Source organism: Bufo bufo, chromosome 4 (assembly GCF_905171765.1).
Source record: "Bufo bufo chromosome 4, aBufBuf1.1, whole genome shotgun sequence".
Lineage (NCBI taxonomy): Eukaryota > Metazoa > Chordata > Amphibia > Anura > Bufonidae > Bufo > Bufo bufo.
The window spans coordinates 482,403,208-482,691,565 of record NC_053392.1 but is presented as its reverse complement, the minus strand read 5'-3'; the positions used below and the strand labels follow the sequence as shown (position 1 = coordinate 482,691,565).

Here is a 288,358-nt window from a genome sequence, read left to right as displayed (position 1 = left end):
AAAATTAAATAATAGATGATTTTGGGTGGATGGGCTGGGGAGATGTGGAGGGCTGGGGAGATGTGGAGGGATGGGGGGGGGGGTTAGGGGAGAGATATAAAAAAAAAAAATATTAATGTTTGCAAAAAAGTAATAAGATAAGATAATCTAAAAAAAAAAAAAAGAAGATATATCATAAATGTCCGTAAGAGACAGACCCTTTATACCTGATGTGTAGTGTCCACTTCTCTTAAAAGGAACCTGTCATATCCTTAATGCCATTGCTGAGGGAGACATTTAGTAGTACTTACAGTTTAATGTTAGCAGCTACCGCTTGAGAAAAGGCATGAGCTGCCAGAAGAGTCCAGCTTATTGTCTGTCAAAGTTCTCACTCATCCAGGTCATGGTATATCAGTAGTAATAAGTCAAAGCAACTGGACTTGTATTTTCTCTTGAAGGAATGTTGCTAGTCATATGACTTTAGACTTGTGCTTTAGTCAGCATAATCTGTTTATCATAATCAACACAAGGTCAAAGACCTCATGGAGGTACAATGGTGATCACATTTGCATGATGTGATTAAACTGCCTGGGGGTGTTAGGACAGCATTGTAAATGGCAGACAGTAGATGTTGCACCCTCCACCTCTATTCAAGCTTGGTTTCTGCTATTAAACACCATCAAGACAAAGCGGAGCACTGGTGCAAGTCACTCTAATTGAGAAATCCAGTCTTATTACTAGAGAAACTTTTACAAGAGAAAATAGTCCAGTTGCTCTGATTTATTATTACTTACAGTCAGTTTTCGACTAGGGGGAACACTAAGGATAGAACTGCCAATCATCAGTGGGAAGAGGGAAAGTTTATGAATAAGTTGAACTCTTCTCAGCCATGCATTACCTTTTTTTAGGCTTTAAGTATCTGACAATCTCCTCATATTAGTACATGAGTGATAGACCACTAAAAAAAGCATGTAATTAACTACTTTATGCTGCCCTCAGTAAGGGTAGCATAAAGGACACAACCGACGAGATCCTTTCATGACTATGAAACCATGCACTGTCTCATTAAAATGTCTTTCTACTTTGGATAATCACTTTTTGTTAGAAGTATCCTCTGGAACTGTGTGGAGAAACCCAGCAGTGCCACCTCAGATTAAATAAAGAATGATGCAGTGCCCACTAATATCAAGGGGTTGATTGTGTCCCGCATGGTCCTCGAGGGCAACAGATGCTCTTTGCAGTGAAACCCCTTTATGGGTCCATTCACACATCCGCAAAATGGGTCCGCGTCCGTTCCGCAATTTTGCGGAACGGGTGCGGACCCATTCATTTTCAATGGGGCTGCAAAAGTCCTGTGCAGAGGTCATTGTACAAGGAAAGAATAGATAAGCTTTGACAATCACTTATTGTGAATGGTGGATGCGGTCTTATCTATACACAGAGGTGATATCATTACAGGCAGGATTAGAATGAGAGAAAAGCAGGTAACTACAGTAAAGTGATCGGTACAAACCTAAATCTAGATATTGACATGGAAAAAAAAAATATCATCAAAAATAATTTAAAAACAATTTTACACATAAAAACGTGATTTAAACAATAGGTCATGTTCTGATGACACATCTCCTTTAACAACACAGAGGAAAACCCTACATAGCTTTTTTGTCTATTGATCACATCATTCTATTGAAGCAGGACTGAATAAGGCCATGTATGAAACTAAACAAGCAATTGAGGTACATAGGTATATGTATGTGTTGGTTTAGTACAATGTGAAGTTGTATGTATTTTATTAAAGAACTAACTGCTTTTATGACAAAAAAAATCCATACTTTAAGGGTTTTTTCCATATTTTAATATTGATAACCTATCATAAGGATATGTCATCAATATCAAGTCACTGATCTGCATTATTTTAAAGTAATACCTATTAATTCTCCATCCTGTACAGCCACTTCAAACCTGCTTCCCTTATATTCACTATCCTCCTACACAGCTATATCACTTATCTAATGGCTTAGGTCAAGTTCATATAACTGTTTTGTTGTCCTTTCTTATGATCCGTCAGAAGAACAGAAGAAAAAAACAGATCCTTTATTTTGAGCATCTGTTATGCTTAAATTGCATCTGTTTGTGTCAGTTCCATCAGAGATCTGTCATTTGTGATGGGAGAAAAGTTCTCCTCGCAGGACTTTTTCTCCTGTCAAAAATAACGGATCTGACACAAGCTGATGCAAAATGAGCATAATGTCAAAATAAAGGATCCCTTTCTTTTTTTTTTCTGATGGATCAGAAGAACGGAAAACAAAACAGAGATGTGAACTAGGCCTTAGTTAGGCTGTATGCTTAATTTTAAACATATGTAGACAGAGGCAGTGAACCAGGTATTTTGTGGGCCTCACAAGCTGCCCTTGACCCTGTCAGCCATAAGTACATATATACTGTAAGTCCGCCTTACAGGGGACCTAATGCTTTGGTGAAAGCACGATCACGCAGCAGTGCTTCTCAGAGCTGACTGTCTGATTCAATCAGCTATGTTTGCAATTTCCAGTACATGGAGTACAGATTCACAGAAAGTATATGGAAACCATACTCTGTGCTGAAGAAACCAGACTAAACCCAACAATGAAGAGCTCTTTGAGAAGCACTGCTGCATGATTGTGCTGTCACCAAAGGTTTAGGTCCCCTTCAAATGGATCCTGGCTGAACATGAGTACAGTCGATAACTGTACCTTTATAAGGGCCAACTAATCCTATAAAGACCAGTTATAGTTCACCTACAAGTGTCAAATACAGAATAGAAATGTCCCTCCTAAGCTCCTATTCGGCTCTTTTATTACCAACGAGAATTCACTGAGATTAACTGGGATAGATTTGCATCACCTTTTTGTCTTCTGTTTAACATATACAAAAAATGTACATGTTAAACCGATGCCTCTGACTGATGCCATACAGTGGCATCCATCATCATAGAGTTCCATTGTAAAAAAGTATAAGTTAATGTAACGTATAAATTTTTTTCACTGGACTGCAGGATGGAAAAGTGTAGTGTACTACGAATTTGAATCCATTTTTGCAAACGTATATGTTAAACGTACGGCAAAAACGTGATGTGAACCCAGCCTAAGACAAATACAGGGCCGATCCTAGGGTCACAGGCGCCTGGGTGCAGAAATATTTCTGGCGCCCCCACATGGGCGTGGTTATCTTACTAACTCCTCCCCTTTACAATGTTTCTATGGCAACAACTTCAGCCCCCAACTTCAGCCCCACCAATTTGCTTTGACAATAACTTAGTCAAAACCCAGTTTCTGACCCTTATGTTAAAACATAACTTTCATTTGATTGCTCTAATACCTAAAGGAAAAAATAATTAAAAAAAGCTGCTGTTTCTCTAGATGACCTTATGCTGATAGTAGTGGTAATAGAGTCTCAAGGGTCTATAAAAGCAGCTACACTATTTTTACAAAGCATTGAAACTCTATTAACACTACTATCAACATAAGGTCATCTAGAGAAACCGTAGGTTTTTATTTATTTTTTCTTTCTCTTTAGGTGTTAAAACATAACTTTCATTAGATTGCTCTAACACCTAAATGGGAAAAATAAGAATTTTAAAAACCTGCTTTTTCTAGTCTAGATGACCTTATGTTAATAGTTAATAGTAGTGTTAATAGAGTCTCAAAGGTCTGTAAAAATAGTGTAGCTGCTTTTATAGACCATTGAGACTCTATTACCACTACCATAAACATAAGGTCATCTAGAGAAACAGCAGGTTTTTAAAATAATTTGGGGGATCTGTGGATGACACATTGTTATGGGGGATCTGTGGATAACACACACTGTTATGGGGGACATTATACAGGGGTAATATAACTAAGGGGTATCAGTGTACACTATACAGGGGTAATATAAGTTATATTACCCCTGTATAATAATGTCCCCTGATACCCCTTAGTTATATTACCCCTGTATAATAATGTCCCCTGATACCCCTTAGTTATATTACCCCGCCCTGTATATTTTAACCTGATACCCCTCAGTTATATTATATAACTGAGGGGTATCTATCAGGGTACATTATACAGGGGTAATATAAGTGAGGAGGGCTATCAGGGACATAATACAGGGGTGAGGGGTAAGATAAGTTATATTACCCCTGTATAATGTCTGATAGTAGCCTAGCCCTCCTCCTCAGTTATATTACCCCTCATGTACCCTGATACCCCTAGTTATATTACCCCCTGTATAATTTACCCTGATACCCCTCAGATATATTATATAACTGATGGGTATCAGGGTAATACAGGGGACAACAGAGGATTCGTAGCACTGTGGGACAGGGGGGGGGTACATACTTCTTTTTTTATATGCCCTCACCTCACCAGCTAGCAGGCGGCCAGGCGCGCAGGGTACTCAGATGTAGCGTAACGTGACGTGACCTCAGCCTGCGCCGCACAGCACGCACTCCCTCTCTGCCTCCGGCGGGTCCAAAACTCCGCCCCCCTATTTGAATACTAGCCACCGCCCACCGGCAGCCCACAGCCAGGTATTGTAAATGAACTGACCGTGCGGCGGGCGGCGTCAGCCTGCAAAACAGACAGGGGAATCAGCTGGGGGCCGGCACAGCTGAGTGAGCGGGCATTATAAAATTGTGAGCGGGGCGGGGCCACAATAATTGCTGCGCGGCCGCCCACCCGCGCAGCTTAGAGGGAACACTGGTCGTCAGATTCCTCGGCGAATCGGCGGCTCGGCTTAAAAAAAAAAAAAGTCCCGGCGGCTCGCTCGGCGCCTTTCGGGTGACAGCGCTGGGGTGCGGGGCACCCACTGCACCCCGTGTAGGATCGGCCCTGGACAAATATACTATAGACTTTGCCCTCCATTGGCATTGTCAGTAAGAATGCACCTCAAAAGTAAGCCAGAGTTACAAGAATATTTACCATCTTCGTGTTATTTTTTGGATTAGCAGTTTTCCTTGTAGAGGGGGCAACTAATCCCATGTAAAAGAAACAATATGAAAGCCTAAAGTCATTGTTGATAATGTTGCAAATTTTTTTGATTCTGTAACTGCCCCTGGACAACCTGGAAGATGCTAGTAAAGGATGTATTGCTCACTTTGTCCTAGTGATGTCCTCCTGCTTGTTCTACCAGCCTCTGCACTTAGTTACAGACCATGTTGGAAATCAATGGCAACTGAACCACTCTGATGACATCTCAGAACAGTTAAAACAGAAGTCCCAATTGGTAACCCTTGGCTTTGAATAAGCTACACTCTATCTGACTTTGTTCTCCACCATGACTCTGTCCTTGACCTTGCACTTGACTCTAGATTCTGCTTTCATGTTGCTCCTTCTGAGTAATTGTAGTTCAAAACCCCTGGTTGCAACCGCTTGAACCATTTTGCCTATTGCCCCTTCTCTAGTTTCTTGCATCTAAGTTCATGCCTCTACTCCAAATATCCTTAGTAGCGTACCTGGCACCAATCAGTGACTACTTTGAGGAAGCTCAAAGGATAATCCCAGCAGACGTACTTGTTTCCAATCTATAGTATACTTTATTTCATAGAAAAAAATAAGGGGTTGGGTCAGCACAACCTGCCTGTAGGTGCAGATCACTATGGCGAAATACATATACAAACGGAAAATGCAAATGTGATCGCACACTACATCCAGCACTCTGCCCTCCATGCTGGATGAGACATTGGTTTATATTTTGGCCAAAGCATAGTAAGCCACTCACCGCGTCAAGGTCGTCTCATGAGTGGTCCCTAACTCTTGTTCCTACCTGTTCATGGGCCATGACAGCCACATAAAATCCAGGGAATGCAGGTCAGCATGCAAGCCAAGTACACTTTGCTTGTAACCCCGTCCGGTGCCATTACAGCTTTCATCGGATCCAGGGATGCAAGTACCAACATGCATGCTGAACCCACCATATACTTCTCCTGGAGCCAGATGGCTAATGGTAGGTTCTATTCAAGCAGACTCAGTTTTATACTGACTTTAAAACCAGCCTCAAGGACAGATTAACTGGTCAGGTGTGCAATGACTCCAAGGAGATCGCCACGCCTCCAATATATACTACAAAGAAAAAAATATGGGGTTGGGTCAGCACAACCTGCCTGTAGGTGCAGATCACTATGGCGAAATACATATACAAACGGAAAATGCAAATGTGATCGCACACTACATCCAGCACTCTGCCCTCCATGCTGGATGAGACATTGGTTTATATTTTGGCCAAAGCATAGTAAGCCACTCACCGCGTCAAGGTCGTCTCATGAGTGGTCCCTAACTCTTGTTCCTACCTGTTCATGGGCCATGACAGCCACATAAAATCCAGGGAATGCAGGTCAGCATGCAAGCCAAGTACACTTTGCTTGTAACCCCGTCCGGTGCCATTACAGCTTTCATCGGATCCAGGGATGCAAGTACCAACATGCATGCTGAACCCACCATATACTTCTCCTGGAGCCAGATGGCTAATGGTAGGTTCTATTCAAGCAGACTCAGTTTTATACTGACTTTAAAACCAGCCTCAAGGACAGATTAACTGGTCAGGTGTGCAATGACTCCAAGGAGATCGCCACGCCTCCAATATATACTACAAAGAAAAAAAATAAGGGGTTGGGTCAGCACAACCTGCCTGTAGGTGCAGATCACTATGGCGAAATACATATACAAACAGATCTGTCCTTGAGGCTGGTTTTAAAGTCAGTATAAAACTGAGTCTGCTTGAATAGAACCTACCATTAGCCATCTGGCTCCAGGAGAAGTATATGGTGGGTTCAGCATGCATGTTGGTACTTGCATCCCTGGATCCGATGAAAGCTGTAATGGCACCGGACGGGGTTACAAGCAAAGTGTACTTGGCTTGCATGCTGACCTGCATTCCCTGGATTTTATGTGGCTGTCATGGCCCATGAACAGGTAGGAACAAGAGTTAGGGACCACTCATGAGACGACCTTGACGCGGTGAGTGGCTTACTATGCTTTGGCCAAAATATAAACCAATGTCTCATCCAGCATGGAGGGCAGAGTGCTGGATGTAGTGTGCGATCACATTTGCATTTTCCGTTTGTATATGTATTTCGCCATAGTGATCTGCACCTACAGGCAGGTTGTGCTGACCCAACCCCTTATTTTTTTCTTTGTAGTATATATTGGAGGCGTGGCGATCTCCTTGGAGTCATTGCACACCTGACCAGTTAATCTGTCCTTGAGGCTGGTTTTAAAGTCAGTATAAAACTGAGTCTGCTTGAATAGAACCTACCATTAGCCATCTGGCTCCAGGAGAAGTATATGGTGGGTTCAGCATGCATGTTGGTACTTGCATCCCTGGATCCGATGAAAGCTGTAATGGCACCGGACGGGGTTACAAGCAAAGTGTACTTGGCTTGCATGCTGACCTGCATTCCCTGGATTTTATGTGGCTGTCATGGCCCATGAACAGGTAGGAACAAGAGTTAGGGACCACTCATGAGACGACCTTGACGCGGTGAGTGGCTTACTATGCTTTGGCCAAAATATAAACCAATGTCTCATCCAGCATGGAGGGCAGAGTGCTGGATGTAGTGTGCGATCACATTTGCATTTTCCGTTTGTATACTTTATTTCATGATGAAAATAAAAAAAATCACAGGATCTGTTTCGGCCCGTCCATCCTTCCTCAACTGCAGGAAGCAACCTGGGAATCTTAGTAAGAAATTCCACACCTTTGTGCAGGGGTCAAAGGAGTTGTCCATATTTGGTGCCCTTTTGGCTCCACCTCCATCGCCACAACACCTGCAAAATGAAACATAACCTGATCCCCACTGCTGGGCTCTGGCTCCTTAGGTCCCCCACTGCCACTGCCACTTTGCAGTCCCACGTATCAAGATCCAGTTTTATGGATGTCAAGTGCACCACTACAGTCAAAAACTGGCTGCAGCGGTGATGTATCCCCAATGCAACATGTCTACGAGTCACATTACGCATTGGGAACATGTCACCATTGCATCCAATCACTGACTGCAGCAGCACATGCGACCCCCCCCCCCCCCCCCCCCCTCCAGTCAAATCGGATATTGACATATGGGACTGCGGAGCATGAGCGGCAATGGGGGATCAAAGGAGCTGGAATCCAGTGGTGGGGAGAAGGTAAGAAGTCCCTGAACGTGAAAAACCCCTTAAAGAGTCAATGGGAAGATTCCAGAACAGGATGTGGGGAATTATTTCACAGCTTCTTCTCATCCCTTTAAGGGGGTAGCTATACTGTAAAGATAGGTAATTTGCATGAAAGGTGTTAATGTTTATCTGTGTTTCAAGGTTAAAAGTTATGAGCTAATAACAAATTATACACAAAATATTATAACTGTGACGAGCCCAAAAAAAGGCAGTGTCAAAAACATAGTTGATTGGGTGCTAAATGTTTGTGAAAAACAAGTCTCAAATGCAGCATTAAAGTTTGGAATACATCTGCAGTATAGAAGTGACATCTGCGGATGTAGCTATATTATAAAGTGTTAACTTAGCCAGACACTGAGGCCATGGTGTTGACTGCTGAGTTGTGAGAGGATAAGCTTAGAGGAGTTTAGTCATTAGAGGTGTCAGGACTGAATTAGACAGGCTGTCATAGCTTTTATTGTACCCTCATGGCCGTTCTTCAGAGATATTGGAAAATCCTGACTTTTCAAGAGTATAAAAGAATCATTGCATACACAGGGTCAGGTAGGGTGGCTGTAGTGAATGTTAGGTTGATAGATAAACGCCAAGGGCATGAGTATTGCGGAAAGAACATTTGAACAATTTGTGGCTATGTCTTATTTGCATTACCGGGCAGGATAATACAATACATAGACAAAGCAGAAGATTCACAATTAAGAGATATCTCTATACTGCTAGATGTTAATAGATAAGCTATTGTATGTGATAAATAGGAAAAACATTGCTGCATTATAGCCATTATGCAATAAGACCCAATGTAGGTCAATCTTTAAAAAAAATTAGACCTTCAGGTAGTTTATTATGTAGTCGCCAGGCTTGTCAGATTGATTATTATATGAAGATGCTGGAAATTCATGGCCCATAAACAGGTAGGAACTAGTGTTAGGGACCACTCAAATGAGGCGACCTTGACGTGGTGAGTGGCTTATTACGCTTTGGCCAAAATGTACACCAATGTCTCATCCAGCATGGAGGCAGGGCAGAGTGCTGGATGTAGAGTGCGATCACATTTGCATTTTCCGTTTGTAGATGCTGGAAATTGTCCGAAACTTCTTCCGTGGAGCAATAGATGGATGCCCACATCTACATCATGAGAATAGAATCTCTAGGAGTACCGGCAACACCTCTGTTGCTCTTAGAGGCTCATTTGCATATATTTAAACATAATTTTTCTCTGCAGTGTGGGCAAATATGAACATGGGACAAACAGCCTCCAGCTGCCAAGTACATATCCAACAGGTCAGCCAGTTTCACAGATACTAATCTGCTGACAGATGCCCTTTAAACACTTGGTGGGTCATTTATGACCAGATATACGCCACTTTGTCACACGCTATGGTGTGGCAGAATCTGCAACTTCTTCCCCGCTCACGCCAGGTCTAAAAAAGTAGACATGGTTTAGGTGTAGAAAATGGTCTAAATGTAAGACAGCACGGAAGCTGTCTTACAATTAGAATCAGTGCTGGATACACTGAAGTTACGTAGAGGCCGCCTCTACATAACTTCAGTGATCCACCGCCAGCACAGGGGCTTTTTAGAACCAGTGTCTAAATCGCCTTAATAAATGTGCCCCTTGATTTTGCTCTAGCATGGCAGGGCTGGTGACCCTTGTTCCTTTTTCTTGTTTTGATTAAAACTGGACTCTTTCCCTTTTGGCGTCCCCAACCTCTGTCATATTAGTACTCCTTGAGGGTTTTTTTCCAGTTCCAGAATTTTATAACAAAGAATATATTTCTGCATTCTACCTTATGAGGCTTAACTTTTTTTCATTGATCTCAGAAGCATATACTCTATCTGCATACTTTGTAATATTTTTATTCAGTTCTGTGTGTGTCTATCTATCTACCTTAATACTTTTGCCTTTAATGTTTGCTTGGCACAAAACAATCATTTTCAATAAAATTCTACTTGACCACAAAAAGTGACAACTGTTGATTTGGAGTTTTGGGCTGGATTCACACATGCAGTTTACAATGCAGTTTTTTATGCAGTTTTATGAGCCAAACTGAATGGGTACAAATGGATGAAAAGTTTATATTTCTCCTGTCTTTTCTATCTACTTCAGTGTTTTGCTGAAAAACTGCACAATCTGTATTTGTGATTTTAGCCGTAATTCCTACAGACATCGAGCAGCCTTGAAAACAATATATAACACTGTATTTATGTAAGGCATGAAGCTGTATTTGGCATGGGTTAAAGGCTTTTTTTATTCAGCTATATATATCTTAAACTTTTGTTTTATTCACTGATGTCAGAATCGTGCTTTTTTTATTCCTACCTTTGTAGTTTGTGGTGATGTCATTATGACATTTTTTTTCCTTTTGTGATAATATCACAATAGTGCTGTTACCTAGGGTGTTTTATTGTGGCCATATCAAAATGGCAATTGTCTTCAGTCTAGCCTACGTTCTAATATAATGAGGAAAAATCTGTCAATTGTGGGCAACACTATAGTAGACAGAGTGCCAGCTTGACCACATATGAGCAAAACACTAAGGAATAAACATGACATCATATGCATATACAAATGCACCTCAGAATAAAGTAAAGACTTAGGGGGTAATTTACGAAAGCGGCGTATATCTGGCGCAGATTCTGTTGCATGCCATGTTGCGTGAGGTCTAAAAAAGGGTTTAGGCATTGAAAATGGTCTAAATGTAAGACAGCAAGAAAACTGTCTTACATTTAGAATCAGTGGTGGATACGCCGAAGTTATGTGGAGGCCTGCGCCTCTACAGTCGTGGCCAAAAGTTTTGAGAATTACATAAATATTGGAAATTGGAAAAGTTGCTGCTTAAGTTTTTATAATAGCAATTTGCATATACTCCAGAATGTTATGAAGAGTGATCAGATGAATTGCATAGTCCTTTTTTGCCATGAAAATTAACTTAATCCCAAAAAAACCTTTCCACTGCATTTCATTGCTGTCATTAAAGGACCTGCTGAGATCATTTCAGTAATCGTCTTGTTAACTCAGGTGAGAATGTTGACGAGCACAAGGCTGGAGATCATTATGTCAGGCTGATTGGGTTAAAATGGCAGACTTGACATGTTAAAAGGAGGGTGATGCTTGAAATCATTGTTCTTCCATTGTTAACCATGGTGACCTGCAAAGAAACGCGTGCAGCCATCATTGCGTTGCATAAAAATGGCATCACAGGCAAGGATATTGTGGCTACTAAGATTGCACCTCAATCAACAATTTATAGGATCATCAAGAACTTCAAGGAAAGAGGTTCAATTCTTGTTAAGAAGGCTTCAGGGCGTCCAAGAAAGTCCAGCAAGCGCCAGGATCGTCTCCTAAAGAGGATTCAGCTGCGGGATCGGAGTGCCACCAGTGCAGAGCTTGCTCAGGAATGGCAGCAGGCAGGTGTGAGCGCATCTGCACGCACAGTGAGACTTTTGGAAGATGGCCTGGTGTCAAGAAGGGCAACAAAGAAGCCACTTCTCTCCAAAAAAAAACATCAGGGACAGATTGATCTTCTGCAGAAAGTATGGTGAATGGACTGCTGAGGACTGGGGCAAAGTCATATTCTCCGATGAAGCCTCTTTCCGATTGTTTGGGGCATCTGGAAAAAGGCTTATCCGGAGAAGAAAAGGTGAGCGCTACCATCAGTCCTGTGTCATGCCAACAGTAAAGCATCCTGAGACCATTCATGTGTGGGGTTGCTTCTCATCCAAGGGAGTGGGCTCACTCACAATTTTGCCCAAAAACACAGCTATGAATAAAGAATGGTACCAAAACACCCTCCAACAGCAACTTCTTCCAACAATCCAACAACAGTTTGGTGAAGAACAATGCATTTTCCAGCACGATGGAGCACCGTGCCATAAGGCAAAAGTGATAACCAAGTGGCTCGGAGACCAAAACGTTGACATTTTGGGTCCATGGCCTGGAAAGTCCCCAGATCTTAATCCCATTGAGAACTTGTGGTCAATCCTTAAGAGGCGGGTGGACAAACAAAAACCCACTAATTCTGACAAACTCTGACAAAAAGAAGTGATTATGAAAGAATGGGTTGCTATCAGTCAGGAATTGGCCCAGAAGTTGATTGAGAGCATGCCCAGTCGAATTGCAGAGGTCCTGAAAAAGAAGGGCCAACACTGCAAATACTGACTCTTTGCATAAATGTCATGTAATACTCGATAAAAGCCTTGGAAACGTATGAAGTGCGTGTAATTATATTTCACTACATCCCAGAAACAACTGAAACAAAGATCTAAAATCAGTTTAGCAGCAAACTTTGTGAAAACTAATATTTGTGTCATTCTCAAAACTTTTGGCCACGACGGTACATAAACTCGGCGATCCCCCTCCATCACAGGGGCTTATTAAGACCGGAGTCTAAAACTTCGGTCTTAATAAATGAGCCCCACAAACTTTATGAAGTATCACAAAAGTACTATATAATGACTGAAAGTTAAAAACAAATAGAAAGGCAAAGCCATATTACAAAAGCATGTCCCCTATCCCCAATAAGGTCAAGGGACACTTTCTTCCCTCACTGACCTCACATACTACCAGGCTCTGCTAACCTATCCTTTTTTTGTAAAACTCGATATTGTTGTATATGTTCTCATATGGCCGAGTACAGAAGAGCCAACACTTACGGTCAGGATTCAGCTATACACCTACCACTAATTGAGAATGACTAGCTAAACATCTTCAAGAAAAAAAAAATACTGCAAGTCCAGTTTATATAGTGTATTACTACTGATGTAGATCTTTTACTTTGGATTTTTACTGCACTATTGAACTTAAAATAGTGGTAGGTTGTGGTGGCTCACTAGCAAGTAGTTAAGGTATGGTGCTGCAAGCTCATATAGAGGGAATCACCCCACCCTCTCTTAAAGGCAAATGTAGTAATAGAGTAATGAGCGAGCACTCATACACTTGGCAACCAAATTGACATGTGCAGAAAATATTTATTATATCCCCATAAAATACAAGTAATAAAATTTATAAGAACAATGTAGCAATAATATACAACATTACAATCACATATATTGTGGTAGATATGATCAACACTATATTCATATGACTCAATAGTGTCGATAAATTCAATAATATATATCACACCAAGAAACTTCAAGTATATGCTGTTATTTGGGAAAGAGGGGGTATTATCTTCTAGCGCTCTATCCCAATTTGGGAAACTGAATGTCACTGAAAATGTTGTAGGTGTATTCACTGGGAGCGCAATATGTTCATAAAGTGTCCACAGGAATCCTGATAATGTGAAAAGTCTCTTATAGCATATCCTTTTAAGCTCGATATGAGCTTTGGATTGGAGAAAACTTTAAATCGATGTTTGGCTTACCGTCTAGCGTCTGCTGTCTCCCTATTGCTTCAATGGAGCTTTAAATATTTGCCGGCTTATTCAGTCGCTCCATACAGCAAGCTGGTTTAAATTTCGCAGGAGTTCCAAAGATCGCAGAAGATTCCTCACATTTATTATTTATTGTTTTATATTCTTATATTGATATTTTAATCTTGAAAATTTGTTTAATAATATTTTATTATAAAAAGTCATTTTATAAGTGTTGGCAATCAGATATCAAGTTTATATTTCACATAATGATATATCACACCAATTGGGACATCTGGGCCAAAAAACGCATGTGTCCCCAAAAAAACGCATAAAAAACGCATGGAAACTGCAAGGGAGAAAAAAAAAAAAAAAAATATATATATATATATATATATTTTTTTTAAATCAAGGCTGTATAGAATTATCCCTTGATTATGTGGGAGGATTCCCTTGCAAACTGGGAGTAGCATGAACAACAGGTGTCCGAGATTTGGGAAGCAATCAAAGGAATGGATAAAAATGGAGGCAGAGCAGGCAGACACTTGACCACTGAGGAAGGGAGAGTGAATCTACCCGTAACGCGTATGGTGAAACAAGTGATGTACCTGCATTGAAAAGCCTCCGATAATACTGTATGGCCATACAGAAGAAAATCTCTACAGTAAAGGATTAACTATTCTTATCGTCGAAAGCTGCACCAAAGGAAATTGCGGAACAGAGTGGCAACTCCTGCGATCTTTGGAACTCCTGCGAAATTTAAACCAGCTTGCTGTATGGAGCGACTGAATAAGCCGGCAAATATTTAAAGCTCCATTGAAGCAATAGGGAGACAGCAGACGCTAGACGGTAAGCCAAACATCGATTTAAAGTTTTCTCCAATCCAAAGCTCATATCGAGCTTAAAAGGATATGCTATAAGAGACTTTTCACATTATCAGGATTCCTGTGGACACTTTATGAACATATTGCGCTCCCAGTGAATACACCTACAACATTTTCAGTGACATTCAGTTTCCCAAATTGGGATAGAGCGCTAGAAGATAATACCCCCTCTTTCCCAAATAACAGCATATACTTGAAGTTTCTTGGTGTGATATATATTATTGAATTTATCGACACTATTGAGTCATATGAATATAGTGTTGATCATATCTACCACAATATATGTGATTGTAATGTTGTATATTATTGCTACATTGTTCTTATAAATTTTATTACTTGTATTTTATGGGGATATAATAAATATTTTCTGCACATGTCAATTTGGTTGCCAAGTGTATGAGTGCTCGCTCATTACTCTATTACTATTGAACTTATCCAGCTAAATTTAGGTGAAATTGTATCACATTGTGTTCCCTTGAATGTGATTTATATAAATCCTTTTATGTACGTACCTGTAGGTCTGGGTTTGTGCCTATTGATTATCATATGTCTTGTGGGTGTGCCCTGACGTTATTGGGGATAGGGGACATGCTTCTGTATTATGGTTTTGCTTTTTTAATTGTTTTTTATTCTTCAATGTTTGTTTAGCACTTTTGAGATTCTTCATGGTGTGTTTTACTTCATTCAGAGGTACAGTGAGTCATATATGCATATGACCTATTGTCATGTTTATTTTAAATGTAATGATGTCACTATGGTTTTTAGAGTAACCTCTAAAATCTGTATCAAAGCATACCACCATGTAGAGTAGATTCTCTGAAACATAACCATACATTTCATTAGAAAACCTGGTCCTCTAATCCTGAGAAATACTTCTTTCAATACTTATGCAAATAAGGTTTTTGGAGCACTGTGGGTGGGGCAACTCCATTCGGTGCACCTGGCTCTGAAATCTCAGGGACTGTCTATAAGGGGGGATGTGCTGGACGGCTTTACTGTTGGACCTGTAGTGCACCAAGCTGAGCAACCCTGAATATGGTACAACGAAAACATTATTTGCATAGAAATAAAAAAAAACATTTCTCAGAATCAGAGGACCAGATTTTTTAATTTTTATGGTTATGTTTTCGGGACACCTACCGTACATGAGGTATGTTTACTTTGAAACCATTTATGGAGGTGACAGACTGCCTTTAATTTCTTAAATGTGCTTTATGATGTTGTCGTATTGTTTGCTTTAGTTTCTAGACTGTGTTCTGTTGATTTTCTGTGATGATGTCACTATATTGTTTTTCATCATTACCCAGTTTAGTTCTATTGTCTTAGTTAGAGATGAGCGAAGTTTTCAAAAATGTGATTCGCATTAAATCGGGTTTATCCTGGCCCGCAGTTAAACTTTAGGAAGAATGTATCCTGGTGTACATCACTGGGCAGTGCAGCCATAGCAAGGATCTAACATTGTGGAGAGCCAGTAGTCATCCCTCTGCCAAATGGCGATAATGCGGCTGTCACTACGCAAGCAACTCAGGATGCATCTGGCCATTTATGCAAGGGACTTGGAGTGACTCCGTGCCTCCATCTCCACTGTATATTGGCACTGTCTGTTGGGGTCATCTGTGTCATCGCCCTCTAGCTCCTCTCCTGTCGCTTGGGCAAATAAACCACCTACATCTGTATAGAATTACTGGGCGTTTATGTCCTCCTCCTGAGCCAGCTTAGCCTCCATGGGGCTCAGGTGGCCATGAGATGTGGGCACCACGTCTTCTGTCCCCTCGCCAGTCAGATTTATCAGCATCCCCTTCAAGACGTGAAGGAGTGGAATGACATCATTTATCCCGTAGTCCTGGAGACTGACAAATAAGGTGGCATCTTCAAGTTTCCTGGCCATTTTTCAAGAAGTCTTGCAGTTGGGTGGAAGACTTCAGGAACTAGGGGACAACCAGATTGAAGACATGCACCATGCAGGATGCATGGACAGCCCTCCCTGATGCAGTGCAGACAGAATGTTCTTTCCGTTATCGGTGACCATGGTTCCTATCTCCATTTGGCGAGGAGACAGCCAGGATTCGGTTTCTTGGTTGATGACGCAGAGCAGTTCCTCCCAGGTGTAACTCCATTTGCCCAGGCTGACTAGGTGCAGAACCGCGTAAGAACGTAATGCTTTGCATAGGTGGTATGCTGGAGAACCACTCTGAACTGTGCCTACAATGGAGGCTGAGGGCAAAGTGGAGGATAAGGAGGCCACTGGTGCAGAAATCCCACAATTACAATATGGAGACAGAATTGCCATCACCTGGCCAAGTTGCCACATTTACCCAGTGGGCTGTAAAGGACATACAGTATATTGTCCTTGGCCATAGTTATAGTTGCACATGCCAGCGCTGGCATGAACTGTACCAGACACCAACAGGCTCAAGGACTGGCCCACCTTCTGCTCAACATACATGTGCATGGCTGGTAGAGCTTTTTTAGAGAATTAATGACAGCTTGGGACTCTCCACCTTGGCTCGGCCCAAGCTATCAGTTCTCTAAAATGTTCAGAGTCCACAAAATTGAAAAGGAAGGACTGTAGTACCAGCAACTTGGCCAGGTGCACCTTCAGCTTCTGCGCAGTTGGATGAGTACATGCATACTGTTGTCTCTTTGCACTCGCCTTATGAACCCGTGCACCGCTAGTTGTTTCCTGACAGGTAGGCTCCTGAGTAGCAGATGGTCTACCCCGGGCACATTTGGCTCCAGATCTCCCACTGCTTCCATCCTGCTGGCTCATTGGCACGCTGCTGCTGTCTCACAGGCCTGCTGCCAACCTCACCCCCGGATGATATTATTGCCCCCTCTTCACCCAGCAACAACGTGCGTTTGGCTACATCATCATTCACTAAAGTCTGTTCGTCACTTATGTCACCCTCACCAGTCTCATGGCCACATCCCTGATCACTCGCAACACGTGCTTCCACCCGACTGTCATCATCGCTAGCTGCACACCTAAGGGAGGAAGCAGCAAACCTCTCCTCCAAGTCTGTGCTGGCCTGTAGCTGCTGACTGTCCTCACTAAGCTTGTCCTCACTGAAATTAGCTGGCAGCATGCATAACTTCCTGGCTGCAAAAGAAAGAAGCAGTTCCAGGACAGGTGAGGGCACAGAGGCTTTTCCTGGGCCATGACAACTAAGTGTGGTTTCAGAGAAACCCACAGATTCCTGGCTGTGTGTATCTTTTGTCACCTGAGATGATGTTGAAGATCGAGTCAACTATTCCAGTACAGCTTGATTGTTGGTCAAAACACGACCAGAGGATGACAGTGGCAGGTCTGGACTGTTGCTAAGGCTGCTGCTACCACTACCCTTTCTTCTGCTGCTACATTGTTGCCACTGTCCTTTCCTTCTGAGTGCACAGGCAAATGTCTGTTGGCCATAGTGTACAGTAACTGGATCAGTCATGTAACAGATTACTGTAAGTATGAATTGCGCAGCAGATGAACTATATAAATGTGCCTATATGTTAGACAGCTTGCTGACAATGAGTCTGACGCACAGTCTATCTATAACAGAAAAAAATCATTATTAATGGCGCAGCAGATTAACTAGGTACATGCACCTATATATTAGGGTACTTTCACACTTGCGGCAGGACGGATCCGACAGGCTGTTCACCATGTCGGATCCGTCCTGCGGCTATTTTGCCGTGCCGCCGCTCCATCCCCATTGACTATAATGGGGACGGGGGCGAAGCTCCGGCGCAGCACAGCGGTGCACGGCGAAAGCCGCCGGACTAAAAAACCTGACATGCAGTAATTTTAGTCCGGCGGCCTTTTGCCGTGCACCGCTGTGCTGCGCCGGAGCTCCGCCCCCGTCCCCATTATTGTCAATGGGGACGGAGCGGCGGTCCGGCGAAATAGCCGCAGGATGGATCCGACATGGTGAACAGCCTGTCGGATCCGTCCTGCCGCAAGTGTGAAAGTAGCCTTAGACTGGCTGTTAAGACTAAGTCTGATGCATAGTCCATCTATGTATAACAGAACAGATTAAGTACAAATAGCCCAGCAGATGAACTACATAAACATGCCTATATATTATACTGCCTTTTGACAATGAGTCTGATGTACTGTACGTCTATGTATAACTGAAAAGATTAATTATTAATGGAGCAGCAGATTTTCTAGGTACATGGGCCTATATATTAGACCGGCTTTTGAGTCTAAGGCTCCATTCACACGTCCGTGGTGTGTTGCGGACCCGGCCGGCACCCCTATAGAAATGCCTATTCTTGTCCGCAAGCTGCGGACAAGAATAGGACATGTTCTATCTTTTGCGGAGCTGCGGACCTGAAGATCGGGGCCGCGCTCCGCAAATGCTGACAGCACACTGTGTACTGTCCGCATCCATTCCGTCCCCATAGAAAATGAATGGGTCCGCACCCGTTCCGCAAAATTGCGGAACGGATGCGGACCCATTTGCGGACGTGTAAATGGAGCCTAAGTCTGATGAACAGTCAGCCTAGGTATAACAGGGCAGATTAAGAATGAATGGCACAACAGTGGAACAAGATGCACAGAGCCTGCACTGTCCCTGCAGTCTCCCTATGCTCTCCCTACACTGTCCCTATCTAGCATTCTACAATTAAAAGACTGCTAAAACACTGTCCCTAGCACTTTCCACATATCTCCCTATGCTCAGCTCACAGTAAAATGGCGGAGAGCAGGCGGGATTAGACTTTTTATAGGGCTGTGATATCACTGGGGATGGCTATCTGCTAACAGGCAAGCTGCACGGCATTATGGGTCATATCTCCTTCCAGGGCTTCTCACTTTGTAACACGTGTAGCCGCGTGTTTGAGGGGAAAAAAATCAATTTGTTAAAATGAAACGTGAAGAAATTCGGATTCGTAGTGAAGCAAAGTTTTCCTGAGATTCGGATCAAATTCAATTTGTTTCACTTTGATTCACTCAACACTAGTCGTAATGTTAAAACAGTGATATGCCTTATACCCTGTTTCTTTACTACTGTGATGGTGTTGCACTGGTCTTTTCTTTATTCCTTTATTGTCTATAACCCTGCATTTCCCATGATGTACTGTGATATATTGTCCAAATAACCAAACTCAACATTACCTACTGTCATTTAAAGTGCCATGAAATATTGAGCCATGCATTGGTCAAATAACAATGCTATACACTGCCACTACCCCTTTGTAGTGGGCAAAAAGGCCTGTCTCATAGATGGTCTATTGTAAAATTTGCCTTCGAAAGCTCAAAAGAAAGCTTCTTTTTTATAGTAAGACTGTATTGTGTAATGCAGAATAGGCAAAGCAAAGTGCAATACGTTATACAAGTAATATTTGTCTGAAACAAAGACATAACTAGATTTATCTTTTAATATCCTTCTCCATTGTGCGCTATTTGCTGTTTTATTCGACAAGGTGTTGTCTGTTGTGTTGCTACTAATGAAAAATAAAGCTGGTATCTTTTTCTAACACTTGACATAAGGTTAGAATAAATACTGCAAACATTTAGAATAGCTGATATAATCTCCCTCAAGGGTTTCAAGTTTTTTGCAAGGCATACCATCACTGGAATATTGTACAGTCGTGGCCAAAAGTTTTGAGAATGACACAAATATTAGTTTTCACAAAGTTTGCTGCTAAACTGCTTTTAGATCTTTGTTTCAGTTGTTTCTGTGATGTAGTGAAATATAATTACACGCACTTCATACGTTTCAAAGGCTTTTATCGACAATTACATGACATTTATGCAAAGAGTCAGTATTTGCAGTGTTGGCCCTTCTTTTTCAGGACCTCTGCAATTCGACTGGGAATGCTCTCAATCAACTTCTGGGCCAATTCCTGACTGATAGCAACCCATTCTTTCATAATCACTTCTTGGAGTTTGTCAGAATTAGTGGGTTTTTGTTTGTCCACCTGCCTCTTGAGGATTGACCACAAGTTCTCAATGGGATTAAGATCTGGGGAGTTTCCAGGCCATGGACCCAAAATGTCAACGTTTTGGTCCCCGAGCCACTTAGTTATCACTTTTGCCTTATGGCACGGTGCTCCATCGTGCTGGAAAATGCATTGTTTTTCACCAAACTGTTGTTGGATTGTTGAAAGAAGTTGCTGTTGGAGGGTGTTTTGGTACCATTCTTTATTCATGGCTGTGTTTTTGGGCAAAATTGTGAGTGAGCCCACTCCCTTGGATGAGAAGCAACCCCACACATGAATGGTCTCAGGATGCTTTACTGTTGGCATGACACAGGACTGATGGTAGCACTCACCTTTTCTTCTCCGGACAAGCCTTTTTCCAGATGCCCCAAACAATCGGAAAGAGGCTTCATCGGAGAATATGACTTTGCCCCAGTCCTCAGCAGTCCATTCACCATACTTTCTGCAGAAGATCAATCTGTCCCTGATGGTTTTTTTTGGAGAGAAGTGGCTTCTTTGTTGCCCTTCTTGACACCAGGCCATCTTCCAAAAGTCTTCGCCTCACTGTGCGTGCAGATGCGCTCACACCTGCCTGCTGCCATTCCTGAGCAAGCTCTGCACTGGTGGCACTCCGATCCCGCAGCTGAATCCTCTTTAGGAGATGATCCTGGCGCTTGCTGGACTTTCTTGGACGCCCTGAAGCCTTCTTAACAAGAATTGAACCTCTTTTCTTGAAGTTCTTGATGATCCTATAAATTGTTGATTGAGGTGCAATCTTAGTAGCCACAATATCCTTGCCTGTGAAGCCATTTTTATGCAACGCAATGATGGCTGCACGCGTTTCTTTGCAGGTCACCATGGTTAACAATGGAAGAACAATGATTTCAAGCATCACCCTCCTTCTAACATGTCAAGTCTGCCATTTTAACCCAATCAGCCTGACATAATGATCTCCAGCCTTGTGCTCGTCAACATTCTCACCTGAATTAACAAGACGATTACTGAAATGATCTCAGCAGGTCCTTTAATGACAGCAATGAAATGCAGTGGAAAGGTTTTTTTGGGATTAAGTTAATTTTCATGGCAAAGAAGGACTATGCAATTCATCTGATCACTCTTCATAACATTCTGGAGTATATGAAAATTGCTATTATAAAAACTTAAGCAGCAACTTTCCAATTTCCAATATTTATGTAATTCTCAAAACTTTTGGCCACGACTGTACAAAGCCTCTTCTGATTTATGTATCTTCTTTTAAGCCTCAACGTATTTCTTGGAAATGGGTATATGATCTTAGATGTGAAGACAATATAAAGAACCTGGTATACCATTCTTCAATGTAAGGCCGCATTCACACAGGTTTTGATCAGTGAGTTCCATCAGTGATTGCGAGCCAAGGCCCCTTTCAGATGAGCGAGTGTCACACTCCGAACTCGCAGCGTATGTATGCAGCAGCTTCCGCCCTGACATCCCAGCACTGACGGGGTCACATAGCATTATATTGATTTATGATGGTATGTAACCCTTAGAGGTCTGGAATATATTGTATAACACTAGCATAATGCTGTCAGTGTTATACAATACATTCCAGAACTGCAAGGGCTACATAGCCTCATAAATCAATATAATGCTATGCAACCCTGTCAGTGCTGGGAGGTCAGGACGGGAGCTGTCTGATACTCACACTGTGAATCCGGAGTGTGGAACTCGCTCGTCTGAGAGGGTCCAAAACCAGGAGTGAAACCTACACAGAGATACTGTAAGATATAATGGAAATAATTGCACCTGTTCTGTATTTTTGTCCAACATCTGGTTATAGCCCGTTTTAGACCTTTTGACACGTCAGTAAATCAGGGACATGTACAATCAATGTTCTCCATGGACAGCACACATATCCATTGATTTTAATGTGTTTATTTACACATTCTTATTTTCCACTTACTGTGGGTCAGGGGAAAACAATGGAGACATGCAATGCTTTAGTCCGCACTGCAAACTAAAAGCAGGTCTATGGGTCCATAAAAACCACTGACAGGAGACAGTAAGTATCTGTGTTCTGTCAGTGGTTTTCCCTGACCATTGGTGGGCGATGCTCTGGAAATCTCTTTTCAGCCGTGCCAAAGTAGTGCATGTGTCCGTTCTTTTTTCACTGACCACAACGGAAAACCAAGGCTATGTTAATAAACACACTAAAATCAATGAATATGTGTGCAGCTAGTCTTTCAGCTGCCAGATGTGAAAATTGAAGTGCCCCCCCATAGTTCCAGCATAAATATTAATTGAAAAAAAAATTCTCACCTGTGTCCCGATCCATGCCACCGTCTGCGATGAACGTCTGCGGCCTGAGTAGCTGCATACCAGCGAAAGTGGTTGCAATGACATCATTGTGACCTCCTGCGCCAGGACTCGGGTGGTGGAATGACATGATCGTGAAAGCCTGTGGCAGGATGCAGGCATTCATTTCGACATTATCACGTTGTCAGAGACACGGCTCAGGAGGTCGTGGTGACGTGATCACGACCTCCTGCCCTGCTCTACTTCCACACAGACTTCAGGCACCCGTGTCCTGCCGTAAACTGCCACCCCTCTCAGAGGCAGCTCGAACGCCACCTGAGGCAAGATTTTCATCTCGTCTCATTGCTGATATGGCTCTGTGTCCATGGTAAATATGGACAGCACACATCTGTTATTCAGTTACATGTGAATAAGCCCTTTTTAATAAGCCCCTGGATAAACTCCTAGTGCAATCGTTAAATAGGTCCTCACAACACTATCGGACACCAAAAGAGTGATCCTATAGCCTCTGTCAGGATGTGGATGGACTTCTATATTTAGTTGCATGGAATAGCTCAGCATACTGCATTATTCAATGCATCTGTCAAAAAATGTATATCACATAGTATACCTTTTTTTTTTTAAATATGGGTACCTATGGGGGACTGATGGTGCTTAATGGCATCAGTTTTATGGTTCCCTTTAACAGAGACTCAGAGATTTCTTGGCGCATACGGTTGGACAAACAAGACACAATGTGAAAAGATCCAAAGTATAAGGGTTTGTTCTATGTTAGTTGTTAGTATCAGGAATGTCAGTATGCAGGGGCATATTTAGAAAAGGTTGGGCCCCATAGCATATTTCTGCATATCTCCCCCCCCCCCCCCCCCCCCCCCACCCCACAACCCTTCTCTCGCGGCTAGTCAAGACCAGGAGGGGCACTTTTATAACCACTAAAAGGAGGACATCACATTTCCAAAAGGAGGACATCATACCCAGGACAGTGGCGCCTACTTGCAATATTTAAAACCTTTCCTCGCTCCCTCCCTGAGTTTGCTATTGGACAGAATGGAGGTATAAGAGGAGAGAACTGCAACCCCCAGCATGCCCAGGCTGCTGTGTGATATCAGAGGACATTAAATGGAGAGAACTATCACTTCCAGCATGTCCAGGTTGTTATTATGTGATATCAGAGGACATTACAAGGAGGAGCTACAGTATAAGAGGAAAGATCTACAAGTCCCAGCATTTCCCTAGCTCTTAGGGGTCCTTCACACAAGGGAGTTTTTCATCCAAGTGCTATACGTGAAGCCAATGAATAGCATCCAGACCAAATACTGACCCATTCATTTCAATGGGTCTGTGCACATGAGCGCTGTTTTTCATAGAAACATAGAATGTGTCGGCAGATAAGAACCATTTGGCCCATCTAGTCTGCCCAATATACTGAGTACTATGGATAGCCCCTGGCCCTATCTTATATGAAGGATGGCCTTATGCCTATCCCATGCATGCTTAAACTCCTTCACTGTATTTGCAGCTACCACTTCTGCAGGAAGGCTATTCCATGCATCCACTACTCTCTCAGTAAAGTAATACTTCCTGATATTACTTTTAAACCTTTGCCCCTCTAATTTAAAACTATGTCCTCTTGTAGCAGTTTTTCTTCTTTTAAATATTCTCTCCTCTTTTACCTTGTTGATTCCCTTTATGTATTTAAAAGTTTCTATCATATCCCCTCTGTCTCGTCTTTCTTCCAAGCTATACTAGAGGGACGACCACACTGGACTTAATATTAACCAATAGACCTGACAGAACAACAGACGTGCAGGTTGGGGGACACCTGGGAAATAGTAACCATAAAGTAATAACCTTCCAATTATCATTCAAAAGAGAGTTTCTACAGGGAGGAATAAAAATACCAAACTTCAAAAAAGCTAAATTTAGCCAACTAAGAGAGGCCATAGGCCTAACTAACTGAGACAAAGTCCTCAAAAATAAAAATACAGCCACAAAATGGGATATCTTTAAAAACATCCTAAAATCTCATTGTGAGAGGTACATACCGTATGGGAATAAAAGGTTAAGAAACAAAAAGAAACCAATGTGGATAAACAGAACTGTAAAGAAAGCAATAAATGACAAAAAGAAAGCATATAAAAAACTAAAACAGGAGGGTAGCACGGAAGCACTGAAAAACTATAAGGAAAAAAACAGAACATGTAAAAAACAAATAAAAGCGGCCAAACTAGAGACCGAGAGATTAATTGCCAAAGAGAGTAAAACTAACCCTAAAATGTTCTTCAATTATATAAATGTTAAAAAGTATAAATCTGAAGGTGTCGGCCCTTTAAAGAGTAATGAGGGGGGATTCGCAGAGAGCGACGAGGAGAAAGCAAAGCTGTTAAATATTTTTTTCTCCAGTGTATTCACTGAGGAATATAAACTGTCAGATGAAATGCTGAATGTTGAAATAAATTCGCCATTAAAAGTGTCCTGTCTGACCCAGGAAGAAGTACAACAGCGACTTAAAAAGATCAAAATAGACAAATCGCCAGGACCGCATGGCATACACCCCCGTATCCTAAGGGAATTAAGTAATGTCATAGCCAGACCCTTATTTCTGATATTTGCGGACTCTATACTGACAGGGAATGTCCCACAGGATTGGCGCATGGCAAATGTGGTGCCAATATTCAAAAAGGGTCCAAAAACAGAGCCTGGAAACTATAGGCCGGTAAGTTTAACATCTGTTGTAGGTAAACTGTTTGAAGGTTTTCTGAGAGATGCTATGTTAGAACATCTTAACGGAAATAAGCAAATAACGCCATATCAGCATGGCTTCGTGAGGGATCGGTCATGTCAAACTAATTTATTCAGTTTCTATGAGGAGGTAAGTTCTAGACTTGACAGCGGCGAATCAATGGATGTCGTGTATCTGGACTTCTCCAAAGCATTTGACACTGTACCACATAAAAGGTTAGTATATAAAATGAGAATGCACGGACTGGGAGAAAACGTCTGTAAGTGGGTAAGTAACTGGCTCAATGATAGAAAACAGAGGGTGGTTATTAACGGTACATACTCAGATTGGGTCACTGTCACTAGTGGAGTACCTCAGGGGTCAGTATTGGGCCCTATTCTCTTCAATATATTTATTAATGATCTTGTAGAAGGCTTGCATAGTAAAATATAAATTTTTGCAGATGACACTAAACTGTGTAAAGTAATTAACACTGAAGAGGACAGTATACTACTACAGAGGGATCTGGATAGATTGGAGGCTTGGACAGATAAGTGGCAGATGAGGTTTAACACTGACAAATATAAAGTTATGCACATGGGAAGGAATAATGCAAGTCACCCGTACATACTAAATGGTAAAACACTCGGTAACACTGACATGGAAAAGGATCTAGGAATTTTAATAAACAGCAAACTAAGCTGCAAAAACCAGTGTCAGGCAGCTGCTGCCAAGGCCAATAAGATAATAGGTTGCATCAAAAGGGGCATAGATGCCCGTGATGAGAACATATTCCTACTACTTTACAAATCATTAGTCAGACCACACATGGAGTACTGTGTACAGTTCTGGGCTCCAGTGAACAAGGCAGACATAGCAGAGCTGGAGAGGGTCCAGAGGAGGGCAACTAAAGTAATAACTGGAATGGGGCAACTACAGTACCCTGAAAGATTATCAAAATTAGAGTTATTCACGTTAGAAAAAACACGACTGAGGGGAGATCTAATTACTATGTATAAATATATCAGGGGGCAATACAGAGATCTATCCCATCATCTATTTATCCCCAGGACTGTGACGAGGGGACATCCTCTGCGTTTGGAGGAAAGAAGGTTTGTACACAAACATAGAAAAGGGTTCTTTACGGTAAGAGCAGTGAGACTATGGAACTCTCTGCCTGAGGAGGTGGTGATGGTGAGTACAATAAAGGAATTCAAGAGGGGCCTGGATGTATTTCTGGAGCGTAATAATATTACAGACTATAGCTACTAGAGAGGGGTCGTTGATCCAGGGAGTTATTCTGATTGCCTGATTGGAGTCAAGAAGGAATTTTTTTATTCCCCTAAAGTGAGGAAAATTGGCTTCTACCTCACAGTTTTTTTTTGCCTTCCTCTGGATCAACTTGCAGGATGACAGGCCGAACTGGATGGACAAATGTCTTTTTTCGGCCTTATGTACTATGTTACTATGTTACTATGTTATACATGTTAAGGTCCTTTAATCTTTCCTGGTAAGTTTTATCCTGCAATCCATGTACCAGTTTAGTAGCTCTTCTCTGAACTCTCTCCAAAGAATCAATATCCTTCTAGAGATATCGTCTCCAGTACTGAGCACAATACTCCAAATGAGGTCTCACTAGTGCTCTGTAGAGCGGCATAAGCACCTCCCTCTTTCTACTAGTAATGCCTCTCCCTATACACCCAAGCATTCTGCTAGCATTTCCTGCTGCTCTATGACATTGTCTGCCTACCTTTAAGTCTTCTGAAATACAGGGAGTGCAGAATTATTAGGCAAGTTGTATTTTTGAGGATTAATTTTATTATTGAACAACAACCATGTTCTCAATGAACCCAAAAAACTCATTAATATCAAAGCTGAATATTTTTGGAAGTAGTTTTTAGTTTGTTTTTAGTTTTAGCTATTTTAGGGGGATATCTGTGTGTGCAGGTGACTATTACTGTGCATAATTATTAGACAACTTTACAAAAAACAAATATATACCCATTACAATTATTTATTTTTACCAGTGAAACCAATATAACATCTCAACATTCACAAGGACATTCGTAAGGACACTCAAAAGCCTGCCATCCATGGATTTTGTCAGTGTTTTGATCTGTTCACCATCAACATTGCGTGCAGCAGCAACCACAGCCTCCCAGACACTGTTCAGAGAGGTGTACTGTTTTCCCTCCTTGTAAATCTCACATTTGATGATGGACCACAGGTTCTCAATGGGGTTCAGATCAGGTGAACAAGGAGGCCATGTCATTAGATTTTCTTCTTTTATACCCTTTCTTGCCAGCCACGCCGTGGAGTACTTGGACGCGTGTGATGGAGCATTGTCCTGCATGAAAATCATGTTTTTCTTGAAGGATGCAGACTTCTTCCTGTACCACTGCTTGAAGAAGGTGTCTTCCAGAAACTGGCAGTAGGACTGGGAGTTGAGCTTGACTCCATCCTCAACCCGAAAAGGCCCCACAAGCTCATCTTTGATGATACCAGCCCAAACCAGTACTCCACCTCCACCTTGCTGGCGTCTGAGTCGGACTGGAGCTCTCTGCCCTTTACCAATCCAGCCACGGGCCCATCCATCTGGCCCATCTAGACTCACTCTCATTTCATCAGTCCATAAAACCTTAGAAAAATCAGTCTTGAGATATTTCTTGGCCCAGTCTTGACGTTTCCGCTTGTGTGTCTTGTTCAGTGGTGGTCGTCTTTCAGCCTTTCTTACCTTGGCCATGTCTCTGAGTATTGCACACCTTGTGCTTTTGGGCACTCCAGTGATGTTGCAGCTCTGAAATATGGCCAAACTGGTGGCAAGTGGCATCTTGGCAGCTGCACGCTTGACTTTTCTCAGTTCATGGGCAGTTATTTTGCGCCTTGGTTTTTCCACACGCTTCTTGCGACCCTGTTGACTATTTTGAATGAAACGCTTGATTGTTCGATGATCACGCTTCAGAAGCTTTGCAATTTTAAGAGTGCTGCATCCCTCTGCAAGATATCTCACTATTTTTGACTTTTCTGAGCCTGTCAAGTCCTTCTTTTGACCCATTTTGCCAAAGGAAAGGAAGTTGCCTAATAATTATGCACACCTGATATAGGGTGTTGATGTCATTAGACCATACCCCTTCTCATTACAGAGATGCACATCACCTAATATGCTTAATTGGTAGTAGGCTTTCGAGCCTATACAGCTTGGAGTAAGACAACATGCATAAAGAGGATGATGTGGTCAAAATACTCATTTGCCTAATAATTCTGCACTCCCTGTAATGACCCCTAAATCCCTTTCCTCAGATACTGAGGTTAGGACTGTATCACTGATTCTATATTCTGCTCTTGGGATTTTACGCCCCAGGTGCATTATTTTGCACTTATCCACATTAAAATTTAGTTGCCAGATTTTTGACCATTCCTCTAGTTTTCCTAAATCCTTTTCCATTTGGTGTATCCCTCCAGGAACATCAACCCACACATCATTTCTGCGTTCAGGAAAAATCGCAGAATGTTTTGTATTAGAAACATAGAATGTTTCGGCAGATAAGAACCATTTGGTCCATCTAGTCTGCCCAATATACTGAATACTATGAATAGCCCTTGGCCCTATCTTATATGAAGGATGGCCTTATGCCTATCCCATGCATGCTTAAACTCCTTCACTGTATTTGCAGCTACCACTTCTGCAGGAAGGCTATTCCATGCATCCACTACTTTCTCAGTAAAGTAATACTTTCTGAGGTCTCACTAGTGCTCTGTAGAGCGGCATGAGCGCCTCCCTCTTTCTACTGGTAATTCCTCTCCCTATACACCCAAGCATTCTGCTAGCATTTCCTGCTGCTCTATGACATTGTCTGCCTACCTAAGTCTTCTGAAATAATGACCCCTAAATCCCTTTCCTCAGATACTGAGGTTAGGACTGTATTACTGATTTTATATTCTGCTCTTGGGTTTTTACGTCCCAGGTGCATTATCTTGCACTTATCAACATTAAATTTTAGTTGCCAGATTTTTGACCATTCCTCTAGTTTTCCTAAATCCTTTTCCATTCGGTGTATCCCTCCAGGAACATCAACCCTGTTACAAATCTTTGTGTCATCAGCAAAAAGACAAACCTTACCATCGAGGCCTTCTGCAATTTCGCTGATAAAGATATTAAACAATCTGGGTCCCAGAACAGATCCCTGAGGTACCCCACTGGTAACAAGACCATGGTCTGAATATACTCCATTGACTACAACCCTCTGTTGTCTGTCCCTCAGCCACTGCCTAATCCATTCAACAATATGGGAGTCCATGCCCAAAGACTGCAATTTATTGATAACCCTTCTATGTGGGACAGTATCAAAAGTCTTACTAAAGTCTAGATAAGCGATGTTTACTGCACCTCCGCCATCTATTATTTTAGTCACCCAATCAATTTTTTTTTTAAAAGATTAGTTTGACATGAATTAATTAAATAGATAAGAGGGGCACACCTTCATCTGAAAATTACATGGAGCACCAGCCAATATGGTATAAAAACAATTTATTAATACTGTAAAATCAGGTGAGGTACCTCAATGTAATCACATTAAAACATACAAAATTAACCTTAAAATACATAAAATAGAATAAAACACAAATGCAACATGTGTAACCAATCTAGAGGGTAAATAGTATGCACTATAATGTGTGGCAAAAATCACTGGTTGGTTGTTACTTTGTAATAACTGGATCGTAACTGATTGCCCATGTATACAGTCTATTGTGCGAGATCTGATGCGCAGGGTCTATTGCGCAGTGGCTTTGCGGGTGTTTGATATAAAAGTTCCGACTGTGGCCGGCGGTTTACAAGTACATATACTGTCCTTTTATGTAGGTTATCTTCACAGCTATATCAGGTGGGTCCGCTGCTGAACCGTACTGTGTTTAAACAAACTACTCACTGTGTTGAAGCGGTGGAGTGACCGATCACTCGTGCTTGGCGTGGCGTCCCACGTGTTACAGCATCGATGATCTGAGCTCCGGTCCGCTCTTTTATGTAAGTGTGTAGAATTACAAGGCAGGAGAAAACAGTCCGTTTAGACGCCGGGGTCAATAGGTAATTTAGACCCTGTTTGGTATTCAGCGTTACTTTGTGTTTTTTTGATCCAGACACTGCAAGACTTACGTTTCTTCCTACCAGCTGTTCAGAAGCGCTTTTGAAAATTCAAAGATGGTATGAGTATATACAGATTTAACATTTGTTAAATGAACTAAGAATATACATACAAAATATATAGAGAAATATATACAGGGAGTGCAGAATTATTAGGCAAATGAGTATTTTGACCACATCATCCTCTTTATGCATGTTGTCTTACTCCAAGCTGTATAGGCTCGAAAGCCTACTACCAATTAAGCATATTAGGTGATGTGCATCTCTGTAATGAGAAGGGGTATGGTCTAATGACATCAACACCCTATATTAGGTGTGCATAATTATTAGGCAACTTCCTTTCCTTTGGCAAGTTCCTTCCATGGGTCAAAAGAAGGACTTGACAGGCTCAGAAAAGTCAAAAATAGTGAGATATCTTGCAGAGGGATGCAGCACTCTTAAAATTGCAAAGCTTCTGAAGCGTGATCATCGAACAATCAAGCGTTTCATTCAAAATAGTCAACAGGGTCGCAAGAAGCGTGTGGAAAAACCAAGGCGCAAAATAACTGCCCATGAACTGAGAAAAGTCAAGCGTGCAGCTGCCAAGATTTGGCCATATTTCAGAGCTGCAACATCACTGGAGTGCCCAAAATCACAAGGTGTGCAATACTCAGAGACATGGCCAAGGTAAGAAAGGCTGAAAGACGACCACCACTGAACAAGACACACAAGCTGAAACGTCAAGACTGGGCCAAGAAATATCTCAAGACTGATTTTTATAAGGTTTTATGGACTGATGAAATGAGAGTGAGTCTTGATGGGCCAGATGGATGGGCCCGTGGCTGGATTGGTAAAGGGCAGAGAGCTCCAGTCCGACTCAGACGCCAGCAAGGTGGAGTACTGGTTTGGGCTGGTATCATCAAAGATGAGCTTGTGGGGCCTTTTCGGTATGAGGATGGAGTCAAGCTCAACTCCCAGTCCTACTGCCAGTTTCTGGAAGACACCTTCTTCAAGCAGTGGTACAGGAAGAAGTCTGCATCCTTCAAGAAAAACATGATTTTCATGCAGGACAATGCTCCATCACACGCGTCCAAGTACTCCACAGCGTGGCTGGCAAGAAAGGGTATAAAAGAAGAAAATCTAATGACATGGCCTCCTTGTTCACCTGATCTGAACCGCATTGAGAACCTGTGGTCCATCATCAAATGTGAGATTTACAAGGAGGGAAAACAGTACACCTCTCTGAACAGTGTCTGGGAGGCTGTGGTTGCTGCTGCACGCAATGTTGATGGTGAACAGATCAAAACACTGACAGAATCCATGGATGGCAGGCTTTTGAGTGTCCTTGCAAAGAAAGGTGGCTATATTGGTCACTGATTTGTTTTTGTTTTGTTTTTGAATGTCAGAAATGTATATTTGTGAATGTTGAGATGTTATATTGGTTTCACTGGTAAAAATAAATAATTGAAATGGGTATATATTTGTTTTTTGTTAAGTTGCCTAATAATTATGCACAGTAATAGTCACCTGCACACACAGATATCCCCCTAAAATAGCTAAAACTAAAAACAAACTAAAAACTACTTCCAAAAATATTCAGCTTTGATATTAATGAGTTTTTTGGGTTCATTGAGAACATGGTTGTTGTTCAATAATACAATTAATCCTCAAAAATACAACTTGCCTAATAATTCTGCACTCCCTGTAGTAATAACAGCTATTAACCACCTCAGCCCCTCTAGCTTAAACACCCTTAATGACCAGGCCACTTTTTACACTTCTGACCTACACTACTTTCACCGTTTATTGTCATGCAACTTACCACCCAAATGAATTTTACCTCCTTTTCTTCTCACTAATAGAGCTTTAATTTGGTGGTATTTCATTGCTGCTGACATTTTTACTTTTTTTTGTTATTAATCGAAATTTAATGATTTATTTGCAAAAAAATGACATTTTTCACTTTCAGTTGTAAAATTTTGCAAAAAAAACGACATCCATATATACATTTTTCTCTAAATTTATTGTTCTACATGTCTTTGATAAAAAAAAAAATGTTTGGGTAAAAAAAAAAATGGTTTGGGTAAAAGTTATAGCGTTTACAAACTATGGTACAAAAATGTAAATTTCCGCTTTTTGAAGTAGCTCTGACTTTCTGAGCACCTGTCATGTTTCCTGAGGTTCTACAATGCCCAGACAGTAGAAAATCCCCATGCTGGGTGAGAGAAATATCTTGGCAAAAGACAACTTTTCCAATTTTTTTATACAAAGTTGGCATTTGACCGAGATATTTATCTCACCCAGCATGGGTATATGTAAAATGACACCCCAAAACACATTGCCCAACTTCTCCTGAGTACGGTGATACCAGATGTGTGACACTTTTTTGCAGCCTAGGTGGGCAAAGGGGCCCACATTCCAAAGAGCACCTTTAGGATTTCACAGGTCATTATTTACAGATTTTGATTTCAAAACCACTTCTCACGCATTCGGGCCCCTAAAATGCCAGGGCAGTATAACTACCCCACAAGTGACCCCATTTTGGAAAGAAGACACCCCAAGGTATTTCGTGATGGGCATAGTGAGTTCATGGAAGTTTTTATTTTTTGTCACAAGTTAGTGGAATGAGACTTTGTAAGAAAAAAAAATAAATCATAATTTTCCGCTAACTTGTGACAAAAAATAAAAAATTCTAGGAACTCGCTATGCCCCTCACGGAATATCTTGGGGTGTCTTCTTTCCAAAATGGGGTCACTTGTGGGGTAGTTATACTGCCCTGGCATTCTAGGGGCCCTAATGTGTGGTAAGTAGGTAAATGACCTGTGAAATCCTAAAGGTGCTCTTTGGAATGTGGGCCCCTTTGCCCACCTAGGCTGCAAAAAAGTGTCACACATGTGGTATCGCCGTATTCAGGAGAAGTTGGGCAATGTGTTTAGGGGTGTCTTTTTACATATACTCATGCTGGGTGAGTGAAATATCTCGGCAAAAGACAACTTTTCCCATTTTTTATACAAAGTTGGCATTTGACCAAGATATTTATCTCACCCAGCATGGGTATATGTAAAATGACACCCCAAAACACATTGCCCAACTTCTCCTTAGTACGGCGATACCAGATGTGACACTTTTTTGCAGCCTAGATGCGCAAAGGGGCCCACATTCCTTTTATGAGGGCATTTTTAGACATTTGGATCCCAGACTTCTTCTCACGCTTTAGGGCCCCTAAAATGCCAGGGCAGTATAAATACCCCACATGTGACCCCATTTTGGAAAGAAGACACCCCAAGGTATTCAATGAGGGGCATGGCGAGTTCATAGAATTTTTTATTTTTTTGGCACAAGTTAGCGGAAATAGATTTTTTATTATTTTTTTCTCACAAAGTCTCACTTTCCGCTAACTTGGGACAAAAATTTCAATCTTTCATGGACTCAATATGACCCTCACAGAATACCTTTGGGTGTCTTCTTTCCGAAATGGGGTCACATGCGGGGTATTTATACTGCCCTGGCATTCTAGGGGCCCTAAAGCGTGAGAAGAAGTCTGGAACATAAATGTCTAAAACATTTTACGCATTTGGATTCCGTGAGGGGTATGGTGAGTTCATGTGAGATTTTATTTTTTGACACAAGTTAGTGGAATATGAGACTTTGTAAGAAAAATTCCGCTAACTTGGGCCAAAAAAATGTCTGAATGGAGCCTTACAGGGGGGTGATCAGGGAGTCTATAAGGGGTGATCACCCCCCTGTCATTGATCACCCCCCTATAAGGCTCCATTCAGATGTCCGTATGTGTTTTGCGGATCCGATCCATGTATCCGTGGATTCGTAAAAAACATACGGACATCTGAATGCAGCCTTACAGGGGGGTGATCAATAACAGGGGGGGTGATAAGGGAGTCTATATGGGGTGATCACCCCCCTGTCATTGATCACCCCCCTATAAGGCTCCATTCAGATGTCCGTATGTGTTTTGCGGATCCGATCCATGTATCCGTGGATCCGTAAAAAACATACGGACATCTGAATGGAGCCTTACAGGGGGGTGATCAATGACAGGGGGGTGATCATTGACAGGGGGGTGATCAGGGAGTCTATATGGGGTGATCACCCCCCTATAAGGCTCCATTCAGATGTTTGTATGTGTTTTGCGGATCCGATCCATGGATCCGTAAAAAAAAAACATACGGACATCTGAATGCAGCCTTACAGGGGGGTGATCAATGACAGGGGGGTGATCAGGGAGTCTATATGGGGTGATCACCCCCCTGTAAGGCTCCATTCAGACGTCTGTATGTGTTTTGCGGATCCGATCCATGTATCCGTGGATCCGTAAAAAACATACGGACGTCTGAATGGAGCCTTACAGGGGGGTGATCAATGACAGGGGGGTGATCAGGGAGTCTATATGGGGTGATCACCCCCTGTCATTGATCACCCCCCTGTTAGGCTCCATTCAGACGTCCGTATGTGTTTTGCGGATCCGATCCATGTATCAGTGGATCCGTAAAAATCATACGGACGTCTGAATGGAGCCTTACAAGGGGGTGATCAATGACAGGGGGGTGATCAACGACAGGGGGGTGATCAGGGAGTCTATATGGGGTGATCAGGGGTTAATAAGTGACAGGGGGGGGATGTAGTGTAGTGGTGTTTGGTGCTACATATTACTGAGCTACCTGTGTCCTCTGGTGGTCGATCCAAACAAAAGGGACCACCAGAGGACCAGGTAGCAGGTATATTAGACGCTGTTATCAAAACGTGTGCGCGCGTTCACAGGAAATCTCGCGTCTCGCGAGATGACGCATATATGCGTGACTGTGCGCAGGGCTGCCGCCTCCGGAACGCGATCCTGCATTAGGCGGTCCGGAGGCGGTTAAAACATATATGTATTGGCTGGAAATAAACGATTGTGGGTTTTCTTTAACAAATTTATATAAATAGAGTGCGACTTTGTGTGTGATATAATTTTGGGCAGCATACTCATACAAAAATACTTATAGATCGTATATTGCATATGTATGTGGAATCGCCATTCATTCTATTCATTAGTGCAGTTTTTTTGGTGCAATTTTTTATTTATTTTATCTTATTTTGTTTGTATCTTCATCTAGTGCAGTTTTTATGCGTTTTGTCTACACAAATTTCAGAAATTAATTTTGTTCAATACAGAAGAAGGTGCAGACAAAGCCAAAAGAAATGAAGGAATATATCAATACAGCAGCCCATGAATATAGAAGTATAAAAATACATAAATGAAATATATAGAAATGACATACAGTACAGACCAAAAGTTTGGACACACCTTCTCATTCAAAGAGTTTTCTTTATTTTCACGACTATGAAGGCATCAAAACTATGAATTAACACATGTGGAATTATATACATAACAAACAAGTGTGAAACTGAAAATATGTCATATTCTAGGTTCTTCAAAGTAGCCACCTTTTGCTTTGATTACTGCTTTGCACACTCTTGGCATTCTCTTGACATTTTACTTATATGGTCTCCTCCTCTCCAGTGTATATTAACTTTTTCCAAGGCTGCGAAAATCATTCCTTGTGGATCCTGATTGTGTGACATCATAAAATGGAGTAACAGAGTGTGTTTGTCATATCCCTTTTTAATATTTGAAATATGCTCAGCAATACGTTTTTTCAGGGTTCTTTTGGTTCTGCCCACCTACTGTTTCCTACATGGGCATTGGATGATATATATGACACCCTCTGTATTACATGTCAGAAACTCTCTAATTTTGTGTGTGTGGGTATTACTGGTGGATTTAACCTCAATGTTTTTTTTAGGAAATGTGGTAGATTTACATCCCATGCAGGAACCACATCTGTAAAAAAAAACTGCTAATCCCATCCATTTTTGAATTGTTAATTGTTTGGGGGATTTGTTAATAATAGTAGGTGCCACCAGTAAACCCAAATTAGGAGCCTTAGTAAAAGTGATTTGAGGTTTGTTTGGTAAGATATGTCCTATTGTCCTATCTTTGACAATATGGTGCCAATGTTTATTAATTATGTGTCTAATCTTTTTGTATTGGGAATTAAATGGCAATATTAATCTTACATTGTCATTTATATCAGGTTTTGGTGTTTCCAGTTTATCTGAAAAAAAAAGGTATTCCGGTCTAATTTACGTACTGTTTCCAGGGAAGATTCTAACATTTGCAATGGGTATTTCTTCTGTAAAAATTGATCCCTTAAATTAATGGCTTCTTCTTCGAATGTTTCTTGTTTTGAACAATTCCTTTTGATCCGTCTAAATTGCCCTGATGGAATATTCACAAGCCATTGCGGTAGATGGCAGCTATCATATAGTATATAGCTATTTTTGGATGTGGGCTTTTGATAAGTGCTACATAATATTTTTTCTTTCTCTATATTAATTTGCAGATCCAAAAACTCAACGGAGGAAGTACTTGTGGTAGCCGAAAAGTGCAAATTCAGTAAGTTGTCATTAATGTCTTCTAAAAAGAGATCAAGTGATGTTTGATCATTTCTCCATATAAACAGCACATCGTCTATATAACTGTTCCAGAGCACCAGGTCTGTCCCCAGTTTTGGGACAATGGTGTCCTGTTCCCACAGAGCCATAAACAGATTGGCATAACTGGGGGCAAACCTGGTGCCCATGGCCGTACCTTGTACTTGTACATAAAACTCTGTGTCAAAATAGAAATAATTGTGGTCCAATATGATTCGGACTGCCTCCATAATATATTCTATTTGTTGAGTGGGTAGTTGTCCATCTTGTACCAATTGTGCTTTCATGGCTTGAATCCCCTGATCGTGGTGAATTATCGTGTATAGGGACTGTACATCTAATGTACCTATAATCCAAGTTGGATGCCATTGTATTTTTTCTATCGTTTTTATTATCTGGGTTGTGTCCTTAGTGTACGATCTGGTTTTTTTCACTACAGGTTGTAATAGTCTGTCTATATATTGAGACAGATTCGCTGAAAGTGAATTTATACCCGAGATAATAGGTCGTCCTGGTGGATCAGTATGATTTTTATGTAATTTTGGGATGCAATAAAAAACCGGTAATCTTTGTTGGGTATTCAATATGTATTTATGCTACTCCTTTGTTAAAATTTCTTGTTCCAGACCTTTGTTGCACAACTGGGTTAATTCTAAATAATAATCTTGTGTAGGCTCTGATTTAAATTTTTTGTATGTTTTGATATCAGATAGTTGTCTCTTACATTCATTGTTGTACTTATCTGCTTCTAAAATAACAATTGCCCCGCCTTTATCTGCGGGGCGTATCACTATGTTATTATCTTTCTGTAATTGTTTAACTGCGTGTATTTCCTGTCGCACTCTACTGATTGTCTGAGTAGCCATTTCGGTACTTTCTAGATCTACTTTTCAAATTTGTGTGGATATATGTCTTTGACAGATGTAGTTGTTTCTGAACTGACAGAATTTTTCATGTGGTATTTTTTCAAACATAATTATCGGATGAATTTCTCCATTCCTATGTAGGTGTCAAATTTGTTTAATTGGATTGTTGGCGCAAACTTAAGGCCTTTATTTAATAAATCAATTTGCGGTTGTGCGGTTTTTTCTTCCTTCGTGTGTTTGTGGTCTGTGTTGGTGATGCTGTGCATAATGTGATTCCCTGTGCTGTGTGGACTCCCATTGCTGTGGTTGATAGTGATGTTGTGAATTGTGATTCCGTTCCTGACTGTTGTGTCGGTATCTCAAGTTGTACTGGTGTTGGTGTTTGATTGGGGATTTCGTCTGTATCCTTAAATGTGGTTGAGGTGAATGTCGCTTCGGATGTGCTCTGTGATGGGGCGGGGTTTGATCCAAAAAAAATGATTCTCACTAAAAATTTCATACCTGTTGGTTGTGGGTATTGTGTAGTTTTTTTGAGTGTCTACATGTGTATCCCTTATCTCACTTGACACTTGCGCTTTCGATTGTTTATTGTAGTTTTCTTCTGTTTGCTTATTTCCAGATTTCTTTGGGGAATTTTGTGTATTGGATATTTTCCTTGTTTTTTTCGTAATTATATCATGTTCCATTTTATCCAAATTTTTACATAGTTGTTCTTGTAAGAGTGTGAATTCATCGTTTTTTGGTAATTTCTCAATCACAATTTTCATTTGTTCAATTTGTAATGTGATTTGTTCGAGAATCTGGGTCCTCCTCCTTACGATCATCTCCATTAATCCAATGGATTGTGATCGCAAAAAGGAGTCCCACTCTCGCTCAAACTCTTCACTACATAAGTCATGAGCTGGTATCTTGGACAGAAGCAACCCTTTGGAAATTTTTCCTTGTTTTATATATTGATTTAACATTCTAATTTCCCAACGTTGTTTTAGTTGCTTCTGTGCCAAGAATTCCAGCTCTTTGAATCTGTCAGACATTGTTTTTTCCACTAACTGTGTCATATGTATTTCATTTGAATTATCAAATAAATATGATTCAACTAACAATCGTTTTTGCTCCATGTGGTTCCAGATGTCCATTGCTGATTAGTGGGGAGCTCAAACCAAAAGATGGGGTATAATGTATAAATGGACTGGGATGATTTGGGATGGCTCACCCTCCAAAAAACAAGGAGTGGGTGCAAAGAAGCTGTCTTACATTTAGACTGGCGCTGGATATGCTGAAGTTACGTAGAGGACAGTGCCTCTTCATAACTCCGGCAGACCCACCGCCAGGTATAGGGCTCATTAAGACCAGCGTCTAAAACGCCGGTCTTAACAAATGACCCCCATAGTGTTAAAGCTTTAGCAGATAAAAAATAATTCAGTGTGACGAGCAGTAAAAGAGGATGTCTGTAGTTTCCACAGACATTTACTACTGAGCTGCGCAGTGGTTACGTTTTATTATACACTAGACACAGAAAAGTAAGTTTTATGCAATACATTTATTGCAATACATTTATGATTTCTGGTAACATCCACAATAGGGATGAGCGAATCGACTTCGGCTGAAACATCCGAAGTAGATTCACATAAAACTTCATTTCAATACTGTACGGGGCGAGCCCTCCATACAGAATTAGAATGTATTGGCTCTGATGAGCCGAAGTTATTACTTTGCGAAGTCTCGCGAGACGTCGCATAATAACTTCAGAAATTGATTTATACTGTAAAAAAACCATTTCCCGAACTCGGGTTCGGTTCCAAGGTACCACTTGGAACAGAACCCGAGTGCGGGAAATGGTTTTGTACAGTACAAATTAATTTATGAAGTTATTGCGCAAAGTCTCGCGAGACTTCATGAAGCAATAACTTCGGCTCATCGGAGCCAATACATTCTAATACTGTACGGAACTCCAGCTCTGTACAGTATTAGAACAAAGTTTTATGCAAATCGACTTTGGATGTTTCATCCGAAGTCGATTTGCTCATCCCTAAACCCCAATTGTAATAAATATATGCAGAAAGTTTCATGAAATCACTCTAGTGGCAAATCAGTTTAACTGACTATATCAACAAAACAACTACTTTATTTCCTATTTGTAAACTCAAAGTCTACTTTGACCTGGATAAAAGCTTTCATTAGTCCCAATTGATGCGATCACCTTCGTTTTAAAAATAAAAATGACTGGTTGATGGAAAGATTTCTGTAGCACTGTGCGTCCATTCAGCTTTGGAGTTTATTGAGTTTCAATGTATAAAAGCCTATACACCAAAGCTTTCAGCACTAATGTACTCTGTAATGTTCCACGCCATTATAATGCAAAGTTAAGAAACAGATTACCTATCACACACTCCCCTCTGGTGGTCAGCTCATATAATTACTAGTAGCTGAGGACAATAGCCTACAACCAAGTCACAATTGATATAAAGATAAAAAGCAATAAACATACAGTTTCCTCTTTACAGTTGTGCTTAAAGGGAACCTGTCACCAGGATTTTGTGTATAGAGCTGAGGGCATGGGTTGCTAGATGGCCGCTAGCACATCCGCAGTACCCAGTCCCCATAGCTCTCTGTGCTTTTATTGTGTAAAAAAACAGATTTGATACATATGCAGATTAACCTTAGATGAGTCTTGTCCCCGACTCATCTCATGTACAGGACTCATCTCAGGGTAATTTGCATATGTATCAAATCGGCTTTTTTTACACAATAAAAGCACACAGAGCTATGGGGACTGGGTATTGCGGATGTGCTAGCGGCCATCTAGCAACCCATGTCCTCAGCTCTATACCCAAAATCCAGGTGACAGGTTCCCTTTAAGGAAGCACTTCTAGAGAGAAGCTGATAAAGCTTGATGCTATGTAGTTGTATAATTCCCCAGCTGTTATTGATCTTGGTTCATTGTGACAAAATTTGGTACTTGACTGTTGCTTGTCTTAGGCAGTTCGGTTAAAAGAAAACAAAAGTAGTAATAATATGTATTAACTGTACACCTAGGCATTCATACTGGAGTCATGTCAGCCATGCTGGATCCGGTCTCAAATGAATTTTTATGGACCCACTGATTTATAATGGATTTTTGTGATATATCACATTACACAAAAATCCTTCTTCCACCATTTACCAGATGCCTTTTACTCCCTTTCCCGTCCTAATGCTCTAATTACACATACTCTGTTTATTCTGTCTGTTTTCTGTGCCCTTAACCTGATGGGAACACAGGGCGTACCTGTACGCCCTGTGTATTTCCGATCACCGCCGCGTGGTGGGCGGCGATCGGAACAGAGTGCCTGCTGAAATCATTCAGCAGGCATTCTGTGACAATGCCGATGGGGGTCCTGCGACCCCCCCGTATCGGCGATTGCGGCAAACCACGGGTCAATTCAGACCTGTGGTTTGCTGCGTTTTTGGGTTATTCGGGTCTCTGGTGACCCGATAACCCGGAATTGGATGGTGATCGGTGGTGTGATAATACACCACCACTGACCATCCTTTGATCCTGAAAGGTGATGGTGACATCACCTCTCAGGATCGCTTACGATTGGCTGCATGTGCTGGAGGGGCGGTTGACTTCCCCAAGCTCTACCTCCTCCTCCACACTGCGTCCTGGAGTGTGGAGAGAGGAGCCTCATGGAGCCCAGCACCCCTCATCTGTGCCCAGCACCCCCCACAGGTACTTAGGGACAGCTTAGATTAGGCAGGGAGATTAGGGAGAGTTTAGGGGGGGGGAAAGGTTTTTTTCCAGCTTCACCCTGATCGGGTGTCTGGGGTCCACAGCACACTCAGCCATGTGACCCTAGACCCCCCCAGGGGTGATGCAACTTTTTTATTGCTTGCTATTACACTTTTTGAGATGTAAGGTGACAAAAAAATTGCTTTTTTTGTCACCTTACATCACAAAAATTGTAATAGCAAGCAATAAAAAAAGTCATCTGCACCTCAAAATAGTGCCAATAAAACAGTCCTCTCATCCCACAAAAAACGAGCCCCCTACAAGACAATGTGCCACAAACAAAAAAAAATGACTCAGACTATTGAGATACAAAAATGTTTTTTTATTTTTTGTTTGTTTAAAAAAGCATATTATAGTGTAAAACCTAAATAAATGTAAAAAAGTAGACATATTAGGTATTGCCGCGTCCGTGCTCTATAAAAATAACACATGACCTAATCCCTCAAATGAACACAGTAAAAAATAAAATAAAAAAACTGTGCCAAAACAGCTATTTTTTGCCAAATTTTAAATTTTAATCAATTATTTCCATTAACAAAGCAAGGGTTAACAGTCAAACAAAACTCTATATTTATTGCCCTGATTCTGTAGTTTTCAGAAACACCCATATGTGGTCATAAAATACTGTATGGCCAAATGGCAGGGCGCAGAAGGAAAGGAGCGCCATATGGTTTTTGGAACGCAGATTTTGCTGGATTGTTTTTTTTGACACCATGTCCCATTTGAAGCCCCCCTGATGCACCCCTAGAGTAGAAACTCCATAAAATTGACCCCATTTAAGAAACTACACCCCTCAAGGTATTCAAAACTGATTTTACAATCTTTTAACCCTTTAGGTGTTCCACAAGGGTTATTGGCAAACGGAGATGAAATTTCAGAATTTCAATTGTTTGTAACCTTGCCTCACAAAAATGTAATAAATATAGAGCAACCAAAAATCATATCTACCCTAAAAATAGTCCCAACTAAACTGCCACCTTATCCCGTAGTTTCCAAAATGGGGTCACTTTTGTGAAGTTTCTACTCTAGGGGTGCATCAGGGGTGCTTCAAATGGGACATGGTGTAAATAAACCAGTCCAGCAAAATCTGTCTTCCAGAAACCATATGGTGTTTCTTTTCCTTCTGCGCCCTGCCGTGTGCCCGTACAGTAGTTTACGACCACATATGGGGTGTTTCTATAAACTACAGAATCAGGGCAATAAATATTGTTTAGTTTGGCTGTTTGTTACTGGAGAAAATTGATTAAAATGGAAAAATTTGCCAAAAAATTTTAATTCTGAAATTTCATCTCCATTTGCCAATAACTCTTGTGGAACACCTAAAGGGTTAACAAAGTTTTTAAAATCAGTTTTGAATACCTTGAGGGGTGTAGTTTGTAAAATGGGGTGGTTTCTATTATGTAAGCCTCACAAAGAGACTTCAGACCTGAACTGGTCCTGAAAAAGTGGGTTTTAGAAATTTTCTGAAAAATTTCAAGATTTGCTTCTAAACTTCTAAGCCTTCTAACATCCCCAAAAAATAAAATGGCATTCCCAAAATGATCCAAACATGAAGTAGACATATGGAGAATGTAAATTAATAACTATTTTTGGAGGTATTACTATGTATTATAGAAGTAGAGTCATTGAAACTTGGAAATTTGCTAATTTTTCTAAATTGTTGGTAAATTTGGTATTTTTTTTATAAATAAAAATGAATTTTTTTTACTCTATTTTACCAGTGTCATGAAGTACAATATGTGACGAAAAAACCAATCTCAGAATGGCCTGGATAAGTAAAAGGGTTTTAAAGTTATTCACACAAAGTGACACTTGTCAGATTTTCAACAAATGGCCTGGTCCTTAAGGTGAAAATGAGCCACGTCCTTAAGGGGTTAAAGGTCTATGGACAAGGATGGAGCTGCTGCACAGAGAGAGGCAAAGAGATGCACACAGACACTGCTGCTTCTACTAGTGTTCTTCCATCTCAGCCAAGTGCTGGATGTACCTCAACAGTGTTATTACTCATAGACTAACACATGGCGGCTTATTCTGAAAATAAAATTAAAGAGATACGTCAAAAACAATTGCCATTAAATATAGATAACATCTAATAATCTACCCCCATCTCTGGTCGCAGATTTTGAAGAAGTTTATAATAGAAAGCTATCAAGTCACTACTATGGACGTACTGTATGTATGTGTTTGGGTACTTTCACACTAGCGTTATTCTTTTCCGGCATTGAGTTCCATCCTAGGAGCTCAATACCAGAAAATAACTGATTAGTTTTATCCTAGTGCATTCTGAATGGAGAGCAATCCGTTCAGGATGCATCAGGATGTCTTCAGTTCAGTAACATAGTAAAATGGATGTCGCATATCTGGACTTCTCCAAAGCATTTGACACTGTACCGCATAAAAGGTTAGTATATGAAATGAGAATGCTCGGACTGGGAGAAAACATCTGTATGTGGGTAAGTAACTGGCTCAGTGATAGAAAACAGAGGGTGGTTATTAACGGTACACACTCAGATTGGGTCACTGTCACTAGTGGGGTACCTCAGGGGTCAGTATTGGGCCATATTCTCTTCAATATATTTATTAATGATCTTGTAGAAGGCTTGCATAGTAAAATATCAATTTTAGCAGATGACACTAAACTGTGTAAAGTAATTAACACTGAAGAGGACAGTATACTACTACAGAGGGATCTGGATAGACTGAAGGCTTGGGCAAAGAAGTGGCAGATGAGGTTTAACACTGACAACACTGTTCTGCACATGGGAAGGAATAATGCAAGTCACCCGTACATACTAAATGGTAAAACACTGGGTAACACTGATATGGAAAAGGATCTAGGAATTTTAATAAACAGCAAACTAAGCTGCAAAACCAGTGGCAGGCAGCTGCTGCCAAGGCCAAAAAGGTAATGAGTTGCATCAAAAGGGGCATAGATGCCCGTGATGAGAACATAGTCCTACCCAGTGGCGTAGGGATCGCCATAGCAGCCATAGCAATGGCTATGGGGCCCTACACCACTGGGGGCCCGCCGCCGACTGAGGATTAAAAAAATAAAAATCAAATTCATGTGGCCAGCGGGCCGGCCGTTGTGCTGTGATAGGGGGCGGATAGGGGGCAGTCGGACTCGGAGCTGGAGGGCGGAGGTAGTCTGGGAGGTGATTGGCCGGAAGTGGAGGAGGCGGAGTCGCAGACTTGGAGCGGCACTTTCAAGAATAGGAAGCTGCGTGCGAGGTGAGCTGCTGGAGTGTGGGTGGGTCAAGTGCCGGGGCCCACTGTGCCAGCTCACTCCTGCAGCTGCATATGATCGGTCCCAAATGTCGCTGCCTGCATGTCCCGGCTTATGATAAGCCCGGCCATGCAGGCAGTGTGCTGCTGCCTCTCATTCACTGACTGTGCGATGCTGCCTCCTGGCTCCGCCTCCTCACACAGCCAGGGAAAAGAGCTCGGGAGCCTTGAGAGAGAGACACTTGCAGGAGGAGGGGCCGGGTCCCAGGAAAATAACCCTATCATTGCCTCCTCCTTCTGCAGTCCTCCTGACATGCCCCACGTTCTTCTGTGATCACCAGAGGGTGACCAGTGTGGCTGCTCCTGCCTTTCTACCATCCCTGCAGAGTTGTTTCCTGTCCTGCTTGCTGCTGGCCTGTCTTCAAGCTAGTAAGGTCCTTTTTTTTCCTTCTTTTGTCCAGTTGTTTAATTTTAACCCCTTGAGGCTCAGCCATGTCACAGTGACTGAGCTTTTTCCATTAGCCAAATAGTGAGTCTCAGCCAGCACCACTCCCCTCCCATGATGTCCCATTTACTTCTAATTAGGACACGCTGTAAGATTTAGCATGGAGAAGTAGTACTTGTCATGCTAAATCTTTAGAGCGTGTCCTTAGTAGGTGTTGTCAGTAGTTACTGTCACTCAGCGCTGCTGTCACCACCAAGTATCGCTGATGACCCACCTTTAGGGTCTAGTCACACGACCGTAATTCTGGGTCCGCCTCCGTAATTTCAATAGGGCTGCAAAAGATGCGGACCGCAACAGTTGTCAGTGTTCCCTGTACAGAGAGAGAAGGGGGCCCGTATAGAAAGGATCAATATGAGGCTTCGTTCACATCACCGTTCAGCCATTCCGTTCTCCTGCTCAGTTTAGGAGCAGGAGAACGGAAAGGACGGATTCGGAACATAACGGAGCCTACGGATCCCATAGACTATAATAAAGTCTGTTAGGTTTCCGCTCAGAAGATGAATTTGGAGCAGAAACAAAAGTAGTGCATGCAAGACTTTTGTCTCCGCTTCAAAAATCTTCTTCTGAGCGAACACCTAACGGACCCCATTATAGTCTATGGGGTCCTTAGGATCGGTTCGGCTCAGTTATGTGCCGAATCCGTCCTTTCCGTTCTCCTAGTCCTAAATGGAGCAGGGGAACGGAAATGCTGAACGGTGATGTGAAAGAAGCCTGAGTTGTCACTGGGTTTTCACCGCTGTCTCAGGCGGCTGCCTGCATGGCACAGCTTATGAGAAGCCAGGCCATGCAGGCAGTGTTGTGCTCCACTCACTATGCGGTGCTGAGCTGAGACAATGTATGGAGCGGACTGCGGCGGTGAGCCTGCCCCATACACAGCAGGTCCTGTGACGATCTCGCCATCGTATAAGTGTCTGTCCATATGTATGTCCCTGTCCCTGTGTGGGTGTGTGTCTGTCACCTGTGTCTGTGTGTCTCTCCCTGTGTGTCACCATCACCATGCCCACAGTGTTCCTATGTCTTGACACAGCTGCATCAGACGTTCTGTGCGGGGGAAGAAGAAGATGGAAGAGGAGGCAGCGCCGCCAGCATGGAGTCCGTGGGAGAGACACAGGGAGGCACACTAAGGATGCAGGTAACACTACCACATGATCTACACTAGTGTTATCTGTGGTTTTTACATAGGACTGCAGGTAACACTACCACATTATCTACACTAGTGTTATCTGTGGTTTTTACATAGGACTGCAGGTAACACTACCACATTATCTACACTAGTGTTATCTGTGGTTTTTACATAGGACTGCAGGTAACACTACCACATGATCTACACTAGTGTTATCTGTGGTTTTACATAGGACTGCAGGTAACACTACCACGTTATCTACACTAGTGTTATCTGTGGTTTTTACATAGAACTGCAGGTAACACTACCACATTATCAGCTCTAGTGTTATCTGTAGTTTTACATAGGACTGCAGGTAACACTACTACATTTTCTGTACTCAGATAGCCAGTACTGTGTTATCTGTGTTGTTACATAGGGCTGCAGGTGATATCTACTACATTATCTATACTTAGAGAGTTATCACTATGAGACCGGTAAAAATGTGAAAATAAATACAAGACGGATCCGTTCTTGCAATGCATTTGTGAGACGGATCCTCATCTGGATCCGTCTCACAAATGCTTTCAGTCACATCAAAATCAGCGGATCCGATGACGGAACTGCCCGCCGGATCACACTGCTGCAAGTGTGAAAGTAGCCTAGGTGGCTGTTTCTTCGCCAAAATGCCATTAACCATTACCACACCACACAAATAAATAAATAATGCAGCTGCGCCTGCCAGGCTTGAGCAGGTATATGTGTGAATAGGGAAGATGCTGAGATCCGGCTGTACCTCAAGCCTGGCAGGCACAGCTGCATTATTTAAAGGGGGGGGGGGGGGCGCCCATAAATTTTTTTTGCTATGGGGCCCAGTCATTTATAGCTACGCCCCTGGTCCTACCACTTTACAAATCGCTAGTCATACCACACATGGTGTACTGTGTACAGTTCTGGGCTCCTGTGAACAAGGCAGACATAGCAGAGCTGGAGAAGGTCCAGAGGAGGGCAACTAAAGTAATAACTGGAATGGGGCAACTACAGTACCCTGAAAGGTTATCAAAATTAGGGTTATTCACTCTAGAAAAAAGACGACTGAGGGGAGATCTAATTACTATGTATAAATATATCAGGGGGCAGTACAGAGATCTATCCCATCATCTATTTAACCCCAGGACTGTGATTGTGACGAGGGGACATCCTCTGCGTCTGGAGGAAAGAAAGTTTGTACACAAACATAGAAGAGGATTCTTTACGGTAAGAGCAGTGAGACTATGGAACTCTCTGCCTGAGGAGGTGGTGATGGTGAGTACAATAAAGGAATTCAAGAGGGGCCTGGATGTATTTCTGGAGCGTAATAATATTACAGGCTATAGCTACTAGAGAGGGGTCGTTAATCCAGGGAGTTATTCTGATTGCCTGATTGGAGTAGGGAAGGAATTTTTTCCCCCTTAAGTGGGAAAATTGGCTTCTACCTCCCAGTTGTTGTTTTTTTGCCTTCCTCTTGCAGGATAACAGGCCGAACTGGATGGACAAATGTCTTTTTTCGGCCATATATACTATGTTACTATGTTTTATCCTAATGCATTCTGAATGGAGAGCATTCCGTTCAGTCTTTTTGACTTTTCAGGACGGAGGATAATACCGCAGCATGCTGTGGTTTTATCTCCGTCCAAAATTCCGGAACACTTGCCAGAATGCCGGATCCGGCATATTTTCCCATTGAAATGCATTAAAGGGATTCTGTCACCAGATTTGACCCTAAGATGTTGACAAATGAGAGGTCCACTGTAAGGGTACTTTCGCTAATGTCAGCTAAAACTAACTAGCCCATTCCTACTTTTATCTATGCCCCCGTTACGCCAGAAATCTAACTTTTATAATATGCTAATTAGCCTCTAGGAGCGGGGGGGGGGAGAGGCGGCGTTCCTGCTCGTAGAGGCTCCGTTCTTCCACCTTTGTCGCCTCCATCCAAGTCCTGATTGACAGAGTCAGCCAGCGCTCGCATCTGTCTGCCAGCCCTGTGCTCTGGCAAAATCTCGCGCCATTCTGTATTCGGCCCAGGCGCCGAATGCTTAATGGTGCGAGATTTCACCAGAGCACAGGGCTGGCACATCGCTAATGTCAGCTAGCTTAATAGGGTTAAATCTGGTGACAGAAACCCTTTAATGCCAGATCTGGCCCCAAGTGTTTCGGCAAAACGGATCCGGCATTGCGGTCTGCACATGCTCAGACCACAAACAACGTGGAAAAATAAATAAAATGCCGGATCCGTTTTTCCGGATGACACCGGAAAGACGGACCTGGCATTTCAATGCATTTGTCATATGGATCCTGATCCATCTGACAAATGCCAACAGTTTGCATACGTTTTGACGGATCCGGCAGGTAGTTACGGCGATGGAACTGCCTGCCGGAATCCTCTGCCTCAAGTGTGAAAGTACCCTTACAGTGGACCTCTCATTTGTCAACATATAGGACTCTTAGGAGAGACAGTGAGAATCCTGATGACCTCACGCTGTATCAGTGTATGTGTACATGGAAGGCTAACCAATTGCTGTTTGGGTGGGGTGATCAGGACTCTTAGTCTCTTCTAGGAGTCCTGTCAGGGTTTTAAGATGCATTTACACAAGCCAATAATTGTCCAAATTATTGGGAACAACCGTTCCTGCGAAAGATCATTCTCGACAATCTGCCCGAGTAACAGTGCCGACTATCACCTGATGAATGAGCAGGTGATCCTGTCATTCATGCAGGCACCACCGATCATGGCTTCTGAGCAGCAGATCGTGTGCTCTAAATAGTCATCTGCTGCTCAGAAGCCATGATTCTATATAAGGACGAGGGATCGCACTAGCAGTGAATAAGATAGCTGCATGTAAACACAGTGGTCTCCTACACTGAGCGAGCAGCCGACTGTCAAGAAGGTACGCTTTCTTCCCGACAATCGGCTGCAGGATCGTCCCGTGTAAATCCACCATTACTCTGCTCTAAACAATATAAAACTATAGGTTCTCTTCAATTGCAATTTCACACGTAGAAGTGTTTTGTGCTAGTAAATCAGTTTCTTCAGGTAAGTGGATTCCTAAAATGAATATTGAACGCCCAATATTTTACTTTACTAGATAGTTCTCTAAGGCCTTTCAATAGGTATAATAAGCCCAGGCTCCAAATGAAGCTTGTAAAGCACTGGCGAATCTCAGGAATATCCAGGCTATTAAGAGACTCTACTACACTTACATTCGAGTAATAATGAATAATAAAATCTTGTTAAATCACCTCATCATTATGGAGTTATTTAATCTTTACTAAGGAGAATGGCATTTGCTGGCCATTATTAACCTTTAAAGATGGAGCAATAATGAACTGCTAATGTCTGACCCGCTAATAAGCATACATTAAGACAAAGTATTGCAGTGAGAAATAGAAGTCATGCAACATGTTATAATTTGTGACTTGAAGCTCATCTAGAATAATGGAAGCGTCAGGGGTTGTATAATGCCAGAGTACAAAAGACATGCACAAGTGCCATTATGATATAAAAACAAGCAAATATGGCTTTTGAATTAAAAGAAGCTTAAATGGGTTACAGGGGTTATGTCATCTTACACACGGGTTGATAGGATATGCCGACAATGTCAAACAGGTGCAGGTCTTACCTCTTGGACCCGCAGCCATCTCTAGAACTCCATTGGGTACTTCTCCTTGGGCTTTTTTTTTCTAATTTGCATATGAATCAAATAAAAGGCAATAAAAATCAACAAATGGAAATATACTTGGAATACATTGTATGTCAGCTACAGGGCATTGGGAACAGTTAAAAACGTTAATATGTGGTGACAGATTGTCTTTAATGTCCTTTTAATAGAACTGGAGGTCTTTCCGATGCCTACATGATTGTATTCCTGCACTGGGTCACTTCCTTTTGAAGACATTCTCGCCATTTACAATTCTAATGATTGTAACCTTGAGAAAAATAAGCACAAAGCAAGTGGTTCCAAATGAAATTTATAGAAATCATAAAAATTTCTGTTCTGCTGTACTTTTTAATAGAAAAAAGTCTGCCATGTTTACAACTGTGTCAGAGGTTTCGTTAGGTGTCTCCGTCACAGATTCCATATAACAGAAGGCAAAATATCAATCATGCTGCCCAATTTTTTTACATTTTGTATAATAATATAGAAATACAGCTACAAATCAACATCTACTGTTATTATAAAATAGAAAAATACTAAATCTGAGATGGAATCATTTTAATAAATAATACACATACAACTTCTGTATACAAATCTAACAGATAACTGTATAGATAACGGCCAGGAGTGGTCCCATACACTTTTGAAGGATGCATAAAAAGGAAACAAAACTTAAAAAGAACTTGCGTCATATCAGCTCAAGTCCAGTAATGTTAATACAGTTTCAGAGTACATTGGGTCATTAAATAGTATATTCTCTAATCCACTGAATGTCCAGTCCATTGTCACCAAGAAGTCTCATTCATGGTCTTCTGATGTGTCCCCAGGACAATTTGACTCAATGTCTTCTTCATCTATGTAAAACAAACAAACACTTAAAAAACTGTATATACTGTACCTGTCCAGTAACCTTAATTTTATTATTAAAGGCCATGGGCTCCTCAGGGTGATTTTTTATTATACTGGCTGTACTATGGGATAAAAACATATTTGCATTTGTTTTTTTTTTTATTACAAATTTTATTCCACTTGTTTTGTTCGGACTGCATCTCGTTAACTGCAGGCTACTCCATTTCATTCAGTGGGGAATCCCTCAGACGAGCTTATGCTGTGTGTTCTATAGTCAGTTTCTCTGCTCACCAGAACGCAAATTTTAAGTTGACGTCTTTACCATCAAATAAGATAAACTTAACTATATGAGTGTTCAGGACAGCAGACAGCTTGTCTGCTGGATTTCACACTGAAAAGAACTGGGCAACCTAAAATGTATGAGAAGGCACTTCGAAGCCACATTTTGAATAAAAAATAACTGCATTTTTGTTCCATAATACAACAAATGCAAACAAAATAAATAAATAAATAAATAAACACCCCAAAAGATGTCCATAGCCTTTGGTTATAAAATATAATTACCTATTTCTCAGATAGGAACTTATGAGATATTAAACCCCTAGGCATTCCCTTTACGCCCGAAAAGTGGTGTTAAAAAGTTACAGGTGTGAATAAAAAAAAAAAATTGTCGCAAAAAACCTCGCCTTTTTTTGCTGTCCTCACCACTTTTCTAAAAGGGGTGGGGCAAGATTGGGGAAGCGAACGTGTTCAGCCACAGTTTTTGGGTGTAATTGAAGCCCGATATCTACAGCAGCTCTGAGCTGCCATTATCACTGCCTTTGATATTGTTGTTACAAACTGTCTCCATCTCCCCCATTCAAGAAATTCTGATAAATTGCACATAAATAAGCAGCACTAAGGGCCATTTTACTCAGGCAGATACATTGCCCATAATAAGCACCATCTGGTAATATAGCAATTCCATATATATTATTTTTTAATCCTGTACATCCTCTTTAAATATGAAAAAAAACATTAAGTATACAGTAACATTCTTTCAAAAACAAAGATCTGTCTTTGCAATTCAAAACTTCACATCACAAAATAACAAGAACATGCCTGTGACAAACAGTACCTTGATATGAAGTACCACACCAGATGCAATATAAATGTTGTCCTCTTAAATAACTGGTCAGAATCTGTAACTTTTCCAGTGTCTATAAGGAAGAAATAGAAATGGTTATAAGAAAAGACTGACTATACAATCTACATATGTAAAGGATATGTGCGTGGTTAGAAGACAGACCTAATAACAGATCTAACCTGTCAACCCCCTAAAGGGACGTCCAATAGTCTCCGGGATTGATAGCCTTACCCATCATGCCGGTGTATATATTGATAAAATTCTTCGTCCCTTTGTATCCACACTTCCGTCCTACTTACAGGACACGACTGATTTACTGCAAAGAGTTGAGGGTGTCATTATAGAACCTGACAGTTGGTTTGCCTCCATAGATGTTGAGGCTCTATATACCTCTATCCCCCATAATAAGGGCCTGTCAGCAGTGAAATTCTTTCTGGACTCCAGATCTGTGGACTTACATCAACACAATCAATTTACCCTTCAACTTCTCAATTTTATTTTAACACACAATTATTTCATTTTTGAGAACCGCTTCTACCACCAGCTCAGGGGTACTGCGATGGGTAGCCCTTGTGCACCAACGTATGCCAACTTACTCCTGGGCTGGTGGGAGGATACAGTTGTCTTCACTGAATCTATGTTATCTTGGACCAGATTTATCACACTCTGGTCCAGATACATAGACGATATTTTTCTTCTATGGTCTGGGACAACCAATGAATTCCAACAATTCATGGATACACTAAATTCCAACCACATTGGACTCTTTTTCACCTCTGAAATACACCATAATACCATCAATTTTTTGGATGTATGTTTAGAAAGAGATGAACACAATAACATCAAGACGACCCTTTTTAGGAAAAAGACTTCCACTAATAGTCTCTTACGTTGGGAGAGTTTTCACCCTACCCCACTTAAAAAAGGCATCCCAAAGGGTCAGTTCTTGAGAGTCCGAAGAAATTGTTCAGACAACAAAAGCTTCACACATGAAGCATTCAAACTTTTTGATCGGTTTAAACAGAGGGGCTATCCAAGCCCGTGCCTATATCAAGCATGGGATTGGGCCAAAGCAAAAGATCGTACTGCTCTATTACGCCCAAAAATAAAGACAACAAACTCTCTGGATCCAATAAGAATTATTGGTACCTTTGATTCAGAATCCCACCAGGTTCGGGATATTCTAAACCGTTATTGGGCTTTGTTAAAGACAGATCCTGATTTAACACAGGTACTCTCCGAGAATCCATCTATTACCTATAGACGAGGTCGCAATGTTGGCGACACGGTTGTACACAGTCACTTTGAGCCTCCAGATATGAATACATGGTTGTCCAATAGACAAATGGGCACATTTAAGTGCGGTAAATGCAAAGCTTGTGCATTTATTACCTTAGGAAAAACCTTTTCTGATAGTGCGGGAAATCAAATCTTCCATGCCCGCAGCTTTGCCAACTGCAATACATCTGGGGTAATATACTTGGCTCAATGTGACTGTGGACTTAAGTATATAGGCAAGACCAAAAGGATTTTTAAAAAACGGATCCTAGAGCACATCGGGGATATCCGTAATAAACGGGATAAACCCGTGTCAAGACACATTTGGAGTAGACATGCAGGATCTGTCAAAACTTTACACTTTTCAATGATTGAAGTCATAAAAACGTCAAGAAGAGGTGGGGATCTAGATAAATTGCTGAAACAAAAAGAATCAAGGTGGATTCACAGACTTAATACTGTTATTCCATCCGGTTTAAACGAATCTATAGACTTTGCGTGTTTCATTTAAGACGTTTCATCTATCCTACAGGATTATTATATCCTTTATAACATAATTATTATTAAATAATGGGGGAGGGATCCACCCCTGCATCAATGGACCCTTCATTTATATATACATCTATCTACTTTTTGTCAATTATTCTCTCTAATAATTAAAATAAAATCTAATAAATTTTGGCAAGTCTAATTATGACGTCATAAGCCTGATATATCTTAATATCCATTTATTAAATCTTGTATGGGCCACCACTGTTTAACGTTATAGGCAATGTGGGTATTATTAATTTTCAATGGGACTGATTTATTTATACCACGTATTGAATATGGCCTGACCCAATAAGAAATTGTCTGGCCCCACTTTTGCTAGTCATGTGACCGATACTGCGGTCACTGAGGAAAATATGGCGTTTGACACATTAGACCTACCTCTTACTGCAATCTACGCATCGTAGCATGGCGCCGGACGCTGCCCAGCCTTGCGATCACGTGACTCTCCCCTGTGATCCGGAAGTCACGTTCTAATACTAGACATACAGTGCTTCCCTGGGTGCGTCTCACGTCAGACGCTATCCCTTTCATTCCCAAACGAGGCTTGGTTTCAGGCGCCCGACGTCTTACGTCGGACGCTCTCTGTCATCATAATCACGTGGTCACTTATGTGACCCGATACCCGGAAGTTAGGGTTTAAAAGGTAGGAACGCCGGCAATATCTCGCCGCTTATCCACCGGACGCCATCACCACAGGGTCTTCTCTGAAGCTACTACTGCCATATACACCCGGAGCTGTGGACATTATCATTGACTCATCCTGCCCCGACTGGGCACGCAAGTATTATTGATACAAATCAGCTGCTACTAGTCCACAGTTTCTATATTGAATGGTGTTGGTATCTATCTATATATACCGTTTGAAATGTTAGCCATTGTCTATAGCTAACTAATATCAGGAGGATCATCTCTAATTTTTGATTGATATTTAATGTCCGTTATGGGCATTATTTGTGGTGACGTTAACAGTTTAGAGGCAGAGTCTTAATGTAACAGACAGACTAGTATATATCTAAATATACGGTTCGGTGTATCTCAGTCTGGCCACAGCCCTCAGCACGAGTTGGATGAATGAGCAGGAGCTTTTCATCAATATCGTTACCGCCTCTTGTTCATCTTGTTCATCTTTTCACGATTTCTCTCCAGCTGTTGGCAATTGATCTAATCATCCTATTGACTTTATTGATCAGTATTAATCTAAAGTACTGGCCTATTCTATCCTAATTCCTAAAATCTTTTTACGTACCCTCAAACGGAGGAGAAAAATATAAAAAGGAAATAAAAATCTCTATACATATATATGTAATAATATTTGTATTATTCTATGGTGATAGGTATTCTTTGCTAAATATGTCCCCTGATGAGCCTGACACCAACCAGGCGAAACGCGTAGGGACATCTCACTTCTGTATTTTCTATATATCATATTTTCATATTTGGGTCTAGTTTGTCACCGGGTTTTATTATCTGTGTACATTTATTATTTTTCTTGTGTAGAATAGCCCAGGCATCTCTATAGGGTCCCCCTTATATAGGCATCCGTCCCTGCAGGGTCAACTAGGGACTCTAGGAGGCACGAGAAACGGGATCGCCCCTATCGGGGCGGCTATTCCGTAATAGGTAGGGCTACTACGTTAGGGTCCTTAATAGGGCTATTACCTCCCTAATATAGGTTTCATTAACATCTACTAACCATTAACAAACAACTTATATCATCCTGACCCTAGTTTTCAAATTTATTTTTCCTTTTTTCTTTCTATATTGATTGATTAACTATTACTTAGAGGGACTCATTGACTATTTTATTTATATATATTAAAAGTTATATTTTAGAATCATGGCATCACTGTGACTATGTAATTTGTTGACCATATTCTACTATAGAATTCCCTGAACAGGAATTTGTTCAACCTGTGAATATTATATTATTAAAATTCGATAAATATCTATCAATTGTTAAGCTATCAGAACATCCCTGTGATGGCCGGCTTTTTAAGCACGCAAACTAATGAAGACAGGTGGCTTACAGAGGCCAGTGAGATCTTTTCAGATAAAGAACTAAGCTTATCTAGTATAACAAGTCCCTCCATTAAAACTATCTTCAAAGATTTATATGATATTCATAAGGAATATATCAAGACTTGGTGGGAGATCCAATCTCTAGATAATTATATAAAAAACTCTATTGTACCTAGTGGCCTCAGAATTTTCATAAGACCAGCGGCACGGATCAGTACTCCTGATCTGTTGGTCAAATGGGAAACTGAAGCCACAGCAAGTTCAGTTAGATTCATGAAATTACTGCTGGAACAGGAAAAAATCAATATTGTACAGCTGGATAATAAAAAAACAGCTTTAACAGAGACAGCACTCAAACTTAAGGATCATACCGATTTCTCTAAAAAAGAACTGGAATTACAAAATAATATTGAAAAATTCAGAACTAATCTAGTGGAAAGAAAACACAGACAATTCACTAACGATCTAACTGAATTTAGAAACAATACAGCATATATCATTGCAAGTGTTGGTCAAAGGGGCTCTAACACTGATACATCAGCCTCCGAACCAGAGAGTTCGGACCCCGAGTCCTCCTCCTATCGACCACAATACTCCAATCCTAGATCGAATTGGAGAGGCAGAGGCCGTTATAGGGGACGTAACAGGTATTCAACCCCCAGATCAAATTGGAGAAACGAACCTTTCACAGGTAGTTATCCATCTGGATCATGGGGACCCCGAAACAGAGGAGTACCAGGGGACAGGGAGAGGACAAATCAGGAACTATTAGAACAGGCTGGATCTATATCTGGACCGTCTTCATCTTCCTATACACAGGTGCCTCCCCCCACGACTACAACTGCAGCTTTTTTAGATCAAATCCAGCCCAACACCTATATGTTAAGGGACCGTCAACCGGCACAGTCACATGTCAACAAAAAATAGATTGATCATCTACAAATGACACTTTAATCCTCAATCTATCAGGGAAAATCTTGTCTGAGGATGAGATGTCCATCCTTAAGAAGGGACTTACCTATGTGCCAACCACGAGATTTAACTGCTTTAACTGGATTAAAGACGTACAACTTTTTGCCAGGAGACTACGCTGGCATAAATTATTTGTATCATCAGATAAAAAGAGATGTCAGGAACTGGGCGTGGAATTGGGCGATCTTGAGGGCATTGACACCCTTGTATACCTTCTAGAGGAAGGGGAAAGACCTAAGGGCCAGGGCCCCTTCACAACCTTGAGAAATAAGAGTGTGAAGATGCCACCCAAAACATTGAATGACGCAAATATTGACATCTTTTTAAAATCTGTCACACGTGATCTCGAAAAAATTGCCCATACTACATCTGTAAAAAACTACACCACGGGAGAAATGACTGCATTACAGAACCTGAGCACTAATAGGGATATCATCATAAAATCATCGGACAAAGGTGGGAATATTGTTGTCCTTTCAGTACAACAATATAGAGATATGTGCCTCTCCTTAGTCCTAGATAAAAACAGCTATACAGTCCTGAAGGTGGATCCAACTGACAAATTCCAGAGGGAACTGCTTCAGATATTACAAGAAGGCCTGGAAAATAGATGTATTGATCGTAAAGAATTTGAATATTTATTACCCACAATCCCTAAAACAGCGACTTTCTATGGACTCCCAAAGATACACAAGGGTGTCAACCCCCTAAAGGGACGTCCAATAGTCTCCGGGATTGATAGCCTTACCCATCATGCCGGTGTATATATTGATAAAATTCTTCATCCCTTTGTATCCACACTTCCGTCCTACTTACAGGACACGACTGATTTACTGCAAAGAGTTGAGGGTGTCATTATAGAACCTGACAGTTGGTTTGCCTCCATAGATGTTGAGGCTCTATATACCTCTATCCCCCATAATAAGGGCCTGTCAGCAGTGAAATTCTTTCTGGACTCCAGATCTGTGGACTTACATCAACACAATCAATTTACCCTTCAACTTCTCAATTTTATTTTAACACACAATTATTTCATTTTTGAGAACCGCTTCTACCACCAGCTCAGGGGTACTGCGATGGGTAGCCCTTGTGCACCAACGTATGCCAACTTACTCCTGGGCTGGTGGGAGGATACAGTTGTCTTCACTGAATCTATGTTATCTTGGACCAGATTTATCACACTCTGGTCCAGATACATAGACGATATTTTTCTTCTATGGTCTGGGACAACCAATGAATTCCAACAATTCATGGATACACTAAATTCCAACCACATTGGACTCTTTTTCACCTCTGAAATACACCATAATACCATCAATTTTTTGGATGTATGTTTAGAAAGAGATGAACACAATAACATCAAGACGACCCTTTTTAGGAAAAAGACTTCCACTAATAGTCTCTTACGTTGGGAGAGTTTTCACCCTACCCCACTTAAAAAAGGCATCCCAAAGGGTCAGTTCTTGAGAGTCCGAAGAAATTGTTCAGACAACAAAAGCTTCACACATGAAGCATTCAAACTTTTTGATCGGTTTAAACAGAGGGGCTATCCAAGCCCGTGCCTATATCAAGCATGGGATTGGGCCAAAGCAAAAGATCGTACTGCTCTATTACGCCCAAAAATAAAGACAACAAACTCTCTGGATCCAATAAGAATTATTGGTACCTTTGATTCAGAATCCCACCAGGTTCGGGATATTCTAAACCGTTATTGGGCTTTGTTAAAGACAGATCCTGATTTAACACAGGTACTCTCCGAGAATCCATCTATTACCTATAGACGAGGTCGCAATGTTGGCGACACGGTTGTACACAGTCACTTTGAGCCTCCAGATATGAATACATGGTTGTCCAATAGACAAATGGGCACATTTAAGTGCGGTAAATGCAAAGCTTGTGCATTTATTACCTTAGGAAAAACCTTTTCTGATAGTGCGGGAAATCAAATCTTCCATGCCCGCAGCTTTGCCAACTGCAATACATCTGGGGTAATATACTTGGCTCAATGTGACTGTGGACTTAAGTATATAGGCAAGACCAAAAGGATTTTTAAAAAACGGATCCTAGAGCACATCGGGGATATCCGTAATAAACGGGATAAACCCGTGTCAAGACACATTTGGAGTAGACATGCAGGATCTGTCAAAACTTTACACTTTTCAATGATTGAAGTCATAAAAACGTCAAGAAGAGGTGGGGATCTAGATAAATTGCTGAAACAAAAAGAATCAAGGTGGATTCACAGACTTAATACTGTTATTCCATCCGGTTTAAACGAATCTATAGACTTTGCGTGTTTCATTTAAGACGTTTCATCTATCCTACAGGATTATTATATCCTTTATAACATAATTATTATTAAATAATGGGGGAGGGATCCACCCCTGCATCAATGGACCCTTCATTTATATATACATCTATCTACTTTTTGTCAATTATTCTCTCTAATAATTAAAATAAAATCTAATAAATTTTGGCAAGTCTAATTATGACGTCATAAGCCTGATATATCTTAATATCCATTTATTAAATCTTGTATGGGCCACCACTGTTTAACGTTATAGGCAATGTGGGTATTATTAATTTTCAATGGGACTGATTTATTTATACCACGTATTGAATATGGCCTGACCCAATAAGAAATTGTCTGGCCCCACTTTTGCTAGTCATGTGACCGATACTGCGGTCACTGAGGAAAATATGGCGTTTGACACATTAGACCTACCTCTTACTGCAATCTACGCATCGTAGCATGGCGCCGGACGCTGCCCAGCCTTGCGATCACGTGACTCTCCCCTGTGATCCGGAAGTCACGTTCTAATACTAGACATACAGTGCTTCCCTGGGTGCGTCTCACGTCAGACGCTATCCCTTTCATTCCCAAACGAGGCTTGGTTTCAGGCGCCCGACGTCTTACGTCGGACGCTCTCTGTCATCATAATCACGTGGTCACTTATGTGACCCGATACCCGGAAGTTAGGGTTTAAAAGGTAGGAACGCCGGCAATATCTCGCCGCTTATCCACCGGACGCCATCACCACAGGGTCTTCTCTGAAGCTACTACTGCCATATACACCCGGAGCTGTGGACATTATCATTGACTCATCCTGCCCCGACTGGGCACGCAAGTATTATTGATACAAATCAGCTGCTACTAGTCCACAGTTTCTATATTGAATGGTGTTGGTATCTATCTATATATACCGTTTGAAATGTTAGCCATTGTCTATAGCTAACTAATATCAGGAGGATCATCTCTAATTTTTGATTGATATTTAATGTCCGTTATGGGCATTATTTGTGGTGACGTTAACAGTTTAGAGGCAGAGTCTTAATGTAACAGACAGACTAGTATATATCTAAATATACGGTTCGGTGTATCTCAGTCTGGCCACAGCCCTCAGCACGAGTTGGATGAATGAGCAGGAGCTTTTCATCAATATCGTTACCGCCTCTTGTTCATCTTGTTCATCTTTTCACGATTTCTCTCCAGCTGTTGGCAATTGATCTAATCATCCTATTGACTTTATTGATCAGTATTAATCTAAAGTACTGGCCTATTCTATCCTAATTCCTAAAATCTTTTTACGTACCCTCAAACGGAGGAGAAAAATATAAAAAGGAAATAAAAATCTCTATACATATATATGTAATAATATTTGTATTATTCTATGGTGATAGGTATTCTTTGCTAAATATGTCCCCTGATGAGCCTGACACCAACCAGGCGAAACGCGTAGGGACATCTCACTTCTGTATTTTCTATATATCATATTTTCATATTTGGGTCTAGTTTGTCACCGGGTTTTATTATCTGTGTACATTTATTATTTTTCTTGTGTAGAATAGCCAGGCATCTCTATAGGGTCCCCCTTATATAGGCATCCGTCCCTGCAGGGTCAACTAGGGACTCTAGGAGGCACGAGAAACGGGATCGCCCCTATCGGGGCGGCTATTCCGTAATAGGTAGGGCTACTACGTTAGGGTCCTTAATAGGGCTATTACCTCCCTAATATAGGTTTCATTAACATCTACTAACCATTAACAAACAACTTATATCATCCTGACCCTAGTTTTCAAATTTATTTTTCCTTTTTTCTTTCTATATTGATTGATTAACTATTACTTAGAGGGACTCATTGACTATTTTATTTATATATATTAAAAGTTATATTTTAGAATCATGGCATCACTGTGACTATGTAATTTGTTGACCATATTCTACTATAGAATTCCCTGAACAGGAATTTGTTCAACCTGTGAATACTAATAACAGATCTAAGCAAGTTTACAGGGAAGGGTCATCTGTAAAAGTTGGCCCAACCCAGTTTTAAAATGTAATATACAGATATGACTGAAGAATCATTTTACAGTACTGTAACATTAGCAATATAGAATATGTCTAAACTAAATGACTTTTAGAATAACAAGACTCATCATTGCAGTGATGTAAAAAAAGACCGAAACGGGCTTCAGCACAATCACACTGGTAGTGACATGACTTTTGAAGGGCAACCATTGTCATATTTGCCATTTTAACCCATAGAGGTGGCAGAAAACAAAATACAACAAATAAATAAATTGCTTACATTAATTGACCAGGCTCAAAATAATACATACATTGTCTCAAATGTCTTAAAGGGGTTGTTCAAAATTGTACCAATGCCTTTGAATGCTGTTATAAAAAAAAAGCATGCTCACCTATGGGCTGCTGGTCTGGGTCTCCTGCTGTCTGTGTAGGTATACGCAGTCGTATACCGCTGAGGACAGTGATTGGCTACACCAATTATTTGCCGTATACATGCATATCACCACTGCAGTATGTATATAGACAGCAGGAGAAAAGAACCGGTGACACAGAACAGCAACGGAGAAAGAAGTGAGCATGTAAATTTTTTTTTTTTATAGTATTCAGAGGCATTTGTATAATTTTGAATTATCTGGGACAGGTCCTTTAAAATGTCAAAAACCTATTTAACTGCAATAGTTACAGATCACTGGAATAGATGTTTCTTGTGTCACCCCAGGCACACAGTCCAAGGACTAGTTATCATTAATAATGGCAAATTATAATTGGAATTTTCTATTTTTGTCCATGGCTTGCCTTCCCCACAGTGAGCTATTAAAAATAATTATCAGATAAGCTAGAAATTATTTCTCTGCAGATAATCAGCATTAGTCAACTGTGGGATGGAAATGATAATGCTAGTAAGTTTATGAGAGTAAATCACACAAATTCTACAAAAGAATTAAATATCAAGCATTAACCAATTTTACATATTAGTTTTCAAAAAACGTACACTTAGTTCCTGTTCCTTCACTTCATCCTCTTCTGTTTCTGAATCATCTTCTTGTGTTTCGGTGGGAGGCCAATACCAGGCCTCTCGTGGGAAGCCTATTCTCTTAAAAAAGTGAAATACATGGAGATTTATGAATACATGAAGAGTGGTAGATACAGCTAGGCACTGGACTACAGCCAAATGTGTAGTCTCAAGTGTGTCTACAACTTAAAAGAACCTTTTAAATATCCTAGTGTGCCCAACCTAAAAACACTTTCAGGGCTTTATAGGCCAGATTGTTGAAATACACAACAGGATATTGGTCTTGAGGCAGCATGCACAAATTTTATTCCTAAACACTGGAGAACATAAGCTATGTACCACCTTCTTTATAGTGTCATGTAGAATTACCCAATGCATTTTGGGGGTCTAATGTCAGTGCAAGTTGCCCAACATCATGCCTGGAGCCATCACAAGCTACTCTACTTAATATAGGGTAGTTTAATCTAAAGTTTAAAGGGGTTTTCTGAGATTTGTTTTTTTCATTGACATCGAGCAGGGGGAGAGGGTTGGTATAAAATAAAGAAAAAAAAAACCTTACCCTGCTGGGCCTTCACCAGTTACGTGCTGTTTATCATTCATGGGACCGCTGCAGCCAGTCACTGACCTCAGCACTGCAGTGGTGGCACATTTAAATAGTGAGTAAGGCTTTTTCACCATTTGTTTTAGAACATCTCCTGCATGTGGAAAACCCTTTAAGCTTCAAAAGAATAGCAGTTTCTCTAGCAGACAGATACTAGTTTAGATAGTTTAGATGGCAGAGAATGGGCGGATGACTTCTTCACACAGTGTAATGACAAGGATATTTTACAGAACATTAGTACTCGCTCTTTAGAGACGTGATACAGCAACAGTCTTTTTTGGATGGTAGAATCACTCTGATCCTATAAAGAGAGCAACAGAGTCCCGCGGGACTTACAAAGATCCGGCACAATTTGAGCAAGATGTTTCATTTGTGAAAGAGTGGCAACTGTTACACTCTCAATTTTCACTGCAAATCCTTGATTTAGTTCTGAAAAGAAACACGATGGAGTATGATAACATAAAAGAAGAATTGTCTAGAGCTAAAAATGAATTGACCACAAGACTTACGGAGAATCAACTACTGACATTTGAGAAAAATCTAAATAAAAAATTGGTGGTGATACAAGCGGAAGTTAAAGAGAGGAAAAAAGATACATTTGTCAGGGACAAACAAGATTATGAACTTGGCCACATATTTGATTGGAGTAATGGAAATAAAAAAAGACAACAGAGAAGAAGGTTTGGGCGTCACCAAAAGAGTGACTATTGGACAAGTGAGTCTGACTCAAGCTTGTCAGACGAGTCGAGCCAGCCAAAATCCGATCTAAATAGGGCCGGAAAGCAGCCCTTTAGAAAATGTACCAGAAGGAGTCGGCGAAAAATCAAGACAAGGAGAAATCAGAAAATCGGGACGCACGAGGAAACAAGTGTCCTGGAGGAAATAGTTACCTCCTCTACTCCTGACACACAATCCACCAATGAGAATTTGGTGGTGAATTTGACGGGGCGCGAGCTGCCCTCGGGTTGTACACGAGCCCTGAGTAGGGGGCTCAGGTACAGCCTGACTGAACAGTTCTAGAATGTGGGTTTTATCTCACACGGAGGCGCCACTCTTTACTTAATCGATGGTATTGATAAAATTCACGATTGATTATATTGAAGTATCTTAAAATATTTTTTTAATAAAAGTTTTAAAAGTATTTTACCAGAGTCACTATATCTGACGGGCTGGAAATTGATAGTTCAGCGGATTAAAACCACATAATGATGATGAATCAGTATATTTCCAACAGAGTCATATAGAACCACATCAGTGTAGTGAAACTTGGTTTGTACTTACTTCACCCAGGAGGAGAGATGGGGGATAAACTCAATACACCCCCAAACCCTTCCTCCTGCGCCTGGTTCGCTTCTAGAGTGTCAGGAAAGAACAGCAGTCCTGTGGCTGGAGCTTCTTGTCAATTCCTTTATTTGGACAAAGTCAGGGTGGGGTGAGAAGGAGGCCCAACGCGTTTCGGGGATATATAAATCCCCTTCATCAGGAGCATATACAATAGGCGACAAACTGGCTTCTTTAAATCAAATTTGGCGCCAAAAGCAGATTGTGAGGTGTCACTTCCGGTCCGCGTGTACCAATGCGTTCCAGCATGGAACGCAAACCGGAAGTGGGGGCCGACAGATGAGTAAAGTACAAAACAAACAAATTCATGCAATAGTTACAATGATTGGCTACATTGAAATACTTAACATTGTGCCCGGATTCATGCCGTATGACTACTAAAGTCCCATATCATCTCGGCCGGCTAAGAGAGCGTACCCGGAAGTGAAATCACTTCCGGTATATAACATTCACAATCTTAGGGCGAAATCATAAAAAAAATGGATAAATAATAAATATATAAGCACAGTCTAACCCTAGGGAAGAAAGGGAGCTCTACAAAGACATAGATCGAGCTTCTAATCTGAAGGGGGTCTGTATGTGACGACGGAGGGGTGACGTCAAGCCCTGGTCTCCGCCCACTTCCGGTCAGTGGAACGCAAGCGGCAGGACTATAAATATTCAATCTATGTATGTATTGATATGCGCTTGGGAAAAGGGGAACAAAATTAATCTATAAAGTATTAGTATGGAAAATAAACATAGATTATATAGCAATATATTAAAATATTAGAAAAACATTAAAGGAAAATAAATATAATATATTAAAATATATAAATAAATGTTAGGTACAGATCTGGATAATGTAGACATATAGCGTTGTGCTTAAATGCAGAACGATATATGTTTTTTCTTTTAGGGTGTTCTATTCCCATTGACATCTATATATAAAACTAACATCATGTACATATATAAAGAAAGATGTGCAAACCTATATGAAGCTCTATACCATATATACCATATATGCTTCATATATGCTTCATATAGGTTTGCACATCTTTCTTTATATATGTACATGATGTTAGTTTTATATATAGATGTCAATGGGAATAGAACACCCTAAAAGAAAAAACATATATCGTTCTGCATTTAAGCACAACGCTATGTCTACATTATCCAGATCTGTACCTAACATTTATTTATATATTTTAATATATTATATTTATTTTCCTTTAATGTTTTTCTAATATTTTAATATATTGCTATATAATCTATGTTTATTTTCCATACTAATACTTTATAGATTAATTTTGTTCCCCTTTTCCCAAGCGCATATCAATACATACATAGATTGAATATTTATAGTCCTGCCGCTTGCGTTCCACTGACCGGAAGTGGGCGGAGACCAGGGCTTGACGTCACCCCTCCGTCGTCACATATAGACCGACCCCCTTCAGATTAGAAGCTCGATCTATGTCTTTGTAGAGCTCCCTTTCTTCCCTAGGGTTAGACTGTGCTTATATATTTATTATTTATCCATTTTTTTTATGATTTAGCCCTAAGATTGTGAATGTTATATACCGGAAGTGATTTCACTTCCGGGTACGCTCTCTTAGCCGGCCGAGATGATATGGGACTTTAGTAGTCATACGGCATGAATCCTGGCACAATGTTAAGTATTTCAATGTAGCCAATCATTGTAACTATTGCATGAATTTGTTTGTTTTGTACTTTACTCATCTGTCGGCCCCCACTTCCGGTTTGCGTTCCATGCTGGAACGCATTGGTACACGCGGACCGGAAGTGACGCCTCACAATCTGCTTTTGGCGCCAAATTTGATTTAAAGAAGCCAGTTTGTCGCCTATTGTATATGCTCCTGATGAAGGGGATTTATATATCCCCGAAACGCGTTGGGCCTCCTTCTCACCCCACCCTGACTTTGTCCAAATAAAGGAATTGACAAGAAGCTCCAGCCACAGGACTGCTGTTCTTTCCTGACACTCTAGAAGCGAACCAGGCGCAGGAGGAAGGGTTTGGGGGTGTATTGAGTTTATCCCCCATCTCTCCTCCTGGGTGAAGTAAGTACAAACCAAGTTTCACTACACTGATGTGGTTCTATATGACTCTGTTGGAAATATACTGATTCATCATCATTATGTGGTTTTAATCCGCTGAACTATAAATTCCCAGCCCGTCAGATATATTCTCTTGTTCTTATTCTAGCCTAGGTATATTTTCCTAGCTAGGTTTATCCCACTGGCAGCCTTCTTATGTTCTTATCCTTTTTACTTGTACCAACTAATCCAAATATTGTAAAAATATATTTTTAGATAGAAAGAAACTATCTTTCTTCCGTGTCAGATCCACACCTTTGGCGCCCTGCGAGTTAGGTATCCTGACCTTCATTTTGAGAGCCAGGCGACTAACCCCCTTTCTTTTTTTCTCTCTTGTCCCTGAACAGTTCGACCCTGTCACATTTGAGATTGATTTGTTTAAGGCTGTGAGAAAATTGTACATGCACAAAATGTTTACTAATACACCCCAGGGAGCAGTCTTTAGGGCAGAGGGGCAGCTGCCAGTTTGTCCCGACCCAATGGCGTTCTTTGTATCCACTAAGTTTAATGCAGCTGAACTTGAATGTCTAGATTTTCTCTCTGAGGGCAGTTCAGTGACTAGAGAAGCATCACCAGAGGGCATAACCACCTTTACAGGTGGGATTAAGTCCACATTTTGCCCCCCCATGCCCGCCGGGACCAGCATAGACATCTTTCTCCACCAGGTGAAGAAGGATGTACGCGCTGTTATGTATCCTAGAGCACAGGATAATGTCAGTAGTGAGGAGCGACAAGCTCTAAACTGGCTCAGTGCACAGGATGACATCATAGAAAAACCGGCGGACAAGGGGGGCAATGTGGTATTAATGTCGAGGGAGTACATTAATGTAGCCCTTAGGCAACTTAGGGATGTTGACACCTATGAAGTGATACAGGGGGATCCCACCATAGACATCAGGTGTCAGCTTGAGTATTTTGTTCGCGGTTATGTGGCAAGGGGTTTCTCCTGGGCGATAGCATGAAAAACTCGTACCCACATTTCCCTCCAGACCCTGCTGGTATTTCCTTCCCAAGATTCACAAGTCACTGAGTCAGCACTCGGGACGTCCCATCGTCTCGGGGGTTGGCTCGTTGACTGAGCCTTTATCAAAATATATCGATTGGCTCCTCAGACCGTTACTTCCCAGCGCCCCGGTCTATCTCAGGGACACCGACTTTTTGTTGTCCTTGGGTAAAGTATACTGGCAAGCAGATTATCAGTTAGTGTCCCCGGATGTGGAGAGCCTCTACACCCGCATCCCTCATGATGCGGGTGTGGAGGCGATCCGAGTCATCCTACGGAATGTGGGGAAGAGTGACCTCTTCTGCGATTTCGTCTGTGGGGCTCTAAACTTTATACTTGCGAACAATGTTTTCAGATTCGGCAGTGAATGGTTCAGACAAAAGCTGGGGACGGCGATGGGTACCCCTGTTTTGTGCACATTTGCCAATATGTATCTTGCGAGACTGGAAGACAGATTTGTGTTTTCCGTGTCAAACCCATTTTTACAGTATTTGAAAGTCTTCTTACGCTTTGTTGATGACGTCTTCATTGTTTGGTCCGGAACAAAGCAACAGTGTGAGGAGTTTGTCCGATACTTGAACGACATGGGAATGAGATTCACCCTCAATTTTGGGGGTTCAAGGTTGGAATTCCTGGATGTGGTTGTCGTGGCGAGGGGCGACGGGTTGGTCACGGAGGGCTTTTGCAAGCCCACGGCGACCAACTCCTTGCTCCGCCACGACAGCTTTCACCCAGGAACTGTCAAGAAATCGTTGCCGTACGGGCAATTCATCAGATTACGCAGGAGCTGACAGAGCTGAAACAACGGTTGGTAGCAAGAGGATACCCAGAGAATGAGGTTAGCCGTGATATGGAAAGGGTTGAGAGGACATTCTCTCAAACAGATTTATTGCAAAAGAATAGGAAACTGAGAAAAGTAACGGAAGTGCCTGGGTCAGGCCAGGATGGTACAAATACAGGCAGATTCGCCTTCTCCTTTAAGTTTAGCCCAATGGCGGATCGGATTCGTTCCGCCATCTTTAGGAATTGGGATGTACTCAAAAGAGACAGCACCCTTAGCAAGGTAACTGAGCAGAGACCACAAGTCTCCTTCAGGAGGAGTCATACGCTAAGAGATAAGGAGTAGATTGACTACGCTGCGTTCTAGTCAGTGGTTGACAATCAATAGACCAGATGGGAACTTTAGATGTGGGAATTGTTCCCAATGTAAATATAATGCGTGCAAAAATGTCATTGGTTTTGCAGGGGTACACCACAGGGTACGGAGTTTCATTAATTGTAGAAGCACGTTTGTGGTTTATCTTCTAAGCTGCAAATGTGGCCGCTTTTATATCGGCAAAACAATCAGATGTCTAAACGAACGCATAAGAGAACATGTCAACTCCATAACCTCTGGTAAGGGGTGCCCCAGTGTGGTAGAGCACTTCAGAAAAGTGCATGGAGGCGATACCAGTTACCTGTCTTTTTCAGGACTAGAGGTGGTTCAGGCACCGCCGCATGGGGGCGATGGACACCGGCTCCTTTTACAACGGGAGGCCAGGTGGATTCTCTGTACCCAAGCGGTGGAAGAATTGTGCCTGAATGACAGAATTGACCTCAGTATGTTCCTGTAATAGCATCTCCGCAATGTTGTTTTGCCATGCACTAATGTTTTGTAGTTTCATCTTCCTTGACTGTATGGATGATCTTGGGAAGCATCGGGGCAGCGTCACTGGTCACCCAGGTGATGTATTGATTCGATGCTTAATAAGGTGGAGAGCAATTGCGCCCTGACGTAACAGCCTGAGGAAGCGCGTTCAGCGCGAAACAGCCGTCGCTATCTCACCTGTGTGGAGCTCTTGGCGTCCTGCCCGATGCCGTCCATTGCTATTTTTTGAATAAAGCAACTATCAAGTTATGCTGGTGAGCGCCGCCCTCCTTCATTCATTTCTTCATATGGTTTGATCTACAATACCTTACTGCATTGAGGGCTGAGCACCACTGACAGTGTTCGTAGGAGACTGAGCGGTGATTGACTCCCATGTGCCAGGATTTAGCGGTGGACTCTGAGTGCCGCTCCCCATCTCACTATTGAAAACTAGTTTAGATAGCTTTGCATATCAGCTGAGAGTTAGTACATATATTTGCTGCTCTCTCTTAGGCCCCCAACACACTTCTCCAGCTATCTGGCTCGGTTCCCCTGAAGCAGAAAAGGCCTGATGGGAGCGGAGCCAGAACTGACCCCATAGTTTTCTATGGAATTGGGCACATACATCCGATGCATCAGTTGTGATGCCAGGTGCCAAAATATCAGTGTACAGATGCTGGATCTGTGCCCTGCAGTGCAGTACACATCTATCAGTTGTGTCTGGCTCCCAACCTAAAATTACCTGGCCGGACACAACTGATATATGTGAAGATAGCCTTAGGCAGCAAGATCTCCAAAAGTTGGCAACAGTGAGAAAAATCTGCAGTTACGCGATACGTCTCTGAAGATTCGCATGCATTTACCATATATATTTTGATTAAAAAAACAATTGCCACTGCTGCAGTGTTTAGCTTACCTTCTGTTCATCAAGCTGCAGACATGCTCTCTGGCTTCTCCTAAGGTCACCTTCCAGCTTCTGCTCTTCTTTCTTACTTTTCATCCTCAATCTTGATTTTAAGGTGAAAAAACAGTGAATTATACACAAAATAAATATGAGTCTAGTAACATATAAATAGCATGTATGTACCACGCCACGGAATGTATGGTGCTTTAATAATAATAAAAAAAAAAAATTATATTATACACACACATATATACACACTTCAATGTTACCATATACCATAGACACAATTTCTAGCATATAGAGAATTTCCTCTATATGCAGTGCAGCAACGGTGGCCGCGATTGCGCACAGCTAGAAAAAAAAAAACGGCCTTTCTGGTGGCGGGGAATTAATGGAGTGAGCGCGTACGGGGCCGCGCGCATGCGCAGCAGCTCCCGTTTTTGTCCACCTCTCTGCCATTCTATCCTGTAAGATACAAATCGCTGCAACCACTTACCATAGTTTGTCGCGATCTGTACAGGGTCTGCTCCGCTGAGACTGCTAGTGTTTCAGATAGTCTAGCAGCCTCACGTGCGTGCACATGTGGTCAAGGGGCGAGATTATATTATCCTAGCGCCTCATGCCGGCTCCATCAGTCACAGCAGAGGTATCGCGCGCCCCCCCCCCCCCACTACAGCTTATGTAGTGCCCCAGGAGCCGTGCACTGAGGACTGAAAAAAGGAGGTGAGACAACCCCTTTAATAAATTAATGACAATATTAATATCAGAAAATATATTTTTTAAGCTGCAGTCGGAACATTGCTTCCGACTCTACAGCCCTGAAGCTCTGTAGAGAGATAAGGTATAATGTAAAAATCTGCATCTGTTCTGTACCTTTGACTGATCTGGTTTCTGCTCAGAATCACTGATGGAAATGATTGATCAAACACTGACTGTGTGATAGCGCCCTTAGGCCTCATGCACACGACCGTTTTTTTTTGCGGTCCGCAAAACGGATTTTCGTTGTTCCGTGATCTGTGACCGTTTTTTCTTCCGTGGGTCTTCCTTGATTTTTGGAGGATCCACGGACATGAAAAGTGAAAAAAAAAACTAAGTCAAGTTTGCATTGAAAATGATAGGAAAAATAGACACGGATCACGGACACTGATAACTATCTTGTGTGCATCCGTGATTTTTCACGGACCCATTGACTTGAATGGGTCCGTGAACCGTTGTCCGTGAAAAAAATAGGACAGGTCATATTTTTTTCATGGACTGGAAAAACGGATCACGGACGCGGAAGCCAAACGGTGCATTTTCCGAATTTTCCACGGACCCATTGAAAGTCAATGGGTCCACGAAAAAAAACGGAAAACGAAACAACGGCCGCGGATGCACATAACGGTCGTGTGCATGAGGCCTTAATGGCATGTCCAAGTATTATTTTATAAAAAAAAAAAAATCATATAAAGTGCATGATGCATATAATTATACAAACAATATACAGTCAGGTCCATAAATATTGGGACATCTACACAATTCTAACATTTTTGGCTCTATACACCACCACAATGGGTTTGAAATGAAACGAACAAGATGTGCGACTGTCATCTTTAATTTGAGGGTGTTTACATCCAAATCAGGTGAACGGTGTAGGAATTACAACAGTTTGCATATGTGCATCCCACTTATTAAGGGACCAAATGTAATAGGACAGAATAATAATCATAAATCAAACTCACTTTTTAATACTTGGTTGCAAATCCTTTGCAGTAAATTACAGCCTGAAGTCTGGAACGCATAGACATCACCAGATGCTGGGTTTCATCCCTGGTGATGCTCTGCCAGGCCTCTACTGCAATGGTCTTCAGTTCCTGCCTGTTCTTGGGGCATTTTCCCTTCAGTTTTGTCTTCAGCAAGTGAAATGCATGCTCAATCGGATTCAGGTCAGGTGATTGACTTGGCCATTGTATAAAACATTCCACTTCTTTCCCTTAAAAAACTCTTTGGTTGCTTTTGCAGTATGCTTTGGGTCATTGTCCATCTGCACTGTGAAGCGCCGTCCAATGAGTTCTGAAGCATTTGGCTGAATATGTGCAGATAATATTGCCCGAAACACTTCAGAATTCATCCTGCTGCTTTTGTCAGCAGTCACATCATCAATAAATACAAGAGAACCAGTTCCATTGGCAGCCATACATGCCCACGCCATGAGACTACCACCACCATGCTTTACTGATGAGGTGGTATACTTAGGATCATGAGCAGTTACTTTCCTTCTCCATACTCATTCTCTTCCCATTACTCTGGTACAAGTTGATTTTGGTGTCATCTGTCCATAGGATGTTGTTCCAGAACTGTGAAGGCTTTTTTTTAGATGTCGTTTGGCAAACTCTAATCTGGCCTTCTTGCTTTTGAGGCTCACCAATGGTTTACATCATGTGGTGAACCCTCTGTGTTCACTCTGGTGAAGTCTTCTCTTGATTGTTGACTTTCACACACATACACCTACCTCCTGGAGAGTGTTCTTGATCTGGCCAACTGTTGTGAAGGGTGTTTTCTTCACCAGGTAAAGAATTCTTCGGTCATCCACCACAGTTGTTTTCCGTGGTCTTTCGGGTCTTTTGGTGTTGCTGAGCTCACCGATGCATTCTTTCTTTTTAAGAATGTTCCAAACAGTTGTTTTGGCCATGCCTAATGTTTTTGCTATCTCTCTGATGGGTTTGTTTTGTTTTTTCAGCCTAATGATGGCTTGCTTCACTGATAGTGACAGCTCTTTGGATCTCATCTTGAGAGTTGACAGCAACAGATTCCAAATGCAAATAGCAGACTTGAAATGAACTCTGGACCTTTTATCTGCTCATTATATTTGGGATAATGAGCGAATAACACACACCTGGCCATGGAACAGCTCAGAAGCCAATTGTCCCATTACTTTTGGTCCCTTAACAAGTGGGAGGCACATATGCAAACTGTTGTAATTCCTACACCGTTCACCTGATTTGGATGTAAATACCCTCAAATTAAAGCTGACAGTCTGCAGTTAAAGCACATCTTGTTCATTTCATTTCATGTGTCAATGTCCCAATATTTATGGACCTGACTGTATTAAGATTAAGATTAGGTATCACATTTCATTAAAGACTTTCCTAATCAGAATCTAAAATCCTTTGGTTCTTTTCTACTAAAATTCTGCATTATATTGCAGTTTGGTGCTGAAAACACACGTTATACCATCAAATACTGGATTAAAATAATTTATGTGTTAATACATCCATCGGCCAAAACATGAAAACCACTGACATATGAAGCAAAGAGCAGTGATTATCTTCTCGTGATGGTACCTGTCAAGAGGTGGGATATTTTATGCAGCAGCTGAACAGTTTTTGGAAGCTGATGTGTTAAAAACAAGGTGCATTGTGATGGCTAGATGACTGTGACATAGCCTCTCCAAAATGGCAGGTTTTATGGGGTGGTCCCGGTATACATTGTTTAGTATCTTCCAGGAGCAGCTCAAGGAAGGACAACTGGTCAACCAACAACAGGGCTCTGGGTTAACAAAGACTTCTGATGTGAGTGGAGGGGAAGGTTAGCCCACCTGATCCAATTTCATAGAAGAAGAGTTACCGTAGGAAAACTTGCCAAAAAGTTAATGCTGGAGACCTTCAGAGGTCATATGCCTCAACAATTCAGAGCTTGTGATATGAAGGTGATCTCCACAATACCAGGCTCGGTTTTGGCTATAAGTTATGGCTGATCAGTGTATATGTATCTGTTGTCATGGCATTACATACTTGAAATAAAGTTGATACATATTCGTAGGTACTACTGGCAAGACAAATCTGGAATATATAGAACCTAGTAATTATTTTATGTTTTTTTTTTTGTGTGCAGCAAACTGCATAAACGCTGTGCTATTTTACAGGAAATATACTCTTATCGAGTATTTCTTCCAAATACTGGGTAAAGTAATATATTATCCCCCTATCTTCTTCATAAGCCTGTGCAGATGCACTTACTGGACACATGACTGATAGACTTTTATGATCAGCCTGGTAACTTAATCCCTCAAAGACACAGATAAGCCGTAACAAAAGAGCTTGGCTGTTGATTTTCTTTGGCGGCGGGTTAAAAGGCCACAGTAATGTAGTAAAACACTTTAGAATGATTCTGTTGTTGCCTCAGCATTTTCTAAAAGTATAATGTGCATAGTTTTTTATCCCTTGTCTTCGATGTCAGAACGACACATTGACTGATACTGGGATGGGAATGAAAAGATTGTCGCTATGGGTGATACGAAGATCCGTGTTTGTAGCCTTTATTACCTCGCTCTTCTCTACGGCTCACCTTGAATTGTCTGGGCGCCTCACACACATGCAATTTACCACAGGGACATTTCGGTAAATAAACAATGCATTTACTGTCAAACGTCAAACCGGTTTTATAGCCAATTTTGGGCCTTTCACAGGGTGTATAAATCCAGTGTTTTTCACTTTGCCCCAGCACTATACTCCACATAAACAGGGATCGTCATTCATATTAATAGCACCCACAATGTGCATTACTCAGGACACAGTAAATACTCCATAATGAGCACGAGAGCAAAATTATATTCTTCATAAATTTAGCATGATAGCAACGTTTATTCAAAATCTCCATTAGCCAGGTATTTACAGTAATTCATATAATTGCACAATAAACCAGCCATTACAGATATCAAGCATCATTCACGCTTCAAGCAAGGAGCACCCCCAGCAAGTCATGTTGTAGATATTTCTAGAATGTACTGAATTTATAGTCAACCCCTTTCTTAAAGTTTTAGTAAGTATTTGTAATTCCTACATAAGAACAATTCTGGGGCATCTACTCTCTGTTGTGCCATTCCTTTATTATTTCTGCAAAAAGTTAGGAATTCATTATTTACAGTTTGCAATAAAGGTGTTACCGGTTGGGCTAGAGCACGGGTGCACAACCTGCGGCCCTTGATACCATTCTGTGCGGCCCCCAACCATCCGTTAATAGACATGTATGTCTATGTCTTGTGGCTGCTCACATGTATTTTTCCCATTAGATGGGAGTCCCGGAACTGTAACTAGACAATAATGGTAAATACTGTATGTTCAATAAACCATAAATAACAGTTTTTCCGTTGTTAATACCCCTCTAAATTTTAATTTCGGCCCTCGTCATTGGTTCAGTCTGGCAATGTGGCTTCTGACCAGGAAACGTTGTGCGCCCCTGGGCTAGAGTGTCCCTGCACAGTCTGACTATCCAATCAGTGCTACACACTCCCAAATGGCAACACCCATCTGGACCTTCAATGCAAACTGCTAGCAATTCATTCAAAACTTACAGATGGAATAATAAAGGAAAATTGCAACACAGAGTCATAAGAATAGGTGCTCGAGAATTGTTATAACATGGGTGATGCAAGTAATTACTAAAACAGACACGTCAGGAGAGGTGACAGCCCCTCTTTAAGGCAGGGCTCGACAAATCCCAGGCGCCAGGTCGCCATGGCGACCAGGAATTTAGTCCTGGCGCTTGGGTATTTGTCAGCCCGTTTTCAAAGGTGCCCGGGCGATGGGTGCGGAGCTGCCGTTCTGTCCGGAGGCAGCACCGTTTGAAACAGCTCCGTCACAGCACACAATAGCAGAGACGCTGGCAGCAGGGAGGGGAGGGGCTCGGGAGGAGTGTAATCTGATCCTAGAGTGGAAGCTGCTTCTGCCAGCCCCTCCCCTCCCCGCCCACCAACCAATCAGAGCTCAGGCAAGGCAAGCACTAGCAGCTCTGAGCCCGGGTCACTGACACAAGTACAGGAGGGAGTCTAAGTAAGAAAGAATCGAATGAGTCAGGTTCAAAGAATCTAAAGATCCTACAGTTAGTGACTCATTCGATTCTTTGAGTTAAAAGAACAGTCAGTCAGACTCTAGAACAGTTTACACTGAGGCTGTCAGCTGATGCTTTTGCAGCAGTGATAAGATTAAGTGACAGGAGCAGAGAGATAAGAGAAGTGACAGGACAGTTTAGATTACAGTTTGAATAAACCCTTTAGGATCAAATTGGCTTCTCAAGGAGATCTATATGTTAAAGGCATCCCTTCTTCTGTCTCATTCAGTAGCTATATAACTAAGGCCTTATTCACACGTCCGTTGTTTCTTTCCTGATCTGTTCCGTTTTTTGCGGAACAGATCTGGACCCATTCATTTTCAATGGGTCCTGAAAAAAAACGGACAGCTCAATGTCTGATTTTTTTTCAGGACCCATTGAAAATGAATGGGACCAGATCTGGTTCAGATCTGTTCCGCAAAAAACGGAACAGATCAGGAAAGAAACAACGGACGTGTGAATAAGGCCTAAGGGTACTTTCACACTTGCGGCAGGATGGATCCGGCAGGCTGTTCACCCTGTCGGATCCGTCCTTCCGCTGTTTCGCCGGACCACCGCTCCGTCCCCATTGACTATAATGGGGGTGGAGCTCCGGCGCAGCACGGCAGTGCATGGTGAAAGGCCGCCGGACCAAAAGTACTGCATGTCCAACTTTTTAGTCCGGCGGCCTCTCACCGCGAACTGCCATGCTGCGCCGGAGCTCCGCCCCCATCCCCATTATAGTCAATAGGGTCCGGGGACGGAGCTGCGGTATATGTAACATGGTATACAGCATTATTGGGGGGGGCTCTATGGAGAAGTGGGGGGGGGGGCACCTACTAGGGGCTTTATGACGCGGCTCCGCCTGGCTCCTAACTTTTTTAGCTGGCTCCTAGATTCCAAGGAAATTTGTCAAGCCCTGCTTTAAGGTTTTAAGAATTTGCCACAAGTTGTGGTCTCCAGATATAAAACAAGGCAGCATATCTTGTAAAGATACTACTTATATCAAGTGCATGTTAGGCTCTTTCCACTGAGGGACTGCTTCCAAATAGGAGGCACCCACTGTCAGAGAACCCCAAGTTCAATGCTTTACTACTACCACTACGGCTTTTACAAAATCTGCAACAGCAGTAGTTTGGCCCCTGAGCTGACCTCTGGATTCAGGGTGCTTAGGTGCCATGCAACATACTATATCTAATGTCCCAAGCTTCTGTCCTCTCCTGTGGAAGACAGAATAGAACTCAGTTTTTTTTCTAGGAGGCAGGCGTGATGATATCTGCGACAAATTTATCAATATGGCGCACGTTGTTGATAAATTTGTCACACCTTATATATGCCCCGGTTGCTGTTTTGAAAACTGTAGAATATTTTTTGGGAGACAACTGCTTTAACAGGTTTTTCCGGGAGTAAAATACAGAAAACCTATACTCCGGATAGGTCATCAATTGGAGATCGATAGGGGTGCAACCCCCCAACGATCAGCTGTTTGAGGAAGCTGCAGGATTGACCGAAACTCGCAGCTTACCAAGCGCAGCGCTGTCCATCGGACCCCCTTGCAAATGGCTGATCCTAAGTATAGGCCATCAATATGAAAATTCCAATTTATGTCCCATTCACCCACAGGAGGCCAAAAGAGTGTCATTCTCATCTCCACTAGGTCAGTATATTTTCGATTTTCTGGACAGAATAGTGTCATCGACTAATATAATTCTATCTAGAGGCATCTGCAAAAAATTAATATAAAAAATATATGATACCCCATCGTATAACTTTTTTTAAATGAGAGCCTACGTATGTCACTGTATGCACTGAATGCATCAGGGTATCCTCAGCACTCGGCACCGACTCCCGCACAGTACAAATTTTGATTTCACACAATCGTCCATGGACAACTGAAAAGGCTGTTACCTGAAGTCATCAGCAGCTCGCTCTTGTTCTTGTTGTCTCATCTGAATCTTTTGTCTGAAATTTTCAAGATTTTCTTCTGCTTTCCGTTTCTTCATCTCTTCATGGCCAATGCCGCTGCGTCCTTTATATAAATGAAGGCAGCATATTCATTAACATATTTGCTGATTATATCTATATACACAGTTCACATGTGTGCAATGTTGCTAAATGCTCAAGACAAATACCATGCAGAAGTCAGTGATTAAAGATTCTGGGTCTGGGTACAGCCACACGGACGTGGCCACTGTGAAGCAGAAAACCGTGTGACCATGCAAGCCGTAGTGGTATTCTATTAACTCATTAGAAGTGGATTATTTATTCAGTGTTCATTGTTAATGGGCTAGGTGATAAACAAAACCAGGGGGCAGTTAACAAACACTGAATAGACAGTCTGCTTCTAGTGGGTTACAAAAAACCGCCATGTGGTTCTCAGTCACACAGTGGACGCATCACAGCCGCAAAATATGGTTTTATATCTGCATAATGAGGATCAGAATAGGACATCATTTGCAGAACTGACATATGGATGTGGAAAGCACATGGACGTCATCAGTGTGTTTTTTACATCCGTATGTCAGTTCTAGTAAAGACAGAGCATGTCCTATTCTGTTCTTCAAAATGAGGACCTCAAATCCATAGAACTCAATGGGACTGCAGAAAATGTGGATCGCAAAATGGATACGGTTGTGTGCATAAAGGTTTAGATACACAGCTCAGCAGGTTTTATGGTACAAAATGGAATTGGATACACAGCTCAGCAGGCTGTATCATAGAAGATGAGATTAGATACACACTTCAGCAGGCTCTGTATCAGGCACGCATACATGTAAGGATTAGATACAGATGTGTTTGGACGTGCTTGCCGATTCCAGCTGTTTATCACACTCTGGAGATGGTGAGGGAAGTGATGGGATTTAGACACTGAGTGAGAAGTAGATTCATGTCTGGGTGTAGAAAGATAGACACAGGAGTTATAGGAGTCATCGCGGGGTGACCGGAGTGAGCTGGTTGCACTAATCGGCAGTCAGTTAAATGAAGGAGAACTGGAGTTGTTCCGCCCCCCTGCAGTCCTGATCGCTGCGATTGGCTGGCTAGTGAGGACCGGCCCATCGCAGCGCCGGCAATGTATGGAGCTGCAGGGGGGCTCGGCTAGAGGTGGAAGGGGCTGATGACATCAGCCCATATCTCCTCCTAGGTCAGGGAGGGGACACCAGACACAGGTGTCCCTTCCCAGCGCTGCGATTGGCTGGAACAATTGCAGCGCTAAGCAGCAGAAAGAACCGTTGGTGCCTCTCTGCAGGCAGCCATTCTGGCTTGGTGACTGCTTGCAGAGAGGACCTGTGCCCCTCTGTGCTGCTCGGTGTCAGCTGGGACTTGTGGTACTACCACATAAATCAGTGCTTTCCAGAAGAAGAAGAAAAAGAAGAACATCTGGAATAGCTGTAGTGATCTTTGGCTCATCTGCAGCTATTTCAGATCCCCATTCCCTGCCCACTGTCCTTTTTTTGTTTGTCTTTTTGAGGGGGGGGGGGGGTGTTTAGTTAGTAGTATTTTTGATTTTTGAACCCACACATGTGCTGTCTGCATGCGTGGGTCCTGCACCTGCTGAGCGCCGGTCAGTACTGTCAAAAAAATTTTGGAGCCTTTTTTTTCCAAATTTTTATCTTATTCTTTCACTTATCTTTTTCTGTTTTCGTTCCCTCTTTTTTTCGTTATCACAAATTTTATTTTAAATTCATTACAAGCCCCCTGACGTGTCAAATCACTACATACACCCCCCTGACATTTTTCACTTTACATACACCAATAAAAATAAAAATGTCCCATTCATCCCAGAGAATGTACTCCGCTGAAGAGGCATACGCCATCCTTGCCTCTGAAACGGAGTCTGCAAGTGAGGGAGAAGAGGATGCCACATTCCTCAAGGAGACACCCCAGACCCTCAAGGAGACACCCCAGAAGAGATGAAGTAGCCCCCCCCCCCAGTGATCCCCTATGGACCACACCGCCTGAAGATTATCAGCCCCAAATTCCAGATTTCGTGGGAAACTCTGGAATTCAGATTGACTGCACGGGCTTCACAGAAATCGATTTTTTCAAAATCTATTTTTCTGACGATCTTATAAATTTGATGGTGACCCAAACAAATTTGTACGCCCAGCAGTTTATTGCTCAAAACCCCACATCCTCATATGCTAGACCCCTAGGTTGGACCCCTGTAAATACAGCAGACATAATGAAGTTTTGGGGGCTGTTGCTGTATATGGGCCTGGTAAAAAAAAAATTGAGACAATATTGGAGTTGAGATGTCTTGTACCACACTCCAATTTACAATATGACCATGTCCTGTAAAAAAATTTAAATCCATTTTAAATTCCTACATCATAATGATAATGCACAGTGCCCCCCCAAAATTACCCACATTTTGACCGTCTATTCAAAATAAGACCCCTCCTGGAGCACCTCAACTCCAAATTTACACAGGTGTTCCCCCCAGAAAAAGAAATTAGCATAGACGAGTCCCTTGTACATTTTAAAGGAAGGGTTAAATTTCGCCAATACCTACCCAAGCAATATGGGTAAATACAATATGTTTATTTAGACTTTGATCATAAAAGTATGTTGGGAAAGATGTCCCTTAGGCTACTTTCACACTAGCGTTCAGACCCCAGACGGATCTGCTCATATAATGCAGACTTTGGATCCGTTCAGAACGGATCCGTCTGCATTAAATTGAAAAAAAAATTCTAAGTGTGAAAGTAGCTTCAAACGGATCGTCCAGACTTTACATTGAAAGTCAATGGGGGACGGATCCATTTGAAAATTGAGCCATATAGTGTCAAATTCAAACGGATCCGTCCCCATTGACTTACATTGTAAGTCTGGACGGATCCGTTTGCCTCCGCACGTTCAGGTGTCCGCTTGCTGAGCGGAGCGGAGGCTGAACGCTGCCAGACTGATGCATTCTGAGCGGATCCGCATCCACTCAGAATGCATTAGGGCTGGACGGATGCGTTCGGGGCCGCTTGTGAGCCCCTTCAAACGGAGCTCACAAGCGGAGCCCCGAACACTAGTGTGAAAGTAGCCTTAGGTGGAGATGTCACTTTAAGAAAAGGGGAGGGAGTGGGTATTACCCTTCCATACTCGAGCATTTATATATAATAAATGCATAAAATTGCAGAGATAGTAAAAAATATCCCAGGTAAAAAAAATAAAAAAAAATAATTAAGAAGTCAGTTAATTAATTAAAAAAGGTTAATTAATTAAAAAGTGCATAAGGTGCATATCTTGTTTACACCCTTTTGATGGGAAGGGAGATTCCTTGTGTTTGTAGTCCCGCGTCAAAGATATAGATATCCTCAAAGGTATAGGTGGCAGATTGATCAATCAGTGATCATTTCCACCATATATTTCTATACATTGATCTCCCAATGATTAATTCAATAATACACTGCTCAAAAAAATAAAGGGAACACAAAAATAACATCCTAGATATGAATTAATTAAATATTCTTCTGAAATACTTTGTTGAATGTGCTGACAACAAAATCACACAAAAATTAAAAATGACAATCAAATTTTTCAACCCATGGAGGTCTGGATTTGGAGTCACACTCAAAATTAAAGTGGAAAAACACACTACAGGCTGATCCAACTTTGATGTAATGTCCCTAAAACAAGTCAAAATGAGGCTCAGTAGTGTGTGTGGCCTCCACTTGCCTGTATGACCTCCCTACAACGCCTGTGCATGCTCCTGATGAGGTGGCAGACGGTCTCCTGAGGGATCTCCTCCCAGACCTGGACTAAAGCATCTGCCAACTCCTGGACAGTCTGTGGTGCAACGTGACGTTGGTGGATAGAGCGAGACATGATGTCCCAGATGTGCTCAATTGGATTCAGGTCTGGGGAACGGGCGGGCCAGTCCATAGCATCAATGCCTTCGTCTTGCAGGAACTGCTGACACACTTCAGCCACATGAGGTCTAGCATTGTCTTGCATTAGGGAGGAACCCAGGGCCAACCGCACCAGCATATGGTCTCACAAGGGGTCTGAGGATCTCATCTCGGTACCTAATGGCAGTCAGGCTACCTCTGGCGAGCACATGGAGGGCTGTGCGGCCCTCCAAAGAAATGCCACCCCACACCTTTACTGACCCAATGCCAAACGGTCATGCTGGAGGATGTTGCAGGCAGCAGAACGTTCTCTGTGGCGTCGCCAGACTCTGTCACGTCTGTCACATGTGCTCAGTGTGAACCTGCTTTCATCTGTGAAGAGCACAGGGCGCCAGTGGCGAATTTGCCAATCTTGGTGTTCTCTGGCAAATGCCAAACGTCCTGCACGGTGTTGGGCTGTAAGCACAACCCCCACCTGTGGACGTCGGGCCCTCATATCACCCTCATTGAGTCTGTTTCTGACCGTTTTGAGCAGACACATGCACATTTGTGGCCTGCTGGAGGTCATTTTGCAGGGCTCTGGCAGTGCTCCTCCTGTTCCTCCTTGCACAAAGGCGGAGGTAGCGGTCCTGCTGCTGGGTTGTTGCCTCCTACGGCCTCCTCCACGTCTCCTGATGTACTGGCCTGTCTCCTGTAGTGCCTCCATGCTCTGGACACTACGCTGACAGACACAGAAAACCTTCTTGCCACAGCTCGCATTGATGTGCCATCCTGGATAAGCTGCACTACCTGAGCCACTTGTGTGGGTTGTAGACTCCGTCACATGCTACCACTAGAGTGAAAGCACCGCCAGCATTCAAAAGTGACCAAAACATCAGCCAGGAAGCATAGGAACTGAGAAGTGGTCTGTGATCACCACCTGCAGAACCACTTCTTTATTGGGGGTGTCTTGCCAATTGCCTATAATTTCCACCTGTTGTCTATCCCATTTTCACAACAGCATGTGAAATTGATTGTCACTCAGTGTTGCTTCCTAAGTGGACAGTTTGATTTCACAGAAGTGTGATTGACTTGGAGTTACATTGTGTTGTTTAAGTGTTCCCTTTATTTTTTTGAGCAGTGTATATAATCGTTCTGAGATCTCTGGATCAGGGATCTCTTGGTATATCCATGTAGTTTACAATCGGATGATTTCCTTAGTTAAACAGTTAGTAGTATGTTTGGGTTGTCTCCTTATTTATATGCCAGTCACTGTAAACAGTAAAGTACATTGATGCATCCATCTTATGTACCTCTGTCAGTTGTTGTGCCTAGTGTGGCGTCCCACACACCATTAGGCTCACACTCTGACTGAATGTACCTTCTCCGTTGGTTTTGCTTGTTGCAGCTGCCGATGCGCATAAGGAATCTCCCTTCCCATCAAAGGGGTGAAAACAAGATATGCACCTTATGCACTTTTTAATTAATTAACCTTTTTTAATTAACAGACTTCATAATTAACTTTTTATTTTTTTAACCTGGAATATTTTTCACCATCTCTGCAATTTTATGCATTTATTATATATACTTTAAGAAAAGGGGAGGGAGTGGGTATAACCCTTCCATGCTCGAGCTTAAAGTGACATCTCCACCTAAGGGACATCTTTCCTAACATACTTTTATGATCAAAGTCTAAATAAATCTATTGTATTTACCCATATTGCTCTCAGTGCGGTCAACCAAGTGAAGAGTGCCAGTTTTACTACATTTATATTTATATCCCCCTATTTATATATTTATATCCCTAAAAGCCAGAGGTACTGTGGATTGCGGCACAGTGTGAAAAAATAAAATAAAATCAGAGAGGGCTACCTAGATCCCTGGTAGGACAACTACTCCGGAAAGACGACAGTAAGGCTCTCTGCCATGAGAACATGCTGGCGGTTAAGTACAAGGACAAGAGGGATGTCCTTGTACTAACCACCCATTCACACCAACACCAGTTCTCCTGCCCAGTGCGAGGTATCCTACCCCTGTCAACAAGCAGACTGCATCCTTTATTTCAACAGGCACATGGGAGGAGGTTGATCTGTCCGATCAAGTTCTGAGCCCTACAGTGCCATGCGTAAAACTAAGGTGTGGTACAAAAAGCTTGCTGTATACATTGTACAGATGGCAATGTACAATGCGTACATTTTACATCGAACTGCAGGCCACATAGGAACTTTCCTTCAGTTCCAAGAGGCGGTAATCAAGGCCCTCATTTTCCAAGTCAGGAAGGGGAGGCCCGAGTACTTCAGGAGGTCATGGTGCCGTGTTGTACCAGGACAACATTTCCCTGGTGAAGTGCCACAAACAGCAAAAAGGGGAAAGACCCAAAAAAGATGTTGGGTTTGTTACAAAAGGGGAATACGAAAGGACACCATTCATCAGTGCGACACCTGCCTGGATAAACCAGGCCTCTGCCTGAAGGAATGCTTCCGAACCTACCACTCATCCATGGATTTTTAATTTCATCCTTTATGCGCCCTGTAATATTTCCATATCTCTGATTTAGTCCACCTCACTTGCATACCCACTTTCCAACAACCACTACATAATATTTTCTGTAAGTACGTCAAAAGTACCCTTTCCACCACTTAAAATGTTCGTACGGGGGTGCGCTTTCCAAATTGGTGTCACTTCTTCACTTCTTGGTGTTTTTAATTTCTGGGGACCTCTGGAATGTAATGCGACATGCCACCGAAAATAAATGTCTGTTTTAAAGGCCTGCTGTGAGCCAATACAGCAGGCTACAAGCACATATGGGGTGTTTGCAAAAAGGGGAAAAATGGGAACATATACTGGGGTGCATTTTCTCCTTTAACCCCTTGTGAAAGTGAAAAATTGGGGTCTCGTTGTAATTTGTCATTTTCACAAATTTGTGCTTTGAAATGCTTTCTCTAGCATTTCTGCCTTCTGTGAGACACCAGTTTGCTAAAAAGTATCGTTTCTACCACTTAAAATGTTCGTACGGGGGTGCTCTTTCCGAATTAGGGTCACTTCCCGGGGATTTTTATTTCTGGGGACCTCAGGAATTTATTTAATGCGACATGGCACCTAAAATCCATGTTTTACAATTCAGGTCAGCAAAATCCATATTTAGCTGTTTAACTCCCTTTGAGCCCTGCCATGATACATCATTTTTGAGCACATATGGGGTGTTGGCTTATTCGGGGGGGGAAATGGGGAACAAAATGTGGGTGCATTTTGTCCTGTTACCCCCTTGTGAAAGTGAAAAATGTGGGTGTAAAGCAACTTTTTCAGAAAAAAAAAAATATATAAAATTAATTTTTCATTTTCACAGCCAATTCCATGAATCACCTTTGAGGACAATGTTCTCACTACACATCTTGAAATATTCCTTGAGGGGTGTAGTTTCCAAGATGGCGCCTGTCAGTTATTCCTGTGAAATCTGCCTTTTAGTAGCCATTTGGTGCTCATTTCCTTCTGACCCCTGTGGTATGCCCATATAGCAGTATACAATCACATATGGGGTATTGCTCTAATCAGGAGAAAGTGGGCAATAAATGAGGGGTGCATTTTCTCCAGTTCCCCCTTGTGAAAGTGAAAAACTTTGGCCTAAAGTACATTTTTTTGGAAAACATTTTCATTTCTCATTTTCACAGCCAATTCCATGAATCACCATTGAGCACAACGTTCTCACTACACATCTTGAAATATTCCTTGAGGGGTGTAGTTTCAAGAATGGGGTCACTTTTTGGGGGTTTCCACTCTAGGGGTACCTCAGGGGTGTCTTCTTATGCGACATAGCTCCCAAAAGCCAATCTTGCGAAATCGGTCCTGCAAAAGCCCTAGGTTGCTACTTCCCTTTTGAACCCTGCCAGGCATCCATATATCATTTTTGGAGCACAAATGGGGTGTTGGCGTATTCGGGGGGGGAAAGGTGAACAAAATGTGGGGTGCATTTTGTCCTGTTTACCCTTGTGAAAATGAATAATGTGGGTGTAAAGCAACTTTTTCTAGAAAAATTTCATTTTTCATTTTCACAGCCAAACGTTTCCCAATTCTGTGAAACGCCTGATGCTCACTACACACATTGAAATATTCCTTGAGGGGTGTAGTTTCCGGAATGGGGTCACTTTTTGGGGGTTTCCACTGTAAGGCCACCTCAGGGTGTCTTCATATGCGACATAGATTCCAATTACCATTTCAGCTAAATCCGCTCTCCAAAAGTCATATGGTGCTCCCTCCACTCTGAAGCTTGCTGTGCGCCCATACATCAGTTTTTGAGCACACATGGGGTGTTTCTGTAAACTCCAGATTCAGGGTAATAGATTTAGAGTTTTGTTTGGCTGTTAACCCTTGATGTGTTGCAGAGAAATTAGATTAACATTTAAAATCTGCTAAAAAAAAAAAGTGAATTTTTTAAATTGAATTCCCAATTTGCATTAATTCTTGTGGGGCACCTAAAAGGTTAACAAAGTTTGTAAAATCAGTTTTGAATAGCTTGAGGGCAGTAGTTTTAAAAAAAAAATTGGATGATTTATGGGTGGTTTCTAATATGTAAGCCCAGAAAGTTACTTTATAAATGTTAAGATTTGCTTTTAAACATCTAAGTCTTCTAATGTCCCAAAAAAATTATATTTCTTTTTCAAAATGATCCAAACATGAAGTAGACATATGGGGAATGTAAAGTAATAACTATTTTTGGAGGTATAACTATCTATTATAAAAGTAGAGAAATTGGATACATTTGGTTAAATTTGATATTTTTTATAAATAAAAATGAAATATATTGACTCATTTACAACTGTCATGAAGTACCATATGCGAGGAGAAAACAATCTCAGAATGGCTTGAATAAGTAAAAGCATTTCAAGGCTATTGCCACATAAAGTGACATGTCAGATTTGCAAAAAATGGCCTGGGCAGGAAGGTGAAAAAAGGCCCGGGGTTAAAGATACAGGGCAAGTCCTAAAGATATTAAAAGAACAACAATCCTTTGCTGGTGATATGTTCCTAGTGACAGTAGATGTGACGTCCCTGTATACTATTATACTGAAAGAAGTAGGACTGACAGTGGTAGAATATTATTTAGATAGAGATGAGGAACTTAAAAAGAACCAGATCATAATTATTTTTGGTAAGGGGATTGTTTTTACTTGCAGACCCATGGTATGACGATTGTCGCACCCAGTTTCGCCAATTCATTCATGGTGTATTGTGGGCGTATATACACTCACCTAAAGAATTATTAGGAACACCATACTAATACGGTGTTGGACCCCGTTTTGCCTTTAGAACTGCCTTAATTCTACGTGGCATTGATTCAACAAGGTGCTGATAGCATTCTTTAGAAATGTTGGCCCATATTGATAGGATAGCATCTTGCAGTTGATGGAGATTTGAGGAATGCACATCCAGGGCACGAAGCTCCCATTCCACCACATCCCGAAGATGCTGTCACGGCTGTATGTGAGCAACAAGAGCATGCACAGAAAATAGAGCTACTGACCGGACCCAAACTAGGGAGGATAAAGGGTGACCCCTGTCAGACCCTCGAAAGCTCTCCCTATGCTGCTAAGCCCATGCCCGGATCCAAATGGTGGAAGGAGGCATGCCCGCGTACCTAAGACTGATGACCACTGTAACCCCTACAATAGTGGAAGGGGCACGGCCACCGGTGCCCTGCTCAGTATATGGAGGGAACCGTGGTCACCTCGGATCCAGTCAGAAAACACACAGATACACAACAATGTCTGCACACTTAGCTGAAGGGGCTGCAGCCGCAGTGAAGATGGATCCAAAGACAGGCTGGCAATATCCGGAGTACTTGCTGCAGCAGAACACAGGTCCAGTGAAAGGATAGCATACAAGGGAAGATACTCAAGCAAGAGCTACAACCCAAATGAGAAATATAATCCACACCTACAATAGGAGGAGGGGGAATATAAAGGCAGGGAAATCAAACGCAGCTGGGATGAAGGAAACAGAAAACTCCTCCCAGCTCTAGTAGTGACATCATCACAGGGGTGGAGAAACAGAGCTGTGAGAACGTCCCAAAGCTCTGGTAGTGACAGATGCTCTATTGGGTTGAGATCTGGTGACTGTGGGGGCCATTTTAGTACAGTGAACTCATTGTCATGTTTGAGAAACCAATTTGAAATGATTCGAGCTTTGTGACATGGTGCATTATCCTGCTGGAAGTAGCCATCAGAGGATGGATACATGTTCTCATTCTGTTTACGCCATATCGGACTCTACCATTTGAATGTCTCAACAGGAAATCGAGACTCATCAGACCAGCCAACATTTTTCCAGTCTTCAACAGTCCAATTTTGGTGAGCTCGTGCAAATTGTAGCCTCTTTTTCCTATTTGTAGTGGAGATGAATGGTACCCGGTGGGGTCTTCTGCTGTAGTAGCCCATCCGCCTCAAGGTTGTGTGTGTTGTGGCTTCACAAATGCTTTGCTGCATACCTTGGTTGTAACGAGTGGTTATTTCAGTCAACGTTGCTCTTCTATCAGCTTGAATCAGTCGGCCCATTCTCCTTCCACGCTCTAGGATCCACAAGGCATTTTTGCCCACAGGAGTGCTGCATACTGGATGTTTTTCCCTTTTCACACCATTCTTTGTAAACCCTAGAAATGGTTGTGCGTGAAAATCCCAGTAACTGAGCAGATTGTGAAATACTCAGACCGGCCCGTCTGGCACCAACAACCATGCCATGCTCAAAATTGCTTAAAATCACCTTTCTTTCCAATTCTGACATTCAGTTTGGAGTTCAGGAGATTGTCTTGACCAGGAGCACCCCCCTAAATGCATTGAAGCAACTGCCATGTGATTGGTTGACTAGATAATTGCATTAATGAGAAATAGAACCGGTGTTCCTAATAATTCTTTAGGTGAGTGTATATTGACCCCTTACTAAGCAGAGAGAAGGGTGATGGCAGTCTTATTCTTTGGAAAAGATACATAGATGATTGTCTATGTATCTGGAAAGGGGAGGAAGCGGCTCTGAGAGAATTTATTGTGTATATCAATGATAACACTTGGAATATTAAATTTACGGAAAAAAATTGTAGAAAAACAGTTAACTTCCTTGATTTAGAAATTATAGTGGAGGATGGGTTAATCCATACGAGGATCTTTTTCAAACCCACAGATCGCAATAGTTATATCGATGTCAGCTGCTGTCATCATAAACCTTGGATAAAAAACATCCCCGTAGGCCAATTTCAGAGAATAAAAAGAAATTGTTCCAAAATAAGAAATTATGATGAACAGAGTGGAAACATCCTACAAAGGTTTAAAGAAAAGGGTTATAAAAGAGGAGGAACTGATCAGTAGAAAAAAAAAAAAGTAAGATAAGGAAACAAAGGGAAGAAATAAAAAATTAAAACTGACAGTACGCAATACTCCATATTGTGTCCTCAGATCAAAGTGGTAATTAAGAAAAACTGGGGAATCTTGAGAAATGACCCGGTTTTAGGCAATTCTATTCCAGAGAGACCTCAGTTTATATTAAAACAAGCCCCATCAATTAAAGATAAGATCATACATAGCTGCCTGCAGAAAGGAGAACCGCAGCCCAGAAGTGGCATGTTCGCATGGTGCGGCTTCTGCGTTGGATGTAAAAATAGACCGAAAGGAGAAAGGAGTATGAACAGAAATAATACGGTTGCAATGGCAAATAATAAGGAATTGAAAAAAAAAGAAGGTTATCATGTGAAAGTATAGGAGTTATATACGTGTTGGAGTGTTCCTGTAAACTCCAATATTTAGGGAACTGAAGATAAGAATCAGTGAACACATAAGAAACATCAGAAAGGGGCTGGAGATGCATAGCGTTTCGGCACATTTTAAGAAAGTTCAGAATAAGAATCCAGAGGGTCTGAAGTTTATGGGGTTAGAGTTAGTACGGAATAAATGGAGAGGGGGAGACCCTGTCAAATATATAAATAAAAAGCAGGCAGAATGGATTTATAATATGAACACATTACAACCCAATGGGTTAAATATAGAGCGGGATATAAAATCTGTTTGCATGTACTGAGGTAGTTCCTAATTGAAAGAAAAAGAAGGGCTTTATAGTTTTGTTGGCCTTGTGGTGTATAGTACTCACAATACCAGGAGATAGCATTAGGATAGTTAGGGATGTTAAAATAGTAATGTCACATCTATGGAAAAGGAGGGGGGACTGGGGCTGTAAGGGAAGGAGAGGAGGGCAGTACGCATAGAGGGAAGTAGGAGAAACTGACTGTACTAATTATCAGTATAAGGCCTCATGCACACTGCCGTTGTTTTGGTCTGCATCCGAGCCGCAGTTTATGCAGCTCGGGTGAGGACCCATTCACTTCAATGGGGCCGCAAAAGATGCGGACAGCACTCCGTGTGCTGTCCGCATTCGTTGCTCCGTTCCGTGGCCCCGCAAAAAAAAATATAACCTGTCCTATTCTTGTCCGTTTTGTGGACAAGAATAGGCAGATATATCAATGGCTGTCCGTGCCATTCCGCAAATTGCGGAACGCACATGGACGCCATCCGTGTTTTGCAGATCCGCAATTTGCAGACCGCAAAACACACAACGGTCGTGTGCATGTAGCTTAGGGCTCTTTCACACCTGCGTTATTGTCTTCCGGCATAGAGTTCCGTCGTCGGGGCTCTATGCCGGAAGAATCCTGATCAGGATTATCCTAATGCATTCTGAATGGAGAGTAATCCGTTCAGGATGCATCAGGATGTCTTCAGTTCCGGTACGGAACGTTTGTTGGCCGGAGAAAATACCGCAGCATGCTGCGCTTTTTGCTCCGGCCAAAAATCCGGAACACTTGCCGCAAGGCCGGATCCGGAATTAATGCCCATTGAAAGGCATTGATCCGGATCCGGCCTTAAGCTAAACGTCGTTTCGGCGCATTGCCGGAGCCGACATTTAGCTTTTTCAGAGTGGTTACCATGGCTGCCGGGACGCTAAAGTCCTGACAGCCATGGTAAGTGTAGCGGGGAGCGGGGGAGCAGTGTACTTACCGTCCGTGCGGCTCCCCGGGCGCTCCAGAGTGACGTCAGGGCGCCCCAAGCGCATGGATCACGTGATCGCATGGATCACGTCATCCATGCGCATGGGGCGCTCTGACGTCATTCTGGAGCGCCCCGGGAGCCGCACGGACTGTAAGTATACCGCTCCCCCGCTCCCCGCTCCTACTATGGCAACCAGGACTTTAATAGCGTCCTGGGTGCCATAGTAACACTGAAAGCATTTGGAAGACGGTTCCGTCTTCAAATGCTTTCAGTACACTTGCGTTTTTCCGGATCCGGCAGGCACCTCCGGCAACGGAAGTGCATGCCGGATCCCAACAACGCAAGTGTGAAAGAGGCCTTAAGAATGAGGATACAGGGCTCTTTACTCATTGAGTAGCGGCGTCCTGAGGGAAGATGATATGGATTGCGGTGAGAACACATGGAGTCTCTCTGTGTATGGAATGGTGCGGGATGCGGGACTTTGTCGTATTGATGTAGCCTATACCAGTGTTAATTTTTCTTACAGGATACAGTACTTAGTATCCAGGAATTCATGTGTAGCCCATGTGGGGCAATTATGTGGATATTGATCCGTTCAGGAGTATTGCTTTACACGGAACTGCTATTTTTGAACATAGTCAGGTGAACATGTAAAATGAAGAGAAAGTTTTGATCGTTGTTCTATTTTATTTATGAGTGTTTTACATATATGCAAATGAGTATTTAACCCCTTCTACCCGGGCTAGTTTTCGCCCTTCTGCGGAGGCAATTTTTTGCAAATCTGACATGTGTCACTTTATGTGGTAATAGCTTTGGAACACTTATTTATCCAAGCCATTCTGAAATTGTTTTCTCGTGACAAATTGTATTTCAAATTTTTGGCAGATTTTCCATTTCGATCCATTTATTTTCTTTAACACATCGAGGGATAACAGCCAAACAAAACTCAATATTTATTACCCTGATTCTGCGGTTTACAGAAACACCCCACATGAGGTCGTAAACTGATGTATGGGCGCACGGCAGGGCGCAGAAGGAAAGAAGCGCCATATGGTTTTTGGAAGGCAGATTTTGCTGGACTGGTTTTTAGATGCCATGTCCCATTTGAAGCCCTCCTGATGCCCCCTTACAGTAGAAATTCCCAAAGAGTAACCCCATTTTGGAAAGGTGCCAGTTTCATTGGTACTATTTTGGGGTACATATGATTTTAATTGCTCTATATTATATTTTTTGTGGAACAAGGTAATAAAAAAATGGCTGTTTTGGCACAGTTTTTATTTTTTATTACATTTATCTGACAGGTTAGATCATGTGCGATTTTTATAGAGCAGGTTGTTACGGACGCAATGATATCAAATATGTCTACTTTCTTTGTTTGCTTCAGTTTTACATAATAAAGCATTTTTGAAAAAAATAAATATGTTTTTGTGTCTCCATTTTCTGAACGCCTTATTTTATTTTTTTATTTTTCTGCCGATTGTCTTGTGCAGGGGCTAGTTTTTTGCAGAAAGAGTTGACGTTTTTATTGGTACCATTTTTGGGTACATATGATTTTTTTGATCACTCATTATTACACTTTATGGGGCATGGTGACCAACAAATTGGTTGTTTTGGCATAGTTTTTATTTATTTATTTTCACAGTGTTCACCTGAGGGGTTAGGTTATGTGATATTTTTATAGAGCAGGTTGTTACGCATGCGGCAATACCTAATGTCTACTTTTTTTTTTTTTTTTTTTCTTCACTTTAACACAATAAAAGCATATTTGAAACAAAAAATGATGTTTTAATGTCTCCATGTTCTGAGAGCTATAGTTTTTTTTATTTTCTGAGCGACTTTCTTATGTAGGGGCTCATTTTTTGCGGGATGAGGTGACAGTTTTACTGGTACAATTTTGTGGGACATACACCTTTTTGATCGCTTGGTGTTGCACTTCTTGTGATGTAAGGTGACAAAAATGGCTTTTCTTTTTTTAAACAGTTTTTTTTTAATTTATTTTTTATGGTGTTTATCGGACGGATCATGTGATATATTTATAGAGCCAGTCATTACGGACACGGTGATACCTAATATGTGCGTTTTATCCTTTTTTTTTCAATTTTTTTATTTAAAAATCAAGGGAAAGGGGCGTTTTTTTCCTTTTTTTCCTTGAAACTATTTTTTTCATTAAAAACACTTTTTTTTGCTTTTTTTTTAAACTTTCTGTCCCACTCTGGGAATTCAACTTTTGAGGGTCTGATCCCCTCTGCAATGCATTACCTGTTAGTGTATTACATGGAGTAATACACTAATAGGTTGCCTAGGAGACCCAGCCTAGGGCTGAATCTCCTCGGCCCCCGTAGTGGGCAGGTCCCGATGCTGTGCAAGGCATCGGGCTGCCTTGTCATCCATAGGGACGCCACCACAACAGCGCGGCGATACGATGGGCTCCCTCATCTGCTGCATGCACCTTCTATGCTGTGGCATTGGCTTTTTACAGCGATGCTGGCGGATACAGCAGGGGCCCGGCTACCGGGGACTGCTGGGCCCCTGCAGTGATCAGGCGCGCACCGCTCCGGTGCCCGCCCACCATGACGTAATAGTAAGTCAAAATGCGAGAAGTCGCAAGCCATGACGTACTATTACGTCATATGTCGGGAAGGGGTTAAATGATTGAGCAATACTGAAAACAGGCCCATAATAATGAGGAAATGGTATAAGGGCATTTTTAGCAATGAGATAAAGAGCGAGAGGATGTGACGTGGTGATAAATACCGCCCATACCTCGAAAGTGAAACTGAAACATCCCAGATGCGGGTCACATGCGGGTCTGTGCTTTGTTGATACTCTTTTTGAAGGCATGAGAAGCATACCCACTACCGCTCATTGGTTCAGAGACTAAGAAGCTGCGAAGGAGGAAGGATAAGGAGGAGATTGGAAGAAGCAGCATAAAAAGAACCAGTAATTTTTGGGTTACCTGCAACTAATATCAGCACGTAATCTAATACACAAAACTTTTGTACCATTGACTTACATGGTTTTTGGTGCCGGATCCAGCTTCTTCAGTTTCCCATGCCACACACAAAAACGCTGCTTGCAGCAGTTTTGTGTCCGGCATTAGAGCGCATCAAACTGGAACGGAATGCATTCTGGTGCACTCTGTTCCGGTTTGTTCAGTTTTGTCCCCTTTGACAATTAATGGGGACAAAACTGAAGCGTTGTGCTGTGGGATTTGAGAGCCTGTGCTGGATCTCAAAACAGGACAGCATAACGCAGATGTGAAAGTAGCCTTAAAGAGACACAGACAGAGATATTGATGGTTCCAGTAAGTGTTTTACTGTCTCACCATAGTCCTAGATTCACAGCTACACTACTCTGTGCGTCGGTATAATGTCCTCCATGCTGCTGCTTGTGTGTGTGTGTATGTGTGTGTGTAAGAGAGAGATAGGGGAGCAGAATCCCCTCGTCTATGTATATGCTGTGTATGGAGACATCACAGCAAATAGACTCTACCCCACCTTAAGCGGAGCTCAGGGAAAACTGACAATTAGATATGGGACCCTGCAGAAATGGAAAACTGAACATAAATGCCAAAAACAATAACCGTCAGATATACTGTTATCACTCATGTACACACACAACGCTTAGGCTACTTTCACACTAGTGTTTTTTGCTGGATCCGACAGGGTCCAGCAAAAACGCTTCTGTTACTGATAATACAACCGTCTGCATCCGTTATGAACGGATCCGGTTGTATTATCTTTAACATTGCCAAGACAGATCCGGCATTACCCCCACTGAAAGTCAATGGGGGTCGGATCCGTTTTCTATTGGGGAAGATTGTGGCAGAGAAAACGGATCCATCCCCATTGACTTGCATTGGGGGTAATGCCGGATCTGTCTTGCTCCGAATCCCAGGACGGAAAGCAAAATACAACATGTTGCAGTTTGCTTTCTGGTCTGGGAACGCAGCAAAACGGAACGGAATGCATTTGGGAGCATTCCCTTCAGTTCAGTTTTGTCCCCACTGACAATGAATAAAGCGTTTTTTTTCTGGTATTGAGCCCCTATGACGGAACTCAATACCGGAAAACTTAAATGCTAGTGTGATAGTAGCCTTACTCTGAAAAGTCATCTGAAATGGCAGACACACTTTAATGGGTTTTCCAAATACACAAATCGGACACAAGATAAGGAGTTCTTGATCCCCCTGCACATGCCTGACCATCCTCCACTGAAATGGATGGGATAGAAAAATACAACTACCTGAATTCCTAATATCATTTCAATACAGTGTCCGTTTATAAATGGCCTCCAGTGCACTGAAAATGGTGAATAGGACCTGCTTGTTTCATTAGGAGTGTTTCAAAAGCTCATTTAGCAATGCAACTAATTTAGCCACATTATCAATAATGTCATAATATAATTTCCAATGTACGGTATATCTGAAATGCGGAACTGCAATCTTCATTTCATCTGAAAAACTGACTTTGCATATTGATTGGCACACTTTCGCTAATACCATTAGCTACATACACTAGAGACAGAAAATGTACTTTTCAAAGCATGTGAAATTGAAGTAAAATACCCTTTCATCAAAACATGCCCTATATTAAATGAATATTGCTGCACATAAAGTGCAAAAGATGGCTAAATTGTCCACAATAAAAGAACTTCGGCTATTTGATGTTGTTTATCTATAATAATGACTCCAAAGTGTTCAAACTTTAAGCCTTGGGAACTTTCACATAAAATAAACTACTAAAAGCAAAGTTTTCAGAAATATCAGGTAATATAATTTCATCATAAACGTGCACATTCTGAAATAAGAAAATTAAATGTCAGTTTGTCCGTTAATATGAAAGAGGAGTTTACCCTAGTCTGAAAACTAAAGGAGTTGTGCAGTGGTGTTAATTTCTTTTTGTATATGGCTCATAGTGGGTGTAATGGATCTCCTGGCACCCCGACCGGGTACCTCCGTTGATGGACTCCAAGCACTCTGCTCTACACCAAAACCACCACAGGAACCAGGAACAGGAACCGCTTGGTTGGGGTCTCACCGTCCTCCACCCACACTGGACCCGGGACCGGGCTTCCACTTCCAGTGGGTGAACCTCTCCTAAATCCAGAGAGCAGGAACAGCTCTCACAAGAGCTAGTAGTTATAGCCAGGGGAGTATAGCAAATCTTCAGCGTATAGCAATCCCCAGTGTCGATCAGTTACCCAAACACCAGCCTCAACATGATAAAGGGTAAAACAGGAACTCTTTATTGAAGACACCAGCATTGACTTATATACACATTTTCCAACAAGGGTAGCACCCCCGTGGACCTGGTTGGGAACTGAGAACATGACATAGCAGCCAATCCTTTACAGCTTTACAATTTAAACACAAAAACTAACCCTTATTCAACAAACACAATGGCATTGCCTGTGACGCACTCAATAACAGAATAGGCATAGTCTTTGACGCAATCAACAATGAACAACATGCAAACAGACATCTTCACTCCCTCCATAATGAATGAATAGGGAGAGAGGAGACACATGTGATGGGATTATCTCCTGAGTGTATCATAGGGTGATCTACTCATCTAGGAGTCGGCTGCTCTTATAGTCAGCTATCTTAATCCCATCACTAACACAATCAGTGGGAGTCTCAGGGCAGAGTTAACCCTTTTTGTGTTGCTGAATCCACACCATGCACCTTTAATGGACAATAGGAAATACGTGGCATATAAATTCCACACATAAATCAGGGTTCATAGTTCCTTGTAACCCCAAAAGGTCTGAGGGGGTCTCCATAGTTCTGGGTCCATAGTCCGTAGGAAGGAGGCTGGCCCTCAGGCTTCTCCAGCAGCCCCAGTGACGGTTCAGTCCGTCACAGTGGGTTAAATAAAAAAGAAACCACGCTCATCTTTATCAATCCCCCACTGCTGTCAATTCCAACATTATTCCTATTCCCACCGCTCCAGAAATGCCTGGAAAGCTTGTTCAGCCAATCACTGGCAGAGGCAGGCCACTGTTACCGCCACAGATTGGTTGAACAGGTCTTTCCTGCCATTTCCGCTGAGCTGAGACAATGCCAGGAAGCGGAGAGTGGCAGGGGCCGTTCTTCGGACCAGCAGCAGCGTGGTATAAGTGAGGGCGAGTAAGGTTTTTTCCTCTTTTGAACCTCCTGTGAGCAATATTTAAAAAAAAAAAAATTATACCACTGGACAACCCCTTTAACCTTTTGGTGACCAATGATCATACATGTACCTCACTGGTCCATAAGGAGTGTGTGGAGCAGGCTCAGGAGCAGAGCCCACTCCATACACTGTGAGTGCCAGCTGTGTTACATAGCCGACACCCACCCACCTCTGAGATAACTTGAATCCCAGGAGTCTAACTCATTATATACCATGGTGAATAGTTACCACAGAATCTCAGTGGTTAGACAGAGGGAGAGCCCTCCCTCGGTGTCCTTTTCGCCACCCTGCAAGGTAATCATAGGGTGCCAATTGGTTGCTATGGCAGCCAGAGGCCTTTTGAAGGGCCTTTTTGGCAGGCTGTAAAAGAATGCTGGTAAAATTGCTATTCACAGCAACATAGAAGTATTGCTGTCAGTAGCAAAAGCAATAGAATGAACTGGGTTCAAGTCTCCTAAAGGGACTAAAAGAAAAAAAAAAAAGGAGGAAAAATAATCTGAATAAAGATTTTAAAAATATAAAAAAAAATATCTAAAAAAAATTCACATATATCATACCAAAAATAAACATAACTGGTATCGCTGAAATATTAACATAATTTACATAAGAAAAAGCGCTCCCTGCCGGCTTTCAGCTTCTTCAATGCTACAAGCATGTATTACTGCTTACATCTCCCTGCGGCTGCAGCTGTCTAATGATGTAACCCGACACTTTTATATGTTGGGTTACAGATAAGAGCCTACCGCCGCGACGTAGAAAGTTGTGCGGCAGTAGGCAAGTGGTTGAAGTATTACTCTCAAACAAAAACAATATAAATTTGATATTGCTTTAGTTGTACTGAACTACTGAATAAAGTTAACATATCAACATGTAATTTTTATCACACTATGAATGCAGTTTTTTTGCTTCATTTCCACCGCCCAAATATATATTTTACAGTTTATCAACACATTCTATAAACCATGACATTTTTTATTAAAAGACAAAAACAATTTTCCTTGATCCTTAAAAGGGGTATTCCGATTGTGTTAAGTTATGCCCTATCCATAGATTATGGGATAACTATTAGATCAGTGAGGGTCCTACCACTGGGACTTCCCACTTTGACAAGAACAGGGACTCTGTACCCAATGAAGCATCCTGAAATGAACGGAGCGGCCAGTAAGACATTCACATAGCTGCTCCATTCATTTTCATGTGCCTTTCTAACAGGTCAGGGAATGTCATTTTTTGTGGGAGTTCTACTTTAACATAAGTCTACAGTGCATCCAGACTACACTGGTAAATCAACAGGTACAATCTGAAACATAATAGGCATAAAGGATTAGCAATAACAAAAAAAAGAGCATAAACTGTACATGCAAGTTTGGGATTAAAGAAACAGAACTGTTTATCTAGAATAGGGCATATAATATATACAGTGGGATGCGAAAGTTTGGGCAACCTTGTTAATCGTCATGATTTTCCTGTATAAATCGTTGGTTGTTACGATAAAAAATGTCAGTTAAATATATCATATAGGAGACACACACAGTGATATTTGAGAAGTGAAATGAAGTTTATTGGATTTACAGAAAGTGTGCTATAATTGTTTAAACAAAATTAGACAGGTGCATAAATTTGGGCACTGTTGTCATTTTATTGATTCCAAAACCTTTAGAACTAATTATTGGAACTCAAATTGGCTTGGTAAGCTCAGTGACCCCTGACCTACATACACAGGTGAATACAAATATGAGAGAGTATTTAAGGGGGTCAATTGTAAGTTTCCCTCCTCTTTTAATTTTCTCTGAAGAGTAGCAACATGGGGGTCTCAAACCAACTCTCAAATGACCTGAAGACAAAGATTGTTCACCATCATGGTTTAGGGGAAGGATACAGAAAGCTGTCTCAGAGATTTCAGCTGTCTGTTTCCACAGTTAGGAACATATTGAGGAAATGGAAGACCACAGGCTCAGTTCAAGTTAAGGCTCGAAGTGGCAGACCAAGAAAAATCTCGGATAGACAGAAGCGACGGATGGTGAGAACAGTCAGAGTCAACCCACAGACCAGCACCAAAGACCTACAACATCATCTTGCTGCAGATGGAGTCACTGTGCATCGTTCAACCATTCGGCGCACTTTACACAAGGAGATGCTGTATGCGAGAGTGATGCAGAGGAAGCCTTTTCTCCGCCCACAGCACAAAAAGTGCTGCTTGAGGTGGGCTAAAGCACATTTGGACAAGCCAGCTTCATTTTGGAATAAGGTGCTGTGGACTGATGAAACTAAAATTGAGTTATTTGGCCATAACAAGGGGCGTTATGCATGGAGGACAAAGAACACAGCATTCCAAGAAAAACACCTGCTACCTACAGTAAAATATGGTGGTGGTTCCATCATGCTGTGGGGCTGTGTGGCCAGTGCAGGGACTGGGAATCTTGTCAAAGTTGAGGGACGCATGGATTCCACTCAGTATCAGCAGATTCTGGAGACCAATGTCCAGGAATCAGTGACAAAGCTGAAGCTGCGCCGGGGCTGGATCTTTCAACAAGACAACGACCCTAAACACTGCTCAAAATCCACTAAGGCATTTATGCAGAGGAACAAGTACAACGTTCTGGAATGGCCATCTCAGTCCCCAGACATGAATATAATTGAAAATCTGTGGTGTGACTTAAAGAGAGCTGTCCATGCTCGGAAGCCATCAAACCTGAATGAACTAAAGATGTTTTGTAAAGAGGAATGGTCCAAAATACCTTCAACCAGAATCCAGACTCTCATTGGAACCTACAGGAAGCGTTTAGAGGCTGTCATTTCTGCAAAAGGAGGATCTACTAAATATTGATTTCATTTCTTTTTTGTGGTGCCCAAATTTATGCACCTGCCTAATTTTGTTTAAACAATTATAGCACACTTTATGTAAATCCAATAAACTTCATTTCACTTCTCAAATATCACTGTGTGTGTCTCCTATATGATATATTTAACTGACATTTTTTATCGTAACAACCAACGATTTATACAGGAAAATCATGACGATTAACAAGGTTGCCCAAACTTTCGCATCCCACTGTATATATATTTTTACATTCCAGCCAATGGAAGAAATAAAATGTTTTGATAAATTGCTATAAAAATAGTACTGCACACAGTCATGTGTTAAAAGGCAATATGTGCATTTCTATGCATCCATTTTAAATATAATTCTTTTAAAAGAAAAAACTATACCGGTCCCAACCACAGAAAAAGAAACACATTTCTGTACTCATATGTGCAAGTTTTGCTGTGGGTTTATTGTAGCACGATAAGTTGTGGTTTTGCAAACGTGCTAATTCTATCCAGAAATCATTGCATTTTAGCAAAAATGCAGATGACAATTATATAAAAGCCCCTTAAAGGAACACTAAACAGAAAATGCACAAAAAAATCCCTGAAATTCCTTCTCCTCATACTACAGCAAAAACTGGCAAATATATTAATAAAATCTTGTTTCTATATACCAGGAGGTCGCCCATGTTGCCCTCCTCCTCCTTACAGTCCTGTGACAAGCTGCATGAGGAGCCCCCTGAGGTGTAATGTCTGCAGTAGGACAAAGGCTAAATAAACTCCGCCCCTTGATTAAGCCCCACCCCTCCGTTTTCAGGTGAAGATTGAGCGGATGACTTGTAGATTAACTGTATTGCTTTCTGTAAGATTGCTACAGGGTTGTTTGAGTCATGCAGAAAATGCTACAGACTAACAAACCGTAAAGGCAACTATCTAATATTCTTGTTTACTTTTGGCATTCATTTCTATGTTTAAATGTTTAGTGGTCTTTTAACTCCATAAGGACCAACTGGGCCTTAATTCAGAGCGCCGTACATGTATGGCACAAAGTTCCTGTAATCTACCGGAGACCCTGAGGAGAAGACAGAAGTGGTTTATTATCACTTCTGCATTCTCCTCTGTCCAATGCATAGCGCTCTACTGGACCCAGTGATCACCTGATTAGTGTCCCCCGGAAATCTTTTAATGATTAATTTGCAGTCTTCAGACTCTTTCATTTCTTTCACATTTTGTGGTCTTGTGCTAAAAGTGCAAAAGACCCTATGATGAGCAAGCAAAAACAGAATTTTATACATTTTTGTAAATTTATTAAAAAAGGAAAAACAAACATTTTGCACGGACATAAGTATTCAGACCCTTTGCTATGACATTTGCAATTTAGCCTCATTTCTCTTGATCATCTCAGAGCAAAAACCAAGCCATGAGGGGGAAATAACTGCCTATAGAGCTCAGAAACAGGATTGTGTGGAGGCACAGATCTGGAGAAGGGTACAAGAACACAGTGGCCTAATTCTTAGGCTGAGTTCCCTTCATGTTTTTGCACTACGTTTAATGTTTACATTGGCGGAAAAAAGGATACAAAAAAGAGCAGTACACTACGCATTTTAATCCCATAGAGTCCTGCAAAAACGTATGTGTTAATGAATACTTTTTTTAATTTTAATTTTTTTTACACTAGAACTCTATAGTGACTGATGCCACTGTATGCACCCATTTAACGTATACGTACAGAGATGAAATGAAAACCTGATCCAGGATCAATTAAAAAAATGGAAGCTCTTGCGAGCAGGGCCTCATACCTCTTATTTTAATTGTTGAGTTATCTGTTATTTATGATTTTATTTGTACATGAAACCCCTGATTGTAAAGTGCTCTATAAATAAAGATTATTATCATCATTATTATTATTAAGACAATGACCCAAAGTACACAACCAAGACAGGAGTGGCATAGGGACAACTCTGATGTGAATGCCCGGACTTGACCCCAATCGAACAACTCTGGAGACCTGAAAATGGCTGCCCACAGACTGCCCCCATCCAATCTGACAAAGCTTGAGAGAATCTGCAGAGAAGAATGGCAGAAAATCCCCAAATCTAGGCGTGCAAATCTTGTGGCATCATACCCGAGAAGACTAGAGGCTCTAATTGCTGCCAAAAGTGCTTCAACTAGGAACTGAGCAGAGGTTCTGAATACGTATGTCAATTTAAGCTTTTCCTTTTCTATAAATTAGCAATTCGATTAGATTTTGAACATTCTGTTCTCATTTTTTCATTATGGGGTATTGAGTACAGAACGATGGGCAAAAACTTGGATTTATTTTTATTTTTGCACAAGGTCGCAACATAAAGTGTGAAAAGTGAAAAATGTGAAAGGGCCTGAAGAATTTCCAAATGCATTCATGTATGTTGCAAAAATATATAAAATACAAATGAAAAACAAAAAAAGAAAGGATTCCTGACAAAAACAGGATCAGAACCACTATATGTCCAAAATTTACAAAAACACGTCTGGTCATTGAGTCCTATTCAGGTGTGGTCATTAAAGGGTTAAAAGGGACTGATTTCACTTGAAGCATTCTTACAAACCTTCCAAGATTACTTTATAAATATAGGGGGAGATTTATCATCTCCCTATGCCATGGTTTTGGCGTTAATAAGTAACAAAGCTGGGTTTTGCACATTTTTAACTCCACTGTGATGAAATCTAGTTGCAGGTGGTGTTTTTACGGTGCTGTCACCAATTTAGGAAAAAAGGGCGTGGTAGGAGTAGGTAGGGCTGGAGGAGGCATTTCATCTAAGACCAGGCCTGCTCCTTGTTGTAAATGAAATGCCTTCTCTGGCTACACGGGGCCCATTGACAACAGAGCAGCACATGCCAGTCTTAGGCCTCTTTCACACTTGCGTTGTTGGGATCCGGCATGCACTTCCGTTGCCGGAGGTGCCCGCCGGATCCGGAAAAACCCAAGTGTACTGAAAGCATTTGAAGACGGAACCGTCTTCCAAATGCTTTCAGTGTTACTATGGCACCCAGGACGCTATTAAAGTCCTGGTTGCCATAGTAGTAGTGGGGATCCGGGGATCGGTATACTTACAGTCCGTGCGGCTCCCGGGGCGCTCCAGAATGACGTCAGAGCGCCCCATGCGCATGGATGACGTGATCCATGCGATCACATGATCCATGTGCTTGGGGCGCCCTGACGTCACTCTGGAGCGCCCGGGGAGCCGCACGGACGGTAAGTATACTGCTCCCCCGCTCCCCGCTACACTTACCATGGCTGTCAGGACTTTAGCGTCCCGGCAGCCATGGTAACCACTCTGAAAAAGCTAAATGTCGGCTCCGGCAATGCGCCGAAACGACGTTTAGCTTAAGGCCGGATCCGGATCAATGCCTTCCAATGGGCATTAATTCCGGATCCGGCCTTGCGGCAAGTGTTCCGGATTTTTGGCCGGAGCAAAAAGCGCAGCATGCTGCGGTATTTTCTCCGGCCAAAAAACGTTCCGTTCCGGAACTGAAGACATCCTGATGCATCCTGAACGGATTTCTCTCCATTCAGAATGCATTAGGATAAAACTGATCAGGATTCTTCCGGCATAGAGCCCCGACGACGGAACTCTATGCCGGAAGACAAGAACGCAGGTGTGAAAGAGCCCTTAATAATTCAGGGTCATAGTCTGTATATTATCTGATGATATGTGAATATCATCTATCAGAAAAGCATTGTATCATATACAAACAACAAATAATAGAAAGAAATAGGAAGGATGAACCTTACCTGTTTTAATATTTAGTGGAATCGGTTCAACAATGCCGTCACCTATATAAAAAAGAGAGAATAAATACAACAGTTATTATTGAGACTTTATTTCAGGGGAATATTTTCCCAGTTTATACTGCGCCATACAAATAAGAAAAAGTACACTCCAATAACTGTACATAAGACAACAGATAAAGCCGGTTCTCGATATCTGTATGGCTCTTCTGACATTTGGGAATAGAAAACCAGTGGGAAAAAAACTAACAAGAAAAGACCGTTGCAATAAAGAAAATGTACATTGCAGGATATTCTGTTGTCACTAGAGTATCAGACAAATGTCAGTCACCATGAAGAACATAAAAAAGGATGCAGGATTGGGAACTAGAACATTGGCTTGAAGTGCACCCAGAAAGACAAGCTGCTCCTTAATGCTCAGTGGTACAAAACAGTAGTAACAGTAAGGCACTGTGATGGAGTGGGCTCCAGTCGGGACCTCCTCGATAAGTCAGAAAGAAAAGAAGCTCTGGGCCGTCCATGCCAGTCAACAGAATACACTCATTTGAATGGCTGGCATCGAAGACAATAATCAAATGAATAGAAGGGAAATGTACAGCCAGATGCAGTTTCTCTTTGCTGATAACAGCTGATCGACAGCTTCTTCCTGAAACAACTTATTTTAGGCTACTTTCACACTAGCGTTTCTAGTTTCCGGTATTGAGATCGGTCTCAATACCGGAAAAAAACGCTTCTGTTTTGTCCCCAATCATTGTCAATAGGGACAAAACGTAACTGAACAGAACGGAATGCTCCAAAATGCATTCCATTCTGTTCTCATACCGGAGAGCATACCGCAGCAAGACGGAGCCGTCATGACCCACAATGCAAGTCAATGGGGATGGATCTGTTTTCTCTGGCACAATAGAAACAGATCCATCCTGACACACAATGTAAGGCTACTTTCACACTTGCGTTTGGAGCGGATCCGTCTGGTGTCTGCACAGACGGATCCGCTCCTATAATGCAAACGCTTGCATCCGTTCAGAACGGATCCGTCTGCATAACTGGTTTTTACAGATCAGATTTTTCACTTTGTGAAAACTCAGATCCGACAGTATATTCTAACACAGAGGCGTTCCCATGGTGATGGGGACGCTTCAAGTTAGAATATACTAAAAGAAATGTGTACATGACTGCCCCCTGCTGCCTGGCAGCACCCGATCTCGTACAGGGGGCTGTGATCCGCACAATTATTGTGCGAATCATAGCCCCCTGTAAGAGATCAGGTGCTGCCAGGCAGGAGGGGGCAGACCCCCTCCCTCCCCTGTATTAAATGTGACCAGTGCGGCCCCCCTCCCTCTATATTCATTGGTGGCCAGTGCCGCCCCCCCTCCCTCCCTCCCCAGTATTAAACGTGACCAGTGCGGCCCCCCTCCCTCTATATTCATTGGTGGCCAGTGCGGCTCCCTCTCTCCCCAGTAATAAATGTGACCAATGCCGCCCCCCTCCCTCTATATTCATTGGTGGCCAGTGCGGCCCCCCCTCCCTCTCTCCCCAGTATTAAATGTGACCAGTGCGGCCCCCCTCCCTCTATATTCATTGGTGGCCAGTGCGGATTCCCAGTATTAAATGTGACCAGTGCGGCCTCCCCTCTCCCCCCTAATTAAAATCACCCCCCCCCATCAATGGTGGCAGCAGAGAGTTCCGATCGGAGTCCCAGTTTAATCGCTGGGGCTCCGATCGGTTACATTGGCAGCCAAGACGCTATTGCAGTCTTGGCTGCCATGGTTACTTAGCAATAAATAGAACCATTATACTTACCTGCGATGTCTGTGACCGGCCGGGAGCTCCTCCTACTGGTAAGCACAGACCTGTCACTTACCAGTAGGAGGAGCGCCCGGCTGGTCACAGACATCGCAGCTCGCAGGTAAGTATAATGCTTCTAAAAATTGCTAAGTAACCATGGCAACCAGGACTGCAGTAGCGTCCTGGTTGCCATGGTTACCGATCGGAGCCCCAGCGATTAAACTGGGACTCCGATCGGAACTCTCCGCTGCCACCAATGATGGGGGGGGGGGGGGGTGATTTTAATTGGGGGGGGGGGGAGAGGGGAGGCCGCACTGGTCACATTTAATACTGGGGAGGGAGGGAGGGGCCGCACTGGCCACCAATGAATATAGAGGGAGGGGGGCCGCACTGGTCACATTTAATACTGGGGAGGGAGGGGGGGCCGCACTGGCCACCAATGAGGTAAATACAGGGGGGGAGGGGGGTCTGGGGTCTGCCCACTGCTGCCTGGCAGAACCTGCCAGGCAGCAGGGGGCAGTCATGTACACAGTTCTCAGTATATTCTAACTTGAAGCGCCCCCATCACCATGGGAACGCCTGTGTTAGAATATACTGTCGGATCTGAGTTTCACGATCTAACTCAAATCCGATGGTATATTCTAACATAGAGGCGTTCCCATGGTGATGGGGACGCTTCAAGTTAAAATATACCATCGGATTGGAGAAAACTCTGATCTGATAATATATTAATAGGGGACTCCTGACTTTACATTGAAAGTCAATGGGGGACGGATCCGTTTGAAATTGCACCATATTGTGTCAACGTCAAACGGATCCGTCCCCATTGACTTGCATTGTAAGTCTGGACGGATCCGTTTGGCTCCGCACGGCCAGGCGGACACAAAAACGCTGCAAGCTGCGTTCGGGTGTCCGCCTGCTGAACGGAACGGAGGCCAAACGGTGCCAAACTGATGCATTCTGAGCAGATCCGCATCCACTTAGAATGCATTGGGGCAGTACGGATCCGTTCAGGACCACTTGTGAGAGCCTTCAAACGGAGCTCACAAGCGGAACCCCGAACGCAAGTGTGAAAGTAGCCCAAGTCAATGGGGATGGATCTGTTTTCTCTGACACAATAGAAAACAGATCCGTCCCCTATTGACTTTCAATGGCGGATCCGTCTTGGGTATGTCAGAGTATATAACCGGATCCGTTCATAACGGATGCAGATGGTTGTATTATCAGTAACGGAAGCATTTTTGCTGAACCCTGCCGGATCCAGAAAAAACGCTAGTGCTTCCTTGACGCCTCTTTAAAGGGCTTGTTCCACCATAGATAGATGATAAGTATCTAATCTGGGGGGAAAGTCCGACTGCTGACTCTGTGGGGGTCTGACATTGGCTGCACTGATTGAATAGTGTCAGACTGTGCAGGGACAAACACCCAATTGTAGATTCATTCATAAACGGAGTAGAAATAATGACCGGCAGAGGAACAGACTACCAGAGTTGCAGTATCCAGCATAGCAGATCGCCACTGCATCCTAAAGTCAGATCTAAGGCTTTAAGCGTAACTTGAAGACACTGATTTGTCCATGCCAGGGTGTTATACTTCTTCAGAATTTACAAGTCTGAATAAACAATGAGACAACACTAGACTGCCCTCCTTGAGACTACAGAGAATCCACCTTCCGCGGCTTCTGGAGATCCAGATTTATAGATGGAACAATGTGCAGGACAGGCTGCTCATCCAGATATTGGTCTGTCTTCCCGGTGAAATATTGCGGCTGGCTCCATTCTTATTTTACATTTTGTTAGGTGGACAGTAGCACGGCACATTCCCCATACTAATTAGACAGCAATTTTTATTTGCCTCTTTGTGGAACGTATTTCACTTTGTCAGTTGGAACTGCAAAGCACCTTTTTATCTGTCTTTATATAAATGGACATAAAATAAAAAATATGGTAGCCCCTTAGCAATAAATAATAGCTATAATGCACCGTGGACCTGCCGCATTGATCAATAGAAAGCATTAAGGACATAAATAACACTTACTCAGCTTAACCTTAACAACACGAACGGCTGCTTTCAATGCACTGAAAGTCCCAAAGAAAATCTACAGAAAGGCCAAGATAGGAAAAGTATGGTGTTTGCTACTGTGTAGACTCGGCAGTGTCAAACATGTGACAGATTGGTTCTGTCTGTGAAGACAAACTATAATTCAGCAATAAAATGTTACTATAAACTGAGCTTTTTCACCTGAGCAAAATGAACTACTGTGCACACAGGAATGAGACTACAGTACAGCACTGCCCTTAAAGGGAACCTGTCATCAACTTCATGCTACCCTTAGGCACCTGTCACACACACGAGTTTTCCACGCGGGTGCAATGCACGAGTTGAACGCATTGCACCCGCACTGAATCCGGACCCATTCATTTCTATGGGGCTGTGCACATGAGCGGTGATTTTCACGCATCACTTGTGCGTTGCGTGAAAATCGCAGCATGCTCTATTTTGTGCGTTTTTCGCGCAACGCAGGCCCCATAGAAGTGAATGGGACTGCGTGAAAATCGCAAGCAAGTGCGGATGCGGTGCGATTTTTACGCACGGTTGCTAGGAGACGATCGGGATGGAGACCCGATCATTATTATTTTCCCTTATAACATGGTTATAAGGGAAAATAATAGCATTCTGAATACGGAATGCATAGTGCAATAGGGCTGGAGGGGGTACCAAACATGGCGATTTTTCTCACGTGCATGCTAAACGCATTACAATGTTTTGCACTCGCGCGAAAAAAAATAAATAAATCGCTCATTTTCCCGCAACGCACCCGCATCTTATCCGGGCAAAAAACATGACGCCCGTGTGATAGAGGCCTTACTAATGGCGAGTTTATTTCAGTGGTCATCATTTAAAAGTTAAAAGTAAGTGTTTGCCGAGAACCAACATTACAATCATTGCAGCCCAGGCCTGGATAAGAGCCACGGCCACCTGAGAAGAGTCATGGTTATTCATGAATTCCTTCTCTCCCTGCCCACCTGTTGATGACTGACAGTCTTCTACCTAGTTTTATCTCTTTCTCTCTAGGAGAAAACTGCCAATCATCAGCAGATAGGTCGGGGAGAGCAGGAGATTAGGAATAACCATGACTCTTCTCAGGTAGATTTGACTCTTTTCAAGGCCTGAGCTGCAATGATTATGATGCTGGTTCTCAGCAACCACTTACTTTTAGCTCATGAGTGACAGACCGCTGAAATCAGCATTTCTGTCACTATTTTATGCTGCCCTCAGTGAGGTCAGCATAACGTTGATGACAGGTTCCCTTTAAAGCACTGCAACAAACACATCTGACTTATTACTAGCCAGAAGAAAATACTTTTTTGAATAAGGGCTTCATCACACTAAAGTACACCGTTACATTACAATGCACACATGTATATAAAGACATAACATAATTACAATATTTAATACACATCTCATGACCAAAAGTGTGTAGCCACCTGGACATCACATGCACATTTTCACCAGAATTGTGAAATTAACCCCTTCAGGACCCTGCCATTTTTCACCTTAAGGACCAGGCCAAATTTTGGAATTCTGACAGGTGTCACTTTATGTGGTAATAACTTTGGAACACTTTTACTTATCCAAGCCATTCGGAGATTGTTTTCTCGTGACACATTGTACTTCATAAAAGTGGTAAATTTGAGTCAATATAAATTACCTTCATTTATAAAAAAAATTTAAAAAAAATCCTAAATTTACAGAAAATTTGGAAAAATCTGTAATTTTCTAAATATGAATTTCTCTGCTTTTAAGGCAGATAGTGATACCTCACAAAATAGTTATTACTTTACATTTCCCATATGTCTCCTTTATGTTGGCATCATTTTGTAGATGTGTATTTATTTTTTAGGACGTTAGAAGGCTCCGAATTTTAGCAGCAATTCTTAAAATTTTTAAGAAAATTTCCAAAGCCATTTTTTTAAGGACCAGTTCAGTTCTGAAGTCACTTTGCGGGGCTTACATAGTGGAAACCACCCACAAATGACCCCAATTTAGAAACGACACCCCTCAAGTTATTCAAAACTGATTTTACAAACCTTGTTAACCCTTTATGTATTTCATAAGAATTAAAAGAAAATCGAGATGGCCTTTCAAAAAATTTCACCTTTTTGGCAAATTTTCTATTTTAATAAATTTTTTCCTGTAACACATCAAAGGTTAACAGTCAACCAAAACTCAAAATCTATTACCCTGATTCTGCGATTTACAGAAACGCCCCATATGTTGTCGTAAACTGCTGTAAGGGCACATGGCAGGGCGTAAAAGAAAAGGAGCACAGTATGGATTTTGGAGGGCAGATTTTGCTGGACTGGTTTTTAGACACCATGTCCCATTTGAAGCGCCCCTGATGCACCCTACAGTAGAAGCTCCTAAAAAGTGACCCCATTTTGGCAACTACAGGATAAGGTGACAGTTTTATTGATACTATTCTGGGTTACATATGATTTTTAAATCGCTCTAAATTACGTTTTTTGTTAGGCAAGGTAACCAAAAATGGCTGTTGTGGCAGTTTTTATTTTTTGTTTTTTACAATGTTCATCTGACAGGTTAGATCATGTGCTATTTTTATAGAGCAGGTTGTTACAGATGCGATGATATCAAGTTTGTCTACTTTCTTTATTTGTTTGTTTCACTTTTACATAATAAAGCATTGTTGAAAAAAAAATCATGTTTTTGTGTCTCCATTTTATGAAAGACATTTTTTTATTTTTCTGCCGATTGTCATGTGCAGGGGCTCGTTGACATTTTCATTGGTCCCAATTTTGGGTACATAATATTTTTTGATCATTCAATATTACACTTTATTGGGCAAGTAGACCAAAAATGGTTGTTGTGGCACATTTTTTTTTTTAGTTTTTTTACAGCATTCACCATAGGGGTAGATCATGTGATATTTTTATAGAGGAGGTCATTACGGATGCAGCGATACCTAATATGTCTATTTTATTTATTTTTTATTTTGGTTTTTCTGAAAGCCATATTTTTTTTCATTTAAGGTAGGGGCAAATTTTTGGCGGGATGAGGTGACGGTTTGATTGGTACCATTTTGGGGTACTTATGACTTTTTGATCACTTGGTATTACACTTTTTGTGATGTAAGATGACAAAAAATGGCTTTTTTGGCACTTTTTTTTATGGTGTTCATCTGAGGGGTTAGGTCATGTGATATTTTTATAGAGCTGGTTGTTACAAACACAGCAATACCCAATATGTACACTTTTTTATTTATTTATTTCACTTTAATACAATAAATGCATTTTAGAAAAAAAATATAATGTTTTTGTGTCTCCATTTTCTGAAAGCCATAGTTTTTCCATTTTTTAAGCAATTGTCTCATGTAGGGGCTCATTTTTTGCTGGATGAGGTGACAGTTTGATTGGTACCATTTTGGAGTACATACGACTTAATCACTTTTAATACCTTTTTTTTGGAAAGTGAGGTGGGCAAAAATTCTATTCCATCATAGTTTTTTTTTTTTTTTTTTTAATGGCTTTCACCGTGCTGGGAAAGTAACATGACCCTTTCCATAGATCAGGACGTTACGGACGCGGTGATATCAAACATGTGTAGTCTATTATTTTATCAATTATAAAATGTGCGGCTATAAGAAGATTTTTTAAAATATATAATTTTTTTTTTTTACCCAGACCCACTTTGTTACTGAAGATCTATAATACACTGCAGTACACTATATAGTGTACTGCAGTGTATCGTGACTTTACACTTAGGGTACTTTCACACTAGTGTTGTTAGAATCCGGCAGGCAGTTCCATTGCTGGAACTGCCTGCTGGATCCGGAAATCCGTATGCAAACGCATATCTTTTTTTTCTGGATACGGATCTATTAGACTTTTGCATTGAAATACCGGATCCATCTTTCCAGTTTCATCCGGAATAATGGATCCAGTATTTAATTTTTCCAAAGCTAGAAAGAACTGCGCATGCGTAGACCGGAAAACCGGATCTGGCAATGCAGCAATTTCCAGAACACTTGGTACCGGATCCGGCATTAATACATTTCAATGGAAATTAATGCCGGATCCGGAAAGTGCAGTAGTGTTACTGGATTTTGTCCGGAAAAAATACAGCAGAAAGCTGCAGCATTTTGTCCGGTCAAATACCATACAAGGGACGGAATGGAAGACATCCTGATGTATACTGAACAGATTGCTTTGCTTTTCATTTAGAATGCATTGGGACAAAACTGAAGCGTTTTTTCCCCCGGTATTTAGACCCTTTACCGGAATTCAATACCGGAGAAGAAAAACGCTAGTGTGAAAGTACCCTTTAGCAAAAGCCTGATCAGGCTTATCTATACCATGGCAAGCCGGAAGCCAGTGAAGGCGTCCGGTTGCCATGGTAACCATCGGGACGCTGCCACAGCAGCGCAGTGGCCCGATGGGGAAGGAAGCTCCTTCCCTCTGTGAACCCGTCAAGCATCAGGTCGCTGTAACGAGAGGGAGCTCCCTCCCTGTTAACCCTTTCCATACAGCGGTCCCCATGGACAGCGGCTTGGAAAGGGTTAAACGGCTGACATCGGTGCCAGCATTGATGTCGGCCGTTTCAAGCAGAGTGTCAGCTGTATGCTGACACTCAGCTAACCGCTCCGGCCATCCTGAAATAGGGCACATCAGGAGCTACGGGGAGGGGGGGGGGGGGTTTAGGTGAAGTAATAAAATAACACATTTTATTTATATACACACATTATATATATATATATATATATATACACACACACACACATATATATATATACATATATATATACACACACACACACACACACACATATAAACACACGCACTGCCCGTCCAAAAAAAAAAGTCACCAACAAAAATATTTCATTGGACAGCCTTTAGCTTTGATTACGGTACGCATTCGCTGTGGCATTGTTTCAATAAGCTTCTGCAATGTCACAATATTTATTTCCATCCAGTGTTGCATTAATTTGTCACCAAGATCTTGCATTGATGATGGTAGAGTCTGACTGCTGCGCAAAGCCTTCTCCAGTACATCCCAAAGATTCTCAATGGGGTTAAGGTCTGGACTCTGTGGTGGCCAATCCATGTGTGAAATTGATGTCTTATGCTCGCTGAACCACTCATTCACAATTTGAGCCAGATGAATCCTGGCATTGTCATCTTGGAATATGCCCGTGCCATCAGGGAAGAAAAAATCCATTGATGGAATAACCTAGTCATTCAGTATGTTCTGGTAGTCAGCTGACCTCATTTTTGGAGCACATACTGTTGCTGAACCTAGACCTGACCAACTGCAGCAACCCCAGATCATAGCACTGCCCCCACAGGCTTGTACAGTAGGCACTAGGCATGATGGGTGCATCACTTCATCTGCCTCTCTTCTTACCCTGATGCGCCCATCACTCTGGAACAGGGTAAATCTGGACTCATCAGACCACATGACCTTCTTCCATTGCTCCAGAGTCCAATCTTTATGCTCCCTAGCAAATTGAAGCTTTTTTTCTGGTTTGCCTCACTGATTAGTGGTTTTCTTACGGCAACACAGCTGTTCAGTCCCAATCCCTTGAGTTCCCTTCGCATTGTGCGTGTGGAAATACTCTTACTTTCACTATTAAACATAGCCCTGAGTTCTACTGTTGTTTTTCTTCGAAGTGATCGCCGAGCATGATTATTCTGAATTTCTTTCCCGCCACATTTCTTCCTTGAATACGATGGGTCCCAGTTCTTAACCCAATTTTAGTAGTTTCTGCAATCTCCTTAGATGTTTTCTCTGCTTGATGCATGCCAATGATTTGACCCTTCTCAAACAGACTAACATCTTTTCCACGACCACGAGATGTGTTTTTCGACATGGTTGTTTAAGAAGTGAGAAGCAACTCATTGCACCAGTTGGGGTTAAATAACTTGTTTCCAGCTGAAAGATAATCGCCCATGCAGTAATTATCCAATAGGAGGCTCATAACTATTTGCTTTGTTAAATCCAGGTGGCGACTTTTTTTTGGACAGGCAGTGTGTGTGTGTGTGTGTATATATATATATATATATATATATATATATATATATATATATATATATATATATATATATATATATATATATATATATATATATACACACACACACACACCGTAATAAATATATATATATATATATATATATATATATATATATATAATATAATAATCACAGGTCGGCACTGCTGTATATGGTCACGGTGCACGAGTCTATGGGATGGCGTCCCAATGTAGAATCAATGAAAAAGACCGGCACTCGCTGTTGATAATTCTTTCTTTGTATTTATTCAGTCACATGTACAGGCAATAAGTGACGCGTGCGTTTCGGTGCTGCCGCACCTTCCTCAGACTTATCCTCATACAAAGAACATTTCATGTTTAAATAGAGCGCCCAAACACAGAGAAATGACATCACACAGAAAACCACACCCACCAATCAGTGTTAAAACAAAAACATATGAGTTCCTTTAAATTCACTTTAGTTTGTTGCTTACTTCTTTCTTCCTTCATTATGTTCGCTGTAAATAATATATAGAAAAAAATCCATTTATTTTCTTACAAAGGATATTTTTGTCAAAAAATTATTATTTTCATTATTTTCTTTTTTCTTTTTATTTTTTGTTTTAAAGTTTTTTATTTGTTTTTAATTGCACTATTGCAATACTCAAAAATATAACATTATAGAAAAATTATTATCCTGAGAAAAATATTATTATACCAAGGTGATCTATCAGAGGAAGCTTTGTACATTATACTCCCGGTTGAGTCCGTGGGGCTCAATCGTTCGTAATCGATGTATCCAATAAGCCTCCCTCTGCAGCAATAACTTGTTCCTATCTCCACCCCGACGTGGAAGGGGTACACTGTCTATAATCTGGTAACGCAACTGTGCCACTGTGTGTCTATGTGCATGGAAGTGGAATGGTACAGGAAATAATAAATTTTGCTTGCGGATGGTGGACTTGTGGTTACTAAGTCTGTCTTTCATCCTAGTGGAAGTCTCTCCCACGTACAATAGACCACAGGGGCACTTTAAAATATATATAACAAAACGACTGTCACAGGTAAAAAAAATTTTTATAGGTATGCGTTCGCCAGATTGTGGATGTGTAAAGTGTGTACCCTTAATCACACTAGAGCAGTGTACGCAATTTAAGCAGGGAAAAGTTCCCATTTTAGGAGTAGCCAGTACTCTCTGTATAGATGCAGTTTTACTACTTCCAATGTCAGCCCGTACTATCTTATCACGTATATTTGTGGCTCTTTTGAAGCACATCATAGGTGGTAGTTTAAACTCCACTACTTGTGGGTATGACTTTGACACTACATTCCAATGTTTATTTATTATCCCTCTCAATCTCTGAGACCATGGATGATACTGAATTACAAGTGGAATCCGTGGTTCTTTTAGGGGCTTATCCTGTTGTTTTATCTCAACTCGGTTCCTTTGTTCTTTTAATAAGTGATCGGGATAACCTCTCTCCTTAAATTTCTGGCTCATTTCGTCTAATCTTTCCTGACATAATTCAGCTGTGCCCACTATGCGCTTAACCCTTTGAAATTGGGAAAAGGGGAGGGATTTTTTTTGTGGCTGCTGGGTGGTTGCTAGTATACATGAGTAAGCTATTTCGATCTGTATTTTTTGTAAATAGATCCGTGTATAACCCACCTGTGTCTCCCTTAATTACCCACGTGTCTAGGAAAGAAATTTTTTGTACATCAAAATGCAGAGTGAATTTCAACTCAGGCCAGACAGAATTGAGGTGAAGAGTAAATTGTTGAAGGGATCGAACGCCGCCGCGCCATACGCAAATAATGTCATCGATAAAACGACGCCAAAATTTGCAGTGTTTTCTATAGAAATCATTAGTATAGACGAAATCAGTCTCGAATTGTGCCATATAACAATTTGCGTACGGCGGTGCGACGTTCGATCCCATCGCGGTCCCACGCCGCTGCTGATAAAAAGAATCCTGAAATAAAAAGTAATTTTGTTCTAGAACAATCCTCAATAATGTCAAGAAAAATTCACATTCTGCATTGTTGTAATGACTTGGTTGTAACAATGTATCAATTGCTTTCAGACCTTTCTCATGTGATATTGATGTGTATAAATTACATACATCAAAGGTAACAAGTAAATCATCTTTTTCTGAATGCAGAGTTTTAATTTCCTGCAAAAAATGCTCAGTATCACGCAAGTATGATGGAGACAATTTAGTAAATGGCGTAAAGATTTTTTCTAGAAAAATTGCCAAAGGTGAGAGGATTGAGTCAGTAGATGCCACAATGGGACGGCCAGGCGGTTTAACAATGGACTTATGTACTTTTGGTAACGTATAAAAAACGGGAGTAATTGGATGTTGGTTAACCAAAAATCCGCCCAATGTGGCATCAATGACCCCCTCCTCTATGGCAGCATTCACAACAATTTGTATCATTTCTTTGATGCGAAATACAGGATCATTCTGTAAAATCTGATATGTATCTGTATCATTTAGTTGCGACAAAATTTCTGAAACATAATATGCTTTATCAAGGACCACCAGAGCACCCCCTTATCCGCTGGTTTGAATACCAGAGACTTATCCTCCAACAATTGATCAAGTGCACGTTTTTCCTCCAAAGGTAAATTGGATTGTAAATGCATATTGCCAGTCTTGCATTGTTGCAACAATGTCTCAACATCACGTTGCACTAGATTTATAAAAGTTTCAATAGGATGGTGTAGACGCGGAGGTGAAAATGTGCTCCTGATCTTCAGATTAAACATTTTAGCTGTTAGGGAACCAGTACCAGTCTCAGAATGAACGGATTGAGGGACCATGTGTTCTGAAGAAAAATGGGCCTTTAAACGTATATTACGGTAAAACCGTTGTAAGTCAGTATCAAGGTTGAAAGTATCAAGGCTTCCAGTGGGGCTAAATGATAAACCCTTTTGTAATAAGTTCATGTCGGCCACACTCAGATTTTTAGAGGACAGATTGAATACTAAGTTTTTGTCCTTACCTGGGACCTCGTGATCCGTGGAGCGTCTGCCTCGCCTATGATGGCGCCCGGCTCGCCTTGTCTTGGCTTGCGTGGTCGTCGGCCTAAAAAAGGCGCCCGATATCCAGTAGAGACGTCGCTTCCAGAGCCGGAAGAAGCCGAACCCACTCGCCAGTCTCTCATACGAGAGAATGGAACCGCGACACCTTTTGCGTCCTGCCACCTGTATACTCGGTGGTGCAGATAATCCTCTGTATCCCGAAGAAACTTGGATCGCTTTGTAGCTTCGATCCTGGAGCGGAGCTCGCTGCATTGTTTGTCAAGTTTGTCCTGTAGTGCGGTGAATTCTTCCGGCTTCAAGCAGTTATTCAGCTGTTGCTTAATGTTGTCAATGCTCTTTTGGCGTTCGTCAATGGCAACGGTCAGATGCTCAAGAGTAAGTACAATCAAATCCAAAGAGCATTTATTAAGTATTTGGGCAAAACGGGTGCAATAGTCCAAGTTATCGCCAAACAGAGTCGGCCGCAGTTTAACTCGGAGTCCTCGAGGTATTTTTTCAGTGCGGTGATATTCCGCCAATGTTGCGGCATGCAATTCTAATGAGATAAGCTGTTTCGCTTCCTTCTCAAGATCCCGACTTTTCAATTCACTTGAAGGAATTTTCAAAAAATCAGATGGGGCGGTGATCTGTGCCACAATGTCTTTCGCCGCATCATCCGTATAAGCAAAGGTATTCATTTGATAATGGAAATTTAGCGTGCTCGTACCTGAAAGCCGTAGATAATATAATAATCACAGGTCGGCACTGCTGTATATGGTCACGGTGCACGAGTCTATGGGATGGCGTCCCAATGTAGAATCAATGAAAAAGACCGGCACTCGCTGTTGATAATTCTTTCTTTGTATTTATTCAGTCACATGTACAGGCAATAAGTGACGCGTGCGTTTCGGTGCTGCCGCACCTTCCTCAGACTTATCCTCATACAAAGAACATTTCATGTTTAAATAGAGCGCCCAAACACAGAGAAATGACATCACACAGAAAACCACACCCACCAATCAGTGTTAAAACAAAAACATATGAGTTCCTTTAAATTCACTTTAGTTTGTTCCTTACTTCTTTCTTCCTTCATTATGTTCGCTGTAAATAATATATAGAAAAAAATCCATTTATTTTCTTACAAAGGATATTTTTGTCAAAAAATTATTATTTTCATTATTTTCTTTTTTCTTTTTATTATCACAAATATACGTGATAAGATAGTACGGGCTGACATTGGAAGTAGTAAAACTGCATCTATACAGAGAGTACTGGCTACTCCTAAAATGGGAACTTTTCCCTGCTTAAATTGCGTACACTGCTCTAGTGTGATTAAGGGTACACACTTTACACATCCACAATCTGGCGAACGCATACCTATAAAAAATTTTTTACCTGTGACAGTCGTTTTGTTATATATATTTTAAAGTGCCCCTGTGGTCTATTGTACGTGGGAGAGACTTCCACTAGGATGAAAGACAGACTTAGTAACCACAAGTCCACCATCCGCAAGCAAAATTTATTATTTCCTGTACCATTCCACTTCCATGCACATAGACACACAGTGGCACAGTTGCGTTACCAGATTATAGACAGTGTACCCCTTCCACGTCGGGGTGGAGATAGGAACAAGTTATTGCTGCAGAGGGAGGCTTATTGGATACATCGATTACGAACGATTGAGCCCCACGGACTCAACCGGGAGTATAATGTACAAAGCTTCCTCTGATAGATCACCTTGGTATAATAATATTTTTCTCAGGATAATAATTTTTCTATAATGTTATATTTTTGAGTATTGCAATAGTGCAATTAAAAACAAATAAAAAACTTTAAAACAAAAAATAAAAAGAAAAAGAAAATAATGAAAATAATAATTTTTTGACAAAAATATCCTTTGTAAGAAAATAAATGGATTTTTTTCTATATATTATTTACAGCGAACATAATGAAGGAAGAAAGAAGTAAGGAACAAACTAAAGTGAATTTAAAGGAACTCATATGTTTTTGTTTTAACACTGATTGGTGGGTGTGGTTTTCTGTGTGATGTCATTTCTCTGTGTTTGGGCGCTCTATTTAAACATGAAATGTTCTTTGTATGAGGATAAGTCTGAGGAAGGTGCGGCAGCACCGAAACGCACGCGTCACTTATTGCCTGTACATGTGACTGAATAAATACAAAGAAAGAATTATCAACAGCGAGTGCCGGTCTTTTTCATTGATTCTACATTGGGACGCCATCCCATAGACTCGTGCACCGTGACCATATACAGCAGTGCCGACCTGTGATTATTATATTATCTACGGCTTTCAGGTACGAGCACGCTAAATTTCCATTATCAAATGAATACCTTTGCTTATACGGATGATGCGGCGAAAGACATTGTGGCACAGATCACCGCCCCATCTGATTTTTTGAAAATTCCTTCAAGTGAATTGAAAAGTCGGGATCTTGAGAAGGAAGCGAAACAGCTTATCTCATTAGAATTGCATGCCGCAACATTGGCGGAATATCACCGCACTGAAAAAATACCTCGAGGACTCCGAGTTAAACTGCGGCCGACTCTGTTTGGCGATAACTTGGACTATTGCACCCGTTTTGCCCAAATACTTAATAAATGCTCTTTGGATTTGATTGTACTTACTCTTGAGCATCTGACCGTTGCCATTGACGAACGCCAAAAGAGCATTGACAACATTAAGCAACAGCTGAATAACTGCTTGAAGCCGGAAGAATTCACCGCACTACAGGACAAACTTGACAAACAATGCAGCGAGCTCCGCTCCAGGATCGAAGCTACAAAGCGATCCAAGTTTCTTCGGGATACAGAGGATTATCTGCACCACCGAGTATACAGGTGGCAGGACGCAAAAGGTGTCGCGGTTCCATTCTCTCGTATGAGAGACTGGCGAGTGGGTTCGGCTTCTTCCGGCTCTGGAAGCGACGTCTCTACTGGATATCGGGCGCCTTTTTTTAGGCCGACGACCACGCAAGCCAAGACTAGGCGAGCCGGGCGCCATCATAGGCGAGGCAGACGCTCCACGGATCACGAGGTCCCAGGTAAGGACAAAAACTTAGTATTCAATCTGTCCTCTAAAAATCTGAGTGTGGCCGACATGAACTTATTACAAAAGGGTTTATCATTTAGCCCCACTGGAAGCCTTGATACTTTCAACCTTGATACTGACTTACAACGGTTTTACCGTAATATACGTTTAAAGGCCCATTTTTCTTCAGAACACATGGTCCCTCAATCCGTTCATTCTGAGACTGGTACTGGTTCCCTAACAGCTAAAATGTTTAATCTGAAGATCAGGAGCACATTTTCACCTCCGCGTCTACACCATCCTATTGAAACTTTTATAAATCTAGTGCAACGTGATGTTGAGACATTGTTGCAACAATGCAAGACTGGCAATATGCATTTACAATCCAATTTACCTTTGGAGGAAAAACGTGCACTTGATCAATTGTTGGAGGATAAGTCTCTGGTATTCAAACCAGCGGATAAAGGGGGTGCTCTGGTGGTCCTTGATAAAGCATATTATGTTTCAGAAATTTTGTCGCAACTAAATGATACAGATACATATCAGATTTTACAGAATGATCCTGTATTTCGCATCAAAGAAATGATACAAATTGTTGTGAATGCTGCCATAGAGGAGGGGGTCATTGATGCCACATTGGGCGGATTTTTGGTTAACCAACATCCAATTACTCCCGTTTTTTATACGTTACCAAAAGTACATAAGTCCATTGTTAAACCGCCTGGCCGTCCCATTGTGGCATCTACTGACTCAATCCTCTCACCTTTGGCAATTTTTCTAGAAAAAATCTTTACGCCATTTACTAAATTGTCTCCATCATACTTGCGTGATACTGAGCATTTTTTGCAGGAAATTAAAACTCTGCATTCAGAAAAAGATGATTTACTTGTTACCTTTGATGTATGTAATTTATACACATCAATATCACATGAGAAAGGTCTGAAAGCAATTGATACATTGTTACAACCAAGTCATTACAACAATGCAGAATGTGAATTTTTCTTGACATTATTGAGGATTGTTCTAGAACAAAATTACTTTTTATTTCAGGATTCTTTTTATCAGCAGCGGCGTGGGACCGCGATGGGATCGAACGTCGCACCGCCGTACGCAAATTGTTATATGGCACAATTCGAGACTGATTTTGTCTATACTAATGATTTCTATAGAAAACACTGCAAATTTTGGCGTCGTTTTATCGATGACATTATTTGCGTATGGCGCGGCGACGTTCGATCCCTTCAACAATTTACTCTTCACCTCAATTCTGTCTGGCCTGAGTTGAAATTCACTCTGCATTTTGATGTACAAAAAATTTCTTTCCTAGACACGTGGGTAATTAAGGGAGACACAGGTGGGTTATACACGGATCTATTTACAAAAAATACAGATCGAAATAGCTTACTCATGTATACTAGCAACCACCCAGCAGCCACAAAAAAATCCCTCCCCTTTTCCCAATTTCAAAGGGTTAAGCGCATAGTGGGCACAGCTGAATTATGTCAGGAAAGATTAGACGAAATGAGCCAGAAATTTAAGGAGAGAGGTTATCCCGATCACTTATTAAAAGAACAAAGGAACCGAGTTGAGATAAAACAACAGGATAAGCCCCTAAAAGAACCACGGATTCCACTTGTAATTCAGTATCATCCATGGTCTCAGAGATTGAGAGGGATAATAAATAAACATTGGAATGTAGTGTCAAAGTCATACCCACAAGTAGTGGAGTTTAAACTACCACCTATGATGTGCTTCAAAAGAGCCACAAATATACGTGATAAGATAGTACGGGCTGACATTGGAAGTAGTAAAACTGCATCTATACAGAGAGTACTGGCTACTCCTAAAATGGGAACTTTTCCCTGCTTAAATTGCGTACACTGCTCTAGTGTGATTAAGGGTACACACTTTACACATCCACAATCTGGCGAACGCATACCTATAAAAAAATTTTTTACCTGTGACAGTCGTTTTGTTATATATATTTTAAAGTGCCCCTGTGGTCTATTGTACGTGGGAGAGACTTCCACTAGGATGAAAGACAGACTTAGTAACCACAAGTCCACCATCCGCAAGCAAAATTTATTATTTCCTGTACCATTCCACTTCCATGCACATAGACACACAGTGGCACAGTTGCGTTACCAGATTATAGACAGTGTACCCCTTCCACGTCGGGGTGGAGATAGGAACAAGTTATTGCTGCAGAGGGAGGCTTATTGGATACATCGATTACGAACGATTGAGCCCCACGGACTCAACCGGGAGTATAATGTACAAAGCTTCCTCTGATAGATCACCTTGGTATAATAATATTTTTCTCAGGATAATAATTTTTCTATAATGTTATATTTTTGAGTATTGCAATAGTGCAATTAAAAACAAATAAAAAACTTTAAAACAAAAAATAAAAAGAAAAAAGAAAATAATGAAAATAATAATTTTTTGACAAAAATATCCTTTGTAAGAAAATAAATGGATTTTTTTCTATATATTATTTACAGCGAACATAATGAAGGAAGAAAGAAGTAAGGAACAAACTAAAGTGAATTTAACCACCTCCGGACCGCCTAACGCAGGATTGCGTTCCGGAGGTGGCAGCGCTGCGCAGAGTCACGCATATACGCGTCATCTCGCGAGACACGAGATTTCGCTCCAAGCCGGCCCGCGCATGCGCATCGCGGGCCGGCAAAATTCAAAGAACAAGTTCGTCACCAGCCTGCCAGCAACGATCATTGGCTGGCAGGCTGGCGATTTTCAAAAAATCCAATCCAAAGTCATATAACAGATCATATTAGTAAATATGATCTGTTATATGGCTTGTCTGCTCCTGTGCTGGTCCTTTTCGTCGGTTGGATCCAGCACAGGAGCAGACTGAACTGTGAGTACACCAACACTACACCTTAGCCCCAGATCACCCACCTGCACCCCAATTAACCCTTTGATCACCCCTTTGATCGCCCCTGTCAATCACTAGTGAAAGGAAAAAAAGTGATCAGTGTAAACTGTCACTTTTTTTTTTTCACTGGTATTGGCTGTTAGGTTTTAGGGATAGTTTAGGCCCCTTGGTTAGGTAGTTAGCGTCAGTTAGCGCCCACCCCACCGCACCGCAGTCACTTTTATTCGCTGTTTAGCGTATCGCTAATCAGCATTTGTACTTTTATAGTATCTGTAAGTGATCAAAACTGATCACGGTCAGATCTATAATAGTATTAGTGTCACCTTAGCTCGCCCTCCACCCAAAACGCAGTGTTTGCCCGATCAGGCCTGATCGGTCGCCCACACGTGCGTTCACCCACGCCCGCCCCACCGCAGTGACAAAAAATTATTATTTTTTGATCACTGCACATTCATTTTACACGCACTGCGGCGATAAAAAAATCAGTTTTGATATTTTTTATCAACCGCAGCAGCCTCCGGTACTTCGCTAGCCTCCCCTTTGTAAGACAGGTTTGCTTTTTTTCTTGGGTAGTCTCAGGGAATACCCCTAAATTTAGTAGTCCAAAATGTCAAACAGGGGGTATTCTTCTGAAGAGGCCTACAGGATTCTGACCCAGTCGGATGAGGAGTGGGAACCCTCATCTGACGAATCTAGCGGGTCAGAATATGAACCTGTGGAAAGCAGTGGCTCTCTGACCCAAAGTTCGGACGAGGAGGTGGAGGTCCCTGGCAGCACCAGGCGTACCCGGCCCCATGTCGCTAGACCACAGGTTACGCAGGATCCGCTTCAAGAGCAGCAGAGTGGGGCTGTCGCTGCCGGATCACGTGGTGAGGCATACACCAGCAGCGCAGCCCTTCCTGGACCTAGTACCAGCACTGCCGTACAACCTGGTGAAGTAGCGAGCACCAGAAGGGCAGTTGAAGCTGGTACGGTGGCACGTGCAATAGTTACCCCGTCGCAGCCACCGCAAAGACGGGCCCGTAGAGCCCCTAGAGTCCCTAGAGTCCCTGAGGTGCTGGCAAATCCTGATTGGCAGTCACCAACTTCAGCCGCACCAGTAGTTCCCCCTTTCACCGCCCAGTCTGGAGTTCGGGTTGAGACGGCTCAAATCGGTTCGGCCCTGGGATTTTTTGAGCTGTTCTTGACTGCGGAGCTCTTGGACTTAGTCGTGGCAGAGACCAACCAGTATGCCACACAATTTATAACCGCTAACCCGGGAAGCTATTATGCCCAGCCTTTCCGGTGGAAACCAGTCCAAGTTTCCGAGCTTAAAATTTTTTTGGGCCTTCTCCTCAACATGGGCCTGACAAAAAAGCATGAATTGCGGTCATATTGGTCAACGCACCCAATTCATCACATGCCCATGTTCTCTGCTGCTATGTCCAGGACACGATTTGAGACCATCCTACGTTTTCTGCATTTTAGCGACAATACCACCTCCCGTCCCAGAGGCCACCCTGCTTTTGACCGGCTCCACAAAATTCGGCCCCTCATAGACCATTTCAACCTGAAATTTGCAGATTTGTATACCCCTGAGCAAAACATCTGCGTAGACGAGTCCCTAATACATTTTACCGGGCGCCTTGGCTTCAAACAATACATCCCAAGCAAGCGTGCCCGGTATGGGGTCAAATTGTATAAGCTCTGTGAAAGGGCCACAGGCTATACCCACAAATTTCGGATCTATGAGGGAAAAGATCAGACCCTGGAGCCGGTCGGTTGCCCTGACTACCTGGGGAGCAGTGGGAAGACAGTCTGGGACTTGGTGTCACCCTTATTCGGCAAGGGGTACCATCTTTATGTGGACAATTTCTACACAAGTGTGGCCCTCTTTAGGCATTTGTTTCTAGAACGGATTTGCGCCTGTGGCACCATGCGAACTAGTCGCGTGGGCTTCCCCCAACGGCTTGTAACCACCCGTCTTGCAAGGGGGCAGAGGGCTGCCTTGTGTAACGAAGAACTGCTCGCGGTGAAATGGAGAGACAAGCGTGACGTTTACATGCTCTCCTCCATTCACGCAGACACGACAATCCAAATTGAGCGAGCAACCCGTGTCATTGAAAAGCCCCTCTGTGTCCACGACTATAATGCGCTCATGGGAGGGGTGGACTTCAATGACCAGATGTTGTCTCCGTATTTAGTTTCCCGCAGAACCAGACGCTGGTATAAGAAGGTGTCTGTATATTTAATTCAATTGGCGCTCTACAATAGTTTTGTTCTCTACAGTAAGGCTGGGAGAACAGGATCCTTCCTCAAATTCCAGGAAGAGATCATCGAGAACCTCCTTTACCCAGGAGGTTCCGTGGCCCCATCCACCAGTGTAGTTAGCCGTCTACACGAGCGACATTTCCCCAGTGTCGTTCCTGGTACCTCAACCCAACCGTCACCCCGAAAAAGATGTCGTGTCTGTAGCAGGAGTGGAATAAGGCGTGACACCCGCTATTTCTGTCCTGACTGTGCTGACCACCCTGCCCTATGCTATGGAGAGTGTTTCCGGAAGTACCACACACAGGTACACTTAGCATAGGGATCACATCTCACCAGGACAGGCACACAGGGCTATTAGGGCCCATTCACTCACAGCTGCTGCAAACCTCTCCTTTCACCTGGGATAAAGTGCATAATGTACTTCGCCACATCTTTGGGCGATTTGCGCTTTGCACATTGTCCCATGGGGAAGGAGAGGTTTGTTCTATAAAAGGTAAAAAAAACTAAACAAAAAAAAAAATACCGGTAAGTAAAAAAGTTAAATGTTCAGTTAAAAAAGTTTAAAAAAAGTTTCTATGTTCTGTTCAACAGTTAATAAAGTTATTGCTTTGCGGCCTGGTTTTTTCTTTTTTGTTTTGTTTTTTTTACCTTTCAGGTGGACCAACCGATCGACTAGCTGCAGCACTGATGTGCATTCGGACAGAAGCATTGCGCTGCTGTCAGATTACACGCAAGTCGGTGTATGCGGCGCTGCAAGACGAGATTTCTCCTCTGCAGTAAAAGATACGTTTGCCGAGGCATATGAGCTGAGGAGGTGGCGGTGTTCATATACTTTGGCAAACACTTTGTATATATAAAAAAAAAAATCCCGGCAATGATTTATTCATCCACATCGATTGATGTGAATGGAGAAATCTGGTTTGCCAGGGCATACGAGCTGAAGTGGGTATGGATGTTGGGCGGAGCTCCTATGTCCTGGCAGACGCCTTTCCCCTCCTTTTTCTTTTTTTGGCAGAGATTTTTTCATCCACATTGATCGATGCGAATGAAGAAATCTGTGCCGTTCATTTTTTTCTTTCAGCCCAGAGGCTGAACGGAAAAAAAAAAATCTCATTACCCGTATGCTCAATATAAGGAGAATAGCAGAAACTCCTAATGCTGGGCATACATGTAATGATTGCGGAGACCCTCAAATGCCAGGGCAGTACAAACACCCCACAAATAACACCATTTTGGAAAGAAGACACCCCAAGGTATTCGCTGAGGGGCATATTGAGTCCATGAAAGATTGAAATTTTTGTCCCAAGTTAGCGGAAAGGGAGACTTTGTGAGAACAAAATCAAAAAAATCAATTTCCGCTAACTTGTGCCAAATTTTTTTTTTTTCAATGAACTCGCCATGCCCCTCATTGAATACCTTGGGGTGTCTTCTTTCCAAAATGGGGTCACATGTGGGGTATTTATACTGCCCTGGCATTTTAGGGGCCCCAAAGCGTGAGAAGAAGTCTGGTATCCAAATGTCTAAAAATGCCCTCCTAAAAGGAATTTGGGCACCTTTGCCCACCTAGGCTGCAAAAAAGTGTCACACATGTGGTATCTCCGTATTCAGCAGAAGTTGGGGAATATGTTTTGGGGTGTCATTTTACATATACCCATGCTGGGTGAGATAAATATCTTGGTCAAATGCCAACTTTGTATAAAAAAAATGGGAAAAGTTGTCTTTTGCCAAGATATTTCTCTCACCCAGCATGGGTATATGTAAAAAGACACCCCAAAACACATTCCCCACCTTCTCCTGAGTACGGAGATACCAGATGTGTGACACTTTTTTGCAGCCTAGGTGGGCAAAGGGGCCCACATTCCAAAGAGCACCTTTCGGATTTCACAGGTCATTTACCTACTTACCAGACATTAGGGCCCCTGGAAAATGCCAGGGCAGTATAACTACCCCACAAGTGACCCCATTTTGGAAAGAAGACACCCCAAGGTATTCCGTGAGGGGCATGGCAAGTTCCTAGAATTTTTTATTTTTTGTCACAAGTTAGTGGAAAATGATGATTTTTTTTTTTTTTTTTTTTTTCATACAAAGTCTCATATTCCACTAACTTGTGACAAAAAATAAAAATTTCCATGAACTCACTATGCCTATCAGCGAATACCTTGGGGTGTCTTCTTTCCAAAATGGGGTCACTTGTGGGGTAGTTATACTGCCCTGGCATTCTAGGGGCCCAAATGTGTGGTAAGGAGTTTGAAATCAAATTCAGCAAAAAATGACCTATGAAATCCAAAAGGTGCTCTTTGGAATGTGGGCCCCTTTGCCCACCTAGGCTGCAAAAAAGTGTCACACATCTGGTATCCCCGTACTCAGGAGAAGTTGAGGAATGTGTTTTGGGGTGTCTTTTTACATATACCCATGGTGGGTGAGATAAATATCTTGGTCAAATGCCAACTTTGTATAAAAAAATGGGAAAAGTTGTCTTTTGCCAAGATATTTCTCTCACCCAGCATGGGTATATGTAAAATGACACCCCAAAACACATTCCCCACCTTCTCCTGAGTACGGAGATACCAGATGTGTGACACTTTTTTGCAGCCTAGGTGGGCAAAGGGGCCCATATTCCAAAGAGCACCTTTCGGATTTGACAGGTCATTTTTTTCAGAATTTGATTTCAAACTCCTTACCACACATTTGGGCCCCTAGAATGCCAGGGCAGTATAACTACCCCACAAGTGACCCCATTTTGGAAAGAAGACACCCCAAGGTATTCCGTGAGGGGCATGGCAAGTTCCTAGAATTTTTTATTTTTTGTCACAAGTTAGTGGAAAATGATGATTTTTTTTTTTTTTCATACAAAGTCTCATATTCCACTAACTTGTGACAAAAAATAAAAATTTCCATGAACTCACTATGCCCATCAGCGAATACCTTGGGGTGTCTTCTTTCCAAAATGGGGTCACTTGTGGGGTAGTTATACTGCCCTGGCATTCTAGGGGCCCAAATGTGTGGTAAGGAGTTTGAAATCAAATTCTGAAAAAAATGACCTGTCAAATCCGAAAGGTGCTCTTTGGAATATGGGCCCCTTTGCCCACCTAGGCTGCAAAAAAGTGTCACACATCTGGTATCTCCGTACTCAGGAGAAGGTGGGGAATGTGTTTTGGGGTGTCATTTTATATATACCCATGCTGGGTGAGATAAATATCTTGGTCAAATGCCAACTTTGTATAAAAAAATGGGAAAAGTTGTCTTTTGCCAAGATATTTCTCTCACCCAGCATGGGTATATATAAAATGACACCCCAAAACACATTCCCCACCTTCTCCTGAGTACGGAGATACCAGATGTGTGACACTTTTTTGCAGCCTAGGTGGGCAAAGGGGCCCATATTCCAAAGAGCACCTTTCGGATTTGACAGGTCATTTTTTTCAGAATTTGATTTCAAACTCCTTACCACACATTTGGGCCCCTAGAATGCCAGGGCAGTATAACTACCCCACAAGTGACCCCATTTTGGAAAGAAGAGACCCCAAGGTATTTCGTTATGGGCATAGTGAGTTCATAGAAGTTTTTATTTTTTGTCACAAGTTAGTGGAATATGAGACTTTGTAAGAAAAAAAAAAAAAAAAAAAAAATCATCATTTTCCGCTAACTTGTGACAAAAAATAAAAAGTTCTATGAACTCACTATGCCCATCAGCGAATACCTTAGGGTGTGTACTTTCCGAAATGGGGTCATTTGTGGGGTGTTTGTACTGTCTGGCCATTGTAGAACCTCAGGAAACATGACAGGTGCTCAGATAGTCAGAGCTGCTTCAAAAAGCGGAAATTCACATTTTTGTACCATAGTTTGTAAACGCTATAACTTTTACCCAAACCATTTTTTTTTTTACCCAAACATTTTTTTTTTTATCAAAGACATGTAGAACTATAAATTTAGAGCAAAATTTCTATATGGATGTCGTTTTTTTTGCAAAATTTTACAACTGAAAGTGAAAAATGTCATTTTTTTGCAAAAAAATCGTTAAATTTCGATTAATAACAAAAAAAGTAAAAATGTCAGCAGCAATGAAATACCACCAAATGAAAGCTCTATTAGTGAGAAGAAAAGGAGGTAAAATTCATTTGGGTGGTAAGTTGCATGACCGAGCAATAAACGGTGAAAGTAGTGTAGGTCAGAAGTGTAAAAAGTGGCCTGGTCTTTCAGGGTGTTTAAGCACTGGGGGCTGAGGTGGTTAAAGGAATTCATATGTTTTTGTTTTAACACTGATTGGTGGGTGTGGTTTTCTGTGTGATGTCATTTCTCTGTGTTTGGGCGCTCTATTTAAACATGAAATGTTCTTTGTATGAGGATAAGTCTGAGGAAGGTGCGGCAGCACCGAAACGCACGCGTCACTTATTGCCTGTACATGTGACTGAATAAATACAAAGAAAGAATTATCAACAGCGAGTGCCGGTCTTTTTCATTGATATTATATATATATATATATATATATTACACACACATATACATACATACATATACACACACACACACATATTTAACAAGGTTCTGATCCCCACAGTCACAGACTTTGGGGATCAGAACCTTTCAGCCGGCATTAGATTGTGCGATTGGCTAGTTTGTACAGACTAGCCATAGCCAATCAGAGCGATCGCCGGCCCGGGACCAATGAGGGCGGCCAGGGTCTCAGCGCTGTGACCATGTCTGCAGACATGGTGACAGTTTAAAGCCATGACGTGTATATTCGTCATGGAGCTTTTAAACGATGCAGGCATCTCTGAAATGGCAGGAATCAGAGATGGCTCCAGTCCAAGCTGTTAAACATCCTAGATGCCACAGTCCCCATCTTGGCAGGTAGACAGAGGGAGGGAGCCCCCTCTGTTTTCATAGATGCCTCAAAACCTAATCACACAGTGCTGATGTATTGCCATGGCAGCCAGGCCATGACTATATGGCACAGCATAATAGACCAGTAAACCATTATTAAATATTGTAAACTAATGCATTATAAAAGTGATGAAAAGCATTGTGACATACCCTTGTAGGGCTAAAAAAAATAAATAAAAGGTTGATAACATTTAAAAAAAAAAAAAAAAAAAGTTAATAACTTTAATCACTAAGGCTCATGTACCTCAATCTCGTTCTGCAATAAACAAGCCCACATAAGGCTACATGGCTTTTGGAATAAAGCCGTATAAATATATATATTTTTTACATGAGATTATTATTGTGCAAAAGTAGTAAAAAAAAAAAAAAAAAAAAATGTATATTTGGTATCACCTTCATTGTATTGACCCATAAAATTCCAATTCCAAATGAGTTGGGACGAGTATAAAATGTAACGCATATCAGATGCAGAAAGTAAGACATTTCACAATTTCATGAAACAAAATTAACTCACTTAGGCTACTTTCACACTAGCGTCAGGACGTATCCGACAGGCTGTTCACCCTGTCGGATCTGTCCTGCCGCTATTTCGCCGTGCCGCCGGACTGCCGCTCCGTCCCCATTGACTATAATGGGGACAGGGGCGGAGCTCCGGCGCAGCACGGCAGTGCGCGGTGAGAGGCCGCCGGACTAAAAAGTCGGACATGCAGTACTTTTAGTCCGGCAGCTTCTCGCCGTGCACTGCCGTGCTGCACCGGAGCTCCGCCAACTGTCCCCATTATAGTCAAAGGGGACGGAGCGGCAAAAGCTCTTAAAGCTGAACAGTATATAGAGGTTTTAGAACAACATATAATCCCATCCAGGCAACGTCTTTTTCAGAGAAAACCTTGTATATTTCAGAAAGATAATGCTAAGCCACATACTGCATCCATCACAACAGCATAGCTCCACAAGAGTCAGGGTGCTGAACTGGCATGTCTGTGGGTGGTCCAGACCCTTTACCAACAGAAAACATTTTTTGGTGCATCATGAAACGAAAAATCCAGCAAAGACCCAGGACTGGGGCAACATTCCTCTCCCACAATCCAGCAATTGGTCCCCTCACTTCCCAGACATTTACAAACTGCTGTTAAAAGAAAAGATGCTACATAATGGTAGACATGGCCCTGTCCCAAATTTCTTTGAGATGCGTTGCTGCTATTAAGTTCTAAATGAGTTCATTTTTGTTCATGAAAGAGTAAAAAAGTATCACTTTTATTATCCGATATGTGTTCTATGAAATATGATCTATTGTGAATAAAATGGGAGCGTTGCAAACACTGCATTCCAGTTTTATTTACAGTGTCCGAACATTTTTGGAATTGGGGTTGTAAAAGGAACATGCCAGTTATGCTGCACAGTGAACGCCATAAATGTAATGTGCAAAAAGCAATGGAGGAATTGCTCGCCCCATCATTACTAACCCCAAAAAAGGTTAATAAGGCCTCGTTCACAACACAGTTTCTCCTTTCCGTTCTCCGGCTCCGTTGATAACTGAGACCTAACGGAGCGTAACGGAGCCTAAAGACCCCATAGACTATAATGGGGTCCGTTTGGAGTCCGCTCAGAACATGATTTTTGAGCGGAGACAAAAGTCCTGCGACCACTAGAACAAAAGTAACAAGCTATTTATACTACACAATGAACAGCACTAAACCTCTATGGAACCAGAAAACAAACAAACAAAAACCAAAATAGAGATTAACCCCTTCAAGCGACAGCCAGTTTGGACCAAATGCCAGAGCCCCATTTTTTCAAATCTGACGTGTCAGTTTATCTGGTAATAACTTTGGAACGCTTTTACTTATCCAAGACATTCTGAGACTATTTTCTCGTGACACATCATACTTTATGTTAGTGGTGAATTTTAGCTGATACATTTTACCTTTATGCATACAAAAAAAATCCAAACTTTGCAGAAAATTCGGTAAGATTCACTATTTTCAAAATTGAAATTTTCTGCTTTTAAGACAGATAGTGATACTTCATAAAATAGTTATTACTTTACATTCCCCGTATGCCTACTTTACGTTGTCATCACTTTTTAAAATGTCATTTTATTTTTTTCTGGAAGTTAGAAGGCTTAGAAGCAAAATTTTTAAAATTAAGAACATTTCCAAAACACACTTTAAGGACCATTTCAGTTATGGAGTCAATTTGTGGGACCTACATAGTAGAAACAACAACACATAAATGACCCACATTTTAGAAACTACACCCCTCAAGGTATTCAAAACGGATTTTACAAACCTTATTAACCCTTTAGGTGTTCCACAAGAATGAAAGCAAATTGGAGGGGAAATTTAAAATTTTTATTTTTTTGTTCAGATTTTCCATTTAAATCCAATTTTCCTGTGACACAGCAAGGGTTAACAGTCAAAGAAACTTCAAAATGTATTAACCTGATTCTGCAGTTTACAGAAACACCCCATATGTGGTTGTAACCTGCAGTATGGGCGCATGGCAGGGTGCAGAGGGAAAGGAGCGCCGTATGGTTTACAGAGGGCAGATTTTGCTGGTATTGTTTTCAGGTTACATTTGAAGAGACCCTGAGACACCCCTAGAAAGAAAACCCCAAAAAGTGACCCCATTTTGGAAACTACACTCAAGGAATAAATCTAGGGGTGAAGTGAATGCTTTGACCCAACAACCGTTACATAAAATTTAGAAACACATGGCTGTAAAAATGAAAAATTAATTTTTATTTCCAATATAAAGTATCTTTAGCCCCAAATTTTTCAAGGGAAGGAGCGGCATCTGGATGTTCTAACATGTAATTTGCTGAAATTAGTTTAGGGCCCATAACATTTTTATTTTTGTGTGAGGGCTTCTTTTTTGCGGGACGAGCTGTAGTTTTTATTGGTTTTCTTTTTTTTACATATGTCTTTTTGATTATTTTTAATACCATTTTTTGTGGAGGTGAAGTAGGCAAAAATGGTAATTCTGTCAGTATTTTTTATTTTTTATGGGGTTCCTCTTGTTGTAAATATTGTATGATTATTTTATTCTGTGGGTTGATACGGTTATGGCGATACCAAATTTATATAGCTTCTTTTATGTTTTACTTCTTTTTCAGCATTAAATCCCTTTTGTGTTAAAAATAAATGATATTTTGCATCACCATATACTAAAGTCCAAAACATTTAAATTTTTTCACCAAAGTAGCTGTATGGGGGCTTGTTTTTTTGCGGGATGAGCTGTAGTTTCTATTGGTATCATTTATGGGTACATATGTCTTTTTGATCACTTTTTATACCATTTGTTTTGTGGAGGTGAAGTGGGCAAAATGGCAATTCTGTCTGTTTTTTATTTTTATTTTTTATGGGGTTCCTCTTGTGGTAAATATTATACGATTATTTAATTCTGTGGGTTGATACGGCTATGGCAATACCAAGTTTATATCGTTTTTTTATGTTTTACAACTTTTTCAGCATAAAATCCCCTGTGTGTTAAAAACAAATGATATTTTGCATCGTCATATTCTAAAGTCCAAAACATTTGTATTTTTTCACCAATGTAGCTGTATGGGAGCTTGTTTTTTGCGGGACGAGCTGTAGTTTCTATATGTCTTTTTGATCACTTGTTATTTTTTTTTTTTGTGGACATGGTGACAAAAACAGCAATTCCGTCATTTTGTCTGCATTATTTTTACGGCGTTCACCGCACGGGATTAGTAATATGATATTTTGATACATCAGGTCGTTACAGACGCGGCAATACCAATTATGAGTATTTTTTTTAATTTATTTAATTTTTTTAATGACATAAAATGAACGGATATGAGAAAAGACCATTTTTATTTTATTATTTATTTTTTAAATTTTTTATTTTTTTTTACTCCCCCCCCCTTTCTTTAATTTGTATTTATCAAGACCCATCTGGATCTTGAAGATCCAGTCATTTATTGCAATGCACTGTATAGTGTCTATTACAGTTAGACTAAGGGTACTTTCACACTAGCGTTATTCTATTCTGGTACTTAGTTCCGTCCTAGGGGCTCAATACCGGAAAAAAACGCTTCAGTTTTATCCTAATGCATTCTGAATGGAAAGCATTCCGTTCAGTATGAATCAGGATGTCTTCAGTTCAGTCCCTCTTACGGTATTTGGCCGGTAAAAATACCACAGCATGCTATAATCGGAACACTTGCCGGAATGCCGGATCCAGCATTAATTTCCATTGAAATGTACAAACCGGATTCCCAAAAAGTTGGGACACTGTACAAATCGTGAATAAAAACTGAATGCAATGATGTGGAGGTGCCAACTTCTAATATTTTATTCAGAATAGAACATAAATCACGGAACAAAAGTTTAAACTGAGAAAATGTACCATTTTAAAGGGAAAAATATGTTGAATCAGAATTTCATGGTGTCAACAAATACCCAAAAAGTTAGGACAAGGCCATTTTCACCACTGTGTGGCATCTCCCCTTCTTCTTACAACACTCAACAGATGTCTGGGGACCGAGGAGACCAGTTACTCAAGTTTAGAAATAGGAATGCTCTCCCATTCTTGCCTAATACAGGCCTCTAACTGTTCAATCGTCTTGGGCCTTCTTTGTTGCACCTTCCTCTTTATGATGCGCCAAATATTCTCTATAGGTGAAAGATCTGGACTGCAGACTGGCCATTTCAGTACCCGGATCCTTCTCCTACGCAGCCATGATGTTGTGATTGATGCAGAATGTGGTCTGGCATTATCTTGTTGAAAAATGCAGGGTCTTCCCTGAAAGAGATGACGTCTGGATGGGAGCATATGTTGTTCTAGAACCTGAATATATTTTTCTGCATTGATGGTGCCTTTCCAGACATGCAAGCTGCCCATGCCACACGCACTCATGCAACCCCATACCATCAGAGATGCAGGCTTCTGAACTGAGCGTTGATAACAATTTGGGTTGTCCTTGTCCTCCTTGGTCCGGATGACATGGCGTCCCAGATTTCCAAAAAGAACTTCGAATCGTGACTCGTCTGACCACAGAACAGTCTTCCATTTTGCCACACTCCATTTTAAATGATCCCTGGCCCAGTGAAAACGCCTGAGCTTGTGGGTCTTGCTTAGAAATGGCTTCTTCTTTGCACTGTAGAGTTTCAGCTGGCAACGGCAGATGGCACGGTGGATTGTGTTCACTGACAATGGTTTCTGGAAGTATTCCTGAGCCCATTCTGTGATTTCCTTTACAGTAGCATTCCTGTTTGTGGTGCAGTGTCGTTTAAGGGCCCGGAGATCACGGGCATCCAGTATGGTTTTACGGCCTTGACCCTTACGCACAGAGATTGTTCCAGATTCTCTGAATCTTCGGATGATGTTATGCACAGTTGATGATGATAGATGCAACTGTTGCTCCACTATCTTTCTGCGCAACATTGTGGGAATTGGTGATCCTCTACCCATCTTGGCTTCTGAGAGACACTGCCACTCTGAGAAGCTCTTTTTATACCCAATCATGTTGCCAATTGACCTAATTAGTGTTAATTGGTCTTCCAGCTCTTCGTTATGCTCAAATTTACTTTATCCAGCCTCTTATTGCTACTTGTCCCAACTTTTTGGGGATTTGTTCACACCGTGAAAATTAGAATCAACGTATTTTTCCTTTAAAATGATACATTTACTCGGATTAAATGTTTGATCTGTCATCTACGTTCTATTACAAATAAAATATTGACATTTCTCCGATGACTCTACAATCAAGTTACAAATTGGCTATAAATAGGGATCATGAAATACAGCTTTCAACACCGTTTTAAGATAGTCCGTATTAATCTTTTCAAATACTTTTTAAATATTGTCATATTTTATATAAATTTTTTCTTATAATATAATAAAGTGTTTGTGATATTATATTTAAAATGTATGTCTGTGCCTTCACATATGTATAGTTCATGGATAATGATATACACATTTTAACACATATTTTATATTTTTAATTTTATATCTTATATCTTTTATAAAAATGTATATTATAATTGTATATTCTTTTTATTTTTTATTTTTAGCCAAATAGTATGTTATGATGTAAAACAAACGAAAAATAATATAATTTATACTCCTATATATAAAGGACAACAAAACGCATATGCACTGGGAAAAACCGCATCTGCGTTTTGTAAAGCAAGAAACCGCATTGCTAACGCACATGAAAATATTGTATAATAAACTTGAGAAATGCTAGATAACATGATTTGCTGAAACTAGAGTTGAAAATCGAAATATGCCAGACAATGTGATGACTATAGTTGAGTTATGCCAGACAACATGATTACTTAGAATGATGGCAAAAACAACACTTCTCTGTATAAAAAGAACAATTATCTGGACTGATCCATGTCAGGATTTATGTATGACCAGATCCACTACCATATTTTCGCTCCACCTTACTTTAAGGGATGTTGGGTATAAAAGGAGGATTAAACCCCTCTTACAGACCACCACTGAGGAAGGGGCCAGGAAAGGACCCCGAAACGCGTTTGGTTTCTGTACACTTTGGACATCAGCTGATGAACATTTATGAGACCCTAACATCCCGACAATTGGATCCTAACTTTGCCGGAACAGTGACACCGTGCAAATACGAACAAAGTAAGACGCCTTGATAATTACCAACTAGGTCCAGGCTTGCAAGATCGGTGAAAAGCTACCAAGAGATCTCTCATGCTGAGAGCTACATGACCACCTTGAGCAAGCGACTAGACCCAGGTATTGCCTAATCTGATTCAGTGAGCCTCGTGGGACGCCACGGTTATACTCACAACAGACGGCATATAACAGGTGCATTCCTATTACTAGACTGTACGTTGATTTGTTCCTATACAAGCGAATCTATCTCTTTAAATACAGGGACATTTATCCGCTTTTATCATCGGACATTATACCTGGCATATTTCTTCACTGGACTGTGTAGTGGTATATCGAATATATAAACCACTTCTACATTTTATATTGTCTTTTATACCATTTATATTACCATAGTTGCCCTTTTTTATCTCTTTTTAGCATTGTCTATGTTATATTATTGTATTTATGCAGGTGTTATTATTACATTCTAATTCGCTATTTGGGTACTATATCATTTTATATTAGCATTGTATTTGATATTTTATTGCTATAAGTTCAGGGCTATTTATCAATTTTCCACTAATAAATTATTCTTATATTATATATATTTGTTCTTGGTCTTCACTTGGTCCAGCTGGAGAGTGCTCAGTCTTTCTACTTACATATACCTCAAATATTGACATTTGCCATCTCCACATCATTGCATTCAGTTTTTATTCACAATTTGTTTAGTGTCCCAACTTTTTTGGAATCCGGTTTGTATGAATGCCGGATCCGGTACAAAGTGTTTTTCAGATTGACACAAGAAGAGACGGATCCGCATCCGGATCTACAAATGATATCCGTTTGCATACGGATTTCCGGATCAGCATTAGATACACGGCAGACCGGACACCTTTGCAAGGCGTCCGGTTGCCATGGTAACCGTCGGGCCGCTGTCATCGCAGCCACGGCGGCGGCCCGATAGAAGAGAGAGGGAGCTCCCTCCCTCTCAACCCCATGGATGCCGCGGGCAGCTACTGACTGCGGCATCTATGAGGTTAAACGGCCGAGATCGGTGCCAGCACCGATTTCGGCCCTGGCAGCACAGTGTTAGCTTTAAGTTACAGCTAACACTCTCTGCTGATGGCAGCGGCTCCCCTGCTACATGGGGCAATGGCGGCATCTGGGGGGCATTATCAGAGGCACTGGGGGGCCACAGACATGATCAGGTGCACTGGGGGCACACAAGGGGTCTTACCTGATTTCAGGCTGCGAACTCCAGTGTGGAGATCACAGCCTGAAACCGGCATTTTAACACTAAAGCGCTCTGATTGGTTAGTCTGTCACAGCCCCGGTAAGCAGTTTGGACGTCACTGTACAGCCAAATGCAGCAAGTCACTTGGTAAAATTCAATCATAGAAAGTCTGTGGACTCAAGATTGGTGGCTCACCTCAGATGGGGTTCTGGATGTGGTGCTACTAGCCCAGTGTAGAGGATCACCCCTCCTCTAGTGATAAATATAGCAAAAATTGAAAGTGAGGGCGAGCACTCAACACCTGTAGCCAATTAGTAGTGCATAAAATTTTATTAAATCACCATATAATAATATGACATATAAATGGACCATATAAACTAAAATGCAATATAAAATGCCACTTTAAGGAAAAGGTTAAATAGTAGCAGTCTCTTGTGTTCAAGGCTACTATAGAATGTAGCTAATGCGTTTCACCGCTGCGTTTCACTGTCCCATGCGCATATAACAATAGTCAATGAGTTTGGCTGACTCGTGTGCGCTGCTCCAATATCAGCCAAACAATAGTGCAGGTGGATTCAACAGTGTCCGCTACCACATATGGACTAGGCTTGGTGTCCTCAACTGCCAATGGTCAAATGGCCGAGCACATTTAGTTAATAAGCCTCACCGCATGAGGTTTGAACCAGTAGTGTTCCTACCTTCCTCTGGTTTCGAGGACGTTAATCCAGACGTGTGCGGTGGGTCAGCTGCGAGCGACTGCTCCGGCGTCCAGCTCGTGGTGTCTGTGATCAGCTGTTTCCAGATCTCGCGGGACCTCGGAAGTAGTATGTGCCTGGACTGCACAGCAATACTAAGAGTTTCTGTACTTAGCGTCTCAGGAATCCAGCTTCTTCCGATAGTTATGTTGTTCGCATGGCCATGCGTCGATTGCGGAGATGCTTCTGTTGCAGGTGTGCGGCCCAGACGCGTTTCGGGAACTCCTTCCCTTCGTCAGTGGTACAGCAACACCTGCATTACTCCGCCGTTTATATCCTCATCTAGCCCCCAAATCCTGGATCACCGGATTGGCTTTCAACTGCATGGAATGTACATGCGTTTTTTCAAGCGGTTCTGATGCGTTTTTTTTTAGGGACATGCGTTTTATCATAAAATAGATTCCTTATGACAATCTATATATCCTGCATGGGACACATATGTAATTTCCAATTGTGCAAATGAATAATAATGTTAACATCCAAATAGACATGCATGCATAGAATAATGACATTTTTCAGCAGACTGCGACATGGATTAATCCAATAAATTAAATTCAACCATGATTAGTGGCATGTATAACACCATAGTGTCTCTTCTTATATATAGAAAATATGAAAAAATAATACAAATAATTAAATAAAAATCTATAAGATATAGACTACCAGTAGAACATAACTCGTATAAAAGTATACATATATATATGCACCTGGTATCAATGGTGTGATATGATATAAAAATACATACACTTAAAATGTATAAAAATATATATTTGGCTCAATCAATTTATGGAGAGACAGTATCCCGAAAGAGTGATCAATTTAGCTCTAGAAAAAACGAGAAATCTAGACAGAAGTAGTTTCTTCATAAATAAGATAGATGGGACAGAGACTATATAAGATAGTGAGATTATTAACAATAAAATTATCTTTCCATTCACGAATAGTCATAAGCGACTACAGAAAATTGTTAAAACCCACTGGCACCATATCTTATGTGATAAAAAGATAGGCCATCTGTTACCAACCACCCCGGCTTTAATATTCACCAAGGCACCTAATCTAGGTTTAAAAATAGCCCCATCGATTAAAAGATCTAAAACAATGAAAAAGGAGAATACAATCTTGGGCTCCTGGATGAATTTAAAAGGTTTTTTTAAATGTGGGAAATGTATGGCCTGCAAGGTCAATCCCACAACTAGAAAAACCACTACCATCTCCTCAATGCAAAATAACTTCATATGGGAGATCAAAGATTGCATCACTTGCAATACGTCGGGAGTCATCTACCTTGTCCAGTGCCCGTGTAGGAGACAGTATATAGGGAGAACTAAACGTCCCTTGAAGACCAGGTTGGCTGAACACATAGCCAATATAAGGAAGGGTTATGACAAGCATTGCCTGTCCAAACATTATAAAGATATACATAATAAAGATCCCTCCGGCCTGGTCTTCACGGCACTGGAGAAGGTAGAGAGACACTGGAGGGGTGGAAATTACATTAAACAGATGTCTAGGATAGAATCCAAACATATTTACCAGTTTGGATCTCTGTTGCCAGTGGGCTTGAATGCTGAATTGGAGATTTTTGGTTTTCTGTAGACTGGGTGCCCCCATTCCGACTCCTACGACTTAGTTTGGTCGTTTATCGACACTGAGTCGTGGACTCGGTTGTGGGCCCCCAGTCTTATTCATCACATCCAGCACATACAGTCAGTCTGAACCCCCTTTATCTATCTGACATGCACCCAGCCTGTATGTGCATTTCTCATTTTTTATATTTTTATATTACATTTTTATATTATATTATATATTTTTAACTCTCTCTCCCAGCCAAATATATATTTTTATACATTTTAAGTGTATGTATTTTTATATCATATAACACCATTGATACCAGGTGCATATATATATGTATACTTTTATACGAGTTATGTTCTACTGGTAGTCTATATCTTATAGATTTTTATTTAATTATTTGTATTTGTATTATTTTTTCATATTTTCTATATATAAGAAGAGACACTATGGTGTTATACATGCCACTAATCATGGTTGAATTTAATTTATTGGATTAATCCATGTCGCAGTCTGCTGAAAAATGTCATTATTCTATGCATGCATGTCTATTTGGATGTTAACATTATTATTCATTTGCACAATTGGAAATTACATATGTGTCCCATGCAGGATATATAGATTGTCATAAGGAATCTATTTTATGATAAAACGCATGTCCCTAAAAAAAAACGCATCAGAACCGCTTGAAAAAACGCATGTACATTCCATGCAGTTGAAAGCCAATCCGGTGATCCAGGATTTGGGGGCTAGATGAGGATATAAACGGCGGAGTAATGCAGGTGTTGCTGTACCACTGACGAAGGGAAGGAGTTCCCGAAACGCGTCTGGGCCGCACACCTGCAACAGAAGCATCTCCGCAATCGACGCATGGCCATGCGAACAACATAACTATCGGAAGAAGCTGGATTCCTGAGACGCTAAGTACAGAAACTCTTAGTATTGCTGTGCAGTCCAGGCACATACTACTTCCGAGGTCCCGCGAGATCTGGAAACAGCTGATCACAGACACCACGAGCTGGACGCCGGAGCAGTCGCTCGCAGCTGACCCACCGCACACGTCTGGATTAACGTCCTCGAAACCAGAGGAAGGTAGGAACACTACTGGTTCAAACCTCATGCGGTGAGGCTTATTAACTAAATGTGCTCGGCCATTTGACCATTGGCAGTTGAGGACACCAAGCCTAGTCCATATGTGGTAGCGGACACTGTTGAATCCACCTGCACTATTGTTTGGCTGATATTGGAGCAGCGCACACGAGTCAGCCAAACTCATTGACTATTGTTATATGCGCATGGGACAGTGAAACGCAGCGGTGAAACGCATTAGCTACATTCTATAGTAGCCTTGAACACAAGAGACTGCTACTATTTAACCTTTTCCTTAAAGTGGCATTTTATATTGCATTTTAGTTTATATGGTCCATTTATATGTCATATTATTATATGGTGATTTAATAAAATTTTATGCACTACTAATTTGCTACAGGTGTTGAGTGCTCGCCCTTACTTTCAATTTTTGCAAAATTCAATCATACTTATAGGGGGTTGCCCAGGATTTATTTTTTTAACCCCCTCAACCATTGGGCCCTGTGAAGAGAACTATACTTGACTGCTCTATTTAGGCTCTGTTTCTCTTTCTGGTCCTGCCTGTAAAGTTTCAGCATGAACAGTCACATCCGCTGCTACAGCCGTGACCAGAGATCTGTCACTTAGGGATATGTCATTGGCTGCAGTGGTGCACGTGACCTTGTCCATGCAGAAAGCTTGCAGACAAAGGGACCAGAAGTCTGGAGAGGATAACCTGGAAGCCATGGATCGGCAAGGAACAGTTAGGTGTAGCCCTATTCACAGGTCCTGTTGGGTGGGAGATTAAAAGGGTTGTCCAGGATTTCCTTTAATTTTAAGTGATATTCAAGGATTTTATTACTGATGACCTGTCCTTAGGAAAGCCATCTATATACAATAGTTAGGGGTTTGACCCTTCACACCCCCACCAAGCAGCTGTTTCAGAGAAACTCCAACACTAGAACCACACCGCTCCATCCATTGTGTAATGGAGCAGGTAACCACAGAGCTGCTCCCATTAAAGTGAATGAGAGCAGCGCTGCAGTTACAAGCTCTGTCAACTGCACAATGGATGGGGCTATGTAGTCCTTGTGCCAAAGCTACTCTGAGGCAGCTGAATGGTGGGGGTGTGGAGGGTGAACCCCTGGATGATCATATATTGGGGACAGAAATAAAGTTAGTTTAAAAAAAAAAAAAAAAAAAAAAAAAGCAAAAAAAAGTGTTTTTAATAAAAATAAAAAAAAAAGTTAGTTTCAAGTAAAAAAAAAAAAAAAAAAAAAAAAGAAACACACATATTAGGTATCACCGTGTCCGTAACGACCGGCTCTATAAATATATCACATGATCCACCCCGTCCGATAAACACCAGAAAAATTTAATAACAAAACAGTGCAAAAAAATTTTACATTTTTGCCACCTTACATCACAAAAATTGAAACACCAAGCGATCAAAAAGGCGTATGCCCCCCCAAAATACTACTAATCGTCACCTCGTCCTGCAAAAAAATGAGACCCTACCTAATATTATCGGTCAAAAAATAAATAAAAAAACCGACTTTCAGACAATGGAGACACTAAAATATGATTTATTTGCTTCAAAACTACTATTATTGTGTTAAAGTGGAATAAATGAAATGAAAACGTAGACATATTAGGTATTGCCACGTCTGTAACAACCTGCTCTATAAAAATATCGCATGACCTAACCCCACAGGTGAACACCGTAAAAAAAAATGTGAAAAATTAAAACAGTGCCAAAAACACCATTTTTTGGTCACCTAAGATCACATAAAGTGCAACACCAAGTGATCAAAAAGGCGTATGCCCCCCAAAATAGTACCAGTCACCTCATCCTGCAAAAAATGAGGCCCATCCTAAGATAATCGGTCAAAAAATAAAAAAGCTATGGCGACACTAAAAACATTCTTTTTTTTTTTTGTTTTGAAAATGCTATTATTGTGTAAAACTTAAATAAATAAGAAGTATACATATATTAGGTATTGCCACGTCCGTAACAATCTGCTCTATAAAAAAATGTCTCATGACCTAACCCCTCAGGTGAACGCTGTAAAAATAAAATAAAATAAAAACTGTGCCAAAACTACAAATTTTTTGGTCACCTTGCCCCAAAAAGTGTAATAATGAATAATCATCATATGTACCCAGAAATGGTAACAATAAAAATGTCAACTCTTCCTGCAAAAAACGAGCCCCTGCACAAGACGATTGGCAAAAAAATAAAAAAATATGGCGTTCAGAAAATGGAGACACAAAAACATTTTTTTTTTTTAAATGCTTTATTATGTAAAACTGAAACAAACAAAGAAAGTAGACATATTTGATATAATTACGTCCGTAACAACCTGCTCTATAAGAACAGCACATGATCTACCCTGTCAGATGAATGTTGTAAAAAATAAAAACGGTGCCGAAACAGCAATTTTTTGGTTACCTTGCCTCACAAAAAATGTAATCTAGAGCAATTAAAAATCATATTTACCCCAAAATAGTACCAATAAAACTGGCACCTTATCCCCTAGTTTCCAAAGTGGGGTCACTTTTTGGGATTTTCTACTGTAAGGGTGCATCAGGGGGGCTTTAAGTGGGATATGGCATCTAAAACCAGTCCAGCAAAATCTGCCTTCCAAAAACCATATGGCGCTTCTTTTCTTCCTGCCGTGTGCCCTTACATTAGTTCACAGTAATAAATATAGTAATAAATATAGAGTTTTGTTTGGCTGTTAACCCTCGATATGTTAAAGAAAAAAAATGGATTCAAATGGAAAATCTGCCAAAAAAAGTGAAATTTAGAAATGTTATCTCTATTTTCCTTTAATTCTTGTGGAACACCTAAAGGGTTAACAAAGTTTGTAAAATTAGTTTTGAGTAAGTTGAGGGGTGTAGTTGCGGTCATTTATAGGGGGTTTCCACTATGTAAGCCCCACAAAGAGACTTCAGACCTGAACTGGTCCTTAAAAAGTGGGTTTTGAAAAATTTAAGAATTGCTTCTAAAACTCAAAGCCTTCTAACGTTCTAAAAAAATAAAATGACATTTCCAAAATGATGCCAACATAAAGTAGACATATGGGGAATGTTAAGTAATAAATATTTTATGAGGTATCACTTTGTTTTAAAAGCAGAGAAATGTAAATTTTTAAAATTGCTAATTTTTCTACATATTTGGTAAATTTTGGATTTTTTCATAAATAAAGGAGAAGTATATTGACTCAAATTTATGACTATCATGAAGTACAATGTGTCACGAGAAAATCTCAGAATGGCTTGTATAAGTAAAAGTGTTCCAAAGTTATTACCACATAAAGTGACAAATGTCAGATTTTCAAAAAATGGCCTGGGCAGGAGGGTGAAAACTGGCCCAGGGGTAGCCCCCTTTTGATCCCTTGTCCCATTCACCATAATAAAGATCTATTATGGTGCTCCACTTGCTGAGCTGTACCTTGTGCACAGCTTAGCAGACAGATTACCATGACAGGCCTAGGAAGCTTTAGCTGCACCCAGGATGTCATAGTAACCGATCAGAGCCCCATAATTTCACTGTCCTGACCTACGTAGCACTGATTGCATTGCATTATATTTATTTATGATGCTATGTAACCATTAGAGCTCTGGAATGAATTCTATAACACTGACATAATGCACTCCAGAACTCTAAGGGCTCATGCACACGACTGTATGTATTTTGCAGTCTACAAAAAAACATTCCCCAAAAAATACAGATGACTACCGTGTGCATTGAGGAATGGAACAGCTGGCCCCTAATAGGATAGTACTATCCTTGTCCGTAATACGGACAATAATAAGACATGTTCTATTTTTTGGCGGAACGGAAACACGGAAACGGAATAACTTTTTTTTTTGGTGGACACTTTGAAATAATTGGTTCCGCATATGGACCGCAAAAAAAAACGTAACGGACACGGAAAGAAAATAAGTTTGTGTGCATGGGCCCTAAGGGTTACGTAGCATCATAAATCAATATGATGCAATCCTATCAATGCTACCTAGGTCAGGACGGGAGCTCTTGCAGATACGCTGCGAGTTTAATGCATTGAAATCGCTCATGTGAAACCAGCCTTAGACCCCTTTCACACGAGCAAGTTTTCCACAAGGGTGCAATGCGTTAGGTGAATGCATAGCACCCGCACTGAATCCTGACACATTAATTTCAATGGGTCTATGTACACGAGTGGTTTTTTTTCACGCATCTATTTTCACGCGTTCTGCGTTGCGTGAAAAATGCAGCATGTTCTATATTTTACGTTTTTCACGCAGCCCTGGCCCAATAGAAGTGAATGGGGCTTCAGTGAAAAATGCATTGCATCCGGAAGCAATGCGTTTTTCAGTGATGGTTGCCAAGAGATGTCGTTTGTAAACCTTCAGATTTTTATCACGCGTGTGAAAAACGCATTGCACCCACGTGGAAAAAAACTGAACAACTGAACGCAATCGCAGATAAAACTGACTGAACTTTCTTGTAAAATGGTGCGAGTTTCCCTGAACGCACCCTGACACAATCCATATCGTTTGTGTGAATGAGGCCTTAGGCCAGTTTTAGACAAGTGAGTTAGTTCACTGCGAGAAGCACACTCCATAAGGGAGTACGATTTCCCATCCTGAACTTTGCTCTTGTATTACACGTTGTAACATTGTATATCAGTTGTCATATTACATTATGTCTGTTATAAGACAATAATAAAATAATACAAATAATAGACCTTTACCTTTCTTGCCAAGCGCTTGACCTTTTTTATACCCCATCTTCTGAAGTAACGCAAAGCCCTTGTTTTCATAGCTCAGCGCCTCATTGAGCACAGTTTCTCTTCTTTCATTTTCCACCTCTTTCAAGCTCTTCTGTCTGTTCTTAACATTACTTTCCTTTTGCTTCTCTTCCTTCTGGTAAGATTCTTTGACTCTCCTTGGAACAGGGACTCCTGGTCTCACATCCTGCCTGGTATAGAAGTAAACACATGCGCACTTTACAAAAGGTTTCATTTTCCCAGTAGTTTTAATTTTATTTAATTACAAAGTCAGAGTTCAAAAATACAAAGTCTAATACAAAATTCACATAACCAGTAATACACAATACTTAACAAAGACAGTACTACAGTTTTAAAGTCATCTATTCCATCTTGTAAGTTTCACAGCTCCTCATCAGACTTCACAATAAATTTAACTCAGACTTCGTCGTTGTCCAACTAAATCAACTTGCCCCCCCCCCCCCATACTGGTTGTCTCGCTAGACCCATAGGTAGCCCCCCAATGGGGATATGTAATCTTAATATCTCTGTTTCACAACAGCTAATGATCATTACCACTCTCTTGCAATAATGACTCTCGCAACCATAAGGCCTCTCATCCAAACCTTTTTTTTCCCGAACTATTGGCGGAATACAGCCCAACACAGCCACATCCAAATCCAGCGGAAGGGGCACCAGAGACTCCACACTCAGAACCCGGAAAACCTCCCTCCAGTAAGATTGCACTTCTGGGCAGCTCCATATCATATGTATATAGTCGGCAGCCTCTTTTTTACATTTCCTACAGTTTGATTTTCGTTCCTTATAAATCCTACTTAACAGTAATGGAGTCATAGATTCTATGAATAATATTGTAGAATGTGCTCTGCTTTACGGGTGCCTTAAATTACAACAAATATTAAAATAAATAATCCTGAAGTTGCAAGATAACATTGCTCTTAACGACGTTCCTTTAGTAGGAAGATCAGGAAAATCAAAGATGCTTGCTAACCCATCAAGAAGAATTCCAGCGTCTCTAAGATATTATTCAGATAAGACTATTATTTATAGCATCCATGGCTTATGAAGGCCGTATTGGTCTCTTCCTCAGGATAATACACCTTAGGCCTCATGCACACGACCGTTGTGTGTTTTGCAGTCCGCAAACCACGGATGGCGTCTGTGTGTATTCCACAATTTGCGGAACGGCACGGACAGCCATTTAATAACTGTCTATTCTTGTCCGCAAAACGGACAAGAATAGGACAGGTTATATTTTTTTGCGGACCACGGAACGGAGCAAAAACCGCAGCTCGGATGCTGATGGACCAAAACGATGGTCGTGTGCATGAGGCCTTAGGGTACGACCACAAGGAGTGGCCCCTGTGGACGAGTACCACTCAGCCATATGAGCCACAGCTGCATTGTTTCTTAAGACTTCATTGGTAATGGCCACGTGTAGCCAGATGTAAGCTAATTTAGGCATCTATTAGCTATGTGTTAACAAGGTCAATTCCAGATGTCCAATTTTGTATCCATCTTGGATTCTTTCCTATAATTTCCCAGACGTGAATGTTAGAGACAGTGATGTAAGTTACTTATCTGTAATGTAGTCATTCATTTGTAATACTATGAAAATAGTATAACAACATATTATTCTGCATTGTAAATTGTTTTATTAATAAGACAAAAGAGATTTGCCCTAAAGCTGTTTTGAAATTCAACTTGAATTCACCATTGCTCTTCGGCTGTAATATACGTAACCGCTGGTCACTGTCGGCCTGCTATTGGCTGCACCCCCCTGTCGCAGGATGTTCTGACCTGTGCCACAAGGAGATGCAGCGGCAACCGCGCAGGGATCCAGAGAGACGTGGAGCAGGTAAGTATGCTCTAGAGGAGGGGCCCAGGCATTCTGGGGGTTATTATAGGGATTGGATAACCCCTGATAGGTCTCTCCCCTGGGTTTCGGTCCAAATCTGTCCGGCAGGATATAAAGAGGAATTCGGAGTATTATTGGATTAATGCAGATGTGATTTCTCTGTGCGCAATTTTTAAATCACCAATTAAGAGGGTTTTTTTTGCAAGTTGCCGGGGAATCAATGGGAGCAATGTTCTCTCTCTGTTTGGCCAATATATTTATGGCCTGGTAGGAGGGGAGTTTATTTTGTTTGCATCAAGCAATCCCTTTGTTACAAGCTTGATCTGGTATGGCTGCTACATCTACAACTAGTGCTGAGGGAACTTGTGTTTTCAAGTTCGGCGTACAAGGTTCGGGTTATCTAAGAATTCCGTGGTAGCGGAATCCATAATGGAATTCTTTGATAACCCGAACCTTGTACGCCGAACTTGAAACCACAAGTTCGCTCAACACTGTTGGCGACCTGATCTTCATTTGATTGGGGCGATGGGGTGGCCATACCGGATTTTAGGTTTACAGTGTCATACCATACTTCTAGAACCCCCTCCTTAGATCATGGCCTCTTTCACATGGTAAGTGTTTGGTCAGTATTTGTAAGTCAAAACCAGGAGTGGGTCCAAAACAGAGAAGGGGCACAAATATTTCTGTGGTACCTTTTTTCTGTAGGTTCCACATCTGGTTTTGGCTTACAAATACTGACCATGTGAAACAGGCCTAAAGAAGTATAAAAGCGGCTCACCAGTACTAGGATATGGATCACGTAGGTGGACAATCTTAATGGCTGCCCAAAAAATCCAAAGCAAGACTAATAGAGTATAAAGAGAATAGCTGGCACTCTCAGCTATGAAAAATTAAAAATACACATATCATATTAATATGTATCATATCTATCAACCTATATAAACATGCCTCATAGATGTTTATATAATCAACCTATATAAAACATGCCTCATAGCGGCGGTCCGGCGGCACGGCGAAATGTGTGAAAATAGCCTTAAAGGTGTGTCCAGGTGAGCTCCGACTTTAGCTCAAAAACTGTCTCCCAGCTTTTTCATTGATAGGCCAGTATTCAGACCGGGGAGGCTTCAATGCAAGGACAGCTACAAATACTTACACAGAAAATGTGTTTGTTCCAAATCACACCGTTTGCCCAATTCACTGCTAATAATCGCATATTTATTCCATCTCAGTTGTAATAATACACATGCTGTTTATTAAAGGGTTCTCCCATGACTAATGTAAAAAAAAAATGAAAAGCAGAGATCATATAGTACATGACAATCTCTTTGTTTGGAAGTTCCAAGCATTGGGGGCTACAATTTGCGGTCCCCATTGCACCGGCACTACCCGTGCAGCAGCTTGAATGGGTCCGTGATCCATCCGCATGGCACAAAAAAATGGAATAGTGTTTCCATGAGGTTCCGTGCCTTTGTTCCGCACTGACCTTCCGGATGGCAGACTCATTCAAGTGAATGGGTCCGCATCCATGATGCGGGGTGCATGCAGCTGTTGCCCGTGTACTGCGGGCCGCAATACGGGCATGGCCGGGCAACGGCTGCGTGCATGAGTCCTGTACCTCACATGGATCCAGAGATCTCCCCATTCATTGCTCTGCTAGATTTAATTCAAGCTGGCAGCTCAGGGGGGGGGGGGGGGGTGTCTCACCTCTCCCTTTTACAGCTCAGGGGGGGTGTCTCACCTCTCCCTATCACAGCTCAGGGGGGGTGTCTCACCTCTCCCTATCACAGCTCAGGGGGGGTGTCTCACCTCTCCCTATCACAGCTCAGGGGGGGGTGTCTCACCTCTCCCTATCACAGCTCAGGGGGGGGTGTCTCACCTCTCCCTATCACAGCTCAGGGGGGGGTGTCTCACCTCTCCCTATCACAGCTCAGGGGGGGGTGTCTCACCTCTCCCTATCACAGCTCAGGGGGGGGGGGTCTCACCTCTCCCTATCACAGCTCAGTAATATGCGTAGAAATCCGTAAATCAGTCTCGTTAGAAAAGGCAAATAGAAGACACAGCTAGGCGGTGACTGAGCCGCGGTAATCACAGGGTCACAGACATTTATCAGTGAACTGCCTTCATTTGGGTACGGCGACATGTGCAGCGCGACATTTCATATAATGCATTTCAATGGTGTCGAAATGCGACGTGCTGTCACGCCACAGTTACAAAAAATCCAACTATTTTTGCAACTGTTGTGTTGCAGTCACAGCATGTCGCATTGTAACACCATCATAACACATGTCGCCGCGCGCCCGTACCCTTAGAGGGGCAGTCCAGGCTTATAAAAGAAAGTTTGCTCATGTTCTCTAGGAACAGCGCCTCTCCAGGGGATGTTTGGTATTTCAACATTTAAGACAAATGTCATGATGCCAGAAACCTGCACCACAAGCCCCCACTTTTTAACCTATTCAGGTAAGGACCTGCTGTTATAGTAATGTGGCCCCTAAGCAGAAACAACATAGACAAAGCACAGACACGGCACACTGCTTACATGGAGCTGATGAAGGCATCCGACATGTAATCTTCTTCCTCCTCCTCTTCCACCTCGATATTACTCATTATGAATGCCACAGAGCAAAAAGTCTGAACCGTCCACCAGAAGTAACCCGGGAACTAACTAGAGCTGCACACGGTGCTCGCCGCGGATTTCCTTCCGACCGGAAGTGTCTCTCATGTCCGCCATATTTACTATTGGCACGGCAGTCTCAGCATTGACTGCACGGGTAATAGATGCCGGTGACAGCTTCATCTAATGAATTACAGCCTAGAATACCCGTCTATAGTCACTTCAGTTACTGACATTATCTTGCAAATTGATATGTCTTACATCAAGAAGACTAGCAAATAAAAGGGAACTGTGCAGTCACGTTGGAGCAAGTAAACGTGCACAGTTGCAATGCTAAGACACGACTAGATCCATTGTGTGAGGCAGTTTTCTGCCATGTTTCTTGGTGACCCTTTCTGCTGGGTACACACCTGGTGAACACTGACTGCAGTGCCCAGCATCAGAAATCTGGTGTCTTAGCCCTCTGCATCCATGGTCAGTGTAATTCTCTTAAAGGGGTTGTCCGGCTACAGATATTGATGACCTATCCTCAGGAATGGACCCCCAGAACCCCCACCATCAGTTGTTTCAGGCAGCCGCGCGCCGCACACTATACAGTGAACAGAGAGGGCCTGAAACAGCTGATAGTTGGGGGGTTTTGGGTGTCCGTTCCTGAGGATAGGTCATCAATATCTGTAGCCAGACAACCACTTTTGGGCTCATGCACACAAATATATTTCCTTTCCGCTTCCATTCCATTTTTTTTGTGGATCGTATGCGGAACCATTCACTTTAATGGGTCCGCAAAAACAACGGAAGGTACTCCGTGGGCATTACGTTTCCGTATTTCTGTTCCGCAAAAAAGTTGTGCATGTCCTATTATCCGCAAATCACGGTCCAAGGCCCTATTCAAGTCAATAGGTCCTCAAAAAATACCGTAACTCACACTGAACACATCCGTATGTCATCCGTATTTTGCAGATCCATACTGTAGAAATGCTATGCCCAGCCCATATTGCTCATGTGTTTGATGATAAGTTACTGTTTCCGATCCGCAAAAAACGGATTGCATACGGATATGTTTTGTGGAATAACCTAACGGAAGAGGACTTGAATTAGAGAAAAAAAAAACTCAGATACGGAGCAACGGACCGCAAAACAACAACGGTCGTGTGCATGAGCCCTTAGGGTACTTTCACACTAGCGTTATTCTTTTCCGGCATAGAGTTCCGTCACAGGAATTCTGAATGGAGAGCAATCTGTTCAGGATGTCTACAGTTCAGTCTTTCTGTCTTTTCAGGACGGAGATAATACCGCAGCATGCTTTTCCCATTGACATGCATTAATGCCGGATCCGGCCCCGAGTGTTTCGGCAAAACGGATCCGTTGTTGCGGTCTGCGCATGCTCAGACCGCAAAAAATGTGAAAAAATAAATAAATGCCTGATCCATTTTTACAGATAACACCGGAGAGACGGATACGGCATTTCAATGCATTTGTCAAACGGATCAGGATCCTGATCTGTCTGACAAATGCCATCAGTTTGCATACGTTTTGACTGATCCGGGAGGCGGTTCCAGCGACGGAACTGCCTGCTGGAATCCTCTGCCGGAAGTATGAAAGTACCCTTAGACATACCAGCTACAGTGTAACCAGACTGCAGAGCTGGGACAGAATGTGTTAGATCATGAAAATAGCAAAATATGCCCCATGTGATGAAATGACAGGTATTGCTGGTCAGTCCTGTTCACTTGAATGAAATTGCATATCCACTGCAGCCCATAGTGAAGACTGGTGATATGTCTGGAAAAAGCAAACCAGCCAAGTCTATAAGGCCTCATGCACACGACCGTTGTTTGGGTCCGCATCCGAACCGCCGTTTTGGCGACTCGGATGCGGACCCATTCACTTCAATGGGGCCGCAAAAGATGCGGACAGCACACCATGTGCTGTCCGCATCCGTGGCTCCATTTCGCGGCCCCGCTAAAAAAATATAACATGTCCTATTCTTGTCCGCGCTTTGCGGACAAGAATAGGCATTTATATTGCCGGCGCCCATTCCGTTTCACAAATTGCGGAAGGCAACACGGACGGCATCCGTTTTTCGCGGATCCGTGGTTTGTGGACCGCAAAAAACGGAACGGTCGTGTGCATGAGGCCTAAGGGTTAGGCTACTTTTACACTTGTGTTGTTTTCCGGTATTGAGATTCAGGCCGTTTTGGGGGACGGGACCGGTGTCTCTCAAATGCAAAATTCTCATGCCCATACTCTCCCCTTCTCCAGGAGCCCACTAATTTCCACCCCTACTTCTTAGACTATCTAGACCAGGGATGGCCAACCTGAGGCTCTCCAGCTGTTGCAAAACTACAATTCCCAGCATGCCCATACTGCCTCCAGTTATCAGCCTACAGCAAAGCATGGTGGGAGTTGTAGTTTTACAACAGCTGGAGAGCCACAGGTTGGCCAGCCCTGATCTAGACCCTTACTTGGGGCCTAACTTCCCCAGGTTTAGCCCTTCCTTCCTCTCCACTTATGGAAGCTGGGACGTAGGGTTCAAATTAATTAATTACAATTTTACCCTTGGAGCAGTCCTGTTCTGGACAGGCTTCCTGTTGCCCACCTTCCCTGTCATGAGTGCCAGTTACTGCCAGCATGACCATTCTGGCAGTACCCTTCCCTTTTTAATCATGCGCATTGGTGCACAGTTGGAGTATTTGCAGAGAGCAATTGCACTACCTGGCGCTGAATGCAGTAGCTATTATAGATTTACTCGGTGCCTCCCCCATCAACAGGCCCCGCTTCTGCACTGGATACTGTACATCCTGTAGCATTACCCTCCTTCCATAGGTGGGGTAATTAAATTACCATTGGATTACGTAGATCCTGTCGCATTACCCTCCTTCCATATGCAGAGTAACTGCACTACCACTGGATTGTGTACCTCCTGTCACATTACCCTCCTTCCATAAGTGAGTAATTGCACTACCATTGGTTACTGTACATCTTAGTGCCCTAACCCCTTCCACAGACGGAGTAACTGTAACCACTGGTTACGGTACATCCTGTTTGCATTACCCCCTTTTATAGTGGGAGTACTTGCACTACCACTGGATACGGTACCTCCTATTGCGTTACCCCCTTCCACAGGTGTAGTAATTGCACTACCACTGTCCTGTCGCATTGCCACTTATTTTCAGGCGGAGTACTTGTACTGACACTGGATACCGTACATCCTATTGCATTGCCCCCTTCCAAAGATGAAGTACTTGCTCTTCCACTGGATAAGGTACATTCTATTGCATTACTCCCTTCCACAGACAGAGTACTTGCACAACCACTGGATATGGTACATCCTCTTGCATTGCACCCTTTCACAGGGGGAGTAATTGCACTACTACTAGATACCGTATGTCCCGTTGCATTACCCTCCTTCTACGGGCAGAGTTTTTGCCCCATCACTGGATACAGTACATCCTGTTACAGTACCCCCCTTCCACAGTTGGAGTAGTTACTCTAACTTGGGATACCATATATCCAGTCGCGTTACCCCCCTTTTGCAGGGGGAGGAATTGCACTACCATTGGTGGATGTCCATCCTGGCGCCTTACCCCCCTTCCACAGGTGGTGTAATTGCGCTACTACTGGATCCCCTACATCTGGTCACATTACCTTCCTTTCAACAAGGGGAGTACCATTGGATATAATACATCCTGTCATGTTTGTTAGCCCCCTTCTCCAGGTGGAGTAATTGCACTAATATTGTCTACTGCGACACCTCCCTATTTCCTTGTTGCATTACCCCCCCCCCCCCCCCCTTCCACAGATGGACCATTTGCAATAGATGGTACCTACTATTGACTTTACCCCTCAACAGGTGGAATATGGACACTACCACTGGATACTGTGACTACTATCACACTATCCCTTTAGTAAGGTAGTCCCTTTGTATGTCGGTGTTGAGTGCCTCCGTGGCGACCTCTGTCTTCTCAGGATCTGACCCCATCACATAATTTTCCTCGTGCCTTGAGTCCCTGTGAGGCAATCACACTACTATGTTAGTCGTTGTCATTGCCACCTTCAACAGGTGGAGCATCTGCACAGGTTGCCAGCTTCCTTTCTTAAGTGGAGTATTGATTTGCACTGGCTCTAGATACCGTGGCTACTACTGTATGGCCTCCTTCTCAGGTGCAGTATTTCTGCTAGCCCTAGATACCGTGATTGCTACGGTATTGCCTCCTTCTCAGGTGGAATATTTGCTCTAACATTAGATGCCATGGCTACTACTGTATGACCCCTTTCTCAGGTGGCATATGGACTCACCTTGAAAATGGTGACAGCAACCACGTTCTTCTCTCTCACATGTCGCATTGCCACTGGGTAATGGATATGTAGTTTCTACCATATTACCTTTTACTCCATGGGAGTTTCGGGCCTGACATTGCGTGCAGTAGCTGCTACACACTCCCTCTTCTATGCGGGAGCCTTTCCGCTGGTCCGAGGTGTTGGACTTGTCTCTACATTCCCTTCTCCCACAGGTGGACACTTTTGCTCATGTTCGGCTAGCAATGGGTGCTGTGGCTCCCACAGATTTTGTGTTTAGGCTAGCTCTAGTCCAATCGCTCCTAATAGCACTGATCAACTGCATTTCTTCCCTCATCAGTACAGGTATTTGCAATAACTTCAAATCAGGGGTGCACAACCTATTTTGGTCTGAGGGCCGCATTGTCGCATTGTTCTGCCTCCTGGGGCCACAAAAAAAAAAATTGAGCTGCTTAAACTATAAAAGTTTCCTGCATGAAAACTATAACTTGTTTTGCATCATTAAAATTTAGTATACGTTGATGCATTCATCTAGCAATACCACACAGGAGGCCTGATTATGTAAAAGCATGTAAAATAACAAGCAGAGCTTTGTTCACAGATTTAATGTGCTGCATGACAGATCAATTCACCCAATCGGCAGCACACTTACATAGGCCGATTATCAGGAACAAACATTCATAATAACATTCGTACCTGATAACCTACAATCAGGCTGTGAAAACCCGCCATTAGATTGCCAATTAATTCATAATTTTTTTTTCATGCACCACTGCCTGTTTTGAATGGCACAGAGGCCTACTAAAAAGATAGAACGTAATAGCCATGAAAAATCCGAGAAAATTCCTCATAACAGGATTGGGAGTACAAATAGATGTTGTGTTATGCAGTGTATTTATGTATCCTGCTCACAATAAACAGAACAAGGTTTAGATACCAGTAACAGTACTACATAAATGTTAATTAAAGATTAGTAAAATCAACTTTAGGACTACAAATATAAAAGCAACTGGGTGTTGATTTCATCAAATTTTTAGTTAAGAAACTCTAATAAAACAAAATTGAACATTAACATTCAATGTTGAACAAAAATGTCTGAGATACATTTTTGAGGTATTTTTCTCTGCAGAGAACTTCTACAAAATGCTGTGTTTCAAAAACATTTCCCAGTTGAAATAAAATGCGCGTCTTTTATTCAAAAATTTCCATAGACTTTCAGCCAGCTTATGCAGCTGGTATTTTTTCTGCAAAAACACAGCAATGCAAGACAAAAAAAAACCCTACAAAAATACAACAAAAACTGTGTGAAGCCAGACTCGGAGTACGGGGGCCGCAAAAACTGGCTGTGCGGGCCGCGGGTTGTGCACCCCTGCTTTAAATGCTGTAGCCAAAGGGGTGGCTCGCTTCTGATGTGTACAGGATTGTCCCTCCATTCTGATGTTTTCGACTTTGTGGTCCGATCCTGAACCTCGTCCCTCGAGCAGTAGCAACTGCTGCCCTCGTGGTTCTCTGGTACAGGTTCATACTCCTGTACATATTTACCCCCTGCCATTTGCTTCCCAGTGTCCTCAAAAGGGTCACAACAGAGGGTGTCCCAGAAATCATCCTCATTCCGGATTGGCCCAGACGGTCGGGGCATGAGGATCTCGTGGCCCTCCTCTCCCAAGGTTCGTTCTTTCACCCGCATTCAGACACATTTAGTTTTGCGGCGTGGTGGTTGAAACCACCATCTTCAGGGATCATGGTTTTTTGGACCCGCTGATCTGAACACTGCTAGAAAGCAGACTTCCTCAAAAGATATGCACATAGTGGGGGGTTCTCTTGTGGGTGGGCATGGTCCACGCACTCGAGATCTATCTGGAGAGGATGGCAACCTTTCACAAGTCAGACACCATTTTTTCATAGTCCCTGAACATACTCAGTGAGGCCTGGTGGCTGACAGTCCACTATCAGTCACTGGATCAGGACGTTGATCAGCAAGACTTCTCGTTCCTAAGGCACAGTGCTACCCCTTCGGGTGACAGCTCATTCCACCAGAGCGGTTGGTGCCACTTGGGTGATACGGTAAAAGGCCTAATCTTTTGCAAATATGCAGATCCGCTATTTGGATCTCTCTACACACTTTCTCGAAGTTCTATAGGGTGCATACGTTTGCATCCTCCGATGCGGCTCTTGGTCACAGGGTGCTGCAAGCGGTGGTGTGTTGACAGCAGTCGCTTTGTCTCCCCCCCCCCCCCCCCAATGAACAAGACGAGAAAGGGATTTTAATGCCAGCCCAGATGTTAGCTGTAGGTCTATGGGAAATCTGAAACTCCTGGCATTTCTATAAACCCATTCCAAAAATACAGCGGGGTCTTTAAAGATAGTCGCCAGGTGACTGCTGTTTTACACAGCAGACATTTGGTGGCAGAGTGTCAGTTACAATCACGGCATCTGAAAGGTCAAGTCCTTGTGAGCTGTTTGGTTGCTGTGGCAGAATTGGGCCTTCTGAAGGCCCTGAGGCCTGTCACAGCGAAGTTCTTATCGAAGCCCTGACTGTTGTCTTTGGGATTGGTTCAATCTGACAATGTGTCCCCCGGACCTGAAAAACGTGTGCATCCCTTGTGTAAAAGAACCTTAGTAATGAAATGACAAAAGTAAGACCAGATGAAGGCTCATGCTTGTTTTATTTGCATTTTGTTGCTCGGTCACAGAAAGTTACAGTAAAACAGTCATCAACTCCACAAATGTCACACATTCATGTTAACAGAACTGCAGTTCATGCTTGTCTCAGTATTGTGCTCAAGGTATTTTATTCTTCCCTTAAAAGTGAATATTTTAAGATATAAAAAGCAGGATTCCTCTTTTTATGTAAACCGTATGCTTATGCACCAATAAAAACTGCAAAGCAATGGAAATGTGCAGATTTACTGGAGGTCATTCAAAAAAGAGCCCACAAAAAAGCAGCAAAAGGGTGAAATCTGATGAAAATCCCAGCTTGCTCGAAAATATGCCTTAAAATTGAGATATCTTCCCCTAGAAGCTTTTTGGTGAGACAATCTCTGTAATATGATGCTTGGTGGTGTATTATACAGTGGTACATGAAGTGCCTAAGGAATTGTCATTAGAGGGGTTGTAAAGTTTCACGATATTGATGACCTATCCTCGGGTTACATCTTCAATATAGGACCAGTGGAGGTCTGACTCTCGGCAAGCCCCCCCATCAGCTGTTTTTAGGGGTTGCGGTGCTCATGCAAGGGATGCGTCCTGTTCAGTGTTTAACCAAACACCATCTACTTTGTAATTTGGGTGCAGTATAATTACAGCTACTCCTATTCGGTGTGCAGGTAAACATTGAAGAGGGCACAGCAACCCCTTCAAACCGCTGAGGGTGCCAAGAGTCAGACCCCCACCAATCTGATATTGATGACCTATCCTGACGTTTACATTATCTATGCACCAACGTTCATACCTGACACGTCCCAAACACAATATGTACTGCATCTTTCTGAATGATAAAGATGGCCACAGGTATCTAGATAATTGTTCGCTCGTTGGTCTCAGCGCTGCATCTACATGAACAGTTATTTTGCTAGGAAGTAAAATGTCCAGAATCAATAGGTCCGTTACATCTCACTATATATAAATGCGTACCTTAGGAGAGTAGGAGATGGTAGGTTCATGGTCTGCATTTTTCCACCAAGTATAGGACTTGTTCGATCCCTCTACAGAACAGACATACGGATGCGGAAAACACAGATCATTCGTATGTGCATTCCACAAAAAGATACACTAGGTCTGCAAAATCCAGACCATGGACCCATTGAACTCAATCGGTCTGCAATATAAATGCAGGCAGCATATGGAGCGCATCTGTATTTTGAGGATCTCCAAATTGCGGACCGCAAAATAAATACAATTTTACATTGAGTTCTATGCTGGGAAAATCACATCTGCGCAATCTGGAATTTCTGCAACTGTCGTGTTGGGTTTGCATGTCCAGTACAGTATGACCTCATTGACAACCATTAAATGCGATGTTGCAATCTTATTACATGACTTTTGCTGTGTAGCCCTAGGTTAAAAATTTTCGGATCTTGAGATGCCAGACTATTTTATACTTTAGTTTTCCACGTTCACAAGCGGAGTCCATGCAGCACAGGAAGGGTGAGCTGGCCATAAATTCTTTTACTTCTCAGAAAAACGTACCTTGCACAGTGACTAAACATAACACATTTCAGCTTTATTCCCAAAAAGTTTGCTTTACCCACAAAGGGTATTTATTTTTCATATTTGTAGTTTGAAAGAAGGGGGAAGGGGGGTGTACCTCTCCCAACCATACAGTATATAGAAGGTATAGTGTGTGCTACATCTCCCAACCATACAGTATATAGAAGGTATAGTGTGTGCTACATCTCCCAACCATACAGTATATAGAAGGTATAGTGTGTGCTACATCTCCCAACCATACAGTATATAGAAGGTATAGTGTGTGCTACATCTCCCAACCATACAGTATATAGAAGGTATAGTGTGTGCTACATCTCCCAACCATACAGTATATAGAAGGTATAGTGTGTGCTACATCTCCCAACCATACAGTATATAGAAGGTATAGTGTGTGCTACATCTCCCAACCATACAGTATATAGAAGGTATAGTGTGTGCTACATCTCCCAACCATACAGTATATAGAAGGTATAGTGTGTGCTACATCTCCCAACCATACAGTATATAGAAGGTATAGTGTGTGCTACATCTCCCAACCATACAGTATATAGAAGGTATAGTGTGTGTTGCATCTCCCCGATCATGTGTCCATTCTAGGTCATGTGTGTTTTATATCTACAGTGAAATGGAAAGGTGAAATACATTTTAAAATGAATTCATTTTGCATATTTACAATTATCAATAAGGTTCCTTACAAAAATCCATAATACACAGTAAAACAGCGATTCACACATCATTTAGTATAGACCCAGAAACTGGAAATGATACTTTCTAAATTCAGACTGTAACAGATAAAAGAGAATGAACATTCAGAACAGAAATGACCTTTGCCACCTGGGCCCCAGAACACCTAAAAAAGTGAGAAATATACATATAAATAACTGCTAATCTTTATTTTTTACATGAGATGTTTGGATCCATTATTACCCAATTATAATAAAAACAAGAGATGTGTGCCATCGTATGTAGCCTCTCTAGACAGCGTAGGATTTTGATCTTTTCCCATATTGTGCTAGAAGAAAACTGTAGAGGATATGCATACTGATGGAGTGCAATGGTCCGATTGGATAAAGGGGTATTTCCAAATCATAAAATGATGGCATATCTCTACAATATGCCATCCCATTATGATCAGCGGGGGTCCGACCTCTTGGAGAATGACACAATGACGCTAAGCTGCACCCAGCCACCCACACAGCTCCATGCAAGTGAATGGGGTGTGCTGGAGTACCCTGCACGGCAGGTGGCCAGGAGCAAAAAAATAGTGAAGAGGCGCAGGGCTAAATTAGTGCTGCAGTCCCTTTAGTCTCCCAGATGTCGGACCCCCATGATCATAAAGTGATGGCATACATTAACAATATGCCCTCAATTTTCAAGATGGAAATATCCCTTTATTACAATATATTTGTAGTCACTTTCAGATAGTAAAATACAGAATGAAATGGCATACATAACTGTGACCAAGGAAGCTAAACAGAATACTTACGGAATATTTGTCAAGCCTTACACATTACATCAGACACTTCAGAAAATAAGGTGCATGTCGGGAACTGCACTATTCTTCTAACAGAATAGTTGGGGAAAGTCAAAGGGCCCCAGGACTTTAAAAGAGCACCACAGCCCCTATGATTTAAGAGAAGGTGCAGGTTGGAGAACGTGAATCAGGACAAATGTATTTTTTGACAAAAAAAAAAAAAAAGATTAAGACTAGATTGTCTCTTTAAATGTGGCTTCCCATGATAGACATTTATCGCATAACCACAGGATATGCCATAAATGTCTAATAGGTGAGGATCCCACCTATTGTGAGACCAGTTACCCCTGGACCATCAACCTACTTTGTGAGGAGGCCACTAGTCACCACATCCAGGCAAAGACTGAACAGAGAGATAGATGCAAATGTCTGTGGCTCTCTCCATTCTAGTCTATAGAAATATCAGGGTCAGCTTGCTCCAGGTTGCTGCCACGTCACCACAAATATTAATATTCTGTATGTGGGTCTGTCTGAAAAAGCAGTGAGAGCCTCAGAATGCCTTTCTAAGGAAGTCACTGATGCACCCTCTTCTATGCCAACCTTGCACTAATGTAAACAGGCAGGGTGCGGTAACATTGGATTTTTCATTAAAATGTGGAAAGAATTTGATACTGTGTAATGCGACATAAAAACGGTCCACTGATTTTGAGATATTACTAATGTTAAAATGTCAAGACTGAAGAAAAAGGGTAGATAAAATAAGTACTTGGATTAACGAAGAACATCTTAGTTCTACTTCCCAAGCTAAGGATGTGTGAAGGCTGGAAAGTGAAAAATGTTTGTCCTGAAAACTATTTTAATATTCTTAATGCCAGGAAGACCTCCTGGTGTATGAGAGTGGAATGAGCCATGCTGGATTTAAGCAAGTCCAAATCCTATGTGCAGAACTGAATGCCAACCTCCTGTTCACAAAGGGAGCTTGACTAGAAAAAGCTGGTCTTCAATTTGATGGTAGGAGCACTTTGAATGGTGGGAGCAGGCTGTCGGGAGGCAGCTTTGGCTTTGCTTGCTTGGTTAGCTCGGATGGCACTCTCCAGCCGGGCCTTCAGTTCTGGAGCAGCTCCCATTACAGTTTTAAAAGCATGTGGGTAAAGAGGCCCAATGCGCATTAAATCCTGCAGTGCAAACTCATGGAGATCCTTTGACGAGGGAGACGCAGAGCTAAATGTATTGACGTCAAGCAAGTAAGAAATTAAAGTAGGAACCAGGAGGGCAAGCAGCTGGACTCCTGAAATAGAAAATAATGCAGATCACATCATACAGAAGTTCTGCAACATATGGAACTTGGCATTAAGCATTGGAACCAAACCCAATACATTAAAGGGGTTGTGCAATGTCATGATACTGATGACCTATCCCAGTGGTGGAGAACCTATGGCACACATTCCAGAGGGGGCACTGAGAGCCCCTCTCTGTGGGCACACGCGCAGGGCCGGAATATTGGCAGGCAGGCCCGGACTGGTAATCTGGAGGCTGGCCAGTCCGCTTTTTAAATGTGAGGCATGGTGACACGTCCTGGCTGGTGGCGTGCCTTCCTTCCACTAGCTCTGGGTGGGTTGTCGGCAACATTGTCATGCGCAGGAAGGAGTGCTGATGTTAGCACATCTGACACTCTGCTGCGCCTCCGGATCCCGCCCTCTCCCCTGCAGTCTCAGCACGTGGCGGACTCCCATACAGTTTGGGATCCCAGAGTGGACGTAGGTAGGCTTCAGCCTTCAGGTCTGTACAGTATATATTTGGATGATGTATATATAGATGTTGTAAAGAGGTGATGATATATATATATTATACTGCCCTATATATATGGATAATTCTTATAGGAGGTGATGAGCTATGTATTATACTGCCCTGTATATGGAGGATGTATGTAAGGAGACTATGACCTATGTATTATACTGCCCGGTATGGAAACCATATACAGGACAGTATAATACATAGATCATCGTCACGGCCCAAATCTCTGTGTAGCCATTTTATGTTTGTGTACTGGTGAGGTTTGTGTGCCAGGGATGCTTTTAAGTCCCAGTCCGGCCCATGTTAATGTACGAGTTGTTTTTTCTAAACGAAAACCTCAGTATTCCGGTTAAGTTGCCGTGTTGGCACTTTGCGATAAATAAGTGGGTTTTGGGTTGAGGTTTGGGCACTCTGTCTCTAAAAGGTTCGCCATCACTGACCTATCCTCAGGATAGGTCATTAAAAAAGGGGTTATCCAAGATGCGCCGCGATCCTATGCGGCTACCACTTCCAGGATCACATGCCGTAGACTGGGCACGTGATCCCAGCCTGGGATTACAACCTACAGCGCTCACGCGTGCACTGCATGTTCTAACACTAGGTTACACCCCCGCCAATCCGCTGTTTAAGATGAACAGCTGTAATTACTCTGCACCTCCGCTACAATCTACACGGCATGCAGATAAACACTGAAGAGGATGCAGCGCTCACACGAGCACTGCGGCCTCTTCAAATAGCTGACTGGTGAAAGTGTTGTGAGCCAGACCCTCAACAATCTGAGGATAGGTCATCAATTTCATGACACTGCACCACCCCTTGAAGTTAGACAGTTTCCCAGGTCTTTTTATTTGGAAGAGACGTCAAAAATAATGTGGAATGTGCCAAAGTGTGTATTTTGCCCTGCAGACAAGAACATGTAAAAAACTATGTGTTTTTACCATGATTTGCTGCGGATCCACATGTGGAGCTCAGAAAACCAGCTCAAATCACTGTAAAAATGCATGCAAGTTTTTGCTGTGTGGTTATCAACCCCATGGCAAAAACCATGGCACAACTGCACCGTGTCAACACACCTGTATTATTATCATTCCATGAAAATTCTTTATCACCTATCCTATTAAATAAATGGTCCAATCCTGAGCTCCGTAATTTACCATTTATTCTGTGGATTGGTGATCAAGAATTTTTGTGGAATAACCCCTTTAAGAATGAGTCTATTACACATGGTACATAAAGATGCCACCAAGGTGGTTCTTTGGCAGAATATTTTCCTTCTCCTTTGATCCTTCCAACTACAAATTTTGTATGCCTGGGGTGGAAGAATTTACTCACGGTTCTTCTCTTCTCCCAAAGCAACCAGTCTTTCCAGAACTTTTATCCCTTCCTGTACTGCCAGCAGCTCAGAGTTGTTACTTGGTCTCTTCTTTTCAACAGCTTTGAGATTCTCCACCATGATGGGCGCCAGTGCGTGAATATATGGAGTAGAAATTGCGCGATTGGAATGTTGAAAAACTGACAACAGCAGCTGGTAAGCTTTAGCTTGAACCTGTGAACCAGGAAGGTATTCATTTACTATTGCTTTAATTGACTTATTTTAAATATCCAACTCAAGAAAAAGAAGAATGATAGGAGCCGAAAGCAAAACAATAAGGAGATAACGAGTGATGACGGAGCATCTGGAGTGCTCAGCACAGGTCTGTTCGCTCACTGTACACCACAGACTTAAATGGTGTGGGGACATGCATACTTGTCCCCCATGATGGCCTTCGAGAGGTGGAGGTCGTCAGACCCTGGACACGCAAACAATTATTGCTTCTGTTTTGAATACGTGATAAATGTTAGGCTTAGTTCACATCAGCGTTCAGCCTTTCCGTTCTCCTGCTCCGTTATAGGAACAGGAGAACGGAAAGGACGGATTCGGCACATAACTGAGCCGAACGGAGCCTACGGACCCCATAGACTATAATGGGGTCCGTTAGGTTTCCGCTCAGAAGATGATTTTGGAGCGGAGACAAAAGTTGTGCATGCAGGACTGTTGTCTCCGCTCCAAAATCATCGACCATTATAGTCTATGGGGTCTGTAGGCTCCGTTCGGCTCAGTTATGAGCCGAATCCGTCCTTTCCGTTCTCCTGCTCCTATAATGGAGCAGGAGAACGGAAAGGCTGAACGCTGATGTGAACTCGGCCTAAGACAAAATTCACACTGCATTTTGTGAAACAGTTTGAAACTGTATGGCCATAAATTTGCAAACTTCTATTATAGACTGCCGTTAAAAAACATTCACTATGCGGTATATGTTTTTTCATTGTACAGATAGCGGAATTGAAAAGCATAGTTGGGGCTGAGAGATCCAGATGTATACAGTATGCCAAAAGGACACATTTATGTTTATAGGAACACCAGCATGTATGTCACATTTTCCTGCCATACAATGTACGCTGACCATGCAGCACATAAGTGGTGTGAATTGAGTCTATTAGTGGGAAAACACTCTAAAGTTGGACTCCTCTTCTGTTTTTGCAGTCTTTGTGCCTCCCTGCATCTTTGCTAGGAAGCCATGGTGAAATAGATTTTAACTGTTTCTCAATAATGGAAAGAAAAACCCATAAAACCGGTCACCTTTAACGACAAACATCTTGGAGGGAATTTATTAAGCCAATGCAGGTCAGAATTTTGGCTTCAAAATAGGGCTCTGCAACTTTTTGGACTTATTTGCGCAAAAAATAAAAATGGGAAGTTTAGCATTTTTACAGCATTTGTTCCAATTTTGAGTGGTGGCAAAGTGGGTGTGGTTATCCTATCGAGCTGACATAAAGGGGTTCCCCGGGGCTTTGAATAAATTCAGGTTCTCAGATTACCTGTGGAAAGGAAGATTGTTTCACCACTACTTAACATTCTGTCGTGTCAATGATTCTGCAATCTGGATTGTGCCCTCACAACCCCCTGACTGGCTGCGGGCTCTTCCACTGATGCCTCGACTGCATCTGCTCCTGTGTCTTCCTGTTTAAGGGTCCATTCACATGTCTGCAATTTCGTTCCGCAATTGCGGACTCATTCATTCCTTAGAGGCCGCATGATGTGCGGCCCGGATCCGGAAATGCAGACCCGCACTTCCGGGTCCGCAATTCCGATCCCGAAAAAAATAGAACATATCCTATTAGTGTCCGCAATTGCGGCGATGTGAGGTCCGCAAAATGCGGAACGCATATTGCCGGTGTCCGTGTTTTGTGCATCCGCAAAACACACACGGATGTGTGAATGGACCCTAACTGCATGTACATTATGAGCTGAACATGAAGACACAGGAGTAGATCCGGTCGAGGCATCAGTGGAAGAGCCCGCAGCCAGTCAGGCATACGCGTGAACACAGGCAAGACTGCAGAAATGGTCTTGATGTTCTCAAAAAGAGAAACAAGATAAAATATTGTAATTTGATACCTTTTAATTATATATACCGTATATGCCGGCGTATAAGACGACTGGGCGTATAAGACGACCCCCAACTTTTACACTGAAAATATAGAGTTTGGGATATACTCGCCGTATAAGACTACCCCTTTTTCAACACACAGCAGTACATTACTGCATCCCACCACCATCCCTGGGTACCTCTGCCATCCCTGAATCCCACCACCATCCCTGGGTACCTCTGCCATCCCTGCATCCCACCACCATCCCTAGATACTACTGCCATCCCTAGGTACCACCGCCATCCCATGGTATCACCACCATCCCTGCATCCCACCACCTTCCTTGTCCTCCCTCCCTGCCTCCCAGACCCTAAACATGTGCCACCTATACCCTGAACATGTTTTTGTTATGTTATTCTTCATATCACATTCACATATGCACATCTGCGCCGCACTTAGATACGCCGCACGGAGATCTCGCACATGCGCAGGAGCGAGATGCGAGCGGCCATGAGGATCCCGTGTATCCACGCTCGCCGCATGAAATCTCGCACATGCGTAGGAGCGAGATGCGAGCGGCCGGGAGGATGGCGGTACAAGGAGCATACAAGGTACAGAGCAGGGGGGAGGCATACAAGGTACAGAGCAGGGGGCAGTATACAAGGTACAGCGCAGGGGGGGCATATGCCGTGGGTTACATCGCAGCTCTCAGCTGCTGGGGATACAAAAAATATATAGAAGAAGTACAGCGGCTCACCTCCTCAGTATATGGAAAAGGTGCTCACCCCCAGGTCCCACCCTCAGGACCGAGTGGGAAATTGAATGTAAAAAGACAGGTGTGGGGGGGCACACTACAAAAGGGAACACCAAACAACAAATTAATAGTACACTTTATTCCACTGAATTGTGGTAAAATCCTGAAAACATACCCCTAAAATACAAATAAAATATAGACCATATACAAATCTATAAAAATGCACACAAGGGAATGACACGGTTAAATACCCAAATAGCAGCTAATGAACTTGAGCGGCACACCAATATTGTCCACAGTCGCAAAATGTCCCGTAGGTATCCAAATCTAGTGGATTAGTGTAACACAGTTCTTACTGGGTGACCCCCAATTTAAGCCTGTGGGGCCCAATAGTTTGCTGGGTATGGCCTATGATAAACGGCTCACTACCGCTGCCACAATACCTGCACGTACTGTCTCTGCTCAGACTCAGCTCGGTCTTACCGGTCTTCACTGCTAATCCTGCAGCGGTGGTATGGAAGGCCGCACACCCGCAGCGTCCCACGTGGTGTGCTTCCGCCTGCACGTAGCGTCCCACGTGACCGGGTATCCAAGGAGACCAGATGCTTTACTACTGTGACGTCAGTATTGTGCGACAGCTTTCACAGCGGCGCTGTTCAGTTCACTTTATCTTCCTTTCTTATTGGTGTGCCGCTCAAGTTCATTAGCTGCTATTTGGGTATTTAACCGTGTCATTCCCTTGTGTGCATTTTTATAGATTTGTATATGGTCTATATTTTATCTGCTGGGGATACAAGGCAATAGCCCGGGCTCTCTCTGTTGATAATTCGTAGGTCCCGGCACTGCAGCGCCCGCCATACCCGGCGTATAAGACGACCCCCGACTTTTGAGAAGATTTTCATGTGTTCAAAAGTAGTCTTATACGCAGGAATATACAGTATATATATATATATATATATATATATATATAAAGAAGGACGTACATATGTATGTATGCATGTTCCGCGATCACTCAAAAACGCAACCATCGATTTCAACGAAACTTGGTATACACATCCCTTGCTACCTGGAAATAAATCTTGTGGGGGGTCACAGCTCTCTAGCATGTACTATTAAACTGGTGACAGGTTCCCTTTAAGTATGGTTTCCATTAATTTCCCCACTATTGATGTCAGGCTCACATGACCTACATTAGCCAATAGAAGCCTGCAGGTCTTTCTCTTCATATCCCAACTGCCATACACACGGTCACATGTCCCTTATCAGCCAATAGAAGCTCACAGGTCCCTAGTCTTCATATACACACAGTTTTACACCATGTTTCCATAACAACCCAGCCATTTTTCTTCACTGCTGCAGGTCAGCTTTAAAGGCGAAGGGCGCTGTTGATGACACTGTTAAGGGAGCGGAGTCCTGTGGAGGTGACAGTTCAGGGGGCAGGTAGGGTGGCCATTCAGACCACCCTCAAAAGACGGACTAAAAAACCCCGCCCCCCAAAAGCCACGCCGCTCCCACTCCGCAGCCGACAGTAATTGAAAAAATGAAGTTAAAAATCAACTTCTGTCAGCCTCAAAGGTGGGAGGGAGGATGACTTTCTCCCTGCAGCTCACGCTCAGACAGCACAGTGCTGCTGTCTGAGAGTGAGCTGTTCAAAAGCACATCCCTGCGTGAGATATTCCTAAAAAATCCATTAGCCAATAGAAGCCTGGTCACATGACCCTTATCAGCCAATAGAAGCTCGCAGGTCCTTAGTCTCCACATACACACAGTTTTACACCAGGTTTCCATAACAACCCAGCCATTTTTCTTCACTGCTGTAGGTCAGCTTTAAAGGGGCGGGGTATTGTAGATGTCACTGTTATAGTGGATACTGTCGATATCTTAATGACATACACAAACATTAAATGAAATAGATTAAATATACCTGTGCGAAGCCGGGTCCTTCTGCTAGTGGCTAACTAAAATAAATTATGTTATAAGGCAAACTTTTGAGACTGTGGTCCCTTCTTCAGGCCAAAATGAAAAATAAATCTCTAAAGAATTATAGATATACACAGGAAAGAACAGAGAGGTGGAGTAATAAATTGCAAAACACCAACAAACAGAGGAATGGTCTTGGAGAAAGTTTGAGTTTAGAGAGGAGACAACCCATCTTTCTCCTCTGATGTTGTAGCAGGCCACAAAACCTTGAGACAAATTCAGTCCTGTGTTAAGTTTATCAAAGTCCAAAATTTGTATTCCCAAACTCCTCTATACCTTTGCACTTTGAAATGACCCTTTAATATTAATACTTGGAGGTCTGTAATGCTATGGCAAGGATCACCAAAATGTTTGGCAACAGGGAAAGTTGTCTTTTTCTCCTTTATAGAATGGCGGTGAGACATTATCCTCGTCCTGAGTGTCTGCCCTGTTTCTCCCACAAAAAGACCCCGAGTTGCAAGTTTTTCTTTTTTTTCCGTTACGGTATTCACCAGACAAAATTAAAAAGATATATATTTTAATAGTTTAGACTTTTTTTTGGAGGTGGCAATATCTAATATGTTAAATTTTTTATTGTTAATATATTTTTATATGTTAAATTGGGAAAGGGGGCGGTTTAAACTTAGTATTTTGATGTTTATATATTTTTTTCCTATTTTGACATTTTTTTTTAAAATAACTATTAGACCCCTTTAGGAGGCTAGTACATGGGATCTTATGATCCCCTCTCCTATTCACTCTAATAGAGATCTATTAGGGTGAATAGGATTTTTACACTCTCCATGCTGAGCTATGCCTCGTGCATAGCTCAGCATGGAGATTGCCTTGACAAGCCTGGAGCTCTTCAACAGGGTCCAGGCTGTCAATGCAACCGACCGGAGCCCCGCGATTTTACTGTGTGGGCTCCGATTGGAAGGCAGAGGGAACTCGATCAGAGTCCTTAGTGACCCCAGACAGTAGAATGGTCCTTTAGTGCCTCCCTGACAGTAATGCTGCCCCTTATTGCCCCCCTTACATGAAGAAGTGCTGTGTTCTGTAGTCAAGTATAGAGCACAGTGCTTTACCATGTAACTGAGACTCAGCCGCGCAAACAGAGTGTTAGGACCACTGAGTCCCAGATACATGATGAAGCGCTGTGTTCTGTAGTCAACTAGGAGAGCACAGCACTTCATCATGTAACTGAGCCTCGGTGATCCTGAGACTCTGCTTGCACAGCTGAGTCCCTGTTGCATGAAGAAGCGGTGTTCTGTACAGGTGCTTGCTCCCGAGAGGACAAAGGAGGAGTTACAGACAACCGATCAAACTAACTGCCTGACGGATTGTGTATAAAAATAAGTAGAGCCCTCCTGCTGAGGATAGGAAGCACATGCAGGCTATAGAAGTAAAACTAAGTGTTTTTTAAACATAACCAATTGGAGAATTTTTTTTCTTTACACTATACATTCCACAGCAAACATAATGTTTCAAAGTGTCTACAACCTTTAAGTATTCCCCTCATAAAAATTTTATTTTTATTTGCTGTGGCATAAGGATGGTTATATAATTGGTTACAGCATGAAGATACCCATTCCCTCACTGCAAACGTGCTTCAAAATTTTATGATTTCAGAAAGTTGTTTAGAAGCCCATCCTTGTGGTTTTAGCATGTATAAAATAGTGAAAGTAAAAGGATCCATGTTTTATAAACTCACCCCAGGGTCACTGGATGTAATGGCTGCTTTGAACTTGTTTATACACCCAGTCTGTAATGACTGCACACCGATAATCTCTGAGCTTGCAGACAACAGGAAAAGTACAACAGCCGTCAGTAAGCTTACTTCATCCAGTTTGGAGTCACCTTGAGTACAGAAAACAGGCTTACTTTTTACAGATTCACAAAAAAAAAAAAAAAAATGAAAGTATAACTGAAGGAAAAACATGTTTAAATTGGAAATGCTGCAAATTAAAGAGGTATTCCTATTTTGTAAAGTGAGGGCATATCTCTACGAGGGGGGGAGCTGCGCTGGTTTAATGCTGCATCCCCTTCTAAGTTTTCCCTGCAGAGCTCCCTAATTGCAGCGTGGTCACGCAAATGTGTAGTGTGCTGCAGTTTCCTGTACAGTGGGTGGCTGGGATCACTGTTGTGCAGAGAAACAGTGAAGGGGGCACAACGCTATACAAGAACTGCAGTCCATTCATTTGCAAGATAGAAATATCCCTTTAAAGGGGTTGTCTGGGTTCAGAGCTGAACCTGGACATATCCCCTTTTTCACCCAGGAGCGATTCAGCGTAGGGCAATTGAGTGCATCTGCTCCACTCAGAGGGGCTGCCTGGGTGAAGAACGACAACCCCTTTAAAGGGATATTCCCATCCTACAAATGAATGGACTGCAGTGCTTGTATAGCGTTGTACCCCCTTCACTGTTTCTCTGCACAGCAGCAATCCCAGCTGCCCACTGTACAGGAAATTGCTGCTGCAGCACCCTACACCATTGGATGACCAAGAGCTCTGCTCATGAATATATATATATATATATATATATATATATATACACATATATACACACACACACACACACACATATATACATATATACACACACATATACAAAAAAATAAAGGGAACACTTAAACAACACAATGTAACTCCAAGTCAATCACACTTCTGTGAAATCAAACTGTCCACTTAGGAAGCAACACTGAGTGACAATCAATTTCACATGCTGTTGTGCAAATGGGATAGACAACAGGTGGAAATTATAGGCAATTAGCAAGACACCCCCAATAAAGGAGTGGTTCTGCAGGTGGTGACCACAGACCACTTCTCAGTTCCTATGCTTCCTGACTGATGTTTTGGTCACTTTTGAATGCTGGCGGTGCTTTCACTCTAGTGGTAGCATGAGACGGAGTCTACAACCCACACAAGTGGCTCAGGTAGTGCAGCTTATCCAGGATGGCACATCAATGCGAGCTGTGGCAAGAAGGTTTTCTGTGTCTGTCAGCGTAGTGTCCAGAGCATGGAGGCGCTACCAGGAGACAGGCCAGTACATCAGGAGACGTGGAGGAGGCCGTAGGAGGGCAACAACCCAGCACCAGGACCGCTACCTCCGCCTTTGTGCAAGGAGGAACACTGCCAGAGCCCTGCAAAATGAACTCCAGCAGGCTACAAATGTGCATGTGTCTGCTCAAACGGTCAGAAACAGACTCCATGAGGGTGATATGAGGGCCCGACGTCCACAGGTGGGGGTTGTGCTTACAGCCCAACACCGTGCAGGACGTTTGGCATTTGCCAGAGAACACCAAGATTGGCAAATTCGCCACTGGCGCCCTGTGCTCTTCACAGATGAAAGCAGGTTCACACTGAGCACATGTGACAGACGTGAGAGTCTGGAGACGCCGTGGAGAACGTTCTGCTGCCTGCAACATCTTCCAGCATGACCGGTTTGGCATTGGGTCAGTAATGGTGTGGGGTGGCATTTCTTTGGAGGGCCGCACAGCCCCCCATGTGCTCGCCAGAGGTAGCCTGACTGCCATTAGGTACCGAGATGAGATCCTCAGACCCCTTGTGAGACCATATGCTGGTGCGGTTGGCCCTGGGTTCCTCCTAATGCAAGACAATGCTAGACCTCATGTGGCTGGAGTGTGTCAGCAGTTCCTGCAAGACGAAGGCATTGATGCTATGGACTGGCCCGCCCGTTCCACAGACCTGAATCCAATTGAGCACATTTGGGACATTATGTCTCGCTCTATCCACCACAGACTGTCCAGGAGTTGGCAGATGCTTTAGTCCAGGTCTGGGAGGAGATCCCTCAGGAGACCGTCCGCCACCTCATCAGGAGCATGCACAGGCGTTGTAGGGAGGTCATACAGGCACGTGGAGGCCACACACACTACTGAGCCTCATTTTGACTTGTTTTAAGGACATTACATCAAAGTTGGATCAGCCTGTAGTGTGTTTTTCCACTTTAATTTTGAGTGTGACTCCAAATCCAGACCTCCATGGGTTGAAAAATTTGATTTCCATTTTCTTATTTTTGTGTGATTTTGTTGTCAGCACATTCAACTATGTAAAGAAAAAAGTATTTCAGAAGAATATTTAATTAACTCAGATCTAGGATGTGTTATTTTTGTGTTCCCTTTATTTTTTTGAGCAGTGTACACATATAATAAATTGTTTTTCAATAATCTATTTCAAAGGTCTGCTGATCTGTGGCTGCACAATGCCACCACTGGTGGCCCCGATTTCTTACCTGTCTGTGGATACTCCAGCACAGATGCTAAAGTGCTACGAATTAGGTCAGTCCACTTCTTCTGGGTTTTTTCTGACTTGGCCAGTGGAGAAGTGACAATGGTTTTTATCGCTTGTAAGCAGGCACTAACCGGCAATGGCATCTGATTATCTGAAGACTTTATTGCAGTCTCCTTCAAGACTTTAGTGACCAAGTAAAGAATGGTAGGCAGCATGGTCATACAACCTGCAAAAAACAAAACAAAAAACAAAACAAAAAACATTTGATTGAAATGGAGAGGGGTATATGTATTCATCATAAAGTGATCATGCCTGAAGATTTTTTATCTGTTTAAGAGTCAGGCTTTCAAAAGATGGCCGGTGCTTTACTGCTCGGCAGCCAGTTATTTTGCATGTGTTTTCAGGGGACACTGCCTAGGGACTTTGGCCTGATGCTGGCGGTCATTAGGCAAAGCTAAGACAGAGGACAGAAAAACAAGATTTTTGTGAACTCACCTGTAAAATCTCTTTCTCGCTTTATTCATTGGGGGACACAGGACCGTGGGTATAGCTTGCTGCTGCCACTAGGAGGCGACACTAGGCTGAAAGCTGTTATGCTCTCTCCAGGCTGGAGGGGGTATAGCCTGCAGGGGAGGAGCTATCAGTTTGTGCTTCAGCAGTAGGAGAAACAGTACCGAAACAAAACCCAACCAGTAAGGACCACTGCCCAACAAAAAAACCAAACCGGACACCAGCCCCAACCGGCAACTCGGACCCACTGGCCTCATAATAAAAGAAAAAATGGGTGGGTGCTGTGTCCCCCAATGAATAAAGCGAGAAAGAGATTTTACAGGTGAGTTCACAAAAATCTTGTTTTCTCGCTCATATCATTGGGGGACACAGGACCGTGGGACGTCCTAAAGCAGTCCCTGGGGCGGGAAACAACCACTGGCCCAGAACAAAACCAACTCCCTCCGGTAAGACACTACACTGCGGCCTGCAAAACTCTGCGGCCAAGAGAAAGAATGCACTCGGTAAAATTTCGTGAAGGTGTGTAAAGAGGACCAAGTCGCTGCCTTACACAATTGAGACATCGAAGCGTGGTGAAGGTGAGCCCAAGAAGCCCCGACCGCCCTGGTAGAGTGAGCCGTGATACCGGGAGGAGGAACCTTGCCCTTAGAGCGGTAGGCCTCTGCAATGGCCGATCTAATCCACCGAGCAATCGTCACCTTCGAGGCTGCCAAACCTTTACGAGGACCTTCCGAGATTACGAACAGGGAGTCCGTACGTCTAAAAGGGGCCACCACTGCCAGGTAGATCCGCAAGGTCCGTACCACATCCAGACGGTGGAGAGCCACCTCCCTAGGATGAGAAGGCTCAGGGCAAAAAGAGGGCAGAACAATGTCCTCATTGATAGTGACTGACCACGAGGGAATTTCTCCGAACATAAGGAGCATAACTGATATGCTCTCTCCAGGCTGGAGGGGGTATAGCCTGCAGGGGAGGAGCTAACAGCTTTCAGCCTAGTGTCGCCTCCTAGTGGCAGCAGCAAGCTATACCCACGGTCCTGTGTCCCCCAATGATATGAGCGAGAAAATACCTGGATGCAGCCATGTGATCCATCAGCCAACTGGGTAAATAATATTTGGCACATACTCTCTTTTGTATGTCCAAAGCAATCAGGGAGCTGTTCAGAAAGTCAAACAGCTCCCACGTGCCTGTTTCTACAAAGGATACTAGTAAATGCCATTACTAAAAGAGACATGTTTACATGACAGATCCAGTGTAAAATATCAGAGCAATAACTAGAGATTCTGGGATATAGCTGCCTAAGTACTATCTCAATGCACTGAAACTCATGGATTGAAAGAGGAATCGGGGATAAAAAGGTGCCATACACCTTAAATACCCAGATGTTTCAAACTGTACCCTGTTTCCCTCCCCCATGCACGCTTGGCCTGGCCTAAAATGCATGCATTCTCAATATTTACTCATATAGAGCTGACATATTCCACAGCCATAAGCATCACTAAGCTGCTGTCCGACACTTAAAAGAACAAGGGATAAGGCATACTGAAATCCAACATACCCAATCTATCTTTCTTTCCCCCAGCCCCGACATATGCCATTGAGGGAGAGTTGGGACAACCCCATACACAATAGATGATTGACGAGTTTCGACACGCTTTAAGGCACTGAAACTGAAACGGATTTCAGTTTATACTAAAGGTGAAAGATCTTGAAACAGCTACCTGCTGGTGAACACAAAGGAGGCAGATCAGCTAGAATGGTCACTGTAGATGCTACAAGCCGCGTACTCTCTTCTGAAAGCTGCTGCTGCTTGCTGATAACATGACTTGGGGAGTCGGACACCTTGGAGCTGAGCTGTGGCATGTGTCGTACCAGGATGAACATCAGGAGCTCCATCGCAGCAAAGACAAGAGACTTTGCTGGGATCAAGCCACCACTTTCTTCACCTTCACCCAAGACTACCTGTGTTTCCTTTTCACTTGTGTCATCTTTGTCTGTAGAAAAACATCGGGAAATGACTTTACTAGTAGTGTTTATTGTCATACTTGTAATTAGGCAATAAGTAATATTTAGTAACCTTACTTTGAGCATTTCTCTGTTCCTGTAATTTGTCGTTTGCTGCCCGCACAATTTGCTGCACCACGCTGGTGACTAGCAGTTGAACAGATGTTGGATTACAGGTCAGTAGTAAGCGATGTAAGACATTTAGAAGTTCCACTCCAATCACCTAGAGTAGAAGACACAATGGTTTCAGATTCTGAAATGAGAATATGTATGTGACATTCAGGTATCCCACTAGTGTGGATGCCAATAGAAGCCAAGAGTATAGGACATAGTCTAACTTACAGTAAACAGCCAGCTCCATGAAAGAGATGGTAACGTTTAGCTAGAGGATCATCCAATAGATGAAGTCATCTTAGGTCTTTTAAGCAGGACTAAAAACCAGTGATTGTTTTTGGTGAACTTGATGGGGGTTATCCAGTTTTTCTTATTATAACCTCACACAGAAATGCTTTATGCCATGCAAGGTAGGGTATATTTCAATATGGGTGATCAATTCACTAAGCCTGCAGATGGTGTAACCTTAGACTGTCTAGACTTGCACCAGATTTTTCACAGGGCTCATGCTGGATGATAAATGTGGTGCAAGGATAGACCCTTTTGGTTGACTTACTGTGAGACAGAACTCTACATCAGAATTGTGGCATGAAGCTGTACCCTTTTAAGCAAGTAAAAAATTGTCAAAGCCCTAGTTGTGCCAAAATTGTACCAATTTGTGCAAATTTTAGGCAGATTCTAGGTGCGTTAAATTTGGGCCAGGAAGTGTGATGAACAGCTCTCATGTACTGCTGTGGACACAAAACAACTAGGACAGGTTCAAACACAGCCAGTTGAATCTTTGCCTTCCTCCATAAGAGACTTGGGAGGCCTTTAGTGACTGAGACACAGGGAAAAGCAATTGATTCAAAGAATTATTTAAATGTACCTGGTCTTCTGCTATGTGACTCCTAGCAAAAGACGACTCCAAAAGAATATGCAGAGCCTGAAGGCAAGCCGTGACATGTTCAACAGGTTCCTCAGGTCGAGGTGCACAGAAGAACTGAATGCTGATACCTGATTATATATAAAGGATGTTAATGATCAGATTTTAAAGAGGTCTCTTGACTGTTTTATGTATGACCTATCCTCAAGACTGGACTCCTGCTGATCGGCTGTTTGAGGAGGCCGAGGTGCTCTTGTGAGCTCCGCGGCCTTCTCTCATCTTACCCTAGGCCAGTGACTTTATATTCATCAGTCTCGTGGCCTAAAAGCAGATCTGTCCCATTCAAGTAAATGGGGCTGAGCTGCAATACCAAGCACAGCAGCGAGACAATGTACATCACTGTGCTTGGTAAGCTGTGAGGAGGTCATGGCACTCACTGGAGCGCCGTGGCCTCCTCAAACAGCTCATTAATGGGGGTCCTTGGAGTCAGAACCCCCACTGTTCAGATACTGATCATCTATCTTGTAGATAACTCATTAGTATAAAACAGTCAGAAAACCCAACATACAACAAAAAAAAAAAAAAAAAATAGGATCAGCTCACCTCCATCTTGAAATGGTGCTCTAACGCAGGACTGGTTCCCCAGATTAGCAGACAAAGACATGGGAATGTTCAGCATTTGTAAAATGTAAAGAGTCTATTTCATCAGGACATGTAGACAAAATTAAAGTTTGACACGTTTCTGGTTAAAAAAAAAAAATACCCTTTATCATGTTATGACAAAGAGTGTTTTTTTTACCCAAAACGCATATGAAGTTTTTTATTTTTTTTAATTTTGTATATATGCCCCGAGAGGAAATAAAGACTTTTTTTTAGATTTTTACGAGTGCTGAACATTTCCAGCAAAAAATCTCAGCAGTATTAGAGACAAAAACAACCCATAGGAATGACTCCGGAGGAAAGCTGTATCCTCTTAAAAAATAATAACCTCTGCAATATACTTTCGTTTCAAGTTCCCTTTGTCCACATGAGAGAGGCTGGTGCAGGGAAAGACGTAACTATGGACGTCAAGTCATTGTGTTGCATTAAGAACATGGGGCAGGACGCCTGCGGTGACAAAGTGAGGGGAATTCGAAGTACATTGCAAAGTTTATTATATGTGGGACTATGATATAAGAGCATTAAATGCCACCCACCTAATATCAGATGCATTCTATCTTTGTTAAGCTCCATAAGTGACTTAGGGCTGGGTGGTGTTCCCGGTGGCTGGTTCAGCGCTATGGTGGGGTTACGTTTCTGAGAGCCTGTTATGGTTGTCTCATCTGCAGTCTGTAAAGTATTAAAGCCAGTGGAGTTGAGCCAGAGGGCCACAGCATGTAGTATAGGTGCCCAGGAGTTGCGGTAATGTAACCTAGCTGTATCAATTGTTTCAGGGGTGTAAAATTCTCCACCTGTTTATTAAGACAAATGCAGAAAATATAAAAAGGTTAAATACATAGAAAGACAATGTTTTATCTGCTAAACAATAACAAAAATGATAAGGGAAAGTTGTAGTTGCATCATAACCATGATAAAAAGTTCATATAGACATGTACGTTATCCAGAACTGTACACAAAATAACAACAGGTGCATGTGGGAGGACACTTACCATCAGGTGGAAGCTGGCTGGCAAACTCCTGTGGCAAGGTGAGCAGAGCATAGTCTTTCAACACGGCCAGCCACAACCGGCTAAGCGTTGGCAAAGCCGATTCCACTAAGGATATCAGGCTATCTGGAGGAAGTTCATCTGTGGTACCATAATCATCATCTTCATTTGTCTTGACGGCTTTGCTGGGCTTACTGTCTGCTTCATTTTTAATAGTCATTGCCACAACATAGACCTATGATTCAAGGTTGAAAGTATATTACAATGATTACCTCTGCAAAATTTGAATTTTAGATCTGTCTGAACAATGTATTAATTTACAGCATCCCGTGAAAATATAAAATTCTTTTTACAGTTCTCATATACACAAATATTAAAATATATGTAATATAAACCACTTGCCTGCAAAGGGGCTATCCGGTAATATATATTGATGACCTATCCTCAGGACCCCACTGATAAGCTATTAGAAGAGGCCGGCACTCAGTGAGCACCGCGGCCTCTTCCTAGGCCATGTGTCGCCACCGTACATCGATCACATGGCCTAGTTGCAGCTCAGCCCCACTGAAGTAAATGGGGTTGAGCCGCAATACCAAGCACAACTGCTATACAATGTACAGCACTGTGCTTGGAAAGCTGCCGGGAGCCAGCTGCACTCCCCAGAGCTCCACGGATCACTGCAGCTCCCAGAAACAGCTGATCAGCTGGAGTGCCGGGACTCGGACCCCCGCTAATGTTATAATTATTACCTATCCTGAAGATGGGTCATCATTATCCATACCTGAATAACTGCTTAAAAAAAAAAAAAAAAAAAGGCCCTCGTCAATACCATATTTTTTGCTCCATAAACCCCCCAAAAGTGGGGGGAAAATGCCCCTGCGTCTTATGGGCTGAATACTAATGTGCGCTTCCATTATGGACCGGAGGACCAGGAAGCAGTGAAGGCTCTATACTCACCGCTTCCTGGGCCTCGGCTGTGAAGGCTGCACACAGCGTGAGGGCGCTCTGTCACCTCACGCTGTGCACCGGTTCACAGCACAGCCGGCGGCAGGAGGAAGAGGATCGCGATGTAGGTGAGGAGCGGCGGCGTCCGGAGCAGGAGAGGTAAGTGTTTTTTTTATTTTATAAAACATGAGGCAATCTGGGGCAATATGGAGAGGCTGGGGGCCGATTAATGGCTAATATGGAGATGCTGGGGGCTGATTAAGAGCTAATATGGAGATGCTGGGGGCTGATTAAGGGCTAATATGGAGATGCTGGGGGCTGAACAGGGGCAATATGGAGATGCTGGGGGGTGAACAGGGGCAATATGGAGATGCTGGGGGATGATCAGGGGCTACTGGGGGCTGATATGAGGCAATGAGGGGCTGCTGGGGGCTAATATGAGGAAAAGGGGACTGCTGGGGGCTGATGAGAGGCATGGGGCTCCTATCTGAGGTCTGATTGGGGGTCTGATCTTGTTGGGGTCTTCTTAACATTGGGGTCTGATTGCTGGTCTGACCTGAGGTCTAATGAAAAATATTTTTTTCTTATTGTCCTCCTCTAAAACCTAGGTTAGTCTTATGGGCCGGTGCGTCTTATAGGGTGAAAAATACGGCAAATATAGAAGAAAATATTAAAGGGGTATTCCCATCGGAAAATTTATGGCATATCCACAGAATGTTCCAGAAATGGGACTTCCTAAAATAGTCAAGTAACTGCGCTCGGCTATTTTCCTGTGGATATATCATATATGTCAAGATGGGACAATCCCTAGTTTAACCCGATATCCATTGAGATCCCAATCCTGTACTGTGACAGGGAACTGAAACAATCATTTACTTGTTACTAATATACATAAAAACAGCAGGAGGGAAGTTATTAGGGAATCTGTCAGTAGTGCTGACCATGCTAAACTGCTGACAGCTCTAGATAGGGGCAGGAGAGAGAGCAGTACAAACATACATTTTGTGGAGTTTTGTTTTAAATTACCATGAGTAGTGTGAATATGAAGTTTTATTCCACAAAAGGTATGTTTGTCCTGCTCTCACTAACTAGTGCTGTCAACAGTTTAGAATGGTTAAAACTGCAGGCAGATTCCCTTTAAGGGCTAAGTGCCAGAATTGTGGAGTACAAAAGGCAACACTTTTTGAGCAAGCAGCATTATGTTGTTTTTTTTTCTTTCTATTTTCCACCACTCCCACCTCTTTTGATGCTCTGTACTGATGAGGGTCAGGAACCTAAAAAAGTGCTGTTCATAGAAAGGTGTCTCCGATTTGCATACTTGTTCCCTTGGAGCACTGCCTAAAAAAAAAAAAAGTTTCCCATACACCAGTGTTTATCTTCATTGAGAAATAGAACCCCCCCCCCCCTTCCTTTCCCAAGCTTCATCTAAGGAATCTAATCCAACAGTACAGTACCCTGCACTATACTGATGAGAGGCTAGATTTCTGAAACAGTGCTGACTACCTAAAGGTCTCTGGTTTGGCTGTATCTAGTATCATCATTAACCCCACCACCACTTTCTACCTGCTCTGCTCAACTTAATCTGCTTTTAGCCTTAAAAAAAATAAAATCAGAGGATGCCCTTACATTAAAATATCCTGAAGGTGTTATTACATTAAAGGGGTATTTCCATCTCAAACATCTATCTGTAGAATGTGGCTCCCCAAACCTGTCGGGATACTGAGTGGCTGGGACTATGGAAAAAGCTGTGCAGGCAGCGCTAAGCCGTTTTCCTGTAGTCAGGATCACCTCCGGTGGAACAGAGTGGGGGGTTTAGCTGTTATTCTGAGATGGTAGTAATGGGTTAAAGACTAGAGCATAGGTCACCATGATCAACTATATTAAACAAGGCATACTGCCTAGTAGGGTTGATCATTGTGACTAGAATGAGCCTTCCCTGCAATCGTTATTTTACTTTTAGTTAAATGTAGATGAGGTGCTTGGAGCAACAAGGGGTTGGGCTTTCCCCTAATGGCGCGAAGCCGGCGCATGCGCATTAATTACTGTGATGCCGTACAAGGAATGGGCATCGCAGTGCGCATGCGCCGGCCGACGGACTGAGTGCGCAGGCGCGGGATCTCGGCGAAACAAGAAGTAAGTAGATGGGCGGTCAGAGGGAAAGAATGGGCGGGGGGAAGCGACAATAAGGCTGAGCTAGCTGGGCACCTACGAGGGTAACGCCGCCCCTGGGCACTTGCGAGCCCTCATTTGCATATGCCACTAAGTTGTTTTTTGCCGATTTTATGAGTCCAGGATCGCTCATAAAGGTAACGTTTTTATTAACTGTAAGGCTGCTAGAAAGCTATGGGAAGGGTTAAAAAGGTGAAACTTTGATGACAGACTCCCTTTAAAGAATGAAAAAATAAAATTTCAGCAGACCTGCAAAGCTGGGAGGTCTGCCTCCTACAGACACTAAGCTAAAACTGATTAGCTCAGTGTCTGAAGGAGGGATATAGCTGAGAGGAGGAGCTAACACTTTTTTTTGCTTAGTGTCGCCTCCTAGTAGCAATAGCTATACCCAAGGTCAAGACTGTGTCCCCCATTGAACGGAAGAGAAACAGATTTTACGGTAAGCACAAAAATCGAGTTTTTAATTTTGTGGGACATGCAGGGCTCTCATATTACTTAAAATTAAATCGAATATGAATTTTTGGTCTTATTTAGGGAAAATGATGAGAAACATAAGGCATTTGGAGAAAAAAAAAGAAGTTCTTTTCCAGATCATGAACAGGTTAAAGAGAAAGCTAAAAGCGTTGCAAACACAATACGATGGAAAGATACAATTACCTACCTCTGCCCAACCTTTTAATACGGCTAGTTTCTCCATAGTTATGGCACTCTCACGGTACAGCTGACTGGATGACCCTTTTCCAGCCTGTGCTTTATGCAGCGAGGAAACCAAAAGGTTATGTACTCTGCGAAGATCATTCAAGTCACTGACTACTTTGCTCCCTATCCAGGCACTACATACCTGACAAAAAGAAAACAAAATGACTGCTGTAAAAAGGTTTCCAAATGACCAAGTCCTGTTGAACATATGCAGACAATATGCATCTCCATACCTGGCAGGCTTTTGCGACAATGTCTGAGGGAGTGTCTTGTGAAAAAGCAGGTCGTAGAGCAGCCCCCACCTGAGAAGAAAACAAATCACTATTTTAGACACTGCACTTTACTACTATTTTATATTATACTTCTGACTTGTCATATGCATGCAGAAAATTCCAATGTTTAACTATTTATGCTCCAGATTCCCTTTGCAAAGCACAGTATGAAATCCATGACAAATCAGCATGTAAATCATGCAGATTTTTCTGCTGCAAATCACGTCCTGTGTGAATGTACCTTAACAGCACAATGCATTCTTCAAATACTTCACTGGAAATCACACATGCAGACTATACTTCAGAACAGACAGTAGTCCATTCTTCCGTCCCTACTGTTCTAGGACTTGCAGTGGGCCCAGCCAGTAGACAAACCACACAAGTAGCATCCATATTCCATGCATCCATACGATACTGGTTTTAGAAATGTTTTCTCTTGAATTCTTTTGTAACAGACAAAAATATTTATAAAAAAAAGGAAAAAAAAATAATATTTTTTTACAGTTTTTTTTTCTTCAATACATATTTTTTTAATTATTATATCCGTCACCTAATGGCACAAAACAAAAAGGTATAATATTTCCTGGGAAAATCATTTCAAAATTTAAAATTTGGCCTAGTAAGATAGGGAGGGGGGGTAAACACTGTGGTTAAAGAGGACTTGCTACTACTCCTGATGTCTGTTTTGGGAAATATTTGTATTCCCCATAATATAACAATTCTAAATCATCCTTTCTTTAAAAAAAAACAAACTCTGTGTTGTTCCATTCCTCTCTTATTCCTATAACAGATTGATGAATAATTTGACATCTGGATGTTACCAGAAGGGGGTGTTTCACTGCACACTCTCACACTGTTCAGCCAGGGCTGCCAGTGTAGGGACACATCCCTGTGTCAAGGAAAAGGGAAACACCCAGTTGGTCATTTATTCACAAGTTTCTATAGGGAATAATAGAGGAATACCATAATGTAGAGTTATAAGAAAAGATTCTCCAGAATTGTTATTTTATGGAGAATACAAGCATTTACTAAACCAGACAAGTCAGGAATGGTGACAGGTTCTCTATAAATCCCAAAAGAGCAATTGTATACAGTTTCTCAGTGTGATAATAGTCAATTAAATTACTTTTTCATTGACAAGACTTAATGTGGTTTCCGATACCAGCCAAAAATATTGTGTTTCCATAAAACACTGAAAGGAAAGAGGAGAGAGAAAGAGCACACTCCAGTTCATCCTTACATTGGCCTGATACTGCTCCAAGATTACATGTCCTGGAAACTCAGGCTCCGGAACAGCAGCAAACTTCTTAATAATATCCTCCAGGGCTTGCAAACCAGCCATCCTCAGCTGATTGCTGTGATCTGTGGCGGCCATGAATGCCATCCGAATCAGGTCAGAAAGATGTAACACCAAAAAGTCACCTGCAAAATAGGTCAAACGCAAGAGATTTCACTGAACGGTTCCATATAGCCAGACAATGCCTACCGATTATTGCTCTGTGCTGCTTTAAAGGGGATTTCTGGGGTTCATGTATTGATGGCCTATCAGATCAGTGGAGATCCAACTGCCACAACACCCGCCAATGAGCTGTTTGAAGAGACAGCGGCTTCCTCCTAGGCCAGTGACGTCATATACATCGGTCACATGGCCTAGGCGCAGCTCAGTTCCATTGAAGTGAATGTGGTTGAGCTGCGATACCAAGCACAGCTGCTATACAATGTATGGAGCCATGATTGGTGAGCTGTGAGGAGCGCAGCGCTGGTGGCCTCTTCAAACAGCTGATTGTAGGGGGTCCCGGGTGTTGGACCCCCATGATCAGATAATGACGACCTATCCTGAAAATTAGTCAATAACTTCCACCTGGAAGTGACGGATAAGGATTGTTTAAAAACCTTAGCTCATCATCATGTGGTATATTTAACCCAGGAGTACATGCAATGTTTCCACAAGGTACTTGCTGTAGCCTTTGGGGTACTTTAATGCTTTTATTTAAATAGGGGGTACTGGGTGACACAGAATAACAGTGTCCTAAAGAGGATGCTGTGGCAATATTCCTATAAAAAAATTTTTTTAGAAGCTGGCTCCTAGGGGGAAAGGGTTTGGCTATTTTTTTAATTTTTAATTTTAATTTTTAATTCCCTCAACCTTCGCCAACACCCTGCTCCCCACCGCTGCATTCCAATTCCATGGCTCCCGGGCTGTCTTCACTTGGGAACGAAGTGGCAGGGAGCGGGCAAGTGTAGATTTCGTCATTAGGTATCACTGTGTGTGTGTGTGTGTGTGTGTGTGTGTGTGTATTAAAAAAATAAAATAAATCCTGGACAAGTAACAGAACTTTTTATCACCGCTGACATTGCTTTATATGATATCTGCTATAAATAAAGATGTAACTTAACTTTTTTCTAGTATTATTTCTGATAGAAACAGAACGATAGAACTATATAGTACTGTATTAGAGAACATAACTTACTTTTGGGATTTTTCATTTTCAAGGTGCGAGCGGTAGCTAAATCGAAGTGTGGTTTGTTAACGTTTTCGCACAGCATGATAATTCGGCAAAGACAGTCAGCTGCAAATACACGTGTGGCCCAACGAGGGGCTACAAATGGTTTCGATTTATCATCGTCTCCCAGTGTGGTGAACATTGTGTCATCGTCCACGTCCTCCTTCTTTTCAGTCTCTTCATCCCTTACACCGGCTACCAGGCTGGCTGTGCCCACATCTAGGAGGAGAAATTGCAACGACTCTTAGGCCTATTGCACACGACCGTATGGCTTTTTCAGTGTTTTGCGGTCCGTTTTTCACGGATCCGTTGTTCCGTTTTTTGTTTCTGTTGTGTTTCCGTTTTTCCGTTCCATTTTTCTGTATGGCATATACAGTATACAGTAATTACATAGATAAAATTGGGCTGGGCATAACATTTTCAATAGATGGTTCAGCAAAAAACAGAACAGATACGGAAGACATATGGATGCATTTCCGTATGTGTTCCGTTTTTTTGCGGACCCATTGACTTGAATGGAGCCACGGAACGTGATTTGCGGGCAATAATAGGACATGTTCTATCTTTAAACGGAACGGAAAAACGGAAACACTGAAACGGAATGCATATGGAGTACATTCCTTTTTTTTGCGGAACCATTGAAATGAATGGTTTCGTATACAGAACGCAAAAAACGGCCAGTAAACGGGGAAAAAAAAACGGTCGTGTGCAGGAGGCCTTACTGTGTATGATTAATCAGTTGTTATAGATGACACTTGGAAGAAATGCATGGCACTTATTTAATCAAACTAATATTATTATAACCCTTCTCCCAACATTTTTATAAATGTACAGTATTTAGTGAGGTTGTCCCACAAAAATATTCTACATTTTTCTAACCAGCACCTAGATCTGAATATTTTTATACCTGCTTGTAATAAAAAATGTAGTATAGCCACTGAGTTATTCAATAAACTATATCTGTATAGCGCCACCTGCTGTTTGATCTACTTCTCTGTCCACCTCAGTAACATTGCTGAGGTGGTCGCCCTGAGCTACCAACTTGATATAAATGTAGCAGAGCAATTGCAGCAATGTTTGGGGAGATCTCTGGATCCATGTGAGATACGGGGCTGGTTCTAGCTTTGTTAGGGAAAGGCTTTTATTTTCATATTAACCATGGGATAGCCCGTTTAACAATAGCTACAGCAAAGCTGCACTTTAAGGGAAGTCAGTCAGCAGTTCTGACCACGTTGCCCTTGACAGCACTAGATAGGGCCTGGGTAGAGCAGTACAAACATACTTTTTGTGGAGCGGTTATTATCAGGAGCAGTGCGAATATAAACGTATACTCTGCCGCATTCTGCTTCTGCAAGTGCACTGCTCTCTGCATCTGAATTGTAAAGCGTTGTGGAATATGGTGCTACTATATGAATATAAGATGTAATAATAACATTATTATTATTGAACTGCTTCACAGCCCCTCCCCTCTTCTCTCTGCAACAGCTGTAGAATCCAACCAGGAGACCACTACTGCTGTCAGAGCAGAGGGGAAGGGCTGTGAAGCAGTTAAATGCAGAGAGCACTTTACAGTGAAGCTCCGCATCCAGGGCACTTCAGACACAGAATCCAGCAGAATAAAAGTTAATATTCACACTGCTCCTGGCAATAAAAACTTCACAAAAGGCAAGTTTGCATTGCTCTCCCAGCCCCTACCTTGTGCTTGAGCAGTTTAGCATTGTTAATACTGCTGATAGATTCTTATGTGGTGTTGGTGACGGGCTTGAGTGGATGCATATTTTAAAGGTCCAGTTTGGCTTGAAGGGGTTTTGCCATCACAGACAATGGAGGCATATCACCAGGATATGCCCCTATTGTCTGATAGGTGCGTGTCCCATCTCTGGGACCCGCATCTACAAGGAGAAGGGAGCAGGAAAAGTTGTGGAGGGCGCACTGTGCATGCGCAGCCGCCCTCCATTCATTTCTATGGGCTGCCGAAAATAGCCGAGTGCTGGCTCAGCTATTTCCATCAGCCCCATAGAAATGGATGGAAGCGGGGGCTGTGCATGCGTGGTGAGCTCCCATTCATTTGAATGGGAGCAGCGGGGAGTATCGCTTGGTGGTGGCCGGACCCCAGGAAACCCGGGGTCCTCCAGCCACAACTCTTCCCGCTCCGTTCTCGTTGTAGGTGCGAGAAACTGCTAGAAATTCATTCATAACTTCTAGCAGAAATAATAAAGGAACTGCACAACATAGAATCATAAGAATAAATGAAGGAGAAGTAGTTACTAACATAGACATGTCCGGAGAGGTTACAGGTCCTCCTTAGTTAACACCCAAAAAATCTAATTTATGGTTCTAAATTGAGAGGTGGAGGAAAACATTACAGTTCTATACAATTTGATAATCAAATCCTATCTAACACCAATCATGAGCAATAAAAAGAGAGTCATCACTGTATAAAGGCAAACTCCCGAATTACAGAATCATTTCATTTAAAGACAAATACATACCACTAGTGGCTGCCAAGACATCTTTGCACAACAGCAACCAATGAGACAGTTTGTCCACCGCCAATGAAGACAGCATGTGACCCAATGTGTCATGGATGTCCGAGCACAGTTTGCGGTCTATTTCTCGGTCCAGCATTCCAAACAATACTCCTTCCAGACCTGTATCTGTTATGTTTATATCTGCAGGGAAAAACATGATCACTGCTGTTACCTCCGAACAAACGGCGGCATTACAGATCTTAAAGGGAACCTGTCACCGGGATTTTGTATATAGAGCTGAGGACATGGGTTGTTAGATGGCCGCTAGCACATCCACAATACCCAGTCCCCATAGCTCTGTGTGCTTTTATTGTGTAAAAAAACTAACATTTGATACATATGCAAATTAACCTGAGATGAGTCCTGTCTCTGATTCATCTCACGTACAGGACTCATCTCAGGTTCATTTGCATATGTATCAAATGTTTTTTTTTTTTTTACACAATAAAAGCACACAGAGCTATGGGGACTGGGTATTGCGGATGTGCTAGCGGCCATCTAGCAACCCATGTCCTCAGCTCTATACACAAAATCCAGGTGACAGGTTCCCTTTAAGCGCTTGAGGGACAAATGCTCTATACTGGTAGTCAGTATGAATCACAGGGACAGATTACATTACACTGCTTAAGACTTTCATGGCCAGGGGATGCTTTGGGCTTTCATGCCAAGAGCAGAAATTCACCTTTTGGGATAGTGCACTCCAAAATTTGTGTTAACAGCGCACTCAGTATTTTTCAGCTCCCTATCACAGCTCGTCAGTATGACAATTAGCATACACACGTTACAAAGCATAAAAGTAAAAAATAAAATAAAAAAGTAAAAATAAAATAAAAAAATCACCCAGATAGAATACTAAGTGTTGCAACAAACCCTCCACTCAGTATACAATGGATACACCTACATAAAAGAAAAACGGAGATTAAATAGGTTGCTAATTGAGAATATATTTTAAGTACACAAAGTAACATAAGTAAAAAGAGACATGATACATCAAATATAAAGTGCGGTCTACCCCTGAGGAGTTAATATCAAAATTCATATGTAGGGGAAGAGGGCTAATTAATATAAATACATGATTGTAAAGTCCACCAACATGATAAGTGCATATAAAAGTGCAAGTGCCTGTATAAAGGCTGGCGGAGCGGCTGTCTACATCACATGAATTTATGTATGAAAAAGCCTGAATACAAGATAGCTAGCATAATGATGTTATTAAAGTGCATGTGAAAAATATAGTTAAATTATTCCCTCATAGGACATGGCATACAAGTATCACATACCCATTGTAGGGAGATCCACCTCAGGAGAGCCGCACACACCGGCACGCGTTTCGGCGATGCCTTCCTCTGATGCGCGTGATGTAGACAGCCGCTCCGCTAGCCTTGATATATGCACTTGCACTTTTATAGGCACTTGCACTCCAATTTTCTTATCATGTTGGTGGACTTTACGATCATGTATTTATATGAATTAGCCCTCTTCCCTTACATATGAATTCTGATATTATCTCCTCAGGGGTAGACCGCACTTTATATTTATTTGATGTATCATGTCTCTTTTTACTTATGTTACTTTGTGTACTTAAAAAAATATATTCTCAATTAACAACCTATTTAGTCTCAGTTTTTCTTTATGTAGGTGTATCGTCAGTATGACAGTCTAATCCTCCAGATGACACTGCAGGCAGGAGTGTACAGTGCCCTCAAACACAGCACCTACATTTAGGGGCTGCAGGGACAGGGACCAGTCAATTAGCCATTTATTTATGTGATTCGGTTATGAAGGGGTTAACCTACTTATGCTGCAAGTTCAAGGCAAATACGCCAATTAAAAGGACTTATCTGAAACATTAAAAAAAACAAAAAAAAAAAAAAAAAGAGATTTTTGTATAACTTACCAGTAAAATCTCTTTCTCGCTCTTTCCTTGGGGGACACAGAAGACCTTGGGTATAGCTCATCTCCCTAGGAGGCGTGACACTAAGTGAAGACTGTTAAGCCCCTCCTCCACAGCTATACCCTCAGCCTGGAGAGAGAGACTGCCAGTTGCGTGTCCAAGTAGTGAGAAAAGGCAAAGTCCAAAAAATTGGAACCAACAAGCCAACTACCCAAAGGGTAAAACAAACCCGGAAACAGTCAGAGAAGAACAAAGAATGGGTGGGTGCTGTGTCCCCCAAGGAAAGAGCGAGAAAGAGATTTTACTGGTAAGTTATACAAAAATCTCGTTTTCTCGCCCAATTTCCTTGGGGGACACAGAAGACCTTGGGACGTTCAAAAGCAGTCCAAAGGGGGAGGGACCACAGCACCAAGGCGAAGCACCCGAAGGCATCAAAAAAACCCGCCGCCTGCAGACCAGGCGGCCCAAGGCAGCATACGCCGAAGCCCGAGTATGCACCCTGTAGAACTCGGTAAGGTGTGCAAGGAAGACCAGTGACCGCCTTGCACAAATGGATGGCCGAAGCCTAAAGCCTCCGGCCCAGGAAAAAACCGACGGCCCTGGCCAAATGAATGGTGACACCAAAAGCAGAACCCTGCCCTTGGTGCGGCAACCACAACAAGAGCCACTCTGAGAAAGCGGAAGAAAGCCACCCTGGAGGCCGTCAACCCTTTGCTCGGACCTCCTGGAAACATAAGAGACCGAACGTCGACAAGAGTCGGAGATCTCCAAGTAAAAACTGCAAGGCCCAAACAACGTCCAAATCGGTGAAGTGTCCGTTCCCGGGGGGGGGGAAGGGGAGGACGACTGCCTCAATGAAATGAAGGACAAATACCACCTTCAGAAGGAAGGAAGAGACGGAATGGAGAACAGTCCTGTCCTGGGGGAAGACAGAAGGCTCGGAACAAGAAGGGCCGCCACTCAGGCACCCGTCAGAGACACGATGGCTACAGAAACCCAACCGTACAGGACAGAAGGAGTAGAGAGAACTTCTGTAACGGCTCCAAGGAAAAATTGGAGCGCCAAGAGCCCAGTATGTAGTTCCCAGGACGGTACCGGAGGGCAGTACAAAAGGAACCCAAGAGCCGCTCCATGGAAGAAGTTCCTGACAGGCCCAGAGGGACGGGGAACGCTGAAAGAGGAAGGACAGGAATGACACCTGATACTTCAAGCAACAGAGTCCCAGCCCCAGGTCCAGGCCGGACTGGAGAAAGACAGAACCATGGAGAAAGGCAGAGTGGGGGAACGCCCAGCTTCCCACAGAACCCCAGGTAAAGCCCTAAGTCCTACCACAGATCCTGGACGAAAACTCGGCTAGAAGCGAACACTAGCGAGCCCACTAGAGTCGCCTGGGCAAGCGGGTGAAAACCCAATGATCAGGCGCGGACCAGTAACACGGGTAGAACAGTCGGTAGAACTGGTCCCGTCGGCCCCCGAGCAAGGTTGTCCCGTATCCCCCCAGAGTGGGGAAGCAGAAGGACAAACGGACAGGAACCGAAGGGTCCGCCCAGCAACTGCCAGGACAAGACAGGCTAAAGCCGAAGCCAATGTAGCCACCACAGGAAGACAGACTACAGTTCCGGTGTGGGAGATCAAAAGACAATCCTGACCAAATGGTAGTCCTCCCAAGTTACCGAGAAGGTGAATCCAAAGCCGAAACATTGCCTAGAATGGAAAAAACGCAATCTGCACCCAGCGGGAGGACAGAAAGCGGTAGACCCGGTAACTAGGCACACAGCTAGTACAGCCAGTGTGGACAAGGGAGACTGAAAAGGAACACTAGAACCATCCAAATGAACAAACATGCTCTCCCCAGAGGGAAGGGCAGTGAAGGAACAGCCTCTGAAGCGTGGCCGGAACAGACGCCACATCGGAATGATCTGTACCGAGTGGGAGTCAAACAGAGCCGGCGAGAAAAGGCAGGCGAGACAGAGGCCGGTATAACACCCTCCAACCAAAAAAGGGGGAGTGGGCAACAGAGAGGCCATAGGACAGCTCAAAAGCAGAACACCGCTACACAGAGACGCCCGGTTCACCGCCACGCAGAAGGCGAATACCCTGAAGAACCCAAGGTGGAGGTCCCCCGGACCTGTATAAGCGAGCACCCAAGAGAAGTTGGGTGACCTTCCCAAGAAGAGCGGCCCGAACCTGGTAGCAGATCAGACTGAAGCACCAAGGGCGCCAATCCGGAAAGAATCATACCACACTGCACCAGAATGATCTCCTTAGAGAATAGTGCAAGGCTTGCGGCAATCATCGTATCCCAAGAGAAAAAGAATGTCGCAGGAGGAAGGAGGCTACGTACGAGTAGCCCCGTAAGCAGTGAGAAGGCCAACCCACCTACAGGACGAGAAGGCATACACGGCCCAAACAACGCACAAGAACGTCCGCTCACTGCAAAAATATAACACCGCGAAGAGGGCCAGCCACAGAGTGCCACAGTATCTACGGGAGTGCAAACTGAAAGGAGTTATGCACAAGACTAGTATGGAATGCGATGGAATGCAAACTGACCGCCCCGAAAGGGAGGAAATGTACCTGGCAAACTGCAGTGGGCAAGAATGCAAAGGCCTGCCCCAAAAAGGGGGAGATGCCCAAGGCCGTACCTACGTCAGAGAAGTAGGGCATACCATACTTCGCCCAGAAAGGCGCCATGCACATGGCTACACAGTATCCAGCGGAAACGCAGGAGGTCCACCTAGTGAAAAGGGGGACATGCATAGGGCTATCCTAGCATTAAGTGAGTGTGCAACAATTCACCCAACACCGAAATTTCGTGAGAGTGTAACTACTCCGCCAATGAAGGGGAACATGTGCAAGTCCAGTACAGCACATACAAGGACAGCCTTGAATCTTGTGAGCGTGCAATATTCCACCCATGGAATGAGGGGTGGTCACGCACAAGGCCAGCACCGTATCCAAGGGGAGCGCAAGCGTTCCGCCCATGTTAGAGGCCATGCTCAAGGCCAGCAACGTATCTGGTGAGCGTAGTATGCCGCCCAGAAAAGGAAGGGGGGGGGGGGAATCATGCACAAGGCCAGCATCGCATTCAGGGAGAATGCGAGCAGTCGGTGAGAATGTGTGTATGCCACCTGAAGGAGGCATGCCCATGGCCGGCAGCGAATCCAGTGAGAGTGCGTACACCGCCCACGGAAGGGGGGTCATGATGTGGCCGACGGTGGATCCAGAGAGAGTGCATGTATAGGGGTCATGCACATGGCCAACAATGTACAGGCGAGAGAACAACCACCGACCGAGGGAGTGTATGTATGCCGCCACCCGGGAAGGAGGCATGCCCAAGGCCGGTAGTGAACCCAATGAGAGTACATCATATCGCCTATGGAAGGTGGTCATGCACATGGCTGGCAGTGAATCCAGTGAGAGTGCCGAATGCCGTCCACAGAAGGGAGTCATGCCTATGGCAGGCAGCGAATCCAGAGAGAGTGCAGCGTTCCGCCTAAGGAAGGGGGTCGTGCACATGGCCAGCACCGTATCCGGTGAAAGTGCAGTATTCCGCCTAAAAAAGGGGGGTCACGCACATGATCGGCAACGAATCCAGTGAGAGTGTAGCGTTCCGCCTATGGAAGGGGGGCACGCACATGGCCGGCAGCTAATCCAGTGAGAGTGCAGAGTTCCGCCTAAGGAAGGGGGTCGTGCACATGGCCAGCACCGTATCCGGTGAAAGTGCAGTATTCCGCCTAAAAAAGGGGGTCATGCACATGATCGGCAACGAATCCAGTGAGAGTGTAGCGTTCCGCCTATGGAAGGGGGGCACGCACATGGCCAGCAGCGAATCCAGTGAGAGTGCCGTGTTCCACCTATGTAAGGGGGTCGTGCACATGGCCAGCATTGTATCCGGAGAAACTGCAGTAGGCCGCCAAAGAAAGGGGGATCATGCACAAGGCCAACCCGCAGTTAGGGAGAGTGCAGTATCCCGCCCAGGAGGGGGGTCCTGCACATGGCAGGCACCATAACTGGAGAGGGTGACGAATGTTGCCTACAGAAAAGGCATGCACCTTGACCAGCGCCGTAGCACGGAGAGGGCAAAAAAACCCCCTAGAAGGGGAAAAAAGAACCTGGCAGCGCCGCAGCCGGGGAGCGCGACACCATGCCGCCTATGGAAGGGGGGCATGTATACAGGCAGCACTCTGAGATGAGGCTGCAGCGTCCTGCGCAGCCCACAAGTCATATATATAATAAATAATTTTTTTTTTTTTAACACACAGCCTCACTGAGGCAGATGCCACCTACAGGGCACAGATCCACCCATACAGGCCCATCCTCTGTGGGCGGGGGAACCTCCAGGCGGGAAAAATTCGCGCCTGGAGAAGTTCCAGCCCCCTCCAACAGAGGCCTGAATTTTTGCGGCCTAGTAGGCCGTGAAGCTGGGGCCTAAATTTTTAGCGGCGCCCGGCGAACCGGGGCCGCACAGTATTTAAAGTAGCGGCCGGGCCTACGGAGCGGCACATACCGGCCGCGGGTGCCCACCCCGCGGGCCGGAAGAGCCGGGGCCTAAATTTTTAGCGGCGCCCGGCTGACCGGGGCCGCAAGTACTTAAAGTACCAGCCGGGCCTACGGAGCGGCACATACCGGCCGCGGGTGCCCACCCCGCGAGCCGGGGACCCGGATAGAGCGGGATCGTCTTGAAGTGGAACACAAGACTTCGGCGCCCGGCCGACCGGAAGGTTCCGACGGTCGGCCGGGGCTGTTGAAGCGCTCCTTTGCAGGCCGCGGTGCCCACCCAGGTGTCCGGAAGTCAGGACCCTGCACCCGGCAGCCATTTTACCCCTGGAGCGGGCCCCTGGCCTAGAACAGCGCTCCATATGATTTCACCCCTGCCGGCAGCTACAACCACCTTTCCCCTGGACCGGTGCCCGTTAGAGCAGGGAGGGTCAGTGGCAGCAAGGCGCGGGCCCTCTGGCCCTGAAGTAGTGGCCGGTAAGAGGGAGGGGGACCCTGAGACCGGGTCTGTGAGGGTGGGACGCCTGCATGACCCCTCCGTCAGGGGCAGCTAGGTGCGGACCTCCGCAGCTCCCTAGGCATTCCTCTTGTAGGAACAAGGGTGCCAATGTCCTGGAGGCCAGGAGAGAGGGAGCAGATGTCGCCCTGCGGCAGCCCAGGGCCAGCCTAGGTCTAGCAGGGACAGAAGGGTCCATAGGCCCAGGTAAGGGTCAGGCACGCAGGAGACCGAGGGGGGGGGGGGGGGGACGGACGTAGGGCTGGAGAAGCCAATCTCTCACCATAGCCGTCTTCACCCTCGGTCCGTTCCAGCAGGGTCGCCCCTTCAGCTACTGGCACCGTATTGGCAGGACGCCGGGGGAGGGACTTGGCGTGCGGGCGACCCTTGCGCTGGCGGGATGCAGGGGAGCTGGGCTGCCCTGGTCCACCTTGCCTTCTGTGGGGGAGGCAGCAGTGCGGGTGACCGGCACTGGCGCAGCTCAACCCCGGGAGAACAGAGAGGTCTAGTGCGTCTCTGTTATCCCTGATGATCTGGAACAAAAAGAAAATAAAATTGAAACAAGGAGAAACCAGCCCTGCAGAGCAGGGAGTGTCTTGCCTCCTTGGACACTAAGCAAAAACTGGCAGTCTCTCTCTCCAGGCTGAGGGTATAGCTGTGGAGGAGGGGCTTAACAGTCTTCACTTAGTGTCACGCCTCCTAGGGAGATGAGCTATACCCAAGGTCTTCTGTGTCCCCCAAGGAAATTGGGCGAGAAAAAACTTTTTCAGAGTTGGTGAACAGACTGCTCAAAGATCCACCCTTACCTTTTCAACAAGTCCAGGTTCCAGAGCCACGGCTCCCATTTCCTGAAAGTGTGACATGCTGTCTATATCCATTTCACTGCTGCTGCCCTTTGTGGTTACGTGCCATTCAGGCACACATCACCCCTAGGCCAGTGATTGGCCGACAGCAGTGACACGCACACTTACCCTCCCCAGCCTTTCTGCAAAAGCTTTTTTGTTTCAGACAACCCCTTTAAGTAAAGGTTTTCTACCATACATTTTCCAGACACAAAAATAATTAAATAAAGGGCATCTGTCAGCAGATATGAAACTGTCTGGCCTGTTGTATGTGCACTTGACAGCTCAATGCATCTGTATTGGTCCCATGTTCATATATGCCCGAGAAAAATGAAGTTTTAATATATGCAAATAAGCCTGTTGCTGTTACTCCTAGAGGCTCTGCTCTATCTGCAACTGCCACATCCTCTGCACTTTGATTGACAGAGCCAGGCAGTGTAAAAGTCATCACACCTGGGCCTCACTTCTCCTAAAGTCAAACTGCATAGGGCATGGCAGATACAGAGAGAGCTGAGCCTCTAGGTGTAACTGTAACGTACGAGCGCTTCTCTCCTGAAGCTCATACCTATGTACTATGCAGGCTATTAACAGAGGGGAACGAGCAGGCACAGGGCAGGAGCTCACATAAGACATCTCTCTTATGACTGTGCCCACTCTGCTAAAGCCTGACATAGCCAATCTATGCCAGGCTTTAAGACAGCAGCGCTGGTACAGACAGGAGCAGTGAAAATATGTTTAAAAAAAAAAAAGAGATTTTTGTATAACTTACCAGTAAAATCTCTTTCTCGCTCTTTCCTTGGGGGACACAGAAGACCTTGGGTATAGCTCATCTCCATAGGAGGCGTGACACTAAGTGAAGACTGTTAAGCCCCTCCTCCACAGCTATACCCTCAGCCTGGAGAGAGAGACTGCCAGTTGCGTGTCCAAGTAGTGAGAAAAGGCAAAGTCCAAAAGTGGAACCAACAAGCCAACTACCCAACGGGTAAAACAAACTCGGAAACCGTGTAAAGAAAAAACAAACAAAGAATGGGTGGGTGCTGTGTCCCCCAAGGAAAGAGCGAGAAAGATTTTACTGGTAAGTTATACAAAAATCTCGTTTTCTCGCCCAGTTTCCTTGGGGGACACAGAAGACCTTGGGACGTTCAATAGCAGTCCAAGAGGGGAGGGACCACAGCACCAAGGCGAAGCACCCGAAGGCATCAAGAAACCACCACCTGCAGACCAGGCGGCCCAAGGCAGCATACGCCGAAGCCCGAGTATGCACCCTGTAGAACTCGGTAAGGTGTGCAAGGAAGAAGTGACTGCCTTGCACAAATGTATGGCCGAAACCTAATGCCTCCGCCCCAGGAGGCACCGACCGCTCTGGTGAAATGAACGGTGACACCGAAAGCAGAACCCTGCCATTGGTGCGATAACCACAGCAATAGACACTCTGAGAAAGCGGAGGAAGCCACCCTGGAGGCCATCAACCTTTTGCACTGACCTCCTGGAAACACAAGAGACCGAATGCCGACCAGAGTCGGAGATCTCCAAGTAAAAAACTGCAAGGCCCAACAACCTCCAAACGGTAAAGCGTCCGTTCCCGGGGATGGGAGGAAAAGGACGAAAGCCTCGTTGATAAGAAGGCAGATACCACCTTCAGAAGGAAGGAAGGGACAGGACGGAGAACCACCCTGTCCTGGAAAAGGACAGAAGGCACAGAACACGAAGGGCCGCCAATCAGGCACCCGTCAGACATGATGGCAACAGAAACACAACTGTACAGGACAGAAGGAGTAGGGAGAACTTCTGCAACGGCTCCAAGGGAAAGATTGGAGCGCAGAGAGCTCAGTATGTAGTTCCCAGGGCGGAACCAGGGAACGGTAAAGAGGAACCAAAGAGCCACTCTGTGGAAGAAGGTCATGACAGGCCCAGGAGGGCCAGGAAACGCTGGAAGGGGAAGGACAGCGCAGACACTTGACACTTCAAGTAACAGAGTCCCAGTCCCAGGGTCAGGCCGGACTAGAGAAAGACAGAACCAAGGGAGAGAAAGGCAGAGTGGGGGAATGCCCCGCTTCCCACAAAACCCCAGGCAAGAACCCTAAGTCCGACAACCAAACCTGGACGAAGCACGGTCGGGAGCGAACACTAGCGTGCTCGCAGGAATCACCCAGCAAGCGGGAGAAAACCCAATGTGATCAGGCGCAGACCAGTAACACGGCAGAAGGATCGGAAAAACACGGTCCTGTCGGCCCCCGAACAACATAGTCCCGTATCCAACCGGAGTGGGGGAGCAGAAGGACAGACGGAAGAAACCGGAAGGGTCTGCCCAGCATCCGACAGATGCCCAGACAAGACAGGCCAAGTCCAAGTCGATGTAGCCACCAAAGAAAGGAGTTCTACAGTCCCGGTGTGGGAGATCCAAGGACAATCTTGACCGAAGGGTAGTCCTCCCAAGTTACCGAGAAAGTAAGTCCAGCAGGACCATATGCCCAGAATGGAAAGGCAATCTGCACCCAGTGGGAGGACAAAACGCGGTAGGCCCGGCAAACAGCTAGTACTGCCAGCGAGAACGAGGGAGATGGTACGAGACCGCAAGTAACACCGGAACCATCCAATTGAACAACCATGCTCACCCCAGGGGGGGAGGGGGCAATGACGGAACAGCCTCTGAGGCCTGGCCGGGCAGAAGCCACATTGGAGCGACAAACCCAGAGCAGAAGCCAAAAAACAGAGCCGGCGAGGAAAAGCAGAGCCGAATCCCCGCTACTCTGTGAGACGACCTGCACACCGCCTCGCAGCAGGCGAATACCCTGAAGAAACCAAAAGTGGAGGTCCCCAGGACCTGGATAATCAAGCACCCAAGAAGAGTTGGGTGACCTACCCGAGAGGAGCAGTCTGAACCTGGTAGCAGCAGACTGAAGCGCAAAGGGCGCCAACAGGAAGGACCCATACCACACTGCATCCGAGAGGAGGAAATGGTAGTAGGCGAGGGAACCGTAGTCCTGCCAGAGCCAACGTAGAAGTCGGGCGGCACTGCAGACAACACTCTCGACCCTGACCGGTTGCGTGGGGAAACAATGTCACGGGATGACGAATGGGTACGCATCAAGGAACCCGAACACTCCCCAGGTGGAAAGGCCAACGAACATGGTGGGTGCCGACACAACTGGACCACACCAGAGAATGGGTACCACTCAGCTCGGTCAGTAGCGAGCCAGCAGAGCTCGTCTACGTATATACAAGATATACAGCTGTGAATACATTGAGCATTCATTGTTGCGTGTTGGACAACAACACCTTAGGCTCATAAGTGGACAAAATGATCTCCTCAGAGAAGAGTGCAAAGCTTGCGACAAGCAACCTCACCCCAAGAGAAAAAAGTATGTCGCAGGAAGAAGGGAGGCATACGTACTAGCAACCCTGCAGGCAGCGAGAAGGCCAACCCACCCACGGGAGGAGAAGGCATACACGGTCCAAACAACGCACAGAGCGCACAGCCACAGCGTCCCACAGTATCCACGGAAGTGTAAAGTGCAACCTGAAAAGGAGTTATGCACAAGACCAGTACAGGCATGCGATGGAACGCAAACAGTCCGCCCGGAAAATGGGGGGGGGGGGGGGGGGGGGGGGGGGGAAGGTACCTGGCAAACTCTGCAGATGGCAAGAGTGCAAAGGCCTGCACCAAAAGGACCTAGTGAAAGGGGGGCATGCACCGGATTATCCTAGCATTAAATGATTGTGCAATAATCTACCCAACACCGAATTTCGTGAGAGTGCAACTACTCCGCCCATGAAAGGGGAATGTCCAGTACAGCATACACAAGGACAGCCGTGAATCTCGTGAGCGGTACAAATTTCCGCCCATGGAATGAGAAGTGGTCATGCACAAGGCCAGCACCATTTCCAAAGGGAGTGCAAGCAGCGCACCCCTGTTAGAGCCATGCTCACGGCCCGCAACGTATTCGGTGAAAGTGCAGTGATCCTCCCAGAAGGATGGGGGGGGCACATGGCCAGCATCGCATCCCAGGAGAGCGTGAGCATCCCGTCATGGATGGGGGTCATGCACCTGGCCGGCAACGTGCTGGCACAATAACAAACCCAGTCAGTGAAGTGCATGAATGTCGCCTGAGGAGAGGAGGCATGGCCACGCCGGCAGCAATCCAGCGAGAGTGCGGAACACCGCCCACGGAAGGGGGCCATGCATATAGCCGGCAGCGGATCCGGTGAGAGTGCAAGCACCCAACCATGGAAGAGGGTCAGGCACGTGGCCAGCAACCTACCGCGAGAGAACAACCCCAGCCAGTAAGAGTGTATGTATGCCGCCTGAGAGAAGGAGGCATGCTCAAGGCCGGCAGCAAAACCAATGAGAGTGCAGCATTCCGCTTATGAAAGGGAGTCATGCACATGGCCGGCAGTGAATCCAGTAAGAGTGCAGTGTTCCGCTTATGGAAGGGGGACGTGCACATGGCCAGCACCGCATCTGGCGAGAGTGCGGAGTTCTTCTTATGGAAGGGTTTCATACACATGGCCGACAGCGAACCCAGTGAGAGTGCAGCGTACCACCTAAGAAGGGGGTTACACACATGGCCGGCAGGGAATCCAGTGAGAGTGCCGCGTTCCCCTAAGGAGGGGGGTCGTGCACATGGCCAGCACTGTATCCGTTGAGAGTGCAATTATTCCGCCCCAGAAGGGGGTCATGCACCTGTCCAGCATTAAATCCAGTGAGTGCAGCGTTCCCCTAAGGAAGGGGGGGGGGGGGGTCGTGCCATGGTCAGCACCGATCCGGTGAATGTAGTATTCCACCTATAGAAGGGGGTTATGCACGTGGCCAGCCTGCGGCCAGAGAGCGCAGAATTCCACTTAGGAAGGGGGTCATGCCCATGGCCAGCACCATAACTGGAGAGGTGACGTCCTGCCATAGAACGGGCGGAAGAGGGGCGCCTACACTTGGCCAGCGCCGTATCCCGGGAGATGGCAAGGGTCCGCCTAAAAAGGAGACATGCAGCTGGCCAGCACCGCAGCCGGGGAGCGCGACATGGGGGAGCGCGACATGCCGCCTATGGAAGGGGGGGATAGCGTGCGGCCAGCACTACTGTATCATGCTGCAGCGTTCTGCGCAGGCATTCCGTTATTTATTAACTCCGCCATGGAAGCCCCTTTCTTATTTTTTTTTCTTTTTAAAAACACAGCCACTCGAGGCAAGAAAGGGGCCACCATACAGGGGCACAGCCTCGTACAGGCTTATTAGGAAGCCCACCAGAACATAGAGGGGGTCCTCTAGATGGGAGCCGGCCCTTGGAGATGGCCGGTACCCAACAGGTTAACAAAGATCCGGCCTGGGGGGCGGCGCTGCGATCCCCTGGGGGCGGGGGACCTCCGGGCGGGAAGAATTTGCGCCGCGAGACGTTCCCGCCCCCTCCAACCGAGGCCGGAATTTTGCGGCCTAGTAGGTCGCGAAGCCGGGGCCTAGATTTTTGCGGCGCCCGGCCGGCCAGGAGGCAACGACGGTCAGCCGGGACCTGGAGGGAGCCGGCTGACGCATGTACTAACGGCCGCGGGTGCCCACCCGAGAGGAGCAGTCTGAACCTGGTAGCAGCGACAGAGGACCGGATTGCGGTCGAGCAGGCCAAAGCCTGGGTCAAAGTTTGCGGCACCCGGCCGACCGGAAGCATCAGCAGTCGGCTGGGGCCTGTTGGAGCATCGCGTTCACCACATGCAGGCCGCAAGGTCCTTGCGTCCGGCAGCGTCTGGAGCGGCCCCTTGGCCCTAGCACACCGGTAAGGAGGGAGACCCTGAAGTCCAGCACTGCACCCCCTGCCCTAATGGACAGGCACCCGTAGAGGAGAGACAGGGGCAGCTAGCGCGGGCCCCCTGTACTGAATCTGCGACCGGTAAGGGGGAGGGTCGGCATAACCCCTGTGTCAGGGGCAGCTAGGAGCAGGTCTCTGGAGAGAATTCCTTCACAGCAATGCCATGCTCACCCCTGTGCAATCCCCTATGGAGGGGCATTGTATTGTCGCCCCGCGGTCACCAGTATGGTGGTGGTGTGGGGCTATATAATTATTGGGCAACAGCTGGATATGAGCGACAGCCCTGGAGCCAGCGTAGGTCCAGCAGGGACCAGCATGGGGGTCCAGCACGCAGGAGACCAGGGAGTGGAGCGTAGGGCTGGAGAAGCCTCTCTCTTACCACAGCCGTCTTCACCCTCGGTCCGTTCCAGCAGAGTCGCCCCTTCAGCTACTGGCACCGTAGTGGCAGGACGCTGGAAGAGGGACTTGGCGTGCGGGCGACCCTTGCGCTGGCGGGATGTAGGGGAGCAGGGCTGCCCTGATCCACCTTGCCTTCTGTGGGGGAGGCAGCAGTGCGGGTGACCGGCACTGGCGCAGCTCAACCCCGGGAGAAACAGAGAGGTCTAGTGCGTCTCTGTTGTCCCTGATGATCTGGAACAAAAAGAAAAGAAAAAAGTAAAAATCAAAATTTAAACAAGGAGAAAACAGCCCTGCAGAGCAGGGAGTGTCTTGCCTCCTTGGACACCAAGCAAAAACTGGCAGTCTCTCTCTCCAGGCTGAGGGTATAGCTGTGGAGGAGGGGCTTAACAGTCTTCACTTAGTGTCACGCCTCCTATGGAAATGAGCTATACCCAAGGTCTTCTGTGTCCCCCAAGGAAACTGGGCGAGAAAAAAGTATATTAGAAAACTGTATTTCATGTCATTTGCAACATGTTTTAATAAAGTACATATAAATGTTTAGATACACTTTAAAACATTCTTATGAATAGTGTTAAAGGTGTACTTGGCCAGCTAATTAGTGGGGATTCTGGACAAGTAGCTATTGGATAGATGCATTCAGGAACCCTCAAGTCTAGTGTGATTTTCTTAAATTAATTTAAGGAGATTGTCTCAACATAGAATTGAAATAAAGTCAGCCTAGATGAACGGCCGATCAGCTGGTTTTTCTAGTGTAAAGTGCAGCCAGCTATATCATTCTTCTGTGACTGCCACTGCAAGGTAGATCTAGTATTATTTACACGGATGGCCAAATCCACCAGAGGGTGAAACGCAGTGGCTACTTCTATGACGTAATAAGGGGTTTTCTAGTTTCATGTACTATGTGGCATTACTTATATTCATACCTCACAGATTTCTAGATCTCTATTTGCAGTAAGTGAATGGAAATCTTTAAAAGAGGCAGCATGGCAGGCCCTTCTGAGAGGAGTGATCATGATAACGGCTCCTTGCCGCCAGGCCTTTCTTTGGCAGCAGCTATCTCTGGATTAGAAACATAACTGCCTTACTTCTGCTTATCTTAATGTTGTAAGGGGTTAGGAGCCAAATAAAATTAATTTAGTCACCATGCTCTGACTGGTGGGGCCCCATAAACAAAACATTCAAGAAGCCCTGGTTTACAGTCAGCAGCACACCTAGCTGGAGGACTCATTAGGAGAGGAGACCACACTACTCTTTATGAGCCCTGCACTTGTCAAAGCTGCACATTTTCAGGATAAGATTTTAGAAGCACATTTATTAAAGACCAGCGTTTTAGATGCCAGTCTTTATAATGGCTTGTTGAAGAGATGTGTACTGCGCACACCATAAATCCACTGTGGGTGCCCGCGAGAGTTGTAGAACAGATATAAGGTTAATCCACGGCACTCCAATTCATGTGCAAATTTTTACATTTTATTGTTTTTACAGATTATCATTGTATACATCCAGATTAAATGATTAGTATGTAGCCACATAAATCATAGTTCCCGGACGTTTCGGTCTAATTATGACCTTCCTCAGCGGGATCTTAGTGGCGGTGCAGTAGGTACATCCAGTGTCATACTGCACCGCCACTAAGATCCCGCTGAGGAAGGTCATAATTAGACCGAAACGTCCGGGAACTATGATTTATGTGGCTACATACTAATCATTTAATCTGGATGTATACAATGATAATCTGTAAAAACAATAAAATGTAAAAATGGCTTGGGCTGCGCTGGCGGTGGATTGCCAAAGTTATGTAGAGCGGCCGGCCTCTACATAACTTCAGTGTATCCACTGCCAATTCGAAATGTAAGAAGAGGTGAAAGTTACAAGAAAAGTGTTTGTGATTTTTAAAAGGTACAACAGCGTCATGGAGGGAATGGTAAATTTCCCGCATAGTAAGCTATAAACTTGGGCAATGCATCATTATACAATGAAGAAGCAGTGACTGCAGTACTAGCGGTAATAACACCTCCTCAGTGCAAGATGAGTAAGGCAATGCGTTTACCTTCATGTAGATTCATTCCACATATAAATCATCAAATGCTGAGCAAATGTAAATGTATGTTTTAAATGGAATCTGCCACCAAGGAAATTCACCATTAAACAATTAAAAATGTCTTGTAGGACTAGCCAGGCTGAATGGAATGATACCTTTCATTTGGTGATCCATTGCTTTACTCTAGAGAAAAAAGTTCTTTTATTCCATATGCAAATGAGTAGTTAGGTGCACTGAGGGCAGGCCCAAACTACTCTGTGCACCCTTGCTCCTCCTACTTCCTCTGCTAGCAGCTTCCTCTCCTTGGCCGAGAGGGCCACTTTTCTGCATAGTTATCTCGCCCGGCCCTGTCAATGAGGAAGGAGAGAAAAGGACTGGCAGGAGAAAAAGGTACAGAGAGAGGTCTGGGCCCTTGGTGCATTTAACTTCTCAAATGCATATGGATTAACAGTACTTTTTGTCCAGAATGATGGCTAAGGGAATGGTATCATTACATTCGGCTGAGCTATCCCTACGAGGCATTCTGTCTGGTTTAGGGTCCATTCACACGTCCGCAAAACACGGACACCGGCCATGTGTGTGGACCGCACATGGCCGGCACTATGATAGAAATGCCTTTTCTTGTCCATGGCTGCGGACAAGTATAGGACATGTTCTATTTTTTTCTGGGGCCGCGGAACGGAAGCGCGGATGCGGACAGCACACTGTGTGCTGTCCGCATCTTTTGCGGCCCCATTGAAAATGAATAGGTCCGCACCCATTCCCATTTTGCGGACATGTGAATGGACCCTTGATGGTGAATTTCCTGGTGACACACTCCCTTTAAGGATAAAATACGACATTAAGACCTATATAGTTAACATTAAACACAATTTTGAACAAAACAGACAGAATGACCGATTAGCACTAGTGTGATCATTTCTACTTACTGATGCCACTGCTTTCCTTGTCTCCTGCATTCTTAGCCAGGTTCATGGCATATTCACATACTTCTGCTGCTTCTCTCTGGGCCAGCTGCCTGAGGCAAGCTACAGCCGCACGTCTCAGTAGAAGATGGGAACTGCCAAGGTGAACCTAAAACCCAAAACATTATTTGTTAGGAGGTAGTCATATGATGCAGCTGAATATACATTTTTGCATAATTGTAGCAAAAATTGTGCCATTTTGCAAAACCCTGTGTGGAAATAATGTCTTCCCACAACAGCATCAAAATTTTTATTTTAAAGTGATTTCATGGAAAAAACAAGACCAGTAAAAAGGAGACTTTTGTATTACTTACCAGTAAAGTCTCTTTCTCGCTCTTCCTTGGGGGACACAGGAAACCATGGGTATAGCTCTGCTCCCTAGGAGGCGTGACACTAAGCGAAAGCTGTAAGCCCCTCCTCCATCAGCTATACCCTTCAGCCTGGAGAAGAGACTGCCAGTTGCGTGTCCAAGTAGTGAAAGATAACCACCAACCGGAAAAAGAACTGTCGAGCCCCAACGGGGGCAACCAAGCCGGAACCACAACTGTAACCCAATGAAGGGCGGGTGCTGTGTCCCCCAAGGAAGAGCGAGAAAGAGACTTTACTGGTAAGTAATACAAAAGTCTCCTTTTCTCGCCCATATTCCTTGGGGGACACAGGAAACCATGGGACGTTCCAGAGCAGTCCCAGAAGGGAGGGACCAGAACAAACTCAACCAACACCAGAGGCATCAATCAACTGCCGCCTGCAACACCAGACGGCCTAAAGCAGCGTCAGCCGACGCATGAGTATGCACCCTGTAGAACTTGGTGAAGGTGTGCAAGGAGGACCAAGTGGCCGCCTTGCAAATCTGCTCCGAAGAAGCCCGATTTCTCTGAGCCCAGGAAGCCCCGACCGCTCTAGTGGAGTGAGCGGTAACACCAAGGGGAGGAACCCTGCCCTTGGCGAGATAAGCCTCAGTAACGGCCATCTTGACAAAACGAGCGATAGCAACTTTGGATGCCGCCATCCCTCTGCGCGACCCTTCCGGGACCACAAAGAGCGAGTCAGTATGCCTGAAAGAGCTGGTTACTTCCAGGTAAATCTTGAGCGCCCTGACAACGTCCAGGCGATGAAGCTTCCTCTCCCGCGGATGGGAAGGGGAAGGACACAAAGAGGGGAGAACGATGTCCTCGTTCAGATGAAAGGCGGAGACCACCTTAGGAAGGAAGGAAGGGACCGGACGAAGAACCACCTTGTCCTGGTGGAACACTAGGAAAGGTTCCAGACAGGAGAGTGCAGCCAATTCGGACACCCTCCGAAGAGAGGTGATGGCTACAAGGAAAATAACCTTGCAGGACAGAAGTCGCCAGGAAACCGTCCGCAGAGGCTCGAAAGGAGAAGCCTGGAGCGCTGAGAGAACCAGGTTCAGGTCCCAGGGCGGTACCGGAGGGCGATACGGGGGAACCGCGTGAGCCACGCCCTGAAGGAAGGTCTTGACAGGACCAAGGGGGGCCAGAGGGCGCTGAAACAAAATGGACAGCGCAGATACCTGACCCTTCAAAGAACTAAGGCCTAGACCTTGGGCCAGTCCGCTCTGCAGGAAGGACAAAACGGTGGGGAGAGAAAAGCGGAGCGGAGGAATCCCCAGATCGGCACAGAACCCCAAAAAAGTCCTCCAAGTCCTATAATAGATCCTAGAAGAGGACGGCTTACGTGCGCGGATCATGGTGCGGACGACGTCCGCAGAAAAGCCCCTACGTGTCAGGACGGTGGTCTCAACAACCACGCCGTCAAACGTAGGGACCCTAAACGCGGGTGGAAGATCGGTCCCTGAGAGAGAAGATCTTCCCTGGCGGGCAGTGGCCAGGGCGCGTCTGCCAGGAGCAGCATGAGGTCGGCATACCAAGACCGGCGGGGCCAGTCCGGAGCGACCAGAATCACCGAGACGCCTTCCGCCGCGATCTTCCGAAGGACCTTGGGCAGGAGAGGGATGGGAGGGAATATGTATGGGCGCGCGAAGCCTCGCCAAGGAAGAACGAGGGCGTCGGCTCCGCAAGCTCCCGGATCCCTGGCCCTGGACAGATAGGCGGGGACCTTGTGATTGAATTTTGAGGCCATGAGGTCCACGTCCGGAATGCCCCAACGAAGGCAAATGGCCTCGAATACCTCCGGGTGAAGAGACCACTCGCCGGGGTCGACGGTGGTGCGACTGAGGAAGTCCGCCGCCCAATTGTCCACCCCTGGAATAAAAATTGCAGATAGGGCCGGGACGTGGGCTTCCGCCCAACGGAGAATGCTGGTGACCTCCCGCATCGCTGCAGCGCTGCGAGTGCCCCCCTGGTGGTTTATGTACGCCACGGCCGTGGCGTTGTCTGATTGTACACGAACTGGATGACCCTTCAGCAGATGAGTCCAGTGTCGTAGAGACAGAAGGGCCGCTCTCAGTTCCAGGACATTGATCGAGAGTTTGGACTCCGATGGAGACCAAATGCCCTGGACGGATCGGGGAGGAAACACGCCTCCCCAGCCTGAGAGACTGGCATCGGTTGTAACCACCAACCAGTTGAGTGGCAGAAAGGACCTGCCCAGAAGAGGGGACTGTAACCACCAGCGGAGAGATGACCGCACCGGAGGCGAAAGATGGAAGGGATGATCCAGAGACTGCGGCGATTTGTCCCAGGAGGAGAGGATCGCCCGTTGGAGAGGGCGGGAGTGAAACTGCGCAAATGGGATCGCCTCGAAACAGGCAACCATCTGCCCCAGTACCCGCATGCAGAAGCGGAAGGACGGTCGACGGTGGAGAAGGAGACCCCGAACCGCCCCACGGAGGATCAGACGTTTTTCCGAGGGAAGACGTACCTCCGCCGCTCCCGTGTCTAAAAGCATTCCCAGGAAGACGAGTTGTCTGGAGGGGGGAAGGGAGGACTTGGGGAAGTTGATGACCCAACCGAACCTCGCCAGAGTCTCTAGAGTGAGATCCACGCTGGCAACCGCTTGAGAAAGGGACGGAGCCTTGATGAGGATATCGTCCAAGTACGGTAGCAGAAAAACACCCCTGGAACGGAGTAAGGCTAAAACCGGGGCCAGGACCTTGGTGAACACCCGGGGGGCTGTTGCCAGTCCAAAGGGAAGGGCGACAAATTGGAAGTGGAGGTCCCCCACGGCGAATCGAAGGAAGCGATGGTGACACTGGGCTACCGGAACATGGAGGTAGGCATCCTGTATATCGATGGAAGACATGAAATCTCCCTGCTCCAGGGAAGCCACCGCGGAGCGGAGGGACTCCATCCGAAACCGTCGAAGGAGGAGAAAACGGTTGAGCTTTTTGAGGTCCAAAATGGGCCGCACCGAACCTCCCTTCTTGGGAACTACAAAGAGGTTCGAGTAGAACCCTTGGAATCTTTCCTCTAGAGGAACGGGGGTAATCACCCCCCTGTCCAGTAAGGCTTGAACGGCCGCGGAGAACGCAGCCGCGTCTTTCGGGTCTCGCGTGGGGCGGGAGCGAAAGAACCGATCCGGAGGGAAGGATGCAAATTCGATTTTGTATCCGGAGGACACAATTTCGAGGGCCCAGGCGTCCGAGACGTGAGCCATCCAGACGTCCCTGAAAAGGAGGAGCCGGCCCCCCACCCGGGTGGGTGGGGGCGCGCCTTCAGGCAGAGGACTGTTTTGCTGCGGGTGTGCGGGCAGCCTGCGGCTTGCGCCAGGAGGGCTGCGCCCGAAAAAACGGCTTCCTACGCTTGTCCTGGGGAGGAGCCGAAGCGGCAGCTGTGGTGGGAGCCCCAGAGGCCCTGCGGGAGGACCGAAAACGAGACGCACCAGGGCGTCCGCGGGGGGCGCCCCTGGCTTGGGGTTGAGGAAGATGGGTGCTTTTACCACCCGTGGCCTCTGAAATAAGTTCGTCTAAGCGGACCCCGAAAAGGCGGGAACCCGCAAACGGTAGCCCCGCCAAGGAACGTTTGGAGGCAGCGTCCGCTTTCCAGACCTTCAGCCAGAGCTCCCTCCTGACGGCAACTGCCAGGGCGGAGGAGCGTGCAATAAGGGCTCCCGCATCAAGGGAGGCCTCACAGACAAAATTCCCGGCCCGAATAATAAGCTGGGCCAAGGAACGTAGGTCCTGGATGGGGATGTCCGAGTCCAACTCCTGTTCCAGCTGTGTACCCCAAGCAGAGATTGCTTTTCCTGCCCAAGCAGAGGCAAAAACCGGTCTGAGGGCAGAACCGGAGGCAGCAAAAATGCCCTTGGACAGGGTCTCCATGCGACGGTCCTCCGCTGACTGAAGAGAGGACCCGTCGGGAACAGGGATGGCCGTGTTCTTTGACAGCCGGGCCACAGGGGGGTCCACCTTGGGTGGGGAAGACCATGTGGCCACGACATCGGCTGGAAAAGGATAGCAAATGTCCAGCTTCTTTGGGTTGACAAAACGGGCGTCCGGGTGAGCCCAAGCCTTAGACACCACGGAGGAGAAATCAGAGTGGATTGGAAAGACTTTTGAGGCCTGCCTGGGTCTGATAAAGGAGACGCTAGCTGCGTCCGAGCTAGGGGGGTCATCCTGCACCTTAAAGGTGTCACGTATATCAGAGATGAGTTGACCCATCGCTGAGGCTAGCTTGGACGGCAGGGCCGAGTCCATTTCCAAATCTGAAGCCGCCAATTCACCTTCAGAGAGCGAATCCTTTGGAGAGGAGAGGCTCGTCTGGGTGCGCACGCGTGGCGGGGAGAGGGAGGCATCCGAGGAGGAGGCTCGCTCTACTCTAATACGCTTCTGAGAGTGCCTAGCTCGGGAGGGGTCACTAGGAGAGGGTGAACCCGCTGCAGCGGCAGAAGCAGTGGACCCGGAGGGCGCGACAGTCAGAGTGGCGTCCTGCGGGGTAGGTGGCCTGTCTATTAGGCGGCCCACGACATGAGTGAGGCTTTCCACGGCCTGGGACAGGGATCTAGCCCAGTCAGGCGGGTCAGAGGAAGCAGGGAGCGACACAGCGGGCGACTGAGGCTGCGGTGGAGCTCGGCATGCAGTACAGTGCGGATCAGACTGCCCCCGGGGAAAGGGTTCCCTACAAGCAGTACAGGCATGGTACCATGGCTTGGCGGCTGCAGAAGGGTCTGACATGGTGGAAAGATGTTGCACTTAAAAGTGAGAACCAAGCAACAGTACTGTGGCACGGAGGGGGTTAAACAGTCCTACCAGACCCGGAGATACAAGCGGCAGCTGTAAGGGGTTATTAACAGACTGAGGAGGCTGTGGAGGAGAGGCAGCAGCACGGAGCTGAATGGCTTCAGGATCGCACGGCAGAGAGATGAACCCGGAAGTAGCGGAGCGCAGCAGCACGGAGCTGAATGTGTAAGGAAGCTCCGCCCCCCCTCTGCCGCGCTGAAGCCGAAGCAGAGCCGCGCGCGCGCGCGGCAAAATGATTTTAACCCCCAAGGATGTTGAAGTGCCGGCCATGACATGGCGCCGTTCATGCCAGGAAAACGGCTCCCACCGCGCCTAGATGTAGCAGACGGCTTGCAAGTCTGCAGCCGTCCCCTGTAAGGCAGCGTTCTAGGACTTGCCCAGATAAACTGCCCTCCAACTAAGCCCGGTAACGTCCCGATATGCGGGGGGGGGGGTTGTCCGGGATTGTAGCAGTGGCCATGTAACAGTGGCCATGTTGGTAGCAGCGGTGGGAGGGAGGAAGGGGAGGCTGGAGCAGCCACTCTCACCATACGCTGTCTTCGCCCTCAGTCCATCCAGCGGGGGTCGCCCCTTCAGCTCCTGGCACCGCGGTGGCAGGAAGCCGGGGGAGGGACTTGGCGTGCGGGCGACCCTGAGCTGGCGGGACGCAGGGGAGCGAGGCTGCCCTGGTCCACCTTGTCTTCTGTGGGGGAGGCGGCAGTGCGGAATTACCGGCACTGGCGCAACTCAACCCCGGGAGAAACAGAGGGGTCTAATGCGCCTCTGTTGTCCCTGTAGGTAGAAAAAAACCGAGTTAAAAACAACAAATACGTAAAAATAAAAATCATAGGATAACAACCCTGCATAAGCAGGGGGTGTCTTGCCTCCTTGGACACTAAGCAAAAAACTGGCAGTCTCTTCTCCAGGCTGAAGGGTATAGCTGATGGAGGAGGGGCTTACAGCTTTCGCTTAGTGTCACGCCTCCTAGGGAGCAGAGCTATACCCATGGTTTCCTGTGTCCCCCAAGGAATATGGGCGAGAAATCTCTTTCTCACCCTTCCTTGGGGGACACAGGAGACCTTGAACTTGGGTATAGCTCAGCTCCCTAGGAGGCGTGACACTTAGTGAGAACTGTTAAGCCCCTCCTCCAGCAGCTATACCCTCAGCCTGGAGAGAGAGAGACTAACAGTTGCGTGTCCAAGTAGTGAATAAAAAGGCAATGGCCAACAAAGTGGTACGAAACAAGTCAACTACCCGACAGGGGCAACCAAACCGTAACCTGTAGAACAAATAATGATGGGTGGGTGCTGTGTCTCCCAAGGAAGAGCGAGAAAGAGATTTTACTGGTAAGTTATACAAAAATCTTGTTTTCTCGCCCATTTCCTTGGGGGACACAGGAGACCTTGGGACGTCCGAGAGCAGTCCAAGAAAGGAGGGACCACAGCCCAAGGCAAAGCCACCGTAGGCATCATGAAACCACCGCCTGCAAGACCAGGGGGCCCAAAGTAGCATCCGCCGATGCATGAGTGTGCACCTTGTAAAACTTGATAAAAGTGTGCAAGGAAGACCAAGTGGACGCCTTGCACAATTGTTCAGCCGAAGCCCGATGTCTCTGAGCCCAAGAGGCACCGACCGCTCTGGTGGAATGAGTGGTGACACCGAAAGGCGGAACCCTGCCCTTGGCGCGGTAAGCCTCAGCAATAGCTAATTTGATGAAAAGGGGCGATAGCCACCTTGGAGGCCGCCAACCCCTTGCACGGACCCTCCGGAACTACAAAAAGAGAGTCCGTGTGACGAAAGGGGCCGGTGATCTCCAAGTAAATCTTCAAGGCCCTAACAACGTCCAAACGGTGAAGTTCCCGTTCCCGGGGGTGGGAAGGGGATGGGCACAGAGAGGGGAGGACGATGTCATCATTGAGATTAAAGGTGGAGACGACCTTCGGAAGGAAGGAAGGGATGGAACAGAGAACAGCCTTATCTTGGTGAAAGACCAGAAAAAGCTCGGAACAAGAAAGGGCCGCCAATTCGGACACCCGTCTGAGAGACGTGATGGCCACAAGGAACACGACCTTACAAACAAAAGTCGCAGTGAGATCTTCCGTAACAGCTCGAAGGGGGAAGCTTGTAGCGCAGAGAGCACAATATTCAGGTCCCAGGGCGGAATTGGGGAACGGTATGGAGGAACCGAGTGAGCCACTCCTTGGATGAAGGTCTTGACAGGTCCGAGAGGAGCCAGGGGACGCTGGAAGAGGATGGACAGCACCGATACCTGACCCTTCAAGGAACTGATACCCAGGCCGGACTGGAGAAAGGACAGAACCGTGGGGAGAGAGAAACGTGGCTTCTGAAATAATCTAGTCCATGAGGGTTCCGAATAAACGGGAGATAGGTCCCGCCCCTGCGGTACACTCTTGGTAAATGAAGCGCCGGACCTGCGGCGCCGATGATAAAAGAAGAAGCAGCCCGCCGGGAGTCCCGGCGGAGCTGAGGAACGGGGCGCTCGACCGCCCGTGTCAGAAGTTCGGCCGCCCAATTAACCCCCGAGGTGCGATATAACGATTGCAGTTCGGCCGCCCTGAGAGCACTGCAGACAACCGAAGCGCAGGTGCCGTCCTAGAATGAAGTGCCGACCACAGCCCTTGCGCTCTGGAGCGCTTCTGGTAACATAGTGCTTGGAGCACAAAAAGTGGGGATACCTGCAGAGAACCCATAGTAGCAGTGGGGCGAGCGGGCAAGGGGGGAGGCTGGAGCAGCCACCTCTCACCATCCTGCAGTCTTCTCCCTTTGGCGTGCGGGCGACCCTTGCACTGGTGTGATGCAGGGGAGCTAGGCTGCCCTGGTCCACCTTGTCTTCTGTGGGGGAGGCAGCAGTGCGGATGACCGGCACTGGCGCAACTAGACCCCGGGAGAAACAGAGAGGTCCAGGCGTCTCTGTTGTCCCTGAAAAAATTATCCAGATTAAAAAAATAAATAAAAATAAAATAAGGAGAATAAACAGCCCTGCAGAGCAGGGAGTGTCTTGCCTCCTTGGACTAAGCAAAAAACTGGTATTCTGTCTCTCTCCAGGCTGAGGGTATAGCTGCTGGAGGAGGGGCTTAAGAGTTTTCACTTAGTGTCACGCCTCCTAGGGAGCTGAGCTATACCCCAAGGTCAAGGTCTCCTGTGTCCTCCAAGGAAAATTGGCGAGAAATGATATGTTTTTATAACATCACTTATCACATAAGAAATCGCACACTATACTCTCTCTGTTGTGACTTAAAACAGCAAAGCTATGATTGCATTAAATAACCCAAGTGCTCTGACAATAAAAAGCTCCATTGAGAGGACATGAAACTTACGCAGAGACAAGGAACCAGACTTGACAGATTGACGTGACGAGGGGCGAACATGTGAAGCTGCTGAAGGCAGGAGATGGCAGCAGCCTGGACGAGTGAGTCAGAGTGATCCTGCATGATTGCACAGCCCACAAGGCATGAAGAACGGATGGTGGATATCGTTGGCCCATTGCCTGTAAAGTAATATAGTTTATTATTGTACCATCATGCAATTATAGATACTGAAACCACTAAAACAAATAAGGTACAGGAGGATATAGAATCCCATTTTACATGGCATGTTTGAATTCTGAATGGATATAAAAAGCTTAAAACCAAAAGGTTGAAAGATTTAATCTTCATTCACAACCATAACCATATATTTCCATTTTATAAAGTGATGACATGGATATTTCTTAATTTTATGAAGTAATGAGGGCTCAACCTCTGGAACCCCAATGATCCTGAGAAAGAAGTGGGTCACAGTGCTAGTTTAAAATTACATCCCACGGTAAAGGAGACTCCTTGCTGTGCCGCCTTCATTCTCAGGATCAGTGGGGGTCCCAGAGGTCAGACCCCCACCGACCATAAAGTGATGGCATATCTTATGAATAAAGGAATACTCCTTTAAATAACCTAATCCTCAAGTCATCCTATGTTATAATCACTCACCTTGCAGCTCTGGACCCACAGTTGTTATGATTGCACCCAAACACCGACCCAAGCACTGATGCACCTCTGTGTGTGAAGGAGGGACAGTCAACAGCAATGTAAGCACTAAAGAAAGTGTTGGTTCCACATAACCCCGATACATTGGACCACTTGAATCCACAATGAGTGCAAGTGAATGGAGAGACCAAGTCTGTGGAGAAATAAAAAAATAAAAAGGTTTCTAAATTTATGGTCTGTCCTCTCCTAGTGAATTTACACATTCTTAAACAATGGACAGAATGAAAGCACCATGTTGCATATAAGTAGTTAAATATAATGTTTTCTCACCTGAACTTCTGGCGAAGTGCTGTCCTGAGCAAGTGCAAGGAGAATGCTGACACTGGTCTTCAGATGCTGCCCTGACCCAATTCCTCCAACGTAACGGTGCAAGCAGCCAAGTGCAAGTGAGTGGCCTGTTCTGGACACTACATCCCGAGCTGACTTTAGCCTAGATTTGAAAAAATAAAATAAAAAGAATTAAAATAAATAAATAAATATATATATTTACATACACACACACTTTGAATAACAGTGTAAAATGAAGACAAAATACAGTATAAAATATTATGTAATTAAGAGACACTGTTGACCATGGTGATGTGCAGCAGAAAGATTGTCTAATGTCTGTGGTATCACTTGCTGTGTATGATGCGATTCCAATTTTTTTTCTCGCATTTTTGTTTTTTCCTCTCCACCTTCCAAGAGCCACAATTTTTTTTAATTTTCCATTCTCTTAGCCATATGAGGGCTTGGAAAACAGGAAACAAATTCTTTGTGGGATGAATTAAAAAAAAAACACAATTGTGCCATGTTTTTGGGATTTTGTTTTTACGGTGTTTACTGTGCGTTTAAAATTACACAACCACCTTATTTTGCTGGTCAGTACGAGTGATACCAAATTTATTTTCTTTTTATTTTGTTTTATTACTTTTTACAAAATAAAAACTTTTGAAAAATAAACATTTTCTTTGCATCGTCATTTTCTGACACCATAACTTCTTATATTTCTGTCTACAGAACTGTGTTAGAGCTTTTTTTTGCAAGCTAAATTTTGTTGTCTATGGGATTTTTAAGCTAAATGCACACAATAAGGATTGCGTGAAGACCAAAACCGCACCAATTGATGCGGACTGACAGCACGGATTTCCCTGCGAATTTCAGTGCGCATTGTCCACATATAAATCCTGAACATGTGCATTTACCCTTATAGGCTGCTTCTCAAGCCCTGCCACTGGCACGGCTTAGCAGGCAGATTTCTAAGATAGGCTTGGGAGTCTTCAGAAGACCCCAGGCTGTCATAGCTATGGATCGGAGCCCTGCAATTTTGCTGTCAGTGCTCCGAAAAGAGGACAGAGGGAGACCTCACTCTTTGTGTGTCTGTACAGAAGCCGTGGTTGCTATTGAGGGGTAAATGACTCCACTGCAATCCTGGTCTTTGTGACCAGGTGTCTGTTGTATTACACAGCCTGCACACACCGCGTATGGAGTGCGCTCCGCTCGTGAGCCTGCTCCATACATTCCCTGCACGCTCAGGTCATACATGTATAGCATTATGGGTTAGAGCTGAAAAATAACAGACAGAACCACACAAAGGCCTCATGCACACGGCCGTGTTCCACGGCCGTGAGCGGTCCGCCGTATCTCGGCCTGGCATCCTGCTGACAGCAGGAGCGCATGGCGTCATTGGTTGCTATGACGCCGTGTGCTTCATGCCGCCGCTGCACTACAGTAATACATTTGTATAGATCATACGAGTGTATTACTGTAGTGCAGCGGCGGCATGAAGCGCACGGCGTCATACCAACCAATGACGCTCTACACTCCTGCTGTCAGCAGGATGCCAGGCCGAGATACCACGGACCGCTCACGGCCGTGTGCATGAGGCCAAAACCTGTAATAAACTTTTTCCCTTTACCAAATGAAGAACAATGCAGTGTCAATAAGAATTTTAACGATTTATAGAGAAGGTTCCTATACCATCAACAGCTAGTCTGACTAGCTATATTCAGACTAGCTGCTACACCACATGTCGTCAGATCTCACAGACTCACTTGTCAAAACTGTGTTGAGCCATCCTGGCAATAAATGTTGCCTCTCCAACCACTTGCGCCATCCTGCCCAAGGCCTCTCCAGCGGCACATCTCAGGATAGGGTTAGGATTATCCAGGGCACCCATAACTAAAGTCAAAGCAGATTTTCGTACTTCTTCTGGACCCAGAGAGCTTTTGTTTTCTGCCAAGCCCTAATTACAGGAACATAAGGTACGGGAAATCTTTAGAACCAAATATTACTGTTATAACATTTAGAATTAATATTGTTACTAAACAACAATACACTTCATGGCCACTTTATTAGGTCCACCATTCTACTACTTACCTACAGTATGCTGTAATAGGTTTAACAGTTCTTAGCTATATGTACTTTAAAAGGGAGTCTGTCATCGGTTTTGACCCTGCAAAACTGATGACAGCGCTAGGTAGAGGCTGTGGAGAGCATGATAAATATACACAAATAAGCATTTATAAATGACAGAATAAAGATTAAAAAATGTGTACCTTAAGAGCACTGAGCACCGCTGTAAAGATGTTGAGCTGCACAGACTGCTGGCGGACCCCCTTAGCCTGCTTCACACACTCTGCAAAGTGATCAAGCATTTGTAATCTAGAAAGCAAAGCCAAGGGTCTTGTTATAATCAGCATCCTGCTGAAAAATGTCCACATTTCATGTTCCTACGTACATAAGAAGTCTCCTGCCAAGTCTAGAGCATTTACAGTACTGCATCCACCAGCCAGCACAAATAGAACATGAGGAGCAACTGAATATGGTGGCATTTAGACTGCAATAATATACAGCTCTGCACAGAAGCTATACAATTATTGCCAAGAGCAAATCCAGTGAAAACAAACTAGGAAAACTATTCCCAAAAGGTTCTGTTTGAGAAAGGTTTTCTTGCTTTGATCTCAGGAGATTGCATGATTTCTGTATATATCCGTATTTCAGTGTACAGCTCTGGTATTGCAGGCTGTCAGTGCGACTCCTGAATACAGCGCCGCCTTGTCATATGGACCATTGCGTGAACAATTCAGCACTATCCAGCACCCACCTTTGCTACTTACATGTTAAACTGCGCAGTGCACAGCCTTCAAGGAGTTCAATCATATTCATCATATGCTAAGTGGCAGAGCGAAACCTGTCCATCAGCGTTTGGAGAGCGGGAGGAGCCCGCAGGTCATTGGTCTCATATTAAAAAGCATAGACGATGTTCATTCATATACATTGTCATACTAACCTGTGTTTGAATGACACATGAGGAAAAACAACACCAAAAAGAGCCACAGAGGCATCAATGACGGAAACTCCAAGAGGCAGTGGTCCTGGCACAGCCTCACCCGCTGGGATACGCAGGTAGATGGAGGAAGGGTCATGCTCCAGGGCACCACTTCCCGAAGCGCTATTAGGTTGAAGCTGAATGAGAAGATTCCGGTTAATAAGCTGAATCACTGTAAATATGAAAAATTTTAATTATGTAAAATTGGTCAACTAGATACATTGCCTTACCTGATCTTCGATTGATTTGTGATCTGTCTCTTGCAGCCAAGAGCCCAGCAGAACACTGTCATCATAGTGACACAGGGAGCGCAGCAAAGACGTGGTCGTGTTGGAAGAGTTGTCCGTTAAGGTAAATTCAGCCACAAGTTCACGAAGAAGCACATTGAAGTTTCCTAGAATAATTACATTCAGAAAGCCTTAAAAAAAACGGGCCGAAGACAATACTGCAGAAATGTGCAGCACTGCGTACAGTTGAGATACAATCAGATTAACGTGTATTACAGCATCAAACCAAAAACAAGTGTAAGATGCTGCACCTAACTGTTCTCCAGTGATTCCAATTATCCTAATATAAGGGCGCATTCAGGCGACCACGCCGTGCTTAGCGGTCTGCAAATTGCGGATCCGCAAAACACAAGGATGGTGCTTGTGTGCCTTCCGCAATTTGCAGAATGGGTGGCCCATTATAGAAATGCCTATTCTTGTCGGCAATTGTGGACAAGAATAGGACAAGCTCTATATTTTATGCGGGGGCGTGGAACGGAACAACGGATGCGGACAGCTGTCCGCATCTTTTGCGGCCCCATTGAAATAAAATGGGTCTGCGCCTATTCTGCAAAATTGTGCAACCATTCATAAGGTCGTGTGAATGAGCCCCAAGTCTTATAATTTAATGATTGGCACACTTTTCAGCACGACCACCAAGAAAAACATATATTTAATATAGTTGAAAAAAAGACACGGCCATCAAGCAAAACCTAAGGTAAGCAGAGAGGACAGAGAAAGTCTAGCGGTCTGGATGTGTCATTGCTATAGAGTGAACACTTCAGGTTGTTCTAAGATCAGGGACCAGGTTTTACAATACATGCAACCTTATGACCTTCCAAATATGTAATAGCCATAACTTGTCAGAGGCAATATACTGGACACATACAGTTGTAGCATTCTTTAACGTGAAACTTATCACATTGAATACAAAATTTTAGCAAACTTTAATTTGAGCCTTAAAAGGATTATCTTACATCAAACATTGGTGGCATATTGCTAAGGGTATGCCACCAATGTCAGATCAGTGCGGGTTCCACCGCTGGGACTCGCTCTTATCTGTAGAACGAAGTGTCTAAAGTGAAGGAGAGCGCACAACGCAAGCGCAGCCACCCTCCATTCATTTCTAAGGGAGTGCTCTATGGAACTGCCAGAAATAGCAAACTCAGCACTCTTTTCAGCACTCTCATACAAATGAATAGAGTGTGACAACGCTTACGCATATCCTAGTGATATGCCACCAATGTCTGAGGTGAGACAACCCCTCTAACAAAACCGAAGCCACTGAACATAAAGAGAACTTTTGCTGCAACTGTTTAAAGGCTATGGACACCTTTTAGGGCAATATTTTAATGGTTGTATTTTACTCATTTTGGGCTAAAAAACATTTTTACAATTGGTCCTTCAGCCGTTTTTGAGATACAGGGGTTAAAATTCAGTCTATATGCACACTGTCACTTTCTGTTTACTCTGAATCCCATTATCGAGCGCTTATCCATCTCCTGACCTCCTACTGATCAGAATATGGCTAAAAAAAAAAGGTCTTAGGAGATCAGAGAAGGACTATACATAACTCCCAGATGACTGGCTCAAAGTGCAAGTAAGATGCTCCCAGCTAGGCAAAGATTTAACCCTTTATCACAAAACCCACTGAACATTTGTTATAAAAGATTTTTAGCCCAAAATGAGTAAAATGCAATCATAAAAATAATACCCCCAAAAGTGTACATAGCCTTTAATGCACACCGACTGTCAGGTTAACCAATGCTCCATCTGTAACTTACTATATGTGTGATAAAACAAGAATTGGAATGCACAGATTACTAGTGTCGGGTGCCAAATATGATCTTATTTGGTGCTCTCAAGTCTCTTAACAAATGTGTCATATTTTTCCCCTTTTAAGAGCAAATGTAGAGTTGCATCATTTCCGCTTACTTCAAGTCATATGGAGACCACTGTTCTCATCCGTCTGACTAGTCAGGAGAAACATTGCAAATGTTGGTAAAAGGGCTGCAATTGACGCCTAAACCACTGATAGATAGGGGCCATGACCTACATACAACACAGAAAAACCACAAAATGCCCTCACCTTCATATGTCTTTGGAGGTAACAAAGCCAAAATGTCGTACAGTCTGAGACGGACCATAGCAGCACTGGCCTTTAGGTGTGCCCCATGAGCCTTAATCACAGACAGGATGCTGTAGGGAAGGAGAACAGTGCTAAAAGACAAAACTTGAAAATCATCTCACCCTCTAAAGCAAAACTGAGCATCTAGATTTCCTGTGCGTGCTTTTTAGATAATCTATGGCACAAATCTTCAACTGAAACTAGATTTTCTGCCATGGAATGGCTAGTAGGCCTACATGCAGATTAGCCCCACTGTAATTAAATTATTTTTTTTTTATATATTTTTTTTAATCTGCAGAATATTATTCTGTGCAGAAATTGTATTGAATAATTGAATGGAATATACACAGGAAATACTATATTCAATTGCCTTGAAGGTGGACTAGAAGGGGATTCAGTCAGGACAAATATGGCCTAAACAACATGCAGCTCCTTCGCCAGCAGCTTCATCGGCATATGACCCTCATATAGGACAGTAGTCATTAATACCATCGATGGGCTGGAACCAGTAAGGAAAGTTGTACAGGTCAGGACTAGGAAAACCAAAGTTTGAAGGTGTCCTGCACACACACACGAGATGGTACCAAACAGCCCATTATTCAATACTTTACTTACTGAGACATCATGGTCATAGCACACTCAATGGGTGTCATTAGCTTCCTGATCACATCCTCTGTGAGCAGCTCAGGGCAATGAGCAACAAAACTACGCATGGCTACAAGGAAAAAAATAATTGAGTTATGGGTTGGCGGTTACCTAAACATGTTAATGTACAAAGTTTAAAGGATGAAAGCAGCAGAAGAAGCTACTAAGACATGAACTGGTGAAAATCAGAGAAACATCCTACTGCTCCCTGAAAATGGTGTTACTTTCTTAAAGGGATTCGGTCACCTCTTTTTCTCTATAGAGCTGCGGACATGCACGGCTAGATTGCCGCTAACATGTCGGCAAAATACTTGTCCCATATCTTTAAGTGCTTTTATTTAGGGGAAAAAAAGATTTGATATATATGTAAATGAGCCTGGTAAGGAGCCCAAGGGGCCATACTAACAGATTTGGAGCCCAGAAATGCCCCCTTGTGAAAGAGCCCAGCACCGCCTGTATCCACGAATCTCCTCCTTGCTCACGAAGTCAGATCGCCGTAATCTCGTGATACACGAACTCACGCATGCGCAGTGCTGGCACAGTGTTCATTCCCTGTGCTGGCATCAGCCTCAGGGAAGGAACTGTATATCGCAAGATTACGAGGATCTGACTTCGTGAGCAAGGAGGAGATTCGTGGATACAGGTGGTGCAGGGCTCCTTCACAGGGGGGCGTGGCTGGGCTCCAGAACGGTTAGTACGGCCCCTTGGGCTCCTAACCAGGCTCATTTACATATATATAAAATACCTTTTTCCCCTAAATAAAAGCACTCAGAGATATGGGACAAGTATATTGCGGACATGCTAGTGGCGATCTAGCCGTGCATGTCCGCAGTTCTATAGGGTAAAAAAAGGTGACAGAATCCCTTTAAAGTAATTCACTAGCAGAGTCTTACCGCAAAGTGCTCCAGCACGGCCTTCCAGAGTCACCTGCCAAGTAAAGGAGTCTCCCCGAGCTTTTTCAGCCTCCAGCTCTTTCAAGGAACGAGGGAAGACATTTCTCCACAGCAGAAGCATTTTAGGGAGATGGTAACGCACAACCGAGGGACCTAGAAATGAACATATGCATACTATAGGTTTACAAACCACTGTAATAAACCACACAATAGCCACAACAATTAAAGGGGTTGGCCACTTACTGGTTATTGTTGACCAATGTGGATATAAGATAATTATATGACACTTACCAATATAGCCTATGTTCAAATTCTGCACCATTTTTCTGTATTTTATAAAAGGTACACAATGTCTTTTGTGCTGTCCACACAGAGATCTTGTCCATAAAATGGCTGCATATGGAGGGTCATGTGACCAGGCAAATCACCTCCATGTGATGTCTCCTCCATCCAAACACCCTGCACCTGCACTAAACTCCAAACAGAAAAAGTGCAGATGGTGGGGCAGTGTATCTGAATGTAGGAGACATCACATGGAGGTGATTTGCCTGGTCACATGACCCTCCATCACATATACACACATATATCTGCTTATATATACATATATATATGCACACAGGATTTTAAAGAAAAAACAACACAAATAGAGCAAACTAATTTCACATTCATTTATTTATTTATTTAAATATTAAACACATATGTCTCGGACCATTAAACTCGAACCCATTGTACCCTGAGGTAAACGACCTCATCACCAGAACCATTCCCATTTTTTATTTTCACTTTCACCACTTTTTTAATATTTATATCTCTCAACTTTTTTAAATATATTTTTTTAATACTTTTTTAAAATATTTTTGGAAATATTTCTCATTTATTTATAAATTCAGTCCATGACGTACCCTACCGACAAACCTAAATAAAGGTTAACAACCCCCCCGCCTTTCTCCCCCCCCCTTTCCCGATTTGTCCCCACTAATATTCGCCTAATATCAGCCCCACACCGATCCCCATACGATTTTAGAATAAAACAAAAATGACTCTATAGGAGCCTTACATATGGCATACTATATTTATGCCACCATAAAAGATCTATCACCACAAATCTTCTTACGATACTGAAAAGCCCTGTCTATATACCCCAGAGAGGATTCCACCCACTATACACAATGCCCCCTAATCATGAAGCTTGATCTGACCAGATAGCCCAAACAGCAAAAAATAGAGAAAGTAAAGATCGCTAAAACCGGAAGCCCCATATGCGTTCCAGCTTGGAACGCAAAGCCGAACTTCCGGATATATGCACCGCCCCTAGAAAGACATCAAGGAAACCATCACCAGACCGGACACCACGATGCGTTCCAGCTTGGAACGCACCAACTTCCGGTCATGCGCAAAAGCGCAGCCAGACGCACTCCTCCTTCCGGCCGGCTACACAGATCGGCGAGAGACGCCCTTTAGCTCACATGGGCGGTCCCCCGATATACTTCAGGCGCCGCTACGCCCGGAAGCTACAATGCGCCCCAGCTTGGAACGCACCAACTTCCGGTCATGCAAAAAAAGCACAGCCGGGCACTCCCCCTTTCGGCCGGCCGCATAGATCGGCTAGAAAACGCCCTTTACTACACATGGGCGGTCCCCCAATACAATTTTGGCGCCGTTTTTTCGTTTTTTGTCGCCCATCTGCCAATTAGTGGCCATTTTAACAAACATTTCAATAGGACATTTAGGGTATAAATACCTGTGACCATACACAGGGACACTATTGCTCCTGATTAAGGGACGTGCCTGTCCCGAAACGCGTTGAGCCGGATATCTATGTACATGCAATAAAGACCTTTGAAGAGAAGCACCCGTGTGATTGGCTGCCTTCATCCGTTAAAACTCTAGAAGCGATTCAGGCTGGGGGGGTACTCGGTTTACAGGTGTATTATGCTTATCCTGGTAAACTGCCCCCCTCGTGAAGTGAGTAATTTACCCACGATACCACATTAATATATGTATTGGTATCCTTTTAAACAAAAATTGTTTTACCTATTGATTTGCCTAAACTGTACCACACTATATTGTGTACGATACTGCAGAATACGGTCTCAGGCACTCGAGACGGTATGCAGTGATCCTACCTATGTGTACAATTTTTATCCTTTCAGCAGAATTTATATATGTGCACAATCATTTGATCTCTTATGCAGATTTTTTTTACAGATGTGTGTGTGTATATATATACATTTTTATCCTACACATAGATATCTCTATACACATCCCTTTACCTTCACTCCTTTTTTACAAATATAAAGCTGATGCAAAACCTATTACATACTTAACTTGCTAAACCACCATTATCAATCAACCACTACTGGCGCCCAAAAGGGTTTTATTCAGAAATAGGTGAGACCTGGAGGTTTCGCCACCCACCCGTCCCCCTATTTTGGCATACTACCATATTCTATACAGGCAGACACCCTTGTCCACCTGACTAAACCCGGAGCAGCCTCTAGTACCTAGCACCCAACTTTCTTTCCACCCCACTCCTATAAACCTGAGGCGCCTTAAGTCTTTCAGATCTAGTGGAATTCCCTCCAATAGATCTGTCTGACCCTCATACTTTCTTTCTCTCTCTTATACCCTCCATCAGCAGCCATTTTATGAACAAGACCTCTGTGTGGACAGCACAAAAGACATTGTGTACCTTATGAAATATAGAAAATGGTGCAGACTTTCAACAAAGACTATATTAGTAAGTGCCATAAAAACGAGATTTTTGTATAACTTACCAGTAAAATCTCTTTCTCGCTCTTTCCTTGGGGGACACAGAAGACCTTGGGTATAGCTCATCTCCATAGGAGGCGTGACACTAAGTGAAAGCTGTTAAGCCCCTCCTCCACAGCTATACCCTCAGCCTGGAGAGAGAGACTGCCAGTTGCGTGTCCAAGCAGTGAGAAAAGGCAAAGTCCAACAAGGAACCAACAAGCCAACTACCCAACGGGTAACACAAACTCGGAAACCGTGTAGAGAAAAACAATGAATGGGTGGGTGCTGTGTCCCCCAAGGAAAGAGCGAGAAAGAGATTTTACTGGTAAGTTATACAAAAATCTCGTTTTCTCGCCCAGTTTCCTTGGGGGACACAGAAGACCTTGGGACGTTCAAAAGCAGTCCAAAAGGGGAGGGACCACAGCTCCAAGGCGAAGCACCCGAAGGCATCAAGGAACCGCCGCCTGCAGACCCAGGCAGACCAAGGCAGCATACGCCGAAGCCAGAGTATGCACCCTGTAGAACTCTGTAAAGCGTGCACGGAAGACCTGTGGCCGCCCTGCTCAAATGCATGGCCGAAGCCCAATGTCTCCGGCCCAGGAGGCACCGATCGCTCTGGTGAAATGAACGGTGACAGCAAAGGCAGAATCCTGCCCTCGGTGCGGTAACCTCAGCAATAGCCAATCTGATAAGGCGGAGGAAAACCACCCTGGAGTCCGTCAACTCTAAACGCGGACCTCCAGGAAACCCAAGAGACCAAACGTCGACAAGAGTCGGAGATCTCCAAGTAAAACCGGCAAGGCCCAAACAACGTCCAAATCGGTGAAGTGTTGAAGCGAAAGGCAAACACCACCTTCAGAAGGAAGGAACGGGATGTAGAACAGCCCTGTCCTGGGAAAAGACATAAGGCTCAGAACAAAAAGGGGCCATTCAGGCACCAGTCAGAGACACGACTGATACGGAAACACAACCGTACAGGACAGACGGGGTAGAGAGAACTTCTGTAACGGCTCCAAGGACAAGATTGGAGCACCGAGAGCTCAGTATGAAGTTCCCAGGGCGATACCGAAGGACAGTACAGAGGAACCAAAGAGCCATTTCGAGTAAGAAGGTCTTGACAGGCCCAGAGGGCCGGGGAACGCTGGAAGAGGAAGAACAGCGCTGACACTTGACACCTCAAGTAAAGGAATCCCAGTCCCAGGTCGGCCTGGAAAAAAGACAGAACCATGGGGAGAGAAAAGGTCAGAGTGGGGAATGCACAGCTTCCCACAGAACCCCAGACAAAAGAACCATAAGTCTTACGACAGATCCTGGACGAAATACAGCCAGGAGCGGACAGTAGCAAACCCGCTGGAGTCGCCTGGCAAGCGGGCGAAAAAAAACCAATGTGATCAGGCGCAGACCAGTAACACGGGCAGAAGTCGACAAAACTGGTCCCGTCGGCCCCCGGGCAACGTTGTCCCGTATCCACCCTAGCGGGGGAGTAGAAGGACAGACTGAAAGGAACCAAAGGGCCCGCCCAGCATCCGCCAGATGCCAGGACAAGACAGGCTAAAGTCCATGCTGATGTAGCCATGTTCTACAGTCCCGGTGTGGGAGATCAAAGGACAATCTGGACCGAAAGGTAGTCCCCCCAAGTTACCGAGAAGGTAAGTCTACAGCAGGACCATTGACTTAGAATGGACCACGCAATCTGCACTCAGCGGGAGGACAGAACGCGGTAGACTCGGTAAATAGGCACAGCTAATACAGCCAGTGTGGACAAGGGAGACAGTACGAGGCCAAAAGGAACACCGGAACCATCCACATGAACAACCATGCTCTCCCCAGAGGGGAGGACAGTGAAGGAACAGCCTCTGAAGTCTGGCGGGACAGAAGCCACATCGGAGTGATCTGTACCGAGCGGGAGCCAAACAGAGCCGGCGAGATAAGGTAGTCGAGACAGAGGCCGGCATAACACCCTCCAATCGAAAGGAGGAGTGGGCAACAGGGAAGCCATAGGACAGCTCAAAAGCAGAACCCTGCTACACTGTGAGATGCCCGGTTCACCGCCTCGCAGAAGGCGAATACCCTGAAGAACCCAAGGTGGAGGTCCTCCGGACCTGGGTAATCGAGCACCCAAGAGAATTTGGGTGACCTTCCCGAGAAAAGCAGCCCGCACCTGGTAGCAGATCAGACTGAAGCGTAGAGGCGCCAAGAGGAAGGACTCATACCACACTACATCCGAAGAGGAGGAAATTGCAGCAGGCAAGGGAACCGCAGTCCTGCCAGAGCCAACGAAGAATTCGAGGGGCGCTCCAGACAACAGCACTCCCGACCATGTGACCACTAACGCAGGGAAGCAATACCGCGGAAGGACGAATGGGCACGCATCTAGGAACCACGAACACTCCCTGGGATGAAGGGCCAACTAAATGAATGAGTACCACCCAGCTCCGTGCAGCAGAGAGCAAGTAGAGCCCGTCCGGGTCAGGTGGACAGAATGAACTCCTTAGAGACGAGTGCAAGGCTTGCGGCCAGCATCGTATCCCAAGAAAACAAAAGTATGCCGCAGGAAGCAGGTGAGGCATACGTACGAGCAGCCCGTAAGCAGTGAGAAGGCCAACCCACCTACAGGAGGAGAAGGCATAAACGGCCCAAACAACGCACAAGAACGTTCGCTCACTGCAAAAAGGTTAATTCAGCGAAAAAGGGGGCTCGCCACAGAGTGCCACAGCATGTACGGAATTGCAAAGTGCAACCTGAAAGGGAGTTATGCACAAGCCTAGTATAGCATGCGATGGAACGCAAGCAGTCCGCCCCGAAAGGGGGGAAATTGTATCTGGCAAACTGCAGTCTGCAAGAGTGCAAAGGCCGGTCCCAAAAGGGAGTGATGCCTAAGGCCGTACCTACTTCAGAGAAGCAGGACATACCCTATAATCTAGCAGGAACGCAGGAGGTCCACCTAGTGAAAGGGGAACATGCACAGGGTTATCCTAGCATTAAGTGAGTGTGCAATAATACACCCAACACTGATTTAGCGAGAGTGCTACTACTCTGCCAATGAAGGGGGACATGTACAAGTCCAGCACAGTCATACAAGGACAGCCGTAAATCTCATGAGCGTGCCAAATTCTGCCCATGGTATGAGGGGTGGCCACGCACAAGGCCAGCACCGTATCCAATGGGAGTGCAAGCGTTCCACCCATGTTAGAGGGCCATGCTCATGGCCAGCAAGGTATCCGGTGAGAGTGTAGCATGCCGCCCAGAAAAAAGGGGGGGTAATGCACATGGCCAGCATCTCATCCAGGGAGAGTGCGTGCACCCGCCATGTATGGGAGTCATACACATGGCCAGCAACGCACTGGTGAGAGACAAACACAGTCAGTGAGAATGTGTGTATGTCACCTGAGGAAGGAAGGCATGCCCATGGCAGGCAGCGAATCCAGCGAGAGTGCGTACACCGCCCACGGAATAGGGGTCATGCATATGGCCGACAGCGGATCCTGCGAGAGTGCAAGCACCCCGCCATGTATGGGGTACTTACACATGGCCAGCAACGTACCTGCGAGAAAACAACCACAGACAGAGGGATGTATGTATGCTGCCTGAATCATGCCTATGGCCGGCAGCGGAACCAGTGAGAGTGCAGCATAGTAACATAGTACATAAGTTCATCATAGCACATCAGAGAGAGTGCAGCGTTCCGCCTATGGAAGGGGGTCGTGCACATAGCCAGTACCGAATCCGGTGAGAGTGCAGTATTCCGCCTAAAAAGGGGGGTCATGCACACGATCGGCAACAGATCCAGTGAGAGTGTAGCGTTCCGCCTAAGAAGGGGGTCACGCACATGGCCGACAGCGAATCCAGTGAGAGCGCTGCGTTCCGCCCATGGAAGGGGGTCACGCACATGGCCGGCAGTGAATCCAGTGAGAGTGCAGCGTTCCGCTTAGAGAAGGGGGTCACGCACATGGCCGGCAGCAAATCCATAGAGAGTGCAGCATTCCGCCTAGGAAGGGGGTCATGCACATGGCCAGCACCGTATCCGGTGAAGGTGCAGCATTCCGCCTAAAAGGGGGTCATGCACATGGCCAGCCGGCAGCCAGGGAGAGTGCAGTATCCCGCCTAGGAGGGGGGGGATGCACATGGCAGGCACCATAACTGGAGAGATGATGAATGCTGCCTACGGAAGGGCCGCATGCACTTGGCCAGCGCCGTATCCTGGAAGAGGGCAGGAAAACTGCCTAAAAGGGGAAATGCCCTAGCACCGACGCAGGTTGGGAGCGCAACACTATGCCGCCTGTGGAAAGAGGGCATGCAGACATGCAGCACTACTGATGAGGCTGCAGCGTCCTGCGCAGTCCAATAGAAATCTGTTATTATATATATATATATTTTTTTTTTATTAAAAACACAGCCTCTCTGAGGCTAAAGGGGGCCACCATATAGGGGCACAGATAGTCAGGAAAAAAGGGGGGGGCCAGCCATACAGGCCCATTGGGAGCCGGCCTGTACCCAAAAGGGTTAACATGGATCCGGCCTGGAGGGCGGCGCTGCGATCCCCTGGGGGCGGAGGAACCTCCCGGCGGGAAAAATTCGCGCCTGGAGAAGTTCCCGCCCCCTCCACCAGAGGCCGGAATTTTGCGGCCTAGCAGGCCGTGAGGCCGGGGTCTAAATTTGCGGCGCCCGGTATGTACCGCCGGAACCTGAGGCGGAGTGGCGCATCAAACCGGCCGCGGGTGCCTGCTGAAGTCAAGCCCAAAGCCGGCCGCGGGAGCCCACCCCGCCGGCCGGAATGGCGGCTTGCCGGCCGCGGGAGCCCACCCCGCCGGCCGGAAGAGTCAGGGGCCCGGAATAGCGGCTTGCCGGCCGCGGGAGCCCACCCCGCCGGCCGGAAGAGTCAGGGGCCCGGAATGGCGGCTTGCCGGCCGCGGGAGCCCACCCTGCCGGCCGGAAGAGTCAGGGGCTCGGAATGGCGGCTTGCCGGCCGCGGGAGCCCACCCTGCCGGCCGGAAGAGTCAGGGACCCGGAATGGCGGCCTAGCAGGCCGCGGAGCCTGGGCTAAGATTTTTGCGGCGCCCGGTCGCACCAGAGTACCAATGTCGGCCGGAGGCGAGGCCTCACTCCACAGCCGTCAGGAGCCTCAGGCCTTGAGCAACACTCCGGTAGGAGATGGGGGGGACCCAGAGACCGGGTGCCTGTGGTAGAAATAAACTATGTTGCCGCTTCTGTAGCTGGCTGTGGAGACAGCCACTGGCTGCATGTCTATGGGAGCCAGGCAGGGGGGGGGGGGTAAGGCAGAAGGAGATTGCCGCTCTGCAGGTGCCAGCATAGATCCAGCAGGGGACTAGAGGCCCAGTATGGGGGTCAGGCACGCAGGAGACCGGGGGCGACGGGGACGTAGGGCTGGAGAAGCCTCTCTCTTACCACAGCCGTCTTCACCCTCGGTCCATTCCAGCAGGGTCGCCCCTTCAGCTACTGGCACCGTAGTGGCAGGACGCTGGAAGAGGGACTTGGCGTGCGGGCGACCCTTGGGCTGGCGGGATGCAGGGGAGCTAGGCTGCCCTGGTCCACCTTGCCTTCTGTGGGGGAGGCAGCAGTGCGGGTGACCGGCACTGGCGCAGCTCAACCCCGGGAGAACAGAGAGGTCTAGTGCGACTCTGTTATCCCTGATGATCTGGAACAAAAAGAAAATAAAAAAGTAAAAATCTAAAATTTAAACAAGGAGAATACAGCCCTGCAGAGCAGGGAGTGTCTTGCCTCCTTGGACACTAAGCAAAAAACTGGCAGTCTCTCTCTCCAGGCTGAGGGTATAGCTGTGGAGGAGGGGCTTAACAGCTTTCACTTAGTGTCACGCCTCCTATGGAGATGAGCTATACCCAAGGTCTTCTGTGTCCCCCAAGGAAACTGGGCGAGAAATCATCTTATACACACTTTGGTCAACAATAACCAGAAAGTGGCCAACCCCTTTAAGGAAACATTTCTAAAGTTGTTGATTGATTGTTTAGAAACCAAAGAGCACTTACCTAAGGTCATCAGGGCACCAAGGAGCAACCAGCCAGCCTGTGTGCGCTGCAGAGAGAGTCTGCTGTTCTGTGATGCTGTACGCAGCAGGTCCTCAGCTATACTGACCATCATCTGTAAAAGAAAAAGAAAAAAAGCTTTATTATATATATATATATTTTTTTTTTTATAGGATATAGTATTCTATAGGATATAGCAATCTATATTATGATCACATACCTGTATATGCAGTATAAATTTTTTAAAAAAAAAATCATATATTAAAAGGGATTTTCAGGATAGGCCATCAATAAGTCCAACACCCCACAATCCTGCTGATCCTGACTAGCGTTGGAACTGAATTAATGGCCTATCCTAAACCATCAATATGAAAATCTTGGAAAACCATTTTAACTTAACTGCTGCCGTACAGTTTCTGGTATACATTATAGTAAATTTGTTTGATCAATGATGGTCTTGCTTGCTTTTTGAAAAGTGGCGAGTGGTGGAAAGTCACAAAAAAGTCATACATTTTTGCACAAAATTGGATTTTTATACTTACTGCTCTTGGGGAGACGGCACCAAGGGTAAATGCCCGGCTACCTCTAGTACAAAAGAAGTGTTGGGTCCACCCAGGTGGGTTATACCCTCTCCACAGACACAGGATTACATTTTGTACGACAGAAAACTGGTGCACTGGCCAATCGTAAATTCCTCCTAATGTCTTTAAAAAGGGTTGTGCAGTGTGATGTCCTCTTGATAGGTCATCTATATCAGATTGGCAAGGGTCTGACTCCCGGCAGCCCAGCCAACCAGCTATTTGAAGAGGCTGAAGTGCTGTGTCCACCTCACTGTTTAACTGCATGCTGTCCAGCTTGTATCACCTGCGCAGTGCAATTACAACTGCTTGCTTTGTTCACTTGGGACGAGCCGTTGTAGTTACACTGCACCGCCGCTACAAGCTGGACAGCAGGGATAGGTCATCAGCATCATCACACTGCACAACCCCTTTGATATTTAGTTCTAAAGATTTCCTATATCTTATGCTCCTGTAATAAGGGCTAGGCAGTAAACAAAAGCTGAAAATCTGCTTTGACTTTAGTTAAAAGGGTTTTCCAGGACCTTTATACTGATGACTTATCCTCAAGATAGGTCATCAGTATCTGATCGGTGGGGGTGCAACACTCCGGAACCCCACCGATCAGCTGTTTTGAGATGGTAGCAGTGCTACCTTCTCACAGCTCACCATGGCCAGCGCCGTACATTGTATAGCGGCTGTGCTTGGTATTGGAGCTCAGCCCCATTCACTTGTATGTGGCTGAGCCGCTCCTAGGCCACGTGTCATCACTTGGCCGAGGAAAAGCACGAAAAGGCTGCAACGCTCACAGGAGCGCCGCTACTATCTCAAACAGCTGATCGGTGAGGGTCTCAGTTGTCATACCCCCACCGATCAGATACTGATGACCTATCAGTATAAAATTCCCGGGGAAAACTCCTTTAAGGGGGCCCTGGGTAATCCTAACCCTATGTGGAGATGTGTTGTTGGAGAGGCTTTGAATTACAGTTTCTTTTTTTCAACACATTCAGTCACAATAACGGTATAATTACTTAGGAAGAAAAAACAGTATTCATTCTCTTCCATAAGGACTGTAAGTAATGGCTCTTTAGTAAGCTGGACACAAATATGTGCATGCAGTCAGTCCACAGAATAATATGCCGGCCATACAAAAATAATTGCTGTCTGTCGGTTAAACATTTGTTCAGCTCACAGCTATTCCCAACCATGCCATTAACATGCTGTATTGGCTCAACCAAACATGCTTGTCTATTTCAATGGGCGGGGGGGAGGTTGAACAAATATTAAGAGCTCTAATAGCAAGAGGCTTTAGAGTTTTAAGCAGCCTTCTTTGAGTGTAGATCAATAGCATTATCAGGGATTTTTACAGGAAAAAGATATATAATTATCTGTATTGAATGTAAGGATTTTACACAAATATTGAATTGTACACAGATATGGAACTTTTTGTATGTTTTATTGATCTATTGTAAAGATTGTCATGTGACTAAGCACCATTTTGACATCATGTGATTTCACTAATTATACAATTGTGATCTGATTGCACTGATTTGTGGGTATAAATACCCTGTGATTGCACTGTTGTATAGCTTGACAAAGGCCTCATTGAGAAGGCTGAAACGTTGCTGGGGAATTAAAGTTTGGGGTCTTCACCCTTTTCACGTCAATCTAGAAGTGCTGCCTCGTTCTTTGGAAAATATATACGTTGGAGGTTTAGTCGGTCTCCTGGAGGAGTTGCACCCAGTTCATACCATCCGACTGTGCTGCTGCGGTATTTGCAGACACACATATATATATATATATATATATATATATATATATATATATATATATATATATATATATTATATGTAGAAATGACAGTATCAATTGTCCCAAAAAGAAAGTGATGTGAAGCGGAAAGAGGTACAATAAAACTGTTATTGGGGTATTCTCATTTAGGGCATTTTCACATGATCTGCTTTAAATGCCTGATAGATAGGGGCCCCATCTTGTTGCCGCACATACACTGCCCTCTCTATTCATTTCTATGGGAGTTCCAAAAATAGCCGAGACGTGGGCAAGAGAAGGGGTCCTGTTCTCAAGATGGGAGTGGATCCCAGAGTTGGAATCCGCACCAGACAGACATTCTTGGTATATCCTGTGGATATGCCAAAAATGTCAAGATGGGAATAACCCTTTAACAACTTTTATTTTTCCCCAAAAGGTGGATAGATTTTTCTTACCTTTCCTTTGGAGTGAGGGATGCCCAAGGGGCACTGATGTACACCTCCAAGCAGAGCAGCCATAGCAAAGCTGTACCCACTAACAGCTTCAGGTGAATTTTTTAGGTTGTTAAGTCTCTCTGCACATCTATCCAAGAGTGGAGTAAGCTGAAAGGGTAGCGCCACAGCAACACAACGTAGACACCATGCAGCTGCCAGCCTTGCTGCCATGCTGGGGTGAAGAAGCACAGAGGTGACAGTATCTAGAAGTCCTGTGTATAAAACAGAAATGAACCAAACATGATTATGTATGCATGGTTCAGAGAGAGCACGTATGATATGGGACTGATCAGTTACCTATGGACTGCTCCTGTATAAGAGGAGATGCAGTAGAGTTCAGACTCTGAACAAGGCTTCCCAGCTCTTGCAGTGCACATACCATGACATGCTGACTGGCAGACACATCTGCAGTGCCAACTTTGTTCTCATTGTTGGCATCATTTACAACAGCCTCTGCAAAACAAAAGTAAAGATTGCCGATAGAGTGGGTGCAACAGTGTACTAGGGCTGACACATTTGTTCCCTTGACAATGAAATTATCAGAGGGGTTTCAACTGCTGGAACCACAGGAAATAGCCGTTATTGTCGAGAAAGCTGGCATTAGAAAAAAATAATTATAGGTTTCTTACCGACAGATTTCATTTGTTTGCTAATAGCCTGGCATATTTCTTTAGCTGCTGCATTTTGAGCCTTTTCTCCTAGCAAACTGCCAACTGTGGCTCTGAGAATAAAGGACACGCATCTTCTGGAGTAGACTGCCTCCACATGTGTCTGTGTAGCACGAGGATGTGACACAAGGTCAAGTACATGAGAGAGAAATGTAGCAAAATTGCGCTCCAGCCATTGCCTTCCTAACGCTTTGACGAAGATCACATATGCCTGTAAGGGAGAAGTAAACACACAGATGAAAACATTCCTTGTCTCACTTCAGTTTTCTTCACATAATCTCTTGTTATCTACTCCGTCATTAATTGGATACGCCATTAAGTCTGATAAACTTGGAAAGTTGATAGGGGTTTAGATACTGGATGGTATGGCGGTTTCCTGTGCCCTCCGCTCCCTCTCGCTGTCCGGTCCCGCCAGGCTTCTTCTCCCATGAGACAGGCCGCCCAAACGCTCCTCCTCTGTATGAAGGCGTCAGGCTGCCTCTTAGGGTCCATTCACACGTCCGTGTGTGTTTTGCGGATCCACAAAACACGGACACTGGAAATGTGCGTTCCACTTAATAGAAAATGCTTAATTTTGTCCGCAATTGCGAGCAAGAATAGGACATATTCAATTTTTTTCCGAGAATCGAATTGTGGACCCGGAAGTGCGGATCCGCAATTCCGGATCCGGGCAGCACATCGTGCTGCCCTATAGAAACGAATGGGTCCGCAAATTCCGTTCCGCAAAATGCGGAACAGAATTGCGGACGTGTGAATGGACCCTTAGTGGTTGGGGTTTTTTTTGTCTGTAGGGTGCACGCAAGCTCTCTTTCGGGCTCTTAATCAGCCAGTGCGCACACACTCTAGTTTGCTCTACTCTATGACAGACTAGGGTATATAAGTGGAGAATGCCTGAGCAATAGGTTCTACTTAGTAGTTTCTGGAAAGTAACACCCATACATGAGCAATCATTGTTATTCTTAGCACTCTCATTTGCCAATTTTCAAATGTCCCATTTTTATTAATGGAGAGTGGAATAGAGACCAAGCATACCTGTACTCTGGCTTGATGGATGTCCCTGCTGACTGAACTATCCCAATCAGATTTTCACTCACCTGTGTTACACCCACTCTGACTTCTCGACTAATGGATCCTCCACCTTTCAGCATTTCTCCTCCACTTTTAAGGAATCCAGAACCTCCACGTAAAAATCCAGTTGCCATCAGCTCCAGCACCTCCTCTAATGTAGCTTTCTTCACATTCTGCCGCATCACTTTAGTAATGAAAATGGGACACTAAATAAATGTTTAGCTGACACAGACTGACAGAAAATTCAATGATTATTGGTATGTTAACACGGGATGGGTCCTGCTATGGATTTGTATAATCTCATCCACTTTGCTGGTAGTGTAAAACACCACATGTGAACACACCCTAAGGTGGGACAAGTTGTACTTGCTGATAATGCTGATTAAAACAATGCCTTTCTTTTGTCTCTATGCTAGACAGCTGCAGAGAAATCTGCGTTTTTATTCATATGCAAATTTGCAGGTTTGAGCACCAGGAGGGAGGCTGAATTGTTTGGGCACTGCTTTGTAACACCCCTTTGCTCTGCACACCCTCCCCCCCTCCCATTGATTGACATGCTGCGGGCAGAGTTGTGTCCTAGCATCTACATATCATATACACTATGTACTATAGCTTCACCACACTGAGATCTGCTCAGAAAGCTAATCTACAGTCGTGGCCAAAAGTTTTGAGAATTACATAAATATTGGAAATTGGAAAAGTTGCTGCTTAAAGGGGTTATCCGAGTTAACTTAATTTCTCTCTATGGCTTTATTTCTCCTATACATTAGTTTTCCTAAATCACTTACTGTACCTATCTTATGCCGTTTCTCTGCTATACTAAACAGTCATGTGACCGCCCACGTCATCAGCTGTGACGTTCCGTTGACATGGAGCTCTCTGCTTGTCGGAGTGACTAAGCCATGTAAACGGAACGTCATCAGCCTTGGCCACGCCCCCACCTCTCTGCATTACAGTCCGGCTGTGAGTTGATCGCGCATGCGCGATCCTCACTTGTGCCGCGGCTACCTCCAAGTTCCTCCCTGCGGCTAATAGCTGATCGCGCGATCCTCAGGCCAGGCAAAACAAGCAATAGCTTGGGGCCCCGAACTGGTTGGGGCCCCGAGCTGGCCAAGCAGAGTAACAGTCAGAAGATCCAATGGTATAAAATATTCTAACCCCCAGGCGTTCCCATGGTGACGGGGACGCTTGCCTGGTTAGAATATACCATCGGATCTGAGTTTTTCGAGCTCAGTGAGATCGTAAAAAACTCAAATCCGATGGTATATTCTAACCAGGCAAGCGTTCCCATGGTGACAGGGACGCTTGCCTGGGGGTTAGAATATACAGGGCGCTGTAGTGAGCTCTTTACATGGATTATTACAGGATATCTCTTACTTTGTCTTAGGGCTCTTTCACACTTGCGTTCTTGTCTTCCGGCATAGAGTTCCGTCGTCGGGGCTCTATGCCGGAAGAATCCTGATCAGGATTATCCTAATGCATTCTGAATGGAGAGAAATCCGTTCAGGATGCATCAGGATGTCTTCAGTTCCGGAACGGAACGTTTTTTGGCCGGAGAAAATACCGCAGCATGCTGCGCTTTTTGCTCCGGCCAAAAATCCGAAACACTTGCCGCAAGGCCGGATCCGGAATTAATGCCCATTGAAAGGCATTGATCCGGATCCGGCCTTAAGCTAAACGTCGTTTCGGCGCATTGCCGGAGCCGACATTTAGCTTTTTCAGAGTGGTTACCATGGCTGCCGGGACGCTAAAGTCCTGGCAGCCATGGTAAAGTGTAGCGGGGAGCGGGGGAGCAGTGTACTTACCGTCTGTGCGGCTCCCGGGGCGCTTCAGAGTGACGTCATGGCGCCCCAAGCGCATGGATCATGTGATCACATGGATCACGTCATCCATGCGCATGGGGCGCTCTGACGTCATTCTGGAGCGCCCGGGGAGCCGCACGGACTGTAAGTATACCGCTCCCCCGCTCCCCGCTCCTACTATGGCAACCAGGACTTTAATAGCGTCCTGGGTGCCATAGTAACACTGAACGCATTTGGAAGACGGTTCCGTCTTCAAATGCTTTCAGTACACTTGCGTTTTTCCGGATCCGGCGTGTAATTCCGGCAAGTGGAGTACACGCCGGATCCGGACAACGCAAGTGTGAAAGAGGCCTTAGCTCCGTACTCCGGTAATAGCAGAGCAGGCAGTGCGGGGGGCGGCGCTCACTCACTGTCACTGACGTCACGCGTCTGCTCCTCCCACTAGGCGGAGCAGGCGCGTGACATCAGTGAGTGAACGCCGCCTGCACTGCCTGCTGTTGTTACCGGAGCTAAGCCAAAGTAAGAGTCAGAGACTCAGAGATATCAAAATAATAAGTAAAGAGCTCAGCAATGAGAAATGAAGTGACTGACTTCTGCTGTGAGCGTCGGGGAGGGGGATCTGTGGATGGCACTGTAGGGGGATCTGTGGTCTGTGGATGGTAGGCAGTGCCATCCACAGATCCCCCTACAGTGCCATCCACAGATCCCCCCTCCCCTAAACAGTGCCACCCACACAGATCTCCCCCCTAAACAGTGCCATCCACTGATCCCCCCTAAACAGTGCCATCCACAGATCCCCCCTCCCCTAAACAGTGCCATGATTGCGGTTTTCCTTGTGCGGTTTTTTGTGTGCGTTTTTTCTGGGGATGCGTTTTTTTGAAAAAATTCGAAAAAGTTTTTTTATTTATATATATATATATATATATAAATAAAATGGTTTTATCTTCATTCTATTTAGGGGATTTTCAATTCCATAGGTGTTACTATATTTTCCATTTCTCAAAATCATACCCTCATCTTCACAATCCATCTCTATTTTCATCTATGCTGCTGTAGATGACTGACATCTTGTAATCTAAATAAAACCAAAAATCTCCAAGTCTGAGTTTAAACCCGCAGGGAGGAGACTGCCAAAATCATAGATTCTTCTGGACTCAGCCCGTGACATTCTCATAATGTGATTCCCTCCCCTCCAGTGTATGTCCACCTTTTCCAGGGCCACAAAAGAAAAGCCCTTGGGGTCACTATTGTGTGACAATTTAAAGTGTTTGGATAGAGAATGATTTTCGTATCCTTTTCTAATGTTTAGATGTTCTGTTATTCTCACTCTCAAGGGTCTTTGAGTTCTGCCAATGTATTGTTTCTGGCAGGGGCACTGGAAAAGGTAGACAACACTGGAGGAGTCACATGTCAGGCAACCCTTAATATCCAAACTAAATTCATTTTGAGTGGATTGGACCTTACTTATCTTTTTTGGGAATGTTGAGTTTTTACACCCCGAACACCTCCCACATCTATAAAACCCATTCATATTCAGCCATTTTTGGAGTGTAGGTGCTTCTTTTTTCTTGTGATTGTTTATTGAAGGTGCTATTTTTAGACCTAGGTTGGGTGCCTTGGTGAAAGTGATAAGTGGGGAAGTGTGCAACATGGGTCCAATGACCTTATCTCTTAATAGAAAGTGCCAGTGTTGATTTATGATGTGCCGTATTTGTTTAGATTGTGAACTGTAAGGTAAGATTATTCTCAATTCCCCTTCCTTATTTGTGTTTTTGTGAGTATTTGGCTGAAAAAAGGTTTCTCTCTCTGTTTCCCTTATTTTTACCAGAGCATCTGTCAGGACTTTTTCGGGGTAACCTTTACATTCCAACTGTTCTTTCATTTTAAGGGCCTCAATTTCGAAATCCACTTCCTCGGTACAATTTCGCTTTATACGGCGGAATTGCCCTGAGGGAATATTTAGTAGCCACTGGGGCAGGTGGCAGCTTGTGAATGGTATAAAGCTATTTTTAGCTGTTGGTTTATAATGGGTATTACACCTGTATTTGTTGTCACATTGTGTAATCTGGATGTCCAGAAACTCTATAGATGTTTCTTTAATTTTGGACAGAAAAATTAAGTTTTTGTCATTATGATTCAGGGCCTCTAAGAATTCTTGCAATTGATGTTCATCTTTTCTCCATACAAACAGGACGTCATCTATGTAGCGACGCCATAGGGCCAGGTCCGTCCCCAGTTTGGGGGTGATGTTTTCATGTTCCCACTGTGCCAAAAATAAATTTGCATAACTGGGGGCGAACCTGGTCCCCATGGCCGTCCCACACAGCTGCAAATAGTGACCGCCCTCAAAATAAAAATAATTGTGGTGGAGAATAAATTGAATACCCTCCATCAGGAATTCAATTTGTTTAGGGCATAAGGTCCCATCTATTTCTAGTTGTCACTTCACTGCTGCTATACCTTGGTCATGTCTTATGCTGGTATAGAGAGACTGGACATCTAATGTCCCAATGATCCAGCCTGGTTCTACATCCAAACCCTCTAGCGTCCCAACAATATCTGTGGTATCTCGAATATACGACCTAGTTCTCCTCACCACAGGTTGTAATAATACATCAATGTATTGGGAGAGATTCGAGGTCATAGATCCTATCCCAGATATTATGGGACGTCCAGGTGGCTGTTCCAAATTTTTATGGATTTTGGGCAGGCAGTAGAAGACTGGAAGTCTTCCCTGCGTGCCCAAAATAAAGTTCCGTTCCTGATCAGACAATATCTTGTCACTTACACCTCTATCGCAGTAATTTGTGAGACTTTTATTGAATTCCTGACCTGGATCTACTTTTAGTTTTTTGTATGTCGTGGTGTCTTCCAATTGTCTAAGACACTCATCTACATACTGTGTGGTATTCATAACTACAATGGCCCCGCCCTTGTCTGCGGGGCGTATTGTGATGTTCTCCTGTTTCTGCAGTTCTTTGATGGCCCGAATTTCTCCCCCTGTTAAATTATTTCTTTGGCTCTGTCTATCTTTGATTTTTCTCAGATCATTTTTCAATTGATCTTTGAAATGTTGCCATATCATGGCCAATCTCATTTTTTGGGAATTTCCGTGATTTATTCTTCAGATTAGTATGTTGTACTCCTCCCCTATTCTCATTATCATCTCGTGTTGGAGATTCTGCTATGCTGGGATTTTTTTGGAAATATTTCCGTAGACATAATTTCCTCATAAATTTTTGGAGACCTATATATGTGTCGAACTTGTTGAGTTTGGATGTGGGTGCAAATTTTAATCCTTTGTCTAGGAGTTTCATTTGTGTATTTGTGAGTACGGTAGAACTTATATTAACTATTGAATCTAATGAATTTATTAATTTCTCCTTCTGTCTCTCCCCCTTCTTCCTCTGTCCTCTTCTTGTCTTTCTTTCTCTGATTTTGTGTGTTGATATTGATGGTGTTGTCCCCTGTACGGTCGTTTGTATGGTTGTTGATAGTATATTGGGGACTGATTCCGCTGTCTCAGATTGTATGGATGGGTTGGTGGGGTTTGACGTATGTGATTCCTTAATGGTGTCTGTGAGTGTTGATTTAATCTTAGTGAAGGTGATCTGTGTCTTATCCGTGGCTTGTGATGTGGTGGGGTCCTGTCTAAAAAATACTTATCTTGTAATGTTTCATATCTATTATGTGTTGGTATATTATATCCTCCCTGACTATAGTTGGTATTTTGTCCTCCCTCCAATCCTCTCTCTTGTGGATATAACTCTCTCTCTATATTTGATACCTCCACTTGTGACTGCGGTGGATCAAATCGGGGTTTAGGAAAGTTCTTATATTTCTTTGTTTTTTTGTTCATTATTTCCAGTTCTGTCCGATCTAGGCCCTTACATAATTTTTCTTCCCATTCCTCAAATTCACTATCTTTGGGGAATTTTTCAAGCAGCTGTTTATATTTGGCTATTTCAAGGTTTAAATTTTCTAATATTTCCATTCTCCTTTTTATTATTAGATGTATCAATGAGATAGATTGTGAGAATAGTAATTTCTCCCATTCTTGGTTAAAGGATTCACAACAGAGGTCTTGTGCTGGTATTTTATTAAGCAACAGCCCTCTGGGAATTTTCCCTTGTTCTATAAATTGTCTCAATGAATGTACCTCCCAGTATTGTTTTAACTGTTTTTGTAACAGGTGTTCTAATTCTTTAAATGTTCCCGCTAGTGTGGGTTTATTAAGGTGTTCATTGTTCACATTCCCTTCAAAATTATAGGCTTCAGCTGTCTGCCGTTTCAATTCCACGTGATTCCAAAAGTCCATGGCTAAATCAGAGGTGCTCTACCCGCTTAATTAAGGGGTATGACAATGATATACAGAAAGTGCTAAGCAGGTGGCTCACTCTGATTTGTCACGACAGGTGCACAAGTTCAAAAAAACACCCCTTGGTTCTGGTAGATAAATATAGATTTGGATAGAACCGGCACTCAAAACAATCGGAATATGCGTGGAAGTAAATTAAAATTATTTATTAAACAATAAGCGTTAGATAAGCTATATTCTGTGTACATCAGAGTAAAATTCATAAAAATGACATAAAAAACATAAAACATATATGTATACCAAATGAATATATATCTCTAATATAAAAGGATCTCAAATGCTGGGCACAGCAGGCTGCATCCGTGTCCCTCCCTGTTGGGTAAGGCTATTAGATCGCAGGCGTCTATGCCAAAGCAGAGTAGGTGTGTTTGAGATATATACAGTGGTATATTTGCATAAAATACTATGTTTAGGAGGATTCAATGGCATGTATCCCACATAATCCTAAATGCATATGATTGCTCCAACGTATAGGATAGGGGATCAAGGATAGTCAGATGTGGTCTGTATTTTGAACCATGAATAAATTGTCCAGCACCTGTAACGGTCTCAGATTCAAAGTCACTTGTCCAGCACGTCTGTGATCACAGTACCTGTGCCGTCTCTCATGCAGAAAATCAGTATAGTTCCACTGAACTTAGTGTTACTCACTGTGTCCCCGTGTAGGCTCACGGCCAACAACAGTTTGGTGAAGAACAATGCATTTTCCAGCACTATGGAGCACCGTGCCATAAGGCAAAAGTGATAACTAAGTGGCTCGGGGACCAAAACGTTGACATTTTGGGTCCATGGCCTGGAAACTCCCCAGATCTTAATCCCATTGAGAACTTATGGTCAATCCTCAAGAGGCGGGTGGACAAACAAAAACCCACTAATTCTGACAAACTCCAAGAAGTGATTATGAAAGAATGGGTTGCTATCAGTCAGGAATTGGCCCAGAAGTTGATTGAGAGCATGCCCAGTCGAATTGCAGAGGTCCTGAAAAAGAAGGGCCAACACTGCAAATACTGACTCTTTGCATAAATATCATGTAATTGTCGATAAAAGCCTTTGAAACGTATGAAGTGCGTGTAATTATATTTCACTACATCACAGAAACAACTGAAACAAAGATCTAAAAGCAGTTTAGCAGCAAACTTTGTGAAAACTAATATTTTTGTCATTCTCAAAACATTTGTCCACGACTGTACATATTACTGCTTTATTCACGAGTCCAATATATGATTATAAAGACACCAGTAATATGTGTAAGCTTGTAAGCATAGAGAAAACATGTGTCTCCATGTGGTAATCCTATAGCTTGGTGCTAAGTGCTTAGTTTTGTATACAGAATTCCTAAGTTTAAAGGGGTTATTCAATGCTATAAACTGCCCCCCCCCATATGCCAGGCTCCTCACATTGAATATACTTACCCGGCTCCCCGTGCCGCTCCTGGTCCCCTCACCGCCGCGTCTCCCCATGCGCGGATGAAAACATCTGGTGTCGGGGGAAAGCAGCCAACGGCAGGCAGGGACGAGCTTCCCTAGCGTCACCCTCGATGCTAGGGAGGCTTGTCCCCATCTACCATTGGCAGCCACCTGCCCCACCCCGACACTGGATGTTTTCATCCACGCACAGGAAGAAGCTGCAGCGGCAGTGCAGGGAGCCAGGTAAGTATATTCATTGTGAGGGGCCCGGCTTATTGAGGGGGGAGGGGGAGGGAAGTTTATAGCCATGGATAACCCCTTTCAGTAACAGGAGAAACTTCACAAACCTTTTTTTTCTGTTATTTTCTTTTCTCTCTCATTTAACCATATGGGAATACTTTTATATTTTAATAGCAAGGGCGTTTTTTGGACGTGGCGATGCCCATGATGTTTCCATTTTTTTTTTATTGTTTATTTTTTTATTCATATTTTTTGTATTGATTTGAATTTGTATTTTTTTCATATTTTTTAAATAATATATATATTTTTTTAAACTTTTTTTAAAGTTACCCTAGGTCATGGATGGTGAACCTTTTACAGACCGAGTGCCCAAACTGCAACCCAAAACCCACTTATTTATTGCAAAGTGCCAACATGGTAATTTACCCTGTATACTACAGTCCAGTATAGTATATCCTCCATGTACTTTATCATTTAGCTATAATATCCTGCCTACATTCAGTGCGCTGCCTGTGCTGTTCATAGTGCGCCCTGTGCTGATGAATGGCAGGAAAAGTCTAAGGCATATTAGTACACCATAGACTTTTTCCAGGGTTCGGGTGTCCACAGAGAGGGCTCTGAGTGCCGCCTCTCGCACCTGTGCCATAGGTTCACCACCACTGCCCTAGGTGATTATAACATGCAGTCTTTAGATTGCAACTTGTGTTCTGTAATGGATGTTTATGCATTACAGAATACAGTTTCCAGAATATTCCAATGCTGTGCTGCCACATGCTTGCCAGCAATGGAATATACTCGTAATCTGCTTGTAAGTCTTGTACAGGCTCAGGTCTGTTACTAGTATGGGACACATTTCCCGATCTCAGCAATGGGATTTAGCGCTCCTAGATAATGCCTGCGATCAGCATTACCGCTGATAGCAGACATTAGCCCTGGACCTCTGGTGTTGAAAACAGCAGAAACTTGGCAGTTATTGAGTCTGCTGGACTCACAAGCGGGCACCATCTTTAAAGACCGGACTTCCGATGGAGTTCCGGAAGGGGTTAATTTGGTTTGAAGTTGAAGATTTTCTCTGTATACTGCTGTGAATGGACTGCATTTATCAGTGTCTAATGCAGTATTCAGATGTAAATCTTCAGCCATAAATATTCTTATACTTATACATTCATAACCTACCTGCTGCCTGTTTTGGCATTAAAGCAGTAGCCATAACCGTTCCCAGAAGTTTCGACACTGCAACCCTGACCCCATAATTGGAACCTTCAAGTGCCTTGAAACATAGTGTGGCTACATTCTCCAACTCCGCTGTCCACATAAATACGGCCTCACTCTGCAGCTCCAGCAAACACTGCAGAAATATATAACATGCTATAATTTCACAGATATAAGGTAAGTGAATGAAAGACACAAAAAAACAATAACATGGATATATATTAACTCTACAACCGGTAACCAGAATGCTGCATGACGCTTACTGAACTCTGATTCTACACAGCATTTCAGTACCCAGGTGCCAAATGGTAGTCCAATGGTTGCCCAAAAAAATAATAATAATAAAGAGTATGCAGTTACTTACCTTGGCGACGGCACATCTAACAGCCATGGATCTGTCTGTCAAAAGAGATCGAGTATTTTTGTAAATGTCTCGGTGACTGGACGCTGCAGCTCCTCCAAGACCACTGAGAACTTTTTGCAGACTCATCAAGATATCACTTCGACCCTGTGACTTGGCAAAATGAAGGTAAGTCAATGATTTCTGAAAATAGTTTCTAAACTACCATCAGAAGGCAATGTATTTTTTAAGCAGTTTGGTCATTTGAGGAAATGTACTTACCCAGTATTAAAGTGGTCAGACATCTGGCATACCCTGTTTGTGGCCGATGATGGAGGCGTAAATTGTACAGTGCACGGAGAAGCAGAACGCTTCGTCCACTGTGTAATAGCCTGAATACAAGCTGAGCTGCAGTATACCACTGCTGTACTCTGCACAATGGACAGAGCCTTCTGCTTGCAGTTCCGTCCACCATATATTGTGTCCAGTGCCTGGCCAAAACAGTTCTTTGGTGGGGGATGCCTGGTGTCGGACCCCCACCAATCTGATACTGATGACCTATCCTGAGGATAGACAGTCAATATCTGTAGCCCAGACAACCCTCTAAGAACTGTATCTACCTCCCTCCACCCCAACATGCAGTGCTAATTTTCCTGTCAAAAGTACAAATCGCACAACAGACTCCATTATAACTCAAAGGCGTCCGCTGGACACAGGTGGTATCAGTCAAATGACGAACCTGGCACTCATTAGAAATGGTAAAAAAATAAAATTCAAAAAATACAGGTGTGAATAAGGCCCAAAACACAAAAAAATGGGACAGCAGCAAGGCACTTACCTCTGCACTTTTTAATGACTTAAGGAGATTATTCACAGTATCATGGAAGGTGCTTCCCAACATCCTGCCCATCTTTTTATAAAATGCTCCCACGCAAGCAACGGCAGCCCTACAATAGACATAAGACATTACAACTTTGTAACAAACTGTAATACACCTTAACAAAGAGTACACATGCTGGAAAACGACTACTGCATCATTGTGTGAAACGCTAATTACTTGGCATTCATGCCCATGACTGGTAAACCCACAAGATTATCACATAACAGGAGGAGAGTATCGTGTTGGGTTGCTCTACCAAGAGTATGAATGAATAAGGTGCAAGCTGCTAAAGACTCACCCAGTCTAAAAAGGTAATATGTTACACATTATTAGCAGGCACTCTTACATATGGAGTACGTATTTATTAGCTAAAACCATATGTTAAAAACCACACACACATAAAAATAAATAAAATATTCAGGAGTTAAATATAGCAGCATAGATAATTAATAAGCGTATTCACTATTAAAGACAGTAGTTGATCCTCCAGATCCAAATATTCACAGTTCGATAAATGTATATCACTAGGACACTGATATGTCCCCATATCGACAGTAGTAGTAGTATTGTGAAATTGTCAATCTTCCATCAATTAAAAAATATATAAGGAACTCTGTGTTTAATCAATGTCCTTAGGACAGCTGTGAAACCAACAAGATTTGTAGAATCGGCATCAAGACTTTGGACATATAGCAAACCTTAAGACAGCTGTAAGACTAGCGAGATTAATAGAATCGGCACCAAAAGATATAGCAAAGTCAATTCAACCACTGTGTCCAGTATAGTCAGTAAATTTTCAAAGCATTGGCACCAAACATATAATGAAGGACTTACGTGCTGGGGTAAATGGGTTTCAGGCCGGTGTACCTAGACGTGGTGTCCCACGTGTTCTTCGGTACTTTTTCGGGTCTTTAGGTCTAGGTACACCGGCCTGAAACCCATTTACCCCAGCACTTAAGTCCTTCATTATATGTTTGGTGCCAATGCTTTGAAAATTTACTGACTCTCTCCCTCTTCCCAGTCCCGTAAGTTTCGTCTGCTGTATGTGCCTGTACGCAAACCTCCGGCGTCCCACGTGGAGTGAGGCAGCGCGCGTAGTCTCCGATTGTGAAGACAGACGTCAGCGTTGACCTCACTGGGATTCCCCCCACGTGACCGGCGTTGTAGCAGTATAGAGTGATGGTATCCAGGAAACAATGCGATAGATCGAATCCGGTGCCTCTACAAAATGTTCGTATGGGCTTGTTGATCCCTTTTGTCTTTTAATAGAATTGTAATAAGGTCCAATAGGTCTTTATCTTGCTTGCAAACTGAAAAGTTAGTCCCCGACTTCCTTAAACGCGTTTCGGGACCCGTAGTCCCTTCATCAGTGAGAGCAAGATAAAGACCTATTGGACCTTATTACAATTTTATTAAAAAGACAAAAAGGGGGCAAAAAGCCCATACGAACATTTTGTAGAGGCACCGGATATACATTTATCAAACTGTGAATATTCTGGAGGATCAACTACAGTCTTTAATAGTGAATACGCTTATTAATTATCTATGCTGCTATATTTAACTCCTGAATATTTTATTTATATTTTTGTGTGTGTGGATTTTTAACATATGATTTTAGATAATAAATACGTACTCCATATGTAAGAGTGCCTGCTAATAATTTGTAACATATTATCACATAATACATAGCAAATCGGATGTAACTACCCAGCATCCACAGACATTTCCTCTACAAGGAATTCTCCAAGATAGAAATATGCAACCGGAAATGTTTTACTACCAGTTTCAAATACTGCTATTTTAGAATCATTTCTGGGACTTCAAGGGGTTAAAGACTCTGGCAAAGTTTTTTTTTTCTTTTTCTTGAATGGAAACTATTTTGGTTGCTGAATGACAAACCTGATATGGCAGGTTGACTTCAGAGAAGCACTCAGTCCTTCCTTGGGAAAGTTATCAACTTTCAAAGCATTTAGGTTACTTTTGAAGAAACTGGACTTAATATGAGAATCATTATAAATTGGTCAATACATTATGAATGTTACACTTTAAAGGAGTTGGGTGGTTTAGGAAATCCATTTTCAAATATCCTATCAATTCTGGGTTAAAGTGGTTTTCTGAGGGAAAGATTTAAAAATAAAAGGCGCAGGTTAAAAATTAAAAAAAAGAAGCACTGCTCACCATTCCCCTCCCTGCTGTTCTCCACTTCCTGGCTCGATGCACAGGAATGGCTGGAGATGCCGACTCAGCCAATCACAGGGGGAGGTGGGTCACCGCTGTGGCCAGTAATTGGCTGAGCAGGCATCTGCCATTTCCTGAGTTTCGAGCTGGAAGCAGATGTTGGAGAGCAGGAGGACAGCTTCTTTTTTTTATTTCTAAACCATTTTGCCTCTTTTTTTGTTTAAAAGTTCTCCCCCCTTCCCCTTTAATAAAGAGTATTTCCTTGTTTAGAAGCAGAGATCGGCTACAAAATGAATCTCTCTCGTTTTTTCGTCTCCTCCATGAATTACAAAAACAGCTCATGGATTTGTATAGGAACGGTGTAATGCTTCATTTCCCTTAGCAGTTGCCCTCAGAGCACAGCTAATTGCTAGGGCTCGATCATCCCATAGAAATTAGTGCATGCGCGGCCACCATCCTTCACTTTGTGGGCTCTGTTCTAAAGAGTTGGGACCCACACTTAGCAGACATTGGGGGCAATATGCCCTCAATGTACAAGATGAGCCAACCCTTTTAAGAGATCCTTCGATGTCTGAAGCCAGAGGACCAGCTATGAAAATAAAATCTTTCATGCTGATCTGTTGGGTCTTGTGAGTAAAGCAAAAGTTTTTTTTTTTAAAGCTGGTCCTCTCACACCACACCCCTCAGGATATCTTGAGTCAAAAAGAAAGGACCAATCTTTAAATTTATGGCGCTGGCAGTTAGTAGCTCTTGCACACAGCGCCAAAAATGCATGGATTCAGGAGCTAAGCCAATGCCATGAGCACCTGTACCAATACACCTGACACCCCACTGCAAAGATAACTGTTATCTAGGTAATTGAGGTCATAAAAAAATAAATAAAAAAAAACATTTGGTCTCAGAATATGGCAATGCGAAAAAAACTATTGATTTAATTGTGCAAAAGTAGTAAAACATCAAAAATAATATTAATTTGTTTTGCCGTGACTGCATGCCCTAAAATAATGGGACGGGTTATCACAAAAAGCCGTACTACCAAGCAGAAGATTGACACTATACAGATACCCAAGAACACATCCAAGGGTGGAAGACTTACAGCTTGGTTGGGAGATAGGCAGCAGTGTCATCTTTGCTCTTGATCATTTCATTGCACTTGTCGAGTGTTTGGAACACAGTGTAGGTGTCCCCAATACTGTAGAGAGTAGCAAGATTCTTGGCTAGTAGCTTGCGTGTAGGTGGCCCAGGGGAACTACTGATGAGTCCGGTCAGCTGCTCCACAAGCTTTTTCTGATTTTCCTTAATGTCGGTCTGTGAGAAGAATAAAGATGATATACAACGTGATGGGTGTAATTATAGTACTACGTATAGCCAAATAGGAACTTTTGGGTTGAGACTCGCTACACGGCCGCTTTACAATACTTCTAATATAAGACACTGTTCATCGTTCGCATGAATGTCTATGAACATCAATAGAGCAATATTTAACTTTATGAATTTTATTGATGTTCTTATTAGGGTTGTCTCATTTCTATATTTTATTTTGTATATGATATTGAGGAGAACCACATGTACATGCAACTGACAGGAAGAAACAAGAATGGCAAGACAATGAAATTTAATTCAAAACAGGGTCAGATCAGTGTAAAAAATAAGTGACACTCATCGCACCCATCACTGGGCAACACTAAGAAGCAACGCACCGCACTGAGCAGAAACGAAAACAGGTTTCAGCACGATGGTTGTATCTGACTGCCGCTATACAAACTAATATAGATGGTCAAGAGCACAGAAACCCACAAATCCCACTGCACCTAAAGGGTTTGTCTGCTTTCAGAAGGTAACAGGACAATCAAGGGGTCTACCTGAAACAAAGACCCCATGCCTCTGCTCCGGTTCTCCTGACCAGCCTCCATTTACCCAGATGCAGCGGTGCCATCATGCTGACAAAACATGACTGCTGCAGGCAATCACTCGCCTGGTCAGGTGCACCACTGAAGCCAGCGAGTCTTTCTGACACCAGACAACGCCTTTAGGGCTCCTGCATACAATCATATCCATTTTTGTGGCGCGCAAATCGCAGATACTGTCCGAGAGCCTGCCACCATTTTTTTTTTGTTTACTCCTTCAGAAATGTCCTATCCTTGTCAGCAAAACAGACAAGAATATTACATGTTTTATTTTTTGGCGGGGACGTGGAACGGACTTACAGATGCGGACAGAAAAACTCACTTTAACTCGATAACAGTGCTCCGCTCAAACATACTGGCACCTACTGCAGAGCAGGGTGGATAAAAATCTATGATTTAAAAAATATATATTTTGATTTAAATCAGATTTTTTTTTTATATAAAATGCTTTTTGAGGAAATTATTACCATCCAAAGGTTATTCCATCATGAAATAAAGATTAGTTTTTTAATTATGCAGAATAAGGCTGTATATGTGTAATTTTTGGGGTAAATAAATTCCAGTAATCCATTCACAATGTCATGCTCTTCCAGAGGTTTTTGTAAGATTATTGGGCAGTTTCTCTGCCTACAAGATATTATTACAGATGCTTGGTTTACTTTTGCAGTTCTCAAAACTGAATTTGACTCAGCAGAGATCACATGCCTCTTCTTCACAGCAAAAATGTTATAACATGAACAGAGTTGAGAAAAAGACCTTAATCCTAACTTTTACAAACCTATGAATACAGAATCAACCTAATCAAACTAATACGAAAAGTTGTTATTCTACTTCATCTACTTGCATATTATAAGTTATACCAGCAAGAATTAGTCTTTATGTAGAAAACTATGATTTAAATCAAGCCTTACTGACTAGTGATTTAAATCAAATCCACCCTGCTGCAGAGTAATCCAAGTAGAGAGTAAATGACCGCTCAGCCAGTCAATATCTCAGTTGGTTCACTTTTATTGGGACCGTGAAGTGTAGGAACAGGAAAGGAGGAGGATGTGTGAGATGAGCATCACTTATTTTATACCAATCTGAGCCTATAGGGCAGCACGGTGGCACAGTGGTTAGCACTGGTGCCTTGGTCATGGGGTCCTAGGTTCAAATCCGACCAAGGACAACATCTGCATGGAGTTTGTATGTTCTCGCCATGTTTGCGTGGGTTTCCAACAGGTTCTCCAGTTTCCTCCCAGACTCCAAAGACATACTGATAGGAACCTTAGATTGTGAGCCCCATTGGGAGCAGTTGGATGCTTATGTCTGTAAAGTGCTTCAGGATATAGTAGCACTATATAAGTTAGGGGTGCACCAAAATTCCGGCAGCCGAAAATATCGGCCGAAAATGTACCTAATCCATTTCGGCCGATATTGTTACATATCGGCCGAAAATATGGGGTGTGGGATTTGTCACCCACCATCTGCGGGCGGGCGGTTTACTGCATCTTTATTTTACCTTACAATCGTGACGCTCCAGTAAGAACTCTGCAGGCAGAGCGGAGGGCGGCGTAACGTCACTTACTCACGTGACGCGCCTGCTCCGCCTCCTTCATTCATAAAGTGGGCGGAGCAGGTGCGTCACGTGAGTAAGTGACGTTACGCCGCCCTCCGCTCTGCCTGCAGAGTTGTTACTGGAGCGTCACGATTGTAAGGTAAAATAAAGATGCAGTGAGTGATGCTGTGAGCAGCAGGGCCGGGGCTGTTATGGGTAGGGGGATCGGTCTATGGCACTGCTATGGGGAGGGGGGATCTGTGCACTGTTATGGGGAGGGGGGATCTGTGCACTGTTATGGGGAAAGGGATCTGTGCACTGTTATGGGGAAAGGGATCTGTGCACTGTTATGGGGAAAGGGATCTGTGCACTGTTATGGGGAAAGGGATCTGTGCACTGTTATGCCCATAACAGTGCACATATCCCCCCCCTCCATAACAGCGCCACCCACAGATCCCCCCCTCCATAACAGCGCCACCCACAGATCCCCCTCTCCATAACAGAGCCACCCACAGATCCCCCTCTCTATAACAGAGCCACCCACAGATCCCCCTCTCCATAACAGAGCCACCCACAGATCCCCCTCTCCATAACAGAGCCACCCACAGATCCCCCTCTCCATAACAGAGCCACCCACAGATCCCCCTCTCCATAACAGAGCCACCCACAGATCCCCCTCTCCATAACAGCGCCACCCACAGATCCCCCTCTCCATAACAGCGCCACCCACAGATCCCCCTCTCCATAACAGCGCCACCCACAGATCCCCCTCTCCATAACAGTGCCACCCACAGATCCCCCTCTCCATAACAGAGCCACCCACAGATCCCCCTCTCCATAACAGAGCCACCCACAGATCCCCCTCTCCATAACAGCGCCACCCACAGATCCCCCTCTCCATAACAGCGCCACCCACAGATCCCCCTCTCCATAACAGCGCCACCCACAGATCCCTCTCTCCATAACAGCGCCACCCACAGATCCCCCTCTCCATAACAGAGCCACCCACAGATCCCCCTCTCCATAACAGCGCCACCCACAGATCCCCCTCTCCATAACAGCGCCACCCACAGATCCCTCTCTCCATAACAGCGCCACCCACAGATCCCCCTCTCCATAACCATGCCAATCATTAAAAAAAAAGTATTTTAAAAGTATTTGGGAAAAAAGGCAGTTTCGGTTTCAGTTTTCAGTCAAGGGCATCCTGAATTTTCGGTTTCAGACCAGAATTTTCATTTCGGTGCACCCCTAATATAAGTAAATATATATATATATATTTTAAATGTCAGCAGCTGGACAACCCCTTTAATTAGTTCAGTGTGTAAGGATGCCATTCCACGCAACCATGGGTATCACAATTCACCGCTAATCGCCAGACCTGCCAGTGTAAAGCCTCATTCACATATCAGTGATTGTGAGCCAAAACTAGGATTGGAGCCTCCACAGACATAAGGTATAAAGGAAAGATCTGCACCTGGTTTTGGCTCACAATCACTGATGGAAATCACTGACCAAACACTGACGTGTGAATGAGGCATAGTAGAGGACTGTAAACCAACTACCTTTTTTTTGCCATCGCCGCAGAGTATCCCATTTACCTTGTTTGCAGCTATGAGCACTTTGTCCAGGAAGCGCAGCCATTCAAAGATAAAGACTGATTTTTTAGCCTCTGTAACCTGAGCCAGAGCATCTTCTTTCAGTAACAAGCTGTGGGCGAGCTCCATGTCGTAGGATAATAGTCGCTGAAAGCCCTTTAAGGAGAAATGCACCACAGAGTTAAAAAAAAAAAAAAAAAGATCCTTGGGAGATCCATTCACATTATGTGCAAAATAGCGGCCCACACACAACCTCATCCTGGATCTTCATCAGAGTGGTAATAGATTCCTATGACATGCTGAACATTACACTGTATTCTCCCAGGATGCACTGCTTCAGGATTATGCTATACTTTCACACTTGCGTTGTTTGATTCCGGCAGGCAGTTCCGTTGCCTGAACTGCCTAATCAGGCAAACTGTATGCAAACGCATGTCATTTTTTTCTGACTGATCAGGCATTTTTCTGACTGCTGAGGATCCTGATCAGTCAGAAAAATGCATTGCAATACCGGATCTGTTTTTCCGGTATCAGGCAAAACGGATCCGGTATTTATTTTTTTTCTCATTTTTAAAGGTCTGCGCATGCGCAGACTGGAAGGACGGATCCGGCATTCCGGTATTCTGAATGCCGGATCCGGCACTAATGCATTCCTATGGAAAAAAATGCCGGATCCGGCATTCAGGCAAGTCTTCAGTTTTTTTCGCCGGAGATAAAACCGTAGCATGCTGCGGTTTTCTCTTTTACCTGATCAGTCAAAACGACTGAACTGAAGACATCCTGATGCATCCTGAACGGATTACTCTCCATTCAGAAAGCATGGGGATATACCTGATCAGTTCTTTTCCGGTATAGAGCCCTTTTGATGGAACTCAGTGCCGGAAAAGAAAAACGCTAGTGTGAAAGTACCCTAACAATACAGGAAAATCACTAGAGAGAAATAATATATTATACAGGATGTATAGATTAGATATATTAGACACATGCCTATAGCCTACACTCACATTAATCTCATCCCTCCATACTGTGCACACATACCCTCCAGTCAGGTGGTCGTTAGTCTTGTGGACGGCTGTAAGCCCCTCAGCCTCTGCTGCTTACACTTCTGCTGTCACATACAGTCTCCACCTCCCGGAAACAGCGTTTCTCAGGCACTAGATGACGTCATTAGTCCGCGCCCCGCAGCCACGAACTCATCGGCACGTCAGAACTCATAGTAGCCATCTTAGCTAAGGGCAAAGCCGAAGCCCACAAGCTTTCAAGCTGAAAACGAAGTATTGTGACAATCAGTGTAGCACATAATTACAGCCGCCTGCTGGTGCCGTAGATATGCATTTCCTTCCACGTCTTGGAAAGCACTTTAATGGCCAGTAACTGTAATAGTGTTTGTACGAGACTGCACGAGGTAATGTTGTGACCTAGGTGGACCTTCAAGTAGATTACAATGGTGAGTGTGCAGGGACTGGTTATCTGGGAAGACCCTGAAGAGGAAGCATTCACCTCTATTTGTTTCACTGTGTTCTCCTTCTGTCAGTCACACTGTGTCTCCAGTAGATGGCTTTGTCTGCTCAGTATTGGTTTGTATGTCCCACAGAAATACCTCATGGCTTCCAAGAAATGATCATGCCCCTACCGTCAGTCAGCACTCGCCAGCACCCCTACCGTCAGTCAGCACTCGCCAGCGCCCCTACCGTCAGTCAGCACTCGCCAGCGCCCCTACCGTCAGTCAGCACTCGCCAGCGCCCCTACCGTCAGTCAGCACTCGCCAGCGCCCCTACCGTCAGTCAGCACTCGCCAGCGCCCCTACCGTCAGTCAGCACTCGCCAGCGCCCCTACCGTCAGTCAGCACTCGCCCGCGCCCCTACCGTCAGTCAGCACTCGCCAGCGCCCCTACCGTCAGTCAGCACTCGCCAGCGCCCCTACCGTCAGTCAGCACTCGCCAGCGCCCCTACCGTCAGTCAGCACTCGCCAGAACCCCTACCGCCAGTCAGCACTCGCCAGAACCCCTACCGCCAGTCAGCACTCGCCAGCACCCCTACCGCCAGTCAGCACTCGCCAGCACCCCTACCGTCAGTCAGCACTCGCCAGCACCCCTACCGTCAGTCAGCACTCGCCAGCACCCCTACCATCAGTGAGTACTCACCAGCACCACCACCCCTACCGTCAGTGAGTACTCACCAGCACCACCACCCCTACCGTCAGTGAGTACTCACCAGCACCCCTACCATCAGTCAGTACTCACCAGTACCCCCACCCTCAGTCAGTACTCACCAGCACCACCATCCCTATCGTCAGTCACTACTTACCAGCACCCCCACCCTCAGTCACTACTCACCAGCACCCCTACCATCAGTCAGTACTCGCCAGCACCCCCTTCCTCAGTCAGTACTTGCCAGCACCCTTACCATCAGTCAGTACCCGCCACCACCCCTACCATCAGTCAGTATTCACTACGTGTAATGGCGACTATTAGTGTTGAGTGAACTTGTGTTTTCAAGTTTGGCGTGCAAGGTTCGGGTTATCTAAGAATTCCGTTATAGATTCCGTTACCACAGACCATATAAGTTATGGTCCATGGTAGCGGAATCCATAACGGAATTCTTAGATAACCCAAACCTTGTACTCCGAACTTGAAACCACAAGTTCGCTCAACACTAGCGACTATAGCTAGAGTAGTGCTCTGCAGTTTTTAAACTTAAAGTCCAGGAGGACAGTGTAACATGGAGACTGTACTAATGTCTGTGTGTTTGGTGCAATTAACCTGCGGCTGTGATCCGGACACTTGTAAATGTTGTGGCGTCAATAAAAAGGCCTAATTAGGCGCAGATGGGATTAGATGACAAGTGATTGTCTTTTCAGTGGTGGTCTGGAAAAAAAAAAAGAGCCACCATATTTGAGCAAGTATACGATGACTGATGGAGAAGGGGATTGATTACATGCACACAAGTCCATGTTGGGTTTCGCCCACATGTTTTTTGAAGGATCCAACAAAAGCTTCCATTGCAGATTCTGTCAAAAATATGGGACAGGATAGCACAGCATGCTGCGTTGCCGCAGATGAGAGGGACCACAAGGATAATATGTCAATTCATAGACTTTATTATACAGAACTACAACGCATTTCGGAGACTGCAGCATCTCCTTCGTCAGGTACCATATTTTTGCCCTATAAGCCGCACTTTTACCCCCCCCCCCCCCCCCAAAGTGGGTGGAAAATGTCAGTGTGTCTTATGGGGTGAATACTAATGAACGCTTCTATTATGGGAAGCGCTCATTAGTACAGGAGGACTGGGAAGCAGTCAATGCAGCGCTCTCCAGGCTCTGTAATCACAGCTGGCTGGTCCTCGGGTGCTGGCTGTGCTGTGACTGCGCACTGCGTGAGGACGTTGGTGCGCTGTGGACTCACGCTGTGCGTGTCAGGTCTCAGCACAGCTTGCAGCAGGAAGAAGAAGAGAGCTGTATGAGGTAAGCTGATATTTTTATTTTATTTGCTCTAAGCATGGGGTTCTGATCTAAGGTCTGGGGGTCCTTCACATTACGGGTCTAATATGAGTTCTGAATGAGTGGGGTTTATGCATATTGGGGCTCTTACCTGAGGTCTGGTGGTCATTCAAATTGGAGGTTTGAATGGGGGGGGGGGGGGGGTTCTGATCTGAGGTCTGATTGGGGGTCTTATTAACATTGGGGGTCTGATTGGGGCTCTGAGCTGAGGTCTAATGAATTTTTTTTTTTTCTTATTCTCCTCCTCTAAAACCTAGTTGCGTCTTATAGGGCAAAAATACAGTAGATAATCCTCAGTCAGTACTCGCTAACCCATACCCTCAGTCAATACATAAAATACCCTATACTTCATAAGAGTATAGGTAATTACAGAATATCTGACGTTTCATTGAACCATTTCAATAATCCGCTGCTATTAATCTGTACAGTTGCAAATTTAGCAGTAAGAGTTAAATCTGATGTGAGATCATTGATCTCCACACTATCTCAGTGAGCTCAGTGTGCGTCTGCCTGGTAAAGATACCATGGGGCACATTTACTAAATTGTTTGTGCCTGTTTTTATTCTAAAAAAGGCTGTTTTAGGCTACATGCACACGAACGTTAGGGCTCCGTGCCCGTGCTGCAAATTGCTTCTGTATACGGAACCATTAATTTCAATGGGTCCGCAAAAGATGCGGACAGCACTCTGTGTGCTATCCGCATCCATTGCTCCGTTCCGTGGCCCCGCAAAAATTATAAGGCATGTCCTATTCTTGTCCGATCATGCCCCTACCGTCAGTCAGTACTCGCCAGCACCCCTACCGTCAGTCAGCACTCGCCAGCACCCCTACCGTCAGTCAGTACTCGCCAGCACCCCTATCGTCAGTCAGCACTCGCCAGCACCCCTATCGTCAGTCAGCACTCGCCAGCACCCCTACCGTCAGTCAGCACTCGCCAGCACCCCTACCGTCAGTCAGTACTCGCCAGCACCCCTACCGTCAGTCAGCACTCGCCAGCACCCCTACCGTCAGTCAGCACTCGCCAGCACCCCTACCGTCAGTCAGCACTCGCCAGCACCCCTACCGTCAGTCAGCACTCGCCAGCACCCCTACCGTCAGTCAGCACTCGCCAGCACCCCTACCGTCAGTCAGCACTCTTTTTTTTTTTTTTTTCAGAGTTATGTCTAGATGAGTGAGAGCTCATTTTTTGCAGGACGATCTGTAGTTTTTCTTAATACCATTTTGGGGTGTGTATAACCTTTTGATCACTTTTTATTCCGTTTTTTTGGGGAGGTAAAGTAAGGAAAAAAACGGCGAATCAGCCATAATTTATTTTTTTCTGTTGTGCCATTCACCATATGGGATACATTATTGTATATTTTAATAGTACAGATGTTTTCACGTGGCGATGCCCATGATGTCGATTTTTTTTATTTTTTATTATTTATTGTTTAAGTATTTTTGGGAAAATGGGGTGATTTGAATTTTTACATATATTTTTTTAATATATTTTTTTTTAAAACTTTTTTCCTTTTTTTTTTTTTTTAGGTCCTCAAGTGGACCACAACATTCAATCATCAGATTGCAATTTGTATAGAGTGGTAGAATTTTCTCTTATTACCTTATATGTCGATCACTATATTACAATTCAGTGCTGCCACCTGCTGGTCTGAATTGTAATAAACAAGTAATGAGCCTAAACGTCTTGTACAGGCTCAGGCTCATTACTTACAAGTAACTCCTTCCTCGATCTCCGTCCAGGGGAGACGTTCCTGCCAACTGTCAAGAAGCCTTGTTGTGAGACGGCTAAGAATAGGACAGGTTCTATAATTGGGGGCTCGGCCGCATGGATGCGGACAGCACACGGATGATATCAGTGTGATGTCCGTTTTTTTTTTTTTTTTTGGGGACCCATACAGACCAAAAATACAGACATGTGCATGAGGCCTGAGGCTGGGGCTAGACCTAGAAATTTTGTTGCAAGATCCTTGTGATCTCTAGAATAGCGCGACAATCGGTACTCATATGTTCCAAAGAAGGTCGGCACTGCTCAAGGGATGTCGCGGTGCTCATAGGGATAAAAGACATCGCCTGTGGATTGCAAAATGCTAATGATTTATGTGTGATCTTTTCTTTAATTATGACATGTTGGGGTTTGGTCACGATGTTGAGAAACTGTCCCACGGGGAAACATGGAAGTGTTGTGGTATTAATGTCCCTTCCGTGACAGTGCCCTGCAGACGAGTCTTAGCAAACGCCTCCTTTTCGGCTTGCACTACGCTGAGACCGCGCTGGAGTGATCACAGTGATAAATTGCTCTAGCAAACTCTAGGTGCAGCCCTAGCTTTAGGCCTTATGCGCACAACCGTATTTTTGGTGGATTTTTTGAGGATTGCACACAGACCCGTTCACTTCTATGGGGCCGCAAAAATGCGGACAGCACAGAGATGTCATCTGCATGCTGTCCACTTCCATGCGGCCATGCCGCAAATGATAGAACGTGTGCTTTTCTAGTCCGTTTTGCTGAAGCAGGATAGGCATTTCAACAATGTGGCCCACGGAAAGTGCGGGATGCACACGGCCAGTGTCCACAATTTCATGTGTGCATTTGAAACTACACCCATATTCAGTAGCCAAAGGGCTCATGCACACAAGCGTATTTTCTTTCCGCTTCCGTTCCGTTTATTTTGCGGACCGTATGCGGAACCATTCACTTCAATGGGGCTGTAGAAAAAGTTACTACGTGTGCATTCCGTTTCCGTTTGTCCGCATGGCCATTCCGCAAAAAAGTAGCGCACGTCCTATTAGGCCTCTTGCACACGTCCGTATGGCTTTTTCAGTATTTTGCGGTCCGCATATTGTGCGTTCCGTTTTTTGCGCAACGGAACAACTGGCCCCTGATAGAACAGTACTATCCTTGTCCGTTATGCAGACAATAATAGGACACGTTCTATCTTTGAATGGAAATACGGAAACGGAAAGCAACCGGAGTACCTTCCATTTTTTTTTTTTTTTTTTTACAAACCATTGAAACGAATGGGTCTGTATACGGAATGCAAAAAACGGAATGTAAACGAAAAAAAAAACGCGTGTAAGAGGCCTTATTGTCCGCAAATCACGGTCCGAGACCCCATTCAAGTCAATGGGTCCGCAAAAAATACGGAACGCACATGGAACACATCCGTGTTTTGGGGATCCATACTGTAGAAAGGCTATGCCCAGCCCATATTGCTCATGTGTTTGGTGATTAATAAGTTACAGTTTCTGTATACGATCCGCAAAAAAACAGATCGCATACGGATATGTTTTGTGGAATAACGGAACGGAAGAGGACTTAAATCAGAGGAAAAAAAAAACCTCAGATACTGAAAAACAGACGGCAAAACAACAACGGGCGTGTGCATGAGCTCAAAGTCTGTAGTGTTTTTCTGATAAAACGGAGGTATTGCAATTCAAGTGGTCATTATTTTCCAGGGTTGTCCGGTTTTGGGTGGGTTCTTACCCTTGCTAGACGTGGTGCCACTACTCACCATCAACCTCTTTATTGTCAACAGGTGAAATTTAACAGCAAGCTTGTCAAGGGTGTGCTGGCACTTGAACTGGCCGGCGTCATTGGGGCGTACCTGCTGTACTTCAGAATGGATTCAAGCCAAGGTCAGGTTCTCACAGATGGAGATCCGCCACTGCCTGTGCATGTCCTATTTAATGGGCATTTCTAGTTTTCTTTGTATAATAAAATGAAAATGTAGTGTGGCATATTCATGTGCCAAAATTGCTTGAAGGTTGTGACCTCTCCAGTGCCGTGGTATAATAATGATGACGTATCCTCAGGTCATCAATGTTTGAAGGGATCATGGCGCACGGGCGTGCATGGCATCCTCTTCAATGCTTAACTGTACACTATAAGTGCCACGAGTCCACGACCCCTTGATGGGGGTGCCAGTGGTTTGGAACCACGCTGATCTGATGATAAATATTATACCACTGCCCAACCCCTGTCAGCAGGATCAAGGCTATAAAGGGTCACCTTCCCCAGGCCCTATTAAGTGCTGTACTAGGTGAATAGTGACTCTGGATCACTGATATATAATCTTTATATCCCCCGCATTTATACACTGAGAGGACTCCTGAGCATCCTGGACGCATTTCTGAGGTAATTTATCAAACTGGTGTAAAGTAGAACTGGCTTAGTAACCCATAGCAACCAGATTCCTCCCTTCATTTTCCAAAGGAACTGTCCAAAATGAAAGGTGTCAACTAAGCCAGTTCACACCAGTTTGATCAATGGCCCCATAAATGCGTCCAGGATGAGTCTAAATATATTCCGGTGAACAGGAGTGAGCATGGGCATATACACTTCTCAAAAAAATAAAGGGAACACTTAAACAACACAATGTAACTCCAAGTCAATCACACTTCTGTGAAATCAAACTGTCCACTTAGGAAGCAACACTGAGTGACAATCAATTTCACATGCTGTTGTGCAAATGGGATAGACAACAGGTGGAAATTATAGGCAATTAGCAAGACACCCCCAATAAAGGAGTGGTTCTGCAGGTGGTGACCACAGACAACTTCTCAGTTCTAATGCTTCCTGGCTGATGTTTTGGTCACTTTTGAATGCTGGCGGTGCTTTCACTCTAGTGGTAGCATGAGACGGAGTCTACAACCCACACAAGTGGCTCAGGTAGTGCAGCTTATCCAGGATGGCACATCAATGCGAGCTGTGGCAAGAAGGTTTGCTGTGTCTGTCAGCGTAGTGTCCAGAGCATGGAGGCGCTACCAAGAGACAGGCCAGTACATCAGGAGACGTGGAGGAGGGCAACAACCCAGCAGCAGGACCGCTACCTCCGCCTTCGTGCAAGGAGGAACAGGAGGAGCACTGCCAGAGCCCTGCAAAATGACCTCCAGCAGGCCACAAATGTGCATGTGTCTGCTCAAACGGTCAGAAACAGACTCCATGAGGGTGATATGAGGGCCCAACGTCCACAGGTGGGGGTTGTGCTTACAGCCCAACACCGTGCAGGACGTTTGGCATTTGCCAGAGAACACCAAGATTGGCAAATTCGCCACTGGCGCCCTGTGCTCTTCACAGATGAAAGCAGGTTCACACTGAGCACATGTGACAGACGTGACAGAGTCTGGAGACGCCATGGAGAACGTTCTGCTGCCTGCAACATCCTCCAGCATGACCGGTTTGGCATTGGGTCAGTAATGGTGTGGGGTGGCATTTCTTTGGAGGGCCGCACAGCCCTCCATGTGCTTGCCAGAGGTAGCCTGACTGCCATTAGGTACCGAGATGAGATCCTCAGACCCCTTGTGAGACCATATGCTGGTGCGGTTGGCCCTGGGTTCCTCCTAATGCAAGACAATGCTAGACCTCATGTGGCTGGAGTGTGTCAGCAGTTCCTGCAAGACGAAGGCATTGATGCTATGGACTGGCCTGCCCGTTCCCCAGACCTGAATCCAATTGAGCACATCTGGGACATCATGTCTCGCTCTATCCACCAACGTCACGTTGCACCACAGACTGTCCAGGAGTTGGCAGATGCTTTAGTCCAGGTCTGGGAGGAGATCCCTCAGGAGACCGTCCGCCACCTCATCAGGAGCATGCACAGTCGTTGTAGGGGGGTCATACAGGCACGTGGAGGACACACACACTACTGAGCCTCATTTTGACTTGTTTTAAGGACATTACATCAAAGTTGGATCAGCCTGTAGTGTGTTTTTCCACTTTAATTTTGAGTGTGACTCCAAATCCAGACCTCCATGGGTTGAAAAATTAGATTTCAATTTTTTAATTTTTGTGTGATTTTGTTGTCAGCACATTCAACTATGTAAAGAACAAAGTATTTCAGAAGAATATTTAATTAATTCAGATCTAGGATGTGTTATTTTTGTGTTCCCTTTATTTTTTTGAGCAGTGTACATCAGTGATCTGGAGTCAGGGGCAACAGTACTATTCATGTAGTACTGCACTTATTAGGGCTTGGGGGACTGGACAGGTACTCTTTAAACAAGTTATACTGCCTGGTAGGGTTGATACTGCTGATTGTAATGATCCTGTCTTCCCAAGAAAAAATACTTTTATTCTTTATGCAAATAAGGGGCGGGGCCAACCCTTCTGTTCTCCTTAGCCTTTCAATGCTGTCCATGGCCCTTGGGGATGCCATAACCGATTTTTACAAATCGGGTGTCATTTTAATCAGCAGGCTCGACCCTTCAGGTGCTCTTTAAAAGTAGACTGTATATATAGCCCAACTATGTATCAGCTACAGAAGAGCAGATGCATTCTGTAAGAATTCTCTGGTGCTGTGCCATCAATAATGCTATATATGAAGCAGCTAACTACCATCAATCACACTGGTGCCACCATTTTGACTGCTGTCCTTACTGTGGCATGCTGTATCTGCTTTATACCAGATATAATGGGACCTGTCAGCCAGAGTCCCATTGTTAACTTATTTATACATAGAACATTATTATTTAGAACCGCTTGGGGACTGATTTTACTTTTGAAGGCCAATTTTCTTTTGTGAACCTTGGAGTAGTGTTGGTAGGTCGGACACTCCTAGATAGATTCATCACTAAATTAAGGCTAGGTTCAAACCTGAGCGTTTTACAGTGCGTTCCTACGCGCTGTAAAACGCTCAACAGGCAAAAACCAATGTTTCCCTATGGGCATGGTTCTCACCTGAGCGTTTTACAGAGCGTACGAACGCGCTGTAAAACGCCCTACGCCCCAAGAAGTACAGGAGCTTCTTTGGGGCGTATTGTCGCAGTTTTTCATTGGATTCCTCTGTGGTTAATCACACAAACGCGCATACTACGCGCATTTCGAAAATACAAAAACGGCCCAAAATACGCCTCAAAAACGCCTGTAAAAAGCGCTTATCGAATACGCTCAGGTGTGAACCCAGCCTAAGTCTTCTCCATTTGGCGTACAGGTTTTTGCCGTAGTTAGTTGGCGTCTCACTACCTAAGGCCTCTTGCACACAAATGTTATTTTTTTTTTTACGTTCCGTTTTTTGCGTACCGTATACGGAACCATTCACCTTCCGTTTCTGTTTTTCCGTTCCGTTCAAAGATAGAACATGTCCTATTATTGTCCGCATAACGGACAAGGATAGTACTGTTCTATCAGGGGCCAGCTGTTCCGTTCCGCAAAAAATGGAATGCACACGGACGTCATCCGTATTTTTTGCGGACCGCAAAATACTGAAAAAGCCATATGGTCGTGTGTAAGAGGCCTACAGATTTGATGCCATCTCCTGCAGATGTAAGGCCTCATGCACATGAACGTATTTTCTTTCCATGTCCGTTCCGTGTTTTTTTTTATTTTTTATTGCAGACTGTATTTCAATGGGTCCGCAAAAAAAACGGAAGTTACTCCATGTGCATTCCGTTTCCGTATGTCCGTATTTCTGTTCCACAAAAAAAAGAACATGTCCTATTATTGTCCGCAGTACAGACAAGTATAGTACTGTTCTATCAGGGACCAGCTGTTCTGTTCCTCAAAATACGGAATGCACATGGATGTCATCCGTATGTTTGGCGGATCCGTTTTTTGCGGACTGCAAAATACATACAGTGGTGTGCATGAGGCCTAACAGTAAGAATATAAGTTGATATAAGTCTGAAGTTTGTCTTCATGTTCTCGTGGTAAGGACAAGTAGTAGGAGTCTTCGTACGTTTTCCTTCTAATTAATCTTGTGCTCGCTTTCCATCAGATTTCCGGCATACAATGAACAGGAGATTTCCCTCAGTTTTAGAAGGTAATAATGAATTATTATTTCTTCTGAAGTATTACTAGTAAATATAAATCTATTTGGATATCTAATACTTGTACTTAGTCTTATAAGGAACTGTAGGTGACCCTGAGCTTAAAGGGGTTGGCCACTATATGGCCCCTTTCACACGGGCGAGTATTCCGCGCGGATGCGATGCGTGAGGTGAACGCATTGCACCCGCACTGAATACCGACCCATTCATTTCTATGGGGCCGTTCACATGAGCAGCATGCTCTATATTCTGCGTTTTTCACGCAACGCAGGCCCCATAGAAGTGAATGGGGTTGCGTGAAAATAGCAAGCAACTGCGGATGCGGTGCGATTTTCACGCACGGTTGCTAGGAGTCGATCGGGATGAAGACCCAATCATTATTATTTCCCCTTATAACATGGTTATAAGGGAAAATAATAGCATTCTGAATACAGAATGCATAGTAAAATAGCGCTGGAGGGGTTAAAAAATAAATAAAAATTTAACTCACCTTAGTCCACTTGTTCGCGCTGTCGGCATCTCCTTCTGTCTCCTTTCTTCAGGACCTGGGTAAAGGACCTGTGGTGACATCACTCCGGTCATCACATGATCTTTTACCATGGTGATGAATCATGTGATGGACCATGTGACGACCGGAGTGACGTCACCACAGGTCCTTTACCCAGGTCCTGAAGAAAGGAGACAGAAGGCGATGCCGGGCTGCGCTATCAAGTGGACTAAGGTGAGTTAAATTATTTATTTATTTATTTTTAACCCCTCCAGCGCTATTTTACTATGCATTCTGTATTCAGAATGCTATTATTTTCCCTTATAACCATGTTATAAGGGGAAATAATAGAATCTACAGAACACCGATCCCAAGCCCGAACTTCTGTGAAGAGGTTTGGGTACCAAACATGCGTGATTTTTCTCACGCGAGTGCAAAACGCGCGCGGAAAAATCGCGGGTGTTCCCGCAACGCACCCGCACATTTTCCCGCAACGCCCGTGTGAACCCAACCTCAGTACTTTATACAGCATTGTTGGAGGCAGGGTAAAAAAAAAAAATCCAAAAAATCTGTCTGGTAATCTTTTTATAGTAAGCCACACCCCCTGAGCCCCGCTCTGCAGTGCAGCCAGTTTGTCCATGGCTGCACGTGACATGGAGGAGCTTTAGAGAAAGCTCGTCTATGCCTTTATTGTAACTGCACATGCGCTGCTTTTCCTAATCTGCCCCTGCGATCGCTCTGATTGGCTAGTCTGTACAGACTAGTCAATCACATGATCCTAATGCCGGCTGAAAGGTTCTGATTCCCACAGTCCGTGACTGTGGGGATCAGAACCTTCTAAAATGTGTGTGTATATATAATATCACCCCCTGTGGGCTCCAGCCCCCATTGTGCCCTTCTAATTTCAGTATGGCCGGCGGCAGCGCTGCTGATCCCACTCCCGCCCCGATCTGTTTCAGGATGGCCGAACGGTTAGCAGAGTGTCAGCTATAATATACAACTCACACTCTGTGTTGGCACCGATGTCGGCCGTTTAGGGGACCACTGTATGGAAGGGGTTAAGAGATGGAGGGAGCTCCCTCCCTCTCCCATCTGGCTGCTGTGCTGTGGCAGTGGCAAGATGCTTGATGGGTTAACAGAGGGAGGGAGCTCCCCTATCGGGCGCTGCGCTACTGTGGCAGCGTCCTGATGGTTACCACAGGCATCCGGCTTGCCTTGATATAGCTGATCAGGCTCCTGCTAAAGGCAGGAGCCTGATCAGGGATAGGCCTCTTGCACACGACCGTGTGCGCCCTGTGGCCGTGCTGCGCCCCGCAATGCACAAAGACCAACGGTGGGGCAGCCGCAGCGGATCGTCTTGACCCATAAAGAGTAATATCGATTGATCCAAAAATCATATGTACCCGAAAATGGTACCAATAAAAACATCAACTGTTCCCGCAAAAAATGACCCCGTGCACAAAATGATTGGCAGAAAAAAAAAAGAAAAAGAATAGCTTTCAGAAAATGGTGACACAGAAAAAACAAGATTTGTTTTGTTTGGCCAGGGATGTCTTGTGACCACTCCTCTGAAGATGCTTGCTGTGATGCATGCTGGGATTTTTACTTTCACTTTGAAGCTGCTCCGCCCACACAGCCTCTCATCAATGGGAGAATGCTATGCTGAATGCATTAGAAAAATTATATGTACACAGTATATCTCTCGTGATACAAATACCTTGTGGCTTTAGTTATGATCTGGGACCCTTTATTTTTATTTTTTTATGCGTACGGTAGCCAACCCCTTTAATTTAGTTCATCAGTTTATGGGAAATAATAAACTTTGAGGGACGAATTTGGCTGCAGAAAATCCGCATTAGATACATGTGGATGTAAAATCCACGCATGTCAATTTCTGCATAGATTCCACATAGATCTTTATTTAAACCTCCTCCACTTTGCTGCTGTAAAAGTGGGGGCTTTTTTGACCACAGTTCCAGGAAAACCTTCTGCACATACACTGCGTGCAGAATTATTAGGCAAATGAGTATTTTGACCACATCATCCTCTTTATGCATGTTGTCTTACTCCAAGCTGTATAGGCTCGAAAGCCTACTACCAATTAAGCATATTAGGTGATGTGCATCTCTGTAATGAGAAGGGGTGTGGTCTAATGACATCAACACCCTATATTAGGTGTGCAGAATTATTAGGCAACTTCCTTTCCTTTGGCAAAATGGGTCAAAAGAAGGACTTGACAGGCTCAGAAAAGTCAAAAATAGTGAGATATCTTGCAGAGGGATGCAGCACTCTTAAAATTGCAAAGCTTCTGAAGTGTGATCATCGAACAATGAAGCGTTTCATTCAAAATAGTCAACAGGGTCGCAAGAAGCGTGTGAAAAAAACAAGGTGCAAAATAACTGCCCATGAACTGAGAAAAGTCAAGCGTGCAGCTGCCAAGATGCCACTTGCCACCAGTTTGGCCATATTTCAGAGCTGCAACATCACTGGAGTGCCCAAAAGCACAAGGTGTGCAATACTCAGAGACATGGCCAAGGTAAGAAAGGCTGAAAGACGACCACCACTGAACAAGACACACAAGCTGAAACGTCAAGACTGGGCCAAGAAATATCTCAAGACTGATTTTTCTAAGGTTTTATGGACTGATGAAATGAGAGTGAGTCTTGATGGGCCAGATGGATGGGCCCGTGGCTGGATTGGTAAAGGGCAGAGAGCTCCAGTCCAACTCAGACGCCAGCAAGGTGGAGGTGGAGTACTGGTTTGGGCTGGTATCATCAAAGATGAGCTTGTGGGGCCTTTTCGGGTTGAGGATGGAGTCAAGCTCAACTCCCAGTCCTACTGCCAGTTTCTGGAAGACACCTTCTTCAAGCAGTGGTACAGGAAGAAGTCTGCATCCTTCAAGAAAAACATGATTTTCATGCAGGACAATGCTCCATCACACGCGTCCAAGTACTCCACAGCGTGGCTGGCAAGAAAGGGTATAAAAGAAGAAAATCTAATGACATGGCCTCCTTGTTCACCTGATCTGAACCCCATTGAGAACTTGTGGTCCATCATCAAATGTGAGATTTACAAGGAGGGAAAACAGTACACCTCTCTGAACAGTGTCTGGGAGGCTGTGGTTGCTGCTGCACGCAATGTTGATGGTGAACAGATCAAAACACTGACAGAATCCATGGATGGCAGGCTTTTGAGTGTCCTTGCAAATAAAGGTGGCTATATTGGTCACTGATTTGTTTTTGTTTTGTTTTTGAATGTCAGAAATGTATATTTGTGAATGTTGAGATGTTATATTGGTTTCACTGGTAAAAATAAATAATTGAAATGGGTATATATTTGCTTTTTGTTAAGTTGCCTAATAATTATGCACAGTAATAGTCACCTGCACACACAGATATCCCCCTAAAATAGCTAAAACTAAAAACAAACTAAAAACTACTTCCAAAAATATTCAGCTTTGATATTAATGAGTTTTTTGGGTTCATTGAGAACATGGTTGTTGTTCAATAATAAAATTAATCCTCAAAAATACAACTTGCCTAATAATTCTGCACTCCCTGTATTTGTGGATGTACCCAAAGGTGCTGCCCAGGATTAGATACATATGGTTGCTTTTTTTTAGAAAATGTGCCACATCCATGGGTGGTACCTGTTATTACAGTTCAGCACAATTGAATTGTGGACAGATGTGTCACTGTTTTTAGAAAAAAACAGCCGTGTTTTTCTAGTTTAGGACAGCACCTTTAAAGGGAGTATTCCCATATGGGACACTTATGGCATTTCCACATGATCTCCCTCTGGGATCTATTCCTATCTCCAAAACAGGGTCCTGTCACACCTGGATGGGAACGGAGAGAAGACGCGCATACGCAGCTTTATCAGTTAATTCACTGCATTAGGCACGTGTATGATAGATTTGGCACTTCCTAGACATGACAATTTCACACTAGTATTTTGCACAAAAATGTTGGTGTATTTTAAAACTCTGTGCTCCTTTTCAAAATTGTTTAAAATAAATCTGATGTAAGGCATCTATGCCAGGTCTTTAGTGCCAATGGGGTGAGAATTCTAGTGCATTTAGCTTAGTAAATCACATTAACTACATTGATTCAGTTCTGTCATATTACAATATGGCACTTGTAACAGATGATATTAATGTTTATACTCTGGTTTGTTAACAGTTTACTATAAATCTAATGAATGGGCTGGCAAACATGGAATCCGGGAGCGAGATGCACTTGCTTGGGAGACAAGGAAGAACTGGTAAATTTCTTATCTATCTAATCTATCTACCCTGTATATAGTCCCCGGTTTTGTTATTTGTGATAAAGAATCATTTTGGATGCTGCTCAGGAACTGAGGTAGGTAGCCACATGCTGATTAATCCCATTGAATGGAGTGAATCTGCTGCACATTAAAGTGCAAATCTGCAATAGAAATCAGACGGTAAGACTCCGATTCAAAATGCAGAATTTCTGTGTTGTATTTTTTAGCCAGAAAAACCCATTGTCTGAACATACCCTAAGCTATTATTATTTTACATTCTGTTATTGAGATGGTGGTTTTACAGTATAGATATTGTGGACCTGTCATAGTGATGCTCTGTGCCCACTCCCATCCTGCTGTATGGGCCGGGCACGGGTGCCACATCAATCACATAGCTTCTGCCCGGGGCCAGCTGCCAGACTCCTGTGTTCCATGCTGCCTAGCTGCTAGGTCTCCTCCTGTGTGTGTGTGTGTGTATTAGTTTCTAATGAGCTAATCAACTCTCCTATATATGCTAGGCTGTTTGTTCCACCATTTGCCTGTGCAATCTCTTAGATCTTCCTTAGGTCTTTTCTAGCTTGCTAGACCCTGCACAATAACTAGAATCCATTTGTCTGCCTGTGTACCGACTTCTGCCTGATTCCTGGACTCTCTCTCTGCTGCTTGACCTGACCCATGCCTGTTCACCGTACTGACCCGGAGCCGCGTGCCCTGAATTTTGGACTGGTTTACTGATTTGCACAAACTCTGCCTGCCCTGACCTCTGCCTGCGTATGAGTATTGCCTAGTCCCTTGGTGCTTTGCTCTGGTGTCTCTGACTCCCGTGGGTTAGCAGCCAACCACTCCGATTGGTTGGCACAGTGGATCCACACAGCCATAATAGGACCATTTATTTGGATTAAAAATTCTGATATTTTTGGTTTAGCTTACATGTAGCTAAGTGGTAGAAAAAAAATGTTCAATTAACATATAGATGTATTTTTCTTTTCTGCAGACATGCACCACCAAACCATCTAATATCTGCACGGACATCAAAATACATATCCTGCAGAGATTTATCTTCTTTGGCGTTTCACCTCATGGACTCTATCGTGAACCTGGAAGTTGTTGCTATTGTTAAGATATAATTGAGATTTCCAATTGTAATCATCAAGATCTGGAAGCTAGTTATTGTATCAGGCCGAAGTGGCATTTTTGTAAATTACATTATTTTTAACATGCGTCTATGGATTTTTCTATTGAGCTGATGTTCTTCTGTACCCCTTGTATGGGAAATGGAAATGCAGCTCTCAATCATTAGGAGGTCTCAATGCAACCTTATCCACACAGGACAGTATTCAATTGAAAAAGTCCAAAACACTTCAGGGTACATTTATCAAACTGGTGTAAAGTAGAACTGGCTCAGTTGCCCATAGCAACCAATCGGATTCCACCTTTCATTTTGGACAGCTCCTTTGGAAAATGAAAGGAGGACTCTGGTTGCTATGGGCAACTAAGCCAGTTCTACTTTACACCAGTTTGATAAATGACCCCCTTCATTTCTGCTCATTGTCCCAACATGAATGCATAGATATCTGAATACATTTCTTTAAAGCCTCATGCACATAATCGTATCCATTTTGTGATCCGCAAAATACGAATACCGGCCATGTACATGCCTCATTTTTCAACTAAAACTGGCTATTTATGTCCGCAAAACAGACAGAATAGGCCATGTCCTGTAATTTGCGGAACAGCCACATGGATTTGAACAGCTCACAGAAGACATCCGGGTGCTCTCAACATTTTTGTGAACCCATAGAAATTAATGGGTCTGTGTGCGATCCTCAAAAAAAAATGCGTATCGGACGTGAACCAAAATTACAGTCGTGTGCATGAGGCCTAAGTTATGGCTTATTGCTAGTGGCTGTAAATATAGGTCCTAACTTGCTGATTGATTACACACCATGGCTGTTGTATGCGCCGAATCTCTATTAGCGGGTGGTGCACATGCTCTGCTACATGTGACAGCTGCACTTTATAAACCCAGACTTTAGATGCTTTTAGAAATTTATTTTGATGTTTGTTTGTTTTTTGTGATGCTCCCGCCCTCTTTATATTATTCCAATAGATTTTCGGTTAGGTAATGAGACAAGAATCAGCAATAGTCGCAAGCAGCATTTTCTCCATAAGAACCTTAGAGGTGTGACGAGTGACACGGTAGACAAAAACATCTCTATCTGTTGTCAGGACCAGTGTGGGTCCTAGCATCTAGACCCTATTCTTTGTGGTTATAATACATCCTATTGACATATCCATAAAACATTTTCATGGCAAAAGCAATTTAAGAATTAAAGTACACAGATACCTTTGACCTCAGGCAGGTTCTGCACAACAATAGGTAAATCAAGACTTAGGCCTCTTCCACACGAACGTTGTGCATCCGTTCCATGCATTTGGGACCGCAATTTACGGTCCCCAATGCACAGGCAACGTCCGTGCGGCGGCCGGGACGGATTGAGACCCATTCAACTTGAATGGGTCCGTGATCCGTCCGCACCGCAAAAAATAGAACAAGTTCTATTTTTTTGCTGTGCAGAAGCACTCCGTAGTGCTTCCGTTCCGCATCTCCGTGATTGCAGACCCATTCACTTGAATTCATCTGTGATGCGGGGTGCACACGGCCGGTGCCCGTGTATTGCGGACCCAGGCCACACAACGTTCGTGTGCGAGAGGACTTAATAAAATGCCAGGTTAATCCAGGTTCACTGTTCAAGTGATAGTAATGCACATACATGTCACCTATGTACAGGAGGTTGGTCTTCAAAATAACTGGTAGACTGGAGTGCTCATAGGGCTTGATACATTGATGTGGGGGGTCTAATTCCAGTGCACACATGAATAGGCTGCTTTAGTATGTGTGTTTGCCGTTTACAGAGTTTGTAAGTAAGAGTCTTGTTCCAATAGGTAAATGGGGGAGCACAGGGGGTCATTATGCCCTCAGAAAACATAGAAATGCCAACACCATTCTGGAGCGTGGATTAGTGGAAGCTCTGTTTGCATAGTAATATGGGTGTAACTGCTGGTGGTACTTGAGCCTCTTCACCTTATGACCTCTATTCTCTATTGATTGGCCATCTTTTTCATTATTCCAATCTGAGAAATTGGATTTTTAAGTATCTGGATAGAGTCTTAAAGGGAACCTGTCACCTGCAAAACGCATATTAAACCGACCACAGTACCTTACAGTATCCCCCAGTGTGTTGCTAATCATATTTTTCTTTGCTCTTTGCGTTTCTTCATACTTGTTAAAAACGCTGTTTTAATGTCTGTTGGCGCTGTCTCCGAGTCAGGCTTGCAGTCAAGGGGGCAGCGGCCTCCTTGCTTCAAGTAAAGCTAAGCCCGCCCCTTACCCCTCCTCTACAATTAGATGGACATGCTGCCGGGATCGCGCTCTTCTAGCGCATGCGCGGTACGCTGCCTGTTACAGCGTGACGGGCGCGCGCGCGCAATCAAACTGTCCGGAGCATCCGCAGTCAGCAAAATGTAGGCGGGTGAGTGAGGATCGCACTGTAACAGGCAGCATACCACGCATGCGCTAGAAGAGCGCAATCCCGGCAGCATGTCCATCTAATTGTAGAGGAGGGGTAAGGGGCGGGCTTAGCTTTACTTGACGCAAGGAGGCCGCTGCCCCCTTGACTTCAAGCCTGACTTGGACACAGCACCAACCGACATTAAAACAATGTTTTTAACAAGTATGAAGAAACGCAAAGAGCAAAGAAAAATATGATTAGCAACACACTGGGGGATACTGTAAGGTACTGTGGTCGGTTTAATATGCATTTTTCAGGTGACAGGTTCCCTTTAGACAGGATGATACAGCTGCTGATTGTTGGGAAGGAATCGTTCCTTCCCGACAATCGCCTGTTCGTCAGCAGAGGTGACTACTGTATTTACATGCAGCAATCTTCTCTGCAATATCTGGAGGAGCTATAGCTAATGCCATCGCTCTTCCCCATGCTGACTCACTGTACGATCTGCTGCTGGCAAACAACGATTTGTGTGTCTGTATGATTGATCTATTACCCGTTGAACAAGCGTTTTGATCACTCATCGGGTAATCGGCCGTACTTCACCAGATAGTCACTAACGAGCATTCCTTTGAACACGCGTTAGCGATTATCTTGCAGATTCTCTACCCGTCTAAAGGGCCCCTTTAGACCAGTGCGGTTTACTTGCTTACATATCGTGTTTTACAAAGAGTTTTTACCATGAATTCTGAGATAAACTTAACAGAGTCTAAATGAATAATGAGTTTACTAAGGGCTTATTCACACGAACGCGCCGTGTTTTGCAGTCCGTAAATTGCGGATCCGCAAAACACTGATGCCGCCCGTGTGCCTTCCGCAATTTGCGGTACGGAAGGGACGGCCCATTATAGAAATGCGTATTCTTGTCCGCAAAACGGACAAGAATAGGACATGACTTAAAATTTTTGCGGGGCCACGGAACGCAGCAACGGATGCAGACAGCACATGGAGTACTGTCCGCATCTTTTACGGCCCCATTGAAGTGAATGGGTCCGCACCCGAGCCGCTAAAAATGTGCCTCGTATGCGGAACCAAACCACGGTCATGTGATAAAGACATAAACAGACAAATCACGTACATAGTAAAAACAATCATCTGTATGCACTGGCCAGGGTCCTGTTGGTCATCATGGTGGGTCACAGGCTTATAACCAACACCCAGTCATGGTGGAATACAAGAGAGGGAGTCTCGGACATCCTTCCTTTACAGATGCTTCATTGGAGCTTAAAACTTAGTTACATGCACTCAAGTTTATACCTTTTAGCAACTCCTCAGGATGTCCAGTGTGCAAAACGCATGTCCCTGATATAATCACTCAGTAATGCAATCTACCATATATTTGGGCACAAAAAAAATTGAACTTTTTACTGTTATAAAACATTATCCCCTATCCATAGGAGTATGGCTGGTCAGAAAATCGTGACGCAATCCATTCATTTCTATGGGAGCGCCAGAGATAGCCAAGCGCTGTACTCCCAGTGGTAGGACCCTCACCGATCTGATAGTTTTGCCATATCCTATTTACTAAAAAATACCCTTCTAACACACCATTTTTTTTTTATTTGCTTAGCTTATTAAGACTGTTCTGATGCAGTTTATGAACACAGTGCAATCTGCAGGCAGGAGGAACATAGATTGATATATAGTTTTATGGGGGAAAAAAACTGTTTAACTTGGATGCACACGGCATTATCACAATTGATAATGCTATGTGCCTCTGCCTGACCTTTCTGTAACGGAATCATACTGACCGCTTTATGTCAGTATGGCTCCGTTACAGAAAGGTTAGAGGCACACGGCATTATAAATCGTGATAATGGTGTGCGCTTCTGTAGTCCAGACCGCACGATCCCTCTCTCACACGGAACGTGATTCCCGCAAGGGACACGCTCGTGTGAAAGAGACCTAAAGGTAAAAAAAAGATGCCAGAGCCAAATTCATGTGTGAAAGTACCACGGAATAGATGTTGTCATGTGTGAACTTAACAATATACACTAAAACTGGCCATACATGTCTTCAGACCCCACTAACAGTCTAATGTGTACAGGTGCTTTCTAACTGCCACCTCCACCTCTCTCCGAGCATCTGAACAAATATTTAGATAAGGTTAATTTTTTTTTTACATTTACAGTGCCTTGCAAAAAAGTTGACTTTTTTTGTATTTTGTTACATTACAGCCTTAAGTTCAATGTTTTGTTAATCTGAATTTTATGTGATGGATCAGAATACAATAGTCTAAGTTGGTGAAGTGAAATGAGAAAAATATATAAATAAAACTATTGTTTGGAAATAGAAAACAGAAAATTGGCATGTGCGTATGTATTCACCCCCCTTTGTTAGGAAGCCCATAAAAAGGTCTGGTCCAACCAATTACCTTCAAAAGTCACATAGTGAAATGATGTCCACCTGTGTGCAATCTAAGTGTCACATGATCTGTCATTACATATACACACCTTTTTTTGAAAGGCCCCAGAGGCTGCAACACCTAAGCAAGAGGCATCACTAACCAAACACTGCCATGAAGACCAAGGAACTCTCCAAACAAGTAAGGGACAATGTTGTTGAGAAGTACAAGTCAGGGTTAGGTTATAAAAAAATATCCAAATCTTTGATGATGCCCAGGAGCACCTTCAAATCTATCATAACCAAATGGAAGGAACATGGCACAACAGCAAACCTGCCAAGAGACGGCCGCCCACCAAAACTCACGGACCGGGCAAGGAGGACATTAATCAGAGAGGCAGCACAGAGACCTAAGGTAACCCTGGAGGAGCTGCAGAGTTCCACAGCTGAGACTGGAGTATCTCTACATAGGACGACAATAAGCCGTACGCTCCATAGAGTTGGGCTTTATGGCAGAGTGGCAAGAAGAAAGCCATTACTTTCAGCAAAAAACAAAAAGGCACGTTTTGAGTTTGCGAAAAGGCATGTGGGAGACTCCCAAAATGTATGGAGGAAGGTGTTCTGGTCTGATGAGACTAAAATTTAACTTTTCGGCCATCAAAGAAAACGCCATGTCTGGAGCAAACCCAACACATCACATCACCCAAAGAACACCATCCCCATAGTGAAACATGGTGTCAGCAGCATCATGCTGTGGGGATGTTTTTCAGCAGCCGGGACTGGGAAACTGGTCAGAGTTGAGGGAAAGATGGATGGTGCTAAATACAGGGATATTCTTGAGCAAAACCTGTACCACTCTGTGTGTGATCTGAGGCTAGGATGGAGGTTCACCTTCCAGCAGGACAATGACCCCAAACACATGGCTAAAGCAACACTTGAGTGGTTTAAGGGGAAACATGTAAATTGTTGGAATGGCCTAGTCAAAGCCCAGATCTCAATCCAATAGAAAATCTGTGGTCAGACTTAGGCCTCTTTCACACGGACGATGCGGGAAAACCCGCGATTTTTCCGCACGAGTGCAAAACATTGTAATGCGTCTTGCACTCGTGTGAGAAAAATCACGCATGTTTGGTACCCAACCCGAACTTTTTCACAGAAGTTCGGGCTTGGGATCAGTGTTCTGTAGATTGTATTATTTTCCCTTATAACATGGTTATAAGGGAAAATAATAGCATTCTGAATACAGAATGCATAGTAAAACATCGCTGGAGGGGTTACATTTTTTTTTAACTCACCTTAATCCACTTGTTCGCGATGCCGGCATCTCCTTCTGTCTTCATCTGATCTCTGTGCAGCAACAGGACCTTTGATGACGTCACTCCGGTCATCACATGGTACATCACATGATCTTTTACCATGGTGATGGATCATGTGATGACCAGAATGACGTCACCAAAGGTCCTGTTGCTGCACAGAGATCAGATGAAGCCAGAAGGAGATGCCGGGCCGCTAACAAGTGGATTAAGGTGAGTTAAAAAATTTTTAACCCCTCCAGCGATGTTTTACTATGCATTCTGTATTCAGAATGCTATTATTTTCCCTTATAACCATGTTATAAGGGAAAATAATAATGATCGGGTCTCCATCCCGGTCGTCACCTAGCAACCGTGCGTGAAAATCGCACCGCATCCGCACTTGCTTGCGATTTTCACGCAACCCCATTCCTTTCTATGGGGCCTGCGTTACGTGAAAAACGCACAAAGAGGAGCATGCTGCGATTTTCACGCAACGCACAAGTGATGCGTGAAAATCACCGCTCGTGTGCACAGCCCCATAGAAATGAATGGGTCGGTATTCAGTGCGGGTGCAATGCGTTCACCTCCCGCATCGCATCCGCGCGGAATACTCGCTCGTGTGAAAGGGGCCTTAAGGATTGCTGTTCACAAACACAAATCATCCAACTTGAAGGAGCTGGAGCAGTTTTGCGAGCAGGAATGAGAAAAAATCCCAGTGGTAAGATGTGGCAAGCTCACAGAGACTTATCCAAAGCGGCTTGGAGCTGTGATTGCCGCAAAAGGTGGCTCTACAAAGTATTGACTTTAGGGGGGTAAATAGTTATGCACATTGACTTTTTCTGTTATTTTGTCCTATTTGTTGTTTGCTTAAAAAAAAAAAAAAAAAAACATCAAAGTGGTCGGCATGTCCTGTAAATTAAATGATGCAAATCCTCAAACAATCCATGTTAATTCCAGGTTGTGAGGCACCAAAATAAGCAAAAACTCAAGGGGGGTGAATACTTTTGCAAGGCACGGTATAACCAGCGCAGAGTAAAATAAATGCTTACTGGATAAAAATCCATTGACTGGTGTACAGTCATTAAACAATATCCTTTATGTGCTTCAAACAGGAAGATTTACAAACCCAAGACAAGTAGGTAGGTACTCACTTTCTCAGCTTTGTCGGATAAGGCTACTTTCACATCTGCGTTTCCCTTTCCGCTATTGAGATCCGCCATAGGGTCTCAATAGCAGGGGAAAACGCTTCAGTTTTGTCCCCATTCATTGTCAATGGGGACACAACTGAACTGAAGGGAACGGAGTGCACCAGAATGCATTGCGTTCCCATGACGCACACAAAAGCGCTACAAGCAGCGTTTTTTTAGTGCGTCCTGGGATGCGGAGCAAGGCGGATCCGTCTCCATTGGCTTACATTGTGAGTCATGACGGATCCGCCTTTCTCGGGACAAACTAGAAAACAGATCTGTCACCCATTGACTTACAATGGTTTTAGAGACTGATCTGTCATGGCTATTTTAGAGATAATACAACTTGATCCATTCATAACGGATGCAGACGGTTGTATTGTCATGATGGAAGCGTTTTTGCTGATCCATGACGGATCTAGGAAAACTGCAGATGTGAAATATATTCCTGTGTGAAGTGCCATCTTCTCTCTTTAAATATGCACACGTGACACACACTTTTGCTTTATTTAGGATTTTATTAATTCATTTGTGATAAAAATGTATCATGATTAGATATTATTACATCACACCTCATTCAAATTAGTAATGTAACATTTTAGAAATATTATACAATGGATACATAGATATAGTTTTACATGTCTCAAACAACAAAATCCCAAGTCTGAGGACACAGCTCTCTGTACCTTTGATTATAACATAGTAGGATATTGGTGTAATCTACCATTATACTAGAGGTTTTTGAGTTTTCTGTGGAGTTTAATTTATAGCATGATACACTTGGCTTCCCATACTGTATACAAATGGTAACACTATGACTGATCATAGCAGTATAGCTTACATGTTCTTTACTTCTGGAGTAAAGACGGTAGTGAAGACACCACAGTTTCAGGTATATGCCAAGGAGATAGTAGTACAGATCAATTTTCATCTACAGAACATTTGGATCTACAAACTTGCAATTGCACTTTATAGATTTGTCAGCTTCAACCGAAGACCACTGAAGATCTACAGAAAGGGAATGCTTATATGGGGTTTCTGAAGGAGCACAGCTTGAACTCACCTCTGGGAACGTCATTAAGGCGCAGGGATCGTTGTTAGGATTAATATCAGTAAAGTATGGTGCTACTGCCCAAAGCCTGGTTTTTAGAATATTTGGACATTAGAGGTTGAACACAGAGCCATTCATAAATTAGGTTTAACTATTCCAATGCCTGGACAACATTCTCAGTGGTGACCTCAGGATGTGGACAGTCAGGAACGCCATATAAGCACCCCCAACTTTACAGGTACTCTTGTATACACAAGTATACAGCACCTCCTCATTTCATGAGGGTATTTCTTCTATGGTCTAAGACTCACCTACATCCTAAAACACCAACAACCTTCCAAAGGTTGAAAGGAAGGATTTTACTATAGGGATTGTGCACGCAAGTATACTATAGTTCAGTGCAGGTGCTGTATACTCAGAGCCAAGGATGGTATCTCTCCTGATTTCACAGGATGGGATCCAAACCCATAGGCCTCTTTCACACGACCATTTTTTTTTTTTCCGTTTACAGGCCGTTTTTTGTGTTGCGTATACCGAACCATTCATTTCAATGGTTCCGCAAAAAAAAAACGGAATGTACTCCGTATGCATTCCGTTTTTCCATTCCGTTGAAAGATAGAACATGTCCTAGTATTGCCCGCAAATCACGTTCCGTGGCTCCATTCAAGTCAATCAATCTGCAAAAAAAACTGAACACATACGGAAATGCAGCCGTATGTCTTCCGTATCCGTTCCGTTTTTGCGGAACCATCTATTGAAAATTTTATGCCCAGCCCAATTTTTCCTATGTAATTACTGTATACTGTATATGCCATACGGAAAAACGGAACAGAAACGGGGAAAAAAAAACGGAACAACGGATCCGGGAAAAACGGACCGCAAAACACTGAAAAAGCCATATGGTCGTGTGAAAGAGGCCATACTTGGCTTTAAAACACAAGGTCCATGCACTGAACCATAACACGCTTATGTGCATGAGCCCATATACTTTTTTGTCTAGCTTGCAAATGATGAAGTGTGAACAAATAAGTAGTACTTCCTTTTATTCAATGCTGAATTCCTGAGAAGTCGCACTTCAATCCTCACTATCTGTAGGCACAGTTAAGCCCACTATCGGGACCATCTGAAAAGGAATCTATCACCAGCGACCTCCCTATTCAATTATTTGCATAGACACATAGCTGCTGTTCACTGTATTAGGGCCCTTGCACACGACCGTATGCCCTCCGAGACTTACGGTTCGTGAGCGGGCCATATGTCCCGGAGCGGCATTGATCGTGCGCACAGGAGCGCACAGCATCATAGATTACAATGATGCTGTGCACGTCGGGCCGCCTGCGGGACTATTGTCCCTCACTCATAAGATCATATGAGTGAGGGACAATAGCCCTGTGGGCGGCCCGACGTGCACAGCATCATTGTAATCTATAATGCTGTGTGCTCCCATGTGCACGATCAATGCCACTCCGGGACATTTGGCCCGCTCACGGACCGTAAGTCTCGGAGGGCATACGGTCGTATGCGAGGGCCCTCAAAGTGCTTTTTTGCTTTTGGAGGCTCCATTCCAGAGTTCTTATACTTTTTCCTAATGTGCAAATTATGTGCAGGAAGGAAGTCACCTGCTGTCTTTACATCCTCCCTCACTGCTTTAATTGACAGGACCGCGCCATGGCAAAGCAGCGAGGGAACAGCTGGCCACAGAAAGGATTGGAACTTGGGTGCAATGAGAGCAATGGTGATGCCCTCATTGCACCAAACGCCTAATTTATATATTAGGAAAAAATAGCAACCCGAGAACACAGCCTTGGATCAACAAAAGAAACACAATGTTTTAATCAGGTGAAGAACAACTATGGGGGAGATTTATCAGACTGGCGTTTTATGCCGGCTTTGAAATCTCCTGCACTGCTGGAAGATGTGACTAATTCATGGCAAGGCACAGGCCTCGTCATAAATTAGGTGCATCCTACAGCTGTCTGTGCACCAGAATGAAGTGTACAGCAGCCCAGAGCTTCCATGGACTTCTGTCTTCATTGACGAAGATAAATGAGGTGGACCAGTTGGCCCCACCCAATCCCCGTCTTTGTCACGTCTCCTTTTCAGAAAGTCACAAGGGTGGTGCACAGATGCCAACTGCAACAATATTTGTCGCAAGGGGCATTTACAAACACAAGGTTTGCAACTTTTTCATACCAAAATAGAGGTGCAGAGAGATGATAGATCGCTCCCTGTGTCTATGGAAACAGTTGGATAGGGAGGTCACTGGTGATAGATGATCTAGCACAGGGATGGCCAACCTGCGGCTCTCCAGTTGTTGCAAAACTACAACTCCCAGCATGCAAAGACTGCCTACAGCAGGGCATGGTGGGAATTGTAGTTTTACAACAGCTAGAGAGCCGCAGGTTGGCCAGCCCTGATCTAGCAAATGGGTCTTTTCTCACAAAGTGGTCATCTCCACTGCATGTAGTGACTGCAAATCTATAGTTTTCAAGAGCCGTGACAAAGGAACTATCCTTTGAAACTATTTTTCTGCATCAGTGCTCTTTCTCATACCCTCCTTGGCAGGCAATACTATATAGTGGCAATTCATCAGAGAATACTATGAATTAAATATGATTAACATTGTCCTCCGTATATAAAATGTTGCCCATAGAAACCAATATGATTAAAAGTTTTTATAAGTTTGACAATGAAAAAGTGGAATTTTTGTTGGTTTTAATGTGTTTGTGTAGGTTGGCTCACAATGGACATTTATCATCTATACACAAGACAGGTGACAAATACCTGTCATTAGGGGCCCCACTGCGGGTACCCCTACAATTATTAGAAAAGTAGTCCGGAGCCCCCCTGTTCCTCCTCACTGCATGATGGCAGTGAAGATGAGTTTGAGTGGAGTGATGCCGCTCAATGTCTATGAAGCTGAGCACAGTCTTGGATGTCTCTGTCAACCACACATATTTTGAATGTGGCAGCAGTGCAATGTGTGAGCAACTCTCCACTGAAACCTCTCACTGCTGTCATGTAATGAGGAGAAACAGGGGGCCTGGGAGTCCCGTTCTAGAGATCATGAGTGTCCAATTGGTAGGGGTACCAGTGATCAGACATTTGTCATTTAACCTGTGGATAGGCGATCAATATCCTCTTTTAAATGATACATGTCAGAAATGCCAAAAAGAAGATCATGAGTTAAAGGGGCTGTCTCACTTCAGCAAATGACATTTATAATGTAGAGAAAGTTAATATAAGGCACTTACTAATGTATTGTGATTGCCCATATTGCCCGCTTTGCTGGCTTCACTCATTTTTACATCACATTATACACTGCTTGTTTCCATGGTTTACGACCACCCTGCAGTCCAGCAGCGGTGGTCGTGCTTAAACACTATAGGAAAAAGCAACGGCCTATGTACGCTCCCGCGCTCCCAGCCACCAGTGAGGCCGACACTTTTTCCTATAGTGTGCAAGCACGGTCATTGCTGATGGATTGCAAGGTGGTCGTAACCATGGAAACAAGCAGTGTATAATATGATGGAAAAATGAATCCAGCCAGTAAAGGAAGCAATATGGACCATCACAGTACATTAGTAAGTGCCTGGTATTACCTTTCTCTACATGATAAATGCCATTTGCTGAAGTGAGACAACCTCTTTAAGTCTATGAACTCAAACTACCAACAATTACCCAAATTTAAAAAAATCTGTTTACATATACAATAAATCTGAATAAAAAGTAGCACAACTGTCCAAACACAAGCCATTAGTTATCTTTTCTGATCCTGTGTTACAGCCTCTGCTATAACTACTAGCCCTGAGAGATGAAAAAACTGTCCATCATCCACAGGTGGGGGCAGCGTGCTTCATCAGACTCATTTCTCTCTCAGCAGTAGCATGCACAGCAGAGTTTAGCAGGTCAGTTCTCTAAAAGTGCTTAATGGGGTTGTCCAGTTTCCGAAAGCGGTGCGTTCTCTTCACTGTTCACCTGCTCGCCGTCGGCACTGCAGTGGCAAGCAGGTGTAATCACAGCTCCTCTGTCACGTTCACTTGAATGGGAAGGGCCAGTTGTTGTTACACCCCAGTCCCATTCAAGTGACCCGGACAGAGGAGCTGTAATTACACTGCTTGCTGCTGCTGCAATGTTGATGGTGAGCAGGTAAACAGTGAAGAGAATGCACTGCGTTCTGTACAAACAGCTGTGCTGGAAGTCAGACCCCCGCTGATCTAATATTGATGACGTATCATGAGGATAGGTCATCAATATCAGAAACCAGACTACCCCTTTAAAGTTGTCACAGTGTGAAATTAGCGGGTCCGTCAGTACACTATGCTGCCTCAGTAAGGGCACCATGTGGGAGCTGACAAGTTCCCTTTAAGCAGACAGAGACTGTCTACAGGCTTGTCAGCAGTTGTCATTAACAACCAGCAGAACTGTGAAGGAGGTCTGGACTATAATACAGGCAGTGGATAAGAATCTGTAAACGATAGTTAATCAAATTTATATAGAAAGTTACTATTTATTTATATCTAAATAAAAAAATCGGATACAACAAAAAGGCCAAATTAAAGGGGTTGTCTGGTTCCATGATATTGATGACCTATCCTCAGGGTAAGTCATCAATATTAGATCGGTCCTCTGACCCCCAGCAATCCCGCCAATCAGCCGTTTAAAGGGGCTACAAAGCTGAGTCCTCTAGAACCTCTGAGTCACCGTCTAGAACCTAGATTGTAGCGGCAGTGTAAATACAGCCTCCCCCCTGTAATTACCCTGCACTGCCACTACAAGCTACATGGCGTGCAGATAAAAGAGGATGCACCGCTTGCACCTGTCCCTTCAAACAGCTGATTGGTGAAGGTGCTGGGTAGGGATGAGCAAATCGACTTCGGATGAAACATCCAAAGTCGATTCACATAAAACTTTGTTTCTATACTGTACGGAGCAAGCGCTCCGTACAGTATTAGAATGTATTGGCTCCGATGAGCCAAAGTTATTACTTCGTGAAGTCTTGCGAGACTTCGCATAATAACTTCAGAAATACCACTTGGAACCGAACCAGAGTTTGGGAAATGTTTTTTTTACAGTATTTTTTATTCTAGATAAATACCTTTACTTGTGGAGTACCCCCCGCTGATGCTGCCACCCTGCCTGTTTTTTTTTAATATGGCTCCTACGCCCCGCTGTGCCCCCTGTAGTTTTCCCGCTCAGTATGCTAATACTGAGCATCGGTACAGGGAGGAGGAGACGCCAGGGTTTCTCAATGGGCGTCTTCTTCTTCCTGGCTGTGCAGCGATCCAATCACAGCGGAGAGCGTCACAGCTAGGGAGAAGGTGAGCTTTTTTTTCTCCCTGGCTGTGACGCTCTCCGCTGTAATTGGATTGCGGCACAGCCAGGGAGAAGAAGACGCCCATTGAGAAATCCTGGCATCTCCTTCTCCATGTACCGATGCTCAGTATTAGCATACTGAGCGGGAAAACTACAGGGGGGCACAGCGGGGCGTAGGAGCCATATTTAAAAAAAAAAAAAACAGGCAGGGTGGCAGCATCAGCGGGGGCTACCCCGCAAGTAAAGGTATTTATCTAGAATAAAAAACATGAAAGGTCTGCATTAACTACAAATGCCCGACAGTGACCAAGTTATTCCATTAAGGTCTCATGCACACGACTGTATTTTGGGTCCGCATTTTATGTGACAACCCATTCATTTCTATGGGGCCGCAAATAATGCAGATAACACAAAGATGTCATTTATGTCCTGTCTGCAACTTATAAAACATGTCCTATTCTTGCTTGTTTTGAAGACAAGAATAGGCAGTTCTATTAGGTAAATGCTGTCAAGTGCATGGGGTCTAACTAGTGTGTATGAAGAAATTATACAGGGGTATCTTTTTTTGGGAGTTACAATATACTAAACAAGACTACAGTAAAGGATCATATGATGCTCATTATTCTGAATGAAGATTGTAGTTATAGGTTCCCTAGTGCAGATCAACATTTCACTTTTTCCAGTAGAGTTGTATGGCAATAAAGATGCCCCATTATCGTGTTCTTGAATGGTAAATAGACTTTTCTTCAAAGTACTCCTTCAGGAAAGAGGCTGTTGGTCTTTTCTTAGCTTCCTTCGATAACATCCTCTTGATTATTGCTTCCTTAAATTGGGGGGGGAACAAAAAAAAATTATGGTCTGGCCATAAATTAAGATATGTACATGGAAGAAAGGTATTCTGTACACACACACACACAAAGTCAATTTTGAACTTTAGTGCACTTTGGAGAAGTGACAATAATATTATTAGATATGTCTAGATATGATAATTAAAGGCCCAAAGCCTGCATCTGCACTACTGAGAGATTCTAATTTTCTGTTCCCTAATTTCTGTCAGGTGCAGTTGTCACTGAGGCCTTGTGTGAATTTAAATTGTCATGGACATCCTACCACTGGAATGATAGCAAATATGTATACAAAAATTTTAACATTTATGTGCTCAGAATCTTTTAAGGGGTTGTCGGCTTTTTACTATTGATGACCTATCCTTATTCATTTCAATGGGACGGCTCTGTAGTATTCGCTTGAACAGATAGAGCCGTCCCATAGAAGTGAATGGGGATGCCATACTTGTAATTACGCTATTCACCACTGCAATTGTTGTGTATGAGCACTGCCTTCTCTTCAAACAGTTGATTGGCGGGGTGCTAGGCGTCTGATATTGATAATCTATGCTGAGTATAGGTCATCAATAGTAAAAAGTGGACAAACCCTTTAAAGAAAAAATCTTGCTAAAAAGTGTCAGTGCACTGTGCAGAACAATAACAGGAGATACATTTATTTGGATAGGAACATTTAATGAGGTGACCACATGCACCATTGCTGGTTATTAAACTAGTCAGCCGATAACAGGGGCTGAAAACTATCCCCCCCCAGCCACACTACATCCTAAAGTTACTGACCTTGACCTCTCCACTTCAGTAAAACACCAGTAAACCACATTCCCTTCAAAGAGGACCTAGAAAATATTTTTTCTAATTTTCTGTGGTCTAAACCTGGGGTGCATCTTATAGTCCGATGCATCTTATAAAGCGAAAAATAGGTTTGTTTTCCTACAAGCAAATTTAAAAAATATAGCTATTTCACAATTATGATACAAAAGTGACAATAATATAGTGATCTTACTATACCTCAGAGGGAAACTGTTGGACAAATTTCGGTGGCAGTTCAGCATTTCTTAATTTCTCCCATTCCTAAACACACAATTTTTTTATTTTATTATCACATCTTAAAGAGGACCTGCCTCCCCTGCTGACATGTATTTCACATGACATGACTATCCTGGAGCATCTATTCTTAGAACTGTATGCTATGCAATGCCTCTATTATTCCTACTATAAGTTTATGAATAAACTAGACATTAAGCCCGTTACAATAACGGGCATTAGAACAGTAGTGCATAAACATTAGTAGGAACAGTCTACAGTCGTGGCCAAAAGTTTTGAGAATTACATAAATATTGGAAATTGGAAAAGTTGCTGCTTAAGTTTTTATAATAGCAATTTGCATATACTCCAGAATGTTATGAAGAGTGATCAGATGAATTGCATAGTCCTTCTTTGCCATGAAAATGAACTTAATCCCAAAAAAACCTTTCCACTGCATTTCATTGCTGTCATTAAAGGACCTGCTGAGATCATTTCAGTAATCGTCTTGTTAACTCAGGTGAGAATGTTGATGAGCACAAGGCTGCAGATCATTATGTCAGGCTGATTGGGTTAAAATGGCAGACTTGACATGTTAAAAGGAGGGTGATGCTTTAAATCATTGTTCTTCCATTGTTAACCATGGTGACCTGCAAAGAAAGGCGTGCAGCCATCATTGCGTTGCATAAAAATGGCTTCACAGGCAAGGATATTGTGGCTACTAAGATTGCACCTCAATCAACCATTTATAGGATCATCAAGAACTTCAAGGAAAGAGGTTCAATTCTTGTTAAGAAGGCTTCAGGGCATCCAAGAAAGTCCAGCAAGCGCCAGGATCGTCTCCTAAAGAGGATTCAGCTGCGGGATCGGAGTGCCACCAGTGCAGAGCTTGCTCAGGAATGGCAGCAGGCAGGTGTGAGCGCATCTGCACGCACAGTGAGGCGAAGACTTTTGGAAGATGGCCTGGTGTCAAGAAGAGCAGCAAAGAAGCCACTTCTCTCCAAAAAAAACATCAGGGACAGATTGATCTTCTGCAGAAAGTATGGTGAATGGACTGCTGAGGACTGGGGCAAAGTCATATTCTCAGATGAAGCCTCTTTCCGAATGTTTGGGGCATCTGGAAAAAGGCTTGTCTGGAGAAGAAAAGGTGAGCGCTACCATCAGTCCTGTGTCATGCCAACAGTAAAGCATCCTGAGACCATTTATGTGTGGGGTTGCTTCTCATCCAAGGGAGTGGGCTCACACACAATTTTGCCCAAAAACACAGCCATGAATGAAGAATGGTACCAAAACACCCTCCAACAGCAACTTCTTCCAACAATCCAACAACAGTTTGGGGAAGAACAATGCATTTTCCAGCACGATGGAGCACCGTGCCATAAGGCAAAAGTGATAACTAAGTGGCTCAGGGGACCAAAACGTTGACATTTTGGGCCCATGGCCTGGAAACTCTCCAGATCTTAATCCCATTGAGAACTTGTGGTCAATCCTCAAGAGGCGGGTGGACAAACAAAAACCCACTAATTCTGACAAACTCCAAGAAGTGATTATGAAAGAATGGGTTGCTATCAGTCAGGAATTGGCCCAGAAGTTGATTGAGAGCATGCCCAGTCGAATTGCAGAGGTCCTGAAAAAGAAGGGCCAACACTGCAAATACTGACTCTTTGCATAAATGTCATGTATTTGTCGATAAAAGCCTTTGAAACGTATGAAGTGCGTGTAATTATTATTTCACTACATCACAGAAACAACTGAAACAAAGATCTAAAAGCAGTTTAGCAGCAAACTTTGTGAAAACTAATATTTTTGTCATTCTCAAAACTTTTGGCCACGACTGTATATTAAATAGCAAGGGAATTTGACCACATTGTATTTCTTGATTTATTTTTGTCAAAAATATTTGGTCGAGAAATCAAAATCAAAATAAAATGGAAACGTATATATCACAATACAGAAGTATAATTATTATTGCATTAGTGTAAAACTTTGTAACAATCTGCAATATACAATATCTGAAGCAGATATTCAGGAAAAATTTATTTTTTTACGTCTTGAAATTTTTCTATAAAATTTCTTTATAGACAACATTTCTTGTAAATAGATGAGACAGCTGACACTGACTGGTGGCTGAGACGGCTGGCACTGACTGGTGGCTGAGACTGCGGGCACTGACTGGTGGCTGAGACGGCTGGCACTGACTGGTGGCAATGAGACTGCGGCTGAGACTGTTGACTGCGACTAATTGCTGAGACTGCCGGCACTGTGACTGGTGGCTGGTGGCACTGACTGATGGCTGAGACAGCTGGCACTGTGACTGATGGCTGAGACGGCTGGCACTGTGACTGATGGCTGAGACGGCTGGCACTGACTGGTGGCTGAGACTGCGGGCACTGTGACTGGTGGCACTGACTGGTGGCTGAGAAAGCTGGCATTGACTGGTGGTTGAGAATGCGGGCACTGTGGCTGAGATGTCTGGCACTGACTTGTGGTGCCGAGACTGCGGCTGTGCCTGAGACTGTTGAGTGCAGCTAATTGCTGAGACGGCTGGCACTGACTGGTGGCTGAGACTGCGGGCACTGTGACTGGTGGCTGAGACTGCGGGCACTGTGACTGGTGGCTGAGACTGCTGGCACTGACTGGTGGTGCTGAGACTGCGGCTGAGACTGTTGACTGGGGCTAATGGCTGAGACTGCTGGCACTGACTGGGGGCTGAGACGGCTGGCACTGACTGGGGGCTGAGACGGCTGGCACTGACTGGGGGCTGAGACGGCTGGCACTGACTGGGGGCTGAGACGGCTGGCACTGACTGGGGGCTGAGACGGCTGGCACTGACTGGGGGCTGAGACGGCTGGCACTGACTGGGGGCTGAGACGACTGGCACTGACTGGGGGCTGAGACGACTGGCACTGACTGGGGGCTGAGACGACTGGCACTGACTGGGGGCTGAGACGACTGGCACTGACTGGGGGCTGAGACGACTGGCACTGACTGGGGGCTGAGACGACTGGCACTGACTGGGGGCTGAGACGACTGGCACTGACTGGGGGCTGAGACGACTGGCACTGACTGGGGGCTGAGACGACTGGCACTGACTGGGGGCTGAGACGACTGGCACTGACTGGGGGCTGAGACGACTGGCACTGACTGGGGGCTGAGACGACTGGCACTGACTGGGGGCTGAGACGACTGGCACTGACTGGGGGCTGAGACGACTGGCACTGTAACTGGTGGCTAATGGCTGGTGGCACTGACTGATGGCTGAGACAGCTGGCACTGACTGATGGCTAAGACGACTGACACTGACTGGTGGTGCTGAGACCACTGGCAGCAACTGGTAGCTTCTGTATCTGTGTCGGACAGGGTGCATCCCTGCACAGTCTGACACATGACTTAGTGTTACCAGTGGCAGACTGTACAGGGACATACCCACATCTGGTAATTCCCAGTTATACATTTATTGATAAACTCCTAGCAGGAATAAAAGAGAAATGGCTTGTACAAGATTTTGATACTGATGACCTATCCTGAGGACAGGCCATCAATATCCAATTCATGGGAGTCCGACTCCTGCCAATCAGCTGTTTGAAGGGGATGCAGCACTCCCATGAGCGCTGCAGACTCCTCACAGCTTACCAGACACAGCACCATACATTATAATGCAGCTGTGCTTTACACTTGAATGGAACTGAGCTGTGCTCAGGCCTCGTGTTCATGCGACCAATGAACATGACGTAACAGCCGTAGAAAGAGTGCACTGCAGCCTCTTCAAACAGCTGAATGCTGAGGATAGGCCATCAATATCAAAATCTCAGACAACCCATTTAATAAGCATGGACATTAGGGATGAGCGAATCGACCTTTGGATCCAAGATCCGAAGTCGATTTGCTCAAAACTTTGTTTTAATGCTGTACGGAGACCCGCCTCTGTACAGCATTAAAATGTATGGGCTCCGGCGAGTTTAAATTAGTTATGACCGAAGTCTCGCAAGACTTGGGTGAATAACTTCGGCATTCGATTTTTAAAAACTTTAAAGCCATTTTAAAACAGGAATCCGAAGTCGACTTCGGTACCGGCTGGTTCCTCGGTACCGAAGCCGACTTCGGATCCCTGTTTTCGGATGACTTTGGATCACTTCGGTGATAACTAATTTTCCTCGCAGGAGCCCATACATCTGAATGCTGTACGAAGTACAGTATTCAAATGAAGTTTTGAGAGAAATGACTTCAGATCTTGGATCCGAAGGTTGATTGGCTCAACACTAATGGACATCATACACTGATTAGGTCAGAGTGAAAAGAAAGGGATACAGCTCCAAATTGTCTCATAATAAAGGATATAATGTGAATATAATGTTGTCTATATTCAGAACCTACTTCATATTTGTATTTAATGTCAAACTTCCAGAACAGTTCAACTAATATCAGTCCTAATGGGTAGATATCAACTTCATTTTCGTAAATGTCATTCTCCTGCAAATAAAACATCACATTTATAGTTGGCAATGCTACAATGATACATATGAATCAGGTGCGATGTAGTAACACATATCAATGTCCTATCTGTTGTACAATACCATATTCTGTTTGGGGTCTAGAATTTCACAGTAGATGCTTTATTATATATGTGCTTACTGCATGGTTTATGTACAACACTGCTGAATATGTTGCTCCATTCATCTTTATGTGACTGCGGAGATAGCCAAGCACTGTATTTGGAGTATCTTTGCCAGTCCCATAGAGTTGAATGGAGCAGCAGTGCCCATCCACGACCAGCACTCCATTCACTCCGGGACCCCAATCTCATGATCAGTGGGGTCCTAGCAGTAGGACCCCTACCAATCGGATACTTGTCACTTATCCTGTGGATGGGTGTAATTTATGTAGGAGTTGTGGAAAGCATTGTAAACATAACTTTTGTGGAATTTTTATTATCAAGAGTAGTGTGAATATGTACTTTTATTCTGCTAGATTCTGCGCCTGCAAGTGCACTGGAGACAGTACTTAACTATGAACTGCTCTCTGTAATGGTCTCTTGGCTGGATGCTACAGCGGCCACTAAGAGTAATGGGGGCTGTGAAGCTGCTCAATGAAGAGAACTCTTCACAGTGAAGCACCACCTCCAGTGGACCTGCAGAAGCAGAATCTGGCTTAATCCAAGTTCATCACTACTACAAAAAAATATGTTTAGTGCAGCCAGAGGAGAATCTTTACTCCCATACACAGCAGTGTACCAGGGTACGGATTCTAAAGCGCAATAGGCACCAGAACTTAAAGCATCTATTTTGCCACGTAAAGTTAAAAGTACATTACAAAAATCATTTCTATCATATTTAGAACAGGTTTTAATAAAGTGGGTGTGAAGGTTTAGGTACACTTTAAGTACCCCAAGGATGCCAGCTATTGACTGGTGAATATTAAGGTGCCCGCCGCACACTCTGGCCCTTTAAGAGCCAGAAGGAGTGTACATACCCTACGGGATGAGGTGGTGAGGCCTTGCCGGCAAGCAGGTCACAGCCTTTGTGGAGGGACAGAGCAGACCCG

The 288,358-nt window shown here is 43.8% G+C and overlaps 3 protein-coding genes across 4 annotated transcripts; 1 reads left to right on the top strand and 2 right to left on the bottom strand.

The window, feature by feature from the left end:
* Positions 1-50,395: 50,395 nt before the first annotated feature.
* GPATCH11 (G-patch domain containing 11) lies at positions 50,396-149,710 on the bottom strand. The gene is made up of 8 exons (XM_040429544.1): positions 149,557-149,710; positions 145,127-145,353; positions 103,209-103,250; positions 77,525-77,645; positions 69,782-69,872; positions 62,179-62,280; positions 52,049-52,130; positions 50,396-50,936 (listed from the first exon to the last, which is right to left on the bottom strand). Exons 1-8 carry the CDS (start codon positions 149,622-149,624, stop codon positions 50,881-50,883), a joined length of 789 nt encoding a protein of 262 aa, XP_040285478.1. The 5' UTR covers positions 149,625-149,710; the 3' UTR covers positions 50,396-50,880.
* Positions 149,711-157,165: 7,455 nt separating this feature from the next.
* HEATR5B (HEAT repeat containing 5B) lies at positions 157,166-251,322 on the bottom strand. 2 transcript variants are annotated; one of them, XM_040429542.1, is made up of 36 exons: positions 251,215-251,322; positions 250,180-250,332; positions 246,234-246,445; positions 242,918-243,026; positions 242,104-242,253; positions 241,704-241,875; positions 232,728-232,885; positions 231,595-231,844; positions 231,263-231,418; positions 230,927-231,177; positions 228,148-228,259; positions 219,389-219,541; positions 218,466-218,565; positions 217,812-217,921; positions 215,687-215,850; positions 215,418-215,593; positions 214,684-214,789; positions 214,180-214,370; positions 212,417-212,576; positions 212,090-212,279; positions 211,442-211,611; positions 202,931-203,075; positions 185,999-186,178; positions 183,474-183,725; positions 182,243-182,424; positions 180,964-181,032; positions 180,693-180,872; positions 176,921-177,152; positions 176,468-176,722; positions 175,275-175,402; positions 174,371-174,515; positions 174,010-174,282; positions 171,780-172,004; positions 169,243-169,388; positions 162,740-162,953; positions 157,166-160,901 (listed from the first exon to the last, which is right to left on the bottom strand). In XM_040429542.1, exons 2-36 carry the CDS (start codon positions 250,303-250,305, stop codon positions 160,597-160,599), a joined length of 6,147 nt encoding a protein of 2,048 aa, XP_040285476.1. In that variant the 5' UTR covers positions 250,306-250,332; positions 251,215-251,322; the 3' UTR covers positions 157,166-160,596. The 2 variants fall into 2 exon arrangements, with proteins under 2 accessions (XP_040285476.1, XP_040285477.1); XM_040429543.1 differs by having other exon boundaries at positions 160,597-160,901; positions 242,104-242,247.
* A 60-nt stretch (positions 251,323-251,382) lies between these two features.
* Positions 251,383-267,421, top strand: CEBPZOS (CEBPZ opposite strand). Its single transcript, XM_040429541.1, has 5 exons — positions 251,383-251,623; positions 257,211-257,310; positions 261,387-261,431; positions 266,107-266,188; positions 267,186-267,421. Coding segments are annotated over exons 1-5 (231 nt in total). The 5' UTR covers positions 251,383-251,620; the 3' UTR covers positions 267,187-267,421.
* The last annotated feature ends 20,937 nt before the right edge of the window (positions 267,422-288,358 follow it).

Bases quoted from the DNA above. Each gene is read 5' to 3' on its own strand.
- GPATCH11 (XM_040429544.1), bottom strand. From the start codon at position 149,624: ATGAGTAATATCGAGGTGGAAGAGGAGGAGGAAGAAGATTACATGTCG. The intron at 103,251-145,126 runs GTAAAGGTCTAT...TTTTTTATATAG, and splicing joins TCAAGCGCTTGGCAAGAAAG to GTGACGGCATTGTTGAACCG. The intron at 52,131-62,178 runs GTACGTTTTTTG...TCTTCCTTATAG, and splicing joins TGAAGGAACAGGAACTAAGT to ACACTGGAAAAGTTACAGAT.
- HEATR5B (XM_040429542.1), bottom strand. From the start codon at position 250,305: ATGGAGCTCGCCCACAGCTTGTTACTGAAAGAAGATGCTCTGGCTCAG. The intron at 242,254-242,917 runs GTAAGTGCCTTG...CATTTTGCCAAG, and splicing joins AGTCATTAAAAAGTGCAGAG to TCACAGGGTCGAAGTGATAT. The intron at 214,790-215,417 runs GTTAGTATGACA...TTTGCTTTCTAG, and splicing joins CATGTGTCATTCAAACACAG to ATTACAAATGCTTGATCACT.
- CEBPZOS (XM_040429541.1), top strand. The intron at 257,311-261,386 runs GTCAGGTTCTCA...GCTTTCCATCAG, and splicing joins CAGAATGGATTCAAGCCAAG to ATTTCCGGCATACAATGAAC. The intron at 261,432-266,106 runs GTAATAATGAAT...GTTTGTTAACAG, and splicing joins ATTTCCCTCAGTTTTAGAAG to TTTACTATAAATCTAATGAA.